At 45.0% G+C, this 288,358-nt stretch overlaps 7 protein-coding genes across 15 annotated transcripts; 5 read left to right on the top strand and 2 right to left on the bottom strand.

Moving 5' to 3' along the window:
* Positions 1–14,111: 14,111 nt before the first annotated feature.
* On the bottom strand, positions 14,112–32,530 carry LOC135400210 (protein SET-like). The gene is made up of 6 exons (XM_064631968.1): positions 32,157–32,530; positions 30,993–31,182; positions 28,980–29,158; positions 23,485–23,579; positions 16,599–16,693; positions 14,112–14,884 (listed from the first exon to the last, which is right to left on the bottom strand). The coding sequence occupies exons 1-6, from the start codon at positions 32,424–32,426 to the stop codon at positions 14,847–14,849; spliced, it is 867 nt and encodes a 288-aa protein (XP_064488038.1). The 5' UTR covers positions 32,427–32,530; the 3' UTR covers positions 14,112–14,846.
* Positions 32,531–33,382: 852 nt separating this feature from the next.
* Positions 33,383–62,032, top strand: LOC135400211 (uncharacterized). The gene is made up of 8 exons (XM_064631969.1): positions 33,383–33,708; positions 34,823–35,283; positions 37,531–37,890; positions 41,262–41,450; positions 46,822–47,010; positions 48,530–48,795; positions 51,449–51,557; positions 55,623–62,032. Exons 1-8 carry the CDS (start codon positions 33,426–33,428, stop codon positions 56,898–56,900), a joined length of 3,135 nt encoding a protein of 1,044 aa, XP_064488039.1. The 5' UTR covers positions 33,383–33,425; the 3' UTR covers positions 56,901–62,032.
* Positions 62,033–69,074: 7,042 nt separating this feature from the next.
* LOC135400215 (serine/arginine repetitive matrix protein 1-like) lies at positions 69,075–144,326 on the top strand. Of its 6 annotated transcripts, none has more exons than XM_064631975.1 (18): positions 69,076–69,261; positions 85,458–85,551; positions 98,039–98,193; positions 103,857–103,940; positions 105,136–105,198; positions 106,250–106,385; positions 108,711–108,795; positions 111,346–111,439; positions 113,190–113,404; positions 119,271–119,375; positions 120,159–120,235; positions 121,190–121,282; positions 125,428–125,556; positions 127,894–128,070; positions 130,692–130,898; positions 134,803–134,961; positions 136,691–136,795; positions 142,096–144,326. In XM_064631975.1, exons 1-18 carry the CDS (start codon positions 69,205–69,207, stop codon positions 142,245–142,247), a joined length of 2,187 nt encoding a protein of 728 aa, XP_064488045.1. In that variant the 5' UTR covers positions 69,076–69,204; the 3' UTR covers positions 142,248–144,326. The 6 variants fall into 6 exon arrangements, with proteins under 6 accessions (XP_064488048.1, XP_064488045.1, XP_064488046.1 ...); XM_064631976.1 differs by having other exon boundaries at positions 106,262–106,385; XM_064631978.1 differs by lacking the exon at positions 105,136–105,198 and having other exon boundaries at positions 69,075–69,261.
* A 3,437-nt stretch (positions 144,327–147,763) lies between these two features.
* On the bottom strand, positions 147,764–202,828 carry LOC135400212 (acylamino-acid-releasing enzyme-like). 4 transcript variants are annotated; one of them, XM_064631970.1, is made up of 24 exons: positions 202,561–202,828; positions 192,750–192,940; positions 190,098–190,324; positions 186,578–186,665; positions 185,117–185,192; positions 180,974–181,092; positions 180,093–180,230; positions 177,541–177,632; positions 175,532–175,572; positions 175,294–175,415; positions 173,014–173,071; positions 171,848–171,948; positions 167,653–167,704; positions 165,848–165,936; positions 165,677–165,797; positions 163,202–163,273; positions 161,198–161,278; positions 160,788–160,876; positions 159,560–159,670; positions 155,998–156,046; positions 155,396–155,423; positions 151,850–151,958; positions 150,807–150,913; positions 147,764–147,957 (listed from the first exon to the last, which is right to left on the bottom strand). In XM_064631970.1, exons 1-24 carry the CDS (start codon positions 202,658–202,660, stop codon positions 147,858–147,860), a joined length of 2,361 nt encoding a protein of 786 aa, XP_064488040.1. In that variant the 5' UTR covers positions 202,661–202,828; the 3' UTR covers positions 147,764–147,857. The 4 variants fall into 4 exon arrangements, with proteins under 4 accessions (XP_064488040.1, XP_064488043.1, XP_064488042.1 ...); XM_064631973.1 differs by lacking the exon at positions 202,561–202,828 and adding an exon at positions 202,169–202,288; XM_064631972.1 differs by lacking the exon at positions 202,561–202,828 and adding an exon at positions 202,025–202,150.
* Positions 202,829–203,050: 222 nt separating this feature from the next.
* On the top strand, positions 203,051–213,406 carry LOC135400214 (large ribosomal subunit protein mL42-like). Its single transcript, XM_064631974.1, has 6 exons — positions 203,051–203,261; positions 203,830–203,872; positions 209,278–209,362; positions 209,431–209,463; positions 209,593–209,717; positions 209,946–213,406. Exons 1-6 carry the CDS (start codon positions 203,180–203,182, stop codon positions 209,998–210,000), a joined length of 423 nt encoding a protein of 140 aa, XP_064488044.1. The 5' UTR covers positions 203,051–203,179; the 3' UTR covers positions 210,001–213,406.
* A 62,253-nt stretch (positions 213,407–275,659) lies between these two features.
* On the top strand, positions 275,660–278,292 carry LOC135400471 (uncharacterized). The gene is made up of 3 exons (XM_064632302.1): positions 275,660–276,050; positions 276,172–277,539; positions 277,652–278,292. The coding sequence occupies exons 1-3, from the start codon at positions 275,660–275,662 to the stop codon at positions 278,290–278,292; spliced, it is 2,400 nt and encodes a 799-aa protein (XP_064488372.1).
* Positions 278,293–278,536: 244 nt separating this feature from the next.
* Positions 278,537–280,141, top strand: LOC135400472 (uncharacterized). The gene has a single exon (XM_064632303.1). The coding sequence runs from the start codon at positions 278,537–278,539 to the stop codon at positions 280,139–280,141; it is 1,605 nt and encodes a 534-aa protein (XP_064488373.1).
* The last annotated feature ends 8,217 nt before the right edge of the window (positions 280,142–288,358 follow it).

The raw sequence follows: 288,358 nt of genomic DNA on the forward strand, positions 1-288,358 counted from the left end.
ATACGGCGGGAACTTTCAGAGATGTGCAGCCTTGACCACGTAGGCAAGGCTCTGGCAAAGTCACAAAAAAAGTCTGAGCCAGGGAGGGGCAAGTGCCCCCCCTTGCCCCCCTTAACGGCGCCCATGTGTCCAGTTTAGTTCGATGCGTGCAAAAACAACACTGAAATGATGAATTGCTTGCCGTATTAACTCAGCATGAAGATAACGTGTCTGTTTCTCGCTGGTTTTGGTTGCAGACATTCACTTAGTACATCGAAAATCGAACTTATGCACCGTTACACCACTCCGCGTTACCCTCTCCCCAAGCCCGCATGCCGAGATTGGACCAAGCTTGGCAAGTGCTTGGCCCACGAGCTCGTTTCTTGGTACGGAACTGTCCCGTGGCCGACGGCTTGCTTAAACCTCCCTCTGCCTATATCACTATGCAGCATTGCGCCAACGTTGGCTGGCCGAAGGAGTCGTTGGCCAGCTGTCATCCTACGTTTCGCCACCCGTCGGCCATCGGCCATTGCTTGCTTGGGCAGGTGACGAACGCCATATCTTCCCTCTTTTATGTATATGTATCTTGAAACTCAAACTCAACGACCTGGCAGTGCCTTGTATGCAACCAGCGCACCGCATGCGGAGAATGGGCTTATCAAGATTGCATTGGGGATCACGATGTTCACTTTACTTGCTTTCATCGTGACGACCATATCTGTTTCCGTTCATTTTGTCCCGACCCTCGGCATTTGGTCCGATTCTGACACTTGAATTTCGCGATACAGTTTTACGGAAATACAGGGTGGATTTATAGCAAACTTTATCATTTTGATCGCGTCGTAAAAGTAGAAAATGACGTTTGTGGCGCTCGAAACTTTGCAGACTTATAGTCATTCGCGTCAAGTTTTATACATATTTTTTTCGGCGCAGTTCCCTTAGAAGTCGGCCCAGGACGCACATTCCCCAGGCCGTCAGTCGTGACATTGCCCACATATGTGAGGCCGACAATGGCGAGCCACAAAGCCACCACCATCAAATGCTATCACTTTGTAGAAAAAATGTTCCAAGTAAAGCAAATTCTCAACCCGTGTACTTCCTATGGCCTATACCGCCCGCAAACCGCCATTTCTTCCTATGTCTGCTTCACGTTCACATCACCACGTATAGGTGGCGCGCAGCAACCCATGGAGGCTCCCTACATGGTCTCCAGGCAGCGCCACCTATACGTGGTAATGTGAACGTGAACAGACAGAGGGAAAAAAATGGCGGCTTGCTGGCAGTCATAAGAAGTGCATGTGGTGCGAATTTGCTTTGCTTCTAACTTTTTTCCACAAAGTGATAGCATTTAAAAAAAATTGATAAAACTGCAAGCGAATGACTATCAGTCTGCAAAGTTTGAAGCACCAGAAACGGAATCTTCTATTTTAACGACGCGATCAAAATGTGTAACCTTTGCTAAATTCACCCTAAGAACAACGTACGGAACAGTACGGAAATAAAACAACGCATAAAAATATGACGTTTAATTGCAAAACTATCAAGGCTATGGCAAGTGGGGGCATTCGCCCTGGGCGCCATATCAAGGGTGGAGGGGGAAATTTAGGTGCTTCCAAGAGAGAGCGATGGCAGTGGTACATGCGGTCGGAACTTGCGCATCACAGCTCATTGCTGAGGCCTACTTTGTACTGCATAGTCGAGCACTGCGCTGACATTTCAAGACTATTTGCAAGGCACATGTGCCTTTCATACGCTTTACTGGAACTGGACAGTAAAGTTGATTTCTGGCTGTTGGTGCTGTCGTCAGTGCATGGTACGGCACATATGACCTTCTGTAACGCCATCATTTCATATAATGGCGTGTGTGGTAGTCATCGCTGTACGACTGAACTGGCCAATTTTATTATCTACCATCATCATTGTTATGCTTACCGCTGTATTCTGGCTCTGCCCTGAGGGATCCCTCGGGTTTCGCAGGGCCTTACTAATGCATTGGGCACGCACGCTCGCTGCGCCGCGCATGGAGCGCTCCCAAGGCTGTTGAAGCTTCTCCTCTACAACAATTTTATACAAATAATAATGGGTAGAGCTTTACACGTAAGGTGCGTCCGCCCACCATTTTGTTGCTAGAGGTGCTGCAGGGTCGGACAGCGGGTAATTTCCTCCAGCTGGGGTTCTTCAGCGGGCGCCGGGAATCTCCGACACATGGTACCAGAATAAATATGTTTATCTCCCCCACTGCCTCGGCCGGGTTGAACCCGTGATCTCGACATCGGCAAGCTACCGACTGAGTATTCACTACACATCTTCTCTTCCGCTTTTACACCGCCTCATCTTTGTGCTATGGCTATACGCCACGACAGTTTGGCTCTGCGCATTAGAGGGCCCAAACTTTGGAGGAACCACCCGACGAAGTGCCAGTCCAACCCGAAGGGCAGCAAGAAGACGGTATTCAGAGACCGGTATAGTACCCTGCTCCACGGGCAATAAGGGGAGAGGGAAGCTGAGGAGCTGCGCAAACAGCTGACCTAAGTGCATAGCGTGTTCACTCTCCGCTTAGTCTATAAACATACGGATCAAAGGGGCACCGGACACAATAGCGCTCGAGAGGGAGAGAGAGAAAAAGTTATCGCGCTAAAGTACTTGGTCAGTTCGTCTTGTGATGTGATGTGATAAGGGAGGGACCGTCCGTTCGTTACAGATGGACCTCTCTTTCGATCGGACGATTATTCGTGTCCAATATAACCGTCTGTAAGTAGAAGGACCAATTAGCTACACCCGTTTTAGACACAAGGGTCAGCCGCTAGTTCGTTGACTTGGCTCTATACGAGAAAATGGAACTGAGTATCTTCTGTGCCGCGGAATACTGTGGGGGTTGCCTGTTCCTCAGCAGCACAAACAGCACCGGCGGCATCACGTTTCCATATGCACGTGGTGTGCACGTCGGAAAGGATAAGGCTTCTCTCATGCTCTGTTGATAGCGTGAAAATTATGTGAAGAGAAGTCAGGGGCAGTGTTCTTTCCACACTGGAACGTTTTAAAACGAGACCTAACTCCTCAGTACCCACGTGAACGTAGACAGCGTCGCTAGGGCAACACCATCTATAGACAAAGTTGGGCGCGATCGCTACAGGGTCACATCACAGCCGTGGTGTTAGCCACAGGTCCTGGGTTGTCATCGCATCTGCAGCGACAGACCGGTAAAGCCCGGAAGGTTCAGAACAGGACGCAGGTCCCCGTCTGAACTGCAACGGTAACATGCAGTCCGGTACATTCGACCTTGTTGAAGAAAACGAGGCGGCGGCGAGGAGGAAGCGAGCTGCCATTACTTGCACGTGCAGACACTGATGGCCACAAGCGTTCTGCGTTTGAAATCAGCTGCGTGTGGCTAGAGCGGACGACATTTCTAAGTATGTAGGAGCAGGTATCATGCGGTCAGGTCTTCTGCCTAAGGTAGGGACAACCAACTACCTTTTCTATTCTGGCGAACACGCAAACAGCCTCAAAAACAGTTGACCCTTCCCCCAAACCCTCCATCTTGAAATAAAAATACTCAGAGGGTTGGTACCCATATTATAGGCCTGCACGGGCCGACTTTTCCGGGTCCGACCCGTCCCGGGCACATCGAAAAATGGCCCATCCCAGCCCGCGGGCCCGAGCCTTCATGTTTTTATGCGGCCCAGCTGGGCTCGGTCACTGCCCCTCTCACCAAGCTATGCCAACGTGATTGTGGGATATGTGAGGAATAAGGAGCAATGTGAAGTCGCTTCGTGAAGGTTCTAGGGAGTGGAATCATACGCATAATGCGTGTCATTTACTTGTTTTTGAAAATATATGCACAGGAATGACTCAAGTGCGTGATGATATGAATAGTCCTCCAGTGTGCGGAGTTAGCTGCGTGACCCGGTCGAGCCTCACTCTCGGAAACATGTTTGTCGGCCCTGGCCCGGCCCGGCCCGACCCGCCGTGGTGGCGTCTTTTGTCGGGCCGGGCCGAGCGCACAGCCCATAACAAGCCCAGCCCGGCCCGGCCCGGCCCACGGGCCGTGTCGGGGGCTCGGGATCGTGCAGGGCTCTAACCCACATAGTCTGCATGCAGATATACCCGCTTGGGTAGAACTCTCCCCTGCATGAAGTCCACGGACATCTTTGAGGACCAAGGGGGTACTCGTTGTGATGTTGGGTGGAAAGAAGCAATCGACGTAGGCGGCAGTCAAGAAGCTGTTTTGACTAGACAGCCACACAGCAGACGGAACTGGAATTGACCGAACTGATCACAGGTCAACTTCAGGATGAACAACAACAATTACGAGATGATGACTGGGGAGTTTCATCGGCAGGGGAGGAAGAGTAGCAAGCCATACCGTCTGGCTGACCACTCTAAACCCATAATAAGGAAGGAAGGGAGGTACTCTACCCCATTGCTGGTGGTGGTGTTGGGAATGAAATAATGAGCCCCTTCACAATAAGGATCGAAGTCCTATGGTGCCCAGAAAGGTGAAGACAGCCTTGAGGACAGAGCGTTGGTGTGCTGGATGTGGCCAGGGACCCATCTATTTTGTGAGAGATAGGGGGCGGGAGTCTAGCTCGTTAAGGGATCCGGAGAGTACGGTTCGGGAAGGTTGGTAGTGTGGGCGATGGAGAAGAATGTGCTCTAGATCTTCAACAGCAACGCGGTCGCTGCAGTGGGGAGAGTCAAGTTGTCTCAAGTGGCAATGCTTGTGCAAGCGCTGAACGATGTATTTTTCCGTGCAGGAGTAACAAGCCTGTGTCTTCAGTAACTTCCATCCGACGACTTAGGTTGGACCAGGACAAAGGTAATTGAGAGATGAGCGACGCTGAAGCAGCGCTGAGATGACAAGACGGTGAAAATGGACACACACAAAAAACACGGGTTCCCATCGGATCTGCAGCGACAGACCGGTACAACCCGGAAGGTAGCCCAGCACGCAGGTCCCCATCAGAACTGCAAAAGGAGCAGCAGTCCGGTACGACCTGGTGGGCGAGAGAGAAAGAAAGCGCCCAGAAGGTTTCATCGTCCGGAGGTTGAGGACGGCACTACCTTTGGGCGCAGCAAGTAGCAAGCCACATCGCGGGTTCTCATCGAACCACAAGAAGAGTGTGGTTCGGCACAACCCGTTTGGGCGAAAGTTCACCGCCGAACCCTCCGCCGCACAAAACACGAAGCAGCACTACACGACCAACGACCCGTCGCAGTCGTTGGTCACAGCCAGCCCAGAAGCAGAGGACAAGGCCCACACGGCCCTGTCGAACCGGCGCTGGTGGAGCTCGCCGTCGAGAGGGCCGTGCAATTTAATGGCATCGAGAAGATGCGCACGACGGTCAGAGTCAATGGAGTCCACGTAGGGCACAACCAGGCACGACAGCAACTCCCACACAGGCTGGCGAATTTCCGAGTCCGGAGACTGCACCAATCGCGTCGCCATCGGGACAACAGCGGCCAACAAGGATGGCGACATGGGAAATTTCAGGAGCTCGGCTTCGGCGAAGAAAAACCACCAGCGCCGGCGGATCAATAGACGCTCGTAACGTTCGACGAGGTGAGCAATTTTGGAGGTCGTGGAGGCTGCTGCGGCGGACGCCACCTTAAAACTTGCCATGGCGTAGAAGGCTGAGGGTTCGAGACGGCGGGCGACGGCGAGAGAAAAGGGTGTGGGAGAGTGCAAAAAGGAACTACCTTTGTGCCTATCAGAAGGGTGTCACTTATCTTCGTTTATGGCGAAAATGTAGTTGCGAACATTCACCGTCGGACGTCGCTTCCGTCGTAGACTAGTTCAGAAGGTTCCAGAAGGGAATTTTCGACAAATGTGGCACGGTGGTGACGAGACTGGCTTGCTATTGCTGGCCTCATTCATGTGGACCAGAACCAAAAGAACTGTACGATAAGCGAACAGAAATCCGCGTGGCAAAATACGCGGGAAAAATATATAATTGGGAGTTTTAAGAAGTCGTAAGCGGCCTCAGATTCCGTAAAGCCGTCAGTGGATCCCAGTGGACTAAGCGTAAATGAAGAGGCTGACAGAGTAACTGCTTCTGCCAGACGGTGATACCGAATATGTTGACCCATGTTGACAGAGGGCATTCTTGTTGGCGATGATCCGACCAATGGCGTCCCAACAATATCGCCGGGACATCACAGACAGGTCCTTGTGCACGCCGTCGATCCAACTTTGTCGTTTTTCCTCCCAGGCCGTTTGCCCCGCTGTCTCACCTCCCTCCTGCATCGACTTCGCCTCAATGTGGCCTTCACCCTGCAGTTTAGACACAGACTAGGGTATGCTTCAACTAGCTCGTGTTCCAACTGCGGCATAGTGGCAAGCATTCAACACGTCCTCATCGACTGCCCTCTATACAGTTCGGAGACAGCAATGCTTGAGTGACCTGACTGACCTGTATAAACAAAGAAGCCGCTCAGCCTTGCCGCAATCTCGGGTCCTTCTTCTAACCTTGTGCAGCACCGTCAATGTCTGCACACATCCTATCTGTTCTTGACGTCTACCAGCCTGCTTGAACTCCTCTGACCTCAGAGGTTTTGCCGTGAATGCGGAGATGTGATCTTCACAGCGCTACAGCTCCGGTGGCTGACCGGATGAACCACTATCCCCATCAGTTACGACGCACCCGCATGTGTGCGCGCGAGTGTGTATGCATCATATTTTTCATTGTCATCCCACTCATGTGTTAACCCACATGCACTGAGGTATATGGTACCGCAATTGTTGCGGTGAATCACCTCATGCCATCGTCATTCATGTAGTTGTTGTATCGCTGTCAGCCAATCAGATATCAGCAACGTGATGCCACCCGCTCTAAAGGATTCGGGCAATTCGCTTATCATGGTTTTGGAAACGTTATCGTGAAACATGTACGTTTTTCTAAAACTCGCTAATTGTGTGCCATGAGTGTTACTATGAGGAAGAAATTACAGAACGTGCCGTCTGAAAATGTGAAGGTGTTCAACCCAACGTCTAAGAAAAAACAGGGAAAACACCCAGACAGCATAACCGGCGCCTGAATTCGAAACCCGGGTCACCTCCCGGTCTCGGCGTGGAATGTCGTCCCCGTAACCACGAGGCCACGGGAGCTGGTTAACCGAAAGGAACATCATCTGGCGCAGCTTTGCAACAGCACGTACTGCAGTCCTAAACGTCGTTATCTTCCAGTTCCTAGCATGATTTTTGAGAAGCTGTAGAGGGCTCGGCCTATCTTAAACCTGTGTACGCGGCGGCAAAGCGGGTCCTCCATATCTTGAACCGGAGAGAAAGCAAGAAAATATGTGGACGTGAGTGAAAAGTGAGTTAAAAATAACTTGGAACTTGTTACTTTGGCAAAGTTACCTGAAAAAGGAACAAGTTCCTCTGAAACTTACCACGGCGCAAAAGTGCAGAGTTAAGTTAGAAGTTACAATAAAAAAAAGGAACTTAGTTACAGTAGCGAGTTACTTGTAACGAGTTACCTCGAACTCTGAACTGAACAATACACTTCAAAACATTAAAGGAGCACTGAAGTGCAAAAGATGGCCGACAATACGAAACGTGTTCTCACTGATCTCCTCAAACGATTTGTCCAATCACCGCGGGACTTTGTTTGAGGAGACCAATCCGAGGCCTCTCCAAATTGTCACGATTCTTTAGGAGAGGGAGAGCGTAGATTGTGATTTCTTTCACTAAAACATCTATTTGGACCTGTTGGTACAATCCCTTGACGACAAAAGCGCTAAAAAGACGAAGAGGGACGACACAACATAGAGCACTCACTCGTGATGGCACAAGGCCATCAAATAGCTGTTTGTGGACACGACAGGAAATTATCAGGGTTACCTGCGATTGTAAATATCAAAAAGAAGCCAGAATGTTCGGTTAAGCATCAAGATCCGGATGTAAAACTGCGTCGGGTGGAATCTATGAGGTTCCATTGAGCTGTGGAAACGCTATATTGGGCAGACGCCTAAACACACGTCTAAGGGAGCACCGCAACAACTAAGAGTAGACAATGGAATCTCTTTGCATTCCACAGTGTGTGGGACTGTGGGTGCGATAGAATGTATTGCAGAACGACAGTAAGGGGGCGTTACAAAAAGCAAAAAGTAAGAACCGCTGCCATTGAAATGAAGCTGAGCGATTGTGCGCCCGCAGGGAGTAAGGTGTGAAGCGTTTGGATAGACATCTACCAGAGAAACGTGCGTGTTGCACTCCTCCGCAGGCAACTCAATGTATACCTCAACTGCTCACGCGCGCTGCACCTGTGTAGTGCTATTTTGTGTCCGAAGCAGCTTGGAAGTAACTCATTCTTTCTTTTAAAGTAACTCCGTAATTGCAAGTTACATTTCAGGCTGAAGAACTTAGTTACATTTTTCACACGCTAACTTGTAAAGAGTTCTTTTTGACGGGTAGCTTCTCGATCTATGGATAGAGATGTACTAGACACCCACTAAATTGTTGAAAGTGTGTACTCTGTGTTGTGTCCTCTGTGTTCGTCTTTTACCGTCACAGGAAATGATTTCTTTCAGCCACAAGTCATGAACGGTGCGACGGATGAATTTCGTCCCACTTGTCTTCATGTCAACGTAACAGAACCTTTCCTTCCACAATAAAAACTCACATTTGCATCACATATTTTACTTTAGTGAGTTGCCACATTATCTTCTTGGCAGTAGTAATTTTTTTGTCCCCACAGTTGAGGTTGAAGACCAAGGAAGGATAACAATCACACTTTCATTGCAGTTCCATTTCCATAACTCCCATATTTGCACTTTCAATGCCAGCCTTACAATTTCATTAATGAAACTACTCAGCTGATAAGGCGTGGCATGGACTACATAAGGGGTACAATCTTGCATCCGTGACTCTTGCAGTTCCAGAATATAACAAGCGTTCATCTTGTATAACGCCCTACTGAAATGCTAGGTCTAGCATGTCCATGCCGGTGCAACCAGACTTCCTTCCAAGCTCACACGCAGAGATGGGAAGGTGGAAACCAGTTTTACGGAAAGGCCGCATTTAGTACATGCACAGGTCCCGACAAAAGTTTACGGAACACGCGAGCGGTGTATTTTCTCCTCGGTACGACACCCTAGCGGCAAGCGGAAGCTGGCGAAATCAGGCCAGTTCACTGCCTCAGAGGGGTGGACGACTGCGCTCTTAGCGACACACAGCGGTAGTTTCGGTATGATTACTGTTGTATCCCAAGCAGCACAATGTACCGAAAGTCGAGTGCAATAGGGGTGGACGGTATGTGTCTTATCAACAGTGATGGCCAGTAGTTAACTACATGTAGTTAAACTACTAGTTAAACTACCTGATTGTAGTTAAAAAGTAGTTATCAACTACTTGCAGAAATGTCATGGAGGTAAGAAACTAAGGAGAGGGCTATAAGATCGGAGGGCCGTGGGACCCCTCTAGCGGTCGCTCCTCGCAATACCACGCCCATCTAGTTGCCCAGTCACGTGATCCCAACATGTTTCGGCGTTATGGCGGTCTGCGCGGAGACTTGGAAGTTTAGCAAACTTCATCATCAGGAAACCTCTTACCTTCAAGGAGTCCATTCGCACAATACTTTGAAGGTTATGGGGTGTTTCAACATTTGCCGCGTGATAAATCACAGCAAAAGTTGAGCAAAACAGAAGAGAACCAGGCAATGTCACGATGACGTACGTACGTCTTCTAGCGATTTAGTGATCCATTGCTTCCACACTGAGATGATATATCTTGTGTTTCAACGGGTGTGATAACTTCTAACTCCAAAGATGTTATGAAAGCGAAAACAAGTTATTCGGCCGCAGCTCGTCTCTGTATTCAGGTAAGGTACGCCGCGGTCATGGAGGACGCCATGTTTTATAGCGTCTTGCCGTGACGTTTATGGGTCACGTGTGTGGGCAACTAACCACAATGCCTTGCGCGGGTCACACCACGCTCGCTTGCATTGGGAGAGGCGCTTAGGGCATCTCCTTAGTTTCTTACCTCCATGAGAAATGTAGTGGCAACTACTAGTTAAACTACTATTTTAAGTAGTTAACTACAGTAGTTAAGTTACTGAAGGCGTAAACTACTTCTGATTTTGCCGCAAGCTTTACGGCACGATTGTGCTTCCGACCTTTGCCTTGAGCTACTTGTTTGTTGAGAATGGAGGTGCAGAGCAGTTATGTGGTGCATGTGCACTAAATCTTCACTTTTAATTAGAGGTGTGCGAATATTGAAATTTTCGAATACGAATATCGACAAAATTGTCCTTCGAATATCGAATATCACGTCACAGGATAACAGCTTCTAAGAGTTAATTAATTTAATTAGGCCCCAGAAAAAAAAAACATCGTCACAGTTGTGTTCTGCTGATCCTTAGAAAAATGTCCCAAGTGCTAATGAGGAGTATGTATTAATGCATTGGGGCTTAGCATAGAGCATACATGCTTATATGCACATGTACAGTAAAATTATTTTTACAATGAAACAGTGTGCTGTTCTCATGAGGCAAACTGAAAACCGCAAGCAAATACTTTCGTTTCAAAAATCTTTCATGAACAGTGAACACCTGTGTTGGCATTGTAAAGTGCTGGTGAAACAGACAGAATGGAAGTAAAGAGCAATGACATGTATAGAGTGTGGGATGATTTAGTGACGAGCACCTCAGAAGGAAAATGATGGTGGCAAGTGGTCTCTTCTTGCATTGAAAATGCCTTCCGCACTTGTCGTGAGGGCGAAAAACTGCACGGTTTCACTGCTATCACGCGTGACGTCACGCGCGAGACCATCGTTACTGACGGTAATGCATAGTTTGGAACGGTCTCATGCATTATAGCGTGGTAAAACTGCGATCCTCGACGATGTTGTATGGCTCTATCACGCGTGATTGTTTCCGCGACGTTTGTGTCCAGCGCTCCTTTCATTTCACAGCGGAAATCTGCGCGCGGGCCTCAAACTTTGTCGCGCCGGCGACGACGCGCGTGAGTCGTGAGCAAAATCGATCCACGAAGGTCGGGCTTACGGCTATATATGCGTCTTGCTATCACCTGTAACAACAGTTAACGCAGTTTCAAATGACTGCAGCATTACTGTCGTCCTAGTTGGCGCTTTCATACGGTCGCAGAGCGCCGGAGTTGGAGAAACTATGTCGAAATATCAACACGTCGCACTCCTCGATTATCGCCGTCATCGAACGCGACCATGATTCTATCATATATCGCTGATAACCACAAATCGAAACTGAAATAGATGCATTCGAGACACAGGTTTTGGCTGTGCATCCAATGGGACGCTGAACAGCGGTGTTCAGCTCACCGTCAACAAAATTTCGATATTTAACCGTAATTTCACCGAACTGTAAGCCACATACGAATGTTCAGAGTTCGCTAGCAATCCACTAAAGCCACGACAGTGGTGACGATGTATGAAACGTACCGCGGTCTCTGGTTTCGCTGGGGCGGACTCTAAAATGGCGGCCGCACACAACAGCGTACTAGTTTCGGTTTCGGTTACCGAACGTATAGCGACGCATTCGCGAACGAGCGTACCTCGGAAGCTCCGCGCGTAGCTTTGCATCTGTTCTACTATGCATGTTCGTCGCCGCAACGTACAAATTCGAGTGCGCAGCCCGCAACAGCTTCGGAATAAGCTGCTGTGATATGCAAAAAGAAATCGAATATTCGAAAACTTCGAATATTAAATTTTCGAATACGAATCGAATATCGCAAATATTCGATTCGTATTCAAAATTAGATTATTTATCGATTATTGGCACACCTCTACTTTTAATGCTTGTCGAGTGAAGTCTCATATGCTGTGGAATAATTCTGCAACTTAGTTTATCGCGTAGGCATAGAAAGAATCCCGCTGCGAGCTTTGTATTTGACGATCGTAGCAGTGGCTTGAGCCAAAGTTTATTATCGCTAGTGATTCATATTTAGGTGCCCAAGGACACTACAAGGGATTGGTGTTGGTGGACAACGTTAAGTAGTTATAGATGTAGTTAAACTACATTGCAGTAGTTAAAAAGTAGTTTTAACTAGTCCCCTGAAAAGTAGTTGAACTACTTAAACTACTCAATCCCAAAGTAGTTAGTAGTTATAGTTAAACTACTGTAGAAGTAGTTAGTGGCCATCACTGCTTATCAATGTTCTTTAGTTTCACCAGTTCGTTCGAGGTCTTCCCCCTACCGGTCCACCCCTATTGCACTCGACTTTCAGTACATTGTGCTGTTTGGGATGTGCACGCAAAGCGAGTTGGATTTTATTGTTGTGCTCGCCAACAACACGTGATTCAACGATTGTTGAGACAGGGAGCTCGCCGCTATCATCGTGATAACAAGGATGAATCATAATGGCAACACTTTACGGTGTATTGCTTTTATTGGAAAGCCATGATACGTAGACAATAGAAAGAAAGGTATCTTGTAAACAGTTGCTTTATTATGGACGAGGCGTGACGAGCTCATAAACAATTGACGCTGACATTGATAATTAATTGATTGATAAACAACTGACGTGAGTCACGAGTTGTTGACGAGCACAACAGTAAAATCCAACTTACTTCGCGGGCACATACAACAGTAATCCTACCGAAACTACCGCTGTGTGTCGCTAAGAGCGCAGTCGTCCACCCCTCTGAGGCAGTGAACTGGCCTGATTTCGCCAGCTTCCGCTTGCCGCTAGGGTGTCGTACCGAGGAGAAAACACACCGCTCGCGTGTTCCATAAACTTTTGTCGGGACCTGCACCAGCGATGCAGACTGGGATGAGCCAGCAACTGATGCACCTTGAAGATCCCATGTTGAATTTCCCCGTGGTATTCAGTGAAGGTACCCAGGAAAAAAGGCCTCATCGCTGCTTCACAGTAATGGCACTTGCGCAAATTCACTGTCAGCCGAAAGCAGCATAGCATACAATAATCCCTCGTTATAACGAAGTCGTCGGGACCGGAAAAAAGTTCGCTATAAGCGGTATTTCGATAAATGCGGGAATGGCTAAAAATGCTGCCAGTGGTGCCCGAACTACGCGCAAACAACGGTATCCCAAAAGACACGTACCTTGGGAAGTTATCAGCATGGTAGCACTTTTGTTTTATTACAAAAAAAAGAGGCGAGCTGCGTCTGACGCGCGGCCTTGTTGGGCGCCAGGACGGCTCCAGTCTGTGCACGCACCGCATGAGGCCGTCGTCACCACCGCCGCACTCAATTTTATTGCAGATCAAACGGAGCATGCCCCGCGTTGGAACTTCCCAGCGCTCATCATCCGAACTATCGTCACTTTTGCATCGGCGTCCTATCACAGTGTCCACAATATCCTCGTCCCTGGTAGGGCAGACGACGGGTACGTCCGCATCTTCAAGTGCAAACGAAGAGAAGTCGTAGCCCGCCTCCTGTCCGACGAGCTCATGCACTCGCCTGTAGAGATCGTCGCAGTCCTCTATGTCTGGGACGTGCTCTTGTTCATCGTGCACACGACCCCTAGAAAATTCGGCGTGCGCGAAGCAATTTGCGATCTTAGCTGCCGCCAGCTCCTCCCACGAAAGGCATAGTACCCTTTTCAACTTCTTAGCGCGACTTACACTTCCATAGGATCTTCGGTGGAGCCATTGGGAAACGCGGGAACTGCGCGGAGAGCACGACGCCGATCGAGCGAAGTGGAAACAGTGGAACGCGCGTGCTACCCTTTCCGTGCAAAAAAGAGGAGAGGGTGTGAAACTTTCCCCTCTTCTCTACGAGGGAAAGAACGGTCGCAGAGAACGCTGCCCAGCGTCTCCACCGCTCCGCGAGTCCTGCGCCTGCGGGAGCTGGTGGCATACGGGCCGGCTCGCGCTTCGTAAAATGAGGAGTCGTGCGACAGTATGCTTCGAATAATCCGGTTAAAACTGCTTGCGCTTTATACGGGACACAGGGGAACTTCGAATAAAGCGACTTCGTGGTAACGAGGGATTACTGTAATTGCTTAGCACACTCCACTGGTAATAGAGGTGTGTGTGGTTGGAGTCCCGTCCCTGTCTGGCTTTTTGCCTACTGCCTTAATCCACTCAAATTATTCGTTACCACTAACACAGGAATATGGTGTGTGTGTGTTCGTCTTCACTGCAATGTCGCATGCAGTCTTACCATTCTCAGTTCAAAGCATTACCAGAGGCAACTCTACAATGAGGATGGTGAAGTTTTATTTTATACTAATGACCATTACACCGAAATATAAAATTCCACACATGAAACAGAATGCCATTCAAGAACTTTACAAATATTACTTTTCTTAAAAAAAAACGAACAAAAAATACTCTCGCGCATGGGTCGGGTACTGCTCAAGACAGAGGTGTTTGTTGGTACGGAGAGAAAAAGAAACGAGTGGGAGAGGAGAGAGACTCGCAGCTGTATCTGGCAGCTTTTACCCATTCAGTCTGTATACAATGAGGTAACGGAAGACCACCTTGCCTCGACAATAATTAGTACCGAGCTCGCGTTCCTCAGATACGCCCGCCAGTTTCACCAATTGTGAGAGGAAATTTTGTGGTGTAGACTAGCATTGTACTGTTCCCTACACAGTAAACATAAAAAAGGATGTTAAACAAAAGGTCAGTAAAAAAAAGTACAACCGCTTTTTTTCTTGTATACAGCCGGGGCAGGTGGTCTTCCCGCAACTGCGCCAGGGGGCATTCTTGTGCCATGTGTGTGTGTGTGTGTGTGTACGTGCTTGTCACCTTCAATGCACAAATGTCTGACAAGGAGGTGGTTGAACCAAAGTAGGGGAGTTGTACAAAGAGAAAATGGGGGGGGGGGGGGGGGATTTTCTTGGTGTCCTCTTGCGTTTGCTCATGCATGCGAGATGAAATGACTGCCATGAAGAGAAGGGTGCTTTCCCAAGGACAGCAGCACCTGCTCAGTCGTCTCCGTCCCCTCCCTCCCCTTCCAGGTCACCTGCAAAGTCCAGTGAAAACGCCTTCAGTTTGGGGAGGGCATACATTTTGAGCTGGCAAACACCGTGGCCCAGAAAAAAAAAAAAAAACGTGATCATAAGCTAAACATAACGCAAGTACTTGGCAGCTTTTTGAGTCGTAAAATATATGCTTCCGTTTCCGGTAAGGAAACAGACGCGCATTTGTGAAACACGGATTGCTCAATGTCTATGCTTTGTGTATGCTAAATTGTCCAAACCTTCTCGAATATTCGGAAAGCTCTAATATCAAATTTTCGAATACAAAGACAAATGGAATATCGCAAATATTCAATTCGTATTCAAAATTTCAAATATTCGCACACTTCTGGATACATTTAAGTGAACCGAATATCTATGACCAAAAAATACGTTAGTGTAATCTGCATACATAATATTGGCTGTAGAAGGAACTGAGATAATATTGCTAATATAGACAAGGAACAAGATCGTGCTGAGGATAGAGCTCCCCGTGTTATGTGAACATTGCAGTGACTGAAGCCTCGCAGTGGTGAGTGTCGGCCACCCTTGGAACTATCCGTGTGTTCAGGCATATATGACCATGTGTGTTTGTTTTGACCACCTGTGCACAGATCACGTGACAATAACCTAGTTCTCAGGGAACTCTAATGAACCTATTCTGACAATTATCAGCTACTTTGTAGAACTACGACGATGTAGTGAAACACGCTAGCGCTTAAAATTAAGGCAACTACAAGACAGGTTACAAGCAGAGCCTGAAGTGAAGTAAAATCGGGTTTTACCCTAAAGAGGCAACCTTCAATTTGGGTAAGAATCGGGTCAAACCCCAACACTTCAGGCTCTAGTTATAAGCTACCACATATGCTACCTATGTATGGAGGTTGTCCAACGAAGTATCCTTTAAAATGCTTTCGAAAGCTTTCCTGAAGTCTAGAATCTAGAACTTGCTTTTATTCCAAATCCTTCTTTAGCTCCTATTATAGCAAGGCAGCTTCCACCGATTTCCCTTTCTGGAAACTGAACAGATATTCCACAATTACATTACTTAGTTGTAAAAGGTATTGTTATTGAAAATTTTCTCAACAACTTTACAAAATAGTACAGGTAGAACAGAAATTGGTCTAATTATTTGGATCGCTTTGGTCTTCACCTTTACTTTGTATAACTTTCACCACGTTAAGTTCACCAGGAAAGAAACCTGTAGCGGGCATGCAGTTGACGATTGTCTCCTTGCAAGTACATCCTTCCAGTAGGAAGCATCTGTGACAGCTAGCAATTGCACATTCACAAAGCGCTGGACGAATGCAATACCATCAGTTTCGACATTCAACTGAGAAAACCCCTTCATAAACGTGAAACAAAGTGGCAGCATGCACAATGTTGCCTTGCCAGAACTGTGGAACGGCTACTATTACACGACTGGCAGGCTTACTAGCGTGTCCTTAGAAGGGGAGCAAAGCACAACGATTACGTGGAGTTTGTGGTGGTTTTGCGGAAAGGTAAGGAGTCAAATACACATTTTCCACAAAGTAGTCTTACAGCAGTAGAGTACTCCTTGTTGCTCAACAAAACTAGTATGAAACAATTATTGCGTCAGATCTTCACGTGAGTGATTGTGTCAAGAGGATGCTCAAAGAGATGAAAATTGCACACAAATAGAGACTGGCAAACTGTGAGGGCAACAACACAGAGCAAGGAAAAGGAACCTCCACTTACCACCTTCCTCTTCTGCATCGTCTTCGTCGTCGTCATCTTCACCCTCACCCTCCTCCTCTACCACTACAACTGCATCACCACCCTCTTCCTCATCACTGTAAAAACAAAACGGGACACTCTGAGCAAACCTAACACAAGCAGCACTGCACTCAAACTTGCCACCACCTACAATCACAACTGTGTTGATATTATGCTTGCCTTCGATGCCTTACAATGCTTTCAACTGCTCACTACGTACACATTGTAGCATCTACTACATGCAGGCAATCAGCGAGCTGCATCATCACCAATACCTTGACAAAACTCACTCATGAGCATGCTCAATCTCACGAATGAGTTGAGCATTGAATGAGCAAACAGGGAGCTGAGCAGGAGTTGGTGTGAGCAAAATAGAATATGACCATGGAAGCGAAACTCACTCAACAGCATGAATGAGCAAACAAGGAGTGAGCATGAGCAAAATTCACATACGAGCATGAGTGAGCACATGAGGAGATTAGCATGCTCATTCTTGCTCAGTGTGGCGAATGAGCTGAAACGATGCTCAAATCCGGTGAACTGAGCATGAGCACGCTGACTGACCGTAAACTGAGCAGCCTGATGCCCCCCCACTTGCGATTCCAGATAAGCCACCGTCTTACTCATGACATGACCACAACCTGCATGGTTTCATCTTTACTTCACTTTACCTTACTGCCCTCTCCTAACCCCCCTTCACCCCTCACAAAGTACACAGCACATAAGCTCAACTATCCTCATATCACTCTCTTCACAACGCAGATATTTGTGAGGTGAGACAGCAAACAAGAATCCGAGGCAACTTGGGAAGCAACCCAGATAGCTCAAGGCAGAGACGGGAAGCAGAGTTGAGGATGATTGAGCAAAAAGGGAGCAGACTGGAGATGAGAGAGAAAACGAAGAGCAGAGCAGGGAGTAAGTGAGTGGCGGTCACAAGTGCCAACCTCTGGTCACTGGCATGCCCCACCCACAAAGCTTTACTTTATGCATCATGGACCAGTTATTGATTAGGCACTCAAGTGAAGTGTAAAAATTTCTCCTCGCAAAAAAAATAATCTGCTCCATGGTTTGCAATGCGAGTGCAAACGAAACCACAATTTACGCCTTTCCTCTCGTCTCTTTCTCAAGAGGTGTTGGTGCTGATAGCAGGTTCAATCACTGCTGGAATTTGTGTGCTGGGACCAATGGGACCACTGTCCCACTTCCTGAGAAGAAGAAAACAGAGAAAGTGCAAACTACGGTTACCTTCACACTTAAATCATGAACGATGCGACAAATTATTCCCCCTCCTTTTGTATCGTTCTCAAAGGGACAGTGTTTTGGGGAAGAAATTCTTGTAATTTAGAGCTCCTTTAAAACCAGGTCCATTATAGAGATTAACTGTCCACCGAATTGCTCTACGATTGGACAAGTCTTAACCATAATTTGGTGCACATAACTCTGCACTGTTGGATTACACACACAACGTATTTAACAGCATATGGTTTGCCATTGCTTATCATTTTGACAAGGTGGTACCCACATGTTTCATAAATATAAAGGGCTGTTCCCGGCGTTCAACAAACTGGTAAACAAGGCAAAGCCGGTAATGGAAACATCTGGTGGAAACCACCTGTGTACGTGAATCGTGGCAGCCACGGCGCAATGAAATGTTGAAGGCAAACTACACACATGACAGCTGGAGATTTGTAAACCCACTGCAGTCAGACAGCAGTGTCCGTACGGCTACGGAAAACAGCCTCACCGTTGCAGGCCTCCATAGCTCCCCATCTCCGCGGCCCTAAAATATGTTTCCACGCGTAACCAAACTGTATTACTGTGTCAGACGTCATAGGTAGAACCTGAAGTTTCAGGGTTTAACCCAATTCTTTCCCCAAATTGAAGGTTGCCTCTTTAGGGTGAAACCCGATTTTTACCTGGCAAACTGCCCTCGCTTGGATATCCGTAGGAATGCACTAACTTACCTGCTTGGCAACAAATGCAGTTACAACACTGTTTGTACCAAACCAGTACAGTTAGTTTGAGTACCATATTTTCTCGACGTGACTTTCTTTTCCCCAAAACCCAGTGTTTCAAAGTCGGGAGTTGTCCTAGATTCGAATATGCGCCAGGGGAGAGGTGGAAGCGGGTGACGGGATCGTCCAATAGCCCGGCGCAACCGATATCACGTGTTGCTGTGTCAGCGCGACGCAAATACGCCAATACGGGCACAATGGGGACGACCGGGACGGCATTCATTCTTCATTCACTGTCATGGTGTCGGTGTCTGGCATTTTGATGAAAAGTTAACACATTTGCAAATATACAGCAGCAATTTAGCGGTGGCAAAGCAGTTTCAAGTATCGGAAATAAGTGTTACAAGGTAGCTAAAACAACAGGGAGAGATCGAGAATTGTGCCAGCACAGTGAATTTTGGACACTTGGTGCAATGTGCCTGACGACACACTCTTAAGAAATATTTATTTATTTATTTATTTATTTATTTTATTTTGAGGGCACCCATCAACGACCGTGGGTTTTGTCTAATATGGTTTGTCTAACTTTTTGGACGGAACGGAGGACAATGAGCTGTGTGCAGTTAGCAACCAAGAACACTGTAGCGTAGAAAGTGATGATAAATAAACGGTATTGTGCATTGATTCCAACTGCTATACTGCCTCCCAATCCCCGTTTACTTTTTTGTCTCCAAATTTGTGTACCCTAAACTCTGGGGTCGTCTTATATTTCACAAAATACGGTAACCGAGCCAGATTCCTACAAGAATTTAGCATACTGGAAGTTTTTTCACCCGAATTTGCTTGAATTTAGAGCACACGTTTATTTACCAAATTTTTACCCCTCGAATTTAGAAAAAAAAAAGTTTCCTGAAAACTTCAGTCTCTAATCATAGGTGACACCCACTGGCCGAGGGGCACCGCACACTCCAACTGGTTGACGATGTTTCGAAACGGCACTCTCTTGCAGGCAGTTGCAAGCAGAGTCGCAGTGATGTCGGTTGACAGCGCCATATTATGTTCAATGACAAGTGTGCTTGCAGATTTGTTCATGTGTGACTTCTGCACCCGTTGTACTGTTTCCCAAGAGAAGTATCATCCCATGAACTGTCCATCAAGCTCAGAACTGGAATGCTGTGGTGAACAGACATCCGAGGAACACTTTTCAGCTCAGTCGCATTTTCGAATACAGTGACAAAGACAGGATTCGGTGCAACACAAGCATTTCCTGTCTTGCCGTAAATTGGAGATTCTCGTCGTGAAATCGTGTGAGCCTCGCTCGCTTCTAGGAGTTGACTGCGTGCGTGTTTTGCAAGCTCGAATTTGGTTGTTGCCAAAGTTGTTTGGTTGCAGTCGGTCAGTGAACACAACATGCTGAGCTCTTAACGCACAGAAAATTGTATGTGTCATACTTTTGAGTACGTACGAGGCATCAAATAAATATTTTGTCAAAAATTTGCCTTAGCTATTTTGGAATGCAGAATAATAGGCATCAGGCATTGAAACCAGCATTGGTAAGGTCCCGGGTTTTCTGTGATATTTCACGGAATCCATTATTTTGCTCGAAATTTCGCGGCGTTTTGCGCGGAAATCCGTTTAGGTCGAAAGGACGCGATTGGCGCGATGTGGACAGTTACTACGAGGTGTCGCGAGGCGTCGCAGTAGATGTATTGCACGCTCACGCGAAATAACGCCAGATAAGAGCACGTGCTGTCCACGCTCCTAACTGATCTAAGGTACACGCACTCTTTGAGATATTTTCTCGCGTATTTTGCGCCATCGGATAATTTGCGCATCGCATATTTTTTTAAAGTTTAGCTCCAAAAATGACAAGAAAGCAAAAAATCACGTAATATGAGCACCTGCGTCTCAACGACCATGGCGATTCCCTTTCGCAACGCAGAAACGCAGTGCTAACGAAGTTAAACTGCGGTGATCTTGTTTGATTTGCGCGCGCTTTCGAGTGATGGTCCGCTCACGCGACAGACGATATTGTCACACGAACTACGAAACGCGGAAAGTAACGCTGGACAAACCATACATAGGGCCTGACTTTTTAGGGTTAAACCCGTATCCGCCCGATATTTACCCCCCGAACGAAATCTGTAAAATTCGGGTTTAACCCGAATCTACCCGAAAACATCAGGGTCGCCTGGCACACTCGTAAGCGTGCATTAAAATAAAGTTTGATAACATTGCTAAACATTAGTTCCATGTTAAGACAAATTTTAATTAAACAAAAAAAATCACCCGAATTCCTGACGACAGAATATGCCTTAACGGGATTTAACCCGAATACACCCGAATTTTCAAATGAAAAATATCACCCGATATTTACCCCCCGAATTTGGCCAAAAATAAAACCCGAAAAAGTCAGGCCCTAACCATACAGCACAACATGGTAAGTTTGCGAACATAGCGTGCTTCCGGTTGCCAAGTGCAGACTAGTGGCGTTTTCGAGCAGTGTCTCGACGTATTTCACCGACCGTCGGCGGTTGCGCGGTATTTGGGTGCTTCTTTCGCGCTCGCGCAATGCAGTTATAACGTCAGTATCAGCCCTACTGAGAGCCTATATAACCCTCATATTAAAATTTTGAAATTTTGCGTCGTTTGAATATCGTAACAAACGTCGCCACGCAATTTGCGCATCCCTAAATTTTCCTATTTGTAGAGAGAAAAAGTGCGCAAATTACGCGAGTAAATACGATAACTGGGTTTTGGAACGGAATTAGGGTGTTTGCTCCGAATTTAGAGTCTACTGTATAAGCGGTTAAATGCGCGGGCTCCATAATTCGCGAATTTGTCAGAAGCCAGGATCAGGCAATTATTCGCGGAACACTAAATTCGCGGTACCGCTGTGCGTCAACCCTGCATCTTTGGGGTCCTCCACCTTGAACTTCCCTGAAGAAGCTAATAAAAGGTATCACAAGTGGGTAACTCGTTCAATTCGTCTTCCTTTTGAGCACTCCTGAACGAAAGGGCTGCGATTAGGGGGGTCCTACTCAGCTTGTAACTGTGTCGTTGCCGAATTGCCCTGTCTCACGTCATTCTCGGTATCGAACTGAGCAGGTGCGACTGGCACACGATAGTGATGCGGCAACATTTATAAAGGCCTATCCGCGTGGCAGAGTGCATACACGCTTGCTGGATGATCCAGGCTTACAATGATCTGGAATCATGGGACGCCTACATCCGCGCTGGATTCGTACGTGAAGGCTGGACTATACTTAGAGCCTGAAGTTTTCGGGAAATATTGTTTTCTGAATTCGAGGGGTAAAAATCAGGTAAATAGACGTGTGCACTAAATTCACGCGAATTCGTGTGGAAAAACTTCCAGTATGCTAAATTCGGGGAGAAATCGGGCTCAGCTACTCAAGCTAACTGTCCTGGTTTGGTACAAACGGTGACGTAACTGCATTTGCTGCCAAACAATTAAGTTAGTGCCTTCCTAAAGATGTCCCAGTGAGGGCAGTTTGCCGGGTAAAGATCGGGTTTCACCCTAAATAGGCAACCTTCAATTCGGGGTGCAAATTCGGGGAAGAATCAGGTTAAACCCTAAAACTTCAGGCTCTAACTATACTGTCTCCAGTTGCAGCGGCAAACTGAACACTTTGCGAGCCAATGGAGTCTAATAGCGAGTAATAAGAAACCCCGTGTACATAAGTTGCCTCAGCGTCCTGGGTCAAATTGCTTACATATTTTGTTCTCGTATTTTTCTGTCGTTGGTTCGAATATTTCGCGGGACTTTAAATTCGCAAAAAAAAATGGCGTTTGCGAATTTCGCGAAAAATAGGTCCTCGCAAAAATTACTACTCATACCTTATTTCAATCAAGTATTTGTCAATTCCTATAAACTCTGCAATGCTGAGATAACTTTCAGCAGGTATAAAATGATTGGAGCTGACAACAGCGTTCGCTGCCAGAGGAGATCACAAGGTGTCATGTAATGCTGAGGTTTATAAAAGACTTTTTGTGCCCGCATTATCCAAGAAAATAGTGTTTCCCGCTTCAAGAAGCCATTCACCCCTTACCGTGGAAAATCACGGAATTTGCAAGTAAGTGCCGCAGAATTTTGAATTTGCCGCAGCAGAAAACGAGGGGCTTTGGTCATTGGTAGCCAGGACCAGCCCAAAGGAGAGCCAAGCAGAGGAGCTCCTAATTGACCATCAGGTATGCATCATAACTAAAGCCTAAAGTTTTCGGGAAATGTTTTTCTCTCTAAATTTGTGGAGTAAAAATCGGGTAAATAAACGTGTGCTCTAAATTCATGCAAATTTGGGTGGAAAACTTCCAGTATGCTAAATTCGGGGAGAAATCTGGCTCAGCTACTCAAGCTAACTGTCCTGGTTTGGTACAAACGGTGACGTAACTGCATTTGCTGCCAAACAATTAAGTTAGTGCCTTCCTACAGATGTCCCAGTGAGGGCAGTTTGCCGGGTAAAAATCGGGTTTCACCCTAAATAGGCAAGCTTCAATTCGGGGTGCAAATTCGGGGAAGAATCGGGTTAAACCCTAAAACTTCAGGCTCTAATCATAACTCATTCTCACTGGTTAGCGCACTGACAAAGTCCAGTCACGACTGGGAGGCACCCAGGCTCAAATCCTGGTGCTGGCTGTTTTTTCCCCTGGGTTTTCCTCGGACGCTGTAACACGTATCGACACAGTTTCCTCAGAAGTCGGCCCAGGACGCACCACCCAGCGTTAATCGTCACGCTGCCCAGGCGAACACTTTCAGCACTACCACCACTGGTTGCATGCCCAGTGTTGCCTGAATTATCTCGCACTATGGGCTCTATGGGGAGCTGCGGGAGCCTGACCACAGTGAACTTTGTTACTCGGGGGAAATAAATCTGTCAAGATGAGTTGATGCTCACCTTTCGTCGTCTTCCCCTTCAAGGCCGTTCTCAACCTCGATGTCTGGAACCAAAAAGTACTGGAGGGGGTTGGGCCACATGTCATCCTTGATAACCTGAAGAGCACAAGAAGGTTGAAGAACAGATTATTCCCATAATACAAAACGCAGTTACAAGCTATCTCTTCTTATCTCAGTGTACCGTAAATTATACCAGAACTGCCGCGAGGACTCGTCAATGCTGCATTACCTATCTATACTACTATACTGGTTAGCATTATTCAACAGCCAACAGCTCCGTCGTAAAAATCATGAGGTACCCTCTGTTCCCCGTCGAAAGGATTGGGATGAAATTCAGATGGTGGGCGGGTTTAGATATGCGAGACGTCACACTCTGTAAGTGATCACCTTAGAGCACGGCAAATGTAAGAAGGCCAGCATCCCCTTCGGAAATTGTAAAGTATTTACAAGAATGTAACATTTGCATTCCCAGGTTGGAACCCATCCAACACCATAGACAAAGACCCGGATACCATAGAAAGCATGTTGAGAGAGACATCTGTGGTTCTGGGAACTACGTAACTAGAGCATCTCTCATACCCACTGTGCAAGCGAAGGTCTTCCCTTTCCCGTCTGCCACCTGTGGCGTCGAACAAAAATTCAAGGGCCCTTCAATGACCTTTTAAGGCATAGCCATCGTCTTGCCTGGGATGTGGAACACAATTTATGAGCGGGGCTTCAATACTCCAGAAAAATACTTAAAAGCTACAGCATCGCATGAAGGAATGCTGCAGACTCCTATTGCAAAGCGTGCCAACTAGTGATTTTGAAACTGTAGCTCTGACCCTGGATAAGCGGAATTTGCACTAGCAGCTCCATGAGGACGACGAAAGGTGGCAAAAATCGAGGGTTTTCAAGGACCGAAAAATTCGAGGGTTTTCCAGATCTTGAAAACGGCACTTCCAAATTCCAGGGTTCTAAATGGTTTCAGGGACCAGTGGGAACCGTGGGCTCTGGGGTTCGAACCCTCCAAAATCATACCTTTGGTAGTGCATTTAGGAGCAGGAAATATAGGCGAAATCCTTCCCCATGTAAAGTCCCTATAGAACCCCTACCAAAATATTTTTCTGGCTATGCCTCTGTCCCCCAAGTGTTCACGGATCTGCAACTTTGAACAAAACTTTCAGGTGTGTTTGAAATTTTGTCTTCGCCTTCTAATGTCACCGCCCCGGTCTCAGGCAAGTGTGGCAGCTGTATTTGAGTCATGAACTGGGAATGTTCCCAAATTTGATTATAGTGCAGCACTTAAGGAACATATTTTATGACACACTATGCTAAACTGTTTCTCATCCTCATAGCAAACACCAAGGGTGTGAAATATATAGACAACCTCAAATATCAGTCGTGTCTGATTAGAAAGATTATACTTAGCACACAATATGAACGTGCATCTCTTTTACTGTATCACAGACAGTGATTTACCAAATGTATTCGAATGAAGTCGCACTTGGCACAGGAACAGTTCAAAGCTCAATGCTTATGCTTCTCACCCCAAGAGAATTTCCGATCGAATGGGGAAAAAGAAACACCAATGAGCAAAGTTGTGGAAAGGAATTTCTCCGACAAGGGCATATCAAATCGCTACAAAAACATTTCTGTGCACGCTTCTATGGAAAACCAAAATCCACACAAGTGGCGTGCCCTATTCTGCGTATTTATTATGCCTGCACATCTTTAATAATACTGCATAATCACTTGTTACGTAATACCCAATGACTATTCCTGCCGCAACGATGAAATTTTGTGCAATGACGAAAAGCAGTCACGGCCACAATAGCGAGGCTCAACGTATTTGGCAAAAACAAGTCTGTAACGTAAAGATGTATTTTTCGTGAACGCCATTTTCCCACCGAATACTGGAAATCGCAAAAGTATAGACATCAGACCTTGAAACAAATTAGTTTTACAAAGTTGAAGTGACCTGCTAGTGCAATTTATTGTACCTCTTTCACTAGTTTACATTTATAGAAGGCATTTACATCACTTTTTGGCAAAATTCTACCTATTTTGGACTTCTGAATGCGAGGCTGGTAGTCTACGTCAAGTTCACAGACACAGGGTTTACCTGCACAGGAACAATTCTGTCCAGGCAAAGCCTCAAACGGGTTCCACAGATCAAGTGCAGTGAAGTTCCCACCCAAAAAAAATTAATAACGTACGCAGCACATTTGTTAAATCAGCATGGAATCTGAATACTTTTTGCTGCATGATGTGAATACACTCAGCACCTGTCACACAAAATGTTTCCTTTTGGGAAGTGTGAACTGCCCGAGAAAATTTGTTTGCAGGAATGCACGCTGCGACTGCAAGTCTTACCCGGGTACACCACGCGTGTGGTGACGTCGGGTCAGGGAGTACTTGTTTTGCTGTCGAGAATCGTCTGATAGCGAGAGCGACGGGTCTAGACGTGGGACAGGCACCGCAAAATATTACCGTAAAGAGAGCGAGAAAAAAAAAGGGGCACGCCTCCTCACTAGAGGTGGCACTTCTTGAAAGCGCAAAGGAAAAGTATTGCATGCTCACAACTGCTCCCAGGTACACGGAGCCTTCGACATACAGTCAAACTCCTTTACAACAAAACTCAGCGGTAACTCAGTAAAAGTATTTTCGTTAAAAAGGATGTCCATTATTGGACCTATAGGGCTCCAGCGTATTTACTTGCATATTTTGCGCCATCGCACATATTTTAGTTTAGCACTGAAAATGAAAAAAAAAAAAAAACTTGAACTTGCACGTGCGCGGATATCTGGCACGTGCGTCTCGGTGACCGTGGCGATTGCTTTTTGCAACGACGTCAGTGGTACCGAAGTTATATTGCAGTGCTTTAGTTTGATTTGCACACACTTTCGGGTGATGGTCCGCTAACACGATGGATGATGCTATCACTCGAACTACGAAACGCGGAAAGAAATGCTAGACAAACCTTACAGCACATGACAAAGTTTGCGAACATAGCGTGCTTTCGGTTGTCAAGTGCGACTAGCAGCATCTCAGCGTATTTCACCGGTATGTGAGCGGTAGTGGGCCACCATTTTGTTACCGTCGGCGGTTGCTTCTTTTACTCTTGCGTAAGGCAGTGATAACGTCAATATTGGCTCTACCGAGAGCCTATGTGACCGGCATAAAATTTTGAAATTTTGCGTCGATTTAATATCGTAATGAACATTCCCGCGCAATTCGCGCACTCTTAAATTTTCAGACTTTGTTAGGGAGAAAAAGTGTGCAAATTATGAGAGCAAATACAGCATTTGGGTTTTGGAACGGAATTTAGCGCTTATTCCTATCAAGTATTTGTCAATTCCTATAAACTTTGCAGATGCTGAAAGAGCTTTCAGCGGGTTAAATGACTGTCGCCGACAATGGCATTTGCTGTCAGAGGAGAACACAAGGTATCATGTAGTGCTGAACTTTATAAAATATTTCTTGTACCCACATTATCCAAGAGAATAGCGTTTCCCGCTTCAAGCAGCCGTTGACTCCTTGACGTGGAAAATCGCGGAATTCACAAGTTGGTGCCGCGGTATTCAGAATTTGCCGCTGCAGCAAACCAGGGGGCAAACCTTATACATTGGCCATCTAGATTAGATCTGTAGGTTCTTTCTCATATTTAGCCAGGCAAACTGAGACAGTGAGAAGTTGTACTCCCACCCAAGGAAATATGGGATATTTTGGACTTTTCTGGAATAGCCCTATCACACCTTTCTTTCTGACTGCAGGCAGCCCAAAGGCAAAGGACGCAGATTCTCCTGTGGGACCCCCGTCACCGATGGAACAGTGCAGTGACATTGGCTCAACCTATTCTGACATCTAACCAGAAGATTCCCTTAAAGGGACAGTCACATCCTTTCCAGTTCATTTCCAAATTATGGTGTCATTTTATCTCTCATGGACCACTGACAACGGTATCAAAAATCCCACGCGAAATAGTGACGTAGTTTAACTGTGATTCGACAGAATACATGACAAGAGCAGATGCTGGATGTTGACAGAATGTCGAAATTCCCTCTCTGGACAAAGGGGAAAACATTCTGCACACCATCTGTTAGAGCACGGCATCGAGAAAAGGAATGCCGCGGACGTGTGGGCATCAGGATGGCACCCTTCTCCTCTGCGCGCTGCCCTCTCCTGCTGTTAGGGAGTGCTTGGAAACATCCGTCTGCATGCATTCTGCGCTGCAGAAGCAGCACTCATATTTAAAATATCTCCAATATCTAAGCACTTTTTGGATGAAAAAATTAGCCCAAATCCCACTAAATCCCACTAAAAGTGCTAAAATGACGGCAAGACTACGAAAACACACAGATAGCGCTATCTGTGTGTTTGTTTTCTTGTCATTTTAGCGCTTTCAGTGGGATGCAGTACTAAGAGTCCCAGTCTGACATTTTACCAAAAAGGATTTTTGTGCTGTTAGAGAGCATATTTGTTGAAGCAAATTTATTGTTGAGAGGCTTGAAACATTCAAAAAGTATCAACACTTCTAAGATTATGTAAAACGAATGGAATGCACAGACATCCACACATTATGACACTGCAACTGGCAGCACAATGACTTGGTCAATTGTCATTTCAGTTCTTCCAATGCAGGGTTCAATGCTTTTTTTTGTATTGTTTCCTTCATTGGCAATTAATCATTCTATATCACAATGTGTGATTGCATTACATGATGAACACTCTGAAAGACACTAATGCTTTCATTTTTACATTTTACGTTTTTTTAATTGGTCACATGGATTAGATTGCTGCAGATCAGTCGTATAAAAATGATGGCTTACATTGTGCTTCATCCTACCAAAACAAAACAACCAAAAACATAAAAAAAGCAAAAACCTTTTTACTTTCTTCATATTCTTTTTTTAAACATGTATTTCAAAAAGCAGCATGGAATGCCCAGAAATATATAATCTCCGTTGGCCTGTACTTTTTTCCCCCTTGAAATTTCCTAGCCTGTTATAGCAGAAGTTTAGTACCGGAACACCACACTAGGCGGGTGATCTTCGATCAGTCAGGGTATAATACATAATCACAGCCCAGATGACTGATTACCTCTCTACATGTAACTGCAGATTATGTCATCTGATTAAGTTCATATTCACGGGTTAGCACTTAACCTAGGACCTTTATGGCTTTAGAGGATTTGTCAAGAATGCTCTCCACAGTTTTGCCAAAAAAGCAAGACAAAGATACTAAACAGTGAAATGCAAAGTGATACAAATTAAATTCGCAATGTACTTGATGAATACTTGAAGTACTTTGCCTAGTACTTTGTACCTTACTTGAAGTATATTTGGAATTGGGTACTTGTAGTAATGACACCAGGTACTTGGTACTTTAAGTATAATTTTGAGGTACCTTGTCCATTCACTGCTCGCAGACTATTTTTTTGAGTAAAAAGAGAAAGAAAAAAAAGAACATGCTGGAAAACCTATTTCCCCTGCCCCCTTTTTGCAATCTACTGACCTCTGCAATGTCGTCTGCAGATGCATCCCCGTGATCCGTGAACCAGCTGAAGAATGTGCGAGGCTGTTCGTGTGCCCTCTTGCGACTGCCCTTGATCTGAGACTGCCTCTGCTTGTGTCGCTTTGTCAAGTCCATGTCTTCCTTCCATTTAATGGGGGTTGATTGAGATGCTGGGTCTCCTGAAAGCACACACACAACCAAAAAGGGTGCTTACATCCAGCCTCCATCCATGGTTACAGCCTTACATCCAACACCTCCAAGTATGTTTTCCAATCAACATGGTTGTGCGCGACAATTATGCAATAACCACTACCAGGCATATGTTGCGTAACAATGGCCACATTGCAAATCACATGACTGGGTCTTGCCTGGGAAACATACAGTACACAACGAACTTGAAATGCACGTTGATATTGCAAAGTCCTGCAAAAGACAACCCCACCACACGTACATGACTGCAGTTGCATGTGCGTTCTCCTGCTGTGCAGCATCACTGCACAAACTAATACACCATAAGAATGCTCAGTCTACAGCACAGGATACGTATGGTGCCTGCACCGTTAAGTTTTACCTCCCTGGTTTGTACATCACGGTTTGTAGGCTGATCTTTCAAAGAAAGATATGAAGCTCAAACGTGGCGTCTACCAAAATGTAGCCTTTAAATTTCCCCGACTTATCCAGGTTATCGCCGACTGTTTCGAGCAAATTCCCTGACCAAAACAAGTGGGAACTTGATGCCTGCTCCTACTCCTTGATACGGACCACTCACAAAACTGACCATTTATTGAATAATTAGATAATACGGGTAATTTACGGAATTCAAACAAACAGAACATAAATACACATTTCTCTTTACAGTTTAACAGAACCATTTTTTGTTTTTCTCCTGCAGTAGGGAGAGTTAGTACTGTGGCTCATTTATGACCCGTGTCTTAGATTAGTGAGGCTGCCCTACTTTGCTGCCTCTGATCTGGGCCCACTCGCACAATCGTTGAGACAATTCCTCAGTGGTGCCTTTGGTAGTTTTACCAGAGCTCTAAGAAAGACAAGCGTTGAGGATAGCACCGAGGAAGTGCCTCAACAAGCAGGCCCTGGTCATATTGGCAAACTGTCGCTCATGGCAACATTGCTGCATATCGGCATGACACTAGTCTGCAATTCTTGCTGACTTGAGCTTTTCGGCAACTTCCCTGACAGTCTGCTGACTACAGGGTTAGTCTAGCAAACGTCACACATTTGTCTGAAGTTCTATTGGAATTTTTTTTGCAAGCACTACGGTGATGTAGAGAGAAAATTAGAAATCAAGCATCTCACCCCACGCATTTTCAATGGCCTATTCTCACACAAACGCCGCCATTTTTTATTGTGTCTGCTTCACATTTATGCCACCTCACACAGGGGGCGCTGCCTACAATGATGTGACTTGTCTCTTCTTCTGTATGTTGGCGCCACCTGTGTGCGGTGAAATGAAAGTAAAGCGCACACAGGACAAAATGGCGGCTTATGAGTGAGATAGGCCATAGAAAATGTGTAGAGCAAGATTTTGCTCCATTTTTAATTCTTCTTCTACTGGACCATGACACCCACAAAAAATGCCAGCAAAACTTCAGACAAATGGGTACCAGTCTGCAAAGTTTGGGGTTGGCTCAACCTAGTCTTCTATTTTTATGATGCAGTAGAGATGTGTAACATTTGCTAGACTAACCCTGTGTATCAAAATTCCCTGACAATCCCCAGTTTGGTAGACACACTGTCAAATGATAGACATCTTTCAAAAGTGTGTTGCTGGACACAAATGTAAGACTGCATTGCCAGGCTTCTGTTTTAGATATGTATCTGCAAGCATGTGGTGAACATGCACAGATATGACTTAAAACTCCAGTGCTCAGGTCCGTCAGCACCGACAGTCTGATCGAGAGACTGTGGCACTACCTGCCCTGGGAGCAGCATCGTGGCATTGACCAGAAAAGCCAACGGCAGTGACATGGCTGTCGAGATGCAAGCCAGGATTACCTGATGAGCCAAGGTGGAATTCTTTGATGAGGACGTCATTCTCAAAGTAGGGGTTCTCGTCAAAGTAGAACTTGATTCTGTAACCAGACTTTATGTCTTCAAACTCTTCAACCTCCAACTTGGACAAGAAGTGTAAGCTCTCCTCCTCCTCCTCGTCCAGTATGGCAGATATCTGGGGGTGGTTCACAAACTGCGCAAACTGTCAAGGTACACACGGAGAAAAGTAACACGTTGCATCTAAATTTTACAGGGCACGCATGTAATACAGAACATGTGACTAAAGGGTGGACAAGTTGACCATACTCTAAACGAAAAAGTGCTGACATTTCGTGAGCTAAGCTGCTTGTGGTTATTTGTACAGTCAGACAGACAGATAAAATTTGTTGCCGTCGACATTAAGCGCGGTGATATTGGCAAGTTCGACTTTGGAAAGAAACTGCATGCTCATGAGAGACAGCAACTGCAGCAGCCAGCTGGAATGCAAGATCGCGCAGATAAATGTAACGCGCGTGTCTTCATAAGCTACCGCTCCGAAAGAATTACCAGGTGGTATTCTACCATGCTGCGCATGTTTACCCTGATGACAACATGCATGGAGATAATTGAAGCCTCCACGACGTGACACACGGAAACCAGCATGCTACCACGATGAAAATCTTGAGGGGAGTTGCGCAAACCGCCAACACACCACGCTGCGCGAAAACATGGACGTCCTATCTGTTAGGCTTAACAACTGAAAACAAATGATACGCACGAGATTAAGTTCAAACACTCATTATAACAGGTGTGTTAGAATGGCAAGGTCGTCACACGAGTCACCCGAAACTCTGACGCCAACGGCCCGGCGAGTGTTACTATCATTAATCGTATTAGGAGAAATTTCACCCCACGTTCGCCGGCCAGCAAGGTACCGCGAACAGTGGCGGGAACAGGGGAGTCATAAAAGCCAAGTATGAGTGCAAGCGGGTAATGCATCTCACTTCCTCACACGCACCACACTGAGATCACAACATAAACTGTCCGGCAGTCGCAAATATATAACGTCTTGCGGAACTTTCAGAGAACATGTATTACGAACAAAGCATGTGCCGCTACCTGTGTGCACCATATTAGGCTTAAGTAGCGAACAAAACTTCATGCGAATTCATTTTCAGTAAAGGATACTGCTGTCACCCAGAAGTTAGGAATCTTTTTGATTAATTCATTCCTCTTCTCGAAAAAGGGTTTCCTTAACTTGTTGTACTTCTGTTCCACCTTAAGGATTTCTTCGCTGGCCTTCTCATTCAGTGCGTCTATCTCGTTCTGACAAGCGTCGATTTCTTCGAGAGCCTTCTGAGTTTCGGCGTCATAATCCCGGCTTTCGTCTCCATCTCCAGACGCACCAGAACCTTCGGTCTTCTTCGCCTTCTTCGGCGCTGTGGCACCTGTAGACATCTTCACACAATGCTTTCACCACGACTCAAAAAGATGCACAAAACTCGGGCTAACACAGCCCTACCTGATCAAACCCTACAAGAGAAGGGCCACTAACTGCGCATGCGCTTAGTCAAACCAGGCGTGTTTGCCTCGATGTCTGTGATTTGTCTATTCTTCAGACAAGCTATAAAACTATTGGCTGCGCGTAAACGGAAGCGGTTTGATATCTGTTACGTCATTTCCTCCTACGAGAATCACGGCCGCGTGTTTTGTTGATGCTTCTTCGTCTGCGGCTTTTCGAATGGACGATGTCCTACCTGGATACATAAATATATTTCATGGTGCGGTGGCTCCTGAGGGAGAAAATCATAGCACGACAGCTTTGGTTCGTTTCGGCCACACAGAAAGTCCAGCACTAGCAAAGCCCAGCATGCCTAGCATAGATGCGTAGAAACACAAATGTGCAGAGTCCCAAATATTTGCGCTTACTATCGTTGCTACTTGCACACGAATAAATAAACATGCGTTAATTTTGTGGTTATTTCATCAGGCTATCTACAAATGTTTACTCCAATATCATGGCCACGGTCACATTGCACTGGCCGAGTGCTTCGCTAATTTCACTCCATTTCTATGCTTCATTTGTACGCAAAAGACGCTTCACGGTTTTAATGAATGGCATTTGATGTCTTCTGTTACCCAGTGGTGCGCGCTCATTAATTTGAAACATTATATCTTTCTATATCATTTCTACACTAAACTAGCGCCGTGCTATGCACTCACAGCAATGGCGCATGCTCGAGAATATTTACGTCTGCGAGGTCTCGCCGTTTTACAGAAAAGCCACACTTGTTTTGCTCGGGCGGCTCGGACTCACGTGATTGGCTGACGAGCTTTTGTCGACCAATCCCGTTTGTGTTATACAAGAATTCCTCCAATGACGCAGCTCAAGCCCAAATCCATTCTGATGCTTTCTTTTCCTCAACGTTTGGTCCGCTTGGCACGGCCAAATGCAAAATGGCTTCAAGTAGTAGCGATGTCAACGAAGATCGCGTGAAACTATGTGTTAGCCAGGCAAGCAGCGTGTCTGATTTGGCTGCTGAAATAACAACACCAGCAGAGGAGTTGAAAGGAAATCATCTGAAGAAACGTGAACAGCACAGCTGCCGAAATTTTCCTGGTTTACCACCGAGCAGGGCGTTCCGCAGCTACTCGGGGACAGATTCAATGTCTGAAAAGCATGAACAAAGTGAAAAATTAAGCAGATCCACGTCCAACTGTGATATGGAAAGCCATAAAGGTAAATGTCGCCGGACAACTGTGCTTGTGTTTGTGCTGGCGCTCTTGTGCGTTTGCCCTATCAAAAGGCCTATTTCAAGTCGCGACCACATGCAGTTATTTCGTTTTGTTGTTATTCACTTTTGTGCAGCGTCTACTTGATTCCACGCAGCTCATTCGGTGTGGGACCACTGTACAAAATGATGGAACCGGCGCCGTGCTGTTTTTAGCATTAGATGCATTGACACCTAGGGTTCTATCGGTGCATCAGTGAAGTTATCCTAGCTCAAAACAATATGTGAATCTATCTTTTAGCTGTCGCTGTCAACGTTGTGGTAGTGTTCAAAAATTGGCGCCTCATGTAAAAGTGCATGGCATGTTGGAGTGAACCAAGAAGTCTGAATGACTATGGGCTGGACAGGGGTACCTTAGGCTAGTCAGCTGAACATGAACCTTTTGCAGAGACTATCGTCATTAATTGTGGTTGAATTAACTTGGGAGGCGTACATGATATTGAATACAGTTCCGACATAAGGACTTCCACTAAAACGGTATACATATTTTGCGCTTGTATCTTTAATTTGTTTCGAGATGGAATATTTTGCATTGCCAACACGGTGAAATGTTTCAGAATGATCATGGTTTCATTGGAATGACCCAGTATGCTGAATTGGCTACGAAGGGTAAAAGGTGTGTTTGCACATGGTCGTTTTTTTTTTAAATAGGTGTCTTCGGTCTTTAAGCTCAGTGTTTCTAAGGACTAGATATTTTGTTGTTCAGATCTGTTGTTTCAAAATGAAATCGCACCTTAATTAAATGCCAATTTAAAGAGCAGCACAATTTGACTCGTTTACCCATTTATGCGCACAAAGGCACGTCATGCATAGCATCAACACGAGAGGGAAATGTAACATTGTGAACATTGCAAGTTATTCCTAATGTCGAAATGTAGACACTGTCTGGTATTACACCTTTGCTGAATTCTCGACGTTCCGTCTGTGCAGGATAGGTCAGGTAGGTTCTCTCTCAGATTTCGTTGGGCAAAACGAGACAGTCGGCAGTTGTGCTGACCACCACCGGAGGTTGACTTTGGTCTTTTTGGCATATCTCTATCACGCCTTTCTATTCCACTGCAGGCATTGCAAAGGCAAAGGTCGCCGATTCTCCCGTGGGACCCCCGTCACCGATGGAGCAGTGCAGCAGTGCGCAAAAGAACGCTTGTAGTGCCGGCGGAAAGCTGTGTGACATCGGCCGGCCCCCTTCAGTGACGCCCAACCACAAGACTCCCTTAAGTGTGCACGTGCAGGTGAACGGCTTATGTAACGGAGACACGTCGTCCTCCAAAGAGAGCAAGAGTGACTTAAAGTTTGACTCCAAGAAGGCATCCTCCAAGGCGAAAGAGACTGCCGTTAAGGAGGCACCTAAGAGAGAGGAGGCCAAAGTGGAGAAGAGTGATGAGGAGAAAAGTTCTAGTCAGAAAGAAAGCAAAATCCACAAGGGTGAAAATGGACCAAAGAAGTGTTCCATCGAAAAGAGCAAACTGTCCGAACCCCCAGACAAGAAAGCCAAAGTAGAAGACTCTGGTGGTGGCTCTCAGGTACGTAAAGAGCGTATATTGTACATAATGTGTTGTACAGGGCGCGACAAAAGTTTACGGAGCGCGTGAGTAGGTGTATTTTCTCCTCGGTGCGACACCCTAGTGGCAAGCGGAAGCGGGCTTGTTCAGAGTGGTGGAGGAGTGCGCCGGAAGCAACACCAATTCAGCGAAGTTTCTGGAGATTCTGCAACGTTGAGGAAACCCCGCTTTGCCATTCCGAAGCTGCTGTTGCAACTTTTTGTTAACTCCAGTCTTTCAGAATATTGTTTGGGTCTTTGTGAGGCTTAAAGGGACTATCGCATCCGGAAACGTATGTATGAGACCGGTACGGTAATGTTCGTCGGCGCTTCACAGTCAACTCGGCCAAGTTTCTCTTCCGAAAACAGCTTACATATAGGGCCTGACTTTTTATGGTTAAACCCGTATCCGCCCGATATTTACCCCCCGAACGAAATGTGTAAAAGTCGGGTTTAACCCGAATCTACCCGAAAACATAAGGGTCGCGTGGCACACTCATAAGCGTGCAATAAAATAAAGTTTGATAACATTGCTAAACATCAGTTCCATGTTAAGACAAATTTTTATTAAACAAAAAAAAATCACCCGAATTCCTGACGACAGAATATGCCGTAACAGGATTTAACCCGAATACACCCGAATTTTCGAATGAAAAATATCACCCGATATTTACCCCCGAATTTGGCCAAAAATAAAACCCGAAAAAGTCAGGCCCTACTTACATACCAAATAAAAGAGTCTTAAAGGTTTGCACTCCCTCTGGAGCACACACCATGATGACGTAAGCCAGGCACATGAATGAGAACGCAGCGCAGGCGATTGTCTCCGCTAGGCCGTCTGCTTAACATTGGCACTGCAATAGACTAAATGGAAAGTCCTCAGTCAATACGCCGACTTTCGCTTACTTGTAGGAGCTCTGACGATGCCACGTGGAGCACAGTGTTCCTGGCTGCACGAACAGGACCAACGCTAACACATTCCACAACCTATCGCAGAATCTCTGAACTGCCGTCCAACCGCCTGCCGGGCGGTCGCCGAAGGCTCTCCGACTGCTCCCTGATTGGCCTTGTCTGAGTGACGTTTTCTCCGATTTCCAGAGGGGCAATTTGGGAATACTCTCAACATATGTCGTCTTCTCTTGCCATGCATTGCATCAAATTGCACAGGAACTATTCCACTGATTCGCGTCGGATTGTCAGCGTTATTGTCGGTGGAGAGCGAGGGGTAAAATGGCGCTATAGTTTTGGAATCGACCATGATGGATGCGATAGTCTCTTTCAATGTTGCGTTTGTCTAATTGTTCATTTAGCCTCTGGAATTTTCGTTGCTATTACAAGGTTGGCATTGCTTATCCGTCTGCTGCGTTCCTGTCCCGTCTTCGCACTCGATCCGTTCAAGACATTGTGGAAAGCAGTTTTCTTGAAAACTTTCTTATCATTTGTAGATGGACTATACGCGAGCGAAGTTGAATGTAGACCTACGTGTAAATAGAAGGATACAGGGTGTCTACCGACCTGGAAAACAGGGAATTGTCAGGGAATTTGAATGTGACTGGAAAAGTCAGGGAATTATAAGGGAATTTGCCAAAGAGGCAGGTGAAGTCAGGGAAAATCGCAGACAAGCGCTGTGCATCACCAGTGCTCATGAGTGGTTGAGCGGCCATGCCGCATCAACGTTGCCGCAAGTAGCAGTTCGCCAACATAACAACCTCAGAGGCAGAAAGGTAGAGCAGTCTTACCAATTTCTCAATAAATGGTCTGTTTTATGAAGGATCTGTATCAAAACGTAGCAGCAGGTACCAAGTTCCTTTTTGCTTTGGTCCGGGAATTTGCTCGAAATAGTCGGTGAAAACCTGGAAAATTCTGGGAATTTGAAGGCTGCAGTTTGGTAGACACCCTGGATATCCTTTTTGTCTCGTGATTGGCCAAGGCTGGTTACATCAGCGCAGCACTCTGTCGAGACATAATTTGAAATCGTTGCGTATCAGTTACCTGTTTCTGTTACACAAAAGCTGCACACGCATACAAAAAAAAGGCTGACCCGTGAATCTTCTACATTCCCAGACACTAGTCCGAAGAACACGTTTAGAATCCTTCGTTTCCGAACCCCAAATCCTCGTTTATACGTTGCCACCTTCTCTCCCAAACTGTCCTAACCAGGCAGGTGTACCGGTGAACAAATCCTCGACCACTGAGGGTTGCGCTTAATTACCGTACAATGTTCTTTCAGGAGAAGAAGGAATCGAAACACAAGTCCTCTTCATCCCCATCGTCATCATCATCGAGCAGCAGACGTAGCGGCGAGGGAATGTGCGCACGCTGCAAGCGCAAGTGTGCCGTGCAACGCAACGTGGGCATTCAGTGCAAGAAGGAGCGCCACAAGGACATCCCTTCCGCGCCCGCTGGGAGCAGCATGGCCCAACTGCCCAGGTTCCCCGCAACCACCGAGTTTGCTCACCTCAAATTTGGCCGCTTCATGCGCACGGAAGTGTACCCCAATGGTGGCGCGTCTGTGCTCCATCTCTACTGGGACGAAATATCGCACCTCGACGCAGCCGACATGAATAGGCTGGCGAAAGATTTTCTTAAGGTAAGCAGCGTGGGTACATAGTGCATGCGTGTAGAGCCTCGGTGTCTTAGGTTTAAACCCAATAAGACCCATTTTACCCTCGATTTGTGTCACCATCACCATGAGTGAAACCTGGTGAAACCAGAGAAGCGAACTCTGCCACTTATACCCTGATGTTTTAGGGTTAAACCCGAATTTGCACCCCGAATTGAGGTTCACCTATCTAGGGTTAAACCCGATTTCTACCCGCAAAACTGCACCTAGGCTAGGCCCCTCAAGGCATCGACATACTAGTTTCTCACAAAATATGCGACTGCCCCTTACTTCTGGCACTCTGGATAAACGGTACAGTGAACATTTATTCTACAATAATGCCCGATTTCTCCCCGAACTCAGTCTGATGGTAATTTTTCTGCCCGAATTTGCATGAATTTTCGACATCAATTTAATGACCCGATTTCTACCCCCCGCATTTGGAAAAATATAAAACCCGAAAACTTCATGGTCTACTTATACGGGCACTCTGCGCTAGAGCACTGCACGGGTCGCATTCTTAGGCCCAGGCCCGGCCCGGGCCCAAAGAATTTGTGTTTCCAATCCCGGCCCGAGCCGGAGAAATTTACAGGCTGCCAGCCAAATTTACAGCCAAGTATAGCTGGTTGTAAACGTTGACCGTGGCTAACTAACAGTGGGATAAGACATGTGAAAAGGGTGGAAGGAAAAAATTTTGGTAGGTTTGTAACTCGTAATTAATATCAACAAAACACTCAGTGCAGGGACAGGTATGTACACAAAGAACACGACGACGCAGCACTGAACCAAATAACTTTATTCTAATTACGGGGGCTAATTACTTTAATTACTTTAGCAGCCCCACATGGCAACAGTCCCCATACTGTAGAGTCTACAGTATGGGGACTGTCGCCGTGTGGGGCTGCTAAAGTTAGTGTACGCACAATACGCAGAAAAAGGTACCAACGTTTGGGCAACAAGGTAAGGTGTGCGTTAAGTACACCAGTAAATATGGTGTAGAATAATGTCTCGCTTATCTGGACGCCTCGGAACCCACCCTATATCGTTCAGATAGTGAGGATGAGTACGGTTTCTTGCTTCAGCGCTTCCCTCGTTCCTAAGGAACGTCGTAGTCTTCGTGCTTTCCGACATCAATGCACGGTGCATCTTTAGCTCAGGCTCAAAGGCTGGAAATACTTTCGGGTGATTTGGATTGCCAATGCCCGCATATAAACTCCATTATAAGCAAGACACATAAACAACACAACATGAAGGCACAAAACACTATCAAAAACACGATCGCTCAGGTTTGCCTATCATTCTTTCTTTCTCTTTTTCCACCTTTATTCTCTCTTTCTCTTTCTTTAGCCACGAGCTAGCCTGCATCTACGTCATTATATTTCGCATATATACTGTTTTGGGCCTAGTAAAAACCAGACATCTCTTGCGCTTATAAGGAGCCATCAGTACTGTCTTGCTGGATGCCACGAAACATCTCTTGTGCATTAATTCATCGGATGCGTCTCTGTTGCTTCTTTCTTTTGCTCAGTGGCATTGCCGCTTGAGACAAGTTGACTCTCCTATAGATGCCGTCACTGCAGTTATCTGAAAGATCTAGAACACGCCCTTCTTCATTGCCCGCACTACCAACCTTCTCGATCCAGACTTTCAGTGTCTCTAAGTCAGCTCCTTTAAAAAAGAGGCATTTTTTTTTAAATGGCAAATTGCACAGTCTGTCTGTCTTTTGTTGAGCACTCGGACCTAGTGGAGGCTAGGTGACCTAACGAGCGATTTTTTTGTCTTCTTACATTTTCTCTTCTTAGATGTAACAAAGAGAACCATAATAAATGCCGATGACGTAGAGCCCGGCATGTGGTCCGGGGTCGAAAGCTGTGGTAGCCTGAAGGCTGAATCGCATGGCATGAAGAACTAGAACGAACTCTGCCCGAATGGAAATTGGGATCAAACCTTTTTCGGGGCATCACCGCTTGCTACCGAACTGAAAGCAAAAGTTTGGCCAAAGACTTCCGACCTTGGGGGCACATCACCTTTCAGCCGTCCGGCTCAATGAGATGTTCCCTGTATTGATAGGAGGAGAAGTCGCAGTCATTGTTGCTATGGTTCTCCTTCCGGCTGAATAGCCAATGGGTGCTTGCCACTTCTTCAATTTACGACAAGACTTCGATTTTGGAACACAAAATCTGTCCTTGCCGGATCCGACCAATTTTGGCACAAAACTACGGTGGACGAAAAAGGTTTGGTCCCGAATTCGGTTCAGAAAGAATCTGGATGGGTTTCGTCCAATGCGGTTCATGCTTGAGTCTGGGCCGGGCCGCCGGGTCCCAGAGCGACCCATTTCAATCTCCATCGCAAATACATAAGCAGCAGTAGGACAGTAGTCCAAGCAAAAGCAATTTTTGTCCAACGCTATTTGAACGCCTCAAGTAGCCCAAAAACATCAAATAGTACCACTAGCCATCCTCCACTGCATGTTTGACAGTAGCCAATCCCTCACTATTTGAGAACAAACTAGCGCCGTCCAAGGTTCCTTTATAATAACGAAGCATCATTGCCCTAGTTGTTGGTAACGCTTCCTCAACTCTGTTGAGATATGACGGAGGAGATGTTTCTGTCTGTCCTTTGCGCATATCTTCCCAGACACTGGGAAATGTTGCCAACAACTACCCTACAACAGCTTGCTTGCTTGCATTTTGTTTTTGTGTTCTGTCATTGCTCTGCTCGCTTTACCAATGTTATCAACACAAAATCAATACACAATTTACTGTTGTTCCTGTAACATACATGCTGTAAAATGCATATTGAAGCATTATAACTAGGGCCTGACTTTTTTGGGTTATATTTTTTAACAAAATCAGGGGGGGGGGGAGGTAAATATCGGGTTATATTTTGCTTCAAGAATTCGGGTGTAATCGCATTGAACTGAACCTGATTCAACCCAATTCTGGTTGAATTGGATTGGACCAGGATTGGATCTTTGGTTACTCGGCATAATACACATGACACAGCAGTAGACACAGAGTATCGACATTTAGTCCATGCATCTATGAGGTGGCATGGTATGTGTTTTGACAATTTGTATCAGGGTATTTATGCATTTACAACACAGTTTCCAAAGTTTAATAATACCTAAAAGTTAAGTTTTATGGTTAAAGTTAAGTAATAACTTTAGATCCCCTGGTTAGAAGAGGGTTAAACCCTGTTTCTTCAGATTTTAATCGGGAGGTAAATATCGGGCATAATCGAGTATAACCCTAAAAAGTCAGGCCCTAATTATAACTAGTGCGTTTTGTGCCCAAGGTAGTTGAAACAAGCCTGAAGTTATTGTGCGTTATGCATTCATTCTTATTTCTGCTTTGTAGGAAACATTCTCCGAGGAGCCTGTTGGTGTGGCCAAATACGTGATGGGCATTGTGCATGGGGCAGCCCAGGAACTACCAGACTTTGTGGAGCACTTTGCAGAGCACCACCCCAACCTGGTAGTGAAATGTGGCATCTTAGGGAGGCAGTCCGACATTGAGACAACCTCCATGGCAAAGTTTCAACAAATGGTAAGGGATGAGCACATGTCATATTCAAACAAATAAGGTGAAGGTAACTGCGTGCGCAAAATTCTGCAATGGGATCTTAGCGAACCCCCCAAAGGTGCGTGGGCTGGCCTTTGTGCCATCTGTTGCCCCTTAGAGGGAACAGTCTGGAGCCGTCTTTGTATCGGACTTTAAGTTACTTGATACTTAAGTAAAATGTCATTCACCAGAGTTCTGAAGCTTTTGAGGTAAACAAGAAAAAAGGATAGGAATAAAAGTTTTGGAAGCACGAGCTAACGTACCTTGGTGGGCATCACAAGGGAGGTGAGGTATTTGAGGAGATTTGTAAAATGGGTAATCTGCAATTTTTATCTTGAATTGGTTGATTGATTGGGTTGCAAAGCAAACACCGTGTCTGGTGAGGACGTCTTGACGCTGTTGCTTACGCTGCGGAATTGGCAAGTATCACATCACAGTAGTGAGCACAATGACCCTAATCCATGACCGCATCGAAGATGGAAACCGCCATGGCATTTTCCTCACTTGTCTTTGAGGATGATGTATTACTATTTCATATTCCCATATTCTAAAATCTGTTGGGGCGATTCCACACCAAATGATCCAGCAGTGCTGCTCGACCCAGATATCAGGCCAGTTTGAGCTGAAATATGTACTAATAACCAAGCTGTTCCATAGAAAAGTGGTCTGAAATTAACGATAAAAGATGGAAGTCACTGACAAGGTTAGCCAGCTGTAGGACTAGAACCCACATCTTCTGGATTACCGGTCCAGGGCTCTACCAAATTGATTCCAAATTTTCAATCTTTCATCGTTAATTTCTTAGGCAGTTTGAGGTTTTGTATGTACGTATTTGTCCTTTCTATGTTCTTCCAGCCTCAGAACATCAGTTCTTTCATGGTCTGAAATATTGGGCATGGCGTTCAGCAGTGATGATTTTCCCTGAAAAATCAGAACGCTCAATATCTTTGACTAAAAAAAATTTGTTCGCAGCTGTATACCATCGTTTTATGCCTCTAAGGTTCCAATCAAAGCACTTAATAGCATAATAGTTGGTTATTGGAACAAACTTTTGCCCACTGTAATATTGTATCTTGAGTTTAAAGGCTGGCTCGCATGGTGCGTATTTCATGCATGAAAGTTGCGTTTATATGCATGCGTAAGATTCCATATGGTGCAGCTGATAGTGCACTCACTATAGCAGATACAGGCGATGTGCAAGATGACTGGCATGCAGCCGAGTGCCAAACGAGGTCAACCGTTTCGGGAGAGCGGCTCTAGTTCTAACAGTAAACCTGGAATAAGGAGGCGTATTCTACAATAATGCCCGCTGTCAGTTCGTGTAAATAAGTGGCTGAATTATTGAAATAGTACCTCTTGTGTTTACAACTGCCCTAACACTTAGAATAACTTGCCAATAACAACGTTTTATTTGTTTCCTGAGAAGGCGTGGGACCGAGAACGGTGGCAGAGATGAATTCCTGCCATAAAGCAGCAATAGTGAATTGCTGAAGTAGTCAAAGTCCTGTGAATACACTCTCATGTTTTTGGTATCTGTGGTGCGTCATGTGCAGAGAGTGTCTCAGTGTTTTCACCTCCTCCGAATTCAATTTCTGACTTGAGTGCATGGACAGGTGGGTGGTTCACCTCCGTAATCATGTTTGGAACTAATATCAATCTGGTGCGACCCTCCCTCTTTATGTGGATGGGTGTATCATTATGAATCTGATCTACATCTGCTAAGATCTGCCTAGCTGAGCGCACATTTGTGAATCACGTGCTGTTTTGCTGAGGGCCTACTCCACACTTGCTCTTTTGCGGTGCTGGAGCTGTGTTGCTCATCGTTGTTGCTCATCATTCACAAATGTGTATTAGATGCTGCTTTGCAAGTAGAGCTCGCTGATCTGCAGGCCGACGTCTTACTAAAATATTAGCTAATTTCTCACGGCGACAGACATTGCTTACACCATACTTGCAAGGTGTTTGTACATTTTGAGTGTTGAGTAGTTGGAAAGAGTACAACTGACAACACCTGACAGGAACACAACTGAATGCAGTTCACAGTTGAAACAGCCCTGTCGATGGTGGAGAGCTTATTATTAGGAAAGCTGCCATAATTATTTTTTACTGTTTCATAATTTTATAGAGAAATACCTTGCAGCTGAAACCATTTTCTGGAAAAAGTACCAAATAGTGTAAACTCCTACGTCTTTTATACACAGTTGTAGAGCCCTGTAGGGCTCGCTTGCAATATGAGGTGAAAATTCGCTATGCTGTCTTATACAGTGCTGCTTTGTCTATGACAGCATTGAAGAAGCGTTGCATGGTGGCACTTACACGTATGTCAACTGCGTATATGCTGAAATTTTCTGAGGCGTGGATTTTCACCCACAACCACGTCGTCTTCCATGCGGCACGAAACATCGTGGACATGCCCACTCTCGTGCAATTTTTCTAATTTCGAAGAATTCCTGATTGCAAATTACACACGTCTTATCTAATATAAAGCCACCCTACCGAAACGTTTATATACTAGACATGTATGCTATTGCGCAAGAGTCGTCTGCAACTGTCTCGCTTGCTGCCCGCACAATTGGAGCATTTCTCTGCCAGGGGTACAAACAGCAGTGCCCCTACAGGCCCTGCTCACTGCCTATAGTGCGTGATTCAGTGCATCAGAGCAGATTTGATTAGTGATGGACGAAACAATTCAGTTTAGTGAATCAGTTCATTCAGTTCAGTTCAGTCTAATGAATCCTTCAAAAGAATTGTTAATTCGTTCATTGACCCTGTCATTAGTGACGTCATATCGTCACGTGACAAATAGTTACATCATAGTGTCACGCGTCTGCCAGCGCCGTAACAAGCCATATATGAGACGCACGAGTGACGCCCGGATTGCTTTGTTGTTCTTTGTTCATTTTCTGCGCTGAGCATTCAGTTATTTTCGCACATTGGAAAGACTACATTTTTTATAGGGATGTACCAACCGAATCCGCAAAACCTCGAATCCTCGGGAGGGATTCGAGATTCGGGAATCCGAATCCCAGTGCCCAAAACAGAGAATTGAATCTTTCGAATCCACCAACCACGTTTGCTTGTGTCGTTTTAGAGTTGGTGCCTCCGGGGTCTGCCGAAAGCCTGATTGGCCGGCGGATGTGTTCTCGTTTGTTTGTTTGTTTATGTTGCTCTGGACTGAAAAGGTTCAGGCCGGAAGTCTTACATTACAAGTTTAAAAGTAGCATGTTTTTGCTTTTGACTGTTTCTTAGTTCTATAGAAACAATTCAGACTCGAGAATTTATGTATTCCCTGTAGTCGGTGAACAACATGTCGAATAAATTACATTTAAGAAGAAGTATATGGGTATGTTTTCTTCTGAAAGTGAACTACGTGTATTATTTAGTTTGTTTTTCATATATCATGTTCTGCTTCAAAACACTTTTCAGTAGAAGCGTTTTTTTTCCCCCTAGCTTTTTACACTTTTTTTAAGTAAAGGATTCGAAAGATTCGGGGATTCGGATTCGGAAAATTCTGGATTCATCCCATAGCTAATTTTTTATAACACTGTTATAAATCCTGGCACTGTTAACTTACAAAATGTTTGTGCACAGTATGCGCCTGTGCCACCCTTCTTGAATTTTGCGAGAACAAACAAACAAGATTGACAAATCTACTTGTCAGAACGTTGTGGGGTCAACGCTGTTTATCTTGGGGGGAGATTTTGCCATGACTTCTGAGTACTTTTATCAGATTTAATTTGCAAGGCATTGAATTTTCCCAATTGAACTCAGAAATTTGTCATGTCAACCTGACTTTTGTTTTTACAGAAACGGAAAGAGCATGCAAAATTTAACCCATTTCATTGCAATATGCAATCCCTACTATACTTTGGTAATGGCAGGAAAAAAAAAAACTGAGAAAATCATTGTTTCAAGGCGAGCAAATTGAATCGCCTCAAATTGCTGTTGCTGCGCTCAGATCTCGTAAAGAAATGATGCGAGGAGACCATGCACCTGCCCTTTCGCTTTTACTTTTCCAAGCTGCTGCTGCTAACGGCAGCATTGTTGCAACGCAAAGTTATCTGAAATAAGAGCGAGAAGGAAACATGAAGGGGCGGGTGACCGTTTTGATTCGGCCGCATCTTGCATTAACTTGACGGAGAACTGAGCGTGGCCAACAATTTGCATGCCTCGAAATGACGGTTTTGGCTCTCTTTTTTTTTAAATGTACTTTTGTATTTATTTTTATGTATTTTTAACATATTTTTATGTATTTTTAACGTATTTATTTATTTTTGTATTTTTATGAATTTTCCAATGCAATGGGGTACATCTGACGTGCCCCTTCTGTTTGTGTAAAAAAAAGCATGAAGTTGACTTGGCAAATTTCGGAGGTCAATTGGGCAAAATTAAATTTCTTGCTAATTAAATTTGGTAAAAACACCAGAAGTAATGGCAAAATCTCGCCCGCAATAAATAGCATTGATCCCATAATGTTCAGGCAATGAAAGAAGGAAGTCACTGATAAGGTTAGGCAGCTGTAGGAAAAGGTTACCAAAAAGGCTAGCTGTCCTACAGCTGGCTAACCTTTTCAGTGACCTCCTTCTTTCATTGCTCTTAGGCAGTCGAGGCTTGTGTGTGTTGTGTTGTCCTTTCTTCTGTGTTCCAACCTCAGAACATCAATTCCCATCATGTTCAGACAAGTTGGTTTTCGAATATGATTTTTATCACGTGAGGCAAAACACCGTGCATGTGTTATTTATTTTATTTTTTTCTACCGCATGTTTTAATTGCGCTGTCATAACTCACTCGAGTGGAGTGGGTTATGACAGTGAAATGAAAATTCTATTTTTTTTACTCATATCCGCAAGGAGCAAATCATATTGTGCTTCGCCTTGAGGGTATGAGTAAATAAGTAGGATGTTCTTAATGTTGATGGCCATGACTGGGTTAGCTATTACTATGGACTGCTATAACTCTGGATTGGCAGGCAGGTACAGCTTGGGACAGAAGTTTACGGAACACGCATCTGCGTATTTCTTCATCGGAGTGGCCCCCTGCTAGCGATCAGCAAGAGATCGAATAAGAAACGGGTGGCCGGCTATTCCACCCATCTCTCAGTATGTGTGTCCACTCCTGTTTGCTGATAGGTTGTCACTCCATTGGAGAAATGCGACACCTGTCCCAAGCCGTACAAGGTGATAGTGAAGTGCATTATGCCTTTCAGACAGATTACTAATTCATATTAAACTTATGTTCAAGAATTACATAGGATTACGTGCCTATGTACTACTTTTCTTAACTTTTAACCTGAATTTCTGGATTTAAAAAAATCCATCTCTAACCTTGTCGTCCATTATTCTTTCCGGCGTTCTAGGTTGAGCGCACATACAGTAATGGCACCTTCCGTTCTGGCCCGTTGCACCAGATGAGTCTTGTGGGCACGGTGCACGAAGAAGTGGGCAGCTACTTCCCAGAATTCCTGGCTCTGCTCGAACAGAGTGCATTTCTACGGCTTACAATGCCCTGGGGTCCACTGTCTGCTGTGAAGATGGAATCTCCTCAGGTTTGTGCCTTCTCTTTGTTGGATGGTTCATGATTGTTGGATCAAAGCCATCCAAAAGATTTTCTGTTTCCGGCGCATTACGAAAGGACATCACTTGACGTGAGAACTAACACAAAAGAATTCTCTGTACGCAGTATTTTTCTTGGAATAAAACGCCCCCGAACATCGACGCTCGCGTTCCCGCTCGACTCGCTTTGCAGGAAGAAAACGAGGACGAGGTGAAGGATTGTGATGTCATTGAGGTTACAAGAGAGACCGCGCTCCAATCGGGGGTCGGCGCTTTTCACTTTTGTTTTAAAATTATTTTTTGTTTCTGCTCCTAGTTCTCTCTCTCCGTAGCAGGCGGTGGTTCGTGAAACAAGCAAACCAGTTAGCGGGTTGCACCGCGATGACGTCAGAGCGACTCTGGTGGCAACTGGTGACTCTTCATTCGTGTTTAATTTCTCCTACCGGTTTATCGTTGTTGTTTCTGCTACCTCTCTACTGACGAGGGTACGCAGTCGGTGTAAGAGGGAAAAGCGAATGAGCTCCTAGAACTAATTCGCTGGGCGAATGCCATTCGATTTCTTCGTGTGACACGGAACGAATGTCATTCGCTGGGAATGACATCCAGTTTCCTGTGTGACAGGGGTATATGATTCTTTTGACGATGCAATGTGTATATTCTGATCGTGACATACTAGATTATAACGACTCTGTCATAGGCACCCCTTCCGAGCGCCACATTTGGAAGCTAGCGGTGGCGATACTCATCGGCCCAATTATTGCTTCCTCAATTTCCGCAATACTTTGTACTTCAGCTTACCTCAGTATTTTTGTACAAGCGGTGGATGTCCCATGGGAGACACTCCTTTCTAAAGTTGATTATCATCATCATTCTGCGCGTTTTCATAGGAGCTGTTGCTGTCGTCTGCTACGGTCGTCGTACGTCAGCTTCTGCGCGTTCAAAATTGAAATTGCCATTGTCCAATCATGATGTAGATCTTGCGGACCGATGAGTAGCACCCCTAGTGGATCGTGCGGACGGGCTCCTCATAGGGTTTGCTGATTATGACTAGAGCCAGAAGATTTCGGGAAATATTTTTTTCTAAATTCGGGGGCTAAAAATCGGGTAAATAAATATGTGCACTAAATTCGTGCAAATTCGGGTGAAAAAACTTCCAGTACGCTAAATTCGGGGTGAAATCGGGCTCAGTTACTCAAACTAACTGTAGTGGTTTGGTACAAACGGTGATGTAACTGAATTTTGCTGCCAAACAAGTAAATTAGTACGTTCCTGCAGACATCCCAGTGAGGGCAATTTGCCGGGTAAAAATCGGGTTTCACCCTAAAGAGGCAACCTTCGATTCAGGGTGCAAATTCGGGGAAGAATCGGGTAAAACTCTAAAACTTCAGGCTCTAATTATGACATGGTTGTTATAATCTAGTAGGTCGTGGTTCTGATAGGCCTTCCCAGTTCCTATTGTAATCTATGCAGATAATAATTCTAGTACCTCTCCTCCTGTCTTGCCTTTTTCAGGAAAGCAATGACGGGCCCATCTTGTGGGTGCGACCCGGTGAGCAGCTGGTGCCGACAGCAGAGATGGCAGGCCGATCCCCCAGCAAGCAGCAGCAGCAGAGGCGCAGTGAACTGCGCAAACTCCAGTACCTGCCCAGGGTGAGCGAGCCCAGGGAAACTCTCTTCGAGGATCGTACCAAATGCCACGCGGACCACGTGGGGCAGGGCTTCGATCGTCTCACCACAGCTGCAGTTGGGGTCCTCAAGGCTGTCCGCACCTCCAATAGGTGAGATGTTGGGAGCAGACCTTTTTTTTCCTGTGTCGTAATTTCGGGGCACAATCCAAGGATAGGGTTGCCACCAGGCCGGTATTATACCGGCACGGCCGGTTATTTGCTCGCTCTGCCGGTTGCCGGTAGGAAGATGATACCGGCACCCTTTTGCCGGCATTTGTGGCTCAACACCTTTCATAGGGACTTTTACAGGGTTTTCCTTTCAACTTTCCACTACAGCTTGAATAAATCTGGAGCACAGACTCAACTCCGTAGTCAACAGTCGTTTTCTTAGTTATTCATTATTATTATCGTTGTTGTCTCGAGCGAGTACGCTGGTTCCTTCTTTCTCTCTCTCTGTATACTCTCCGCCCCTCACCCACTTTTCCATTCCAGCAAACATTTCCTCCTTTCCCTCTATTCCACCTCCTCTCCCTCAGCCGGTATTTTTCACTACGAAAGGTGGCAACCCTATCCAAGGATTGTGTTGAGGAATGGTTCCGATGCCATGCTGCAGCTTATACACCTTTGAGGCAGTGCTAATATGACTAGGAGCAGCTAGGAACTCTCACATACCTGGACATTCTATGTAATTTGAAACCTGACTTTTTTTCCTTCTTTTTTTTTGTGTGTGTGTGTGTACAAGTTGCAGCTTATTTGAGGGTGTGGCATATATGTAGGGCCTTGTGCTTTAGGTTTGAACCCGGTAAAACCCATTTTTACCCCCGATTTGCATCATCGTCACTTAGGGTACTAAAACCTAGAACTCCCCAAAAGTGAACTTGCCAAAGTGAGAGAATGCTATGCACTGTGCAATGAGCACAGCTGTTAAGGATCTTGCCATTCGTCCAAAATGTTTCTTTATATTCCACCTGAAAATTTGCTTTTCCACGCAATACACAGGGTGTTTCACCTAAGGTGACAAAAAATTAAAACTGGCGACGTACTCGCCGGCAGATTGTCGGACTTTCGGCATTTACCTTCTGGAAACTTTTGCCATCATTGAGGAAGGCTTTGGACAATTTTTAATTGTGGTAAATTTATTTTTTGCAATTGAACTTTGAAAATTGCCAAGCGAACCTCATTCTTTTTTAACAGAAATATGATGTCCTCCACGGATAACCGCAGACCCAACAAAAATTATGCACAGTATCGAAACAGAAATAGTCGAAAAAAAAATGTAAAAATTAACTAAAGAAGAACTGAAGTCCACGTATACAATTGGTTTTAAGCCGGATAAAATCCAGCTGAAAGGGTTCCAGCTGGATCCATTAAGACTGGTTTCAGCTGGACACATCTGAGCTGGTCTATGCTGGGATTTGTTCCATAAGCTAGCTTAGATGAAACCACCTGAGTTTCCAAATGGTTCCAGATTGTGGTTTTCGACTGGGATGCCTTCTAAAAATTTGCTAGTCATGCTGGATCAATGACATAACACTTCGACTGGACAAATATGACTTGAAGAGTTGCTCTGTAATTGTGTTGCTATTTTAGGCACATAATTGTGAATTGCACAGGCGAATACGTTCTGCAACGAGCATATCACTGACAGGATTTCAGTTTAGTTACACAAACGCCTGCTAGCTTCTTCGAGCATTCATCAACATAATTTTGCGTGCATTTGCACACAAAATGCACTTAATGCACAAAGAAGCATTTGCATGCAGAGAGCAGACCTGATTTAATGTTTTATGTGGAGTAATTTTTTTTTACTGCACCTCCAGTGCCTTTGCAGTAACTGATGAAAGAGTTGAAAAGTGTAGGCCCCATATCAAAATTATTGTATGCACCGTAATTATTTATTAGTACACCAAGTTACAGCCTTGAGTGGTGGCAAAATGTAAACTATCAGTGTTCATAATTATAAGAACTGAAGGCACTGCTTTTCCACACTTTTCGTGGTGCATCGGAACATAAGAGCAGAGTTCGAGGTAACTCGTTACTGTAACTAAGTTCCTTTTTTTGGTAACTTGTAACTTAATTCGGTACTTTTGCGCCGTGGTAACTTTCAGAGGAACTCATTTCGTTTTCAGGTAACTTTGCCAAAGTAACTTAAACTAAGTTCCAAGTTACTTTTAATTCGCTTTTCACTCGCGTCCACTTATTTTCTTGCTTTCTCTCCGGTTCTTTCATGGCATTTTAGGCCATAAAACGTGATATTCAATCAGTGACAGTATTCTATTCAGGAAGTAAGAACCGCTGCCATTGAAATGAAGCTGAACTATTGTGCGCCCACATGTACTAAGATGCAAAGCGTTCAAATTGTTGGACATAAACCAAAACGATCTAAGCATGTTGCACTCCTCCGGAGGCACCTCAAGGTCGAACTCAACTCCTCACACGCCCAGCAACTGTGTAGTGCTATTTTGTGTACGAAGTAACTTGGAAGTGACTCGTTCTATTTTCTAAGTAACTCCGTAACTGCGAGTTACATTTCAGGCTGAAGAATTTTGTTATTAACTTAGTTACATTTTTCACACGGTAACTTAACTCGTAACGAGTTCTTTTTGACGGGTAACTTCTCGATCTATGCATAAGTGAGCTGACGGTACAATATATCACCAACACCACCATAATGACAGTCATCTTGCCAATAAAGAAGAATTTATTGTTTGAGCACAATTCCTACATTTGTATGAAAATAAAACAAATGGCGTCTCAATTTCAGCACCGACGTCAATCGTATTACGAAAGACGTGGTAGCATTCCATGCGGGTGACTTCAATGTCCTGGTTGAAAAGCTACAGCTCGACCTGCATGAGCCCCCTGTGTCACAGGTATGTATAAACGATCACTACAAAAAGCCTTAAAATGTCATGTGACATAAAATTGTAGTTCATCGATGTTCTGGGGATCCCTTGTGTTTGAGGGTTAAACCCACTAAACCTGGGGCCGTGCAAGTATTCATGCCGAATACGTCATGTATTCCATATGTAATTCGAATGGTATTTTTCAAAAATATCTCAACATTTTTTTAGTCATTGGTCACTCGCTGTAACAACATGGGCATCTGGCATTTCCCATTTCTACGGGCTAAATTTGGCCGATCTTCGGTTCCGATGTGTGCTATACTGGCATGAATCCAATCCAATCTGGTAAAATCCAAAACTTCCATGGCAAACATTTGTTTACGGTTTAGAGCATAGTTTTATATGTAACTGGAGATTGGCACCTCGTATGTGCTTTATTTGGCTGTGCAACGTGAAACGACACAAGGTTCTGACCTAATATTTTATTAGTAAATGGGTCGCTCATGATCTCAGTTGTCTCGCGACGTAAGACCCTCAATTATTTATTAGTAGTAAATGGTGTATAAAGTGCTAACAGTGCAGCATGTTTTTCTACCTCCAACACAACTTATCAATTGTGACAACACATGTCATGTTCAAGAGTTACTTAGAAGCACTCCTCTAGGTAACGTTTCTTTTCTGTTTTGGTTCAGACGTACAGTAGACGTAGTAAAAGTTTTCCGAAGTTATCCTCTTCCGAAATTACTGAAGTTTACCGTATATTTGAGACTCAGAGTCAAGTTAATCAAAATTCAAACAAATCTGGAATTTTTGTTTTGCCTGCTATGTTTCTTATATATTAAAAAGCTGGATAATTCAGACTCTACCTTCCCTTAATTCAAACTTGTCACCCACTCGTAGAATTTCCCTACCAACAAAAAATGAAAAAATGTGCTCACACTTTGACAAGCTGTTCGAGTGCTGACAGGCCATCCATTCTTAGAGCCTGAAGAAATATTTTCTTCTAAATTCGGGGGATAAAAATTGGGTAAATAAACATCTGCTCGAAATTCATGCGAATTCGGGTTGAAGAACTTCTAGTATGTTATATTCAACAAGTATGTTATATGTTCTATTTATTCTATTTATTCTATTTATATAGAATATAATGACCCTAATATAATGACCGGTAATATAATGACTCTAATCTCACCGTCTCTCTCCGTCTTGGTGTGTGCGGGCACGCGATAGAGACGGTAATGAGCGGAAGAGGTGCTCTGGTATTCACCGGGAGCAAGAAGTCCACCTGTGAACGTCAATATCCAGGTGGTCAGAAAGCATCGCCTGTCTTTTGGCCTATGCCAAAGATGTTTGTGGAAAAGAAAAAAGAAACATGCATGGGACCAACTATCTCGGACATTGCCCTTTGAACAGCAGTGTTACCCAGCGGGTGCCGTGGTAGTTAACAAAATTGTCACATGCGTGCCTACTAATTTCGAGCAGCTCACTCCGCATGTAGTAATGATTTTTTCTCCGTTTCATTTTCTGGAGCTATAAAGAGGTCCCCAAAATTTTTCGGGTTTCCCTGGAAGTTTGCTTGGTCCGGCTCTCTGGAAACTCGTTATCCCGACGAAGAGGGACGACTTCCGAGGTGTCCGGATAATCGAGACACGACTCTACTGAAATGCCGACCTCAACTTCAACAAGGTGTCTACCAACCTGGAAAACCTGGAAAACAGGGAATTTTGATGTGACTGGAAAAGTCAGGGGATTGTCAGGGAATTTGGCCAAAAAGCAGCTGAAGTCAGGGAAAATCGCAGACAAGTGCTGTGATGATGCGCGGCGAATCGTGAGTGCCGACCGGTGGTTGAGCGGCGATGCCGCAGCAACGTTCCCGCGAGTAGCAATTCGCCAGTACGGCAAGCTCTGAGGCAGAAAAGTAGGATATCCTCACTAATACGTAATAAATGGTCTGCTTTATGACGGATCTGTATCAAAACGTAGGAGCAGGCACCAAGTTCCCTTTTGTTTCTGGCAGGGAATTTGCATAAAATAGTCAGGGAAAATCTGGAAAAGTCAGGGAATTTGATGGCTGTAGTTTGGTGGACACCCTGTTCAAGTGAGGATGTCGATGATGTTAGTAAGTTGTTTAGTAGAGTTGGAGACTCATCGACAATCGAGACTAATGTGATGCCGCTGTTGGATAGTTCAGCAGCGTTAGCATCATCTTCGACACCGACAACATTTAATAAAAGGTAAACAGGCAGCAGTGATGAGGATGTCGTTGCTGCACCCCCGTCAACAGGGGCAATCCTTGCTGTGGTGACTACACTGATGATGCACTCGCTGAAATTCGCCGGAATATGTGTTTGTGCATTGTTTCAGCGAAACAGACACGTATACGCTCGACTCGCGAGCGGACAGCAGTGCTGGGACTTTTGAATAATCGGTCAAAAATGAAGACGCAAAAGTGTTACGACAGACCTTTTCTACTCAGAGGAATGGAAAATGAAGAATCATGGCAATCCAGAAGATGTGGGTTCGAGTCCTACAGCTGGCTAACCTTTTCAGTGACTTTCATCTTTCATCGTTAATTTCGTAGACAAATTGAGGCTTTGTATGTATTTGTCCCTTCTATGTTGTTCCAGCCTCAGAACATCAGTTCTTTCATGAAGAATCATTGTCTATTTTCTTGCCAATATTTTAGTTAATTGAATTCTTTTAATACGAATTTCGGATGATACCAATATTTTTCATCACCCCAAGACAGAGATTCGCTGGTTGGGCAAACATAGTCCGAAATATCGAGTGAAGGGTCTGTACGGTGTCGGAAATTTTCTATGGGGCCCATGGCCGTTTCGCAAACAAGTCCGAATAATCGAGCATGTCGGGAAAAATCGGGGTCCGAAAAATCAGTCGGCGACTGACGATTATTTTTTTTTAAAGTCATTTTGAATGTCGTAAGTGAAGGCTTTTGAAATAAAGTGGATTTATGCCGTTCACTAAAAATTTGGACTGCCTGATAATACACCTCTTTCACAACGGCTTATGCGCATAACCTTGAGTGCGCCAGAGAAGATTATCCTCGTGTTCAGTAGATGGTGCTGGATGGGGACTACAGAAGTGAGGACTAGATGGGGCACTGCTCGAATCGTGCAAGCTCATCGGTCCCGCTCCGGACCGGTTTTGGTTCTTTGTGCTACCCACGTGGGTTTGTTTTGGCATGTGCCGAGGGTGGTTCACTGGAGAGCTGATAGGATACGATGCAAATGTGAAAAAGGTCCATTCTGACTGATTTCGTGCCTCCTAGAAGTCCGAAAAATTAGTTTGCGACTGTATTTTACTTTTACTCCACATTGGTATGAGCAAAATCCCATGATGCGTACATGGATATTGGAGCACGTGAAACCAACACCGACATCGTATTGTTGGATGTTAACATCATCTATGATCAGTTTCCATTATTGGACATCAACATTGTGTCCCATCATTGCCCACCATTGTGCATGAACATCTTCTCCAATGATTTGGCTTCAACATGGCCCACCACATAACTGTCCATCATTCAACATTACATCGTGTCATAGCCCATCACTCAACATTAGAAACTTTATTTTAACGATGATTAAATAGGTGTCTCATCACCACATTATGGTCACATCATGCCATAGCTCATCACTCAACGTCACATCATTGTGCATGATGTGATGGTGAGTAATGTCTATGATGGCTATCATGGATGCATGTGCACACGTATAATTTTGGCAACATTGTGGCGCATCGTAATATATGTTGCATACAACACGTGCAATCCATTCATACAGCCGAACACATGGTTTTGGAACAAGCCAGGGTGAGGAGGAAAGCGGTGCGCCATCCTACCTGTCCCCAAGTGTTTGTCCGCACAAGCATTTTTCTTGTCTCCACATCACCTTGGCAGCTTTTCGTAATTTTTCACCTTCAGGTGATGATATGTAATCTTGTAGTCTCATCACATTCGAATTAGCTGGCATGTATGTTGGTTCCGTGAAATAGTTTACCGTGGGGAATGGCCATATGTCATCCACATTGTTACGCTGCTGTTTACTGACGGATATCTCTCTTTGTTTATAGTGTGTGCAGTGGGTTGAAGATGCAAAGCTCAACCAGCTGCGGCGTGAAGGAATTCGGTACGCACGAATCTCCCTCTGTGACAACGACATCTACTTCCTGCCACGAAACATCATCCACCAGTTCCGCACGGTGACGGCCGTCACGAGCATCGCGTGGCACGTCCGGCTCAGACAGTATTACCCACGCAACGAGAAGGTCTCCTCCGGTCCCAAACGCTGCGACTCTTCTAAAGACGCCGGCGATAAGAAAGGTTCGTCGTCAAGTGCCGCGTCCAAGTCCGCAGTGGAGGGGGGGAAGAAGAGAAAGGAAGAGGGTAGCCCTTCCAAGAAGGATCTGGCAGTGAAGAAGGAAGGGAAGGAAAGCAAGGTAGGGGAAGGTTCCTCAAAGAAAGATAGTCACAAGAAAAGGGAGAGGGTTAGGGAAGACCTGCCCGTGAAGAAGAGAAAGCTCATTGGGGAAGACGTTGGCAAGGATCTCAAGGAGGAGAAGAAACGGGCGAGGGAAGAAGGGCACGAGGAGAGGAGCGGAGAGAAACTCAAGGGCAAGGAGAAGGGAGAGAAGGTCGAACCTGCAGACAACGTGCAGAAAGCCGCAGAATGGAAAGCGGAAGTGAAGGAAGAGAAGAGTGACGCAAAGCCGCGGGACATATCCCTGCCGGTGAGGACTAATATGGTGCAGGAAAATGCGGTGAAAGTGTACGACAATCGGCCAAAGGTGCAGGAAGGTTGGAGCAGCGATATGTGCTGCATGCCTCCGAAGGTGTACGACATGAACGCTGTTCGGACAACCATGTGCGAGGTGATCCGTCAACCAGTGGTGAGCGCGGCGTACCTGCCCCCGGCAAGGGAACTGGTTCCGCCGCGCTTCGAGGTGGCGACGGCCGTGACGCCGCGTCCGTTTGTGCCGACACTCAGCTACATAATGCCAGCACGGATGAATGCTCAGCCCATGTCAGTTCCTCCGCCCGGGTATGTCATGGGGAGCAACAGTTATGCGGCTGCCGTGCCGCGGATGGAGATGCCGCTGGACAACACGGCGTATTGCCACCTGCCGATGGGAGCAATGCCGCAGCAGATGGGCACGATGCAGCATCAACAGATGGGCAATGCAGAAGAGGCGTTCGATGAGTATGATGATCCTGGGACACCGCTGATGGACGAAGAGCCACTTCGTGACGACCCGACACCTCCCCCGTACGAACTGCATCAACCGCTGATGGAACAGAGCAGAGTGCCGTCAGACGACTGTGGGATGATGAGGACAGTTGATCTTCGGTGATCGGACAGAAATGCCATCAGCATCTACAGTGTCACTGTCTTTGGTGCTGTACGACGAACTTGGACCAGTGAAGTTCCACAAGGAGTGCACCAGCGTGTGTGCAAAGTGCAAGTTGCTGCTATGTAGCATACATACCTGATGGGATCGTAGTGGATCATTTTGAGTTGCTACAAGGCCTGATCATTTTAATGAGACCTAGCGGTGCATTTGGTGATGCTTGTGGGGCTACCTTTGAGAAGATTTGCACACTACTTAACGGATGTACTGGAGTACGGAGGAACTCTTCATCTGCGAGAAAATGCTGCACCTGCTTGTGGAACAGCCGCGGTGCATGCTCAGATGCTGAATGTGGTTTTAGCTGTTTTAATGCTGGATACAGTCAACCCTCATAGGGTGTTTTTATATTGTTTTTTCGCAATTTGTACGTGACACCTCATTTTTAGGGCGAGACGCTTAACCATCTTGGATATCCTGTAAAAAAATGACCATACTTGCTGATGCACACACAAACTTTTTTTTTTTTTTTTTTTCTGTTTAAGTTTTAACATTATGCTTGTTCGGGGTTGCGCTGGTAGTTTAACTACGGCTATTTATCGTAGGGTTTATTACGATTGTTTTCTCTGGCGCCTTGAAAGTTTTGCTCGTGTTCCCTTTGTAAGTGCCTGAAGACACTGCGCAGAAAAGCATCAGAGAGCTTCCAAGGACTGTGGTCGAGTTGCTTCTCAGCATCTGCTATAATATCATTCCAGAACATTACGAATTGGACCTCGTGCTGTTATGAGCTCGTACAACATGTTAGAGGCTAAGCTCTAGGAAGAAAGGCAGCGTAAGGAACAGCCTCCGACCATAGCCTCATTTGCTAACCATAGCGACCATGTATGTGATCTGCCTGCGGAGAGACCAGTTCAGGTAAACTTAAACCAAAATTGGGCACATCAGAGCTGCTTCGAGTACATCAGCTAAAATTTGAGTTCAATTGACCATAAAAGGAGGGCTCCCTTTGTTTGTTGTTGCATGGCCAAGTGACATTTTAATTCGTTATGTAGCGCCCCGTTTGATCTTCACTATTTCCCTGGCTCGTGAATACACCTACAAAAAGTGCGACACTTTTTGGCGGACATTTTGTTACTTTGCTGGCTTAGTTGGGGATGTGGTGACATTTAAGAGCTACGAAAAAAGTGACAAAATTACGCAGCTCATGGAAATGTAGCTTGTCGGTAAACTTCTGTCTTGTTATGATGAGACTCAGCTCATCTAGCTCATAGACAGTGTTTTTTTTTTTTTTCTAGAATCAAACATTTTTCATATAATTTTATTGGGTTGAAAGCTCAGAGACTTTTTGAATTCTTAGTGGCTTAAAACCTGGGACGAATGGTGCTCCGACGCATCTCAGTATTATGGAATGGGGGTGTTTCACGAGATTTACAGCGTGGATATAAGAGGATAATTCATGATGACAGATAACACGATAACCCTGAAAGATGTTCACAAGGTGTTCATAATAGGGAGTTTTAAGTGCGACATGACGTCGCTGTGTTCGAGGACATGCCAGCTGACTTTTGTTTGCTGATTGCCGTGGATTTGTTTACCTCAAAATTCTTTTAATGTTCCATTGGTTCGATAATTAAGCAGGGTGACGTTCCTCACAGACAGGGAAATGGCCTCATCCTCATTAATGGGAAAATGGCGATTTAGTTGTTGCACATAATATGATTGCAAACATTCCAGCTCAGCTGAATAGTAACTTTGCAACATAGTGAAACACGGCATAGCCTGATCGCTCTCTTCATTGTGAGGTAAGGCTGTTCGACAGCTCGTGTTACTATGCGCTTTCCATCTGAGATTCCTGTCTGAAACAGACTTCGACTGTATGTACTTTGTTGATCAAAGACTAAGATCTGCATGTGCCAAGAACCCTTTGGATGCTTTTGGTGGGAAAAAAAAACTATCTCCTCCTACTGATATGGGTTCCGTTAACTTCACCTGGGGCTGCTTGTAAATTGGTACCGCAATGTCTTCATTCCACTTTGCTCAAAAATTTCCGAGAACATTATTACCGATAGCCTGAAACACATTTAGCGATTACACCAACCGATTTTGCTGTTATATACCAACAACATTGTGACGACCAAATGGAATGACTCACAGTCACGAGTGCTGCAGCAGGGCCGTGTAACAATTGATGCTACCCTTAAGGGTGTACCGTAGTACCCCGATGTTTCCGTTACATAATCACCGTATTCATTAGAGTGCCATAAAGGGGGTTGTACTAACATGAGGAACATCAGCGCTCACTCTGAGGCGTCAGCGTGTGGCACGTGCTGCTAAAGTTGATGGGTAAACCACACCGGGAAAAAAAGTTACAACGTCTGCACGGCTGAGCTGGGGCTATGTTAGTTACACGACCATGCTGATACTCAGTTCGAGTCACAGTAATACTGTTGCGTTGACTGTAACAGCACTGGAACCGTTATCACCCTGATTGTTCTTGATTGCAAAAATGGCGCATTTCACAAATGAGGGCTGAGTGTATCTGACATGTTGCTGGATTGCCTTCACAAGTATGAATGGATGACTACAAACATGTGTTTGTGCAACCTGGCTGTTCTTCCAAGCAGGTGGGGCCCCTGCATATGAAGCTCGTCGAACCCGTCCGTGCCTTATGCTAATGCAAGTAATACGAGTTGACAGGCGTGATTCAGTTACATATTGTGTATCCTCGATATGACTTGTCCATAGGATGTACAGACAGCATGTCCAGGTGTTTATATCTGTTATCGCGCATGTTTTCGCTTCATTCTTCTTTTTCACTACCTGCATGCTAGTACAGTGTTCTAGTTCTAGGCTGAACAAGCTTAGTTTACATTAAAATTGTGTCTGGCTGCCCTTTTCAAAAAACAAAAAATACCTTCAAACAACGTGCGCCCTCGTGCAGATACTTCAGGGGCGTTTGAAACCTCTTGGGTGAGCTCACTGTATGGGCACATTCTGAGGTTGGTGTTTGCAAGCATCCTTTGCATTTTGCCTGGAGCGATGTCAGCCAGTCGGATTAAAAATAGGCGAAGATTGAGGAACCCTGCTTGTTTGAAGCTAGTTCTAAACGTGGACACGAGAATTGTCTGTGTAGCTTTACGTTTTACTTATGTTACGTCGTTTACGTTGCACCGTTAATTGAGCATTTATTTTGCCATTCGTAAACGAGTACCTCCAAGGTGCCCATTCTCAGGGTAGCCACCTTGCCCGTTTTAAGTATGCACATGTACGGCACCCCGCGAGAGGATATAATCTACGTGTCTAAGTTATTTTAATTAGGCATATAGCCTCATGCTGACGTCTGTTGTGGTGAGCACTTGAATTGTGATTTTAGCAACGTAGTTATTTATTTATTGTTAACAGCTATCGTTATGGCGGCTGTCTTCTCTCCTGTGCATTTGGTTTTGATGATTTGCCATTACGGTAGTTTGCTTCTGAAAATGCCACTTGTGTTTCCTCTTAAGTAAGGCGAAAGCATTTACGGCTGAATCCATCGAGTGTTGATTGGGGCCTCCATAGTTTTTCATTCAGTCCCTTTTGGTATTTGATGCCAAGTGGAAAAGATACCCAGGAATGCAAGTTGAAACTGTAGACATCCCGCAACATATGACCTAGAACATCCCGTGGAACATTAGCAATTGGGTTTGCTTGCCATTTGTGTTGGTCATTGTAAGAGAATGGAATGCCATCTGTCTTCCTCAGGTTTTTTTTTTACTAAAAAAGTGAATTACATTAAAAGTTCTGTGCTATATTAGACTGTTATTTCCCAGCATTTTTTTTAACAAAAACAAAAAATTTGAGCCCTATTCTTAATAATTGCAGGGGACACTCTTTTATAAAAATTTGTCAGTGGGATACGTTTTTCTGAACTCATTGCTTGCAACATCCTTTTGTGATTGGATCCCACGAATAAAAGTCCACAGAATAGAAGTATGCACTGATCTGCAGCTTGAAAAGGGCAAGTTGTCTTCTGTGCAGAGATGACTGCACTAATCACTGGGAACATCCATATAAGAATTTTCTATTGATGTGTCACACAGGAAAGGAAGCTTTACAGGTCATGTCATCCAGGGCTATCTACCTGATATTGCTCCATAGCTGTTCGAACCCCAGAATAATGTAACGAAAGTTACCAGTCAGCCATTTTATGCTTTGATTGCTGGTAAACACATCCGTTTTTGCGAAAGAAATACAGTCATGTAGGCTTCGAGAACCTTTCCTGCTGCAGATCCCAGAGTGCAGCAACATAAAAGATTGCAAATTTTTCAGCTGCTGTACCATTAGATTAGATGAAAGACATAGGCAGTAACTTCCATCCAGCTGTTATATTTCAAATGCACTTTCACATTGCCAGCATGGTATGCACCACCTTCATCCAGATAATGTACACAGAAGGCTTTTCAGGAAGACAATAGGTCAGACAAACTATGGCCCCTTTTGGGAAGTTTCTGGTGCACCTTTCAATATCACAGTCAGCATTTTGTTTTTGTGGGTGTTTCATCTCGTGTCATTTACACGTAATCCAGAAATAGTTGAAGCTGGCTTTCTTTCTTTTTGAGCAGACATAGTTTAGGCGTGAAACCGTTTTGAATTGTCTTTATCGTATCGGCTCACTCTCAGTGCAGTTTTTGAAAAGAAAAGCTGAATTAAAGCCTAGACGTCCGGAATCATCTCTGTGTTGGTATCACCCGTAGCAATTTCACAGGTCCGTCTGCCCCGGAATTTTTGTCCATTTTTTGTCTTTTAGTTGCAGCTGAATAATCCTTCTTGCACAATTCCTTCATTCAAAATGAAGTTTCTCGAATTATATAGGTCGTAATTTGGAAATTAAATTCGCATCCAGGTTTACCCCGTGGACGTATTGTGTTGCTCCCATTGAGTCGGCATCCTCAGAACAAACCCCCTGTACAGCCGTACCCATGGCATGCTGTTTTTGTACTTGTGTGTACATAATGTAGAATACGTGTCCTGTAGTAAAGCTTCTTGTCCCTGGTGGGGATCTGTGTCCAAATGCACTGTAGATATGATCTTTTTTCACGGAGCTATGCCAACCACACGTACGAGGAGCGTTCACCTGACCAATAAAGCATTATATTGGATTCTTTCAATTAACTTTTTTTTATTTTTCTCCGTGTACTAAGAGAGGTGTTGTATGCTTAACGAAGGTGTGCTTGTAAAACAACGAACTTTGTCGGCTCGGTTTTTGTTTGCGTGTTTGCACGACGACGGGAGTGGTTTACCTGGTACCTGCACGAGCGAATTTCTATCGCGCGAAATGTTGGTCGGACAACGTCAGAGTTAATCGAGTACACGTGACCATCCTTTACCACCTGACTATCTCGCGCATGTGCTGTGATATTCCTTCATCCGCTCTTTTGCTTGTGTCGTCCGCTAGCAGAGTCGCTATGAGCTCGTGGCGTTTCCTTATTGCGCAATATATGTTTGTCGCGTGCTCTCCTCGTCGCTCGCCTCCGCCCCCGTGTATTCACACTAGCGACAGCCTTACGGAATATTCCAGTGGAAGAAAAAAGCAAAAATTGCTCACGGGGCGGAAGTTTTGTGTTTGGGCGTTTTTGTGTTGAGTAACGTACTGCGCCAATAGCAGACGCAACGCCACCTAGGTACAGAAAGCCTGCTTACCCGTCGACGTGACGTAAAAACTAAGAGTCAGCCAATTGGGATCCTGTTTTCAACGGCCGTAGGCAATCACGAACGTGGCTTTCAGCGGTCGTAATCACCGCCGGCTTCATGGGCAGCAACTGTCGTCTGCCAGTAACGTACTCCGTTCTAAATGGGAAAACAAAATAAAGCACAACATGGCCCATATTTTTCTCGAGACTGATTAAAGCGTGTTGCGCTTTCAGTATACAAGTTCAAATTTGCGAAGTTAGCTGCAATCAGTTGCGAGTTTCGATAAGCGGGCCTTCTGTATCTATCGTAGTAAACTAGCACTGCAACGAGGACTGACAGGGGAGAAGTCAGTCTCCCCTGTCAGTCCTCGTTGCAGTGTTAGTTTACTACGATGGATCCATACCAACTTGCCCGGTTCACCACCGTCATGCTTCTGTATCTAGATGGCGTTGGCAGACGACACCCTGTGGGCACTGTCGTCTGCTACGGAATATCCCGTGGCACGAAAGCGAACGACGTTGAGCCAGTTCAGCACTCGCGCTCCCGTGGCAACAAGAAGCTATGATGGTTTTCGCATCCAGGGCCGGCGAGAGAAATTACAAACCCCGGGGATGGGTCACGCCCGGGCCCCCTCCTCACGTCTCGATAACACAAAGTATTTATTTATATGATTATGACGGGCCCTGGGTCCCGCGGGCCCCTGAAGTGGCCCGGGGCACCATCACTGGCCGCCCCACCCTCTCGCCGACCCTGTTCGCATCATCCGCTGGAGTATTCTGGGAATGTCGCGCGTGTGAATAGATGGAATTCTCGAGCCTGTACCCGGCGAGTGGCGTCACGACGAGAAGCGCAAAATGAGCAACACTGGAGAGTTAACATAACTCTTGGGCCGACTTCAGGGTAAATCCGTACCGACATCCGTCTGGAAAGTCTGCCGGACAAGCTCAGGTGGCAGAGCCGGTGGTAGAGCCAATGCCTTGCATCACCCACAATATCTGCATGTGTGGGGATATCACGACAACCATAACGTGAGTGAATGTTGCAAAAAAAATAATACGCGCGCTACGCGCGCAAACCACGCCGAATGTCAATTGGCGGGGGCTGTCATATTCATAGGCGCCGACTGCGCAGGGGCTTGGGGGGGCCTGAGCGCCCCAGGAACTTTCCCAGAGGGAGGGGGGGGGGGGGGAGGCGTTGTGCCCCAGCAGATCGAAAATTCTTCGCCTATGGTCGTATTCATCGTTTCAGCAAGTCTAACCCAATCACTGCGTGTGATTTATTGCAGCGGTTTCACTATTTTATGACACTTCGCAAAGTCGACACTAGTGGACATCGATTCTGCGTTCATTAAAACTTCCTTTTCTCATTCTACACTCGTTCTCAGATTCCACAAATCTAATTAAGCTTAAACGTTGACGTCAAAGTTCACCATGGAAGGGCCTGGATCCAAGAGGAGCGGTGTGAGAACGAGCTTTGAACTCTAGTTGACGACTACAATGACTTACTCAACTGACTAATACCAGTGCCACACGGGCGAAAAAGAAAAAAAGAAAAGAAAAACAAGACATTAGTGTCAGTTGGGTCCCGAGCGCCAATTCTTACGATAGTCGTGCCAGTGGCTCACGGCCATCTTTTGAGAGGAAGAAGAAGAGAATATGGTGAGCCATATAGCGAATTCGGGTGGTCATTTCGTAGCAACACGGCCGAGCGCTTGTAAATTGTTAGGTCGGCGACCGAGCTGGATCACGTGACCGTTGCCACCCGAACATGATTGCTAGGAATCTAGCGGTTTTCGGTACTTGGATCACGCTAGGGGCGTCACGCGGTCGCCCGTCTTCGAGTTCTGTCGTCTGCTAAACCACGTGATTTCAACATGCGGGCCAATGAGGGCACTCGCCACCGTTGCAGTGCGGATGTGACGACACCGGATACAGTTGAGCAATCTGCTGCTCGATCGTTTTGAGACCGGGCAAAAAATGTGCTAGCTGGCAAATTTCGAGCGCTCGGAAAGCGCCACGCTAACATGCGAGATTGCTTCATTTTGACCAAGCGAACATGACTGCTCGAGATCTGGCAAAAAAAGTTGCTACGAAATGACCACCCGAATTCGCCAATAGTGTGGAGGTGTTTATATAGCTCACCGTAACGCGTTTTTCTTCTATTTTAACATTTGCACGAATTGTGCGTTTCTTGCGTTATAGTGGTACTAAGCATAAAGTTTGGTTTTATTTGGGCATTATAGAGTGTTCCGTTTAAGACACGGTTCACCTGTCATGAGAAGCCAAACAAGCTGGATGTTGTTGATGTGATCGCTACTATACAGGGCGTCCCACCGAAAAAGGACCATGGGCTAAAAAAAAACACACAAAAAAACGGAGTGCTGGACACAAATGGAACCAACTGTACGTGTTTTGCAGTTGTGTGGTCTATCCAAAAATATTTTTTTCATCGCCCCTTGTTAATTAATTAGCGGTAATTAATTTTCTAACTTTTTAATTATAAAAAGCTACGAAGTTGTTCCAATGAGAACATCTGATCTCTTCGGTCGCCTGATACCTAAGCCGTTTTCAGAACAAAAATCCGTTCGATAGATCGTTCGCAAAAAATTCGGGAAGGAACACATTTTTTTTTCTTTATTTTGTTCATTGCGCATCTCTAGAGACGCGTCTTTCCTTCACCGCCAATACGACAGGATGAAAGAGCACACTATCGCCTCTTGCGTCCAGGAAAAAGATTAAAAGAAAACAGAGAATGCAACCCAAGATAAGGGGCAGTTGCGATAGAGTCACCCAATACATTTGTTTTTGTTTTGTTTCCGCAAGTTAAAACTCATCTACGACGCGTGAGGCGGCACTGTGCTCTTTCACTCTCTCAAACTGGGGTGAAGGAAAGACGCGTCTTCAAAGATGCGCAATGAACAAAATAAAGAAGAAAAAAAAAAGGTGTGCCTTCACGATTTTTTTTGCGGACGATCTATCGAACGGATTTTTGTTCTGAAAACGGCTTTGGTATCAGGCGACCGAAGAGATCAGATGTTCTCATTGGAACTACTTCGTAGCTTTTATAATTAAAAAGTTAGAAAATTAATTACCACTAATTAATTAACAAAGGGCGATGAAAAAAATATTTTTTGATAGATCACACAACTGCCAAACACGTACAGTTGGTTCCATTTGTGTCCAGCACTCCTTTTTTTTTTAGCCCCTGGTTCTTTTTCGGTGGGACACCCTGTATATAGGGACTGTGTTTTGCGGGAGAAACCGGTTAAATCCCGGCAAATCCTCACGCTTTCAGCGTTCTCAAGCTCGATGGTGAAGCATGTACCGCAAAATTTAGCATGTCCCACGAAATATTCCGCGAACGTGCCTTCACTCGCGTCCGATATCGATATTACGTGGCAGCATCCGCAAGCACCTCCCTAAAACAGAATATTATTATTACGCTTCACGACTGGCGGCCTTCCTGATCGTTTCAACGAGCTTTGCAAATATCCCTACGTATTGAGCAATGACTGTCGATTTGAAAGCTACGAACTTAATGATTACAGAGTTTTAGTGTTGCGTACGCATGGAAATAGTGGGTGCGCAACAGTGAGTGCGAAGAACGAGGCTTTAGCGCAGGGGTGCCGAGGTGGCGACCCGCATGGCCCCCGAGCAAAAAGCAAAAAAAAAAAAAAAGAAAATCGGCCCAAGCTTCATCAACGGTCCTAGCGTTATGATTGCGCTCTGCGTGTAGTCGTGTAGTTTATCTTGCGTTGGTTAGTGCTAGAAAATTGTTGCCATTGAAAGAGGCGAACGGGGCCGGTTGATACCTGACAACAGCGAAGACGACGAAAGACGACGCGTCGAACTTTCAACCCCTAATCGTGCGATTAAACGTTGATTATGATTAAAAGTATGATTGTTGTGATGTGAAAGTATGATGTGTTGAAGTGAAAGTTGAGTATGATTACTTCATTGACATTACTAGTACAAGTCGTAGTAGTAATGACCACCATGTGTTCGTAACTGTGTGTAACTGTGTAACTGTCATGTGTTTGTGATGACTCGAGCAAACCATGTGTTTGTAACCAAAATTTCTCAGCAAAGCCTACACGGCCGATCTGTAATATTGGTGCCTTCAATGCCATCAGAAACGGACCGGTTCAGGCGCAGGCTTGGTGATCTCTCGAGTGAATTCGCGCAAATATTCTTCGAGTTCAGGAGACTCGAAACGGAGCCTTTTGGCTCTCCATTTTCCGCAGCTGGGGACAACGTTCCTGATGACGTACAAATGGAACTGATTGACGAAAGATAGATGAAAGTCACTGAAAAGGTTAGCCAGCTGTTTGAGACTTTGTTTGTATCTGTCCCTTCTATGTTGTTCCAGCCTCAGAACATCAGTTTATCTCTTGAACTGATTGACCTGCAGTTGCGACGCACCGATAAGAACAAGTTCGTCGAAGTTGGCGCAGCTTCGCTTTATATTAACGTTGGACGAAAGTATCCGAATTTATACGTACCTTCTAGTAGGGAAACCTGTTCGTAATCGATACAACATACGTATAATTCGTGGCCTTACGTCGCGAGACAACTGTGTCAACATACGTCTGCGAGCAGCTGTTTTCTGTGATGAACCAGAATAAGTCAAAGTCACGCCCACAGCCAACAAACGAACACCTCAACGCAGTCCTTAAGATTGCAACTGCGCGATCGCTTTCACCCGATATTGACGCAATAGTTTTAAAAAAAAGTGGTGCCAAGATTTCTCCGCACACAGCAAATAAAAAGGATCGCTGACGCTGTGATTGAGCAACGCTAAGTAACACATTCTGTGTTGTGTCATCTATATCAGAAACAGTCTATACCTCAAACCCGGGGTAGGCGGCCCGCGTAGTTCCTCCATGGCTCAATGCGGCCCGCGGACACGAATGAGATCGTGTACGCTACAACGGAAACTCTCTATTGGTATGCTGTGAAAAAGACGTTTTCTTTTTTTTTCTAAACGCGCGTTACGACGGGACTGTAAAGCGTGCTTTGACGGCGCAGCAGTGGTGCATGCAGGACAAGCACACTTCCGCTATTTCCGCCGTTTCCGTTTGATGTTTTTCTCTATTTTTTTAATTTTCTTTTTTACGCAGGTTTATTTGCGAGTCTCTTTGAAAAAGGATAGAATGAAGTTAGCATCACATCCATGCCTCTTTGGGTCCGCGTACTCATGTAATCTCGCAAGAGTCACAGGGTTCTTTGGTTCCGTGTAAAACTCGGTTGTACCTTTACTTGTACAAAAAATACGTCAGATTAAACGGAAGTCCTGCACTAAATCCAGCCTTCCCCAGATATAAAAAAGCGCTGAACGTATGGAGATTGGGGGGGGGGGGGACTGCTTCTTGATGTCGTCAGTCGTTCGCGGAGCAGCGGAATATAATTACGAGCAATCTTAATTTCTGAGTTCAATTCATAATATTCAATCTCGCGACTGGAAAGTGCTCCGAAATCATGGTGAAAGCTTGCCGAAGAAACGTACCGTTGACCCCGTAATTCTGAGACAAGTAGGTTCTCAAATAGTATTGTGTAACACGTTAGGTGAAATATATAAAGCGTATGTTCTCATCATCTATGGGGAAGGCTGGGTTTCCGGTAGAATTCCCGTTCAATCGGACTTTCACTATACTTTTTCGGGGTGCTAGTATCATATGTTGCAATTCCCTTTGCAAGGGAAAGTCACGAAATATTAAACCGATAATTATAATACAAACAACTTTCTTACAAGTTACTCGCACACACACACACACAAAAGCAGTCGAAAACAGCTAGAAAAGGCAGGATAGGGGTTGGCCCTCAGAGAATCAGGAAGCCACACCATTGCTGAGACTAGCCATTCCTGCGCAAACACGGTATTTCTTTCAGCGTATCTTTTGACAATTTTCCCAACATTTTCTATACATAAAAAAAAAAAACATATATGTTGGTGTTATGTTGTGGGAAATGTAACGAATAATGTCATTGTTTGTAACTGCGAGGAGAATAAAGAAAGGAGCCGTACCCGATTATCCTATCCGGAGGTTATGGAAAAAGCGAGAATATAATGCGAGAATGTCATGGAATGAAACGTCGGTTGTCCTTTCTCTGTGTCATTTCTTGGGTGCCCACAATTCACTTTATCGTTCGACGAGAAAAAAAGAACGCGAGTTATCTATCTCATTTTCTCCATAATCCTGAATTATTAGTATTTTTTGTCACTCCAGACTGTGAACTGCGGATACAACCGAACCCGTACAAACAACCTCACAGTCGCAGAGAGAGAGAGTTGGAATTATGACCTCGCGATTCGGCACATATCGGCCCTCGTTCTTTTCTATAAGTTCATTCCCACCTGCTTCGAGAGCAACGCAACGCCGTCAAAACATATCTTCGTCCGAATAATCTCCGCACTTGACGAGCTGGCATAGGCATCGACCACGGTGACGGCGAGTGCGGTCGACAGAGGGCGCTACGTACACCAGAGGGCCGCCGCAGTAGTGCAAATCGCAACGGCTGGCAGCGTTTCGAGACCCGCCGCCCATCGCCGAGGTTTTCGAAATCTCCCCGGCACGCCAGGGGTTTTGCTTCCGTCTCTGCTAGTGTTGGCCTCTGCGTGAGGAGTTGCAAACGGCAGGCTCATGATTAGCACCTTTTGGAATCTATGCCGTACCTGCCCGATACCGGCAGAAAGCAAGGTAAGGCCCACTTTCGTTCCAAACTTTACTAGGCCTAACAGAGAAGTCGTACTGTCATTATGCGTCAGTGTAACTGTACTGCACGAAACATATACGGGATCCATCCTCTTTGTACGAGACACGGGGTACTTGTCTGCGTGCTGGTCGTAATGCACCGCTACTGTGGGCTGCGAACGCGCGTTTGACAGATCATGTTTCCTTGATCGCTCGAAATTGCAGCTCGAATAAAGTGTTCCTGTAAAGGTGGCTTTACCTTTGCCTTCCGTGCATCGGGTGAAGTGGATGCACTGCGCGTAGTTGCTATGTACTGACTGGAATGCATGCGACCTGAGCAGTCGATTACAATGTAGCGCAGGAAAAACGAGAAAACAACAGCGTCAAATGCATACCATATTGAAGAAACATTCAAAGGGTGTTGCGAACATTTTATGATCCGTTAAAGTAAAGAGGAGAAAGTCTGAGGTACCATTAAAAGAAATTCGTTATAAGCCTTTTTATTGGATTCGGAAGCATTCATGCCGCACCGTGTACCTGACTTCCGGAGAGAGGCATATCCTTATGTCGTCTGCGCGCCTTTCGATGTTTCGTCTCAAACGGTACCGGCAGACAATCGACGTTCCTCAACCCTTTGACGACCTTGTTTTGCGGGCATCGGGTCATAATGTCGGGAATTGCGCGGTACATCAGTCTGGCATCGTACGGGTCAATACCCCCGCAGATGGTACAAGCGAAGTTGACCGTGTCATTTGCATGCGGCATGCGCGGCTATGCAAAACGCCCATAGGATTATAAACGGCATAATAGAGTGCCGACAGAGCGAGATACGGAGAAAGTAAATCAGTTGCCAGTTACGTTACTTGCGTTTATGTTCCATGCTCATTATCCATTTTCACGGACAACGTGCGAAAGCTGAGAAAAAAGTGTGTCTGGCACTTTCACATGATTCATCATAATTTGCGGTTCGAAAAATTGTCGATACAAAGATACACTATAGGTTGCATGCTGGCAACACCTTCGGGCTGTATTAGATACAATATTTGAAACGAAGCATTATGTTTTGCTACCCGCTAAGCATGTGCGTTGACATACCGCCGAACAACGCTTTATACTTACTATCCTTCCTTCTGGATTTTCTGTGACGTTTTGTTCCCATGTTATAGAGCGTAATGAAACGCTATGCATGTAACGAACCGTACGTTGGATGTTAAGTGTAGGCGTGTCGCTACTACAGCTCCTTCTCGGCGAAGAAATGCACCCAACAAAGTGACAAAGCTGCAGAAAGCAGACTGCTTTACTGCGGCATCCCGAGAAAAAGGAAAGCGCGCGTTGCCTTCTAGCGCATGCTGCTCCCTGTTCGGTAACAGCGTAAGACAGTGGCAGTGTCCCTCCCAGTGAACCACATACTATTCCCAAGGACGTCACAGGGATATACAGTATTCGGATACTCTAAAGTCCCCAGGATCATATTTAACAACTGCCCATCATCGCTGACAGGTACTGTCGAACAAATTACGCCCATAAAAGGAGCCTCACATAGCCCATCTGCATACTTCAATCGAATAAGGGCAGTTGAAGAAAAAGGCCGCGGGTTCTGACCGGGTTGGAATCCCGCCTGGTTGACTTTTCTTCAACTACCCTTATTCAATTGAAATTACGCCCATTTTGTTGTAGTAATTGAACTGCGAGGTACATTGACAGCAAAACGAATCATGACTCTTACACCCAGAGTGTGTACCTTAGTACTCAAAACATGTAAACACGTAAGGTTGTCTCCTGCCGGCGGTTAGACAGTTTGAGTTCCTCCGCTGTCCAAAGGAGCATGGGAGACACTTGGAACATATACGTATATTCCTTTATACCGCGTGATATGAACATACTACCTTCGCGGGAACTGCCACGCAACTGAACTTCGGGAACTGCTACGCAAACTATTTCCTTTGGGAAGCGATGCATTTCCTGAGAAAATTAGATTACAAAAGATCTCGCCCATCTCCTTCCGTCGTGGTGTGACGTCAGATCAGCGGAGCACCCTTATTGGCGCGGAAGAAAGCAAGGCGACGGCAGAAAGTAGAAAGGAAAGATATTCCGAGTAGCTGTGCAACCTTTGGTACTCGCAGCTGAAATACATATAAAGGATACGATACACATCCTGAAAGTTAACTCCGTGCGAAGTTGCGTGGTTGTGTCCAACTTGCGACTGAAAGGAGATTACTCTCCATCGAAGGCACGTAGAAAGCATTGTTAGCTTTCGGTATAGTGTCTTCTGTACCGCGTGAGAAGCGAGGTCTTGTCCGTTTTCCGTGGAAACGATTTTGTGGCTCCCCGTGGACGACGACGACGACGACGACTTGTCACTACTACTATGGCGGGCTTACTACTACCGCACCATGCCATAATCTATGATGGAGTGAATCCATGGGTTGAGAAGCTCCTCAGCGCATCCCGCCCTCGGGGACATTCCATCATCGCCGATCAGGACACATGTAGGGCAACACAATCCTCTATTATTTTAACCTGTCCCCGTCGCTGTTCGCTGAAGAACACGTCGTTGGTCGTTGCACACGTGACGCGCCAGGGCCAATGCACCCATACTTCATCGAAGAATCCTCGCCTATAGTAGTGTAGCGATCTCTGAAGAGGGTGAGACACGGATTATAGCCGCAGTCTGCACACTGCTTAGTGCTCTGTTTCTACGAGTATTTCCTTCGTGCTTTCATTGCAGGACAGTGTGGCTTCGAGCGACCAAATTTCTTGCGGAAGCTGCAACGGAAGTTCTGTGGAGCTCCTAGTAGCTTCGCACTAGTGTAGTAAGGGGAGTATAGCTAGGACAAGGACCTAAGAAGTGAACGGAGGTACGAAGCTTCCTGGGCGCGGACCCATGGTGGCAACCGCCTTCCTCCAACAGTAAACGTATTTCCTACCTTGCTTATTGAATGGACTGACAGAACTTACCGATGAGAAGAAGCGATGCAACGAAAACAACTGAAAACCGATCGCCAGCTGCTGTTCGCCCTTCATTTATTTCAGGGCTCGCGCATCCATAGGCATCCCTTTCCCTCGTAGGGAAAGGCGCTAAATTGTTTTAATCTTCTCGATGTACGGACAAAGACACTTGACTCTTAACTGCTTTCCTTACGGACGAGACCTTTTTGGAAGAATGCCCAAAGACCCCGGGTAATGTACATGTTTGAGTCGAGCGGAATGACAAATTGAGAAGTGTTTTTTGCCGAAAACATGTTCCCTGCTCTCGTTTTACTCTCCGTTTTATTGTAGCTCATCGTATACATGTTTGCAGCCATCTCCGTTGCTTCGAGTACTACATTATTTTTTCTCTTTTTTTTATGATGCCTATTCGATTGCAGTTGAAGTGATCCAGCTATCCTTCCGCCTTAAAAGCTTCTTTCAAGTTCGCGTATATTTGTCGGATCTGTATAGCCTATAGCCAGGTAGTCAACCGTCACTGCCGATCGTGCCGCTTGTAACATTTTGGTACTTGTACCTTTTTAATTGCGTAGGATCTGTGTTTGTTGTTGCGGATAAAATGGATTTAACGACGGAGGGGAATGGACGGAGGGGAGGGGCTAAGATGCCCTTATCTTCCTGAACAACGTACAGAAGGTTGGGTGTGTTGATAAGACCAGACTGAGGATGCGGAAAAAGTATGGGCCTCTTCAAAGAGTCCCAATATAACTTCTCAGTGTAGTTGCCATACTCATCATAGTTTTACTATTTTAAACTGAACATACGAGTCGAACATACGAGTGAAAGTCGAGAGGGTTGACTGAGATCCACTGACCACTCCTGCGCCAAGATGAAGTCGCAGAGGATGTTCTTGCGCCAGTCCTGGACCATCTTCGCTTTCGCGAGCTGGCACTGAGTCTCGCTGGAACGCGTATGGTCTATCTCCAGAGGGGGAATTTGCACTTGGTGGTTCGCTATGATACCATTCTGGTCGTTGTGCTTCTCTATCTTGACTTTATAGGATCCAGGAAAATTAGCGGAGATTTGGTGACGAATGCGCAGATCATCGCGCGGGCTAGATGAGCCTTGAATGTTACGAAGGATCACATGGTCCTTTTGGTGGTTGTAGGCTGCTTCAACTGTGAAGAGCTTCTCGCCCGAAAAGGTGACGGCTCTTTGCGGCGTCTCAACACTCTCGTCCTCTTGAGGACAAGCGCCTTCCATAACTGATAATTAAAAAGTTGCTTTAATTTACAATAGTTTACAAACAATTTAGTACCGGATAGTTTTACCGATTTACAATAGTAGAAAGTTTTAGTGCATCGTCCCTTATCGCCTTTGCGTACGTAGGGGATAGCGTTGGTGGTTCTGCGCACGCGCAAAACATAAAGAGAGTTTCGCGCACGCAGAACCACCACGCTATCTCTTACGTACCCAAAGGCGATAAGGTACGATGCACTAAAACTCTCTACTAACATGGAAATCGTACGCAGATCAAATGATGTACTACACTTGCGTCACGCTGCAGAGATAACCATGATAAAACAGGAATAAGAGAAATGCATCAAGGCCAGAGCAGCCCTCGCCGAAAAACAGTTGTCTCTTATTGCCAATTCAGGGTGTTTCGAATAACGCGTCGAAAACTCCAGAGATAAAAGAACTAGCCAATAAGAAAGAAGGTTTTGGCGCTGTTGTTTACGCGGAAGAATCTTAACGTATGTTTCATTTCATTTTTATGTTATGTCAAGTAAAGAAGGTTGAAAGTTGCGGTTGTCCCCGTGTGTTGTCCCTCCTGTCCTTATGTTCATCGTTCTTCTATACGGTATGTACCAACCCGCCCAACTGCTGCTCTGTTTAGAAGCGGCCCATACTTCTTCCGCACAACCAATATAAGTTAAAGCGCAGGACAATTAATACAGTTTTTCAGGGAGGGGCAAGATCTCGCACAGTCCCACATTATCTAGGACAGGTCATGTGCTGTTTGCGGGCGACTGAACGAAAAAGAAAAGTAGAAAAAATACGGCGGGAACTTCCAGAAGTGTGCAGCCTTGACCACGTCGGCAGGGCTCTGGCACAGTTACAAAAAAAAAGTTTGCGTGATATAATATGATGATGGATAATGATATGATACACTAACACGCTAACTCCAATGATTGGCGAATAAAAAACTTCCGAGTGAAACATTTTGAGCAGCCAAGTGTGCACGAATTTCTTCAATACATCCGAAACAACCTCTTCGGCGCCAGATTACTACTCCCCAAAGTTTGTGATAAGTGGTCGATTGAATACTGCTCGGACGTTAGGCAGGTGCCCAAAGGGAATACAAACAAATCCCGAATTGCTTCCATGCTTTCCTTTTAAAGTCATCTTCTGTGATCCATCTCACCATTCTTTCACCGTTTGTTAGTCATCTTTTTTTTTTTTGTCATCTTTGTCTTTCATCTGTTTCATCCTTCCTTCATCATTTGTTAGTTTATCCTTTATTTCCTAATTCTTTTTCTTTTCATTTATTTCTTATTTCTTAATTTTCTTTATTTATTTCTTATTCCTTCCTATTTCTTTCTTTAATTCTTTTCTTTTCTTTTTATTTATTTATTATTTCTTAATTTTCTTTCTATTTATTTATTTATTTCTGGAATAGCAAGCCGACGTCTCGTTTGGGTGACCTTTCCCCCGTCTTTTTCCTTTTCGTCTAATAAATATATCCCCCCCCCCCCCCCCCCCCCCCGAACGGGGGTGCCTGTAAAGCGTGCTTTCTCTGCACAAGAGCTGCGCGTGCGGGGTAAGCAAACTTCATTCCCTACTTTCTTATGACTTGTACGGGCGATAAGGGGGGGTTCTTCGGGTGGACGCAGAATTAGAACCAGTTAAACTGGTGGTGCCAAGTAAAAACTTCATTTGGAAGGCAGTTACGTTACAATTTAATTAAATTATGTTTAAATTTGTTACGGATATACTAGGCATTCTAGTGGGGAAAGATGCTCCAAAAACTTCCTTCTCTCTCTTTTCGATTTCTTAAGCATTCAAACGTTCCTAATGCAAGGTCGCGCCTTTTGCGCACACCATTTGAGGGTGAGAGAGAGAGGCGTTTCCGCGATAAACTGAACAATCTACCGTACCACGTCTTTTAATGACGCAAATACAACGGTAGATTGTATCGAAATGAATTCATTTTATTTGCAGAGTACACTGACGGACTGCGAGACCAAAGGCCACAAGGCCTGACAATATAGGCATATTCTATATCACGGGATCTATATACAACCTGTATATTCTATATTACACGAGCGAATAAATGACAGGAAAGTGAAGTGTACTTTTTCCTACTTCACGCCACCTGTCGGGCCCTCACAAACTATGAGAAAAAGTATAGCTTGCACCGAAACCTTTGCAACTACAGTGTGTGTGCAGAGAAACGTAAGTTGCATTTCATAGGTAACTCGTTCATCGGACGAAATTTCCGGTGGCACACGACGACGCATGTATGCGTGCTAAACCAACAAAAAAATTCGTGGAAATTAAACTAGCATACAAACTAGAAATCAAAATAGCAACGAAACTTGGGCTCCCGTGCATTCGAATGAGCGATGTCCCGGATATCGAAAATGGTTAAAAATTGGGCTGTTCGGTGCAGCATACTTTAAAAGCGATAAAAACGATAAAATAATATAATATAATATATAAGAGTAATATAATATAATATATAAGAGTAATAAGGGCGGTGCTTTATTATATCGTGAAGCTTTAAGTATAAAAAATGCGGGGTCCAGGTGTGTGAGTGTGCCTTCAGTGCTGATAACTGCTCCAGTCGAAAAGTTTTTGGAAGATGCAAACAGGAGGGACGCAAGATAAGTCCTGTGCTTTTGATAAAGATAAAGTCACTAGGCATGCTGAGGGTGTGATTGGGAACCTTGCTGAAGAGGGCGTTGTTGGTTAGGTTAGAGGATATAAACCAGGTTTGATAATAATAAATCCTTGTTCGTCAGTCTGTGCCTGTGTGTTGTGTCGTCTTTTGACTTGTTCCCCGGCACGGGGGTTTTATCGCTTTTAAAGTGTCCCGGATATACTGGAGTCTCCGGGGAGTTGTGTACAGGCCCCGCTAGGGGCCCCTACCGGTGCAGAAACCGAAATACAAGTACAACAACAACGTAAACAACGGGAGTTAGCCGAGGCGGGCTACGTTTAAGGACAAATACGTAAGCCTCCAGACGTTCAACACTGTTTGATTACAACAACAACTTTATTTTCATGAAGATGTTTAGGGGGGATTTATGACAATGAAATAAAGACTCGCATGGATCGGTGCTCATATTTCGGTTCCTCGGATTCTCAGAGCGAGTTACTCCGCGGTTTCTCGGTTTCTGCAGCCTTAGCGCCCCCAGCGGTGCCTGAATACGACTCTCGGTAGACCGCGTCATGCTGACATCGGGCAGGTTGAACCACTGAAACCCCGCCTGCGTACGCCACAGCTGTAACTATATCAGCGTTGCACCAGCGGCATGGCTGAGTGGATAGGAGCATTCGTTCACTGATGATGGCCTCATAGCCACGCAGAACAATGGGCTCCTTCTGGGCTTGGATGGGTTCCAATCATTCCACCGACTCTGCTGGTTTGAGGTTTTCCCTGGGTTTTCCGACAGGCTTTCGAGACGGATGTCGGCACAGTTCCTCCTGATGTGGGCCGAGGACTTATAACCCCCCGTCCAGTGGTTTATCCAGAATCCCAAGCATGGAGGGGTGTTGGAAAATGTTGAGGGGGGGGGTTCATTATTTTAGTTACGTCATTACAACTTAACATATCATTACCGGCATGTGTCTAAACCTGAAATCACAAACGCACCCACTGTAGGGGGTACACAGGTGAAAAAGTTAGGTGGTGTCACTGAACATTTGGGGGGTGCAGGGGGGTTTGGATAAATCACTGCCCCCGTCTCCTTCTTGCTGTCCTATCTCTCTCTCTTTAGGTTCGGGTGCGCCTAGACCCTTTCACACCGATCAGGGCGGGCTCTATCCTCAGGAGAATAAAACGAAGTAAAATAAAGAGACAACAGTCTATTGTTCACAAGGTGGAGCTCGGGTTCCCTCGATGCAGAGCCTCGATGCGGTGGCGGGGTGGGATCTGCTTGACTTGGCAGTCGGCACCGCTTGGCTTGTGGTCTTGCCCGGGTCCTGGGCGAGCACTCCCTTCTGCGTGTTGGCGTGGCTGGCTGTGCTAGGTGTTGGGTGCTGCCAGCTACCGCTACTGTAGACTTGGCCCACTGTATAGCATATGTGGCAAGTGCGCTGGGTGTCGCGGTTAGTTCTTGATTCGCGAGCGTCCAATACCCCACTGTTGTTCTGTTGTTGCTGGGGGGGTAGTGTTCAGCCCTTTTTTTGACTTATTGTTGCCCTCTCCCAGGTAGGAGGTGTCGTTTAATCGCAGAGATATGTTCAGCCTCACATTCTGGGTTGAAGCCTATAGTAGGGTCTCAATGGACTTCGACGGGAAATCCCTTGTCTTTTGCAGGGCCAGGCATACATATAAAATGTATTCAAACAACTCAAGAAAAAAAGAGGTGCTGACGCCGGGAATCGAACCTGGTTCTTCTGATCTCCGAACAGATATGCAGATATGTCTCGGCTATTTCTCGTTGTTTACGTCGTATAAATATGTTGGAAGTCTTCCTCCTGACCGGTGTTGCACAATAAGCACTCTGCGCTCTCTGGCCCAAACAGTTCGCCTATTCTTTTTCGAGACAGGTGAGACCCCGTACGTGCCTGGAACAGGAGACCACTGGCTTTGTCTCCCCTGCGGTTTCCTGGACTGGGGCACTCTGTTCTTTCTGTACATGTACATGATTTTCTTCTTCGCCACGGAGGAAAGCCATCCTCCTTCTTCTGCTTTTTGCATTTCCTTACCTACACGTTGCTTTGCGGGTGCTGACACTGAATAAGAGAAGCAGAAAGAAAACGAACACGTTGCGATACCGAGTAACTCTTGCAGTGACCGCTGCTAATAGTAAGTTGCAGATTGCAACGTTGGCTCTTTTACAGATTCATGACGACAAGGCTTTTCTCACGCGCACGTTTCTGTAGGTATGGGGAAACACAACAGCGCGGAACGCCAAAGATTTTCTTTCTTGCTGACAACACTATGTGGTAAAAAATACGGAAGAAACCTGTCAGGCCGTTTAAATGACAGATACGTCCACAATAGACTTTGGTATGCTTACCAATAAGTAAGAGAAAGTCTTCCAATTCAAAAGTTAACAGTCACAAGGACCTCTCGTTCCTCTGTTCGTAAACGGCGTCATCAGTGATACCATCTCCTGCCATTTTTTATTTTTAATTTTTTTTTGTCCTTATTAATAGAATCGTCTCGAGTCATTATTTATCCTTTTTCCTATTCCGCGTATAAACAGTTAGTTTATGTAGATTTTCATCGCGACTTTCGACATACAGTGATTTCTTGTGTGAGGTTTCATTCATCGTACACAATAACGTTGTAATCCATGGACAATAGCGTTGCAACGCTGCTTCGAATGTGATGTTGTCTCTGCTGTGTTTCGTGACGTGCTTTTGACGTAGAATTTACGTCTCTTCGATCGTTTACGTGGGTGTTTCGTGTAACGTTTTGGCGTTACGGAGCATGGCTTGCCCGAGAGCATACAGAGTCATAAAATATGCATAGCAACCTTCGACATCTACGCCTCCTTCACTAATTTCGTCCCAGTGCTCTCCGCCAGCACTTTCGGATTCAGCAAGCAATGGCCGTCAACGTCGTCTGCGAGAGGTTCTTGGGCTGTTTCAGACATGTCAGCTAGTGCTGCAACTTACCAGTCAAAGAACTATCAACTCATTGAAAACCTCGCGGACATCCATCCCCAATCCCCCTATTTTTAGAATCAATGCGTTCGCTGGCTGTGCATGTCCTGCTGCTTATTCAGCCTTGCGCGATATGTCTGCGTTTGTGTCCCCTTTCTTGCACTGCGAACAACTATGAGTCTGTTGCACCAACGTGCTGAAAGTTTCACTGTGCCCGGGTATATTTGTCACCCTTCCGGTGCGCTGCACTTTAGGCCCGCAGTTATTTGCGGGCACTATTTCGCAAGCATAAAAGAATATGAATGAACGAAAAAAGGCTGAAGAACGAACGGATGACACACGTTGAGGTCCTTCGAGGTACGGCTTGAGACAAAAGTTTACTGAACACGGCACTGGCATATTTCTTCATCAGAGCGGCAGCCTGCTAGCTATTCGGAGGAGAGCGAATAAGAGACGAGTGACCTGCTATTCTATCCATCTCTCAGTATAGGTGTCCGCTCCTGTTTGCAACCTGGGTGTCGTTCCAATAGAGAAATGTGACGCTCCGGTGTTCGGTAAACTTTTGTCCCAAGCTGTACCACAAGGCTGCGAACGATATATACGGTCCTACGCGTTTGTTCGGTGAGGTTACTGGTGGACAATTTCTTTTGCCTATTTGCCAACGTGAACATCCCGCACATAGGTGCGCACAGGTCACTCAATAGCTGAATCACATATTGGTCGACGTTGGGCGGAGTACCCCGTGGGAACCAAAGCTCCCACTCAGGGAACGGACAGTCGCGGACAGTCCTTTTGTTCCACGGTCCCCACAGCATTTAGATGGAAACATCTCCCTGCACTTTCGAGCCGCAAACTCGTAATTTGTACACCGAGATTATATGACTGTAGTGCAGTGGTTCTCAACTTATGTTATTCGGGGGAAACCCTGATCCTGCCAGCACGACCTCAAGGAACCTACTATGGGGCAACTGTGTACAGAAGTGGATGAGGCGAACCTGATGCCGTACAAGTAGCAAATTATTATACTGTCTAACTGATTTTATAAATGGTTAATTATAATTTATTTATTGCTTCGTCGCAAGATATCGCTGGAGGTTTGCTGGCTTCATTCAGCTGTTTCACAATACCTCTCCGCAGATAACGTGTTGTGGGTTGCCACTGATGCTCGTAAATCCCAAATCCAAGTGGCCAGTAGAGTCTCTCCGAAGTTTCACTGAAGTAGCTATGGCTCTCCAAGTGCTTGTAATGCTTTTGAAGCACAAGACAATAACAAAAGCGTGGTGCGGAGAGAAACTGTCAGGTTGAGTGGCGGGATGAGCCAATCCATGAAGATCACAACTGGTACTGACTGTTTGCAATGACGGTCAGCCGTGGCAGCCTGGTCCTGCGATCTCGTTATCAATTCCAATGGCAAAGATAAAATGTCGAGCACCGTTCGATATAACGAGGCTGTCCGAGAGCGAGCCTTGGTATAGGCGGTTCAGTTACACTGGCGGGCGTTGAACAGAATAGTCTTCGCGGAACCTCAGGAGAAGGCTCGCGGAATCCCGGTTGAGAAACACTGCTGTAGTGCGTTGGAAATATCCGGTTAATATAGGCCCAGTAGAATAACAGTCTGTGTCATGTATAGGCAACAATAACAACTCCATTTTAAGACGATGAATGGGGACTGGGGAGTTTCATCCCCGGAGGCGATACTCTACCCCATTGCTGGGGATGGTGTGGGGAATTGTATAATGAGCCCCCTTCACAGTGAATATCGAAGTCCGATGGTGTCCAGAAAGGTCAAAAGAGCTTTGAGCGCAGGGCGTTGGGGGGCTGGATTTGGCCAGGGACCAAGCAATTTTGATAGTGAGAAAGGGCGAGGTACAGCTTGGGACAAAAGTTTACGGAACACCAGGGTGTTGCATTTCTCCATTCGAGCGAGACCCATACCTTCAGGCTTCACCTGGTACGATATGTTCTTCAGGGAATTCGCCAAAGTACGGATCTATAGGAAATAGAGCAATGCATAGTTATTAGATATTAGCTAGCAATTAGGTCGTGGTCGTGGCATTAACCTCAGGCTCATCTCTCCAGGAAACAGTTGGGAAGGACGCAATATAAAAACACATATGTATACACAAAAGAAAAAAAAATCACTGGAAACCACAAATTATGAAATCAATTAACGGTCAACTATAGTGCGCGACAAAGAGTCATGTCGCTGCTTTTCATTTTTTGCATGAAGTTGCTTTGAAATTTGCGATAGCAGGTGGCTTGCCGTGCAAAAAGGAAGAAAGAAAGAAAGAAAGAAAGAAAGAAAGAAAGAAAGAAAAACAAAATTATCGAATGCGAAAGCCAGATTAAACTAAACGAAGATTTCTCACGGCTACATTGACGAGGTTGGGAACTCTTTCTCTACGCCTCTAGCCGCCTAAAAATGCAGCTGCTTCTTGTATCGCTGGCGTATGTCTGGATAAGGGCGTTCCTGCATGAAAAAGGTACCTGTCCTCCGAAAATTTGGGAAATAATGTAAACCACGCTTACTCCTACACTTTTTGTTGTTTTCTGTATTGCTACCTTTCACCGTACTACCTGATCATTTCAATAATGTCCCTTGCTGCATCGCTGCACGCCCTTGGCCCATCTAGCGGGTACGACACGCTCGAAGACGAAACCGAAACTAAAACCGATGCCATTCAAGCGCCATCTTTGTGCGGTGCACTCAGTTTTGTCTCTTTACCCCCCCCCCTTTTTTTTCTTCTTTTTTTGCACCTGTGACTCCATCCGGAAGTGTGCTTTGCATCAAAAGAAACTTTAGGTACACTCTATAGTCTACTCTACTCAACCAGTACTACATTTTTCGTGACATTTTTAAACGTTTTTATATTAGTGCGGGGTGTTTTGGCATAAAGGGGATCTAGCTAAAGCGGCTAAAAGAGTGCGTCCCGCAGCACCCTCACAAGCGACAAAGCGGGGAGACCGTTTCCGGCACCGATTCCGGCGCCGATTCCAGGTACAGAGAGGGTGAGTAGGCGAGAGGCAGTACAGAGGGCAGAGAGCGTGGTGTGGGAGAGAGCTTTCTTTCTTTTTTCTTTTCTTCTTTTTTAGTATGCTAGCGAGAGTTGTGGTTCGCGCACGTGTACTTCCAGTTGCGTTTCGCGACTTTGGCATATCGGGGGCTGATGAAGAAATCCTGCTTAAGAGAAGAGAGACCAGACGAGTCAGAGACAGCATAATACATGCACCAGAGCACTGTAAAAGTTATGTTTATTACTGTCGTGATATTAATTAGCGAGACGAAAAATGTACTGAATCGGCTCGCGGAATGTCGAGCAGAACTGCAGGATGGCATGTCCAGGTCGAACGGTCTGACTGTAAGAGGTTCTCCAACAAAGGGCTGCTCCAATCGGGGAAAATAAAATAAGAAAACTGGGCCTAAGCCTTGCCGATCAAACTTACTAAAAAGATATGCGCAAAGACGAGAGCACTGGACGTCACGAGGCCATACTTGATCAAAGGCTACCGAAATGAGACTGACCACCCGTGTCCGTGGTCCAGTAATTTGATGTAACTTTAAATTTCCTAATAAACTTTGTCAACAACTGGCTTTCAGTAATGTCATGTGTATTCTGGTGCGGTGGTTTATCCAGACTGCCCTACACCCCCAAATGTTTGGAGACATCCCCTAACTTTTTCCCCAGTTTAAATGCCAGGCAGAATGACAGCTGAGCCTTAAAAGGACCTTGAAATACCCTCGAATTTTTGTACCCAAATTCCGTGGGAACCACGACAATTATGAGTCCCCCCCCCCCCACATTATTATTATTATTATTATTTTTTTTTTTTTTGCAACATCCCCCATGCTCGGCATTCTGGATAAAGCACTTCTGCGTACCATTGATTTTACTATACTTATCCATACACGTATTGAATATCTCGCACAAAATTGCTTCGTCCCTGGCCACATCCAGCCCACCAATGCTCTGCCCTCAAAGCTCTCTTCACCATCCTGCATACGATAGGACTTGTATCCTTATTGTGAAAGGGCTCATTATTTCATTCCCCGCTGCAGCAATGGGGTAGAGTATCGCGCCCCTGGCGATGAAACTCCCCAGCCATCATCTTGTAATGAAGTTGTTGTTGAATATCTCACTGTGCTGGTAACAATGACTTAAAATGAAAATAGGTGAATGTGATAACAACAGTCGTACAATTAAGTTACTTAATTGAAGGTGTGTATAGCTGTTGGGGATGGTTATCGACTTCGTTTACGGTGCCCTATATAATGCAATTTAGTTACTCAGGCATCCGTATGGAGTCTTGAAATATCACGCCCCCCCCCCCCCCATTAACAGTTGTGTATCTTCACATGCAATGCACATCACAGCAATGCACATCCAGCGTCTGCGCTAAATTCCTCGCTCGAGCACACGTTACACACAAAATGCAATTTTGTTGCATGTATTCGTTTCTGGAGGTAATAGGTACGAACTTTGTAGTTATGGTGATAGCAGTGATTTATCCAAACCCCCTCCCCCACTACCCTCCCCCCCCCCAAATTTCAGTGACACCCCCCTAACTTTTTCACCTGTGGACCCCCTACAGGGGCCTTGAGATTTCAGCTTTAGACACATGTCGGTATAATGATATGTTAAGCTGTAATTACGTACTATAATAATGACCCCCCCCCCATTTTTTCCAACACCCCTCCGTGCTTGGGATTCTGGATAAACCACTGGGTGATAGGAATCGTGACAGCATTCGCGGGCCGGCACATAGCAGCCGCCGCATACAGCATCCAGCCACCATAGCAAGCTCCCGACGCCTGGGAGAGAACGGCAGCTTCGTTTCACTCTCCACTCTCTTCTCTGCCTCCTATCCCTGCTATCCCTCTCTGTACCCGGAATCGGTGCCGGCCACTGATCTCGATTGTAAAAGGCTGGATCGCGGACAGGGAGCGCGAGCGTGCGGCAACCGGCCGTACTGTACCCAAAACACTGCAGTGACGGTCTAGTTTCGGAATGCAAAACATAACGTAATTGAATCGAACGGCAGGACATCTGTGAAACACTGTTAGGATACATCAGTATACTGGCACCTTACAAAATTGTGTGACGACAAACAACGATCAACGCCTGCAGCGCAATAAATACTCACAATCTCTGTTGCCTCCCATTGTTTTCTATGGGCACACACAGCGCTTTAGGGCCTCCCAACATGGCGGCCCGGATGCGTGGAATGCGTGCCTCTCCCCCACGAGCCCCTCTCTCGGCAAAGCGGCAGTCACAAAATACCCACAGCTATTCGGCGGTAGTTTCGTAACTTTCTCAAGCTTGTGTGGCCTGTGTGGCCGTGTGGTTGGCTCGGGTTGGCTGTGGCTTTTCGTCGAGCCACTCGAACGAAAGACGCGAAAGATCTCGACGGCTGCTCGCGGCCGCGGATGGCCCTGTATCCGCGCATCCCGGAGCGTCTGTACGAATTTCATGGTAACTTATTAGCATATAATTAGTTCTGTTAACTGAAACGTGTCACAAAAGAACCTTAAAGCGCTGATGGAAGTGTGACATATGTTACCTTCTGCTGCAAGCCTTGTTCGGGTCAATACTTTTCGCTATTTTTGCGTGTGCCACGATGATGCAACCATTTGAGTGCCATTTATTGTAGATGTCAAATGCTGCAGCTCTTCTTTACGACATGCAATTTACAACATTGTGGAGGAAAGTGCGAGTTTGAACGAAAATGAAGCTAATCGAAATCAATGATGCTTTTTATGATGGGTGCGGCTCTTCAATTGAGATCGCTGTCCTCTGGGGCAATTCGGCGCTGTACGGGAAGTAGGAGCAGATTGCGGATGAGCTGGTTAAACGTGATTGAAGTATAACACCGGAGGACGAACGGACAGACGTGCGCACACATATAATTTCTCCATCTATTTTGGTTTCTTTCTTCGTAGTCTGTTGCGTCTACTAAAGATTTCCATCATCAACAAGTATGACCCGACTTCTGGTTAAGTGCGAACTTCCGCATGATTGTATAACTTTCGGAGTTAGCTTTGTTCAACTGGAATAGTGATAAGATGATGCTTACTTTTGCACTCTATTTTTCTTGCAGAGAAAACATGGAATTATTATTATTAATTTTATTGCACAATTTATTTAAAAATATTACTGGTTTGAAAGATCTTGTTGCAACTTGACTGATTACACGCAGTCGGCAATGAAAGGTAGGCACAGGGAATGGAAAAAATAGTCCGCACCATTTAAATATCTTATTATTTATGTCGCTCACGGAGTTGCAGATCTGAGTGCTTGCTAGCAGTATGGAGGACAACAGTGCCATGGTTGTACAAGTGCGTGGGTGCTTGCCAAGAAATGGTCCCTCAAACTTTGTAGTTTCTAGTGTATGTGTACAACCTATTTATGGGCATTATTTATTGACTTTTTCAGTTGCACGCCGCTGAGTACAAGAGCAACTTCCCGTGGCAACCAAATCTTCCCAACACCAAAAGTGATGTGGTTGTGAAGCCTCCAGATGCTACCTGTGAGTTCTTTGCTGTTTTTGTGACTGTATATAGTGTCGTCTGCTGCGAGTACATTATCGGACAGCGTCACAGAAACTGGCAACTGGAAGGGTTTGATTATAGCTTGGCATTAAAGCTGACTCTGTTAATAGGTTCAGAAAAAAATGTTACCATTTCTCACAGCAATGCTCTTGGTAATGCCTTTTAAATATCTGTGTACCAACATCTGCAGGAAACAGCACCACTTACCACCAGTTGCTACTCACCATTGCAGCTTATACTCCTGTCACACGGCAAATTGAATGTCATTCCCAGCGAATGACATTCGCACTGAATGACATTCGTTTCATGTCACACAGTGAAATCAAGTGCCAGTGCATGCGAATGAGTTAGGGGAACTCATTCGCTTTTTCCCTTTCGCACCGACAGCGTACCCTCGCAGTAGAGAGGTGGCGAAAACAACGATAAACCGTTTGAAGAAATGAAAGAGGAATGAAAAGTTGTATTCCAATATCTTATCATGAATTGGACAACTTTTGACACGAAGGAGGGAAGACTAAACACTGTTTCTCGGATAACTACCCTCGTTCCCAGTCGCACTTTGCGAAGTGCAGTGCAGATAGGCTTCTTAGTTGTCTTTCCTTGTGGTATTTAGCTTAGTGACTTTGAAAAAAAGCCACGGTTTTGTGAACTAATCTAATGCTTTGCTAGTTTCGAGCAAAAGAAATAAGAATATAACTAATGTGCCTGTATAATTAGGAAGTGACTTTTTCGGGTTAAACACGATTCCGCCCGGTTATTCCCCCCCGAACTGACCTACGACCAATTCGAGTTAAACTTGATTTCTCCCCGAATTCCAGTCACTGTGAAATCCTCAATGACGTTTCCACTGAAGACAAACAAAGGTCGCCGCGTGTAACCCATGTAAGAATGGATCACTTACACTCAGGGCAATACACCCATGTGCTCCCCAGTGCCATGTTCGTCCCCAGGCGCTCGCTTCCGGCGCAGCTTGGCGGCGCCGTCGGAAAATTGTTTTCCTTGTTTTGCTTTCCTCCCGTGCTCTAAGGAAGTGGTGTAATCGGCACCAGCGTGCAGAACGTGCTAGCAGACAACAAAAAGTTTATTTGTTTAACTGTTTTCGTACTCAGGGATCTGGAAAACTGAAGAAAGTTTGTCGAATTTGTTGAGTGCTATCAATTCCCAGACTGTTACTGTAGGGAACGACATCATTTCAATCCAGATATCACAGCCGCGCATGCTACCATGCCAAACACAGTGGTATCTGTCTCATAGATAGGTTTCTGGATTCGACTGTCCCTTTAAAGTAACACAGAAGTCATTTTTAACACCCTGTTTTCTTCCTATAAAACCATTAAGTAGGTCAGTAAGATGCACCATGAGTAATTTACACCATAGAGTCATAATTATCGCCGAAACTGAATTTAAAGTACGCCTCAAAATGCGAACGTGTGCAAAAGCGGTGGAGAGCAGTACGAGCCTGTGATCTGCCTGGAACCTCGCGCTGACGCTACAAGGATCACGCTCGCTGATTGGTCCAGAGGAATGTTGTCTGCCACTCTGCTGTCGTCTGCTACTCGGCTTTTCGGGGTTCTGAAAAAGCATTGCTCCTGGCTCGGTCATGATTCGGCCGCTCCTTCTATCCCCAATTCTCCGTGAGAACTGGCAAAACAGGTTTATGGCGGCAAAGGGACAAGGTGCTGACCCCCACTGACCGGCGAACCAGAACGAGTTCTCCTTATACCGTCATCGGTGACGTGGCATCATACCTTCTCGTTATACCCAGAGTGGCGAGTTAAGGGTGAACGCGCGGAGTAATGTTTATGTGTGTTTTTTTGTGGGAAACAAATTGCACACATCAAAACCTTTCGCGCTATGCGGTAAAATGACACACACACTTTCATCAGAGTTCTTAATATGAAATTTTTTTGGATGGCCCTCTGTACTCCTTTAAGGGCATTCGTTTCACCACAGATGATGAAGTGAGGGACGCAGTGAGGTCGTGAATAAAGGAAAGACTGCCAGGATTCTTTATTGATGCGATGAGAAAAGTGGTTCACGTTTGGGATATGTGTTGAATGTGGAAACGGTAACTGCGTGGAAATGGAAATGTGCGCTCTTGTAGTCTATAAAATGTACTTTCATGGATTTTGTACACTGAACCCTCGTTAATATGACCACCACCGTTACTGTGGAATTTAGTCATAAAGCAAATTGTTATACAAACGAGGAACGCACCTTCAGGACAGACCACTACACAGAACAAAAGCCTACGTAGTTATGATGATTTATTTTCTGAAAAGTGCGTTAAAATGGACAACAGCACCATCAGTTGCACACTTGTTACAAATGTCCTCCTATTGCTCAAAAGATAACAGCTCAACCTTTAGGGCTTCGCTTGCCTCCTTCGCAGTAGCACGTGGGGGCCCGCTCAGCTCACCATCAGACATCCCATCAGACCCTCGTAAATGAGAAGAATTCAAATGTGCCAGTGAATGCACAATAGCACAGCTCAACAGAAACAGACACGTCTAAGCCAGAAGGCTTGTGGCACAGGGCCTGAGGCAGTCAGCAACGTGTCACATACAGGATCCAGTAGTCATAGGTCATCAAATATTGTAACAGACGAAACAACAATCAACGCAACAAAAACTATAACTACAAAGCCAGAGGAACGAAGAAGGGGAAAACCAAGAAAAAGAAAAGATAAATAAAGAAGTAAATAAATAAAGAGGGGGTGAAATATGGATTCGCAGGAAGGTCTCAGTTCCTATAATAAAGTTTCCGTAATGCCTTTTTTTAGGTTGTGAGTTCCATCTATGGATGACAGATGAACCGGTAATTCATTAAAGATACGCGGAACATAGCAACATCTATGGCCACAACCATGATTTGTAAAGGAGAATGGCACGACAAAGGTAGACCTTTTGTGTCTGGAGGAATCGTCTCTATGTGCCTTATAAGAAGAATCCCAGGAGTGCTTATATGTCATTACATATCGAAATAAGTTGAAAAAGGAGGGGAAGACAAGGCTACGAAGCAGGCCATTGGAATGGCTAAAGGCTGGAACACTGTAGGCGACACTTTCAGACAACTTTTTAGAATGCTATTGACTTTGGCTTTCCAAGTTTCACTGCACTGAGCAAATAAAGTTATACCATAACATAGTACACTGAAACCTAGAGCATCCAGAACAGACCTACGAATTATACAGGGGCCGTATGCCTAAAGGAGAAGAAGAACGCATGAAGTTTGCCCAAGTCTTTTGCATACGTATGAAACTTGAGTATTCCATGTCCTACCTGAGCCGTAGTATAATCCCAGGTACTTGAATGTTTGTGAATGCTTCAAAAGCTGGTGACCCGGCACGGGGACAAAACCATCGTGATCAATGTGTTTGAGGGGAGAGCGAAAGCATACTAGTTTTGTTTTACCAGCATTCAAACATATGTTAGAGCCAGAAAACCACTTGCACACATTCATAGCATCCGATTGTAAGATTCGAATGACTTTGGCATGGGACATATGAACAGACACCTGTAATGTGTCAGCTGCATACTGATATACTTTACAGTACTGGACTACCCAACAAAGATCGTTGACGTAAAAGTTGAATAGTAAAGGTGTGAGAGTATATCTGTCCTCTATAACCATGTAGCAGCAGCGTCATAATCATCACCAGCACCGCCATCGGTTACGCGCAGCACTGCGCGTGACCCGAGCTTTCGTTTTCGGTTCATCGCCATTAACCGTCATTAAACCCATCAACCTCAGTAGAGCCTGGTCGCCTCATTTCTCGCTCTACAACTGGTGACCCGGACGTGATCCAACGTTCCACCATCATGAACGGCGACCAGCACTCCACCAGCTCTTCGCCTCCCGGCCGGCCACCGCCACTTCCACCGCTTGAGGCTTCTGTGGCACCGCTCCGCCTGCCGCCTTTCTCCATCTCCGACCCTCAGCTGTGGTTTGCGCAGGCGGAGGTTCTCTTCGACGGACGCCGCGTCACTTCTCAAGCCTCAAGGTTTGGCTATGCCATCGCAAACCTTCCTCCCGAAGCTGCGGCGGAAGTCCGTGACCTAATAATCCACCCTCACCCCGAATTACCCCACGACACCTTAAGGGACGAGTTAATTCGCCGCACATCTGCTTCGGAGGAGCGGCGATTGCAGCAGCTTCTGAACAGGGAAGAGCTCGGCGATCGACGGCCCACCCAGCTCCTACGCCGCATGCGCGACCTCGCCGGCAACCCTACCACGGACGACTCACTACTACGCGAACTCTTCCTACAACGTTTGCCCCACAATGTCCGCATGATCCTGGCCGCCGGCGAAAATTCCCGCCTGGATGACTTGGCGAAGATGGCGGACCGTATTCTGGATTTTGCTGGCCTTCCATCTCCAGGAGCAGTTGCCGCCCTGGCCCCCCGCACCTCCCCTCCACCGGTGGACGTTGCAATCACTGCCATCAGCACGTCGCTCCAGCAACTCCAGACTACGGTGGCGGCCCTGGTGAACCGGGTGGACGCCATTCCCCCGCAGCGACCACGTTCCCCTCGGCGCCCGTTTTGCCGTCGCTGCTCGCCATCCCGTCAACGGTCTCCTTCGCCCTCTCAGAACCACTTCTGCTGGTATCATCGAAAATTCGGCGATGCCGCAAGGAACTGCCAGGCCCCTTGCTCGTGGCCGGGAAACGCTCCCCCCAACCATTAACGGCTGGCATGGCTGGGGGCAACAACAGCCGGCTCTTCCGGATCACGGACCGCGTGTCCGGCTGTCGCTTCCTGGTGGACACCGGGGCTGACGTGAGCGTCGTTCCACCAACCCCCGCAGAAAAACGACACCGACAACCAGACTTGGCTTTGCAGGCCGTCAACAAGTCCACCATCTCAACTTACGGTCAACGCTCCGTCACCCTTGACCTCGGCCTGCGCAGAGTATTTCGTTGGGTTTTTACCATCGCCGACCTCCCCTTCGCAATCCTTGGCGCCGACTTCCTCCACCATTTCGACCTTCTTGTGGATATTAGACGCCAGCGCCTCGTCGACAACACTACTTCTTTGCACGTTTACGGAGCCCCAGCGCATATAGCCGCCATTAGTCCCACCATACGGCTACCGTTGCCCACTGCTTTCGCCGACATTGTCACGGAGTTCCCCGCTGTCCTGCACCAATCGCACGCCTCTTGCCCACCTCGCCACAGCGTCACTCACCACATCGTGACACGGGGCCCCCCTGTCTTCGCTCGCCCCAGACGGCTGGCTCCAGAGCGCCTCGTCATTGCCAAGAGGGAATTTGAGCACATGCTCGAACTGGGGATCATTCGGCCTTCCTCCAGCCCGTGGTCTTCCGCTCTCCACATGGTGCCCAAAGCAACACCTGGTGATTGGCGCCCATGTGGGGACTACCGTGCACTCAACATCGTCACGGTACCGGACAGATACCCGCTTCCCCATATTCAGGACTTCACCGCGAATCTTGACGGAGCGACCATCTTCTCCAAGATAGACCTCATCAAAGCCTATCACCAAATTCCCGTCCATCCCCCTGACATCCCGAAGACTGCTATAACCACCCCTTTTGGCCTCTTTGAATACGTGCGGATGCCCTTTGGCCTGCGTAATGCTGCGCAGACATTCCAACGATTCATCAACGAAGTGCTCCGCGGCCTGGACTTCGCATTCGCATACATGGATGACATCCTCGTCGCAAGTCCATCTCCGGAGGCTCATCGCGCCCACCTGCGCGCCCTGTTCTCGCGCCTGGAGGACTACGGAGTCTCCATCAATGCCGCGAAGTGCGAGTTTGGCGTTACCACCCTTACCTTCCTGGGACACACCATCACCCCGCAAGGCATCCGGCCACTCGCATCCAAGGTCCAGGCCATCCGAGACTTTCCTGCCCCCACTTCTCGCAAAGGACTTCGTTCATTCCTCGGCCTCGTGACTTTCTACCAACGTTTTGTGCCTCGCTGTGCTGCCTTGCTCCAGCCTCTCTACGCAGCTCTCGGCGCTGACCATCCGAAAGAGGCCCGTGCTGCCCCTCTGGAGTGGACACCGGCAGCAGAACGCGCGTTCGAAGAGGTCAAGCAGGCCCTGGCAGATGCTGTGCTGCTCCACCATCCTCGTCCTGACGCCGAGACAGCGTTGTTCGTCGACGCCTCCACTGCTGCTGTCGGCGCAGTCTTGCAGCAGCGTCAGGATGGCCACTGGAAACCTCTCGGTTTCTTTTCCCAACGCCTCTCGCCAGCCGAAACACGCTACAGCACCTTCGGGCGTGAGCTCCTCGCCGCCTACCTGGCATGCAGACACTACCGCCATTTTCTCGAGGGCCGCCCGTTTGTGCTGTACACCGACCACAAGCCTCTCATGTTCGCCCTGCGATCGGCCTCCCTCAACCACTCTCCTCGTGAAACCCGCCACATGTGCTACCTCTTGGAGTTCACGACCGATGTGCGACACGTCGCGGGCGAAGACAATGCCGCTGCCGACGCACTCTCGCGGCCGGACGTCAATGCTCTCCATCCGCCCCCCGCGGTCGATTTGGACGGCATCGCCCAGGCGCAACAGGCAGATGAAGAGCTCGCCGCCCTTCGTTCATCCCCCGCCTCATCCACCACTTTTCGGGAGATCTCGCTCCCCGGTTCGACGGCAAGTCTATGGTGCGACACCTCTACTGGTACCCCGCGCCCTTTCGTTCCCCTGGCCTTCCGCCGGCATGTTTTCAACGCCCTCCACTCGCTGTCCCATCCTGGCGTGCGCGGCACGCAAAAGATCGTCGCAGAGCGCTACATATGGCCTCGCATGAATGCCGACGTCCGTGACTGGGCGCGGGCCTGCCTTGCCTGCCAGCGGTCCAAAATCTACCGCCACACCATCTCGCCTCCATCGCGGTTCCTTCCGCCAGATGCACGTTTCGACCAGGTCCACATCGACTTGGTCGGCCCGCTTCCTCTGGCCAAAGGCTACCGCTACCTGCTCTCGTGCATCGACCGCTTTACCCGCTGGCCGGAGATAACGCCGATTCCTGACATCACGGCAGAGACGGTGGCCCACGCATTCCTCTTCTCCTGGGTTTCCCGATTCGGCGTCCCGTCCACTGTAACCACGGACAGAGGACGCCAGTTTGAATCGGCCCTCTTCGGTCACCTGTGCAGCGCCCTCGGAACCCATCACATCCGAACCACGGCCTACCATCCGGCTGCCAACGGCCTGGTCGAGCGCCTTCATCGGCAGCTCAAGGCTTCCCTCCGCGCCACTGACCACGGCGACACAACCTGGCCCGAGCGTCTACCCTTCGTCCTGCTTGGCCTTCGCGCCGCGATCCGCCAGGATGACTGCAGCGCGGCCCACATGGTCTACGGCTGCCCGCTCCGCCTTCCCGGATCATTCTTCACCCCCTCGGCCCCGCTCGTGCACGACCCTTCCTCCTACATCGACCGTCTCCGCCAGCTCTTCCGGGACCTCAAGCCCACGCCTACCCGCTCCGCTCCCGCAACACGCGTGTTCGTGAGCCCCGACCTTAATCAAGCCACCCACGTCTTCGTCCGCAGGGACTCTGTGCGCTCCAGCTTGCAGCCTCCCTATGACGGCCCCTACAGGGTCATCTCGCGAGCCGGGAAGTTTTTCCGCCTTGATCTTCCGCGGGGACCTGACACGGTGGCCATCGACAGGCTCAAGCCCGCATTCCTGGAGTCGGCACCTCTGGTATCGCCCGACCCGCCCTCCCTACGTCCGTGCTCAGCTCCTGTCTCCAGCATTCCTCCCCCTCCACGTCGAGTGCATTGGGCGCCGCAGCTAGTACACTACGAGCCGCCCACCGCCTCGGGTCCGGCTCCTGCACTCCTTGGCCTCGGCGCCCGACCTTTCCGCCAACCTCGGCCCTCCTCGCCAGCTTTGTCATCCGCCACGGGGGGGAGCCCTGTAGCAGCAGCGTCATAATCATCACCAGCACCGCCATCGGTTACGCGCAGCACTGCGCGTGACCCGAGCTTTCGTTTTCGGTTCATCGCCATTAACCGTCATTAAACCCATCAACCTCAGTAGAGCCTGGTCGCCTCATTTCTCGCTCTACAACCATAATAGTACAGTATATTTAACAGAACTTCGTGAGGTGTGGTATCGAATGCTCGAGAAAGATCCAATGATAAAGCACTGTATAACAGACCATCAAGCAAAGCGATCATGCCACGTCCTTCAATGAAACCAAACTGACTATCGGAAAAAAGCTTGAAATGGTCCGACTGACCATGGTCAACCAGTGACAATCTTTCAGCTAACTGCCTGCCCTTTTACTTACAAGCGGCTAGAAAAACCCTGCCCTCCAGTGACTGGGTACGGCCGACCACGACATCAAACATCTTTTCTACAAATGCTATCCGCTTGCATGGATGTAGAGAGAAACGCTGGCTCCGGGCTACCTAGAAAGACCTGTAACCCCCATTGGGGAAGGGGGGTTCCAAATGTGGGAAGGGATTCCAAGGGTTCCAAAAAATGAATGTCATTCGTCTAAAGTGGTTTTCATGTGGGTCAGCTGACAGATACAGAGTGAAAGTCAATTAACAGCAAAATTATACGATTGCTCAGCTATGTGCCTAACGCCAGCTATTAAGGGATTGTCTCAGCAGTGTTGTCAGTGTCGTTGTATGTGACACTAAACATCGAAACTCGTAGATGTCTAACATAAAATGCCTCCTTACGATTGACCTTCTAGTGTACGTCATCAAAACTGCGAGTCTGTTTGTGTCACCCAAAGAATGCGTATAATCCATATAATCCACCATCCCTACGTTGGTTACCGGGGTTTAGACATAGACTTTTGAAATACACACAAGCAATATGGGGTTCCTAGCTTTCATGCACGACACATTCAGTCTCAAACTTGTGACCGGTTCAACTGTGCCCACCGCCAGTCCATCACCACCTAGACAGAAGGCCAGCACAGCTTCGCGTAACGTCATCCTACTCGGATGGGCGTCGGACGATTACATGAAAACTGTGTCCCTGCGAAGCAGACAACACACGCTTCCCCAGAAAGAAACTACCCGAGTACGCTGACGTATCGCGAGGGCGAGGGGATGTTGAAGAGGCCTTCTCTTCTAGATGCTGTTGGCCAGTCATGCCTCAATACCGTATTTCTCAGGAGCATGGATAAGTTGAAGTGCACACAATACAAAACGTTGCTTTAGCATGCACAAACTGATCACCTGAATAGCGAGAGGCAGCGATGACGATGACTGCACATCATGATTGGTTTATTTTCCAAGCAAGAAGGGGCTGACCCCAAACGCATTCTGCACCAGAGATATTTGGTCAGAAGATCATAGGAGTGCTGTTTTCTTCTCTTTTTTTTTTACTGTACGCTGTGCTGCTGATATTGGAGATGCTGTGCGGTCATTGATCATTCATCTAAGAAAATAATACTCAAACATAGCCTTGTGAGGACAAACTGAGCAAGTTTTCTGCCCAAATGTGGCCCCTACAGTGATGGTGCAGAATTCTAAATCGGGCACTTCGAGAGAAATAACTTCTGCTTCCCACACAGTATCTGTCATAGAAAGAGGACTTTTGAGATGTCACATTTAAACATTAGATGACTACAGCAACATACAGTTACAGGCAGAGATCTCAATATTAGATATTAAGAAATGGATGTGATATGCCTATTTATCTGCTTCTGCAATTACTACAAGAGAGACTAGAGATATTTTGCTTCGAATGCGTGCTTTATAATGGCTACGGTTGATGGCTACAACCTCATGTTCCGTACTGCCCTCATAAGTAAAAGAGAGAAAAGATGACATTGCAACGATTCGTGAGTGCAATGTTTGTTTACACATGACTGGCGCTCCTTTACAGTTTGAAAGTAGAATGCCAGCGTGAGTGAAAAGAGTGGAATGAGAAGATAAAAAAACATGGAAGGGGAAGTCACTGTCAGTCACGGTTGGGTTACCGTCCCCGTGAAACAGTTCCTGCATTGTCGTCTGGCTCATTTGGCTATACTAAATGGGTTTGGTTGTTGCCACTGGCTGCTGTGGGCACTCGTAACTTCCTCGCTGTTTATTGTATAGCCTTATTTGCCGGGTCTGTTGCCCGGTTGTGTGGATTTGTACCTCACGTGCATTTACGCTTCAACCATTCGCAATGTTTAAGGGCATGTGTGAAAGATACCGTATGGCATTCAGCAGCAGGGAATGTGAGTATGGAGTGTTTATATCGAGACGTTTAGTCCTGGAAGCAGTCAGTAGGTGCTACACTAGCTCTTGCGTACTCACTGTGTGAGAGGATGGTTGCTGAATATATTTTGAATATACAGTACACAATACATATATATATACTATACAATATATAGTATCTGTTAGCTGTTAGCTGTTATATTATATTATTAGCTGTTATTATAATATAGTATAATTATATAATATGTTATTAGCTGTTAGCTGTTGCATTATATAGTATGTAATATACAATACATAGTACAGTCAAACTCCTTTACAACGAAACTCAGGGGACAGCAAAAAAAATTCGCAGTAAAGGTATTTTTGTTAAAAAGGATGTCCATCATTGGACCTATACGGCTCCAGCGGGACCACAAAAAAATTTGCTGTAGTGGTATTTTCGTTAAAAAGGTGTTCGCTATAAAGGAGTTTGACTGTATCTGTTAGCTGTACTGCACTTCTTACTTACTGTAAATGTCTTAACGTTAATAACATTCATGACATAACGTTTCAAAATTAGTAGCGAAAAATTGTACTCTCGAATGAGGTGGCAGTTATCCTGACCAAGATACACTGCTATCAGTTAACTTGTCGCACCACACAAATAAATGTACTACGGTATGTAGCAATGCACGCTATTGTCCTTGCTCTATATCTCACACTCTTGGAGATGTCCTAGCTGCTTGTGTGAGGCCCGAGCGAATAGCACTTTTGCGTTTACAGATTTCTTCTATCTATATTCCTGCCTGTTCCAGACTTATCCTTTAAGAAAATTCCCATTAGATATGACAAACTAAATGTCGGAGGAATGTGTTAACGGTATGTCCTAATTAGTTGCCCCGCGAAAATTTATGTTCTTCTGAAAGAACTGTTCCTATCATGTCATTCACACGGTGCTCTTTGTTGTGATATATACAGTACTCAATCATGTTAGGAAAGACAAATACTCAGATGGACAACAGAAGACGTGTATATCTTCTGCTGTTGCTCCCTATCTGAGCGTAACCAATACACACTATATGTGTGCTCTTTGAAATACAATGCTTTCTGTTACCTGTAAAGATCACATCACACAAAATATTCTGAGCCAGCAAGGGTTCTCTGGTTCTTGTATGAGAAACTGACAGTCATAAGTTGAGACGCAATTCCATCCATTGTCGCCTGTAGGAATGGCAAGTGGTGCTTTTACATCGTTAACAAATATAGTATGTGTTCCAGGTACCCTTCTTTCATGGTTTTCTTTACTTTACCTGTTCATATCATTGAGGTCAGTTCCCTAATATTTGACGTGATTTCAGTTCTCGGATGCAGGAAGACTCAAACTAATATCAATAACATTGTCTTTTTATATTTTTATTTGAGGTTGGCTCACTTTGAGGTTGTCCAAGTGCTTCAGGACTAGCTGGTCCAGCAAAACAGATTAGGAAACATTACATCTGCATGCAAGATGACACGAGTGGCTCTATAATGCTATTATGATCAAGTCTGAAAGTCGAATTCGTGTGCCCTGCTTTGATTTGTCTATTCTGGAATTGTGGATTTTCTTGACAAAATCAGTAAATCTTCCAAAACAAGAAGCAAGGAAAACACTATAATGGATTACATGTTCCAATATGCTTGCATTGTGTTTCCCAGCATTGCATATGTGCTGTGCTACAAAGCAGTATGACTGTTTACTAGCGACTTTGATATCCAACAACTAAGGTTTGCAATTCCAGCATAGTCATCGAAGTATCAATTCTTGCTCAAAATCTCTGCGTACTCTTAAAGTTCACGAATGTTTCAGTTTGCAAGAATTAGGGGTTCAGAAACATCAGGGGTTTCGCAGCGTTGGACAGAAATATATTTTTAATGGCCTCAGAATTGTCATTTCTGCTTTACTAGTGATCTTCATAATTTATACTTTCATAATCCTGCACGATGAATGCTGCACCGCATGCTAAAACTAGAGCCCACGTGTCTTACGTTGGTTACTTCTGCATAGAATTAAGACCAATGTTCTCGTCCGTTTTTGTATCACGATCATTTTGAAGAAAAAGGAGCAGTGTGCCAGTCTGCACATAGCACGTGTACATGCAGGAAAGACCTAAATTTGGTTTTATCGAACAATTAAGTTAGGGATAGATCATGCAAAAAAAAAATAATGATGCCATTTCGCAGGCAAGCCTCATATGACAAGTGTTTGTTTGTGTTTGTTCGTATTTGTCCTTTCTAGGTTGTTCCAGCCTCAGAACTTCAGTTCTCTCAAGTGTTTGTTTGTTTGTTTATTTTCAGCACTGGAGCCAGCACTTTCAAGGAAGAAGAAGCACCCAGAAGTGGCATACCGTACAAACGAAGTTCTCGGCAACAGGGACGGCAATTGCGCAGCACCCCGAGAAGGGGCTCAACTGAGCGGCGTAGCAGGGGATCCGCAGAACAGAGTGACCAGAGTAAGCATCTTCGCGCTCCTTCTTCACTTAAAAAGTGCAGGACAGTCAAAGAAAAAGGGGTGGTTAATACGAGGGGAGTTCCTTCGCCAACATGTTTTGTCATTGCAATACAGACAAACGTTCACTTCTTTTGCAAGAAGTGGGATATGGTAGATATCTCTTTTAGTAAAACCTTGCGTTCTTGCACCGTCATAACATACTAGTGTACTAGACGGGACATAGTTGAAGGACGTACTAGACGTCAGCTCCTTTGTTTTGTCGCACAAGTTTGACACTTTGACAGGGAAGAAGTTCTTTCTCTAAACCGTTACAGTTTTCGCCAAGTATGAAGTACCTGGGTATGTTTTTTGACCAACATCATAACTGGTCTACACATGTCCTTTACATGTGTAAAATGCTTCGGCTTGTGTCATTGTATTTGTTTAGAATGAGAAGCTGTTCTTCCTCATATATTAGGAAAATGGTGTACATGGCATTAGGTGAAAGTGTTTTGAGGTATTGCATTACACTGTATGGAAGTGCGCCTAGAACGTGGATAGCAAATATCGACAAGATTCTTAAAGGCATCTCTCAAAACATTGTGTACGGTACGTCCGGTGTAAACGCCAATTTCATTATTCTTTCGCTTCGTAATCTCTTTCGGTATGCTGTAATAACCAGGCATTTCTATAGTACGGATTATAAAAAAGTAATTGTTCGGAAAAGGTTGCAAAGAAGTTTATTGCCTATATATGAAGAGCCCCGTGTTCGAACCAATTATGGGAGAGGTTACAGGAGGTTTTATATTCCCAATACATTTGTTGCCATACCTAACCAATTTTTGGTAGCATCATCCAGGCGTAAGGCCTTTAAACAGATAAAGCGATTCCTGTTGACATCTTTATAATTTCGGCCACTAAGTGATGTGACTATCTTTAGATTTTCTTTCTTGTTATGTTTGTATAACATTGAGTTTCGTTGCTGACTGACTGGTGTGACCCACAAGCCTTAGGGGCTTAGGTCACCCACGTTATAAAACTGTACCTACAACTTGAATAAATAAATGTTAAAATGTTAAATGTTAAAATTGGGGTGTAGGGTTTTGCCGCCTGCAATTCTGAATAGGACCTCAGCGGCAGAAATCTCTAACATGATACAGTGGCAGAAAAAGGGTGAAAAATGGGATAGCTGGTGATGACAAACACAGTACATAATGTTTATTTACAAAACTCGTAAATATGTAGTCGCGGGGGACGGGAAGCGAACGCCTTAAACTGTAGGCAAGAGAGGTGCTTGCTTAGACACTTCTCCGGAGTAGTCTTTTTTGGTAATTTAGCTCTCTGTTTGTCACAAAAGCAAAAAAAAAAAAAAAAAAAAAAAAAAAAGAATGATTCCAAAATGGGCCCAGAGGTTGTTACGAAGCTCTAAGTGCTTCGCAATTTCAGAATGAGAAGCTGACCTTTTTGGCGTTTTGGCGTGAAAAGTTTATCTATCAAGAGCTACGAGCCATTGAAATGTCATGTTCGTAGGATGGGAACAACCCAAATTCCTTCCTTGTTCTCGTGCTCGGTCTTATCAGCCAAGGAGTGTCTGGGCACTAGAGGTTAAAGATTAAAAGTAGATAGTTTAAGGGTTAAAGAATTAAATACATTCATGAGAAAGGTTAGAAAACATAGCTCTTAGGTGTTCTTGTTACTTTTAAGCCAACAATGCTCGAGCATGTAATGCACAGTACTTTTTCAATTTATTGAAATGACTTTGCACAAACAACTGTATGAAAATTTTATTGAAGGAAAGGGAGATCACAGGTGATAACAGATCCTGTAGACCTCATGAGAAAGTAGCCAGCCTATTCTGTTAGCAGAATAGCACTGGTAAAGGCTTATTCTGTAGAGCAAATGCTTCATTTTGACAGGGACCTGTAATGCCTTCCTTTTAATGATGGGAACATCAAGGACAGAATGAGAAGGGAAGTCTGAATTTTATTTGGCATTCTCTTATCCGTGTTGATGTACCCAAAGCAGGTTTTTATTGACTGCAACGCGCAGCCTTGCATCCTCTTCTGCAGGGACAAAAATAACCCACCAATCACTGAGTAGGGGGAAGGGAGATGGGCATAAGCCTTGGGGGACGGAATTGATTCACGGTTCGCTCTGCACTGCTCTCGTCTGTACTTCTTGCTCTATAGTAATCTCTTCTATCACTTTATTCGGTTGTATTACATCTGCTTCACACTGTTTGTGTGACCATGTAAAAATGATAATTGTTAAATGTTCTCGTTAATGTACAGAAGCTTATAACTGTAGATGTCACTGTCACCAACCAATATTGTGCAAAAATTATTGCAACTGTTCCATCCTGTGCAATTATTTTGACCTCAGACTGTACTGTGTTACCATTTCCATTAGCCTTATTCCCGTGCCAGGTGTAACTCGGCTGCAATTTCGGAACGCTCTGCCATACGTAGTGTCTCTTTGACATCTCTATCGCTCTACTTTTGAGTTTCGCCTTTACAACCACCAAAGTTGTTCTATTACATGATATACGGTTATTGTCACATTGTCACGTGCTTGTTTCACGACTTGCTACGTAGCAGTTAATTTTTGTGTCTGTTTTAACAGCTGGTTGATTATCTCTCCTCATCCATTATTCAGGCTTCCTCAACTACTTCCGGGATGGGTTTTTATGCCAGCTTTTTTTTTCTTTCCATTTCACAATGAAAACAATGAAATTGTTTTTACTGTGAGGGAAGGCTAAATAGAAATGAACTAATGCGTGGCCACTACTCGGTGCTTTTGCAGTGATGTTGCTCTTGGGACAGGTGTCTTTGCGTGCGAGGGCACTGGACCCTGGAAGGGTGGGGTCCCTTCAGACAGGAAATTGGGAGAGGAAGGAAAGATTTGGGGAAGAAAGGTCACATCTTCCTTCCTGCTGGTGCTGGAAAGGTCCCTGCTTCTTAGCTAGACAGCACTATACAGTGAACACAGCACTGAAGTCTGTGTGTGTGTGTGTGTTTGTGAACGTGGAAAGAGTGACAAGCTGGCAGAGTGATGCAATGCTAGAACGTGATGTATCCTGCGCCTGAGTAGAGACATGGAGATTGTTCTCGGATGCACGGTAAATAATATGGCGATCGAAGAATAATGTGTTGAACCCTGTTTTATGTCCTTGTCCTTTTAGTCAAAGTTCAGTTATTGTAAAAGCAAGTGCAGTTGTATTGCCATAGCCTATTGGGTGATATCATACGGAGCTGGGTTGCTCTGTACGGTTTGTTTAAATTTGTTAGGAGGGGGTTGGGGGTTGATATGACCTGCGGTCACACTTTTTGCGCAGCACGTATGGCAACTCATTCATTGCTGTGTAGCTCATGTCAGTGGAGACCATGCAGTGATCATGTGTTAGTTGAGACCGTGAGTTTAATATGCTCAAGTGTCGGTTAGCACCACATTGCTTTTAACCTTTTTATCAGGAACACATGACACGTGCAGAAGAAATGTTTTATGTTTTGTGTTTCTTTGACACGTTTTCTTGTAATTTGCCGTGGCGGTTTCCTGAAATTGAAGGAACGGATGAGGAGTGTGCAAGCGAGCTGATGGGCATTTGATGAAGGCAACATTTCCATTAGTTTGAGGAAGATAGAGAAGGCAGACACAACAAGTACGAGACTCAGTGCATCGCGTTGAGTCTTGTACATGTTGTGTCTGTCTTCTGTATCTTCCTGAAACTCCTGAAATTGTTGATGAAAGAGGCAGCACTTTCGTTCTGTAGTACGTGCATACGATATTCGAAAGGATAAATTGAGCCAAATTTTGCAACTTGGAAAGCATGTGTGCAATCCTTCTTTCTGAATTTTTAAAATGTTTTTTTACTTCATTAAACGTGCTGCAGCACTGTACAGAATGAAATACAAGGTGCAGTGGTGCCAGTACTACAGTCCCCTCTCTATGAACAGAAGAACAAAACAGAACAGTTGCAGAAAGCAGCTGACAGTGTTTCTTGAGAGCATCACTGCAGCATACCCAGCAAAGTGCAAGTGTACACTGCCTTTCAACTCAATAGAAAGTGGTCTTGCCTACAGTCACTATATAAGCTTACGCTTAAGCTTATATAGTGACTGTAGTCTTGCCTATAGGCAACAGCATGGAATAAAGGGCTTAAAAAAATCTTGGTTAAATGTATCTCTCCGTTTCTCTGAGAGCTACGCAGGACCCTGTAATGTTTAAATGCAACGTGGGCTTACTTACCCATTCCAGTTTTCTTCGGAGTTCAGTGCTGCCAGAGTGTAGAGTTTTCTGTCCTTTGTTACAGCCAAATTTTGTTGCTAGAAAATTCTTTATAATGCCTTTATTCTTTATACTTATAATTCTAGATCTATGTACTTTTATACTTATATTCTAATTATCTTTATAATTCTTTATAATAACAGTTCCTGAAGGAAGTGTGTTCATACTATGCGGCAGAAAAGTACACGTTTGAGGTGCCTGTCATGCTCCTGTAAAATTGAACAGGACCTTCAACCTCTTTCACGAATTTAAGTCCCTCAAAATCACTTTTTCAGGCAGTTCTTCCCAAAAGCCCCAATATATTCTAAAATCTAAAAAAAGTACTTCTACAGTATCTATGAATAGCTACCTATCAAATTATGCATTTACACACACTCAAGACATGGACGACTTGCTAGAAGAGCAGATACCGCGGTACATATACGTTTAATAAAAACTATATTGGTGAAGAAAATGCTACGCACTCGGTGACATTACCCACTTGTTCAGCAGCTGTATTCCAAAAATGTGCGAGGAAGGAAGGAATAACAGAATAACATGCTTGGACATTTTGCAACCCTCGTAGCTTTTCTGTCCTGCGAGATGTGTTAAGGCCGGGGCCCTATTCTCGTCAAAGTAATGGACCTCGATTATTTGGTGTCTCGCCTGTCGTTGGTCGTTACGTGAAGAAGGCGTGAAGAACAGAGATTAATCTTATGTGCCGTCCTCAACCAATAGTCGAGCACTGGGTCCTGCACTCTTCATGCTTTATCTACTTTATCACTAAGACTGCAGGATCAAGAGCTTGGCTATAGACCACCCGCCATGGCACGGCACATGAAGATATCATGAGGTTGGGAAAGAGCAGATCGTTGGCAAAACAAGCGTAGGTGGTTGTTGCCGTCGTGTAACTTCGTGGTTTTCACGTTTTGTGAGGTGAGGTCAGCACAGTGTCTGCCTCACACATGAAGTTTTCCTTTGTATCTGCTTCGTGCAATTCCAAGTAGCGCAACATCTTGGCCTAATATTGGACCAATATTGGCAATACCGGCCCAATATTGGACCGATATTGTGCCAATATTGGGCCAAGATGTTGTGCTACCTGGGATGGCATCCATCATCGAAAACAACCATCAAAACAACTCATGCGATCGGCGGCTGCCAACACACGTGGCTTTATTTTGCCAACAACGGGTCGCGGCATCTGGCATTGTGACATACACTGTTTGCAAACAGCGGGTGGTCTATTGGTCGAGGGGGCGTGACATTAATTTCTATTCCTTCACGCCTTCTTCACGTAACGATCAACGACAGGGGAGACACAAAGTCATCAAGGTCGATTACTTTGATGAGAATAAGGTCCCTGAGTGATCAAAAAATGTGGGCGAGTAATCTCATGTTAAGAACCTTGTCCATTGACAGGCTGAGGAACGCAATAACAAGTCCAAAGTGGGTTCTCGAAGCCGTTCCGCAGACCCGAGCCTAGGCAGGGGAAGACACGTCATGGTAAGACTCACTGCTTGGCTTTCACCTCCACTGCAGAGCTGTATACACCTGCTTAGATTCTGCGAACAACAGGGGGTACCTTACCGTACATTGCGTCAAATACCGACTACTCCGGCTTTCTACGTTAGCGAACACACGCAGACTTGCAAATGAGTCCCCGTACCGCTGATTACTCCCAAACTTGTGGCAATGACACCAGCGCTGGGACTCACTCAGCCAATGTGATGCACTCATACTTCAGAGGAATAAGCTGCCATCTCACGTGGGAAGCACAGTAGGACTTACAATGGCAAAATATGTTCATCTTTTGGTTTTGTGCTGACATAGATCTTTCAGAATGCACAAAAATTGGAATATAAACAGACGCGAATATATAAATGTGAAAATGATGTTACCCATGAAGTGTTACTGGGCAAAGAAGTGATTTTGTCAAAAGCGACTGCTTGCAGATATTCTGGTTGCAAAAAAATGGCGGGTGTAGAGCATCCTTGTGCTGAGAATTGTGTCAGATAATTACATATAGGATTGTCAACTACGGAAAATTTTGATACGGCTGTCAAATGAAAGAGGGACGAATCTTGTTGTAAGGCAATGGAAAATTAATGCATTGTTTGTAGTTTTCTCGGATATCTGAAGCACAGTCTGCAGTATATATAAGCCTCTGTTCAAGCTTTAGCAATGTCTGTAAAGTTTATTAGTAGTACTAAATAGAGGTCACATACGCACATGTTGCCTTTTACGGAAAAGTTGTGCTTCTCCAAAAGAAGTACAGTAACTTTGCCCAGATTTGAAATCACTGTGTGATATTTCACTAGAAAGTACAGTACATTTGTGTTTTTTGTGGCACCATATGGCTGATACCCATATTGGAATTCTCATAGTGTATCTACAAGTTGATCTTCTTTTATAAACTGATACGGACATCCTATCGGGTATCATTTTGGTGCAACAACCGTTTTGTGATTTGTTTTTCTTGCCCTGGCTCAAGCGATAGACGACAGTGTCATGAGCTCAAAACTCAACCGCGGCCCATCAGAAAATTCAATTTTTCAATCATTGCGGAGGTTCCACAGATTTATAGCTGCAGTACAGTTGATATGCTGAAGTTGCGTAAGGTCTAGCAGCTTGGAGTTATCGTGAGCTATGGCTTGTCTGCCACATTAACGTCATATGTGAAGTATGGCAATGTTTGCAGAACAAAGAGGAGGTTACCGAGGATCCTACAACAAGGGAGAGCCACACAGCTGATGATAGTGAGGTAGGGGTGTGCTCGAGGCACCAAAAAGGGTGTGTGTCACCATTGAAACAATGATGACAGCTGTGTGCTGCCTCTCTCATGCTTTGTGCGTACTGTGTGTTCTAACACCTCTCTGGACTACCGCTTACGCTTAGGTGAAGGGCGTGTGTACTTTTGAGGCTAAATAACCAGCTTTCTGCTTTCTCGCTTCTCATGCTCTGAGATGGCTCTTCTATGACCTTGTAGATTTGTGTTGTGAAAATGGGTTTGCAGAGCTTTCGCTGTTGTACTATGCATTCAGTTTGGCGTAGACTGTAAAAGCGTTCGCTCAGTTAGATTGTGAGGGAGGGCTACCTAATGGTTTAAGTTGTTCCTGAAGCTCTGTGGGTAATATATGTCTGGGGATATGACCTGCATGAAATACTATCCTAATGAAATCACAATAATGATGACATGCCAACCCAGCTTTGTACCCAGCTATGAGACGCCCCTGGCCTATTCAGCGGAGACCTTCTTATAGATTACTGCAGAAGTCATTTTTTCGTGTGGATAAAAATATCGCGAATTTAAGTACCCCTGAATGACATATCCCACTTTTGATGTGGACTACTCAAAATGAGTATTGCACGATACCCAGCCAACATACTGCACTGTCCCTAGCCTCAATTCTGTAGCAGTGGGACCTAGTATTATTGTTAAAACTTCGATATCTTGTAACTTTTTCTTAAACTTAACTTTAACTTTTTTTTTTGCCACCAATATTTATATCCGGATATATATATCTGCCGAAATATTGGCGGCTCTTGTCCCGAGGCATTTCCCTTTATCTATTTTTTGCTAGTCTCGCACGTGAAATAACGGTTCGGAACGTGACCTGCGGTTACGAGAAAACGTAGTAAAATACTAATAAATATACGGTGGTAAAATGGTCTTTGTACAGTATGTGAGACCATGAACAATATTTGCATGATACAATGAGTGAGCGCTCTGCAAACGTGTTGCCGCTGCATGGCTGCCCCGCTTTCAGACGTTGAGCGGAGGCTCGGGGGTAACCGCGGGGTTAATCTCTCAGCTTGTGGTTCAGAGCAATGCACTGGAGGACGGTCGACCCCTGAAGGCAACCGAATATCGGGCAGCCTTCGCCTGGCCTCCAAAGCCTGCCCTGCCCCCCGAAGATGGCGCTGGCTTCAAGCAAGCGGATGTACCAGGTGAGGTCCTTATATTTGTTGCATTACTCATGGTGTCTACCGACCTGGAAAACAGGGAATTGTCAGGGAATTTCAATGTGACTGGGAAAGTCAGGGGATTGTCAGGGAATTTGGCCAAAAAGCAGGTGAAGTCAGGGAAAATCGCAAAAAGACAAGTACCATGATGATGCATGGCGAATTCGCGAGTGCCGACCGGTGGTTGAGCGGCGATGCCGCAGCAACGTTACAAAAAAGTAGCAGTGTGCCAGTACGACAAGTTCTGAGGGCAGAAAAGCAGGATAGCCTCACTAATACTTAATAAATGGTCTTTTTTATGAGGGATCTGTGTCGAAACGTAGGAGCAGGAGCCAAGTTCCCTTTGAAATTTGTCAGGGAATTCGCTTGAAATGATCAGGGAAAACCTGGAAAAGTCAGGGAATTTGAAGGCTGCAGTTTGGTAGACACTCTGCATTACTACAGCTGACAGCTTGGGTAGGGCCAGATAGGCAGACGGGCCAGGGAAGTGGGTCAGCATTGGGAAGAACTTGCAAATGATATGATTACAACTACACACTTATGAAATGCGGGAAAAATATCTCGAGAATTATGTTGATTACTGTGAAGGAAGCGAGGTTTCGAATGTTGGTTTCTGGACAGACATTGATTGGGGAGGTTGGGCACCATAAGGGCACATTTACATGCTTTTGATGAAGTATTGTGCTATCTCACAAAATTTTACGGGGTCTCCTCCATATTTTTTTTAAGGGGGGAGGTGTTAAGGGGAGTGTAGAGGGTGTGGATAAATCGCTGTGTGCCTTGTATGATTGGTGGTGGTATGAAAAATAAATATAGTCTGTCTTAGTGGTAGTGCAATTGTGTTTTGACGTATTGCCTTTGTGTTGTGGATTAACCGGTACACTTCTGTGAGCTCGGACAGAGCAAGGCCGGCAGACTTATTTTTAGAGCCTGAATTTTTAGGGTTTTACCCGATTCTTCCCCGAATTTGCACCCCGAATTGAAGGTTGAGCCTTTAGGGTGAAACCCGATTTTTGTCCGGCAAATTCCCCTCACTGGAATGTCTGTAGGAATGCATTAACTTTCTTTTTTGGCAGCAAATGCACTTAAATCACCGTTTGTACCAAACCACTACGGTTAGTTTGAGTAACTGAACCCGATTTCTCCCAAAATTTAGCATACTGGTAGTTTTTTTCACTCGAATTTGCATGAATTTACTGCACACTTTTTTTACCCGATTTTTAGCTCCCGAATTTAGAAAAAAATATTTCCCCAAAACTTCAGGCTCTACTTATTTTCGACATGCTACAGTATGATTTCAGATCGATTCGCACTGCGAATGCAGTGTGCCAGATCAGTACCGTCATCTATGTAAAATGAAGGCTATCTTATTTGGGCTTTCTTTAAGTGTATTTTGTGGGCACTGTGTATGTGAAAAAAGCGATTTAGGGAAGACAGTAGCAGGACTACACTGCTTCATCAGCGTGGATGCTGTTTGCAAGTGTTAGTTAATTTCTCCTTTCTATCACCAAAGGGTGTACCAGACCACTAAAAACATCAATGCAGATAATAGCAGTATGCTATTAGCCACACATTTTCTGATAAGGGCAGTTTTATGAGAGATATAAAACAGAAGCGTTGAACCGGTTCGGGGTTGCGAACCGGTTCAATTTTTGACGTGGCCAAACCAGAACTGAACTGGAACGAAATCCCTGAACTGGAACTGGAATGAAAAAGGATACTGCCTGTGTGATAATCTTGTTTATGATGACTCATCACATGGACTTTAGTTCTAATAGTTCTACTATTTAGTTAGAATATTTGTAGTTATGTCATCATTCCCAAGAAGACCTGGTTCAAGACATGATGTACGCACCCAACTTCACATCAAAAGTGAACATGAGTGTAGCAATAAATTAACGAAAACCATGATGCTCTATTCATGGAAGGTGCAGCTATGTTGAAGTGGTAATAAAGTGGGTCTAGCATTGGTAGAAAAGGATGTCATAGTCGTTTATAACAACACAGAGGTGGCCAGTAATCTTTATAGCATTGTTTTTTTGTGCGCACCCAATAAGTGAAACTGACACTATGCAGCTGAACTCATAATGTTCAGCAAGCAGTAATATGTGAGTTTTTTGAAGTCATTAAAAAAAAGAAAAGGGGAGAGAGAAGCATGAACTTGGGTTGATACTTGATTTCAAATTGGTTTGTACAATTTTCCAAGGTGTTTACCTTCTCTTCTCCATGGCCTCTGACTTAGTTCACCTGTTGTTATGGCAAAACATGTTGGTTATTACCACACTGACTTCCTGCCATTAACCTTTGCAGATGGCCATAGTTCTCGAAGGCATGGTGCCATGGAAGCGACCGTGGATCACATAGCACAGATGGGAGATTCCGGGCACGAGTCGAGGTCGGTGTGACATTTTTGCAAAATCGTTAACTCTTTGATGTAACACATGCTTTTCATGTTCCAAGGTATATAGGCTCCTTATAGACTCTCTTTGATGAACAACTTTTATGCACAATGAAATTTGAGTGAACCCCGAGAATGCGAGAGTTATATACCGCCATACTGACATGGCAAAGGACACCTCTGAACACCATTCTACATATTTTTTTACAAATTCTGGAGATTGCTTGGGACCTCTTTTAGCTGCGAGAAACTTGTCATGCAGTCAACAGAAACAAGTACAAGTGGAAAGCAGTGCGGCTTGTTATACCCCTGTCACACTGCAAATTGAATGGCATTCCCAGTGAATGACATTCATACCGAATGTCATTCGTTTGTATTCCATCGAGCTACACCAAGAAAAATAATGTTGTCCGCATATTATGTCACTGTCGATAATTGGTTATCCCTGATGTGCTTTGATAAAATATGCTAAAGAAGCTTGGAACACGTACTGAGGAGGGAAATTGGTGGATAACTAGATAACCGGTGTATGGTCACCTGCTTTGTGAACCACACCCTTAGCTGTTTTCCATGCTTTTTGGACCTTGCCTGTTTCTAACGACTCCTTGAAAATCGGAAGAAGATATTTGGCGCACCAGTCAGGGTAACGATACAGGAGAACGTTATGTATCCCGTCTGGGACTTCTTCAGGTCCAGTGACAAAAGAGAACTTAGGATACCCTGCACTGAGAGTTCTGAGTTCTCTGAAAAAGAGTGTTAAGCCCTCCTTGTGATTAAAAGTGATTAAACGTGTGATAAAATATTGGAATACAACCTTTCATTTGTGTTTAATTTCTCTTAAGGCGGAACCACTTCTTCAGAAATCTATGGGCAATTTTCGTTCGCACAAGACACGTGAATATTCTAAACAATCATCATAACGTTGGTACTGCGTGTTCTCTTAGCTTTTCTCTAGTCAATGACGCATTTTTTAGAGGACAAGGTTGAGCCATTGATTTTTAATAAATTAACAAAGTTTTTAATAAAGTTTGGCACATCTCGAACATACGCTGCCATCTCGATGAAATGTTGAACACTAAAATATTAGCGAATTGGGGCTCAATACAAATCAACGGATTGTCCTGGAACTCTACAAAATGTGTCATTGACAAGGGCAATACAAGGAAAACACGCCAGTACTTCTGTTTTGACGGTATCTCACGCCGTTTCTGAGCGCTGTGCGAACAAACTTTCTCTATTGTCCTGCGAAGAAGTGATTCCCCCTTAATGGTTTGTCTTTGCTGTTTTTGTACCTATCTACTGATGAGGGCACGCAGTCTGTGCAACAAAGAAAAGCCAATGAGCACCTCAAGCTGATTCGCATGTAATGCCATTTGGTTTCTCCGTGTGACACCGAACGAATGTCATTCAGTGCGAATGCCATTCGCTAGAAATGCCATTCAATTTGTCGTGTGATAGCGGTCTAAAACAGCCTGCTAGGCAAGTGGCAGGACAACCAGCCGTAAAACTAAAACGTGCTGAACATTGATGTAACTATATAGGTTTCCAGTTTCCGACATTTTCCTCCCTTTGATACACCAGTGTATTTTTTTACTTGACGTAACACAGTTATCTTGTCTTACATATCCAATGCAATACATGTAGATAAAAAATAAATAATAAATGAGAAGCGAGCGAGATAAGGTAAAAAGAATGACGATTAACTGATTAGAAGTATGAATAATTTAATTAACAATTAATTTAATCTAATAATAATTTAACAATTGTCTCTCTCTAGTATGTGCTCAAGCATCTCTACCCTTCCTCTATGCTTCCTCACCTTATTTGTTATTGGTCAGAAATTACGGCACTCTATAATGACAGAGATTGAGGTGGCAGACCACTTGAACGCCAAATGCCGGTGATTCAGGACATCACTAAAGAGCCCTGGCACCAATTTGAAGAAAGAGTCACACAGTCTCATGTCATGGACTATTTTGTTAGTAATTTATGTGAATTATACGCTAGGATGTTAAACATCATGTTGAATTTCAGGTTGTTCACCCTTATGTGCAGAACTTCGTATCACAAGAAATTTTGCAGTGCAGACTTCTTTTTACCTCTAATGTTGAGGTTTAGCTGTATTAACTCGTAACTGAAATCAGGCTACAAAGCTACAGAAAGTCAAATTGTTACGGGCACTGAAGACCTTGCCAGAAACTTATACAACTTTAAGGCTTCTTTTGGTGTCACTCAGCAATATCCGTTCGAAATATTGTTGTAAATGTTGTTCAAAATAGTGCTGTAAATCAGCTAACCATACTCTCAGCTGCATGTAGTTGATTTTTTTAGGAAGTTATATATTCAATTACACTGTATCTGGAGTATAGTAGAAACGTGACCTGCATGGTTCACGTGTAGATTAAGAAAATATTTATATCTGGTATTTGGAGCAAACAGATCCGGATTACAATGTTACAAGAATTCTCTGGATAATGAAAAGCTTGTGTGATATGTAAATGCGTAACAGTTTGTTGTTGTTGTTAATTTCAAAATTTCTTTTGCCAGGAAAAGCGCAAAACGAACAGAGTACAAGGCAAAGTTTAAGCCTTTCTCATCGTACATGTATGTTGATGGCAGCTGGAAAAAGCCAAAGGCCATGGTAATGTCACATTTACTTCTTACAGTTAGCTTCCTTTGTGTCACATTCGCAGTCTCTTGTCAGAATGTTATGGGCAACATAGCAAGCAGAAGCTATCAGTGTTAACCTCATTCATACTAGTCATCTGTGAAAGCAACTGCTGGAAAGCAAGGCGTGGATCAGTGCAGCAATGCAGCAATGTATGTACAGGACAGCATCTTCAGGAAATTGAGCCCTTAACAGCTTGTTGCTGTAAAACACTTACACGTGACACGCATGATTGTATTACTTTTGACAGTGACGACGAAAGCCGTAAGAGCTAACCTGTAGAGCTACAGGTTCTGTTGACTACACATTAGCCTGGGTATTTCCAACTCGGAGGTGCGTGTTGTGCACCAGAGATTTTTCAAATTTCACTCGTGTTGTACGCGGTGCGTATTATACACTGGAAAATACTGTAGTGTATTTCATAAGCAGTACCCTCTGTTTTGTGACCTGCTCACGTTTGCATAACCACTGCAATCTGTATGAGAACGATAAGGGCCGATGCTTAGCATCCAGCCTCCACACCTTCATTTGATGCACTATAGGATGAGTTCCTTTTGCACCATTAAAACTTTGCGCATCATCTCTAGGTTTCGGTGCACATCGCACAGCCATTTACGCACTTGTTGCTTCATCATCGTTATTTGTAGGCTTTACTGCGTATGTTTTTCACCCTCCCACTTTTTCGGGTTAAACCTCATTCCTCCCGGTTATTCCCCTCCGACCAATTCGGTTTAAACCCGATTTCTCCCCGAGTTCCACTAACTACGAAATCTTCAAGTGGCGTTTCTACCGAAGATGAACAAAGGTCGCCACCTGTAACGCGTGTAAGAATGGCTCACTTACGTCCCTAGAAATACACCCGTGTGTGTCAGCACTGTCTGTGCCTTCGGGGATTAGCGCTGGTAGGTCACCCACAAAGAAAATAAAGATGATATATGTCTCGTTCCGTTTACAAACAAAAGACACCATTATTGTGAGGCAACCACACGAACGCGAATGTAATGTAACGTAACACGTATGTAATTGCAGACTGCCTCAGGTGTTATCGAATGGTAATTTCTGGCAAACTGTGTCACATTATTCTCACTGTCCCGGCCTCTGTGATAATTTGCTTTGCCTACACCAGCCTTGTGGCATCACCCGTCGAAACTAGTCTATAGGAAAGATTACAAAAGGACTTAATAGGCAGAGGAGAAACAGAAACACCCAATAACTCCCGAAGGCACAATAGACCTCTACCTGTTTGTAAACAAATGACGTCATAATGTTCGACAGCGCCACGAGTTTGGTAGAGTTGAACTACGTTCAAAGCTAGTGGCAAACAAGGTCGGGTCTGAAAGCCACGGTCTTGAGGGGATTACGATGGTCTCTGAAAGGGACACAACATTCGGTCCTACTTTCTTTCAGCGAACAATTGCTCATTCGTGGAACCCAGCTTTCCCCTTCCGATCTGTTTTGGTTTCGGTCTGTCTACCAACGTCATAATGACGTTTGCCGGGTAGAGGTTTATTATCGCTAGATTTCTCCACGAAATACAGATTTAAAGGTAGCGCCCCCACTCCCCGCACCCCGAATATGAGTAAGGCATTCAACCCGAAAAAGTCGCTTCTTAAATATACGTAACGCTGTAATAATCATTTTGCTTCGTTGTGTACGTTGTCGTGTCCTGCAACTAGGCGAATGTCGGCTCCTAAGGAAATCGACGTGTTCTAATTTTGGCAAGGTTCCCGAAGCTCCACCAGTGGTGGATCCCAACTCATGGTACACGGAGGTGGTGGAGCGGCTGCAGAAAGCCGACGAGTACCGCTGTCGTTCGCGAGCCAGTGCCTTTCCTGGAGGGGACCAGCTACAGCGTGTGTACTCACGACAGGGAGATCTCTGGAGTCACGTGGATGCCAATGCCTCTCTAGCAGCGCTAGCTCTCGCCCAGACACCACGGTAAGCTTGCCTACTCAGTGCCCGAACTGGTTCACAGGGCATTCCCGTACCGCCGGAAGCTGGAAGGACTGTCTTCTGGAGCTATCCATCCCTCCATGTTTAGGCAAGCTCAGTGGGTACACGTGCGTTTGTAAATACACGGTGTTGGATAGTTAAGAGTATTCTACTTGCTCGCGTAGCTGACACATTCACGTAATTAACGCACCCCAAAAGTTTGACGCGTGCTTACGAGATGAGATAGGAACGGCTGAGGCTTTTCCTTCTCGGATGTTGGAACTGGACTCACAAGCATGGTCAAGATCTGTATCTCGTTTTGACACATCAAAAAAGAGGGAGAAAAAGAAAAAAAGAAATCCCATCAATACTCCAGCATGCATCACAAAACTTGGATAATGTAATGATTTGCATGTACCATATTTATTTGCACAATTTGCACAAAGGTATTAATACACCTTTGTAACTTAGAAACGGAGCACCATTGAGGGGGTTCACTAATTCCACGGTGCAAAACAGGCGCTCGCCCTACAGTAGCTGTCGCTCTGTGGTCGTGCTGGCGATGCTGCTAAAGCCAGTGTTCTGTCCGGTAAGATCACGAGCTGCTGACAGTACCTGTTCTCTGATCCCCTCCTCCTCCTCCTTGTCGTCCTCAATGTGCCGCAACAGGCCCTCATAATCCAGCAGGAAAAGGCTGTTTTATTTTTTCCAGAGTGCTCTATCTATCCAAAATAAGGAGTAAATAAGGGCATTCCCTTTATTTTTCGCCATCGAGTTCACAGTCTACAGGGGCATGTCCATGGCCCTCTCAGCACCACTCATAGTCCTCCCTTTTTTTTTTGCTGATAGTAGTCTGTTTCATTTTTTTTTGTTTTCCTGTCATTTTGACGGCAGCCTACTCCAGTCTCTATGGCACTCGTCACTGGCATAAAAACAAAGATGAAATTGCATTGTCTTTTGGTTAGATTACCCCTCAATCGATTCATTATATGATATGTCACCAGGCACGATTCTTTCTGTCCCAAGTAATGTGGAACTCAACTTTTGGTCTTATGGAAGTCTGTTACGGCTCCAATAAAACAAAAATTGCTTTAAATTCGGTCTGCTGTAGCAGGTAGGCTATTATGACAAGGTCTGTTGAAGACAAAGTTCTGCTTAGACAAAACAAGAGATACAGTATGGTATAGTCGAATCCATTCTAACAAGCAAGCACTGACTGTATGTATTTGATAGGTACTACTATATTTGTACACAGCCATGATGTTGTGAGTACATGGGGAATGGAATGCACAAGTGGAGTGTACAACCAAAATTTTAATGGGTAGGGTTCAGGTATACTCTATAGGGGTTCTGCTCCAGTTGAGCTACTGGGACATTCATGTCATTTAACAAATAACTTAAAACCTTTAAAGAACCTGTTCGAAACTACCGTATTTTCACGCGTATTAGCCGCGGCTTATGCGCGATTTTTTTCTCTCACGGGCGCCCTGCGGCTTATCCACCGGTGCGGCTTATCTGATGACTATTTTTTCCTGCTAGTTTCCCCATATGCCGATTTTAACGAAAGGGCCGGCAGTGTCTCTGGAACAGCACTGCCCTACCGATGCACGAACAGTGCATAACAGGGACGGGTCCACATTCGAGTAGATTGATCTTCCTGGTGCATTCCCCCAAGCAGCTTTAAGGAAAGTGGTGACAGTGATTCACGTCTTCTGGAAGATCACTGACCCATCAGTCCACGAAAAACACCCGACAAGGGCACAATCCGTTCTTGGTAGAACTCCAGAACTGACCTCCTCTTTGTACACTGTGCCGATCCCGGAGAAAGAACCACAGGGTTTATGGCCTTCTGATTGGTCTCCTTTGTCGCACAAATCAGTCGTCTCGTATTGCCCGCGGCTTATCTGCGGGTGCGGCTTATCTGCCAGAAAATTTTCAAAACGTCCCAAAAAACGCGTCCCGCGGCTTATCTGCGGTGCGGCTTATACGCGTGAAATTACGGTAGTTTCGGAATGCATATGCCAAAATTCTAGGCACAATCTAAAATAATTCAAACACCGTCACTGCGGTGCACATTGCGATGCACAGTGGTGTGCGAATATTCGATTCTCAAATTCGAATCAAATATCAATCTCTCCAAGTATTCGATTCGCGATTCGAATATCTAAATTTGGGTTTTTCGAATATTCGACTATTCCACGAATAACAGCACAAGAAAGATGAAGGGTCTCGTTGACGTCTGCGGAAGGCACAAACGGTACAAAAATCCAACACTGAAGTTTTCAACTCAGACAGTCATCCTGTCGCCCTTAAGCACCAAGTAGGACCGCCACCCAGTCGGTCACCTTTGGTGTCTTATCTCCACTTGACCTTCCCAGTGTAAATCCGCCGAACCCCAACATAAAGGCAAGGTCACTCGCAAGGCAGGTTCCTCTCCTCCTCCTCCTTTTTCCTTTTTTCATTTTTTTTATTCTGTGTTCACGTGGTGTCCTGTGACTATATAATGTACACCATGTGCCCTGTGTTTTTCACACCTGAAGAAATGTAGTCTGCTACATGGAAGCTTGTGTCATTAAATAAGTTGAAAACTTCAGTGTTGGATTTTTGTACCGTTTTGTTCCACGAATATCAACGACAGCACCCCGAAAGTGGACTTCACCTGATGCTTCCCTGCATGAGGTGAAGCCTGCTTTACGAAATCGCTGGTACTGCAGGACGAACACAACACACAAAGATCTAGAGCACATCCTTCTCCATTGCCCACACTACCAACCTTTCCAATCCACACTTTCAGTGCCTCTAAATCGGCTGGACTCTCAACCTCTCACTATGTCAAAATTGCTCGGTCCATGGCCAAATCTAGCCCACCAACGCTCTGCCCTAAAAGCACTTCTAAAGTCTTTGGACGCTGTAGGACTTAGGTGCTCAATGTGAGGCAACTCATTATTTCATTTCACCCCATTATCGCCAGCAATGGGATAGAGTATTGCCCCTGACAATGAAACTACTCCTCAAAATAGAGTTGTACGTTGTTCCTGTTGCTAAAAAATGTGTAAGGACAGTGATCACCTTTTATTTTCTTCACTGTTTATTTAAAATCTTATGGTGTTAAGTGTACTCAAAGCCCGTGTGTGTACCCATGAGCAAGTGTAAAGAAATGCAGGAAAAAGTTTGGGGAGGATGAATACAACTGGGAAATTAAATCCATAAACAGTGAGTTAAGATATCGTAAACAGTTAGTTCAAAATAAAAATTTTGTCAGTGTTTTTCAACCGTTATTTGAACTTATTTTCTTTGTTTGGTCCAGTTCCAGTTTGGTTTTGACATACTGTTATAAGTAGTAATTTTCGCGAGGACCTATTTTTCGCGAATTTGAAGTCCCGCGAGATATTCGAACCAATGACAGAAAAACACAAGAACGAAATATGTAAGAAATTTGACCCAGGACGCTGAGGCAACTTATGTACACAGGGTTTCTTACGTTATTACACTGCATTGTCTCGCAAAGTGTTCAGTTTGCCGCTGCAACAGGAGACAGTAGTCCAGCCTTCACGTACGAATCTTGCGCGGATGTAGGTGTCCCGTGATTCCAGTTCTTTGTAAGCCTGGATCATCCAGCAAGCGTGTATGCACTCTGCCACGCGGATAGGCCTTTGTAAATGTTGCCGCATCACTATCGAGTGCCAATAGCACCTGCTCGATGCGATGACATGAATGACGGGAGACAGGGCAATTCGGCAAGACACAGATACAAGCCGAGTAGGACCCCCTAATCGCAGCCCTTTCATTCAGAAGTGCTCAAAAAGAAGACAAATTGAACGAGTTACCCAGTTGTGATACCTTTTATTAGCTTCTTCCAGGAAGTTCAAGGTGGAGGGCCCCAAAGATGCAGGGTCGACACACTGCGGTACCGCGAATTTAAGGTTCCGCGAATAATTGCCTGATCCTGGCTTCTCACAAATTCGCGAATTATTGAGCCCGCGAATTTAACCATGATTGTTCCACGATGTTCATGGCAAATATGAGGCAGGGCGCCAATTTGTTTGTTTCGCAAGTGACCTGTGGACGCTCATAAACTATTACCGTATTTTCACGCGTATTAGCCGTGGCTTATGCGCGATTTATTTTTTTCGCGGACGCTCTGCGGCTTATCCGTGGGTGCGGCTTATCTGGTGACTATTTTTCCCTGGTACTTTCCCCATACCGCGGGTTAAACGAAAGGGCCGACAGTGCCTCATGTTTTTCGGAACAGGACCGCCCTGCCAGTGCACGAACAATACCGAACAGGGGCAGGTCCACTCCACATTCGAGTGGACTAACCCGTCAATCCACGAAAAACACACAACAAGGGCACAATCCGATCTTAGTAGAACACTAGAACTGACCCCCTTTGTTATACATCATGCCGACACCGGAATGTGGACAGGGTTTATGGCCTTCCCCATGGTCTCCTTTGTCGGCAGACCCACAGGAAGGGTTCAATACACCTGTCATTGGGATAAAACGTGGTCAGCTAAGCGTCAGTTCTCATTTGACGAGAGCAGCAGCATTCGTGGACACGGGCACGGCAGTTAGAGGTGAGGCATGGCTCCAACGCTGAGGCATGGCCACGACAGCGGCTTCAAACTAAAAGTCGTCGACTTCGCGGACAAGTACGGGAACAGGGCAGCTGGCAGGGAGTACGGCGCTGACGAGCGTTGAGCGTCTCTGTTGATTTTGTATGTGCATCACTGGTGTAGCGCACAAAGCAGTTGCGTCGTATTACCCGCGTCTTATCTGCGAGAGCGGCTTATCTGCAAAAACATTTTCAAAATGTATCTAAAAACGAGTCCTGCGGCTTATCTGCGGTGCGGCTAATACGCGTGAAAATACGGTACTCTTCTGTGTAATATACCACTGCATGGCATCATATTTTGCAATCAAGATAATTACCCCAGTAAGTCTAGTCTAGACTAGGCTGAAAAGCTGGAAACACTATCATGTAAAGATTTGGATGTCTCGCTTGTGAGAGTTAATGACAGAAAAATTACAACTAAAGCCATGGGCTACAAATTGCAAACTTTTAGTAAAAAAAGGTACATATTGTAAAATTAGCACGAATGTACGGTTCGGTATTCGAGCAGACACGGTTTTCTTTCTATCTTTGGTGCATGTTATATGCTGTTTGACGATTTGCTTTGTGACCAATATCTGCGGGAATTGTTGTGGTCGTATTAACGAGGTTCAACTGTAGATGCAGTTGCACGTGTAACTATTTTTTGTCCATCACACCTACTGCAATATTTGGGGACGCGAAAGACAAGGACATAAGATACACACAGAACAGGCATCTTATATATGTGTATCTTATGTCCTCGTCTTTTGCGTCCCCAAATGTTGCAGTATGCTATTCCACCAACTAGCCCAACTCTCTGCACTTGCCCATCACACTGTCATATTAGCGCCTGCCTACTAGCACTGCTTAAATGTCAGATTAAGACTCTTTACCTTGCAGACTGGTGTCATTGGTAAGTATGCCCATGCAACGTCCTTATTTTTAGGGACTTTTGGGTGTAAATAAATAATGGGCAAAACAATAGTGCCCATGCAAACATGCTAGTATTAATAGACAGAAGGAAAAGCCAGCAATCCAGTAACATCAAGAAGATGAATAAGGCATTGGCTAGCAAACGTTAACATCTCAGACAGAAGATTGTCTCTGTGTTTAAAAGCGGAAGGAGAACTATGAACAGCAGAATGACAGTCTTCTGTTCAAAATATTGGAGGCTCCTAACCTGAGGCATTCCCCTCTACTTGTTTAGTATTAGCATAAAATATGAGTTAAATTAACTTGTGATTTATAATGTTTGTAATGTGTGTAATGCACCTCTAGGAAACCTCCTAGGATTCCTTCCAAGACTCCACCTAAGGAGAAACCAACACCAACTTCTATTTACCGATCAGCTTCAGCAAAAAGGAAAGAGAATGCAGAGGCAGAGTAAGTGCAGATAGTGATGATAAGATCATTTATAATTAGGGTTCCGGGTTTTCGGAGTTTATTTTTTGACATGTTAGGGGGATGTTTTCCTGAGTTTATTAACGTTCCGTTTCTTGTCATTTATTAATCATATCTCTGTAAATATCCAAAGTTCAGAGAAAAAGCTACACAACTGTGAAACGACAGATTTACAAAAAGAATGAGGCGCTCCAAAACTCTGTGGCAAACTATTCCCACCCTCGGGGGGCAAAGCCCATCTATTCTGTCCCTGTAGAAGGCACAACACAGCAACAGACCAAAGCAATACAAGGAAACAAATGATTTAATGACTTAGATATACAATCCAGACCAACATCAAATGCCAACGGTCCAAGATGCCGCAGACCCGTGCTGTCTTGCGCTCATCATTTTAAAGTAGTATACAGTGGGCTATCCAAAATATTTTCAGTTTAAGACATCTGATGATAGTACACGCGTCAATTTGCCGAACAGCACAGAAGGTTTTGATGCATGCAGTTTTTTTTCCCCAGAAAAAAATGGCATCAGCGCTGCTCTCACGGCTTTTTTCTTTTAAATCTGTAATGAAACAAAAAAACACCTTGTATTTTCAAGTTGAACCTCATTGTAGCAACTGGTTCTTCCCAGTCGCCCTAGCTTATCCACATTGCACGTAAAGCTAATGCCTTGCATCCTCACACGTCTAACAAAATTTCTGAAAACACTTTTGCAGGTGACTTCAATGCACCGAATGCAGTATCTTATCTGAAATGCACACTATTCCAGGTCAGCCAAAGCTGGTGCGGCATCAGAGAAGAGGAAGGAAAGTCCCACCAAGGCCGTCTCTCCAATGAAAGTTGAAGGTAGCGTTAATGTGGATATGAACCATCATAGCTTGAGGGACTATGCTATGCCCATTATGAGTGCATGAGAAGTGCATATTGCATGCTGCTATGCCTGTCATGCTGGGACTGTAGTTAGTTTGACACATAGTGAGAATTGAACAATATTATAGTTCTACGTCATTTAAAAAATCGCTAGAGCATTCATTTTTTTTTTTTTTATAATGCAACCATATGCTTCGGGGCAAGTTGACTCCTACAGGTGAACTCCGCCCACCAATTTGAAAACGTCTGTGATTAGGTTAGGCAGGCACATTATGTCTCAGTCTCACAATGAAGTATGTGCACATGCTTTAGATTGTTGCTAATAGCCTGATCATAATTAGAGCCTGAAGTTTTCGGGAAATATTTTTTCCTACATTCAGGGGGTAAAAATTGGGTAAATAAACATGTGCACTAAATTCATGCAAATTTGGGTGAAAAACTTCCAGTACGCTAAATTCGGGGAGAAATCGGGCTCAGTTATTCAAAGTAACTGTAGCGGTTTGGTACAAACGGTGATGTAACTGCATTTTTCTGCCAAACAAGTAAGTTAATGCATTCTTCAGACATCCCAGTGAGGGCAATTTGCCGGGTAAAAATGGGGTTTCACCCTGAAGAGTCAACCTTCAATTCGGGGTGCAAATTCGGGGAAGAATCGGGTAAAACCCTAAAACTTCAGGCTCTAATCATAATGCGAAGATTATGTACTTAGAGCACATTTGCATGCTTTTAAAGGAAACGCGTAAAATATTTGCGTTAACAAAGCGTGTGAATTGGTTTCCCTGTCTGCATGGCGTCCACCATCTTCTCGTATGTTCCACCCTTAAAGCGCGGACTACATTCTCTGCTAGCGGAGATATACCATTGTGACTGCAGCGCTTATGTTGTCTCTGAGTACGATGAGCCTCTAAACACAGCTCTATGTGTTTGCAGCACGTGGAGTTGCTTCGGCTAAGGCTTCACCTCCTCCACCAAAGGCCACACCACCAATGCAGAGGTCACAGAGGACTACTCCCAAAGTGACAGGTAGGATTTTCGCTTTTCTTCATATTACCATTATTCATGTTTCACTCCACCTGTCGTATTTTAGTATGCTTTCATTCATGCCTGTGATCCACACATATATATAGATTGAATAAATGTTTCACCGCTGTCATCACCTCGTGGCGATGATTTAAGCTGCTGCAGGCAATTTGTGAAATCCAGCGGTGCACAAATTGTAAAAGTGATTTGCAGCTCGTAAACAGCTGGGTCCTGCGGTACACTAAAATAGCGGCACAATTTCTTCCTGCCCCCCCTTTCGCCCAACTTCTGATGCCACTGCTAGTCATGCAGCAAACATTCTTTTGTTTTGTTTGGTAGCCGAGCCTGTTTATACAAAATGTGCTCAGCTTCATGGTGAAGACAACAACAACAACTTTATTTCAAGTGAGGACACAGTATTATACAAGTGTTCATTTACCGTAATTTCACGTGTATAAGCCGCACCGCAGATAAGCCGCAGAACGCGTTTTTAGGAAAGCTTAGAAATTTTTCTGGCAGATAAGCCGCACTCGCAGATAAGCCGCGGGCAATACGAGACGACTGATTTGTGCAACAAAGGAGACCATAGGGAAGGCCATAAACCCTGTGGTCCATACTCCGGGGTCAGCTCTAAAGTTCTACCAAGATCGGATTGTGCACTTGTTGGGCGTTTTTCATTGATTGATGGGTCAGTGGTCTTCCAGACGGCGTGAATCACTGTCACCACTTTCGTTAAAGCGTTTTCGTTAAAATTTTTACTATTTTTGCTGCAATTACATCTATATACCAGTATGCACCTGCCAATGAAAATTTAGGACCTTATTGTGATTTGTTGGCCCGCTACAGCATGGTGAAAAACAGGAAATGTATGTGTCTCAATGGGACGGACAATCAGATCAGGCCCCTTTTCTCGGTTTGGGCTTTTTCGACTTATCCCCTTATTGCATACAGAGGTTCAATTGCAGGAAAAACATTGAAAGGAACGCCTAAACTGGGGGTAACCGAGAAAGGGACAGGTGAGACACTTAGAAACTTCGTCTTCAGCTCACAGCGGACACATTTCAGCTCAAGATTCCCGTTCTCCTTCGTTCCGATAAATTTAAAGTGCTCTCGATATTGTGGCCACGGTGCCTCTGACAGAACAGAGGCAACTTTGCTCGGGCTGCTCGTAGTTACAACCTCACAGATGGCGTCCGCGCCCCAGGTGGCGTCGATGCCTTCAAACTCGGCCATTCTCCATTCTCTTCACTACCGCCAAGAGAGTGGCGAGGAACAAGGAATGTCACGTGCGATGGCGTGAGCACGTGCTGCAAGGGCGAGGAGGAGACGAGTTCGTGCCTTGTGTTGACTAGGGAGCCTTGACGGGTTGCTGCAGCTTCTCGCGCGCATGGAGGATCCCTAGTGTCGGCGCACCCTTTGCGCCACCTCGTGCTCGGCGACGGACTTTCGTCGTTTTTACTCAAAAAATACTCAAAATGACAGATACAAGTTACCAAAAAAAGTAATTAAGTTACAGTTAGAAGTACATGTTTAAAAATGTATCTAATATTTCCTCAAGATACACACAAAAAGTATCTTAAGTACACGTACTCAGATACTTTTACTAAGTTACTTAACAACCCTGCCTGCTAGCTATCAGGGAGAGATCGAATAAGAAATGGGTGACTGGCTATTCGATCCATCTTTCTCAGTACGTGTATTCATGCCTGTTCGCTGCTAGGATGTCGCTCCAATCGAGAAATGCAACACCACAGTGTTCCATAACTTATGCCCCAAGCAATGAACTTCTACCCGCCAAACGTCATCATGACGTTGGTAGACAGACCAAAACCAAAACAGATCGGAAGGGGAGAGATGGATTCCACGAATGCACAATTGTTCGCTGCCTCCTATTGAAAGAAAAGTCGGAGCAAAGGTCGCGTCCCTTTCAGAGACCATCGTAATCTCCTCAAGGCCGTGGCTTTCGGGCGCGACCTTGTTCGCCACTAGCTTTGAACGTAGTTCGACTCTACCAAACTCATGGTGCTGTCGAACATTATGACGTCATTTGTTTACAAACAGGTAGAGGTCTATACGACCGGCGTACACGTGGCTGTTGTCTCATTAGAGAGCGAGGCCCGCGATGCTTGTAGACAAGAATCAAACAACAGGAACTTGGAACTTACCCCATGTTACTTTAAGAGAGTTAACTAAAAAAGGAACAAGTTTAGTTAAAAGTTACCGAAAAAAGTAGCTTAGTTACAGTAACAAGTTACTTGTAACGAGTTACCTCCAACACTGGTTCTACACATACTCTACATTTGCGGCCCGAGAGTCAATAAAAAAAATTGTCGAGGCTCGTAGCGATTCCCTGGATGGTTAGTCAAAGGTATTTATATACATTTCTTACAAATCAATAGCATACAGACGTGCCTCGTTAATATGGACACTTTCGTTCCTCGCTAAAATTGTCCAGAAAGTGAATCGTCCATAATAACGAATCGCCCAATATTTAATATAATTTATTACGAAAAAAACTCGGTAGTCAGTGCTTGCTTGTACGCATACCTCCTGGAGTTCAAAGTCGACAGCATTTCAGCAATTTTGATTGCTTGAGATCTGTCCCCGTTATCTTCGAAGAACTGGAGCGCTCGTTTGAGACCTGCTCGAGCTATGTAATCTGTCCTCGATGATGGCCTTGGGAGGAACTGAAGTCACATAAAGTCCCCGTGCTTTTTATAACAGCTATGACGTCATGATGCCCGTTCCAGAAGTGTCCCCTACTGCTAGCCTCCCTTTGATATTTTAGGTGTCTTCAGTGACAAAGGGCGAAATTTCGAAGAAGGGCGCATCACCCTTTTGTGTTCTCGTAAGGGTTGTTACCCTGGAAGGGTGGCACAATATCCCCCAGAATTCTGGAGTGACAAAGGCAAGAAGAAATTTGGACCGAGGGCTCGTCATCCGGTTCTCCTATGGGTTATCGTCCTGAGAACATGTCCATAATAATGAGGCAAAAATACATAGGGTCCTATGGAATTAGTACCAGTTTGTGCTGTCCATTGTCCGAAAGCCGGGGCTCCATATTACCGAGATACAAACACATGGCAAAAGTTTTGTTCCGGGGAAAAACTGTCCATAATTCGCATCGTCCATATTAACGGTGGTCATATTAACGAGGCACGACTGTAGTATAGTTTGTAGGGGTGTGCGAATATTCGAGTTCTCGAATTCGAATCGAATATGAAACGCTCAAACTATTCGATTCGTGAATCGAATATCCAATATTCGATTTTTCGAATATTCGACTATTCCACGAATATGAATGACGCAACCCGAAAGTGGGCTTCACCTGATGCTTCCGTGCATGAGGTGAAGCCTCCTTTACGAAATTGCCCTCGCTGCAGGACCAACACAGGCGGGACAGTGTTTAGTTTAAGATAAAATTATCCAAAGTTAGTTTTGTAGACATCGTCTGTGGAAGGGGTGGCGCCCCTCCCACATGCAGTTTAGCGGTTAGCGGTTTAGCAACCTGTGAGGTTGCCTTTAAAAAGTTAGGACTCTTGGGTAATTACTACATCTCACGAACAAGAGGGGTGTCTTAAAGATGTCCTTTACGTCTAAAATTTCAGTAGTGCAACTTCCTAGGGCGAGTGCAAAGAAACTAAAGGGTGTTCGTGGCAAAGCTGAGGCAGGATGCCAATTCGTTTGTTTCACAAATGGCCTGTGGTTGTCTGAAACCATTACAACGTCATCCGTATGACATGCTACTGCCTGACATAAAATTTTGAAATGAAGGTAACCACTCCAGTACACCAGTAAGTGTAGGCTCACCTGAGAAGCAGGAAGCACTCTCATGTAAAATTAAAGAGTAGGGGCTTTTAGCAGAAGAATTGCATGTCTCTCTTGTGACAGTTAATGTCAGAAAAATTGCACTAAAGCCATGGGCTACAAAATGGAAACTTTTAGTGCGAAAGTCACATATTGTAAACTTTGCACGAATATTCGATATTCGATTCGGTATTCGGAATTTTTTCCTCCATTCGATTCGATTCGACTTAAAATATTCGGATTCGCACACCCCTAATAGTTTGCATTAAACACGAGTAAGTGGCAGGTGGTTTAGCATCATGGCAATGGATGTGAATTAAACTGTGAAGAACGCCAAACAGGGAAACAAGGGGAGTCCGGTGAGACTGTCACGAGGACGCCAACGTTACCACGGCGGAGGGCCACGTCTTCCCCACCACAGCGGCGTACTGCTGCTGTTGATGCCGATAAGAAGGGAGATAAGAAGACAGGTAGATGGTACTATTCGAATGCTCAGTTAGATCAACGTGTTCGTTGTTGTGGTGACTGCCTAGTTTGGAAAAATCAGGTTTATAATAACGTGCATGTGTAGTTCGTGGTGCAACAAAGTGGAGAAGCAGTGCTCTTTGTTTGGTAACTGCGGAATGTTGAGTCTTTTGTGAGCATTACGATGGTGAACTTTGGATGCTACGTGGCTGTGCATATTCCTGTATGTCGTAGTAGTTGTACTTCTGTGTCTTTCCTTTCTAGAGTCGGTGTTTCACAATGTGCTGTGCATCAACCCATTTCATGTTACGTTAGTGAACATTTAGGGTTCACTTGCATGGATAATGCATTTCATACTTATGGAAGCAGTTACATACTAATGTGTTGCTTGTCACTCCCACATTTTAAGACGCATTCAGGTAGATATGATAAAGACATAGCATAAGCACCAGAAGCTTGGTGGAATAGGGATGGCACCAGTTGTTTTGTTTAGACATATCACAATAGTCGTTGTTATTTAAATTGTGCAATTGGCATTCAGCGTCTTTGACCTTTTCGTATAGTTAGAACCAAGGTCAATACTATCTCAAGCCATTCCTGAAGCCCTGCATCCATTATTTACATCTGTGTGTGTGTTCATGCATCTATTCCCAAAGTAAATTACCTTTAGCATGTGACAGTTGAGAGAGTTTTAGTCGATTGCAGATACATGCAAGGACATTGTAGTTGAGAGTCAACTGTGCAAATCGAAGCATACCAACGCACTTTTCCTTAATTTTCGTTGATGAAGAGCTTAGGTGTGATGATCATATAATATTAAAGCCAAATTCTCATCCCAGACTGTCGTTGGTGCACACACATGCAAGCAAAAGTCTATTACACCAGAACTTAATTGCTAACAGCAATCACATTCTTTCTAGGATAATAGTGAAACATCCAAAGGAAGGGTCTCGTTCTTTTTCTTTTTTTTCCCTTTCTTTTGAACAGGTGCGAACGCTTTATGGTACTTCGATGTTGTTGAACTGGCTGTTGTTCTCAGCACAGATTTCAGGGATAGTTGGGATTATAAAATGCCAATTGCATGCCATCACATGAAGTGTTAATCGAGTGATAATGAAGCATTTACAGGCAAAGTAAACAACACAGCAAGAGTGCAACACATACAAGTAGATCGTCACATACAAGATTCATCACAGTGTGCAATTGATGCAACCATTCCTGTAGCCAGTGTCAAACATTATGTACAAGAAATGTGGAAGAAATGTAATAGAAAGTTGCTGGAAGTTGAAACAAGTCAAAACAATATCACATATTCATTTGAATGAACATTTTTATTTACAAGTAGTTTTCTGAAAGCACATGCTACTCCAATGTGCCTGATATGTACAGTAAATCTCGGTTATAACGAACTCGACGGTCGCGCGCAACCCGTTCATTATATCCGAAGTTCGCCATAAATGGAATGGACAAAAAATTTGATCCAAAAGGCCAGCAGTGTAAGAAACATGAGTCATGTATGCCGTTCATTGAAAATACATCGTTAATGGCGCCTGTTTATACACAGTTGCGGAGATCACGGCGTTTTCTAAGTCATCAAGGTGGTCCAGGTGGGCCGCGGCGAGCGCCTTCGCGTACACAAAATCGCGGAGCGAAGCAACGTACTTGAGTGCCTCCGCTGTAGTTAAAATGTAAGGAGGGGAAGACACTGTGTCATCATCATCGTCATCGGAAAGTTCGTTTGGCGGCGGGCGCACGTCGGCAATGATGTCCGAATCACTGAAGTCCGCGACGGCCTGTGCGTCGTCATCTGCTGTCGCGAACTCCTCGAAAGACTGACAGCCGTCAGTCAGATTCGCAGCCGTTGCTCTGTCCCAAAGTTCTGTGTCGGTATCACGCACACCAAAAAAGCCTTGGCAAGGAAGACGCCGCTGCCAAACGGGTGCACGTGCAGCGCGCGCTGATGGTGACAGCGCATTGGCTGCAAAGCGAGGTCACGTGCAAGCGGCGCCTGACAAATCCGCGGGCGTCTGACGTCGCGCGCTCGCCTTCTCCAGTGGTCGAGGGAGCTCTTTCGGTCGCAGTAACCGAGGGCTCCCCGGCAATTCGTTCATAATAGGCGGGGGCAATTTCCATAGACTCAATACAAATTTTGACGGTCGTTCGTGAGGCATTCGTTATAACCGAAGATTCGTTATAAGTGGGGCTGTTATAACCGAGATTTACTGTATTCCACTATACTTCTATACACCACAAATACTTTCTTCTTTCTTAGTTCTTTAGCTCCTCGCTTGACTTTGTTCGTGGATTCAGTAACAGAAACGTGCACTTGCCGTTCCTCGCAGTATCTTCAAAGCCACGTCCACCGTCCAGGCCCCTGCAGGAGAGCGCGGCTCCTCCTGCAGCAAAGCCCAGGGCTGTTGTGCGGCCAGCTTCAGCGGTCACCACGCAAGACGGAAAGATTTGGCTCAAGCCAGAGGGAAAGAAGGATGAAGAAGTCAAAGTTGAAGATAGCAAGCCTGGTATGAAATGAAAACAATTTTATTCTCTCTTTTTTTTTTTTTTTTTTTGGGGTGTGAAAATAATTTGGGTCAGACCTTGATTCCGATTGCTCGCGCCCCTACATTTAGCAGAGTTTGCCGTAGCTCGCAGAACTGTCCATTTCTTTCAGAATTGTCTGTTTTCTTTCTTAATGTTCGATTTGTTACAGAGTTACACAAGGATTTCAATAGACCTGTGACATTTTTGCGGGTTAAACCTGATCAGTCGCAACTGCAATGCCACACGCAACTGATACTGCTGGCTCGTGATGAAAGAAACTTTCAAAATACTTGTTTTCGCCTGTTGGTGCAATCGAATTTTGAATTATTGCCTATATATCACAATAAAAAAAGTCCCCTTGAAAATTACATGTAAAAGTATAGCACGGGTGTATGGCCTTATCGAACTTCGATACTGATGGTTACTCGAAATATGGAACGTCGAGATCCTGAAAAGGACACATCTTCTGGGCAGCTGCACCAACGATCTCGCACCCCTGGAGAGGAGGAAAGAGCAAAAGAGGGCAGAGGAGGAGAGAGCACGTGGGTGGAAAGGGCGAAAACACAGACGAGAGCGCACCAGGGAGCGCTGCACGCACTGACGTGATGTTGCTTGTGCACTGCACACTGTGGTGTTGGGGTGGAGCGCAGAAGCAGAAGTGGCAGAAGCATGTGAGAGTGAGACTGCGAAGTGTTGAAGAGGAGAACTTTTGTGGGGTCCCGGCTGGCTGCAGCGCTTCAAAGACCGCTACAGAATCGTCGGAAAAGCTGTGTTTGGGTGAAAGTGAGGCCGCCAACAATGGTGGTTTGGAGAAATGGTTGGCGGCAGAGTGGCCAGAGATCTGCGCAGCATTTTCTCCGGCAGACATCTTTAATGATGATGAGGCAGCACTTCAAGCATTTGTCGCTGCTGTGTAGATATGGAAAGCTCCGGCCTTGCAAACGTGGATCATCTTGACAAGATTGAGATGCGTGTGCTCAACTTCTTGGCCCGCAACCAGACGCAAGCTAAGGTCACTGATTTTTTTTGCTGTAAAACAAAGTGTTTTCGCTATTCTCAACATCTCTCATGACTGCGATTGAGATTAGCGTTAAGCGCAGGTGCTTGGGTAGCTGCTAATGTAGCACATCTGATACATCGAATTATGGATATATCAAACTACGTATTTTGCGATCCCCTTAGGGTTCGACTGTATAGATTCATTGTGGAGAATGTAGTGGTCATTCCATACATACACGGGATATCGCATTGCCTCAAGAAGATTGCAACGAAATATCGCACAACGTCGTAGGTGGTGGGGCAAAAACAAGCTAGCCTCCTTACTGGCCTTGGTGAACAAAAGAAAAAACCACCCTGTGAGATCAAACATGCAAACGTTCCCGTTTCTTGTGTTAGAGGGGTTGTCTATCAAATTCCTCAATGGTGCCAGAAAGCATACATAAGACAGATGGGGTGCTGCCTCAACACACAACCAACACAACAGGACCAAGGTGCGCAAGGCAATCTTTATCTCCACCTTCTTCTTCTTCTTCTTCTTCAAATCAACCGAGGTAAAAGGAAGATGTGCAGGTCAAGTTGGGTGAGAAATCCTGGGATGTTATCTAATTGGGATGCTTCGTGATACATATGTGGAAAAGCCTAAGTGAAGATTCCCAAAAACGATAGCGGAGAAGGCTGTTTATTGTATGGCTGTCAGAGCCAGACTGGATAGCCTCATGGCGTCCAAAACCGTTGAAGAATTTTAAAGCTCGCGCCTCGCGATATGCTGCTGGTGGCGCATCAACTTCGTCTTCGGCAGGTGGCGCTATCCTAATTGCGGGGGCCTTCCCTCTATCTTCTATTATCTCAAAGTATGACAGGCCGCCTTGAGAGGCCTGCCATGACAACCATACAACACTGTGCTTGTAGTATTAATACTGTGCAATATGAAAGAGAAGACTGGCTATGCATGTTTTTATTCTGTTTTACTTTTGGTGGAACCCTATGACAGCTCAGATGGCTTAGGGTAGCCCTTTCATTGTGGGTGTGACAAAATGTGTCACAATGATTGTAGCAGCAGCTGTGAATATCATATAGTAGTAACTTCTCGCTATGATGGAAAACAGGTTTTACAATCTTGCTGCAACCTTGCAGAAACTAATCTTTTTATGCAATTAATTGCGTGTATTGCAATAAATAACGGATGGATTTTTTAATGCGCTGTAACAAAGGATATACTTGAGCCAGTAAAGTCAGTCTGACGAGTGCCTTTAGGAAGGAGCAGCCCACCGATGTCAACATATCATTTGTACTGATGGTGCATTATTCTTCATTTCCCCAAAAATACCAGCATTCATGTCGGCCCCTTAATGATAACGATTGGGTGTGCAAGAGATAGTGGTGTAAACAGGTAGTCCAGCACGAGAGGGAATAAAGGGGGAGAGGAGGGTTCCTATGTATTTAAGGCCTCGTTTCGCAAAATAAAAATTCTTTGCTTGGCAGTTCAGTGCTGTGTCCTCGTCTCTTTTTGTGTTCCGTCCTCGTCTTTCCCCGCACTGAGGGTTTTATCGTTTTTAACTTCAATTAATTCTTCATGTCGCTTGGTCTTTTTTGTCTTTGCTAGAGGCAGAAACAGAAGAGAATAAACAGGTTCTGCCATTAGAACCTGAGAAGCAAAAGATGGAAGCAGATGAAGCAGCCACAGAGGAAGCAACTCCCGCAGAAACTCCTTGCTCCGAAAGGAAGTCCGATGCAGTGCGTCCCAGCAGCTTGCCACCAATGAACGGTAGCTCTGCCAGCTCCTCTGTGCTTGGATCTTCAGACCTTGCCAGTGAGTCGTCCAAGATACTCCTCATTTTCTTACCAAACGTTTGCGTTGAAGCCAATTACTATGCACTTTCACACTCGCTGAAGTTTGAGAGAAATTTCAACATTTTACATTTTCAAAATTTCCGCCGTGCTGACACTATAGTTCAGGTTGCTAAACCGTTGAATAGTTGCAAAGGGCTTGCATGTGCTATTGCTATAGCTGTATGATAGCATCACTGACGCATTGGAGCTTGTTGTTAGCTCTTTGTTGAGTACATCCTTTGATACTGCAACTTCATGTCAAAACTAGCTGGCTTTGCAAATGCAGTGCAATCCTGTTAATTCAAACACGAACGGGACTCAAGATTTGTTAATAGAGCGGAGTTTGAGCTAAGAGGAGTCACTGTGAATGAGGCCTTGACCTACTGGCTGCAGATACTATAGCTGCTTTGGAGACATGTCATGGCTCGCTAGGCTTTCCCACGTGTTTGCGGTCATGCGCTGCCAGGAATATAAGAGTTTCGTTTTTGCTCAAAAATATTTTTCTGCGGGCACGCGTCAAATCATCTCGAGGCTGAATATAATTAGGGTCTGAGGTTTTGGAGATTTTTTTTTTTTTCCAAATTCAGGGGGTAAAAATCGGGAGGAAAACAGCAGCCATCCAATTTGGGTGAATTCGGTGTAAAATTTCTGGAATTATGTGACACAGGTAAAAATAATGTTTAGAGTAAAAATTGCGGACATTGCGAAATATTCACCACTTAAAATGAGGTTGTATGCCAAATCACACAAAGTAGCTCCAAAAGTAATTACAAGTGTATTACAAATTATTTGCAAAAGTAATTCAATTACAGTTACAATTACATATTGAATGTAATGATGGAAGTAATTAATTACTGTAATTGTACAGTACTTGTAATTAATTACTTTACAGGTCTGCTTGTACCTGACTACACCGACAGAGTGGTCGACATGTTTGCTTTGTTGATCCCACGGTTGCCAGTTCCATTTGAGGTTGAAAGTAGTTTAGTGGCAGATTGGTTGTTTTCTCTGAGGATTGTCAAGCAGTGTGTGACATGAATAAGTTGCATTAATGTTATAATTATATGGTGTGTATACCGTATTTTCACGCGTATTAGCCGCGGCTTATGCGCGATTTATTTTTTTCGCGGACGCTCTGCGGCTTATCCGTGGGTGCGGCTTATCTGGTGACTATTTTTCCCTGGTACTTTCCCCATACCCCGGGTTACAAGAAAGGGCCGACAGTGCCTCATGTTTTTCGGAACAGGACCGCCCTGCCAGTGCACGAACAATACCGAACAGGGGCGGGTCCACTCCACATTCGAGTGAACGAACCCGTCAATCCACGAAAAACACGCAACAAGGGCAGAATCCGATCTTAGTAGAACACTAGAACTGACCTCCTTTGTTATACATCATGCCGACACTGGAATGTGGACAGGGTTTATGGCCTTCCCTACGGTCTCCTTTGTCGGCAGACGCACAGGAAGGGTTCAATACACCTGACATCGGGATAAAACGTGGTCAGCTAAGCGTCAGTTCTCATTTGACGAGAACAGCAGCATTCGTGGACACGGGCACGGCAGTTAGAGGTGAGGCATGGCTCCAACGCTGACGCACAGCCACGAAAGCGGCTTCAAAGTAAAAGTCGTCGACTTCGCGGACAAGTACGGGAACAGGGCAGCTGGCAGGGAGTACGGCGCTGACAAGCGTTGAGCGTCTCTGTTGATTTTGTATGTGCATCACTGGTTTAGCGCACAAAGCAGTCACGTCGTATTACCCGCGGCTTAATCTGCGAGTGCGGCTTATCTGCAAAAACATTTTCAAAATGTATCTAAAAACGAGTCCTGCGGCTTATCTGCGGTGCGGCTAATACGCGTGAAAATACGGTATATATATATATATATATATATATATAAGTTCAAAAAAAGACGCGGAAACAGATTTTAGGGAAGTTACAAACACTAGTTTATTACATGGGGAGACGTTAAAAAGTAAAATGGGCAAGGGGTCGACGTTTTGACAGTGGCACTGTCTTCGTCAGGACAAAATATATATATATAGATACTCATGGAACGATGCGACAGCAACAGAGGACACGTGTTTCGTCGTGTTTGCGGCTCGTCAGCTCTGGGTAGCTGCGCATCGTTCGGAATTGACGAACCAGGGGTTGCTCAGCGAGCGATATACACCTGGGAGGGTGACTGAGCACTCCTCAATGCCACAGTGGAAGCCAGTGAACTATAATGAGGGGAAAAAGCCATTAAAGAAACAAGTAAATGACACTAGATGTGTTTGAAATTTCAAATTCAAAATTTCAAATTCAAACACATCTAGTGTCATGTCATGGCTTTTTCCCCCTCATTATATATATATATATATATGTATATACAGGGTGTCCACGCTAAGTGTGAACAGATTTAAAAAAAATATATATAACACTTTTTCCAAGATGAAATCAATTGCAATATAGCATATGCTGAAGGGCACTCCCTAGCAGGGCATTAGCAAAGTCCAAAGACAATGTCTTAATTAACTTTCATTAATTAACTTTTTAATTATAAAAGCTACAAAGTTGTCCTAATGAGAACATCTGTCCTTTCGGTCACCTGATATCGTAGCCGTTTTCAGAACAAAAATCCATTCGATAGATCGGCCGCAAAAAATTTGTGAAGGAACACCATTTTTTTCTTTATTTCGTTCATTGCGCTTCTTAGAAGACGCCTCTTTCTTTCATCCCCAATGTGAGAGGGAGAAAGAGCACACTATCGCCTCTCGCGTCCTGGAAAAAGATTAAAAGGAAACAGAAAATGCAACCCAAGATAAGGCCAGTTCCGATAGAGTCACCCGATACATTTGTTTTTGTTTTGTTTCCGCAAGTTAAAGCTCATCTTCGACGCATGAGGCGGCACTGTGCTCCTTCCCCCTCTCCCGTTGGGGATGAAGGAAATACGCGTCTTCTAAGAAGCACAATGAACAAAATAAAGAAAACAATGGTGTTCCTTCACGAATTTTTGACTCATGCGTCGAAGATGAGCTTTAACTTGCGGAAACAAAACAAAAACAAATGTATCGGGTGACTCTATCGGAACTGGCCTTATCTTGGGTTGCATTTTCTGTTTCCTTTTAATCTTTTTCCAGGACGCGAGAGGCGATAGTGTGCTCTTTCTCCCTCTCACATTGGGGATGAAAGAAAGACGCGTCTTCTAAGAAGCGCAATGAACGAAATAAAGAAAAAAATGGCGTTCCTTCACGAATTTTTTGCGGGCGATCTATCGAACGGATTTTTGTTCTGAAAACGGCTACGATATCAGGTGACCGAAAGGAACAGATGTTCTCATTGGGACAACTTTGTAGCTTTTATAATCAAAAAGTTAATTAATGAAAGTTAATTAAGACATTGCCTTTGGACTTTGCTAATGCCCTGCTAGGGAGTGCCCTTCAGCATATGCTATATTGCAATTGATTTCATCTTGGAGAAAGTGTTATATATATTTTTAAAAAATCTGTTCACACTTAGAGCGTGGACACCCTGTATGTGTATATTTATTGCCTGCAGTGATATATAGTGCCAATTGCTTTGTTGGACTTCTAGAAGTCATAGAATTGGTTGGAATTATCGTGCTTTATCTGAATTTTTGTCTAACGACAAGAGCTCACATTTTTACCAGACCCTCTGTCCAAAGTAGCCGATGAAGCTTAGCAATGTGTGCATGTATCTACTCTGTCACAACGAAACACGAAATAACTTGCAGCAAATTGTTTCTGCGGGTGTAGTTCAGCACGGTAATAATGATTTTACCAGGTTCAACACAGAGGTTTCCTATATATGTATGTGTACCATATGCTGTACATCTAGTGACCTCCGCCTCACAAATTGATTGAATAATATCGTGTGCACGTAGGCCCCTCTCCCTTGCCAGAACCTCAGGCTGGACCGGTGCCCCTGACAACAGTTAAATCCCCTGAAGAGATGACGGGGGTCAAATCTCCCGATCCCGAGACCTGGACGGTTCCTCTGGACACTGGTAGAGGCCTAGAGTGGACTGATGGACAGACAGCTGGTAGGTTCACTCATTTGCAACACATTGCTCTTGTTCATGTGTATCTAATACGCTGTCGATTACATACTAACAGTAAAGCTCACGGGAGTAAACGTTTACTACATAAAATGTCACAGAATAAACAAAAGAACATTTTAGCATAACATATCAGCCATGTTGAAAAATCGAAGATCCACCAAACCGGTGAAGGTAGATCGATGCACAAGCCTCAGTTTGCCAGCTGCCAATATTTCGAGCAGAGACTGTTCTTCTTCTGAGCACCATCCTCATCCTTGGCAGTACTATATTTAAAGGGTCAGGGTATTGCACGTTGAAGAACTGTCCGGCTATGTTGTTACAGCTCGCATCTCTGCCAGTGAGGCATCCACAGGAAGGGTCACGTGTTTAGAGAAAGTCAATAGGACTGGCTCAGGCTCATGCTCCTCTTACATCAGGGCCAACCACGAGACAGAAAAATAGTTATTTCTTCCCAGTATTATTTCCTCAATACTGTGCTATGCAGTACAATGTAACGAAATGTGTCAAAAGTGTCACGACTCCTTTTATAAAAACATGGCTATCCCTAGCAGTCATTTTGGTGACATTTACTCGACACAGTGAACCCTCATTACTATGACCCCCATTAATCTGACATGCTCGCTTTATGACCAGTTTTCTTTGGAACCGTTTCACCGCACCATGTAAATCCACCTCGTTGGTACGTATGACAATTCGCTTATCCGAGGACGACAGGGATTTGTGTCATGACTAGGATCAAACACATGTGCTATACTCTCGTTATTATGACCGCGTCACTTGATCTGCAGATTAGCCCCAAGGGGAAGCTACCAGTACCTTAGGTAGAGGGCAACACGTGTTAAAGTAAAGCCTGACAAGGTTTGGGACGACTCCTGATGTTGTGATGGCTCCCACAGCACCGAAGCGTTCAAAAAGGCAGTGACCACAGGACCAGGTCACACAGTGCTTTCCAAGAGTGACATATTGGGTCTGCCCAAAGGTCACCCGATAGCACTGCAAATGGGGTGCCTGACCGTGGGCTGAGTGGGACCCGGCATGTCACTGCGAAGGCGGCAAGCGAAGCACTAAACATTGCACTGCCGTTCTTTGAGCAATCGAGGGACACGTATATAATGAGTGTATAATGATAATTAGAGCCTGAAGTTTTCGGGAAATATTTTTTCTAAATTCGGGGGGTAAAAATCGGGTAAATAAACACGTGCACTAAATTCATGCGAATTCGGGTGAAAAAACTTCCAGTAAATTCGGGGTGAAATCGGGCTCAGTTACTCAACTAACTGTAGTGGTTTGGTACAAATGGTGACGTAACTGAATTTTTCTGCCAAACGAGTAAATTAATGCATTCCCACAGACATCCCAGTGAGGGCAATTTGCCAGGTAAAAATCGGGTTTCACCCTAAAGAGGCAACCTTCAATTCGGGGTGCAAATTCGGGGAAGAATCGGGTAAAACCCTAAAACTTCAGGCTCTACTGATAATTGCTCCAAGCAGACATTGGTAACAGACTCTTTGAGAAAATAAATCATCATAACTGCCTAGGCCTTTGTTCCGCATAGCAATCTGTCCAGAGTGTGTGTTTCTCGTTTGTATGACAATTTGCTTTATGCCCAAATTCCACGGGAACGGCGGTGGTCAATTAATGGGGGTCCACCACGTAGCTCACTGTGAGCAAAAGTCATACAGATGATATAAATCTGGTCAATGCCTGGCAGGTGACTGGAGTAAAGTGAGAAGCCCCCCTCTAGGAACCACACCCACAGTAGAACTTTCTTCCAAAGCGGCACCTGTTCCTGCAAATGTGGACCCTGTGATTCCAGGCAAGAGATGTTTTCTGTCTTTGGCATGTAGATTGATCATGTATGTCTGCCTTCCCGAGACATTGTCCCTACTCCCACTGCTGGTGCCTTTTAATCAACTGCCATTCTTTAATTGAAATATATGTATAACTGAGCGTTGTGGGTATTCAGCCTTCCATTTGTGCTTCTATGTTCCATAGCCTCATCTGCTACTGCTTTAATTGAGAAAAAGATGCTGCCCATCAAAGATGTGTGAATGTGAGTGTGACTGATAACAGTGTAAGAGGGAATGTGTTGAGGGCGAGTGTGTGTTCCTTTGTTTCCTAGCATGGCTTGGTACTTTGATGAGAGGGTAGCCAGCATAGAATAACTGGTACCATCTCTGACCAGAAATCAGAGTGTGCGGGTACCACTGCTGATGCTTTTCACCAACTGTCATTCTATAACTGCAGTGCCACAGTGTTGGAGAACAAAAAAAAAAAAAAAAGTTTGCCCATTAAATTCAGTCCTTGATAGATCACTGCAGAGATGACATTCTCAGGCCCAGGCCCAGCCCAGTAGTTCCATTCCTGGCCTGGGACCAGGGTTATAATCGGGTTATACGTATCTTCCTTTCAAAATTTGAATGTTGATATGAGATATAGTATTTATTTTCTGCCATGCTGGTTACATAAAACATGATTTGAAAAGATATGTGCTGTACAAGCTGTTTTTGGGAATAGTTATCAGGTGACTTAAAGAGGAAATGGTAAATATAATAGGGCCCTGTGTTTTCTGGTTTTATGTTTTTTGAAAGTTGGGGTGGAGGGGTAAAAATCGGGTTTTATTTCAGGAGCAGTAAAACGGTAAAAGTGGGCGATATTGGGTGAGAATAAAGCAGCTATTCAGGTGGGGAAAAAAAAAAAAAAAGAAGTGCTTCTAGCATTTTAGGTGAACATGAGATGCAGAACAGCTGTGCCGAGTGTCCCATGCTTAGTGTTCTCCAGTGCCTGTATTCTGGCTGAATTGGCACTTCGCAAGTTCATTTTCTGTTTTTTTCGGGTTTTACCCGAAGTGGTGATGATGCAAATCGAGGGTAAAAACGGGTTTTACCCTAAAACACAAGGCTCTCAGTATGGGTCCAGGAAGAAATGTCCCCGGAAAAAATGTCCCCGGACGAAATGCCCCCGGAAAAATTGTTCCCGGAAAAAATGTCCCCCGGAAGAAATGTCCCCGGAAGAAATGTCCCCTGAGGAAAATTCACTTTTGGTACGCGTGGCCTGGTTGACTTCGGACGTCGACTTTTTACTAGGACGGTATGAATATTTGGATTTTTGAGCACCGAAGCGAGTAATCGTATATCATATTCCATTTTCTAATCAAATATGGAATTCAATGTTCGAATTCCAAATCGAATTGATGTTTCTTCTAAACCGAATATATTTGAATAGTCCTGAAGTTGCACACGTAAGGCCGGCTCATGGAGGGCATAGAACAGAGCTAGCGCTATACCTACGCATACGGCATACCGTACATGTTTATATTCCAATATATGCTGTATATGTATCCAATTACGGTTATTCGACGAGTCGCTTAATTTATTCGTATTCAATTCCGTTTTAAAATTACTATTCACACATAGCATTTCTTTGCCTAGGGAGTCGCTGCGGGTGACCAGGGTCAGTTTTGGTGAATTTACTTCGTTGTGTCTTGCAATAAAGGGGCCTGTACAGTCATGGGGCTCCCGAGACCCAACGCATGACACCGCTAGGCATATTGAAATACATTTTTGCCTGTGAATTTTGTTGCTTTCCCCCTGCATTTTATTTTCCTTTTTACACATCACCCAGCACGTCGTTCCGCGCACTTTTAAAAAAGAACTTGACATGCTCCTAGCCATTCCGAATGACTTCTTCTCTCCTGATTTGTTGAAACTGGGCGGCGTACGCCTTTCTGCGACACTTCACATTTGTGCGAATTAGCAGAGAAAATGTTTTTCCGTGTTAGCGCCGCGAAGCAACTCTTGCTGTACGCGGTGTACAGGCGTGGACAGCAGGGGGTTAGTATGCGTCCAGGACCGACTTCAGGGCTAGGTTTGCCGACATTCGTCAGGAAAGTCCGATGGAAAACCCAGGAAAAACCTCAGACAGCACAGCCGTACGGGGATTCGAACCCGCGCTGCATCCCAGTCTCGGCGTGAAGGCGATCATCCTAACCGCTACTCCACGCGAGCTGGTACAGAAAAATGTACGTCTCGCTTTTAATTCCCTCAAACCTGAAAGGATAGCTGTGTCATCAGGCCTCAAATCTACCGTATGGCGTAGTTGGTCTCTGGTAGGAGGACGAGGAGGAGGAGGAGTGTCGTTGGGAGGGACCCGAGAGGTCTGCCTGTCTGCCTAAAATCTACAGTCGCAAAATCCCGGCATTCTGATTGCACACGAGTCAGTGTGACGTCATGCAGGATATACTTTTTAGTACAAGAAGAAAGAAACAAAATAAGAATATCCCAGCCAAGTATGCACATTGTATCAACAAACGTGACAATTGATTGCAGTGTATGCTCTACGCGAAATCATAAGTGAAAGTGGCCCAAGCTTTCAAAGTATCAACACTTAATAAGTGGTTAGATATTTTCGTATTTATTTTGAATCCGAGGACTTCAAGGCCGGCAATATCGCAACCGGGGATTGCGCAAAAATTCCACGTGTACCAAAAGTGCATGTTTCTCAGGGGACATTTTTTCCGGGGACATTTTCTCCAGGGGACATTTCTTCCGGGAACATTTTTTCTGGGGACATTTCTTCCGGGGACATTTTTTCCGGGAACATTTTTTCCGGTTCCCTCTCAGTATAGTTCAAACAATCTTAGGCCAATAGGCTTTGCGTAGACCTATCAGGTACACATTTCAGTACCCTTCACAACCAGGACCAAATGCTGCAGCTTTTGGTGCAAACCTTTACACTTAAGGCGCAGATATAGTCCAACGTTTTTGGCGTCGCAGTCAGCGACAGCCGACGTCAGACACGCCAAGCAAAGCGATCCAGGAAATATGCGTTTATAGTCAGACGCGCCTCAGCAATGGCCTGCGACCGTTGCGCATGCGCAAAGTCGCTGTGACTGCAGCAGCGCGACTGCGACTGCGCTGATCTGACTGCGCGAGCGGGGTCGGCGAAAAATAGAACATGTTCTATTCTGCGCGGGCGACGTCCTAGCGCGTTGAATACCGCCGGCCGCGCTAGCCACTAGACTATAGAGGTTGTGATTTCCCCCGGCGTAGCGCGACTGTGTACCGCGTGTACGCACAGCACAGTTACGTCGGACTATATCTGCGCCTTTAGTTCACTTCGCAGCCGCCCGCTTCACCTAGACTTTGTTTCCACGCTGTGCGCACAGCACATGCAGTCAATAATGGCGTTTGTTTACCTTTGTTGTGCCTGTGATGCACACCTTCTGATGAAAAGATGATGAAAAGGCCCACACACCTGCAAAGGCTCGTAATGGTTTAACCATGGACATACATACCATGGAGATGAAACTGCACCGATGAAAGTCAGACTTTGTTGTGACCTACGACGCACATTTATCCGGGGAAGCAAGCGGGAAGCGAGATACTTTCGAAGTCTAAATCAGCCTGTGTGCTCAGTAAATCAGCAGTGCGATAATGTCAATGTCCAACAAATGGGAGCACGTAAAATTTTTGAAGCCTTACTTTTGACTGTTTCACAACGAGTTCGTTAGTCAGAAGTGTTAGTGATGCCATGAACAGCAGACATAAATGACCTTCGAAGGAAAATTGGGTTAAACCTGAAAATGGTTCATATCAGGGGTTAATATTCCTTGTTGTTGTGACGTTGTTCCCTCTCCACATCGTTCTCTCGTGTTGAAGCTTTTTTTTTTTTTTTTTTTTGCTGCGATAGTGTCCGCTGTTCCGAGACGCTTTTTGACGAGGAAAGACGTGTGGCTCGACCCGAAGTTGCATGCGCTCTAAGGGTTGCGTACCGGTGCAAAACCGCGTTGTGAAGTACCGCGACTTCGAAAACGTATGTGGGCAGTCAGTGGCGTGTCACCACCCGAACACGCGTCGACGGATTACCCGTGGCGGAGGCGCAATCTGATGGACCACGCAGTCAAGATCGTGAGAACGGTGATGACTGTGGCATTGGATGACGAGCAGTGGACGAGGTCGTCAATCTCAAAAGGTGTGGCGCGTCACACAATATGGGCGGTTATGCTGTCAAAAGCTTTCGACACACAGTTGCGTCAATTTAGTGCTAGATAAAATACTTCTGCGCTCACAACAAACACGCATGTTCAGCGGCGTTCTACTTCTAACGTGCACAACAGCAAAATGCGCACAACAGCTATTGTGGGTGTACCCGCAATGCAACCGCGGGTTAATGCAGGTATACCCGCATTACCCGCACTCCATGGCCAACTGAGTCATCCCTCTCTGTCACACGCGAGCTCAGCAGTGCCCCATGTCGTTGGCCGTATAAATCCATGTGCCAGGCTGCAGCAGGCAAGTGCTGGCAGGCGAGTTCGATTATTAATGCAGACATATATGGCTCTCTATTGAATTGCAGTTGTATTGGCATACGATTGAAGCCGTCCGAGACACGTAGCCAACACTCAGAATTTCCACTGTTTTAAAGTAGAAACAGCGGTAAACTGGACGAGGAACACTTTCCCTTGCGGGTCCCAATGCGGGTAAACAAACAGCACTGCGGGTGCGGGTCGCCCAGATTAAAATCTTGCGGGTGCGATCACACACGCGCGGGTACTGTGCAGGTGCAGGTCTACATTTGCTTACCCGCACTCACCTCTACCAATAACCTTATCACCAAAATACGTGTATAACCAACATGCTCCCTTAAGGTACACTTAACTGCCATTTCATTCCAAGATTTCTGCGGCAATCTCCCCGGAATCAAATGTCGCGATTCTGCCACGTAAAATGGTCTTCCGTTCCGTCAAGTGTGGATTAAATACTCTTCGACGTCCGTTACATTTGTCGTTCATCACTCTGGCGCCAGGTGCTCTATCTCGTTGACTGCGTTGATATTGACTCGACTGCGTTGACTTGTTGATATGAGCAGCTGCACGATACACTAGGCGGCTGGTGCTACGCGAGACGATACGGTCACGCTACTACAGCCGTGGTGCGTTTAACGCATGGGGAACAAAAAAGTACCAGCGTTTCTGCACTCAAATTGGGGTGCGTTCAATACGAGAGTGCATCCAATATGCGAGTAAATATGGTACATCTTTAGCGTTTCTGAATGCTGCGCATTGTTTGCGTTGAAACAGTTTTATGTTGAGACGTGCTTCTTTTGGTGGTGCAGAAGGGAAGGTGGAGCCCATGCCCCACGTGGCATTAACCAACGATCCAGTGCCCTTGGATACTTCAAACATGAAGACTGCCGCGGCTGCTGGTGGTGATGTCCTGGACAAAGCTAGAAATCGACTGGAAGAATTTTGGGTCACTGGCAAATGAGGGAATTTGTAGTGTCCAGTTTGTAGCTCTACTACGTAACTTCGCATCACACAGTTGTCTCTGGTTCACAGGCATGGTCTCTCCCCAGCAGCCTCCTTTTCAGTTTCCAGCCCCCGTGAATCAATATGCTTGTTTAATGTGTGTGCGTGCTGTGCAAAGCCCTGGCACACGTCTTACGATTTTTACCACTTTAGACTGCGTTCAAAAACTGCTGGTCAGGTACTAGTTGTGTTTGCACGTAGCAGTTGATCATTGTGACTGTTTTCAACGTTATGTACCGTACTTTAACGAGTAGGTATTGCAAATATAGATCGACGTCAGAGAAATATCTGTGAACCATTCGGGAAAATTGTGATGTGATACTGAGTGCAGCCCGAAGTCGAGTCTTCGAGACATAAGGTGAGGCAGTAGGCAGCTTTAGAATAGGGGGTGGCAATTAATTAACCCAATAAACGGGGCATGCTGTGGATGCAAACTAAGGCAACACGAGATAATTTTTCGAATGGGGTTCTCCCACTGCAACCCGAAACGCAGCCACCAGTGAAGACCCAGTGAAGACTTCCAAGTTCACTGGGACCTCTAAAACTCTCTTGTAGCTTTACCAGAACTTGAGTGAGGTAGTACAGTTAAGTTTCTTACATAGGTAATCAAAAATTTTGTCCTGTGTGATTTGGCTCATATCCTTTTCTGTTTGAGCCTTCCAATACCCATGCTTTATGTGTTGATTGTTTTTGAATGTGTGACAGTTGATCCTGCGGACGGTGTTAAGGATCCTTTGGGGGGCTTAGTTTCATGTCCCTCAAATTTCTGTGTGCGGAAACTACGTGTTGCTAGGAAGAAAGTTTACTTTGAACAAAGATACATATATATAGCCATCGTGTGAGGTGTGAAAGCATACATGTGTTATGTAGAGGAATGTGAGAAAAAGAGCTTCTACTTGTAACTTTGAGGTAGTCACTCCTGTAAAGAGTGGCCTGAAATGAATGGCAGCTGTTTGTTCCCAGGTGGAGAGTTCTTGTTGTGATCTAGGTAGTGAGTTAATATGTTTTTATTGATGTGTTCAGCTGAAGTATTTACAACATTCCTATTTTAGTCTGGGTTTCTCTCTTTGCTTATTGGCTTACTTTGGCTGTGGCTTTGCTAGTCATGACTTCTCGCTGTGAAGTGAAAATTTTGTCAATGTTCCTGTGCACACGGCATATGTCAGTAAGCTGCACTGTTTCTTTGGTGGGGGGCCAAATGATGCAGCAGAGCATGCATCATTCAGTTTCCCGACCTGTACTTGTGTTCCTTTTTTTCGGTTACTTTACTCCAGGGTATTAGTTTTATTTCAGTCTTAGTCGTTTAGGTTTTTTTTTTATTTGTTTACACAAAATGTATTTATATTCTTCCTTTGTGCATTACGTTTGATGTTTGCAAGCGACAATTCTCAGCATTAAAGATGTCCCAAAGGTTATTTTACTGTGGCGGACATGTGTTGCTCGTGATGGCCGTGGAAATCCATTTTGAAGCAACCTTGGAGGTGATTACGTCATTCGGACGATTTAGGTCACTTATGGAACTTTAATCAGGTGCGTAGCTAGGGGGGTTTAGGGAGTTAAGACCCCCAAAATCGTACATTTGGTAGCGCATTTGGGAGAGGGAAACAAGTGGGGAATCCTCCTCCCCTATGTAAAGTCCCCATGGAACGTCCTCCCCCCCCCCCCCAATATTTTTCTGGCTACAATCCTGACTTTAATGTTGCTACATAGCTCTCTTGTGGGTTTAGGAGGGCAGTTTTATCGCTAAATTTGTCACCTAGAATATGGTAGAGCAAAACGTAATTGCACAATTATGGGGCACCAGAGCAAAGTAACTTCATGAAGCATATCGCAGTACAATGCATCGCTGTAGACCTTCAGGGCATTTGTAGCATTTATAAAAGAAAGTACAGTACTAGTAGAGGAATCTGTCACCTAAATAAGGTTAGCACAAGGACCTTTACAGTACAATTTTGTTAATTGTTTCCATGCACATGTCGATAGTGTGCATTTGTGTATTCATAAAGTGGCTAGTAATAAAATGCCTTTATGCATAGTATCTTTCCTTTTTATGTCATTCGGTACTTGCAAAATGTTATTCTGCACATTATGCTATTTTTGTTTTGCACATACATCAAAATTTGAGCTACCTTTTCTTTTTTGCACTGGCAAATGATGCGCATATATCCCTATTATTTATCTACATCCCTAGTATTTATCTATTTATGGGCATTCCATGAGAGCTTATGATAATTATGGAATGCGGAAAGAGTATATTTCTTAGGAGATCAAACTTTGAAGTTAACTTTGGCTGAACAGAAAGCAGAAGTTGCTGCAACCCTGCTTGCTCAGGGTGGTGCTCACGAAACGTTCTTCCGTGCTTCAGTGTTTCGTATATCTGCAGCTGAATGTGCGAACATGTGAAGACGCATGTATTGGCAAAATCAACTGGTTGATCTGGAGCAGTTTTTTTTCTCCTCGGTGGAGAACATGGGTTTCCGGAGTGGATTCGTTTGTTGTTTCAGACCAACGTGGCGGAGCAGTCTTTTCTTGCTCCGCTAAGACGCCTCCTTCGGATTCAGCCGGAACTGTCGTTACTTCCCTCTGCAGGCTGGAGCACGATTGTTTTTTGCTGGTTGATTTTGATCCAGTTCCTCATGCTGGATTTTGTTGCTCCGTAGAGGATTTGGGGGGTGATAGCTCCAGGTTGACCAGTGGAATTGGCCATTAGTGTATAGTACTTTGTGAGAGTGAATTTCTTGCGGTGGCTGCTGCTTGTCATAAAGTACTGGTACTTTTGTAGCCAATTTGTACAACATTGTAGCCCTGATTGTGCAATATGAAATTCGTGTTTATTTTTTATTAGCATTACGTTTATTGAACTGATCACTGCAGTTGGCTTTGTGCTGGTAGCAGTGTCTGGAATATTGCAATTTCCTATATTGTCCCACTTACTGTGGCAATTAACATTCTTGGGCACAACATCAAGAACGAAAGCAACGCAAAAGTAATAACTGGCCACAATGCTGTTACAATATTCTGTTTTTTTTTTTTCGTGAATAATGCAGAGATTCAACTGTGTATACCTCGCTGTGTACGTATTCACAGTACACACGTTCTGTGACACAGTACTTTGTTCTCTCAGTGATATACTTGTGCCAACAACTAACCTCCACAGCTTGATTACACTATGGTTGTATATTTTATTATCAGTTACTTTTAGAGCCTGAAGTTTTAGGGTTTTACCCGATTCTTTCCCGAATTTGCACCCCGAATTGAAGGTTGACTCTTTAGGGTGAAACCCGATTTTTACCCTGCAAATTCCCCTCACTGGGATGTCTGTAGGAATGCACTAACATACTTGGTTTGGCAGCAAATGCAGTTACATCACTGTTTGTACCAAGCCAGTACAGTTAGTTTGATTAACGGAGCCAGATTTCTCCCCGAATTTTGCATACTTGGACGTATTTCCACCCGAATTCGCACAAATTTAGAGCACACGTTTGTTTACCCGATTTTTACCCCCCGAATTTAGAAAAAAATATTTTCAGAAAACTTCAGGCTCTACAGTTATTCTACATTATTTCTTCTCTCTTGCTCTCCATTACGGTATGGAGGGTGTTCAAAATAACCTCTGCAGTTGTCTGTGCATCATTTGTAGTACATCGTTCTGGCAAGATGCAACACAAGGTCTCATTTTCCCTCTTCAGTTTGCGCGATAAGAACCGTGTGCAATCTCATTGCGGTATCTCGAAGCAACCAGATTATATCAACAGTATGTATTACATGAACTAGATATTGTGAAGATTACTGTCCAAGAGCTGCCAGCCACTGCTGAGATCTGTTTAGTTCCTTCTAGAGCGTAAACAAATTCCTTGTTATCTACAAATGTCAGCAAAACCGAAGAGAGTTCCGTTGAAGTAGAAGTATCGATAGTGCAAAAATATGGGCACGGTAGTGTCAGGACGCGTACCATACTTTCTCGAATCTAGGACGACCCCAGAGTTTGGGTACACCAAATTTTGGGTACACCAAACATTGGCAGGCAGTATAACAGTTCATTCATCATCGCTTTCTTCGCCGCTGTTTTCTGTGTCGCTATCTGCCCACAGCTCATTGTTAGACCCTGAAGTTTTAGGGTTAAACCCGATTTTTCCCCGAATTTGCACCCCGAATCGAGGTTCACCGGTTTAGGGTTAAACCAGATTTCTACCCGCAAAACTGCACCTAAGCTAGGCACCTCACGGCAATGACATACTAATTTTTCACAAAATACAGGTTGATTTCAACATCTGATACTCTGGATAGGCTGTACAACGAACGTTTATTCGACAATAGAGCCCGATTTATCCCCAAAGTCAGTCTGATGGTAATTTTTCCGCCCGAATTTGCGTGAATTTTCGACATCAAGTGATGGACTTGAATTTTACCCCCCAAATTTGGAAAAAATAAAACCCGAAAACTTCAGGTCTACTCATTGTCCTCTGTTCCGTCCAAAGCGCTAGACAAACCATACCTTCTAAATGCGCGCATGACGTCGTCGTCGGGCACATCGCACCGGGCATCCAAAAATACACCACGCTGGCACAATTCTTGATCCTGGCGCAATCTGCCGCGCCACGCTATTGGGCCGATCTCGTCGCCCCCAAACTTTGGAACGCAGGATTTTTGGGAAAAAAAGGTAGTCTCAGATTTGAGAAAGTATGGTATGCTCTATAGAATGTGCCAACGCCATCTGTGTGCGCCAACGTTGATGCTGCAGCATTGCAACGCTCCCTAGGCACCATTTGACTGTCCTAAGTGGAAATGTCTAAGATTCGGTCAATGCAGGAGTTCTTTCAGCATTTAGAAGTGAAGTGGCTACCATCGAAGAAGAAACTACGAAAGTAACATTGTGTTTTACGTTTCACCATTCTCAGTCCTGCTCCTTTTTTTGTAGCACAACATCTCGCAACATACTACAAACTATGAAATTTTAGCTGCATTGTCGTCTGCCGGTAGACAACAACCAAACTTTTGGGCTTGCAGCAACCTTTTTTTTTTTTTTTCTGATGTATCTGAAAAGATCAGTGTATTGAAAAAAAAAAAAAATTGTATTGATCTCAGCTGTTTCTCTCTCCCACATATAACATCATGCAAGAAAGGCTGGACAAGAGCGGATCATGAAGGATGACACTGTAAAGAAATTCACTGCTACCTTGAAACACTAATTTTGGCACAATATGACCTAACCATTAGTCACCAGTATAGGTACGTAGGTCTGCACCCTCAGGAAATTCTCCCTTCTTAGTGTATATTGCCTAAACTTTTTTGTTTCTGTTCCTATAAAAATACTGCAGTTGTGAAGTTTAAAGCAGAAACATGTTTACTCGGAGGCAGGTGTAGAAATTATTTGTGGCTTGTTCTTTGACGTAAACTGCTATAGTGGCAACTTGGAAATGTTCCTGTAAAATATTACGAGTATACAGTGTGTTTGTTCTATATAATAAATTGACATTTTTAAAATAGTCATTGGCCTCACTTTGTCTGTAGTAAGCTGAAAAGGCCACCCAGTTTATTTCGAAGCCCAAACAGTGCAGCATTGAACAACTCAGTTCAAGAATTTCTTGAACCACAGAACAGTATTTACAAAGCAGTCTGCCTCCACGCTGACATCTGCTAACGAATGATTGCTGTCGTACATGTGCAACCTGGAAAGAGGAAGATACCTATATTTAACGTCTCGAATGGCGAATTTAACATCTCTTAACATTTTGGCTATAAAAGAATTGCTAAATAGCGTGCAAGTTGGTGACTAGAAAACATAACAGCAAAACCCCCAAGACGAGGGATGACAGAAATGGACACACACAGACCAAGTCTTGTGTTCTTGGTCTGTGTGTGTCTGTTTCCGTCATCCCTAGTCTCTGGGTGGGGTGGGGGTGGGGTGGGGGTGGGGTGGGGGGGTGGGGGGTGCAGTCTAGAGCACTGCATGGGCCGCATTCTTGGGCCCCGGGTGGGTCTGACATGGCCCAAGCCCCACAACTCCAAGCCTGGCCCGGGACCTGCCCGAGCCTGAGAAATTACTAGGCTACCTGGCCTAGCCCAGAGTGTAAAAATTGACCCTGTTAGGGTCAGTAGGGTAGCATAGGCTTGATCCAGATCTGGGCCCGTGCCCGCAAAAAGAAGGCTTGGCGCAGCGTCGCTCGTGGGCCTGGCTTTTGCTTCTGGGCATGACCGAGCCCGTGCAGTGCTCTATTCCATCGCATATTTTCGCTGTTATGCAGGGTTACACAAAATAAAGTACAGGGTTTGTAATGAAGACAAAATGACTAAAAAGAGCATATAGGGGCGAAACTCGATGTTCGAGGACATAATACGCACTAAAAATTAGTAGAGAAATTGTCCATTAATCGTCAACAAATTGGGAGAGTTCAAAAAGTGACACTGTCTTCACTTCCAATGGCCCTATACAGCACTTTTGTCGTACAACTTCATTGCGAAGCCCCGACGATACCCCCGACCGCTCAAGAAAATGGTTGAATTGGGCATGCACAGGAAAGGGGGATTTTTAATTTTTGATACTTTACTGAAATAAATCTGGAAGTGAAAATTTTTGCAATTGTTTTAAGCACCCTTTCCATCACTGACAAAGGCTCCAGCATCTGCCGTTCCCTTTTTGAGCACTTTTTCTGAAAGGTGGTGTCCGGGCAAAAAACACGGTTGAATTGAGGGCGTGATCGAAATAGTGTGTGCGTGAAATACTATACTGCTACATGGAATAGTATACGGAATATTTCATTTTGAAATCTTTGGAAACATCAGAAAATTAATTCAATCGGATTTTGCAGCTGAACAGTATCTAGAAACATTTGTGTTCATGCTTTCGGTGGTATCGGATTACAACCGGCCTTGAGACGCTGTCAGCTGATCGATTGGGAATCTCGTCGGCAATGTTAATTATGTCACCGGAAGGGGCGGAGCAGGAAAGGTCAGTTTCAACTGGAGGCTGGCAGTTGGTTTTGAATTTCATGTTTTTGATGTTTTATGAAACAAAAAACAAATGAATTTTGCTAAACTTTTTTGGCGTTTTCTTCTTGGAAGGCATCTCCAAGCGGATCGTACATTAACTTTAGAATTCTGTATTCCTTACGGACACCACCTTGAAGCAGAAGAAAGATTGCACTGTATCTTGGGTAACCCTGTACATCTTCTATGGCTCCCTTTGCTCAGTCGGATACAGGAAAAGGTGCAGCTATGGATGATGTAGACATAGCGCAGCCATTTAGGGCGGGACACAACACAGAAGACGACAGAACACTTCTTGGTCATCGTGTCTTGTATTCTGTTGTATCCCTGTCCCTAGCTGCTGCGCTACGTCTACACCCTCACATCATTAACAACTACTCCATGTATCTACAGTGCATCTAAGGAATCAAGGACATAGTCATTCATTGTACTAAAGGTACAATCATGGTTCAGTAAAGTTGTTATATTTAACTTCTCTGCTTTGAGCTGTGAATTGTTCTGATGAGACACTATGTTATGCGGTGGAAAATTAACATTTCCGCGAAGTGGGATTTACAAGACTACAAACGTCCATTTGGGCTTGTTGGTAATATAGTACTTCTGTTTCACTAAAAGCAGGGCAAAAAATGGCAACACACACACACAGACTGCTGTGTGTGTGTTGTCCTGTTTTCAGCACTTTTAGTGAAACATATCTGCGGGATTCATATCTGCGGGATTCCGTGAGCCAGAGAAAAGAAGCAAAAAGATGTTGCAGTATTCTCCAAAGATCTATTACCATCTTGTCCTGTGTGCCTCTCCATCCTCTCGTAACCTTCTAGTACGCAAAGTAAATTAGGCTCAACTCTCTCTCAACAATTTCTCTCCAGGCATTCCTGTCGTTAAATTTTATTTAATCGTGGCACGTTCAGCCGTGTAAGTGCCAGCAGTATCAGTCGCATCAGGCATTGCAGTCGTGACTGATCAGGTTGAACCCACGAAAATGTTGCAAACTGATTGAAAGCCTTACATAATTCTGCAATATATCGAATATTCACATCGAATGCCGCACACTGATTGAAATCCCTACATAATTCTGCAATATATCGAATATTCACATCGAATGTTGCACACTGATTGAAATCCCTACATAATTCTGCAATATATCGAATATTCACATCGAATGCCGCACACTGATTGAAATCCCTACATAATTCTGCAATATATCGAATATTCACATCGAATGTTGCACATTGATTGAAATCCTTACATAATTCTGCAATATATCGAATATTCGGCAAAAAACAGGATTGTGAGGGAAACGGGAGGCTCCATGAGACGTGGCGAATTCCACAAAAAATATTGCGGAAAGCCTGGGGCTTTATTTATGCCAAGTTCCTCGAGGAAGCTGACTTGATACAACTGATACAACGGAACTCAAACTCGCAAAGCTAATCTTTAGAAACTCAACTTAGCCTAGTACCACGCCACAAAAGTAAATATCTCTGTTTGACTGATCAATACACTGAGAGATCTAAAAAATTACACTTACTGAGCAGTGACGCCTTGCGCAAGGAGGGATTTGTAGAATTTCATTCCTTGAGAGGGCGACACTCGTTCGTCCTTGGCTCCCAAAAGAAACATTGAAGGCACACGTACCTGAAATGGAGAGAGGAAACACATCATGGGGGGTAGCAAGCCAGTGTCTTCAATCATTTCCACTCATATTTGATGTGGCATTGAAAAAAAATATGAGCAACTCCAATTATGAGTACCAGACGACAAGGAATAAAAAAAAACGAAGGCTCTTTGTTGCCACAAACTACCAGCAACGGCCAGTAGTTAACTACTAGTTAACTACTTTTTAACTACAATCGGGTAGTTTATCAACTACTTCCGATTTTGTCGCAAGCTTTACGGCACGATTGTGCTTCCGACTTTTACCTCGAGCTACTTGTTTGATGAGAACGGAGGTGCAGAGCAATTGTGCCGTGCTTGTGTACTAAATCTTCACTTTCATCGCTGCTCGTGATTCATATTTAGGTGTCCAAGAACACTACAGAATGGGATTAGTGTTGATGGACAACGTTAAGTAGTTATAAATGTAGTTAAAATACATTGCAGTAGTTAAATTAGTTGTTTTAACTATCTCCCCTGAAAAGTAGTTGAACTACTAGTTAAACTACTCCATCGCGAAGAGGTTAGTAGTTATAGTTAAACTACTGTAGAAGTAGTTAGTGGCCATCACTGCAAACTACTATGTTTCGTTGACAAAATTGTATTACCTGCTAACACTGATTTCATTTGTAGCTTTTACAAATTTGGTACAGAACACAGAGGCCAAATAAGTCCATGCGATGCAGTTGTCTAGACTGAACCCAGCCATCTTTTTTTAGTGTCAATTTTGTGTGTGTGTGTGTGGGGGAGAGGATTGCCCCTCCCCCTAATATCAGCTGATACATTGCACTTCCCTCTCTCCCCTGCCCCACTATGCACTCCGACAAAGAAACCGCCCTCCCCAAAACCGAGGGTCTGGACCTCCCTGGTCGCTTTGCGGCGCTAGCACGGAAGAAAAGAGAACTAAAGGCTACTCACGTTCTTGATGAACTTCACGGGGGACTTGTTCCACATGACCTCCATGTGCTTAGGTTCAGCCACTGTATCATACTTGTAGTTATTGTCCAGGCCACTTTCAATCCAAAACCTTTCAAGAACCAGGACAATGTTTCATCACCTCCAAAGAAACAGCTTTTTTTTGTGTGTTAGTTAAAAAGGTTGGGTGACAAACTGCTAGCTAAAAAGTGTAGCACATGTGCGCTTTTTCAGAGGCAAGGATACTACAGAAGAAAAAACGAAACTGGCGATGGGAAGTTAGCACACAAGAACTTGTCTCGGATATTAAATAATGGAGTACACTAAAATATGTGTTGTGACATACACAGTGAACCCTCATTAGTTATAACTAGGGTTTGCGGTTTTCGGCATTTCCTTTCAAGCTAATTTGGGGGGTGTTTATCTGCATTTATATGGTCCAACAAAATTCCGTGTCTTTCGGCAGCTATGTTGCGCCCCGAAAATAAATGCTCGAATCTGGGCATCCACACGAAAGCCTTGCTGGCTTGGCCGTGTTTTAACGAGCCTCAGAAACGGAAACAGGGGTGAGCCTAAGTCGTCATTGAAGGGGTACAGCCAGAAGAGAACAAAGTCAAACTATATAAAGCTAGGCAGTCAGTCATCGGATTTTGGAACTGTTTGGGAATTCCGAACATTCTCTGGCGATAACAGACCTCACAACCAGCATCCTTCTACAAGCGCTGAAGCACAACGGAACAAGGGCATCATCCAAAGACAACAGAGAGTTTTAGTGCACCGTGTATACTCTATCGCCTCGGCGTATCTAAGGAGTAGCGTGGTGGTTCCAACGGGGATTTCCCTTTCCCATTCAAAGGATTGCAGCTGACATGGTACTGGACATTCGGATTTTTTCAGAATACTCCAAATTTGAAAAAAAAAAAGAAAAAATCATTCCGGGGGTGTGTCCTTCAGCATTTTTCGGGAAATGCCGAAAACCATGAACCCTATGCATGATGTAAAACCCCCGAGACTAGGGAACACGAAGGGACAGACACAAACACAAAGCAAACACATCATGCATAATCTTCACCAGCTCGCTTGCTTCCTAGCCATTTTTTCACGAACCCTAGTTACGACCCCCGATAGCCTGATACACTCACTGTATGACAGTTTTTCTTGAAAACCGTTTCGCCTCTATGTAAATCCACCTCGTTAGTATGACAATCCACTTATTTGACAATGACCAAGATTTTTGTTATAAATGTGATCAAACACAGGGGTTGTGCTCTCGTTATTATGACCTCGTCTCATGATGTCCGACTCCTTCAAGGTTTGCCTGAATGTTCGACTCCTTGAGCATGCGTTGTCTATAGGACAGACATTGTAGGGATTGTTCTTGTTCGCTGGGATTCAAAGACACTACAATTATAGACAGGAGTTCAGATAAAGCTGCTCGTGAAATTCTAGAGGCGCTTCACATTAGTTTGCATGGCAACACGTGCATGAGTGTACCATCAGTTGCATTAACTCAGCTTGAAAGGGATTTCCTTGCCTGTTAAGATTACACGTGGGAATGCCTTTCGTTATTGCTCCGCGTGTTACTACTGTGTTGCCATTGGTTGGTTGCTCTGTGCACTGTATATGATTGCTTCCTTCCATTAAACTTCTGCTAGCTGCGAGTCTGCAGGTCTCCTGTCGTTTATGTTTTAACCCACTTGTCTGCGTCCCTGCCTGCAGTTCTGCTCAAGTACGTGCTCGTCACATGACCCTCAGAGTAGCCCAAGGGAGAGGGTGACACGTGTTAAAGTAGGGCGCCAAGATTTGAGGTGACCCTTGATGTTGTTCGCCTCAGGATTACTCACGGCGCAACTCAAACCGCTGAAGTGCTTAAGATAGTGACCATGTGACCAGGTCACACAGCACAGCGGTCATGCACATAAGAATGGCTGTAACAAAGCAAACTGAAGGACTGAGTTGACAGCCAGAATGAAGAAGCGGCTCTGCACATGTCTTTAGAGAGCCCTTCCTCCCACCAAGATGGTGCTACATAAATCGTCCATTTAGAAAACTTCCCTGCTGGCAATTGCTCCAAGCAGACATCGGTAACAGATGAAAGAAGGAAGTCACTGCAAGGGTTAGCCAGCTGTAGGACTCAAACCTACACCTACTGACTTTCCCCATGGCTTCCTTCTTTCATAATTAATTTCTTAGGCACTTGAGGCTTTGTATGTATTTGTCTTTTCTATGTGTTCCAGCCTCAGAACATCAATTGCCATCATTGGTAACAGATTTTTTCAGAAAATAAGTCATCATAATCACGTACGATTTTGTTCTGCGTATCGGTCTACCCAGTCAGCAGAGAGCGTGCTTTATGACTAAAGCCTGCGGGAATGGGGGTGGTTATAATGTTAACGAGGGTTCACTATAATAAGAAGTACATGAACAAACACGTTTTTAGATCATTTTCAACATGCCTGCTGTTTCTTCTTCCAAAACGTGCAACACCACAGGAAAGTCAGTAGTCAGAAGATTGGAATCTTCTGACTACTAAAGTCATACGATGGTACCATGACTGAACTAACTTAACTTAACTTAAATTGCAGAGATTGAATAAACAGGTGGGACAAAAGCACAACATTCACAGCAACCATCAGTGCACAGGCACTGATCTTTGTCGGTGGTAGCAATCCACTACTCCCTCAATTGCCAGTCAAGAGTGTGACCACTACACTATACAGACATCACGCTCTCATCAACACAACAAAGCACTGTTCACACACAAATGGGCACACATTTTTCTCCATGCACTCTTAACATTCAGACACAAACAGAGGCAGGCAGCATTTAAAAATTTTTGTTAGATAAAAAAAAATGTTGGCAGGGCAGTGTCAGGGACACATCCGCTATATGGAATACGTCGGTGTCATTTTGCGACATTGTCGTTTGTGTGCACCATTGAAGCCGAGCACTGCAAATTTGAAACATTCTCTCCATCGCCGTGCACGCCAGGACCTTTCAATGGCCCCTCATTATGTCCGGCATTTTGCCGTTTTTCTTCCGATACTCCTTATATCGTTTTACTTATTTCCTTTGCAAATGTTGCAACACTTTGAAGTTGAGTAGGACTCTCTGTCACTTATCCCCTTTTTGGACTGTGTTACGGTTATTAGTTCACTGTTTTATCCCTGTGACACCCTGTGCTGTAGAACCCGTGATTACGGATAGTTTGAGTGGCGGAACATACGTACAGTCTCTCCACTTGCTGAGTTGTGACTTGCGCCGAGTATACAGAGTTGCGCAAAATAGCGTCATTTTTGCCGTATTTCCTTACACGTGCCTCCGTCGTCTCAAGGCCAGGGTCAAAGTAAGTTGCAGTAAGTATCGCCCGTACATCTATTGTCTATCACGTGATACTGTTGTCATGTTTCATTTGAAATCCATCCCAGAACTGCCCCCTAGTAGCTCCGGACAAAGACGTATATTCTATGCAAACAAAAATGCTGCTCGCCTCGGGTTGTTCACTCATTTTCTGAATTACTTGTCACGACAAAATAAGGTTATCTGTACCAGTCTGGGATGTCCGAAGGGCCCATCACTGCAAGAAAACGTAAAAACACAATCATGTACTCTGAATGGATTACTTTGCACTTATTTGGTCAACTAATCATATTTATCCCTTCTCTTTTTTTTCTTTTACTTCGCATTAAACATATTCCCCCCTCATATTTATCAATCACAAATGTAGTTATTCACTAATGTGTTTTAACTTATTATTTGGGTTGTTATTATTACAACATGTAAAGTGTGTAAAGGCTGAACATGTCCAAGAATATGAAGTAATTCCAAGAATGAAGTAACAAGAATATGACAGCAAGAAATTTCGATGCAAGACAGAAAAACATTTAACGAAATATGCGGACACAATTATCTATGCCCCCTGTAGGAAGGTGCCTGGCGGCTTCACTGAAATACATAGCTATGTATGTAAACATATTCGATGTTTTTGTAATTCAGCCCAAAATAATTACAAAACATGCTGTACACATGATGCTCGTTTATCAGTATTTTTTGCTCCATGAATGATTAGTTATTCTTATGGAATGCCATTTGAAATAGTATGAACGCATAATCTCCTTGTTCTAGAGGAACATACGACAGTGGGTACCCACCTGAAATATCCACCACAGGGTTTCTCACAACACAAGCTCTGTAGAAGTTCTGTAGCAAAATGAACGTGTAGTAGTTAGCGGGAAGCCCTCTACAAAACATCTGCTTCTAAATCACTTTCTTTTTATGTTATCAAATAGAATTCACGTGACACGCTGAAAAAACGCTTTTGTGCTTTTGCAACTATAAACTGTTATAACAAGAATACTGACATGGTGGCACAGGCCGTGCCCTTTTTTTTTTTAATGAAGGTAAAGTATACGTAGAGCCTGAAGTTTTTGGGAAATATTTTTTCTAAATTCGGGGGGTAAGAATCGGGTAAATAAACATATGTGCACTAAATTCATGCGAATTTGGGTGAAAACAAAAAAAAATTCCAGTACACTAAATTTGGGGAGAAATTGGGCTCAGTTACTCAAAGTAACTGTAGCGGTTTGGTACAAACGGTGATGTAACTGCATCTGCTACCAAACGAGTAAGTTATCGCATTCCTAGAGACGTCCCAGTGAGGGCAATTTGCCGGGTAAAAATCGGGTTTCACCCTAAAGCGTAAACCTTCAATTCGGGGTGCAAATTCGGGGTGCAAATTTGGGGAAGAATCGGGTAAAACCCTAAAACTTCAGGCTCTAAGTATACGTACATAAAAACTTGACCCATCTACTTTTGTGTAAAACAGGACAGCTGTGCAGATAGCAAAATTTTGAACCTGACTTGAATACGAATACCTCACACAGACACCAGTTTGCAATATGTCACACAGACTGCAATATACAGGGTGTGTCACATAAGACACAGCAGAACCTTCTTAAATTCACGATTTATCTTTCGTTTGGCAGGGTCGTTGAATATATTTTCTCCCGATGGGGCCAACTCTGTACTGTGCTGTATCGGTAATTAGTGCAGCTGTTGATTAGCTTTCATAACCCTGTGGAGCCTAGTCTGCTAGAATCGAAGCAGCAGTGCTTTTATGCGCTCTAGTAAAAAAATATGCCAGAATGCACAATCTTCGAGTGTTGCACGAGCTTTGCGGTCGCTTCCTTCTCTCTCCCTCTCGGTGTCACCCTTTCTCAACTGACATCAGGCTGTTCCACAAATAATGGAGCACCTCGCATTGTCCAAGGGGTGAGTGTGAGGGGAAATAGTGATGCAGTTTCTCAACCTACATTATTGCCAAAATGCTGCCTTTGGTTTTGTTCCCTCCATTATCTTCATAACTTAAAAACCCGAGACTAGGGGACAAAAAACGACAAACACAGACAAGACCTTGTCTGTGTTTGTCGTTTTTTGTCCCCTAGTCTCAGGTTTTTAAGTTATGGATCTATACCACCAGCTCGCTTGCTACCTCTCTATCCTCTCATTATCCATTATCTTGTTTGACCTACTCAACACCCCCCCAAGACACAGTTTGCGATTTCTTCTGATAATGTGACGCAATAAAGCTGTTCAGAAAGGGTGATAGCGAGAGGGGCATAGGAGAAAGTGGACACAGAATAATGCACCGCTTGAAAATTGTGCATTTTCGATATTTTTTACTAAGGCGTTGAAAAGCGCTGCGGTTCCAGTCCTAGCGGGTTCGACTCCTCAACGGTTGTGCCCTCCAACTCTGTCATTGCGTGTTCAACCTACTTTCACTAATTTTTATGAAGATTAATTATGAAAATTAATTAACAGCTGCACTAATTCTGATATACGACTACCTCTGAGTAGGCCACATTGGGAATATATACTCAATGACCTTTCCAAAAGAAAAATAAATTGCAAATTTAAGAAAATTCTGTGACGCGGTCCGTATAGGAGGTGTGATCACAAGGTTCCAAGGCCAGCTCCGCAGCACCATGCGATAAGTCGCCACAGGGACGAGCACACAGCTTTGATGTCGATGACCTTAGTTTGTTCTCATGCCGAGTGGCAACCATTTTTGAATATTGATTGCTCTGAAAACACATTTTTGTGACCACATGTACAAGAGCTGTTGAAATATGGGCTGCAAACTGGAGAGAGAGAGCGAACATCACACTCTTCATCGAACTCGGAGCAGCAGAACGCGACTGTGACAATGCTGGTTTTCCGGGCCTAATTATTACTCTTAGAAGTCGTTATCCTATGACAGGATATTTTATTCATATTTGATTCCCATTCGAAAATTTCACTATTCGCGCACCTCTACTTTTTACCCATTCTTCCTGGTGACGTCATCAAGTTTTGGTATAGTGACCTGAGAAAGGACTGTCCTTGCGAGATAGAGTGTAATCTAGGGTGGCTTCAGCCATTAGTTAACGGATGGATATCGATAGCTGTCAGTTTTGCAAGTTTCACATCCAGACCTTTCTTCACATAGATAGAAATCAGTCGCTGTGCTTCATAGTCTCTTATTTTCACCGGTTTCTCTCTTTGTACTGCCTGCTCTTCCTCTGGTAATTCTTGACAACAGTTATATATCACTTGAAATGGTTAACAACAGCCGATGCACCTGCTGGCATATGCAGCATTGTGCTGCAGAACTTGCATGCTCCAGCTGCCTTGGAGTACTCAAAGTACTGACATACAACATTCCTCCTTGCCGACAGTCCGTTCTATGTCTCCATACCACTTACTGACACCATGGTAGTATGGAAGGAAATAACTTTTGAACGTCACTGAGTCAGTACACTATGCTCCTGTTTTCCCGCAATCCACTCCATCGAAAAGTAATGATGATGATAATGTTGATTGGGTTGATTACGTTCCAGAGGGGCTATATTCTCTGATTGTCGAGATGCGTCGGGAAAAGTAAGCGAAAGGCAAGGATTGGACTGTGGAGAGCAATAGTTTTTTTATGTCCCTGAAGTTTGTAATGTATCTCAAGGGATCTTTGGAGGTATGTATATTGAAATCAATCAATCAATAAATAAACAGTTGCATTCCACTTACTTTTCTTGGTGCACCAAGTTATCTCGACAATCAGCAAACATAGCCTCCCATGTCAGCATAAAATGCAGCCCCAAATGCATTGCCACCTTTCTATGTTTGCCACTCTTATTGCATCGAGTGTTTTATTATAAGAGAATTTTGGCAGCTGCATTGAATTCGTCCGCAATGCTGACGTGAGTGTGCCAACATAGGTGCTATCTTTGCAATTTTTGAAAAATATTTGAAAACTGCAAATACTGTTGAAACTGCATTACCTATCTGATTCAAATTCAAAGTTTCAAATATTTGCGCAGCTCTTCAGAGAAGTCACGCCCCATTTGTTTTCCATTTGCGTTGCTCTTGTATTGTAATTCACGAGTGCTCTTACTGTATAACAGCAATTAGTCAATTTTTTCATCCTTCACTGTGAAGAATTGTTGCAAGTTTTTACTTTCAATGTAAAATCCAGGACCTTTGCACTTGTAAGAAGTGACGTTTGTAGCACAGGACACACAAAAACACAATCCAAGCAAAGCATTGACAAAAGCATTTTCCGTTGCACTAATACCCTATGTCTTTAGCTCCAAGCCTCGTTATCACATCACAATGTAATTCTCAAGTAACATTGATGCCGAGCATTCTAAACAGAAAGCACGAAAAGTGATCTACACTTACTGGAAACTGTCCAATTGCATGACAGGCAATGAAGCCCCCATGAGAACCTCCAAAGATGACCATCTTATCTGGGTTGATTTCATCTCTCTGGGCAGCCACTTCAGCTGCACACTAAAATAAAGACCAAAATATGGGTACTACTGTGCAATGATATATGCAGTATCACAATTGGATCGCAAAGATAACGCACCACATATGACAATGTACCATATTGTACCACACGGAATACTTGTGCAATGCTTTCAGTTACATGGAAATGTTCCGGACAGCTTCATAATGTTGTTTCCTCAAAAGGAAATTATGAGTGACATTTACCAAACAAACAGTATATGGATGGGTCAGGCTAAATTTACTGTACAATGCATGCACAAAAATACTTTTCGTATAATGGCTAGCCATTCTGATGCATACATACGTCTGAAAGATAACTACTAACACTTTTTTTGTTTGAATGTGTGGCACCAATGCTCTACAAAGCAGCTGCTGCTGATGACACCATGGGAGAGAGAAAAAAGGCTCGTAACAAAATTGGATTCCAATTAATCAGACGTAAATCTAATTGACATGTTTCACATGGAGATTTTAAGCAGCATGAGGAATTATGGAACATATTTGAAAGTTTGGTTTGGTTCAGGACTGTCACTGTACACATTTCTGCACTTCACTGGCTCATCCAAAAATCTGCTATAGGGATGACAAACGTGTGAGGCAGCCAGATAAGCGGAGCATGACTAGTCCTCTGTGTTTTCAGTTAGCATGTAGTTGCCTTGCGTTTGTTCCACAACAGTAACGGCTTTGGTTTCTGAATAACGGTTTTTCACATGTGAGTGATCATGACAGATTAATTTGAAGGTTGGGGGGCAAAAAAGGGGCTGTGAAGGAAAAGGGGGATGGGTTTTCCACGCCGCTTATGGGTGCAAATCGGGGGTGGAAACGGGATCTATTGGGTTTCACCCTAAAACACTGGGCTTTGAGTATGTCTAGTAAATTTAATGCAATGTGGAAGATTTTGTGTCATTTTCTGGATTACGTACTGCATTTCCTTCATCTTTGCTCAAAGTTAACGAAACATTGATGCAACACGCAAAATTGATCGTGTATGTGCATGAGTACAGTATGGAACGTTAAAATAATTTATAATGGACCTTCAGGTTTCTGTTGTGGAACTGTGAAAATGTAAAGATGCATCTCAATATTGCGTAAGGTGATAATTTTTAAGATACCATACCTGTACATCAAAGATGTCTTGCTGGCCTATCTTCCCTATGAGGGATCGAAGGTTCTCTTCCCCAAACCCAGTAGATCCCCTGTAGTTCACTGCAGAGAATGCGAATGAACATCTCGGCAGCAACCCCTATGTAACTACAGCACATAGCGTTTTCTTCGGGCAGCAGATATGGTCAATTTTGAAGCGTTCCATATCCAAACCCAGACATTTGAGGTGCATGAAACTAATGCAACTAATTACAGAAATAAAATTTATTTGCATAGTAGCAGCATAGTGCAGATTGATATATTCAGCTCTTCGCTGAGTGAGACACCAAATACATACAGTGAATTTTTTTTTAAACACACACTAGCATATTTTCTCTAAATTATTGCAAAAGAGGATGCCATGTAGTCAGGAATGTAACTCACCAAGAAGAACAGCAAAACCACATTTGACAAAAAGTATAGGGAAGAGCTGGAACCCTGCATGAAAGGATGTGTGCGGTCCTCCTGCACGCAACATCTCGGTGTAAGAACCAACCCGTATTTCTATCGCATAACACAAGAAACCCTAGTGCCAATGCCCAAAATTATGTCAGTTGACCAGAGTTCTTACGACAATGCTATAAAGTGTCAGAAGAACAAATAAATAAAATAAATGACACAATGATCGGCAGGGTACGGGTTGAACATAGAGATGGAAAAGTATCGAAATTTTGTATATCGATCGATAAATACTGGTACGTATCTGAAACAGAATATCAATGATCATTGATTAGAAATATCGATACTTTATCAACATACACGGTGTCCCAGAAAATGTGTCATTGAATTATATAATAAAAAACTACAGCACCTAGAGTCATGCGGCCAACGGCATTTGTTCTTACTGGGTTTTTGCCACCTCCTCATGTGAATGTCGTGTAACGTAAGTTTAATTATGTAAGTTTTTGCAAGCTTAAGTCGGATATTTGCCAAGTAAAGGTCACTTTTTTACCCCACCAATGTGAAGAGCGTGTCTAATTTACTCAAATTAATGAGAATTGCCAAGGATATTCAGGAGGTATCCCATCAGAAAAAATAGCCGAACATCATGCTATACGGAACTCCCACAGGATAGAGCACGATGAATTTTTCAGCACAATCTTTGTCAGTCCGACGAAAGGAGGTTGGAAACCCAGTCCTCCCCAGCATCGCACAAAGAGATAACACAGGCACGGCTTATCACGTCCGCCTTTCGCTGGGATAATGCTTTCCCTCTCCCAATTTAGGAACTGTTACTTTTTCTGCTATCACTCTGTGGGCTGGCTTTGCAACCTCCTTTCGTTGGACTGAGAGCGATTGCGCTCAAAAAGTTATCGCGCGTCATGGTCCGGTGCTCCGAAAAGCATGATGTTCGGCTATTTTTTCCGATGGGATAGCTCGTGAATATCACTGCCAATTATCGTGAATTTGAGTGAATTCGGCACGCTCTTCATATTGGTGGGGTAAAAAAGTGACCTTTTCTTGGCAAATTTGCGAGTTCAGTTCGCAAATATTTACATAATTCAACTTACGATACACGACATTCACATCAGGAGGTGGCAAAAACCTAGTAAGAACAAATGCCGTAGGAAGAACAAATTCTAGGTGACGTAGTTTTTTTATTATAATTCAATGACACGTTTTCTGGGACACCCTGTATATTGATACCTTATCGATATGGATTGAAATATTCTGGAGACCATCGGACTGCGATCGTTATTGTGAAGGGGTTCCTTATTTTATTTCCCAGATCCCCACCAGCAATGGGGTAGAGTATCGCCTCTGGCGATGAAGCTCCCCACTCTCCATCTCAAAATAAAGTAGAAGTTGTTGTTGGATTGAAATATTGATATAGTCGAGCCCATTTATTACAATCAACATTAACTCCGATATTACAGTGAAATGGCTAGTTTCCGACAGCTCGCCCAGAGAACGATGTGCTTTTAACTGCGCAATAGCTGATGGGGATTATACATGTACGTTGCAGAGCACTCAGCATTGAAGGGGCTCGTGAGAAGTAGCAGAGGTTGCTCCCTCTCCATGTTCTCTCACCCTCGTTTCTCTTTCTTTTTTCTACAAGTGGCTGTCTGCAACAATGGCACCATGGTATGCTCAAGGAAGCGGTTTGTTAAAGAAAGGCCTCCAAATGAAGTTGCGCATGCTTGACATTTTTTGTACTGGTGTGCCAGAGCAAGACCGTGTTGCGTAGTATGGTGCCTTCCAAGATCTTAGTTGGCAGATAGTAGTTGCTTGTTGTCTCATGTTCTGCATTCTCATGAATCTTGGCATATCAACATTGCATACCTAGCTTCAAGCACGTGTTACACCTATGACCTATATGCCTATCCATACATGCTCTATGCCATGTAATTAGACAAGCTGGTGGTGCTGTTTCAAATGTGAACTCACCGTGAGGCCACACAATTAAAGGCAAGTCGGTTTCATTCTTGGGTGTCACGAGCGTTGCTTCAAAAATCATGTCTGCAATGTGAAACATCAAGCAAAACAGGGTTTACCACATGTTTGTTGGTCTCAGAAGCATCAACTTCAAGACAAAATGATGAAATGCACAACATACTTTACCACATTCCCGCTAAGGCACAGTAGTTGAACTGTTAGATGTACCACTAGTTTTTAGACTACTTTTGTAATTTGTGAGTGGCAATTCTAATTACACAAAAAGTAGGTCAAGTAATTGTAGCAGGACTTAGTAGAAGTGCAAGTAGTGAGGAATGAGACTTAAGGTTTGATATGGTTCTGAGCAGGCTATTAGCTGACAACATGAGGACAAGGAGGACACTATGAAAGTCAATACAGTCACTGACTGATTTTTTGGACATGCTGAATTATACAAACACCATCACATGATGGCCAGTCACCCCATAGAACCATAGAATTAGTGTGTAACAGCGCTCAAACTTTTGGCCGACAACACAACCTGTTGCATGATTTTTATGACTTGATTTGTCCCCAACGGCGACCTGTACCACTGCTTCTCAAAAAGCAGAGTCTTCCTCATGAAGTTGATGCTGGCAGCATAAAACATACAGGGTGGTCCACCAACCATGATAGAAATTCATAGTAAAAAACGTAGGCCCCGGAGAGACATGCGGTCAAGGGATTTTTTCTGCCAATAACTTTTGCCACATATTGGTAACATTTTTATTTCATTTCAATTGACAGAAAGTTAATTTCTTGAATTGAACTCCGAAATTTCCCAAGGCAACCTAACGGTTTCTTTGCGGGAATGGGTTCCCCGTGATCATTTTACTCAGTATACCACATAATCCCACTCGTAATGCAATGGCAATTGCCGAAATAAATTTGCCCAAAATCCGTGGAAGAGCCTTTGGCTCCGCCTTTTTTTTGACGGCTTGTAGTTTGAGCGCAAAGCTGCGAAGAAAGGAGGTTACATTGACACGCCACACGAGGGGGGAAAGGTTTACAAGCCTTGCCCACGGAGCAAACACGCGCAGTGAGTGCGGGAATCAGAGCTATCTTATCAAAAATGAGGTCACCCGACGGCTTGTAACTAGACCCTGAAGTTTTAGGGTTTTATTTTTTTCCAAATTCGGGGGGTAAAATTCAGGTCAATCACTTGATGTCGAAAATTCATGCAAATTCGGGCTGAAAAATTACCATCAGACTGAATTTGGGGATAAATCGGGCTCTATTGTCGAACATTGTAACACAACGTTCATTGTACAGCCTATCCAGAGTATCAGACGTTGAGGTCAACCGTGTATTTTGTGAAAAATTAGTATGTCATTGCCGTGAGGTGCCTAGCTTAGGTGCAGTTTTGCGAGTAGAAATCGGGTTTAACCCTAAACCTGTGAACCTCGATTCGGGGTGCAAATTCAGGGAAAAATCGGGTTTAACCCTAAAACTTCAGGGTCTACTTGTAACCCTTTCCCCCCTCGTGTGGCGTGTCAATGTAACCTCCTTTCTTCGCAACTTTGCGCTCAAGCTACGAGCCGTCAAAAAAGAGGCGGAGCCAAGGCACTCATTTCCACGGATTTTCGGCAAATTTATTTCGGCAATTGCCACTACATTACGAGTGGGATTATGTGCTATACTGAGTAAAATGATCACGGGGAACCCATTTCCGCAAAGAAAACGTTAGGTTGCCTTGCGAAATTTTGGAATTCAATTCAAGAAATTAACTTTCTGTCAACTGAAATGAAATAAAAATGTTACCAATATGTGGCAAAAGTTATTGGTAGAAAAAAATCCCTTGACCGCATGTCTCTCTGGGGTCTACGTTTTTTTTCTATGAATTTCTATCATGGTTGGTGGACCACCCTGTAGACATTGCAATGATGTTCACAATCTCCAGCATGGTGAAAAAGGGAAGAAAGGCATGCTGTGCTTGTAAAATGGTTTCGTCATGCTCATGCACACAATTAACATTCCTGTGTATGGTATGCTTATCAAAGCGAAAGGCACTGGAGCTACACGATGTGTAGATGCTCTTTTTTTTTTTTACATTCCGCGTTAGCGCTGCAAAGCAACTGTGGCTATGAGCAGCGTACAGATGCAGAGAGATGGAGAGAGGACAGTGGAAAGGAGTGGGGGACAGGGGGGGGGGGGAGAATGTGTAGATGTGTAAAGTGTGTGCATGCAATGAGTCAACTGGATATCCTAAAAAAAAAACATCCAGCAGCTTATATGTGGTGTTAGCTGCTTACCTAGCGAACATACTGATGTATGAAGAAAGAAGGAAGGAAGTCACTGAAAAGGTTAGCCAGCTGCAGGACTCGAACCCACATCTTCTGGATTGTTTGTGTTTGTGTTTGTGTTCATACTGATGTAGCAAAGGTTTCTAATGGTCCAGCTAACTTCACTGTAAACATCTGAGAAAAGGGAAAATATAACTTGACTCACTTGACTCGTCAGGTGGGGAGAACTGCAGGATGTACCAGCTGATGCCAGACACCTTGTTGTCATCTTGCTCCACTGGAGTCCAGACCGTTACCGACCCCTCCGACGACAGCATACCGACAACCTGCGGAGAATGTCTCGTCAAAAGGAGGAAACAGGGAAGGAAGGACTTACAATATGAGGCGTAGAATTGAGAGCTGATAAGGCCGCCACAATGAAGTTCTCTTTCACTGTCAGAACCTCCCAAAACCCAACTGTTTCATCTGAAATGTTTTCGATACAAGATTAGGCTTTGTCAACAAATATTTGTTAGAAACGCGAAGATGCTGCCACAATAACAATCTAATTTCCAAGTTTTTCCAATTTGAGGAATTATAGCTAATAAGGGTCAGTTAAACTTTACATCTAAAAGGCAGTGAGCCAAGTCAGCCTAGATACAAATTTAAGCTAGTGAGGGTGATAAGCAAAAATGTGGGGAATTTAGGGAGACACGATGCAGACTATTGCAGATAGATAGAGCCTGAAGATTTAGGGTTTAACCCGATTCTTCCCCGAATTTGCACCCCGAATTGAAGGGTGCCCATTTAGGGTGAAACCTGATTTTTACCCAGCAAATCACCCTCACTGAAACGTCTGTAGCAATGCACACTTGCTTGTATAGCAGGTAACACAAATTACATTTACTGTTTGTACCAAACCAGTACACTTCGTTGGAGTAATAGAGCCCGATTTCTCCCCAAATTTAACATACTGGAGGTTTTTCGACCCGAATTCACACAGATTTAGAGCACACGTTTATTCCCCCGATTTTTACCTCCCGAATTTAGAAAAAAATATTTCCCGAAAACTTCAGGCTCTACAGATAGATATCTTGGCACTAATTTTTGTCTTTTCATTCAGCACTTTCCCACACTGCACAGATAGCATGTATGAAGTGTAACACAATGCCTGAAGTGTAACACAATGCCTGCATTGGACAACTGCGCCGGGTAAAACGCTGCAGCCCGAGCCCAGTCTAAGCCCGATGACCTCCTAGAACGTGACCTCAAGCACCTCTCAGGCCCCAACATCTCAATTACACTGGACAAGTGGCTAATCTTTCCGGTCTTAGTAATCTTCGAATTCACTATGGGCGGGATGCTTCAGAAATAGTATATTACGCTGGGACTTAAATTCTGCGATTCATGTTCTGCGCAGTTGTACAGCGCTGGACAAAAGTTTACGGAACACGCTTCTGCGCATTCATTCCTCAGTGTGCCGCGCCAGCAGCAAATGAGATTGTACAGATTTACAGACATGTGCCTAGGTAACCCAGTCACCTGTTTGAAAGTTCATATGGTGCCATTCGCTGCTGACGTGTCACCCTGAAGAAGGAATGCGCCGGAGCGTGTTCTGTAAACTTATCCAATATTTGACGCGAATTCGAGAACACGAATAATTTGCACACCCCTACCCAAAACACAAGGATGACACAACAATTGATGACCATAAGTGATGACACAACAGTTTTTGTGATGAGACAACAATTTTGTGCACCCAGTTGTTGCTCTTTAATGTGCACCGAAATCTCAACACACGGCACACCATTCAACATCCTCTGTGGACAACACATTTCCTTGAGCAGCTTGCACCATGCCATGTTTAAACCTGCACCCTTGGGGTCAGTAAGTAGTCATGTTACCAAACAGTTTACAGAGGCTGGTCCACTTTTCGAGGGGTGTCACCTGTTGCATTGATAGAGTTTTGATTGTTGCAACAGTGGACTACATAAGCAGCAGTGGTTGCATGTGTGTGTGAGTACAGAAACCAGTAACGTCCAAAAAAAAAAGTGTGTTTTTGTACAATTATGTAGTCACGTGGCCTATTTTTACTCCGGTTGTGCTCCAGATTGGGCAATAACGAAGTTAATGAGGTGTACAAAAGTTAAGAAAAAAAAATACAGATGCCACAAGTGATCATAATGAAGTGGAGACACTCACCTCTGCTTAGCTTCATCAGATCTCCAAACTCAGTGTTGATACCAATCACTTCCTGAGTAAGAAAGTGACACAAAAGCGTTCAAGTATGGAGACAACACACACAGAGTTGGGGTAATGCCAACCTGAATAATTGCTGATTATACGAGGTGTTTGTTCTTATTTGATACGGACCTTTCGAGAAACCTATAAGAGTAGTATGGATACCATTTCTGCAAATGGGTTATGTGGCAGGGCAACCTTCTGTGCAAGTGTTGCCGACCTCGCTATTTTACATTTGCCTCTAATTCAAGAGATGATCCATTGATTTAGGGAAGTTAGTCAACTGGTTGCTACACAGCCTTCTGCACAGAATGGCTGTTTGCTGTATAACCCAGCTGCAAAAGTGGCACCTGCACCGCTGTCATAACCTTTAACAGCGCTACCTATATGAGGGAACTTTTGTCAAGTTCACGTCACGGTTCCTGCCATTTGATTCGGTCCGCCGTTAGTTGGCTGCAGCAGCAAATCGGAGAGCAGATAAAAAAAGAAAAGCATGGTGCACAGTCAATGTACCAGACACTATGTGGCCGCCAGCAGATAGGGAGTTCAGGGCTAGGTGCTCCGGCTGCAGCACGCAAATGTCATAGCACATTGAGCGAAACAAGCAGCCCCACGTGCACTGACAGCTTGAAGGCAACACGACCCAACAGTGTGATACAGTGAACCCTCGTTAATATGACCCCCGATAATCTGACATATGCGCTTTACGACCATACTCCTGGGGAACAATGCAGTGAAATCTCTGCAAATCCCCCCACCCCGTTAATATGACAATTCCACATTATGACCAAAATTTTCGGGAACGACCATGGTCATAGTAACGAGGGTTCACTGTAATGGAAATGTGGTTGCCATGAGATGAAACCAAGAAGATTCGGAACGGAAAGACGGCCGTTAGGACGCAAAAAGGAAGGTGGGAGGGCAAACAAGCACGCAAACACGCTGCCATGACCATGATATGTAAACGGTCCCAGATGTGTGTATATTCGAAACAAATGCGTGTCCATCGGAGTTTGTGGAGAAGCTTCTGAATGAAGAGTTCGAACATGTTTGTGACGTTCACGATAGGCTGTGGCTTCGGACCAATGTGGCGCCTGCGCATACACAACACAGTGAACTGTTGCACATGAATATGATACAGCTATCGTTGTCCCTTCTTCGCACGTGGATGCGAAAGGGCGTGAATTTTTATATATAAGAACCTGTATCGAATGAAAACAAATGCCCCGCACAACAGCGATACAAGGGAGGCTATCCACAGCAGCCTTGTATGTGTGTAGCAAAATACAACGGAGAGTAAAAGTCTCCAAGACTGAGACCACACCAATATTAAATTCACTGTATATATCAATACGACATACAGTATAGTTTCAGTGTGCCTAGCGTGGACATTTGATTCTGAAAACCACCCCAACAGTTTTCCAGTGTCCCCCTATATGATAAGATGTCCAACCGTTTCTACTGCAACACTGGGTTCAGCATGGTATAAAGAGAGTAGCATTTTCGCTGACATCACTATGCAGGCTTCACTTTACCTAAAGCATGCTTGCACTGGAGCAAGTATCTTTCAGACTACCAGCGTTAAAGCAGACCACATTCCAATATTTGCGTTTCCGGTGAAGTCGTGGCCACCTGGCGGCGATTTCTAAAAGCTGCGAGTGGAGGTCCGAGAGCGTTGCCCTGACAGGGAAGCGGTACAGCGGTACACGTTTCTCTTGCTTATGGACAGACTGCTGGCAGCAAAGAATGTATCGAAATCGAAAAGAGGAATGTTGCACTACTAATTTCTTCTCGACCTGTTGGAAATACCCTCATGCTTTCTTTTAATAGTTTTGTGACCAAGAAGGATGGAACGGTGGTCCCATTTGTCGACCCATCGCACGAGTTTCCTGATCAACTCTGTCACCACAATTTTATCTTAATCAGTGATGGCAGGTAGTTAACTACATGTAGTTAAACTACTAGTTAAACTACCTCATTGTAGTCATAAAGTAGTCATCAACTACTTGCGGAAATGTAGTGGCAACTACTAGTTAAACTACTATTTCGAGTAGTGAACTACAGTAGTTAGGTTACTGCAGGCGCCAAATACTTCTGATTTTGCCTCAAGCTTTACGGCACGATTGTGCTTCCGACTTTTACCTTGAGCTACTTGTTTGATGAGAACGGAGGTGCAGAGCAATTGTGCCGTGCATGTGTACTAAATCTTCACTTTTAATGCTGCTTGTGATTCATATTTAGGTGTCCAAGAACACTATAGAATGGGATTGGTGTTGATGGACAACGTTAAGTACGGTAGTTATAGATGTAGTTATAGAAGTAGTTTTAACTACCTCAACTGAAAAGTAGTTGAACTACTAGTTAAGCTACTCCATTGCGAAGTAGTTATAGTTAAACTACTGTAGAAATAGTTAGTGGCCATCACTAATCTTAATATTAATCTTAGTACATACAGGATGAGGAACTGGCATTTCTTCGTCATTTTCGATGCATTTTCAAACCTCAAGCGAAGTAAACAATATCACCGTGCTAATGCGGTGTAGCCAAGCATCCACTATGAATGGTCTCTGGGAAAGAAAGCTTCTGCCTGGTGCCATAAGGTATCAATGAATGTCTCGATAAAAATATCGCACCAAGTTGTATGTAAATACCAAGAGCCGTGCAGAAAATAAATACTTCACTTTGCCAGAGCATCTCCTGCAATGCTCAGGTGTTATGTATGGTGTTCACTCAAGACAAGGTGTCAGATATATGTGTGTGTGCCAAGGATTTCAAAATATGTATTGTTCGTGTGTACCTTTGAAATGCAGTCACAGAGTTCTGCAAACATCAGGGTCACGTCAGCTTAATTTTGTCATCACCACACCAAACAAGAAGTGTTCTCTTGAGCTCTTGCAAATATCCATGTGAAAGTTAACTTGTGCATTAAAATTTTTTGTGATTACTTGTGTCTCAAAGTTCCCAAAAGTATCCTAGAGACCCTAAAGTCAGTGACAACAGAAGTCATACACTTGACCCCACCCCCCACACAAGAATCACTCTGCGCGCGCAAATGTAGTGCGGCACGGCCAAGTGGGGACTGGAGGAGTGAGAGAGGGATGGGAGGCCAGCACTACATCGTGAAGTGGGGGCGTCGTGCAATGGCTGATAGCCATTTGCGGGAGCCTTCCACGGGTGAGTGGGTGGTTCCAATTGTAGGACTTAAGTTGTCACTGACTATACACTTCCTACAGAGCTGTTGTTCCCTTGCAATGCTCACACGTAAATACTACAGGACTATGTACTACTCGATGGAGAAACTCAAACATAGTATTGCTTGCAGACTACTAATCCGCATTCCAAAACGCATGCTACGTCGTTCTTCCAAGCAACTGACCCCTGCTTTGCCTTCTGAGATTCTAAAGTGCCTCCTTTGTTCACTCGACCCCCGACGCATGTAAAGGAACTCTGATGACAGAAACTTTGTGCCTACTTCTCTGAGTTGAACTGCACAGTATGAGATGACCAGCAGACAAAATTAATTCGGTTTTCATGAAACATGTCAATTTGTGAGTATTAAAAACTAAAACAGATTAAAATAATTTCGATCAACACCGCATTCCCTACGCTCGCTTTGCTCGGACGTAGCCTCCTATATCGAAGATGCCTGCTTATCCGTGCCGAGCGCAATGGGAACCGTCCATCACGTCTGTTTCTGGCGTTTTCCGCAAGAGGCGCTCCCTTCCTAAAATGCTTTTCTGTGCCACTTCGGGGTGATTGAGCAGGCATCTTACAATATAGGAGGCTCTGGCACAGAGACCCCGTACGTCTGCCATCTTGGAAGTTTGGGGCGCCACCTGTAGTTAATTGAAATCGCTAATTTATAACGAGGCTAGCACTTAGAAGAAAATCCTCTTTTGAAATAAAGCAGCGGGCAGCCGTGGTAACACATTTATTTGGCAGATCAACTTTTAGAAGTCAGCTCTTATGACGTTATGGAGGTTGTCATCAACTCTGCACAAATATGTGTACCTGTCAATGACACACTATTTTTCCCAGTAAAAAGCCCAAAGTAAATCAGTGAATAAAGGCTATTTTTCTTAATCCCACGATGTTCGCCGCAAAAAAGTTTATAATTTGTACACGAATCTTGCAGCTATTGCTGGAAGCCACTCACCCACTTGCTGTGCCAACAGCTGGAGAGGACCACTGTTGTGCAGTCACTCATAAAGCAATTTTGTGGGAGCTTGTTTAGGTACAGGCCAGGAAAATCGTTCCCTGCAAGTAACACACATCAGTTAAGGGTCTCTCGTTTCAGATATTGTTACAGCTTATCTTGCAATGTTAAGGCAACTAAGCTCCTTTCTTCTTTCAATGATACAAATTTTCTTCACTCAACCACGTTGTACGTATTAGGACTGCCATACTCGGCCATACAGGGCTCATAACCCATTTCTAAACACTCACTCACAACTGCATGTGCGAATAAATTCTGAAGCTTGAGCACCTCTTGCTTCGATTTTATGGACATACACACGGGTATTTTAGGCACGAAAAATTGTCCAAAAATACTTCCCAACATATCGAGTTTCTTTATTGGTCAGACTACTGCGTGCGTGCTAGTACACGCTCCTTTCGGGTTTCAAGATTTATTTTTAAAGGTGTCCATGAACAACCTATCCATCCTTTACCTTTATCCTTAACCTATCCTTTATCCAGTGATGGTCAGTAGTTAACTACATGTAGTTAAACTACTAGTTAAACTATCTGATTATAGTTAAAAAGTAGTTATCAGCTACTTGCAGAAATGTAGTGTGCAACTACTAGCTAAACTACTACAGTCGACCCGCGTTTATCCGGACTTCATTTATCCGGATACTATCCGGGGTACTATTTATCTGGGGTACTACACAACAGAGGGGTAAGAGACAAACAAGGAAAAAGACAAGCATGCCAAGCATGCAAAAAAGCACAAAGCAAAAATATCTCAAACATTCACTATCGGCGTTGTACAATAGAATAGATGCGCAGCACTCTCTTTACAGCACACTCTCAGCACAGTTCTCTTACATCGCATTATTTTACCACGTCACTACAGATTTCCACCCCAAAGATTTGTCGGAAAAGAGCCTATCAAGCCAGAGGCAGATCCAGACCCTCGGTTTGGGGGAGGGGGGAGAGCGAAATCCAATGTATATAACCTGACATTTTGAGGGGCGTTCGCCCCCCCCCCCTGGATCCGCCACTGTGTCAAGCCCATTTAGAACAAACTTGCGTCAGTAAGCGAGGAAACAGCTTGCACCATACTCTATATGAAGAAATAAGGATATAGCGGCAGCTCACCGGCGGGCGACGCAACTGTGTCGACAACAATGACTGTCTGTTTCGTCTCCCAGTTGCACTGCAAGGATGAAAAAAATTGAGCCCAAGTCAACAACTGTTGTTCAAAATCTTTGGGTCCAGCTCTATTCCCCCTCAGGGCAGCATCTCGAAGCACTATTCACGTATTTCAGCTCACACACAGTTACCACACATTATCCCTGTGCATCGTCGATGATACGTTGAGCCCGACGGTTTCTGAAAATTTTTCTTCTAAATTCGGGGATAAAAATCGTGTAAATAAATATGTCCTCTAAATTCATGCGAATTCGGGTGAAAGAACTTCCAGTATGCTATCGGCAGTTGCTCTAACTGTACCAGTTTTGGTACAAACAGTGATGTAAGTGCATTTTCTGCCAAACGAGTTAGTGTGCATTCCTACAGATATCTCAGTAAGGGCAACTTGCTCGGTAAAAATTGGGTGTCACCCTAAAGGGGAGCCTTCAGTTCAAGGTGCAAATTCTGGGAAGAATCGGTTAAACCCTGAAACCTCAGGCTCTAATGATATGCCACACAAACACAAAAGTGACTCAAAAGCAGAAAAGTGACACAAAAGCAGAAAAGTGACTCCATCAATGAAATTTCATTGGATTGTTATACTACAGGACTTAGGTTAGTAGGTAGCAGGACCAGTAGATGCTACATGCATCCATGAAGAATTGTGAAACTTGCATGTGACACTGAGGTATTCATGAAATCAAACTGAATCCTCCTACAAAGCAAATGAAGGTGCTATGGAACCTCAATACTATAATCAAACTCAAACTCAACTCAATACTATCTTCGATATTAATTTCCAATGGTTTGAAAGAAATGTTTAAGTCCACAGCCTTGCGACTGGGAAGCATTTTGAAAAGATTTTCTATTGAGTCTGTCATGGGTGGACGTGCATCCAGTTTCCAGTTCATGATCATTATACATGGTGTCTTTTTTTCTTTGATAGATATTTTTCATAAAAAAACTATAAGGGCTCTAGACATCCTGCTTTCACTTCTATCATCTCTGGGTCAGCGTACATTCATGGCCATCTGTTGCTCAACTGTCGAATGACTAATCGTTAGAAATCCTAAAAATTCTAAAAATCGTTAATTAACTTTTTAATTATAAAAGCTACGAAGTTGTCCCAATGAGGACATCTGTTCCTTACGGTCACCTGATATTGTAGCCGTTTTCAGAACAAAAATCCGTTTGGTAGAACGTCCGCAAAAAATTTGTGAAGGAACATCATTTTTTCTTTATTTTGTTCCTTGTGCATCTTCGGAGACGTATCTTTCCTTCACCCCTAGTGTGAGAGGGCGAAGGAGCACAGTGCCGCCTCATGCGTCGAAGATAAGTTTGAACTTGCGGAAACAAAACAAAACAAAAACATAAGTACCAGGGTGGCTATCACCCTCTCACATTGGCGGTGAAGGAAAGACGCGGCAATGAAGATGCGCAAACAAAATAAAGAAAGAAATTGTGTTCTTTCACAAATTTTTTGTGGACGATCTATCGAAAGGATTTTTGTTCTGACAACAGTAATGGTATCAGGTGACCGAAGGGGCCAGGTGTCCTCATTGGGACGACCTTGTGGCTTTTACAATTAAGAAGTTAATTTACAAACTTTAGGTAATTAGTTATTCAACAGTTGAGCAACAGATGGCTAAGAATGCCCGCTGACCCAGAGATGATAGAAGTGAAAACAGGATTTCTATAGCACTTATCGTTTTTTATGAAAAATCTGCATCGACAAAAAACTGTATGTATTTCGCTTGAATTTCTGCCAATTTGGGCTGCATGCCGTATTGTACCACCCATATTCGTAGAAAATATCACCCAAGAATTTTTAAAGCTTCCATAATTCCATATGTGGCTATGAGCAGCGTACAGGCATGGACCGAGGAAGAGAGGACAGCTGGAAGGTGTGGGGGACAGAGGGGTTAGCATGCATCCTGGGCAGACTTCAGGGGGAACTGTCCTGACGTTCATCGAGAAAGTCTGCAGAAAAACCCACAGGAAAAAACTCAGACAGCAGAGTCGGTGCAGTCCCAGAATCGGCATGGAAAGTGATCGTCCTAACCACTATGCCACAGGAGCTAGTACACCCAAAACTTCACAAGCGAATTGATAACATAACTATGTAGTGATTGAATAATTAGAAGAACTGGTGAAATTAGGTACCACTTATAGCTTCACTTTGAAATTCAACTGGCGGGATGTTACATCTGTAAAGGATCATTATAAAGATATGCGAGGTGAGCTTACCTTTACAAGTTGGCAGGACTGAAAATGTGGCCCCCCGACCTCAGATTGCAGATAAACTAAAATGTTCCCATCGGGGCTGAATCGAGGTGAGTAGATGCACTTGGCTGTGTCTCCAATGCTTACTGTGGAAGAAAACAAGTCCAACGATTGCTGAGCACAATTCCTGACGTGCTTGGAATGATAATAATCCCTTATCGCTTCCCTCTGAGCCACGTAATAAATTAAGAACAGTGCTTACTGTAGTTGTCACCCTCAAAGTCATAATAGTACAGCTGAGACCTGCAATAAAAGAGCAGAAAGTAGGCTTATGAAAAAAAAAAAAAAAACCCGGAGTATTTTTTTTGTATAACAAATATTTGATATTCACGTAGATCTCAATGCACTTTCGTGATAATAACAATTATAGGTGAAGAAGTAGAAAGTTTGAGAGAAGTGCCTGTTCAGCACACTGAGGCACATGAGATGTTTTGCGGGATTGCACATACATGACTACTTTTGCAGCAGGCCCTTGTTAAGGTTACTCTTGTCAACACAGGCGACTCTTGATCAATACACATTCTTAACAGAGCCATGCCTACTCGCCAGAGGTTATATTGAATGCATGTGTAACATTTTGGATGTCACATATACATGTACAATGCTACCCTTGGCACACCCTCTCCTCTGATATAATGCCCTGCGTTCAAAAGAGACAGATTTGTCACACTATAGGAATACCCATTGCGTTCCCAAATATTAGTGATGCATTGTGGGGGTCACAGTGTGTTGTGACGTTATTCTTCAACAAGATTTTGTCATGTGTGTATATAATGATATTTTTGACTCGTTCAGTCTGGCATGCATTACAAGGTGTGCAGTAGTAATATGCACTAGTAGCTATGCTGTAACATCTGAACATTTGAACGACCCATTCAAAGTCACCCTGCATTGTTGCATGGTATGTATATGTTATAGATAGAGCCTGAAGTTTTAGGGTTAAACCAGATTTTTCCTCGAATTTGCACCCCGAATTGAGGTCCACCTATCTAGGGTTAAACCCGATTTCTACCTGCAAAACTGCACCTAGGCTAGGCACCTCAAGGCATCGACATACTAGTTACTCACAAAATATGCGACTGGCCCCTTACTTCTGGCACTCTGGATAAACGGTACAGTGAACGTTTATTCTACAACAATGCCCGATTTTTCCCCGAAGTCAGTCTGATGGTAATTTTTCTGCCCAAATTTGCATGAATTTTCGACATCAATTTATTGACCCGATTTCTACCCCCCGAATTTGGAAAAATATAAAACCCGAAAACTTCAGGGTCTAGTTATAGACTAGAAGTTATAGCTTGGCATTTCGGGTCACGAAACCCGTGATCAGAATCATCTGTTAAGGCATGAGCTCAGCCGCGTGCTATGAACTCACGTGAAGGTCAACATGGTGCATCGCTGAGTTATGCCGCATATTATCGCGCTCACCAGATAACATCACACCTATGACTAGAGATCGGCAAAATGACCCATGCTCTGGTCGCAAGTGCAATGTTTTTCGGTAAGTGCACTAACATGCAGCATGATCGAGCTCAGTGGCAAGCCATGTCGATTTTCACATGAGCTTTATCGGATCATTGTGACCGTGAGTTCCACGGCCCACAATGCCCAGCTATGCTAGTAGCATATTCCACTTATATAGCAAGTTTGATTTCTCATATTTCAGAAACTTTCTCTAAGTTTATGTTTTCATGACAAACAAACCCAGATGGACTGCAAAGCAGTCCTATATATTGATAATTTGCCATGTTAAAGTATGCAATTATGTTTGGTTGCGTATCATGGCTGCAGCAGGATCACTTTCAGAGTATCCTTCCTGATTATACCACAGTGGGCTTTGAAGCAACGCAGCCAAGCACAAAAATTCCTCCAGCTATACGCTACCATAAAACACTTTGCGTTCTCTATGAGTACGGAGCTACACATAGGAATGTTTCCAGCATGAATATCAAGCAACTAAGCAGGCGAATCTGCCTAATTTCGCTTCTTGCATGATTTCGACCCTTCTTTTTCCTCACATTCTCCATATTGTCACGTGCTTCTGCATCTTTCACATAACAAGAACTCACGAGTCAAAATAATGAACGTACACTAGACCCAATAAATCACGGGAATGAAAACTTAGTATGTGTCTAGGACTGTTTCACCTCATGCTTTTCTCTTGCTCAATGCTATACAGCAAAAATAATAACCAGGTGAAGTGTGCCTCACCTTCTGTTGTTACAGGCATACACTCCCAATTTCCAAGGGCTGCCATCCCAACCAATGAACACAATGCCAGTGTCCTCAGGAGCCCACACCGCCTATGTGAGTGAAAACAGCACAGTTATAGTTTGTAAACCCACAATAAACAGGTTAAACAGCAGGTACTTCTGGAACAACAGGATGAAAGACCTTCAAAGTTCTCTGTTATTGACCTTCTGTAAAAGCTTACTCACACAAACAATCATTGACTGTGTCCAAGGATATTACAAGATTGTGTGGGCCTTAACCCAAGGAACATGTTACATTAAAATTTTGACAAACTCATGGTGCAAAACGTTTGCACGGGTAAAACTTTCTACATAATCTATCAAGACACTTGTATGTCACACAAGCATTATAGAAAAAATATTGCCATTTAGTCTGATGAGAGAACTGAAGATCTGGCATAAGTTTCCTGCAAAGAGTTAATTTAAGGCAAGGTTTCGCTTACAAGATATTAATATGCAAGAGTAGTGGTTCTCAAAAGGGGGTCCACAGACACCTGGTGGCTCGCGAAAGCATTTTAAGGGTTCGCAAAGCCCTGACTCGTCAGTGAAGCTGAATCTTTCTTTTTGCAATGGAAGGCCCACAAGACTGGACTATAACTGGACTGAACTGTGCAAACACAGAGTGCAGTCCAGACATAACTGGAAAGTGCTAAGCTGCAGGTGCAGGAGATAGCAGGAGCAATCTGCACAAGCTTGTGGTCTGCGCTGCCAGCACTATGCAACGTTACTATGCAAACGCATCAACATGCGCTTTCCCTCTTCCGTGCACCTTCTACTTGGGCATGTCATGTTCTTCAGTCACGTACGTATCATGCTATTGGGAATTGTGTAATGTAGGTCAGGCGAGCCAGGTGCTGTACAAGTAGCAAATTATTGTTTTTAATATTAGGTTACATGATTATTCGTAGAGACTGAAGTTTTAGGGTTTTACCCGATTCTTTCCCAAATTTGCACCCCGAATTGAGGGTTCACTCTTTAGGGTGAAACCCGATTTTTACCCGGCAAATTGCCCTCACTGGGATGTCTGTAGGAAGGCACTAACTTAATTGTTTGGCAGCAAATGCAGTTACATCACCATTTGTACCAAACCACTACAGTTAGTTTGAGTAGCTGAGCCCAATTTCTCCCCGAATTTAGGGTGGAAGTTTTTTCACCCGAATTCGCATGAATTTAGTGCACACATTTATTTACCCGATTTTTACCCCCCGAATTTCGAAAAAAATACTTCCTGAAGACTTCAGGCTCTAATGATGACTGATCATGCCTGCCTTTCTATCACAAATGTCAGCCATTAGGTGGGGCCATCTTGATGCCAGTCCCGAGGCCAATGATGAGATGTCGTGGATGGTCGAATGCCAAGCCTGGCTGATGTCAAGCCTTGGCACACACTCAGGTTTCATTCACGGCAGCACGACAGTATAATGTTCGTGGAACCTCAGGACAATTAGGTTCACAGAACCCCAGTTGAGGGCCACTGTGCTATAGCAGGGGCTCCCAAACTGGGTTCTGCGGCTGGTCATGCAACGTTACGGAAGGTGCGTAACGGCAGCCACACAACGCGTCTTGCGACAGTGCGCACGGCTGTGACAGGGAAGTACAAGTTTACCATTCGTGCTGCAGAAAATACATGAAGTATGGATTCGTGCCTCACGAAAAGAATCCACAATGTGTTGTTTCCAGCAACGTTTTAGCGAATAGCTGTACGAATGCGTGCAGAATTTACTGCGGGACGGGAGGTTTTCTCCGTCATGCCCGAGACTGTATGGGGGTTCTTTGGACTCACAAAGTTTGAAAACCACTGCGCTGCTCTTTTTCTTGTTTTCCTTTCCTATATGCAATCAAATCTGCCTGAATATTTTACCCCAACTTGTCAGCACTGGTTGATGCACATGTTAAACCAGGGGTTCTCAACCGGGTGGGGAATTCCCCCCAGCCCCATTGGGAATTTTGGTGATGTCATCTGGGGAATGACCCGCTGTAACATTCGCCTCTAATCATCTGTGCCTCTAATCACTGCGTGTGATATGCGTATCATTCAAGGACAACTCTCTCACTAGGAATGCCTTGACGGAATGTCATGATGGTTCCTGGGTGTGCACGGTATTGGAAGAGTGATAAGGTTGCTCCCTACAAACAATACTTTCACGAAACTCGAAAGCAGCAATAAAATACTTCAAATTTTTATGCTTATTAATATAGTAATATAAATATATATATATATATATATATATATATATAGTAATAATATAGGGAGGGGGTAAGGGGTGCATGGAGCAAAAAAGGTTGTGAACCACTGAGTTAAAGGAAAGAGGGGCAAACAAGATCCTTTATTACCGCTTTGTAAAATGGGCTGCATTAGAGTGACACGCACATACATACACTTTTGCATTCAAACATTAAATTTTTACTGCAAACTACCCTCATTATGGAAAATATAAACAAAATAGCGTAAACAATGCATAATTCCAACGAGCCCCCACAAAGAAACACCATGTAAGGATTGCAACTTGCCTCTCCAGGTGAGATATCATCCGGGAAATTTTGGATGACGTTGATTGCACAACTGTACACATTGATGGTGCACAGAACAGGACTGCAGAAGCCTTTCAGTTGTTCTCCCCAGTCGTCCCTGTACAAAAATTCTGTGCCCTAGAGAGTAGAAAATCGAGCACAAAAAATCCATCACCGCAGCGAAATACTTCTTGAAGTGTGGCGTCCGAAACGCTCACTGCGCACTTTTCAACGTGAATACCGTTTGTGATAATGAAGATGGATGACAAAAAAATGCTAAGTATGTAGTGTACAGAACACGGTCCGGACAAAGAAGATATGTGTTCGAAACAAGCTGACGTCTCCGTTTCAAATGAAATGATCAAATGCATTGGAATGTGTCCATATTTGTTTTTTTTCGAGCTAACAACAAAGGTGAGCAATGTTGCAAGTGGTAATAGAAACCAGAACCACACATTGTGACTGTCTACTCATGGAGATTTCTGATGAGACCATGTCCCATACAGGGTTTTCATTCTATTGCCATAACTGAGGAAAGAAAAAAAAAAAAAGTTCTGCTCCTAACTGTATCATACAAGCTTCATGTCAGGCAGCGACGCCGTCACGAAGTCGTGGGATGGGTGATGCTGAAGTGACCATGCCATCAGTTTGCTCACACCAAAATCCATTAAATTAAAAATAAGTGAAATTTTTGCCATTCATAAATTGAAGGTTGGTTCCCCTATCTTCTCTACATCAAAAGTTTAATGGGCCTGTATATGGGTTTACAGGTTTGCCTAAAATAAAAGGGGCATCAATCACTATTTCATGTGTCTCACCGAGCAACGACTTTCTAACAAGAAAGACTCATATTTAAAAAAGGAAAAACAAAATTCTGTCACCTTTTCCATTTCGTCTTTTTCATTCCGAGTGAAGTAAGATGCCCGTTTGGGTTGCTTCTTCTCCGCCACATATAGCACCTGATTTTCGCTGTTCGACCAACAGAAGCTGTAAAAAGGACCTGCAGCAGGGATGATAGTGCATCTATGAAAATGTAATACGATGTGAAACTAGGAATAGAAAACTGGAAACTTTGTGCAAATATGCATGGCTACAGCATATACAGGGTGTCCACGCTAAGTGTTAACAGATTTTTTAAAAATATATATAACACTTTTTCCAAGATGAAATCAATTGCAATATAGCATATGCTAAAGGACACTCCCTAGCAGGGCATTAGCAAAGTCCAAAAACAATGTCTTAATTAATTTTCATTAATTAACTTTTTAATTATAAAAGCTACAAAGTTGTCCCAATGAGAACATCTGTTCCTTTCGGTCACCTGATATCGTAGCCGTTTTCAGAACAAAAATCCGTTCGATAGATCGCCCGCAAAAAATTCGTGAAGGAATGCCATTTTTTTCTTTATTTCGTTCATTGCGCTTCTTAGAAGACGCGTCTTTCTTTCACCCCCAATGTGACAGGGAGAAAGAGCACACTATCGCCTCTCGCGTCCTGGAAAAATATTAAGAGGAAACAGAAAATGCAATCCAAGATAAGGCCAGTTCCGATAGAGTCACCCGATACATTTGTTTTTGTTTTGTTTCCACAAGTTAAAGCTCATCTTCGACGCATGAGGCGGCACTGTGCTCCATCCCCCTCTCCTGTTGTGGATGAAGGAAATACGCGTCTTCTAAGAAGCGCATTGAACGAAATAAAGAAAAAAATGGCATTCCTTCACGAATTTTTTGCGGGCGATCTATCGAACGGATTTTTGTTCTGAAAACGGCTACGATATCAGGTGACCGAAAGGAACAGATGTTCTCATTGGGACAACTTTGTAGCTTTTATAATTAAAAAGTTAATTAATGAAAGTTAATTAAGACATTGCCTTTGGACTTTGCTAATGCCCTGCTAGGGAGTGCCCTTCAGCATATGCTATATTGCAATTGATTTCATCTTGGAAAAAGTGTTATATGTATTTTTTAAAAATGTGTTCACGCTTAGCGTGGACACCCTGTATACGCCCTTTATGGGGCCCTTGAGGTAATGTAAATAAATAAATAAATAAAGGTAGGAAATCATCATTTCAAGATGTATTTAGTTGAGTGTCTCAATTCTTCAAGGATGGGGGGCACAGTAAATTTGAGAGTTGCCACATCCAGAGCCAAGTGCGTGGGTAAGGATTTACTTATTTTTGTGTTCTAGCATGCAAGGCAGAACATGGCATGAAGAACATGTCAAGTGAGTGCTCCCTTGGGTGACTGAGTAATATTTGCAAAAGCTGCCGGTGAAATAGAAAACATTGTTGCTGCCGCATGTTGTTATTATTATTGTTGCTATTAGCACTCTTTGATTCAACAAAAACTGCAAGAAGCAGTGTACACAAGTACAAAATGAAATAAACGACAGGTGCTGCCCTCACACAAAGTACACTAGAGCCCAGTCGAATAGAAAAGTGTAAGCCTCAGACCGTTTGTCACATGATGTCTGCAACTTTTTGAGTGACTACTGACATATTAGTTGACTCGAGGAGCAAACACGGGCCAGTCTTAACAAAATTGATTGCCAGTACGTACATGAGATCCAAGACAAGACATCGTCCACAGCTACCCTATTCACAATGTTTGCTCCACAGTGCACAAAACGTTGCATGAACGTCGGAGGAGGTGCAGCATTTTTGCAAACACGTGCTGCACTTTTTCAATCGAATAGTCAGATGTAGTGTAAAAGCTGCACTTCCGCTGAACTGAATGCGGGAACTTGCGCTGTTTGCTCTACTTCACAAAGTCCAACCCAATCGAAGGCTGCCATTACATTACAATCATTTTTTTCTATCTTAACAACACAGGAATGGCACTGAGCCCCTCATGAAGAATGGTGGCGTCTTGGGTCTGAGAGTTGCCAGCTCACAATCATGACTGTTTATCGTTAAATAGTCAACATTCTCTGCTGGGGCAAAAACCATCTTGTACACCGCAAGTGCAGCTCAAAAGAGATGCCACTCTGAAAGGCGAGCATTTTTTTTTATTTGAATGACTAAAATAACTATCTGAGTATGCCAATTAGGATCAAAAATTTAATAATCATACAACGATGTATGCAATAACCACATGACTGAATCTTGAAGGTAATCATCATTAGATTTTCTCATTCTACATTTTTAACTTGAAACAAGCTGGTCAGCACTGAATATTTTCCAATCAAATATTAAAGAGATGTCAACACAAACTGTCACATCACAGTATGTATCATGTACTCATATTACCACATGTAAGAATATATGTAGTGTAAAAAAAAGTTCCTATATGACAGTGTTCCCAACATAAAGGGTGTTTCAGTAAGCATGTAAAACAATTTTAAAAAGAAAAACATGCTACAAAAAAAAAAGAAGCTATCAATGACATTTATATGTGGAGCCAGAGCCTTTGCTATGTAATGCAAGTAATTTTATCAAATGTTAATTGAAATGGACTTATGTAACTTCCTGAACTGAACTCTGAGACCTGCCTAGTCAATGTGACATTTTTTTTGCCAGAAACAGAAATGGAATGGAATGCAGGATTTACCACATGCCACTGTAAAATATGTTCCTACTACAATGGTTATTGCTATCAGAAATAAAGTTGCAAAAACCATTGTTTCCAGATACTGGTGCAAATTGTTGGTGGCCTTCAGGACCTGCCCCCTTCAGATTCCTTTTCAATGCTTCTGCTGATAATGGCATCAAGGTTAGAATGCCACAGTTATCAGAGGCAACAGTTATCAGAGGCAACAGTTATCAGAGGCAACAGTTATCAGAGGCAACAGTTATCAGAGGCAACAGTTATCAGGGGCAACAGTTATCAGGGGCAACAGTTATCAGGGGCAACAGCTATCAGGGGCAACAGCTATCAGAGGCAACAGCTATCAGAGGCAACAGTTATCAGAGGCAACAGTTATCAGAGGCAACAGTTATCAGAGGCAACAGTTATCAGAGGCAACAGTTATCAGAGGCAACAGTTATCAGAGGCAACAGTTATCAGAGGCAACAGTTATCAGAGGCAACAGTTATCAGAGGCAACAGTTATCAGAGGCAACAGTTATCAGAGGCAACAGTTATCAGAGGCAACAGTTATCAGAGGCAACAGTTATCAGAGGCAACAGCGAGAGGGGGAGGTCACCGGTTTCTTCCACTGCACCTTCCATTTAACTTGATGGAAAACTGAGCACGGCCGACAATTTGTGCATCTCAAAACGACAGCTTTTGCATTTTTGTTACATTTAGTTACAGTAGTTTGTACAGCGGAATGGAGTAGATACGACATGCACTCTGTTTCCTGCAAAAAAAATGTGACGTTGGCTTGGAAAAAATTTCATAGTTCAATTCAATAGATTAAATTTGATACACTTACTTGTAATAGGTGACAAAAAACCATATATACAGTCAAACTCCTTTATAGCGAACACCTTTTTAACGAAAATACCACTACAGCAAATTTTTTTTGCGGTCCCGCTGGAGCCTATAGGTCTAATAATAGACATCCTTTTTAACGAAAATACCTTTACTGCGAATTTTTTTTGCTGTCCCCTGAGTTTCGTTGTAAAGGAGTTTGACTGTATAAACATCACTGACCACATATCTTACTGAGGTGTGCTTTTTTTTTTATACATGTGGTTAATGACATGGTTACCCTCACAATGCTCTCTAGCAAACAATTCATATCAGTGTTCACATCAGTTTCAACATACATGAATACGATTTTCTATGCACCTTATCAGTGCTTGCTTGGTCGGAAAACCTACATTCAACAGCCACACTGATGCAGGTATAACTGTTTTCTACATTGTTGTTGGAGGACATTGAGCAAAGTGTCAAGCCATTCACAAGATATTCAGTACTACAGAAATGTGAGCAAAAATTTCAAAGCAAAAATATCAAAATTGACACATATGCCGAAAGGCCGATTTTCTTTGCGTTGCCGTAAAATCTGCATTACGAGGATTTTACTGTAACTTCTTACTACAACAGACACAAGGAGAAAGAAAAAAAGAGCAGCACATACCCTTCTCGTGCACCTTCCCATGGACTCCAACACTTTCAAGATCGACAGAGTCTAATTTCAAATTTTGGTCCCAAAACTGCAAGTATAAAAAGTGTCATCAAAACCAAAATTAAGTTTCATTTCACCGTATTCATAGGGTTCTTCGTTTTCAGGTTAAACCCGATTTTTCACGATACGGTCGCCGACCGATTTTTCGGATCCCGATTCTTCGGACATGCTCGATTATAGGGACTCGTTCGCGGAACGGCCGCGGGTCCCATAGAGTTGATGTATAAGACCGTCCAAAATTTCGGACGCCGTGCAGCCCCGTCGCTCGATATTTCGGACTCTATTTGCCCAACCTGCGAATTTCTCTCTTGAGGTAATTGAAATTCGTGTCTAAAAAAATCAACCAACTAAAATATTGAGCAAAAAAAATAGGCAATGATTGTTAATTTTCCATTTCTCTGAGTACAAGAGGTCTGTTGTAACGGCGTCTGCGCCTTCTTTTTAAGCCAACGGCTTGATTCAAAAGGCCCAGCACGTGCTGTCCGCCTGCGAGTCGTGCGACAGCGCTGTAAAGCGAACTTCACCTAAAGCGCGCATGCGTTAGGTGAAGCCGGCTTGAGAACTTGATGACGGCGGTGCCTCTGTCAGTGTACAGTGACGAAATGTCGCTTGGGGGGAAATAGAAGCTGATGTTATCAGGCAGAGCTGGAAGCGCGTTAGGAAAGCATCGACAAATTTTTCCAGCCTACTAGTGCTTAGTAAAGTTCATTTTGAAGCGAAATTGGTTTTTTCGGACTAGCTCGATTATTCGGACTTTTGCGCGATCCCCGCAGAGTCCGAAAAATCGGACGGCGACTGTAGTTCCCCCTGAACATATTTTCAAGAATTCGGGTAAAACCTGGTATCTACCCGAAACCCTTGCGGTCCTTCAACTTGTTGTTCTCTGCAAGCTATCGGAAAAGAGAATCATAATATCAGCAAAGAGAGCTATTTGTGACAAAATATTTGTCTTCCTTTTATAATCCCCTCCAGCAGGAATCAAACACGAGCCCTCGTGGAGCTGGGGCAAGCGTTTGAATACCGCGATCATTCACAGCCCCAGTTCCGAGCGGAAACACATAAAGATTCTCGTTTCTCGACCCAGTGTCACAGCAGTAGGCTTGTTTCATATGCCTTTTGTCTCACCCGAAAATTCCCCGGTGATATATCAAACAGAGATCATAGTGTCCGATTTTGTCCCCGAATTCTTGTCTGTAAATAGCACCCGATTTCTCCGTCCCGAAATCGAAAAATCATAAAACCCCAAAACAAAGAACCCTACGTACGTATTCACTTACTTACACAAACCTTCGACAAAGATTTCTAAGTGCTGAAGTCAGTGAAAGTGCATCTCAACATTCCTCGCCTATACCACATTTGCGGTATAGCATAATGCACTTGGGCTTGGTACAGAAAGAAGAAACTCGGACAAACCTCAATATACTGTTTGTCCTCTCCCTTCTTGTTCACTTTTCGCAGCACAGCCTTGTACACCCCAGAGTGTGACTGCGCTGTTAAGGACCTGCAGGAATGACACAGGCTATGTGAAGAAGGGACAACGCGCAGGCTAGCCGGTGAAGCACGTTGATGATAGAGGAATACCCTGAGATACGGAACAAAGAAGATGAGGTGACTTGTGTGGCAGAGTCTTCGTCATTCCGTGTCTCAGGGTATCCGTCCATCCAAGAGGTTCTATAATTTCGCAGACAGAACATGCCCGTAAAAGTAGTGGTCCACAATAAAGGGAGGAGACCATTTTCGTATTGTAACTAAAGGAAAAATTATCTGAGAATAACCCTAACAAATGCCCTTCTTTGTTCTCGATCCTTTCAAATTCTCTACCGTAGTTCCAATACAGTTAACTAGAGTGCAAACTGGTTATACCTATACCGGGTGTTTCAGTTAAATCCCCGGGCTAAATAATTCATGAACGGGTGCACCAATTCACAAACTTTCTTTTTTACAGGTATCTGTCCGATACCACCTACAAGCTGCACACCGTGTGAATGAGTGGGAGGCGCTCATTATTAAAATAAAAATGCAAATGAGTTTCGTGAAAAAGCGTAACTTCTAAAGCGGGGCGCTGTCGGCATTAAAATGGGTACTACCCCTTTTGGGACCTTCAGTGGACAACTTTTAGAGAAAAATCAGCCACCGAAGCGGGTCATTTGTTGCAGTAATTAATTGGTTTAGGTTTACGTATTTTTGTTGCGGCTGGTCGCGGCGAAGCGCAAAAGGGCGTATTTCATTGGTGTAATTCATCGGTGTAAGGACGTAATTCATTGATGGATAAGGGTGTGAAAGAGCATCCTTTTGCGCTTCGCCGCAACAAAAATACGTAAACCGAAACCAATTAATTACTGCAACAAATGACCCGCTTCGGTGGCAGATTCTTCTCTAAAAGGTGTCCACTGAAGGTCCCAAAAGGGGTAGTACCCATTTTAATGCCGACAGCGCCCTGCTTTAGAAGTTACGCTTTTTTACGAAACTAATTAGCATTTTCATTTTAATAATGAGCGCCTCCCACTCATTCACGCGGTGTGCAGCTTGTAGGTGGTATCGGACAGATACTTGTAAAAAAGAAAGTTCGTGGATTGGTGCACCCGTTCGCAAATTATTTAGCCCGAGGATTTAACTGAAACACCCGGTATATCACAATTGCTCTCGTATTACTGTGACTATGAAGGCACTTTTCATATACAAAGGGAAGTGTTCCGATGAAATGCCAGAGATGCAGGCTATCTGGTGGAGAAAACTTGATACTGAAAAATACACACGGAACAACGACACGACACGGATAACTCCAAGTCAAGTTGTCTATGTTGGATCACTTTTTCCGCTACATTCAGGCTTTGAAAGTATCGCAAGCAGCGGTTGACATCAGATATCTTGAAATTAATAACTGTGGCACAATCATTAGATATACCAAAGCATAAACCTCGGGCCGGGAACTGCCAATATTTTGAACGCGGACTGTTCTTCTGTGTGGCCCAGCAGAAGAGTAGGCTCTATTCGAAATATGTACTCAGTGTCTTCTGACCAGAGGCTTTTATTTCAATCTACTGTCAAATGATTGCTGTTTTTTCCACTTTGGATATCTAACACATTGTCATGCAGCATCTGAAACGAGGAGAAGGAGGAGGTTGAGGAGGAGGGGGATTCACCTGGCTGAGCGTGGATGCTCATGTTCTGACTGGGGCAACTGTCAGGTCTTTTTGGTAACATCAACAAACTAGAACTGTCATACCCCAAACCACTTTCCAAGACTGCCCCAGCATTTCAGTAGCTTGCTACCGAAGAATATTCATTTTGCTAGCCTTTAATTTTTTAAATTTTAATTTAATTTAATTTATTTTAATTTAATTTTAATTTAATAAGCTTTTAATTTTGCTAGCCTGGTCACCAATGACTTCTTGAATGCTCAATTCCATATAGCAGCACTGCTGCTTGACAGAAAGCATTACAACATGCAAGTGTAGTATTATCATCTTATGCTCTTTAACCAGTACAGGTTCTATCTACAGAGCTTTTGCTATGTTGCTTCACCTGGCAACTATAGAAACTAATTTTTGGACAAAAATGGGCACAGATACTGCTTTTGGCTTTTTATAAAGGGGTTTATCTTTCTCACAAATTTGCCAACCTTTGGCAAAATCAATCAAGGCGTGTGTCCTTCGAGGTAATAAGGAGAATCCTTCGTAAGTGATACAATATTTCGTCATCAGCATATAACACTGATGTCATAAGAGAGCTTATGTACTCTGAGGCGTCATTAACAATACCGTTAAAACTCGTTAATATGACCACGGCCGTTCCTGCAGAGCTTTGTCAAAAAGCAAATTCTCATATTAACGAACACCACGTGTTACGAGTCGTACCATGCCCTTTCCGTAAGCTTCGAAATGTAGAAAAATATGCAAACTGGCATAATGAGGCATTTTAAAAGAACGCCTAACACTTTATTTTTTTTTAAAAGTTAGATAAATACGTTTGCCGGGTGTAATTCTCAACCTGACACACTCTGTTCATTTGCGCTTGTTCTCAGACATGTTCCATGAATGCCGTGTGACTGCAGCAGCTGTCTCTGACCATATGACCAAGGGCACTATTCTTTTAAGCATGTCAGACAGGGGCATCACGAGTCACCTCAAAAGTGGGCCCGCGTTTTGGCCGTTATAGGTCAGGAGAACAGTCGGTTCAGTTACCAATGGTCATAGTAACGAGGGTAAAATATACGTGTTCGCTCCTAGCTGTGCTGAAAATACCGGTCATTGTCATATAAACGAAATGTCATATTAACAAACAAGAGTTACATGCAGAGGCCATTGGGGGGAACAGTTCCCGAGAGACAAGGTTATAAAGCGGGGATGTCGTATTAACGAGGTCCGACCGTATTAGAAATAGAAAGAGCCTTAAGATAGAGTCCTGTTGTATGTCTAGAGTTGTTAAGGACCCAGAGAAATACATTGCTGCACACTGAGACATATTGCAGTTGCAGTTGTGTGTTCCGTACTCCACATCTTTCTAGTTTCATAAGCAGTTTGTCAGGATTTATGAGATCAAATGCTTTCATAACGTCTGAGGAAGTTCCCATTGTCACGAGCTTAGAGTAAATATTGCATTTGATTTTTCTTTCACTTCTGAAAGCAAAACTGGGAATAAGTCAATGAGTTCTGGTCAGTGAAAAATTTCTCTGACCACAGAATTCTCTCTCCATAACCTTGCTTAATGCAGGAAGACCTGCTATATGTCCATAGGTTCTCCATTGTTACTGGTCCTCATTTTCATATACTGGCATTACTTTAACGACTTTTAGCTGGCTCCTCAAGAGACATGTACCTATAGCTAAATCGGCGGGTGAGCTAGCTGTTAAGTGATGCGTTTTAACAGAAAGACTTGAAAATTATCGGGAGCCAACATTTCAGCCGAAAGGCGTATTAAGGTGTGTACTTACTCAGAAGGGCATGTCTGAGGGTGGCCAACAGGTTGGAAGGAGAGGTTGGATTCAGCATCCAATCGACCCACATGGTGGCGAGTGAAGGCAACACGCTCTCCCTGCTCCACATCCCTCATGTCCCACACCGTCTCCAGGTTGACTGTGTCTTGGTTGAGCAACAAGGTGGCCGACTTGGGCGTGGGCACACGTGACATTTCACGGTACAAATTCACTATGTTGGACACCTGTCACGAGTGATTAAAGCACTTTATTGTACCATGTCCAGATGGCATTATGCCGCTCAGCTAGTAACCTTGCACATGTTGCTAACACTAGAGTCACTAAATAAGCTTCGCTTCAGAGTAGCGACTCTGAGTTCAAAGGGCGAGCTGGAGAGGCAAAGAGATGTCATTTTGTTCCGCACCACGCAAGCATCACCTAACAGTACTCACGATGCCATCTATCGAGCGCGTTCCGAAATGTTGTTCCTGCTGAGAGGAGGGGCGGTGCAGGGGCATCCCGCACCCCCCCATACGGTTGTGTTCCCTATGTAAAAACCCTATCTCTTGGATGATGCTGTGCCGCAAAGCACGAAATTTCCTTAAGACCCCCCCCCCCCCCCCCCCCCCCCCACACACACACATGACAGACCCTTAAATCCACCCCTGGCTAAGAGCAGCTTGATCACCAAGGTAGATACCTTGACCTCCTCTAGAGGGTCTCATTGACAACACATAGATATGCTGCGCGGCAATCACACACGCTTCCCTAATCCACAGCCTCCACAGCAAGGATTGTTATGGTAACTGTCTCTGCTCCTCAACTGGGGATGGCGTTGGTGCGCACTGGAGACAAAATGGCTTCCGTGCTCGCCAGTGGAGCTCAGTGTTGCCACTCTGAAGCGAAGCTTATTTGGTGACACTAGTTAACACTTGTTGTGAGAACCTTGCTGGCACTCCAATCAAGCGGACTGAAATTTGAAAACATGCAGCACTGAACCTGGCATTACTGCAAGTAGGATGAAACTCCTTCCATCATGCACAGAGAGAATGAAAACTTGTTGCAGTAATGCGTAAATTACAGTTCCATTCATACATAAATCACGAGCGACACAATGGATGGAGTCCGTTCCTTTTTCACTACCGCCAAGGTAATGGCATCTCATTTTTACAGTTTACTGCCCCTTTAATGTTTGAAAGTGACAGACTTTTGTAGGTTTTCAACTACACAACTATATTTGCCAAGGTGAGTGATTCTCTGAAGGAGAGTACTTTATAGTGTCTGAAAACAATGCTTCTGAGGTGAGCGTCATCTTCCACGTTGCTATATGCTATGCTATGTGCTATATGCTATGTACCAGTGATGGCCAGTAGTTAACTACATGTAGTTAAACTACTAGTTAAACTACCTGATTGTAGTTAAAAAGTAGTTATCAACTACTTGCAGAAATGTAGTGGCAACTACTAGTTAAACTACTATTTTAAGTAGTTAACTACAGTAGTTAGGTTACTGAAGGCGCCAACTACTTCCGATTTTGCCGCAAGCTTTACGGCACGATTGTGCTTCCGACTTTTACCTTGAGCTACTTGTTTGATGAGAACGGAGGTGCAGAGCAATTGTGTCGTGCATGTGTAGTAAATCTTCACTCTTAATGCTTGTCTAGTGAAGCCTCATTTGATTTGCTGTCAAATAATTCTGCAACGTACTTTATCGCGTAGGCACAGAAAGAATCCCGCCGCAAGCTTTGTATTTGACGATCGTAGCAATGGCTTGAGCCAAAGTTTATTATTGCTTGTGATTCATATTTAGGTGTCCAAGAACACTACAAGGGATTGGTGTTGGTGGACAACGTTAAGTAGTTATAGATGTAGTTAAACTACATTGCAGTAGTTAAAAAAGTAGTTTTAACTACTCCCCCGAAAAGTAGTTGAACTAGTAGTTAAACTACTCAATCACAAAGTAGTTAGTAGTTATAGTTAAACTACTGTAGAAGTAGTTAGTGGCCATCACTGCTATGTACATAAAGGGTGTCTAAACTAATTGCAAATTCGGGTGATCGGTTATTCGGGGGTTCTTCTCAAGAGGGGGTCCCAGAAGCCCAAAAGGTTGGGCATTAAAGCCAGAGCTAGAGAGAATTTGCACTGTACAATTCAAGACAGTATTTCTGATTCACTTATTTTTTTCAGTTGGAATGCGAGACATCTAAGCAACATAATAAATTACCAGACATATGCACGTAGCTAAAGCCAAAGAACCTGAATGTAAATTTTTTTACTTCCTGATTAATTAATTAATTAATTAATTCCCGATTTTTATTCCATGATTAATTCATTAATTCCAAATTTTTATTTTCAGATTGATTAATTAATTAATTCCTAATTTTTATTACCTGACTATTGCACAATCTTTAGACAGTGTCTCTAGGGAAGGGGAGTTGTATGTTCATCCTCCCCTAGGCGGAAGTTGGCCTCAGGACAGCTCAGCCAAAACATGTGGTTTTGTTGAGAATGACTATTTTAATTATGATTAGCTGCTCATCAAAAGCTCAGAGTCTTTGATGAAATACAAATAAATTAAGAACTTACACCTTCACAATTGAATTTTGAAGGGGTATCATTGTGAAGTTACGAACCAAAGGTAAGGGAAACATAAGGTACAAGAGCGACTCACGTCCAGGGACTCAATGCCTTGCAACCGAAGCACACTGGACATCCTTTTCCGAGGGAGTTGACCCTGCATGGCCTTTTGATGCTTACGAGAGTTGGAGTGGGAACGGATGTCACTCAGCTTTGCTGTAAATGTTATTTTGCAGTTCCTGCAGAACGCTATGCACGGGTTCTCAGTCACAGGAGCCAGCCAACCTGTCATAAAAATGAGATAATGTGAGACAAAATGCCACTCCATTTCCACTCCATTGACAAAACGGGTACCCTGCTTCTATGCAGTTCTTATGCCATTCGTGCCAGAGTACATGGAACCCAGAATCCACATTCTCCACAGCAGAGGAAACATGGCAATATGTTGGTGTGAATCCCATGTTAGTCCTCATTGAGGATGGCTGTCTCAGCAATATATGAAGCTGATCTCAGACAGTGTCTCAATATACACACCTTGGGAAAGGAAACCAGAACCACATATAAGGTTAGGGTACCACAGTTCCCAAAAAGAAGGAATACTGTAACATAAAAAGTTGAAGCAACTTTATCTTTCGTACACCTTGCTGGCATGAGAGCACAGTAGATAAGGGAGCTGCCGGTCTAGCCTGTAGACATGTTCCAAGTGACATTTACTATTGGGGCTCAGATGTAGTTTGGTGGATCACACCTTGGAAGAGTACTCATTGCATACAGTTGCAAAAATTGTTTTGGCATCGCAGGTAAAATATAGTTTTTTTTTTATTCGTCACAGATTTTTAGTAAAAAAGCTATGAGATCAGCAGGGATGGAGTTTTTGCAGTTGAGTTATATGGCCACGCAGACATCCTCCTGCAGACAGTACGTAACTTCTAGATGACTCATTACCTAAAATTCACTAATTAACTCTTTAATGACGGACTTAGGGTAAAAGTGAGCGCTCAGTGTGAGAGACAACCCTCGGTAAAGGTCATTCAACCTTTTAAAAACCCTGAAGCGAGCGCGTGCGTTAAAATATCCATTGCCAAACGTGCAAATGAGCATGTGGCCCTCTGACGTGGATTGAACCCTCTTTCCCCCCGCGCATCTGGTTTGCGCTCTTTCACTTTCGCCTCATTTGCAAAGCAATATTTGGCAATGGATATTTCAGCTTTTATCCTAAATTCCCTCGTTAAAGAGTTAATTAGCGATTCTTAGGTAATTAGTCATTTAGTAGTTACACACTGTCTTCAAGAGGACGTCTGCCTTGTCGTGCAACTCCATTGCGAAAACGACATGTCTGACAATCCTATTGCTTTTTTTTATAAAAAATCTGTAACGAATAAAAAAAAAAGACACCCTGTATATACACTGTTTCGTTGTGTGCCATCACCGTGAGGCTTCATGTGTAAAAATATAACCTTTTCTTATTGCAGTCTCCACATGACAAGGTGTGTGGTTCACTTCTATGAGACACACGCACAGCTCTTGGCTTTCCCCTCTTAAATGTAGGAAAGGTATCGAAGGAAGAAGGGCAGGCAGCATGTCATGCGCAACTTTGCGCATGTACTGGTCAATAGACCTCTACCCGAAAAACGTCATCACAACGTTGGTAGACAGACTGAAACTGAAACTAATCGGAAGGGGAGGGCTGGGTTCCACGAATGGGTACTTGCTCGCAGCCTCCTATTGAAATAAAAGTAGGACCGAAGTTTGCGTCCCTTTCAGGGACCATCGTAATCCCCTCAAGACCATAGCTTTTGGGTGTGACCTTGTTTGCCCATAGGCTTCCAGCGTAGTTCAACTCTACCAAATTGGTGGCGCCGTCGAACACTATGATGTCATTTGTTTATAAACAGGGAGAGATCTATTATTACGATAAATTATTTTGCTGAAGTTATGCATTAATGATTTGTACTGAACCGTAAACAAGTCCCACATTTTGTAAGTAATAAATAGCATGAACAGTACCAGAATAGTGGTTCATCCAACTGCATTTATCCTATCTCAAGCAAGGGAGGGGCATTATTACAATTACATTACAACAGCATTACACATCATCACCAACATGTGTCTGAAGCTGATACTATAACACAAGCCACCACAGGAGGTGTAAAGGAAAGAACGGTAGGGGGTAAAACGGTATCAAAGATTGGAGGGAGGGTTGTAGCAGGGTTTAGGGGGGGGGGGGGGGGCTCGGTTTGATAAATCCCTGGCTGGAGCATCTTTGAAGTGGTTGTGCAATGGCAAAAATGGTACAAGCACTGCGGTTTGGAGTAGTTGGTGGGAAAGAATGGCACCTGCAGCCACGAAAAAAAAAAAAAAAAGGACCCCCACCTATTGAATTTTGGCAGAGTTGTTCAAATTGCGAGAGACTTAAAATAATCAATATTTCCATTTAAAGAAAACTTGTTGCATTCTCATGCAGGAATGAATTTGGAAATCATTTCTAATATGCTTCAAAAACCTCACAGTTTAGCAAAAGAAGACACGGAGGACGCCTCTATGCAAGGATTACTCATGCGTACAGTTGATACTTCCATGTACAAATCTAAATGAAAACTCTATTTTCTCAAATGCAACGAGTACGCCAAAAATGCTGTGTCATGTGGTCCCCTTGGCATGTAATTGCGCCCCCCCCCCCCCACTCCACAATACACAGATTCCTTCTATTACCGCAATGTGCACCTGTTTGTAACAGCTACTATTGGATGAGGCTACAACCACTTTTGCCATCAAGGCATTCGGGTAATAAAAACTTATTCACAGAACCGATATGGCTTCTTTGACAGTAACAGTGACAAATCACTAGCATGGTAGCGAATTCTGGCTGAATGCAGCTACCAAGGATATGTGATGAAAAATTACATTGATACAGCCAATTCCTCTCTCTCTCCACTGCATTACAGTGTTCCATTTCGTAACAATTTTACCATTGCACCACATCTAGCATGTTGATTACAGTCAGCGAATCAATTACCGTAAAAGTAGAACTTTTCGCGAGGACTTAATTTTCGCAAATTTTGTGATCAGACTTCTTTTTGGGAAATTAAGGTTCTGCGACACATAGTTGGTGGGAATGAAAAGGTATGGCCATTGGACTTTGCAACAATATGAGCTCCGCAAATACAAATCTAATTGCTTTACGACCTTTATTCGCACCAATTTGTTCTCGTCAAACACTGCTATAGTTGAAACGCCACTTCAACATCAGTAGTTTATTTGCATACTGTATCACTTGGCACTGCTGATACCTGCTTTCACAAACCCAGCACATATGTTACTGTCACAGGATTTGAGTCCAGGGTAAGCCTCTACAAGCCTGCCGGCATGTAGAGGCTAGAACGTAGAGGCCGGCTAATTCTCGTTGTTTACTGACGGCTGTATCATGAAGCCCCAGTCTCCCCAATCCCGCGATTTCCGCTACCGTCCCATTCCACATGAATTCGCAATATTATGGTCCCGCAAAATATTCCCGAAGCGTGCTTCCACATGAATTCAAGCGTTATTAAGACCACAAAATTAACCACTTACACTTACATACAGTACTACATTTCACTTCGCTTTCAATTCCTAGTGCTGACATGTGTCCCTGTATTTTAACTGGTATTCTTTTTTTGGTTCATTTATTGTTGGTATAGTAACTTTTGAAGTGTGTCTCGCTAAACACTAACGCGTCCGATGTATGGGTGTGTGTGAGCCTCGGGCACGAGTCCGTATTCTTGAGCCAGATTTTATTCTGTCTTTTGTATTTCATTTGCGGCGTCGAGGTTGACTGTCCTTACAGCCTGCAATTTTCGTACCGCTGAGTGCGCGTATTAAACACTTTGACCAGATTGTATTCTGTTTATTGCGTCCTCATACTTGTACGGATATGAACGGAAAATCTTGCCCCGAACTTGCTGAATCGCTGATTTTCCATTTTGTCATTGTCGTCAGCGTCACGATGGCTCATCACTATATCAAGACCATTCACCTCCCACAGAGGCAGCTTGATGAGCAGGCAGTCTTTTATCCCCCACAAAGTATTGTAATAGGGATGGCTTATAAGTAGGGCCCGGATTTTTAGGCAATTGCCTATAAATGCCTAGAAATGTCTAAATACGACATTTTTGGGGATGCCTGCCTTTTTATCTACTCTATTGAATTGTAGCCTTTTTTAATATTTTTACCTTTTACCTTACACAAGAGCCTTTTTTTTTTTCTAGATGTATAAGTTCGAGTGCAGCTTTCAGGCTCGTGCTGCATTTTGCTTTTCATTACTGCATGTTTGTGCCTTTTGTTCCTTTTTTGCGTACATTTGATCCAAAGATTTGGCCTCTCTGGGCCTCTCAAGACCTTCGAGGACGGAAAACTAAAAGTATTAATCAATATAGCATGTTTCCTGGCTGCCTCAGCATTCATGTGCCAGATGTCAAGTCTTGTATGAAATGTAGCCTTTAAATGAGCAGGTTTTCCTCGATGGAGCATTTTGAAACACGAAGAAAGCCAAAAGAGCGCACCAGATTAATGTGTCTATTTTTGCTTTTTATTGCCTGTTTTGCTATTTTGGGGGGCTTAAATGCCTACCTATTTCCGTCATTTTTAGTACCTAAATTTCTGGGCCCTACTTATAAACGAACGAATCATAATATGTATTCCATTGGCTAAATTGTGGAAAGATATGAGCCGGAAGAGGGCAACGTGGGGGTAGAAAACACTTGTTCTGCCACTTTCTTTCTTTTTGTTTTTTTTATTGCATTCGTGGGGACAAAACACCATCCCCAAGTAGGCTGGTGGGACAGTGGGCCCACGACCGCATGAAGTGGGATTGTCCCGCCTAAATCAGGACGTCCGGTCACGTTAGGTAAATATGACCAAGAATATACTGGTATAATTTGGTAAGTCAACTACATGTTTTTTTTTTTTTCAGAAACAGAAAATTTTGTGCTTCTGAAAAAAAAAAAAAGAAATACATCAGGTTGACTTACCAAATTTTTGAGTTCAATTTCTTGTGACTTACAAGTCACGGCAAAACCGCCTCAGAGGTTTGCTCTGACCTCATAATTTTAAGAAAAGTTGATTTTTCCATACATTTTTTTAACACATATCAGGTGAAACACACCGTATATTCCGTTTCAGCCTTTCCTGTGCATGACTAAAAGGTGGAATAACCTTCCCAATACGCTGTTTTTTTTTTTTCTTAAAGTTCATTGCTAGCACCACGAAGCGACTGTGTTGTGAAAACGTGGACGCACGGAGAGAGTACAAAAGGAAGGAGTGGGGGACGGGGGGGGGGGGGGGGGGGGGGGGGGGTTAGTGTGCGTCCTGGGCCGACTTCAGGGGGGGGGGGAACTGTGCCGACATTCCTCTGGAAAGTGCTGGAAGACCCCAGACGGCACAGCCGGTGTGGGGATTAAAACCCACGTCGCCTCCCAGTCTCAGCGTGGTAGAGCAGTAGTAGTGGTAAAGCATGGTAAAGTCGTCCTAACCACTATGCCGTGGGAACTGGTCAAATACACCACAGGGTTCTCAGACTCAGATTCATTTTGAAAAAAAAAAACCCTTAAAGGGGCAATAAACAGGTATGCAAGGTGCACTTTTTTGTAATGCAGTGTGATTCGTTTCCTACAGTGACGTTTAGCAAAAATTTTTGTCGCAAAAAAGTAAATAATGGCTCCAAACCAACCGAATATTCACTGCACTCTTTCGCGCTCATGCCCCGCCCTGCGATGCTCTGGCGACAATAGCCACACGTCATTTTGACGTCGCGCACCAACAACCATTCAAAATGCGGGGCGCCTATACACTGATTTTGTTTTAATATCGGGTAGTGAGGTCGATTCTAAACATATTTACACTTGTCAAACCCAAGGTAGCCAGATCAAAAGGTACCAAAAGCCCACAATATTCCATTTCATGTGCGTACTATGTTTTCAGCGCTGTATTGCTCCACGAGGTCACAGTGGTGTTCTCACAACCGGTTCTCCCCGCACGCTGCTGTTTGTGTCAACGAGGCCCGTCATTGGCTAGGAGTTCGAAATCTCCCCCATCTCCAGTGACTGGAATGCAGCTTTGCTACACGTGCGAGACGTGTGACGTAGGTGCTCTCCTAGTAGGAAGGAGAGACCCACGCGGATTATGCTCCTTGAATGGCATTGTTTCGTGGTAAAGGCGCTGGCTAGAAGTAAATGAATTTCATAATTGGATATCGTGAGCCACGTTCTTTCATAGAGCATAATAACTGGAGAATATTCCTGGAGCTGTTTAGTGCCCCTTTAAGTGCACATATGCTGACAAAGTGCTCCATCTACGTAGCGCATCCTACTAGGAAGACAAACCTTACGTGTAAGATCGTGGCACCATTATTATTAGTAGTAGCACATCCTCATTATTGCCCCATTTTTTTCTTACCCCTTTCTCTAAATCTTCGCATTCACTTTGTTAGCATAGTGAAGCTCACTTCCCGCTTTATTGCATTATGTGTTTATCCCATGTGTGATGTAACGGGGTGAACTATAGACAGAACTTTACAAAACGAGGAAGCACCAATTTTTTCCAAGTGCTATAGTGATAACCATCTCACGTGAGAAACAATCTATTTGTCTGAACATTATGACGTCGACACTATTTATGTTTTTTTTTTTAGGGGGGGGGGGGGAGATTTTGCCATTACTTCTGAACACTTTCATCGAAATTCATTTGCAAGAAATTGAATCCTTCCAATTGACCACCAAAATTTGCCAAGCCAACTTCACGTCTTTCAAACAGAAACAGAAGGTACACGTCATATTTACTCCACTGCATTACAAAATACATTCCCTGCTACTTTGGTAGGAGTTGAAAAAAAAAAGAGAAAAACCTTAGTTTCGAGACATGCTCAGTTCTCTGTCAAGTTAAGGCAACATGTGGCGGAGGAACTGTCACCTTCCTTTTCCTGTTTCCTTCTCCCTCTTCTTTTAGATAACTTTGCATTCCAACCATGCTGCAGTTATAATCAGAAGCATGGGAAAGGAAAAGTGAAAGGGAAGGCACATGGTCTCCTCGCACTGCTTCTTCCGGAGATCCGAGCGCGGCCAGCGATTTGTGCGTCTCAAAATGACGGTCTTCGCAATTTTTTTCAGGCTATTACCACTGTAGTAGCGAATGTGTTTCTCAGTAGAATGGGGTAAATGTGTTACATCAAACAACTCAGGAAAAGGGCCTTCTGGTCTCCGATCAGATATGCTACCAGTACACCACAACAGCGGTATTGAATCCTGATGTCCCCCCCCCCCCCCCCCCCGGTTGCTTGATTGAATTGATTTTTTAGCGTTGGAGGTTTATACGTTTGTCCGTAACTGTAGCCTGCCTTGGCTAATTCCCACTGTTTATGGGGTAAATCTGGCATGTGTTTTCTGTTTCTGTAAAAGAAATAAATAAAGAAAGAAAGAATGTGACGTTGACATGGCAAATTTGAAAGGTCAATTGGGAAAATTCAATTTCTTGCACATTAAATTTGATAGAAGTGCTCAGAAGTCATGGCAAAAATCTCCCCCTAGATAAACAGCGTTGACCCCCGTAATCTTCATAGAAGTAGATTTTTCAATACAATGTTTTTCACGTTATGTTTTGTTTTCTTCAAATTCCGTGTTAGCGCAGCGAAGCAACTGTGGCTATGAGCGGTGTACCGATGTGGACAGATGGAGAGAGGACAGCAGGAAGGAGTGGGGGGCCAGTGGGGGGACAGGGGGGGTATCACATTATGTGAAACACCATGTATATTCTTGGTCATGAACTACCTTATGACCATATTAGCAACAAAGTTGAGTTGTCATAATAATTTTCTCTCATTAAGTTTTTAATTATTAAAGATCCAAGTCTCTCACAATGATGGCATCTGTCCCTTTTGGTGCAAAGGATTATGATGTGAGGAAATGGCCCAGGTAATAAAAGCATACATAGAAATCGATGTTCAGAGGCTGGAACACAGAAGAAAAGACAACACAACACACAAGCCTCAAGTGCCTAAGAATAATGAAAGAAGGAAGCCACTGAAAAGGAGTCCCATAGCTGCCTTAACTTTTGAGTAACCTCATTCTCTCATTAATAAGGGCATATCTGGTGGTCATTTTTGTTGACCTACACTCTTAGAAATGAACTTCACCGCATAGCACGCTCCTAGCCAACCATCATTTCGATTGATATCGTTATCTGCTCTGATTTGTTGAAAACGGGAGGCGTACGCCTTTTTTGTGACACTTATGCTGTTCATAATTGTCACAAAAAAGGCGTACGCCTCCCGTTTTCAGCAAATCAGAGCAAATAACGATATCATTTGAGATGATGGTTGGCTAGGAGCGTGCTATGCGGTGAAGTTCATTTTTAAGAGTGTACCACAAACGCGGTTTCTCCCTTCCCCATTTGTAGTGAAACGGAAAAATTTCCTCCAAATCTGTTGTTTTTCCATGGGTCATTTTCTTCATGTATTATTGGTTCAATCTTTCAAAATAAAAATGAGTTCCAGATAAATATGCCCGTTTTTCGCACACAGCTATGTTTCTGTTCAGGAGCACGGAGACCATCTCCTGTTTGCATACTGTATTGTTGCCATTGCTTACAGTTCTAATTTGGCAAAATAAATAGAAGAAACAGAGAGAAAGTGAAAGTGAGAGAGAGAGAGAGAAGCAGATCAGACTTGCTTTATTGTACATATAGGGTGTTCGGGCTCGCTACAGTAGTGTAGCGCATAAAAAAAATTAAAATGCAATGGCTCCTGCACATGTGCATCTCTAAGATAGACATCGCTGTGACCACAACTCAGACTCTGCGAGGTCAAGAGCAAAACAAGTGCCCAGGTATGCATGGATGCCAAACATGGACATGAGCAGCACTATACACCATGCAAGCATTGAGACATTGTCTGAAAAAGTGGTCTCACTGCTAATTCCTCATTCAATTTTCTTGGCAGGACAGCTCACCTAGGTTTCAGGCCACAAAACAGCTGATTGCACCCTGCTTACCGAGCGTGTGATAACCCCTGCTGCAGACCTTATCCACCATCTAATCTGGCACTGATAACGTCATATTTGTTGTACATATAACTTATACGACTAATAAGATATATTATGTAAATAAAGTCTCACTGCGACATTTATTCCCTCGTGCACTGCTTGCTATGATGTTGCCAAAATTTTGCCCGAGTGTAAGCTTATCCCACTGGACAAACAAAACTGACAAATAAATATGAAACACAAATGAAAGTTGTACACTTCGGACAAGCTCGAAAAATCTGAATGCCTTCAGTGACATCACACAAAACATTCACGTTACAGATAACTGAGAGAGTGCCACGTATCTAATACTGCCACGTACCTTCGTTACGAAGTCTACGCTAAAACCACTAAAGCTTCAAGACAACCTAGAGGCGTGTTAGCGCATATCGCGGCATTTTTGTGACGAAACCAGATGCTAAAAAAAGTAGCATAAAAAAAGAAAGAAGTAAAGCAACAGCTGCACCTGAGCTTGTCTGTCCTTGCTCACAGGTCTTATCCCTCAAAATAGGCCTATCAAACAGCGTAATTACACCGTCGCAGGGTTTGCTTTGAATAGCTTCGCAATCACACTCACAAAACGCGAGCTCACACCGTGTGCAGAGTTGTCCTGCGAGTACTAAATCTTACCAACCATACCGCACGCCACAACTACAATGAACAGTAGATCATGCAGTGGAGCAAAAGTTGCCCCAAAATCCGCTATAACTGACGGAGAATCGTGGTTGTCCCACAAACAGCACGGTTCGTCAAAGCGCTAAATGTAGCGGATTTGCAATATCCAGCACAAATTTTGTTTGCGCCACATTTGAACCCGTTGGAAGAGTCTAGCACCTAACCTTTGTTGAAACCTGTTACCTTTGAAAGCTGGACACTCTTCCCATTCCTTTCGATAACGTTGTCTGTACTTGGTTCCTTGTTTCATCACCCATTTGTCGGCGTCTTGTTTATCATTCATGATCAGTCCTGTGGAATTTTGTACACGGTTGTAGAATACGTAGAACAACTTCCGTTTACACTTTTTTACTTCTACGCGCCTCGTTTATTTACACGGAACCATGTAAGACGACAATTTCACGTTTCGTGCATGGAAAGAGCGGACAAAGTGCTAGCTATTTTCGGTACAAACCGGTAGTTAGTTTCGTATATATGGAAATTGACTTGACAATGTCGAACAACTTCATAACCATTTGACAATCTATTAAACGGCACAAAGCACGTATCACTAAATAAATAATGCCACAAAATATTTCGTACTTGTTTTTTCACTATTAGCCCTTCACATGACGCATTAAACATCAGCAGGTAGCAACAATGGCAACGGTTTGTCGACTCGAGTCAATCGTCAATCCATGCCAATCCAGGAAGTAGCAAGTAGCCACACGGAATTTAATGTAGTCGAAACAAGGGAATAATTTGATGTCTGAAAAGTGTTTCCCGAGTTTTATCTAATTGAAACTGCATTGTACTGTCAGAAATGGCTTTGTGTCACATGATTACAAGACTCAACCGACTTGCTAATCGACAGAGCATGCATAACATAGGACAGGCCGCAACTGGTGCGTATACACGCTTCACCTGCACCTCGTTAGTTACATCGATGATCGTCGCTGCGTTTCGTTCATGAATTTGTAACGCGTAAAAGCAATAGCGTTTCTGTCATCACCAAATTTTGTTGGTTGTTCTACAAGATCATGATATACGCTAGACGCTAGGTGACAGCGAAGTTCCATTTTCGGCATCTCATCCTCCTAACAGCAACCTTTGTAGCCTGCTGCGAGGAAGAAGTTTGTTCAGCAAATGTAGTCATAAAAAAAGGCATCATTTGGAGCAGTTCACACGGGAAAGTGGACTCGGTCCGTGACATCTTGCATCACATCATTTGTTCATCGCTCTCACCGCTTCTAGGCGACATAGTCGATGTAACGTCTGCACTTTCTCATTTTCACATGGTCTCTCGCACACTCATACACACTACTCTGCTTCTCTGTACACACGAATTCATCATCGTCATCAACCACAGCTGCTAAAACCAAAAATGAGCTCCTATCTTGCTTGTAACCTTGGGACGATTGATATAAAAACGGAGGATTATTAATTTGAGTAATAAGCCGCAATTCCATTTAGGTCATCAGTTCAGCACAAGTCAAGCATATTGCAAGAAAACTTTGTAAGTACGAAATTGTTTAATTAAGCTGGACGCTGTCAGTAATACGGTAATTTGTGTAACTCGAGCATAGTTTACGGAACATCTGGGGTGCCGCATTTCTCCACTGGGGTGACACCCAAGCAGCAAACACCCATACTGAGAGACGGATAGAACAGCCGGTCACCCATTTCTTATTTGATCTATTCCCGATAGCTTGTTGGGGGGCCTCTAAATACGCCAGTGCCGTGTTCCGTAAACTTTTGCCCAAAGCTGTACCTATTAGAGTACTGCATGGGCTCAGGCTTATCTGAAAGCCGAGCCCATGGTCGAGGTAATGTCTTCTTTTTGCAGGCCTGGGTCGGGCTCGCACATTGCCGGTCCTAGATTGGGCTTGAGCATGTGCTACCCCACTGTTAGTCATACCCCCTGTCACATGGCAGACCTAATGGCATTCCCAGCGAATGACAGTCACATCGAATGTCATTAATTTGTCTCGCATCGAGCTGCACGAAGAAACAAAATGTCATTTGCAATTGACGTCAGTGTTGATAATTAAGATATAGGGCTGAACATGTAAAGCATTATACAAGTACATTAGTTACATTTTTATTTTGTTTGTTCGAAACTAGCGAAACGTTAGACTATTTCACAAAATTGCGTCTTTTTCAAAGACACTTAATTGGCTAAGTACCACGAGCAAAGACAGCTAAGAAGCCTATCCACACCGCACTTGGCAAGGTGGCGGCTGGGAACGAGGGTAGTTCTCCGAAAAACCGTATTTAGCCTTCCTTCCTTCGTGTCAAAAGTTATCAAATTTGTGATAAGATATTGGAGTACAACTTTTCATTCGTCTTTCATTTCATCAAATGGCTTATCGTTGTCGTTTTTGCTACCTCTCCACTGCGAGGATACGCTGTCGGTGCGAGAGGGAAAAGCGAATGAGTTCCCCGAACTCATTTGCTGGGAATGACATTCGGTTTGCTGTGTGACAAGGGTATTAGCTACAGTCAACTTTTACAGCCCACTACACTAGGCCGGGTAACAAAGAAATTTCTTGTGCTCGGGCCAGGTCCGGGATGATAGACCTAGAAATTCTTTTGGGCTTGAGCGGGGCCTGGGCCAGCTATGTAGCAGTTGTGATGGGCCCATGCAGATAAATCAAAGGTGGGCTTGTCCTGGGCCCAAGAATGTGACCCACGCAGTGCTCTAGTGCCTATTAAAACAACCAGGCCAGCAATCAGTGGCTGTGCTGCTCTTACATGTGTGTTTGTTTGTTTGTTTGCTTGCTTGGATTTATTTAATAACATGCCTACCTCTGTAGTGAGTCCTTTGTACCAGCCTCTGTGGATGTCTGTTCTGTAATAATTTCACCAAATTACTGCGAACAACGCAGTAGAGTATCCTGCCTGTGGCGAAGAAACACTGCAAATTATCATAATCAAAATAGTCGTGTTTTTGCTGTTCTGTACTGTAATTGCAGTAATCCTATTTCTGTGGGTTGAAGGACAGATGATGGCATGATTGATTTATTATTTTAGATATACAGCCGGCCTCCGCTAGTTACGTGGGAGAAAAACTGAATTTGGAGCAATCGTTGCAGTTTATTCAAAAATTTAAACCTGTTTGTTTGTTGCTTGGCTGTTAAGGGTGATAATCTAGGTTCCTTATTTTAAATTGTTATTAAGGAGTCTCTTTCGTAAGTATTGTGAATGAACCTAAACACATTTTTCTGTATAGTTTCTAATTTGATGGCAAAATCTTGCATGTATGGGACATAGGCTGAATGAACTATTAAGATAAACACAACATCTAAGCGTTACAAACTCCCAAGCAGTGATGTGAACTTTTTGTCTTAACAAACAAACAAACAAACTGCCATTTTACACTGCATGTATGGGTCCCAAAACTATGCTTGCCTCTTTGAGGACAGATTGGTCTTATAACCGTCAAGTTGGTTATGGACATCAAAATTCTTTTCAGATGCTTTCTGGCAGATGTTGTTGCTGTGAATGGTCCACTTCAACTCATGTGTTATCGTCATACCAATATATTTGTATTGCTCAATCCGGGTAATAGATAAGTTGTCACAGCGTAACAAAACATCAAACGTCGCTTTTTACGCGCCGCCGTCTAAATTACATTACTGATTATGCATTAATACTGTGCACCCTTGTAGATGCAGTTTAACATTATAGAATCTGTTGTGTTGACTGTCATAGAGTTGAAGCTGATCGTCCCTGCTCTTGACATTGAAATAAACCACAGTCATAAGCAAACACTGAAATTTTAAAACTCATACCAGTGTTGTTGATAAAAATGATAGTCCAACACCAATCCCTGAGGATAACCCAAAGCGGTGGATGATACACAGTAGATACACAACAGTGATACTGATCGGCACCTGGATTGATGGATCACTTTTGTTTCCAGACACACGCACAAGGATTACTTTAGCAATTTTCAATTGTTACGGGACAATACTACCTAACAAGGATTTATCGAAAATTGAAATTTGCTTACCTATTCTGTATTTTTTGAAATAGTTAGCAATGTTTCGACACATAAGTTGTACCCTCAGATAAACTATGACTGGTACGCCGAGGTAGGTAATGCTGGAAAGCAAGCAAGGACATGTGTGTGCAAAAAGTGAATTGTTCCTTTAACTGTGGAAACTCGTTTTCAGTAGGCAGTAGAACGAAAATCCAAAAGGGCTGCCAGGTACAGATACACAGAGAAAAAAAAAGGGGGGAACTGGTGTACCGAAGAGGGGGAGCGAAGAAATGGGGGGGGGGGAGGGGGTGACGTTTCGTGCGAAAGCTCTTCTTCAGACTGGAGGGACGGAAAGTGGGGGATGTCGGGAAACATGTTGTATATACCGCACAGCCCGCTAGGGGGCTAACACGAGATCCCTGTAAGAGGGCGGCATGTTACAACACGTGCCGACAAACTAGAATCCTAAAATGAGTCTTTCATTAAGAGCTCCTGGATGAGTCGAGTTGACATGGTAGATAAGGCGTCTTTCTTCCCGTTTACGTGAATTGTTGAAACCGGATCGAAGAACGATAACTCGAGCGTTATCAGCACTATGGGTCGAACTGGAAAAATGCTTGGAAATCAGAGTCATTTGGTGGTTGCTGATGTTATCAGACTGTTGTAAAAGTATTAGGCGGCGGTGTTCACGGAACCTTTCGTGTAGTTTCCTCTCGGTTTCTCCGATGTATAGAAGATTTGGGCAGATAGAACAAAATATTGCATATATTATGTTAGCTGACTTGCATGTGTAGTGGCCGGACGTGTGGATATATCGACCATTGGAGCCCTGAAGGCGATAGTTGGGTCCGACATGGGCACAGGTTAAGCGCTGTGGTCCCTGGGAAGGAAAAGTCCCGTTTTCTTCTTCGTCATCTTTTTGGATGCGGCTGCGCACAAGAAGGGCTCTCAGGTTTGGGGGGCGTCTGTAGGAAATTGTCGTGCCAGTGGAGAGCTGTCCGGAATTGAAAAGGTCTTCCGAGCCAGAGTTCATTCGTCGCATAAAGTTAGAGATGGCTGGGTGATATTCAACTGTTAAAGGCAATGAGGATTTTTTGTTGGAGGTTGCTGGGATAAGTGTAGCCGACCTGGGGATAGGCGCTACGCGGGCGGCAGCCCTCCCAAGGAGGGGCAAGGGGTAATCACGGGAGGCGTAAAAAATCTTTCATTTCGGCAAGTTGATTTAAAAAATCTGAATCTTCACTGCAAATGCGGCGCAGCCGTAAGAATTGTGAAAAGGGGATAGAATCCTTGACATGTCTGGGGTGTCAGGAAGAATAGGACAAGTAGCTGTGAGAGTCCGTTTCTTTGTAAAAGTAACTTGTTCGCAGTTTTGAAGGTATAACTGATATGGTGAGGTCTAAGAAGTTTAAGGCGTCGTGCGAAGAGGCAGACGTGAACTTGATCGACGGGTGAAAATTACTGAAAGCGTCGATGAACTTTTGGAGCTCCGTTGGCATTCATGCATTATCAGTAGGGCCAATTTCATCAGTGGTATCAGTAGGATAATTTTTGGCATTGCCTATAAATGCCTAAATACGATTTTCGGGGTTGCCTGCCTTTTTATCGGCTCTATTGAAATGTGGCCGTGTTTAACATTTTTGGATGCCATAACGGCATTTTTCAGAGGTGCAAGTGTGAGTGCACCTTTCAGGCTCATGCTGAGTGCCGCATTTTACTTTCTGTTTCTGTGTGTTTACATCTTTTGGTTTCCTAAAGTACCTTGGTTCTCTAGAAGGAATTCATGTTTATGACCTTCCCCAGTCCCTTGTTACAGTTTCTGATACTGTTGTCTTTCGTAATAGATTGGCTACTTATCTTGGTTTATAATCCTGCATTTGCATAGTTTGCTCCTGTGTACTTTTTGCATAATTTCAGGTCTCCTGTACTCTTTGTATACATGTATTCTCCCCCGTTCATGTAACGGCCCAGGGGGGCATTTGAAGTAGTACCATACCAGAGCCGTTTATAGAGAGAGTTTGGCCATTGGGAGGAGCCTAACTGAAAGCGCGTCATGCGACGTCACGGCTGAACGACCTCCCTCGTCGTTCTCTATTGTTATCCAGCCGTCAACAGGTCGCAGACGCCATATTGATGCTGATCGTTGTTTACAATCCAAGGAGAGAAGACACGTGCGTACTTCTTGCTTCGAAAGCCTTTCGAACCTTGAACTCTTTGTTTTGCAACAAAGCCCCACTTATCACTGGCGCCAGTGGGTCATAAGCCGATTATTCCTGTAGACTGCATTGAACACGGCCACGAAGAAGTCGACCAGCTGGCGGACAGCATCAATATGGCGCGGACTAGATGGCTGATAAGCGGATTCCGCTCGGATTCAGGCTTTTTGGGCGGCGCAACGACGACTCTGACGTCGAAAATAAGCTCCTCCCATGAGGCGGCAAGAGATCAAAGAATGGCCAAACTCTCCCTATAAATGGCTCTGTACCATACATAAATGGTCAAAACATTTGACCTTTCTCGGCCTTTCAAGATCTTCGAGGGCGGCAAACTAATGGTATTATTCAATGTAGCGTGGTTTTAGTCCGCCTCAGAATTCGTGTACCGGGAGTCAAAGCTTCTATGGTATCGTAGTCTTAAAACGATCAAGTTCATTCTGAAACACCAACAAACCATCCAAAGAGCGTACCAGATTAATGTGCCTGTTTTTTTCCTATTTTGGTCTTTTTAAGGGCATAATTGCCTGCTTGTTTCCATAGTTTTTAGAGCCTAAATTTCGGGGCCCTTATTATCACTCATGCAGTCTCTTGTTTCATTCATATTTTTTCTGCTCAAACTATATTGTTCATTCTCACCCACACCTTCTCAGTTGTTTGGTGATCTCATCAGTGCCCATGCAGAAGCAGAAATTAACTTGAAAGGTGCTTACTTCTACGTAGAAATGACTACACCGTAATGACCGATGACGGCTCCACAATTGTGTGCTGGCATCCTGAGAGGGAGTTCCCTTATGAACACACAAAGGTAAGCTTTCAAAGTGGTTACCTCGTGAAAGTTTTGCTACTTGTCATTCATACTGTCTTCCCATACAGCCTTTACCTGTGATTGAGCCACGAGTCAGAGAGGTATGTAGTTTTCGTATTTTTGGAATATTAGTTCCATTTTGAAAAATGTCGCATCACAGTGGCACAGGTATTTTGGCAAAGTTTGCGTCGCGTTGGTTTAATGGGGGTTTGCTCTCTGGGCTTGAATAGGGTGACTCGGTGCTGAAGCTTCAAGTGCGAGTGGACAGCTTGAAGCGTGGTTACAGGAATGAACGCTTAGAAATTGAAGAGCTGTGCAAGCTCACGTACACCACCAAGCACAGATGGTATCCAAGGTAAATGCATGTTGTTGACTTTCCATCAATATAAGCCAGGCTGCTACCATGGAAAATGGCAACAACGTACATGTTTTGTGTGTTGTCCATGGCACACATAACCAATGTAATGTTATTACATACATTACATACGTGCCATGCTGTGTTTGTTGAGGTTCTCCAGAACCGTGCTTTTTAGTTTGCCATGCATGTCTACCCTAGAAAGTATGCTTTGCTTGTTTTTTGCAGGAACGAGGAAAAATACAAGGACCCAAATCCTCCAATTGACAGAGAAGGACTCTAGAGCAATAGATATGTACTCCAAGGAAATACAGCAGCTTAGCGCATCGTTCTTGTTGAAAATGAATGAGGCAGTGTGATTTCAAACAAACAAACATACAAAACTCTTCTATTGTTTTGCTGTCTGCTGCATGCTGTTGCGCAGCTGTTTCCTACCAGACTCCAAGCTGACTGAAACTGCTATTCACTTGTGCTCGAGATCAAAGTAGGATGAAAGGGGGATGAGTAATTCATCGCATAATGCATCATGATGAAATATTTCATGAAAAATGCGTATGTGTTTGTGCAAGCATGCTACGTGATTGAAGCGATGTTAGGGTTTGATATCATGGTTGCTACAGTGGATCCACTCTGATATGTAACTTGAAGGAATGAGATGTGCTGATTTGTTGTGAGTGATTTCTAGCTGGTTACTCAGAGTTTTAATCCCATATTGCTGACACATACTCTCGCTATGGTCAGATGAGTGTCTTGTAGATAACAAATTTAAAGTTAGTTTTGGGTAGGACAGAAGTTTCTTTTGAGGTATGCCAGCGTCCGATTAGCACATTTTTGATGCCACATTCAATGTGATTATTTCAGCTAAGATTAGCAGTATGAATGTACAGGTAACTATATGATTCAACAGATTCAGGAACAACACCATCAAGATGTGTTGGTTACGTGCTCGTGGGGACGAGAGATTTGCACGTGTTTACACTTTTTAGCATTTACATTCATTTGCCATGTGTCACACACACACCAGGAGGAGAGAGAGTAGATGTGAGGCTCAAGTGCATGAGTGTTGTTGTCGGTAGATATTTCGAGAATACCACAAGCATCTGCAAATAAATGAATCAAAGGAGCAAAGGCAGTTGGGGAGATCCCTGATGTAATGAATAGTAAGGGCCCAAGAGCAGAACATCCGTAAAGTAATGAGCACAAACACTAAAGACGAACACAAGAGAAGTGGACGGGACGAGCGCAAATGGTCACCTGGGTGATTTCACGCGGAATCAGGCAGGGTGGTCCAGTCGGCCTCTCCGATTTTTTTCTTTCAAACACATGTCAAAGCCTAGTCTGTAGGAAGAATATTGACAGTGAAATTAATTGAAAATAGTTAGTAGTTATGTGTTAATTAGTTACCGTTCATATGCGGACGCTTCGACAACAGCGCTTCCTATGAAGTTTGATGCAGCGTATCTTCATAACCATTCAACATATTCAGCCGAATTATTTTTCGACATGCTGTCACCGGTTGGCCGCGTTGTATCCCAGGTTACGAAGATTCGAAGGTCTTCCTTTGTCCAGTTTTAAAAATTGCAAAGTTGCATTATTTGTAAATTTGCACCTCACTGATCTTCTTTCAGTTGTGATACCTAAAAGTAATTTATGTCATTCTGTTCGCCTCGAAATGATCTTTCTTCTCGTAGCAAGCACGTCGTTTCGTGATTTGGGACAATGCATCGAGCGTCAGTTTTGTGAAGGGTGGTCTACTGAAAATTGATAAATTCAATAGCCCGCTTCTCATATACAGTGAACCCTCGTTAATGTGCCCCCCCCCTTTTAATCTGACATACACGCTTTATGACCGCTTTTCTCGGAAACCGTTCCGCTGGCATGTAACTCATTAATATCTCAATCTGTTTATGGCACAATGACCAAGGTTTTTATCACAAGTAGGGTCAAACACAGGCATTATCTACTCGTTATTATGACCGCGTCACACGACCCTCAGAGGAGCCCCCGGGAGAGGCCATGCGCTTCATGCTGTAGAGCGTCCAGGTTTGGGACGAACCCTGAAATTGTTGACCTCGAGGTTATGCTCCTATCGCTGTTCGAACCACTGAAATGCTTAAAAAGGCGGTGGCCATGTGCAGGAGCAGGTCACGCTGTGCTGCTACTGTCATCACGTAAGGATGGAAGAGGACTGATCTGGCAGCCGGAATGAAGAGCGGCGTTACACAAATGAGGCAGCAAATAGTTATTTTTTTACCAAAGAAAGAACATTGATAATGTGTCCACAATAGACCTCTACCAGAGAAACGTCGTCATGACGTTTGTAGACAGACTGAAACCGAAACAAATCGGAAGGAGAGGGCTGGGTTCCACGAACGGGCACTTGTTCGCTACCTCCCATTGAGAGAAAAGTAGGACCGAAGGTCTCGTCCCTTCCAGGGCCCATCGTAATCCCCTCAAGACCGTGGCTTCCGGGCGCGACCTCGTTCACCTCAAGCTTCGAGCGTAGTTCAACTCTACCAAATTTGTGGCGCTGTCGAGCACTATGACGTCATTTGTTTACAAACAGGGAGAGGTCTATTGATGGTGCTATTGTCCACTCACAAAAATTAATTACTGATAATTGCTCGAAGCAGACATTGTTTAAAGATTGCTCAGAAAATAAATCATAATTACGCACGCTCTTGTTGCGCGTAGCGGTCTGTCCGATCCGCAGAGGGTGCGTTTCTCGCTAATATGCCAATTCGCTTTATGACCAAAATCCGCAGAAACGGCACTGGTCATATTAACGAGGGTACACTGCCCATTCGTGACGTTGTTCATATTTCTCACAAACTTTGTTCACGACGACTCAAAATGGCACATCAAATGGAAATTTGCTTCAGAGATGGGTGAAGTTACATTTCAGAGGTGCAAAATGCGACTTCTGCAGCGACTTCTCAGTAAAGTGGGCAGCAACGGCTAGAGCTGTTCTTTTTTCTCTCGAGACCTCTGAAAAGTGCACTATTATATGTAAAATGAAGTCAAAATAGTGCTTTGAGAACATTTCTTCAACAAACAACATTAACTGTGAAAATAAAAAAAATATGAAGAACCTGCACAGAAGCGTGCCGATGAGGCGAGAAATGAAATTGAACGCACTTCTGATCGCTTTTGCTGCTGTGGACCTCAGGTTGCACAGTGTACCCCTCCGACTCTGTCACATGCACTCTTGTCATCCCCATTTGCAGTGAACACCCACTTTGATGTCACGTAGTTTGTATTTGGAAGTTCGTATAGTCTGTACCGATTCTTGAAATGGACAGCGGACATGTAGGTAATTGTTGATGATGTAGTAATTTTCATCCAGCCAGGCTTCAATGATGTTGGCAGCGAGTCTTAAACTTCCTTCGTCGCACCTGCAGTCCTCTTCATGTCCCTGTCCTCACCAGTCAAAAATTGTAGCAGCAAAAATTGTAAAAGCAGCAGCCGTCCAGTCCTGCCTGTGTTTTACCCACTCTTGTCCGTGTCTTGCCTGCTGCTTGTCATACGTTATGAACTGGCACCAGCTACCCCGCATTGTCCCCGCAGTGAAAAATTGTACCTTCTTCCTCCCATACAGAACCCATGCATATCATGCTTTAATGCAGCCTCTTAAATTTCTTCTATTCAAAGTTGATGTCTTTTGTTAAATACATGTTTTCAAAGCCCTATTTTGCCTTTATTTCACATAACAGTGCACTGTTGTGTGGGCACCAGGGAAGAAAGAAGAGCTACAGCTGTTGCTGCACCCTTTACCGAGAAGTCGCTGCAGGGGCATTCTTTGCACCTCTGAAATGTAATTTCACCCATGTCTGAAGGAAATTTTCACATGACGCGCTATTTTGAGTCGTCATGAACAACGTCTGTGAGAAATATGATCGACGTCACGAATGGGCATGTGGGAAGCACGCTGTTGAATTTGCTCATGTTTGGTAGACCGCCGCTCACGAAACGGCCGATGAAACGGCCACGAAACGGCCAAATCACAAAACGATGTGCCCACTACGAGAAGAAAGGGCTTTTCGAGACGAATACAGTGACATAAAGTGCTTGTAGGTATCACAAATGCAAGAAGAGCAGTCAGGTGCCAAAAAAAGGTGCCTCTTTAACTGCACAAGGGCAGAACTTCGAATTTTAAGAACCTAGGACGTGGGCAACCACGGACAGTATTTTAAAAAATTCGGCTGAATATTTTGAATGGTTATGAAGATACGCGGCGTCAAACTTCATAGGAACCGCTGTGGTCGAAACGTCCGCATTTCAACGGTAATTAATTGAAAAATAACTACAAAATATTTTCAATTACTTTCACTGCCAATATAGTTTCTAGGGATAGGCTTTAATATATGTGTTTGAAAGAAAAAAGTTGTAGACGTCGACTGGACCACCTGCCTGACACTGAGTAAAATCACCCAGCTGTCTTTATTTGGCCTTTGCCAGGAAAAAAGTCTGTGAGTGGGTTAAGTCAGAGCATAAAGTTCGCTTGATTGCCGTGTACAAGGATTCTTGGCTCACACATTGTTTATCTAGTCTTTTGATACGATACGCTTCTGCCATTTCTCTCGCTGTTACGTCCCTATATTCTTACAAACTATATCTTGGCGTCTTTGATTTTTTGAATCCGTGTTAGCGCCGCGAAGCCACTGTGGGTATGAGCGGCGTATAGATGTGGACAGGTGGAGAGAGGACAGCAGGAAGGAGTGAGGGATTAGTATGCGTTCTGGGCCGACTTCAGGGGGAAATGTGTCGGGAAAACCCAGGGTCAGCAGCACAGCCAGTGGCAGGATTCGAACCCACAACTCCCAGTCTTGGGCACGACCTTGGCTACCACCAACGAGCGGGATGCTTTAACCCACTCTGCAGGGTTGCTGATCTTGGTGTCCGTAAACCGTGGTCAATGTGTACACCTTACAATGTGCTGGCAAGTGTACATACACCCAACGTGTCATTACATCCAACGTCCAGTTACATCCAAAACAAGCCGTTACGTCCAACGTGCTGTTACATCCTTTTTTGGCCACTACATTCACGGGTCATTACATCCAACGAGCCAGTACATCCAGCGAGTCATCACATCCATCAGGCCAGTACACCCAACTGACACAGAACACTCAGTCAATGTTCTTGTTGGTGTTCTCTGATTGTCACGCAGATCCTTCGATCGACCATCTCAAACCCGGCTCATTCCAACATCGCTGCCCTATGCTTTATTGTCGCACCTACGTCAGTGGCCTGCAAGTGTTGAGGTCGTTAATACCTTATTTGTTCTCAAACTTAGGAGGAGAGCCTCTAGGTCAGTGGTCCCAATACCAATGTCACTGTTCTGCGCTTTATTGTCAATGACCTTCACCTATGAGATAGCGCCCTGTGAGTGAATCACGTGGTGTGAATACCAGATAGGGACGGGAAGGTGCACACACAGGGTTACCTGAATCCGGGAAGAACCACGGGTTGACCCGGAAACGGGTTATCGATGTTGCTTGGACAACTTTAGTTTCCAACTTGCTGTTCATTCAGATGGGTTGTGTTGCTGCTATGGACGTAGGAGAAGTCAAATTTGCGACGTCGAAGCGGTGATCTCATCACCCAGTGGTTCAGTACAAGAGTAGAAGATGGCAAGGTGCAGTGGTGGAATTTTCTTTCATAGCTGTGCATCCAAAAGACCCTTCAGTGCTCAAGTACCGGTGTATATTTTGCTACGACCTCAGCGTCAAGTCAAAAGAGGCGGACAGCAAGTCTGCGGTGCCAGTAGCCCACGTCACACTAAAGAATATCATTCTTCAAGTGGATCTCTACTTCCCAACGACAGTGCACTCCTGTGACCCAATGCGAGCAATCGTCTGAGTCCAAGGTCTACGAATTAAGGTATATATGTACGAGAAGAGAAAGGAGATAAGGCACACGCGTAAGCATCTCATGTGTCATTTACCGATGCACTTTGCTGATGTCGACGACCACTTCAGTGGTTGTTCTGCGCAATGTCGAGACCGAATCAAAGAACTGAATTCCGGCTATGGCTTTACATCAAAACGCAAGGCCGCCACCTATACGCAATGAAGAATGTCACAATTGATGACCTCCATGGCCTCGAACGGATACCTGACGAAGAAGAATTCCTCCGATTCAGAGACTCCACCCAAGGCAGCGAAATGATTGTCTTGTACGGAGATAGCGACTTGGAAGCACTTTTGGCAGCCAAGTACGTGTTTGGGGACGGAAAGTTTAAGTATATAATTCACCAGAATTCATGAATCCCGGGCAGTTGTAAGTAGTAATGGATGGACACGAGCCGCCCACAACACACAACAGGCCTAAATACGATTTAATTAGCAATTAGAGCTAATTAGGACCCACCACAGTAATTAGGATCATCCAGTGAGTTATCACACTAATTGGGGAGCATCTAACTCGTGTCCAGACCAGCTGTGTGTTGTGGGCAACTAGTGTCCATAAAAAAAAAAAAATAAATAAAAGAGATAGAAATAGAGTGGAGAGAAACAGTTTATTCGAAAATCAACCACACCGTACCGGCCTCGGTGGCTCAGTCGGTAGCGTGTTCGCCTTCTGATCGCGGGTTCGAACCTGGCCGAGGACGCCAGCAACTTGGTGGCAGGGCACAAGTTGCTTAGACACACCGTATTCCGCGAGGGACCTTAAATACGGGGAGCCGTGTGATGAGCTTTCATTGCACATTAAAGAACCCTCAGGTGGGCAAAAGCAATCCACAGACCGACCACTGTGGTGTCGCTCATGATCTCAGTTGTCTCGCAACATAAACACCCAATTATTATTATTATTAATTAACCACACCGTGGCGAAGAAACTGCTCTGGAACATCCGAATGACCAGCGCCCGCCATGTTGCTTGTTGACGGCCGGTAGTTGCAGAGATCGACGACAGGTGACCACCTAGTTGCAAGGCATCACACCAGATGGCACCACCATCATAGCTCTATGCGAGAAAGACTGAGAACAATAAGATATTAGTGGCAGGTAAAATTGCAACACTGCTCAACAAGTCTAGGCATGCGAGAGTGCGGAGAAAAGGCCTAAACGCTACGGCAAACATGCTTCAGCATGGAGAAAACACTACACATTGGGGAAAAGGCTTAAAGCGAACGATTAGGCCTAACCAAAGCGTCACCGCACAACGCTACGCGGCTAACACAAGGCGGGGACCGCAAAACGCTAGGCGCACAATGCTAAACATGCGACAAACAAAAGGCTTACGAGTCACTGCTAAACAAGTCTAAACATCCGCGTACAAGGAATAAGGCCTATCCGTTACAGCAAACATGCGAGAAAAGGCTCAACACAAGAGCGGTAAAAAAAACGCGCACACATCGGGAGAAACCACCTTGGCAAATCACTCACCTTTTACCCCACGGCGACGGAGTGTCCGATCTCGATGACAGCCAAGTTTCAACTGACACAGCGCGGGGACGGCGGAGCGACCGACCGCACGTCCTCGCTCCATGACAGGCAGCGCGTGAATAACGGGAGCTCCTCTCTGGAGCCGCTGTGCGCGAGCGCGCGTTCCTGGCGCTCTCTGCGTCGACGCTGTGCCCAGCCTGCCGGCCGGCATCGAGCCGTCATATCCTCGCGGGCACTCCCTGTTTCTTTCAGTTTCACTCTCTCCTTCCACTGCACGTGCACGCTCCCAGTGGCAACGGGCTCCGTTTCGGTTTCACTCTCGTTTCTTTGCGCGTGTTTATTTGAAAACGCTGTATAATGGCAGCGTGCACTGCGCTCGCGTCAACAATACGTGAAAATGTTCAGCTACCACGCTTTACAAAATTGTCCCCGTATCCATGCTTCTTGGAGAAGAAGTGGAGAATGAATGCTTCAACAAGGAGAATCCCTGGAACGAGCTCGTCATCACTGCTTTTCGCTACGTGATAGACATGGTGGGCTTTGGCAATATAGGAGAGATCTCTCCGGGGCCGCTGCAGCAGATGGTGCGTCGGATCTACGCCCATTACAAGAACATCTGTATAACTGTTCCGGGTGGACCCCTGGGACTGATGGGCGAATTTGTGAGCTTGTCCAACGCCGAATTCAACTGCATCTCTGCAGACATCGTGGACCTTTTTGCTCATGCCATCGCTCATATTAAGTACACCCTGCGGAAGCAGCAACATTTACAAGCAGTCTACATCGTGAACTTTGTCACAGATTTATTGAAATACTGGTTGGTTATCAAAATGTAACACATTAAACAGTCTGAATAACTTTGACGAGACTCTGTGTTTTTTTACAGACACGTCTTTACTGAATACATACAAAGATGTCTCTTGAGTTGGTCGATAGATGCCTGCACTTTGTTCCACGGTCACTTGATTCACAAGGACGTTCATGGGCTCTTTTGTCCGATGCTGCACAAAGAGAGGTCGTACTGCTATACAGACAGGTAGTTGGGCTATCGGAGAGGGTGCTCGTTGGGATGAGTCCCTATGTGCTTAGTGTCATGCTGTGACAGCGGCTATCGTTTCCTGAAAAACAATACCATATATAGAATACACTCACACAGAGCAGAGGCGGCCAACTTACATTTTTCTCCACAACACGGCTCACTTCGTGGATGGATGCCCCTCGTGGGCTGTCGTTCCATCACCGCAGGACCAGAGCGCCTTCTCCTCCTCGAATTGCAACGGTGTCGTCTGTACTTTGGACCCCGTGCCATGTCTTACTCGATGTCGTTGCGATGACAACCAGACGAAAAATGAAAGAAGGATTTAATTTAACCCCAATTTGAAATAATGCTCCCTCTAGGACTTCTTAATTTTTGTAATCAACATGGTCTCTAATGAAATTATTCTCCCTTCGTTTTGAAACAATCTGATGAAAAATGAAAGGAGGAGTTCAATTTTGAATAAAGCCAGATTAAAATGTTCCCCCCATTTCTTCCCCATTTACTCTAATCAGAATTCATATTTGCCATGAATTGTCTCTCCCCTTCCCAATTTTGACTGGAGCGGGGGATGCTCTCCAGTTCTTCATTAAGTCTAATCAGAATTCATGTTGGGCATGAATTGGCGCCCCTTCCCAATTTTGAATAGTGCAGGCGAAGCCCTCCCTAATTTTGAAATTCATGAAGCCTAATGGGACTTCATGTTAGGCATGAAGTCCCTCCCCCAATTTGAAACAATTCTCCCATGGAGTGAACCTACGAAATGGAGAAAAAGTGGCATTACTCAAAAACAATTTAAATGCACTTACCTCCTGTGCAAGCACAGGTAACATTGCGCTGTCATCGCCGACATCATCTTCAACTAACATTATCCCACATTCGCTTTTATATGCTGGATCTGTCGTTTCTGTCGTTTCCTATTCTTCTATTCTGTTGGGCAGAGAGAGAGAGAGAGTCGCGTGATGCGAAAGACGATACACATTTATTGCCTCTCATGATTCCATAGAATTTTCGTGGTGCGTGGTGAATTCGTGGTGCTCCTGAACGTGCTCTTGCATAAGAACCCAGGGATCCAGTCTAGTAATAAAGTACCAAAATTCTACGAAAAACAAGAAAAGTGCTATCAAAAAACACTCACAGTATTTGACTAGCCACCCAACGTTCTGCGATCCCGCAGCACTGGCTCTATTCCACTGGTGCACCAGGGAGCAGAGGAGGTGCTCCGCTGCGCCAAAACTTAAAGGGGCAGTGCTTTCTAGCGGCAAAATCTGCTCCTCTAAGCTTTGGGGCACTCTGAAAAAGAGCTCCCCCTGTAGTCCTCGCTGCATGGCAATTTCTTGCCACTCGGAGGTGTAGCACGCCATGAGCACTTCTGTCGTTGCTGTTTCCATCTCCTCTTCGCCTACGAGTGCGAACATTTGCAAAAACGCTTCCATATTCAAATGGGGTACACCGCCCCCCGAACCGGGTATCAATTGAAAGAAAAGTTGCACAATGTGTGTCACGGTGAAACCTGCAGAAAAACGTCAGGTATTAGAAAGGAACTATTTCTAAACAAGAAGAGATAGAGGACACTTTGGGGGGTGAATATGGACCAGAAGGTCCAAAATTGTCTGGAACATGTGTATCATTGTCGCAATGGGCTTGATTCGAGGATAGTGGACGAGGTGGTACAGGGGGGATGACCATCTTATAGTACAGGGTTCTCACGCTCGTATTAGCCGCATTTATGGCATATTGATTACGTAAATTCGTCACTTTGCTTCTGTGACAAGACGCCACCTTTTGTTTGTCCAATATCGTGTGACGAGGAGGGGGAGACACGGGGGTTCGAGACCAGACATGTTCAAGGACTACAAAGAGAGTGAGAGGAACTGCTGGCACATCCTGTGTAGACCAGGGCGTCGAACCGAAACGTTTTTCGTTCCAGTTTTCGTTCCGGTTCTAACATAAACGGTTCGGTACCGGTTCTACTCCGGAGCAAACAAATAACGGTTCATACCGGTTTTAACTGGTTTCGCTTCTGGTTGGCATAGTGATTCCCAGAAAAATAATCGATGTTGCAAAATGTAAACACGTTTATTCCGCATACATGGTATTTGATATTAATAGCAGCTGTGAAATTGGTAGCTCCTGGTTCCTGTAGGTAACTGTCTCTTCAAGTAGGCTTTCTCCTTTCTTAAAGTGCATGATACAGACATACTTGTTTGTTGTGATGTCATAGTAAAGTACTTTCTTGCTGAATTGGTGCGATCGCATCCCATCCCAATGTCTGTTGCTGCTTCCTAGCCAGCAAGCACTACCGTACGAGTACGACGCAAATCGAGGAACATCTTCACTCACAAACGCGCTCGACGGCTCCGTTTTCTTTTCTTCGTGTCCTGTCCACAAAAGAGGCACCACTTCGCACGCGCTTGCCTCGCGGATACGTAAATGTATTCAGCTTCGCTGCTCTCAAACAAGGGACGCGTTGCGCAACATTACCGATAGAGAAGCCGTTACGCACCCCCCCCACGGCTTGCTGTTTAGTTGAGGAGAGTTTGGGCGAATGAAATTAAAACTAACACTACGGTGCTTTGGTAGAGAGTCACAACCGGTCACATGTATCTGTATGTGCGCGAACGATAAAACATTACAAAGGGAGCCTAAGAGCCATAGTATATCGACATACATTGCACCGTAACCGTAACCGTCGTAAAGTATCCTTGACATGACGTCCGTTTAATTCGCCTACTCATAGTCCAAACTGGCGAAGTTTTTGCTTGGACCGAGAACCATTAAATAAATTCTTCGGTTTCCCTCCTGAGCGAAAAAAACGTATACGGTTTCGATTCCGTTCCGGTTCGCTCCAAAACAGCGTTTTTTTTCGGTTTTCGGTTCTGGTTTTTGGTTCGCTCCGACACCCTGGTGTAGACGTCCCAGTCAAGAAGGCCCAGAGTGTGATTCGAACCTGCTACATTGGACGCGATACATTAACCACTGGACTAATTCGTGCTGCATGACGTTTCCGTATCGCGGGGTTCGTGTCTAAACACGTCCAAACATGTTAGTGAGTGAGAGGAACTAGTGTGTACAGGGACGGCTTCGACGGCTCGCACGTCTGCGCGTGTCTAAACACGTCCAAACATGTCCAAACACGTCCAAGGACGTTATAGAGAGTGAGTGGAAAACTTTACTATAAATGTCGAAGTGATCGTTTGATTGTGATTCTCAACATCATGCTCAGCTTGGTAGATCCTCGTGAAAAATACCCATGACGTCATCATCGAAATGTTTGAAGGGTTTTGTTTATAATTTTCAACACTTTTGAGGCGCGTGAAGTCTGTTTTTTCCCGCCTCACATATTTCGGGAGATTGGCAGCGCCCGCTTCTTCTGCACCGGTCTAAAGAAAAGTTTCCTCATTATTTTTATTCGTTCTAGAACCGATCACATTTTTCAGAGCAAAAGCACTGGACAGACCGATTGATACGCCCATTTCTTGGCTTTCGGACAGCACCGTTCGACGTATGTTGCGAAGCACTTCGACTATTGAAGGAAGACGGAGAAGATGGACCATCAGTGTCACTCTGTAACTGAAGAAGACTGTACATGTGTGTTTAAAAAAAACAACAAAAAAACATGTGTTTCTCACGCTCCTTTCATGCAGATTATGAATGGCTACTCACGGGAGATCTACCCCTGGTCCTAACCTTCAAGCCTCCTCTGAAGACCTTCTTTTTGTGGATCGGCGATCACCTGAGCACCTGTCGTCGTTGTCGACTCTGGTCGAGAAACCCCAGCCATTGGCTAGACTCGAGCCTTCGCCCGTATTTGGGCTGTCTTCCCGGCTACGAAACCAAAGCTGGAGGCGAACTCATGTAACCTCTCACGATAAATAAAAAAAGGTTGTGTATACTCTCATTCCATCTCAGTCATGATGCTCGAGCAGAGGTTTGCAACCTTTGTACAAACGCGAATGTATCGGGACTTGCTATGATTACCCGATTATATTCACGGCGATGACTGTGAAGGTGACTTCTGCTCGATTCTCAAGACGGTACCCTTACGTCTGTTCACCGCCAGTGGGAAGATTACAGAGAAAATGAAGCGTTTCGTAGATTACACGCTCGAGCTGTTGGAAAAGTACAGACGAGGACTGGCAATTGACCCGTGTCTCATCAATGGGGGTTTCAACCGATCCATGCGGAAAACGACATCTTTCTCGTCCATTTCTTCTCTGTCCTCGCGAACAATGCACGTGATCAAAGACACGAAGCTGCCATAGCGATCCAAGTGTGCCCTTTGCAAATCTTGAATAGAAAATTTGATCACTGTATTACAGGCGGTTTGACTGTAATACAGTGATCGAATTTTACAACGAAACGCGATATAACAAAATTCGCGATAGAGTGAAATAATTTGGATTCCCCGGCAAAGGGCCATAGAGATCAATGTATTTTAACTCCCACTACAACGAAACACTTTTTAGCCGCCGCCTCAATACAGCGAAAGAACGAGATAAGGTTTATGACCCCAAAGCTGACTTTAGGGTCATGAAAACAAAGGGCGCAAGCAGCATCCTGTTCCCGCGGCGAATGATGGCACGCGCGTTAGGGTCGGGAGGAATCTGGTGCCTACAAAAGGAAGTCTGAGTCATTGGAAGGTTAGGGATTTTCTTCTGAGGCTTCACCTTTTCGCGCTTGTTTTGAACTGTCCGGTTGCAGCCAAGTAAAAAGAGCACGAGATGCAAGGCGCCATCGCGCGCGTGGGAAATGCTTCGTTCGCGTGGCGGCGTAAATGACGAAATCAGCCTAGATGATTTTCTTGATGGGGACAAACATGCCGTAGCAACGGAGAGTCTTACAGAAAACGCACCGTCATAGACGTAGAAGGTTTGCGGGGGGTCGCAACATGATGTAGAGAAAGCTGCGGAGGCTTCTACAGACGCAGTGAACGAACAATGCAGTACGAACAATGCGTGACACCGCGTCTTCTAGGCACGACGCAGACGCGTATAATCGGCTATTTCACGCAAGAATAAAAAACCGTAGGTGCACTTTGGCGCTGTATTTGTAGTTGTTGTCATTTTTCACAAAAAAATTTTTCCGCATCGTAGCGGGAGTTATCGACGCTTATGTACAGCAAAGGTCACGTTCCGTGACCTTCAATTCGATACAACGAAATGTTCGATACAACGAAAGAAATTGCAGTCCCCGTGGGCTTCGTTATATCGAGGTTCGACTGTATTTACCCCGTTGACCGGATAAAAGAGTTGGTACGAAGCATTTTCCACGCCGTATTGAATGAAAGGGGTTTGATATCATCACGTCACTCGTCAGACAGAGTGGCGACCGTTGCGACTGTTTTTTGTCTTTCGTTGATGTGTGACCCTCACGGCGAACTAAAGAAATCTGCAGGTGCGTCGTGTGTCGGCGCCTTTTGTTGTCTTTTGCGACGTTTCTTTCCACTGTTCCTTCCAGAGCCCTCCCGGAATCCAGCACATCTCTCCCTGTTGCTATGGCCGTCTTTTTTACTGCACCCGATATTCCTTTCCTGTCGGCCAAATTCAGCAGCAAGGGCTTCAACGTTTTCTTGGCGATCAGTTTTATTTGTTGCTAGATGGGAACAATAAACTTGGATATGTTACTCAACACACCGCCCTCTCATTGGAAAAGGGGTCCCTTATACACGGGAATTATTTTGTGGGAATTACGGTACATATTTGAAATACAACGTTAAATTGGTTCTACCTTTGGACCGCAAAGGTAACGTCTTCCCGTTTCGTCCGCGAGAGCAATCGTCACTGAGGGAATTTCGAATTGAGGCAGGTTAAAATACTGGATGTTATCTAACGTGTAGGTGATGACGTGCATGTCTTTCTCGTAATAAAAGGGTAGTATTTTTAGTATTGTTTTTTTCCCGCTCTCCACGTACGTGGGTTCACGATATCTGTGTAGACGATTATGTTGTGAAACGGGGGTTCGAGGAGTACCTCGACGGAGCTCGTGGCATCCTTCTCCGTGAACACGATGCGCGATTCGAAGCCCAAAAGCACGGCCGGGTACTCGGAAAGTCTTAAGGTGGTGGTGCCCTCGGAAAGTCGAATTTTACATTTCTGTTTGGTTCCATAGAAGCTGAAGTGCGCGCGTTTGCCTACTTGCTGGTTTATCGCATCCAGAAGTGCTCGGGTGTAGCATAATAGCCGGGAGGCAGATGTACTTGTAAAGGTCGAGGGATTTTCGTCTTGACCGTGAAAGAAAATTGACGCGCTACAAGGAGAGAGTTGCGTAGAGTTTCTCCGTGTCCCTCGACGGGTGTGAACTGTAGCAGCTTTAAAAAGGGTTCTGGAACGTGCAACCCTTTGGGCGTTTTCAGAGAGTAGACGTTATCCGCGAATTCTAGCGAGGCATCCAGGTTGTGCGACTGAAAATACTAGTGTTACGCAGGGAGGTGGTTTCCGAATTCAAAATGACATGGTCGAAAGCGACGGGTGTGGAGTGCTCCAATAAGATGGAGGTGGCTTCGCGTTCACTCAATTTGGGAGGCTTCACTGCACGACCTGCTTCGCGTGATGCCCGAAGTTCCAATTCCACGGCCTTCACGTCTACGGGTAAGACGAAGTCGTATCGCGATTTATTGTACGCGAAGCGTTAAATTGTGGAAGGGCTTTTCCCAAATCCCTCTCGAGATCCGAGGTGACGCGAAACGTTCTCCCGGCTTCGAACGTGTCCTCGAAAGAAACCTCGATTATCACATCTTTCCTTTTGTGTCCGATATTTAAAAAATTGTTCCTTATGCTGAGATCCATCAGACCGACTTTATAGCGGTTCGAGAGCTGAAGCGGACTATCGAAAGCTACCGTGAAGGCGTTGAGTTTATTCGATGGAAACTTATCCATGCTGGCGTTTGAGAGGAGGTGGACGTAGATCTCTGAAATCATTTCCCAATCTTGACCATGTCGCTGCTCGGAACCCAACTGTGAAGCGAACCAAGGAGAAGCTCTGACCGTTCACTTTCTTTTTTCGCAGCACTTTCGTTACTGGCCAAGGCTGATTGGCGTCCCGGGTTACGACAAGTACCTCCTCGGGGTAGAAAGATCCATCCACTTTCTTACCCCGGTAATCTTCCAGATGCACGACGGGAGGGGAGGTGTCTCTCAGGCGGGAGACGGTGAAAATCTGAGGCGACCAACTCCCTTCCGAGCTCATTTGAAAACCTTTTCTGTGTAGTAGGACCCTCACTTTATCCCCCACTTTGAGCTTCTTTTCCATGGAGGGTACGACGGGCTTCCCATTTATTTTATTGAACAGCTCCAATTCGTCTTCAGGCGTGACTTCGGACGGGCTGATGCCCAACGTCCTGTGTTTGGTGTTGTTGTAGTCGCGCTCGATCTTGGGAAGCGCAGAAACGAAGTGGTATTTTCCGGTTACTCTAAAATAACAGAATATTCTGTCACGGAAAGTTCATATGATCCATTCTGCCTGTGATGCTTTGATTACTGGAGAGAAGGTGGAATACATGTGGACGTCCTTTTGAGCCAGGTTCCCCTTGACGGTCTTGTTGTAGAATTCCCCTCCTCTGTTGCAAAAGATGCATATAAGAGCGTTACCTCCCCGGAAAAGTCTTATCATGGTCCTTTTCATTTTGGCGGGACGTTTCGTCTTTAGCGGGAGGGTGCGCAGAAAACGGGAGAGGGAATTAATAGCCACGAGAATGTACCGGTAGCCACCATTGAACCTCATGTATTTTGGAAAGTCGTCGAGATCTGTAGCGCAGCTATCTAAAGATGACGATGAGCGCTCAGCTAGGGCGAGCGCGAGGAGCGACAAGAAACCTTCAGTTGTTTCCAAACCTTCGCAGGCTGCGGAAGTCCTTTCTTCTCCCTCCGCGTTGCCTGCCTCAGATCCATTTGCCACACATCGTTGATCTTGAGTGCGATGATGCATCTCCTATTAAACTTGCTTCTCACCGGATGGCGTGGGGTGTAGGCGTCCAGGTTTCTGAGAATGGCGAGAGCCTTTTGTTTGCTCAAGTGAAGCGCTTTTCTATAGTGGTCCACTCCCCCCACCCCCCTCTGGTTTCTCATATCCCTCCATAAGTCGTCCACGCAATTGAGGCTTGCTGCTGCTGCTGAGGCTCGCAAGATTTGGGCAGGGTAATTAGCCGCAATAGTTCAGAGATTTTGGGGAACCAGGAAGGTTTCTTTCCAGTCTTACGTTGCAACAAATAATTGTTCGTAAAGTCGTAAACAGAGGAGTGCCTGATGGGCTTGCCCGACATAGAGACACAACCCTCGCGATTCCAGGAAATAACCTTTCTTAATTCTGAGACGACCCTTTCCGCTTCCTCTTCGTCCACCTCTGGTGAGAGGAGCGAATAGTCAAAGTCGTTTGTAGTGTCGGACGCCTTGTTTTTACTGTCGTAGGGATCGATCTGTAGTGCTTGAGAATGCGATACAGTGCCTGCAGTATAAGTTTCACTTTGACGTCGTCACTCTCCTTTGAGGAAAGAATGTTTCCGATGGCGCTGGTGACTTCAATTCACTTGGCCATTGGTGAAAAGGTTCGACACGACGGAAAGAAGGAGAGGAACCACCGACGAAAGAACGCCCTGCCCTCGAGACAGATAGCGCTCCAAACGTTGTGGATTCTTGTGAATCTTTTTGTAGGCGAGCCGACGTAAGAAGCGTTTGTGCTTCTTCAAACTTGCGAATGTGTCTGGAGCCAGAGCAACTTTTCCCTTCAATACATTGAGACAAATTTCGGAGACGTGTTTCATGTCGGACAAGGAAGAACGTCTCAAGACGCCATGACGGCTTGGAGGGGGTAGAGTGGAGAGTACTTTGAGTAAAGTGAGGTGAGGGCGGAGATTCATTTGTCGTGTAGAGGCCGCGGAGAGGCGCTCCCATCATTCGCGCGCTGGCCGTCGTGGAGTGAGGACGTGCGGTCGGTCGCTCTGCCGTCCCTGCACTGCATGAGTTGAGACTTGGCTGTCGTCGCGATCGGACGCTCCGTCGCTGCGAGGGAAAAGGTGAGTGATTTGCCGTGGTGGTTTTTTTCGATGTTTGCGCGTTTTTTTACCGCGCTCATGCTAAGCCTTTTCTCGCATGTTTGCCGAAATGGATAGGCCTTATTCCCTGTACGCGCATGTTTAGTCTTGTTTAGCAGTGACCAGTAGCGTCCTAAGCCTTTTGTTCGTGTTGTCGCACGTTGTGTTTTGCGGTTCCCGCCTTGTGTTAGCCGCATAGCGTGGTGCGGTGACGCTTTGGTTAGGCCTAATCGATCACCTTAAGCCTTTTCCCCGATGTGTATTGTTTTCTCTGTGCTGACACATGTTTGCCGTTGCGGTTAGGCCTTTTCTCTGCACTCTTGCATGTCTAGACTTGTTGAGCAGTGTTGCAATTTTACCTTCTGCTAGTATCTTGTTGTTCTCTGTCTTTCTTGCATAGAGCTATGGTGGTGGTGCCATCTGGTGTGATGCCTTGCAACCAGGTGGCCACCTGTCGTCGATATCTGCAACTACCGGCCGTTCTACAAGCAACATGGTGGTCGCTGGTCACTCGGACGTTCCGGAGCGGTTTCTTTGCCATGGCGTCGTTGATTTTCGAATAAATTGTTTCTCTCCACTCTATTTCTATCTGTTTTTGTTAATGGACACTAGTTGCCCACAACACACAGCTGGTCTGGACACGAGTTAGATGCTCCACAATTAGTGTGATGACTCACTGGATTATCCTAATTACTGTGGGGGGTCCTAATTAGGCAGGCAGTACGGTTCATTTATAATATATACAGGCGTACCGACTCACCTTCTTATTTACGTAAATTAGCAGAACTCTGTCCTTTGAAGAAACTTCAAAAAATAAAGAGGCTGAAGTTTTTTTTCTCCTACTTAACGGCCACTTAAAACTCGATCCTGCATCCCCCGTAAGTAAAGGCAGTTCACGTCCTTCCAGGCACAAACATTCGAAATACGTAGAACCTTACAGGTTCAACATTAATGCCTTTAAATACTTATCTCTCCCGAGGGTAATAAGTGAGTGGAATACTCTGCCCAAGAATTGTGTCTCCGTGTCGTCAGTTGCAGAATTTAGTAGATTATTGGATACCTTGTTTTGAAGCGCGAGTGCTTTGAATGTTGTCGTATTTTTGAGCACTGACGTAGTTTGACTGTTTCTGTGTATTTTGTGTGATCTTCTGTAACGGCCTCTGTTCTTAGGTCAACAGTATTTTCAAATAAATAAAATAGAATAAATAAATTAGCTCTAATTGTTAATTGAATTGTGTTTAGGCTAGTTGCGTCTTGTGGGCAGCTCATGTCCATCCATTACTACTGTTGTACACCCTTTCGGTGTCGATGCGAGGACAGTGTCACCATGTGGTGTTTGCGCTGACCAGGCGACGTAACACAGCCGCCTATAAATCAATCTTTGGTGTAATTCGTGACGCACTCCTGCACTGTTTCAGCCACTTGGGAACACTACAAGGCTCAGCTCACTGGATGTTTGACTTCAAAGTTGCTGCTGTCACGTCACCCAATGGATGTAGCAGTGACAGTGTTCAGCGGTGACAGTGTGAATCAGACGATAAAAATAAGTGGCCGCGCCTTTCATTATGCGAAGGCGATAAATGAAAATGCGAGACGAGCTTGGCTTGAGAACCCTCTGCAGGACAATGAAGAATTACGAGTCGTTCAGCATGGTAAGGCACCTGCCCTTCCTCCCCGAACATTTCCGTCACCCGTTCAGTGAGGATTTCATTTCCAGTTCACCTCAGTAAGTATCACCTCTTTAGAGCGCTCAGCTATAGCACTTCATATCCTACTTTCGGCAGTCTTGGCTGACATCTGTTCTCGTCCATTTCGCTTCCCGTCATGGGCCCACTTTAGCAACGGCGGAGCACGCACCACAAATGTGGTTGAGGGTTGTCACCATGGACTCCACGACCAACTCCCGAACTAGCACCCGAGTCTCGCGGAACTGCTTGCATTCTTCCAGAAGGTGCAGCATACCGCAAAGTACCGCCTGCGGCTGCACGCGTGCGACCCTGCAGCACTGCCATGCCACGAATCCACGAGAGGAATGCCCGACTTGCTGAAGAGATGGAATTATTTTGCCGATATTTTCCCGTTCAGTATGAAGACGTCGTAACGTACCTAAACCCGTGATAGACGTTGGGATTTTGCCATGCACGTAAATTACGTACATGGCAAAATATATAACATTACGTAACGTTATAGTCAGCGAATGAAGCGCTGTTTGTAACTGATCTACCTACTAAAATATAGTGTGCACATTGCTATTATCAATTATGGCCGCGCTGTTTAATGAACTGTGATCTTTGCTTTTAAGTCACTGCAATACCTTTGGTAGCGGTACCGTTGCACAACTGTATAGTGAGAGCAGCACACAGATAAGATCATTAAAGGCATACTCATGCTTTATTCATTTCGTTATGTATTTTAGTTGCAGTGTCTGCCACACGTTGCAGCCACAATTTGTGGACGTGAGCCTGGCAGGTCAGGTTAGCGCTTGGGCAGAGCTCCCGTCGTGTTGGGCCATCTTATGCTTGTAAAAGCTTTACTGTGTGTCTGTTTTTCTTTTTTTTTGAGACTGTGTGCAGTTAGTTTGTACTGGTTCACGTTTCAAGTTCGTTCGGGAAAGAATGAGGTAGAAATGAAATGCACAATTTCGCATCGAATTGTCATGCAGACGTCCGCGAGTCCCATGCCAGCGAGACCGGGAGAAAAGAAAGGATGGGCGGAACTAATTCTATTGGCGAGGTACCGAAACACACTAATGATGGCTATTTATGCATTATGAATGGATGCACATCGCCACTGACCAGCAATCGCCTGCGAGTTGTAGCAAAGCGAGCAAAGCAAGGCGTTGTAGTCGTCTTGAACACAGGCAGGTCACCGGTACACTCCTGCTATTCCTAATCCCAGCTTCTCCTACCGCCGACCTTCTTACCTCCCATCTCCCCCGTGGCGACCCAGATTTTTTGGCCGGTACGCCCATCGTGTCGTTACATCCATCATATTGTCACGGATGAAAACAGACGAGCGAGACGGCGAATAATCGACGAACGCTTAATTCTAGCTGCTTAGCTGGCTAACACAAGAGCAGTAGCTCTTTGACAGAACTAAGGTAAAGAATGCTCTGGCTGGGAGCTCACAAGCTTTTATACACAGCGGCGAACATTGTAGAAAGCGCGCGTCTGTGAAGAAGAGGAAGTAGAGAAGCTTCTCCAAGGTCGTCGATCCGTCCATGAGATTGATGCGAGCGAAGGAGCAGATGCTTCTGGAAGCATCGCTCGCTAATCAGCGGGCCGTGTCGTGGATCTCAACCCGTCGCTCCACGGCTCCCCGCCCGCTGCCGCTGTTCCGTGTGGTCGCTTCAAAGATGATACGTGCCAGTATCATTAGAGAGTTTTAGCACATCGTACGCTATCGCCTTTGGGTACGTAAGGGATAGCGTTGATTGTTGTGCACATGCCCATAACAGAAAGGGAGCTTCGAGCATTGCGCGGAACCACCAATGCTACCCCTTACGTATGCAATGGCGATAGCGTACGATGTACTAAAACTCACTATTACATCTATCATGCCGTTACGTCCAACGCGTCGTTACATCCATTCCGTGCCATTACATCCAACGAGCTGTTACATCCATCGTACCATTACGTCCATAGATGGATGTAACGACACGATGGATGATGGGTGTAACAGCTCATTGGATGTAATGGCCCCGTACCAGATAGCTCGCGTGCTCCCTGAGCCTTTCGTTAAAGAGATGGTCACATCTGGGAACCTATACAGGATGTCCCAGAAAATGTGTCATTGAATTATAGTAATAATAATAATAAAAACTGCGCCACATAGAATCATGCGGTCAGCGGCATTTGGTCTTACTAGGTTTTTGCCACCTCCTGATGCTAATATCATGTAACATAATTACGTTTAGTTTAATTTTTTGCGAAATGAACTCAGAAATTTGCCAAGTAAAGGTCACTTTGCTACCCCGCGAATGTGAAGAGCGTGCCGAATTTACTCAAATTCATGATAATTAACATAGATATTGAGTAGCTATCCAATCGGAAAAAATAGCCAAACATCATGCTTTTCGGGACACCAAGAGCATAGTGCTTGATGACCTTTTGAGCACAATCGTTGTCAGTCCGACGAAAGGAGGTCGCAAACCCAGCCCACCAAGTGATAGCAAAAGAAGCGACAGTTGCCGAAATTGGGAAAGGGAAGGCTTGATCCCAGCGGAATCCGGATGTGAGAAGCCATGGCTGTGTTATCTCTTTCTACTATCACTCTCTGGAGTGATGAAGTGGAGGAGTGAGAGGGCAGCGTGCAGAGTAGGATAGGCTCCGTCCAGACCCCCCTTAAAAAGCCGTGCCTTCGGGCTGGTTACAGAAGGACTTTTTCTCGTTTTTCCAGAGAGAGAATTCCTTCATACTCTCAATATCCGTCGTTTGGTCTTGTCCTGTATTTTGTCGAATAACAGTGGACCTGCACTAGTATTTCACGTGATATTCTCGATACTGTGGTCAGTGGTCCAGGAAGAATTCAATGACACTATATGTTCGAAATTGACTGCAACAGATGTGACCGTACCTTAAGGCAAAGACGAACAAGATGGCGGATGCTCGCTCTTGGAAATCAGTGTCGGTACTCTGAGTGAAGCTCATTTAGTGACTCTAGGTTGCACATCAGGACTAAAGAACATAAAGCGGACTGATGTCTTGCAAAAAATCCAGGAATTTCTGCAGGGCATGACGGTGTTTCAGGATGTTGGTCTAGGGCTCAAGGACTGTCGCCAAAGTGAACGGCAGCGATTGGCTTCAGGCGGTTTCGCAACATTTGTCGTTGAACCCTGAAGACGACACAGTCCACGATCACATGCTGGATATCTGCTAGCACGGCACACTTGGAGCATAACACGGTGTCAGAGCGACCGAGCCTGTGTTTAAAGAGTGGGGTGAACGCGACACCGAGGTGGAGTCTGTGTACAATGAACAAAGAGTTGCGAGGCAGCCGATTGGGCAAGTTTTGTAATATATCGAGATCTGCTTCTCTCATGATGGTCCTTGATCGGGCATTTTGACACCATTGTAGATGGGACAGTGACTTTACCATATCAGCAAGGTAGCTTCTTTATCCTCTTTGGAGAGGATAATAGATATTGTTGATTAGAACTCATACACTGCTGCAGCAGCCGTGTCCGCTTCTTCATTCCCGTGCATGCCACAATGTCCCGGAATCCACCGTAGGGATAGTTCGTGACCACTACTCGTCTGTAGATGGCTAATTTCCTGGCGGATGGATGCAACAACGGGGGCCAGGGATCACGAAGCCTCATATGGGCAATACATTGCAGGGCATGCTTTGGAATCACAGTATACCACTCCTCTATGGCTATGAGTGGACGGGACATTTCTGAGCAATAGTAGGATGGCATGTAGTTCTGCAGACATGGAGGATGTGCGATGCGATAATCGGAACTCATGAGTCACCGAGTCATCCCGAAAGGTTAAAGCAGCTGTCGAGCATTGCAACCTGGAAGGTCCATCCGTGAACATATATGCTTTATCTTTTAGCTAAGTGTACTCGTGACCCTACCAGCACTTTTCAAGGTGAAGATGCAACATCGTCAGTGGCCCCGTTACTAATGTCTAATCTATGAATTTCAGATACCTACTTTCGACGTATTCATTGCGGTGAACAACGCGGTTGGGACAGCACACTCACGACGTGGGAAGGTCACAGAAATGTTGAAAGACATCAGGTAAGTTACGCTAAAGTTCGTTTCAGAGCTCTTCAGTGACTTGTGTTTACTGCGAAACAGATTGGACATACGCTTCACCCGTGCAACTTCGTCATGTGCTCCACGGCTTTACAGCTGTGCCACTGTATGTAAAAAATGCTGAGTGATTTTAATAAAGAATTTGCAGGGAAGTACAATGTGTCGCACCTTGTTGACTCTTTTACAGATCTGTGGAAACGTCGTAGCGGATGAATGTGAATTATGGATCTCCAAGTGGCGTCGCCCGCGTCATTTTCAAGATTTTACCCGTTTTGAAGGTACGTAGTGAATGTGCGAGGCATTCACGTTCCTACTACGTGGTTATCCATGCGTTTCCCGTCTTCGCAGGCAATAGGGCTGTTGATAGGGAGAATGCTAGGCTACTGCAGACTGCAACCATAGGCGCTGTGTCTAAAGGTATGCGTATACGTCGATGCGTACTTCACAGTGACATTTTGCTGTAGCAGTGTTTTTGAAATTACATTTCTTGCAGGTTAAGCTCACATGACGCGGCAGGGAAGGGAGTCCGTGGCGAAAAGTGAATATAGCCGAAGTTGGATAGCGTTAATTTTTGCGCCCGAAAGGCAAGCTGGACACATCGCAAATCTCCAGTTGTACGAAACACAGTGCAGCATGGTCGTCGGTTATGCCAGTGCTTCAACATATGTTTCAGCGTCGCACTTCGGACATTGCGGGCATATACCTTTAAGGTTTTCCCCTTGTGGACCGATGCTGTGTGTGTTCATGGACATCATGTTTTCAAAGACATGTAAGTTCTCAATAATAATGCGAAAAAAATGCTGGTCATGTTACGCTGTGATATAATACCTGGTGAGGTAATACGATGCTATGACGCTCAGTTTCATACGAAATAAAGTGTTTGATCTAATGTTGCTTGTTTGTGCCACTGATACGCACTGCTGTGCGGTGTTGATGTAATGTTCAGAGAACGCCAGTAAGCCTGGCTAAGGCACGGGAAAAAGGTCCACTAGAGGTCCGTAAAACGTCGTCATTGACGTACTATGGACTTCCTTGGGACGTGCGCGGATGTTATTTTGGCAGTTCTGAGTACGTCCCAAGTATGTCAAAATTATGTTTCAGGATGTCCTCAGGATGTCTTCATCGTCCTGAGGGTAACATCATGTAGACGTCCTTGGGACATCGGTGGTTTACTGGGTAGCCGTGTGCTCAGGATATCTGCTCTGTATCATGCACATCGTTAATTGTTTCAAAACTGGAGTTGCTGTCTGATTCTTCCGGCCTTTCAGCTCAGGAATGGAAAAAGAGACTGCAGAAATCGGGAACGTCCACGGAGGCGTCGCAGGCACGGTGGGGCTGAGAACAACGGCAGGAAGCGAGGGCTTCACTCTGTCAATGCACTTGGAGATGTTGCTCTGCTTTCGTCGACAGATCTATCAAGGGGTGACGATGATGGTGAGCAAGCAAGTGTAGGAGTGATGTACAGTTTCTTTGAGCTGTAGAACCTCGACTGGAGTCTCACGGGCCTCCGCCAATATCATTCGGGATTCTGCCACGCGCTGGACTCCAAGGCAGATACGCAGGCTCCTGGACAGCAGGTCACGGAGTCTCTGCTCAGTTCGTGAAATCCTGTGCAGCACATATAAACTGCACAGGAGGGTTCCACGGACTAATGCAGAATGGATGGCTAAGAGAGCTTTCTGGTAAGTCCCCAATGTAGCGGCAGCAAAGTGCAGGAGGACGTTTGGCCAGCACTGCGCCTTCGTCTCTAGATACCTGATATGGGCTGCCCATGACGAGTTGCAGTCCAAGGTAACCCCCAGGAATCTACGACACCTGACTTAGCATAAGGTGATAATATCAATTGACAGTGGGAAAGTGCACGGCACTTCCGAGGGAATAAGGGCATACAGACTTTTCAGCAGAGATGTTCATGCCTGAATTCGAAAAGTCGCTGCTAATCTCATCCAGCGACTGCTGGAGACACTGCTGAATTGTGTGCCTGGATATCCCAATGGTCCATACGCATACATCATCAGCATAGATGGAGATCCTTGAGACCCTTCATAACCAGGTTGAATAGGATTGGACTTAAAATGCTCTCTTGCCGAACGCCCTGGCTAAGCATGGTCTTGTGTGTGTTGCCATCGTGAGTGCGAACGAAGATCTGGCTAATGCACGGGAAATCAGCCAACCATATAAAGGCTCTGCCATGTTTCACTGCACGAAGCAATGTGTGGAGCACATAGACCATGTCTGACCGTATCATAAGCTTGTTTAACATCAACAAGCCCAGCTTTGGTTATTTGCATGCAGCTGTTTGCTTCTTCAACGGCAATCACAAGATCCATGATGAAGCCTTCAAGCAACACAGGAAACTATTGGTTTTATAGCTCCACAAAGGGAGTAATGGTTAGGTAACTGCATTTGACAGTAAGAGATGTCAGGAATGTAGCCGGGTGTACTTTGAGGATGCAGATGCACAGGCGGTTAATTGCAAAGACGCATCCTGGTCACCGTTACAAACATTTTACGCTAATTTACATGCCCCAACAACTTGCATTTCAGTATACAGGGTGCTTCACGTAACGTGTCATTCGACCTCTGTAAAAAACGGCTCAACAGAAAAATATGGGGTAAGCATCTACCTTCGGGTCATTAAATTTGCCACCTACTAAAATTACTTTCGACGACTTTTAATTTAAATAAATAAATTTTTTGGAATTGAACTCGGAAATTTGCCTAGTCAATGTTACATTATCTTGCTAAATCATTAGCCAAGCCCACTGCGAAATACGTTATGTAGTACGGCGGTTATGTCCAGAAAAGTCGCGTGAAAATTCACGTGTAATTGCGCATTTGTCAGCGACGCACTAAGTCGGCCGCAAAACAGCGGCGTGAGGGGGACATATCAGTCGCCACCGGATAGAGCGATAATGAGGGCGGTGACCTCCATGTGTGATATCCGTTGACACCAGCAAACTACATTGTCGCTACCCTTCCCTTATTTTACAGCTGCTCTGTCTATCAGATGGAGAGTGATATACCCCTCACGGCGCAGTTTTGCGGCCGACTTAGTGCGTCGCTGAAATATACGCAACTAAACCTCAATTTTTGGACAACATCTCTGGACATAACAGCCCGTACTACGTAACGTATTTTGCGGTAGGTTTGGCTAATTCAACCATGGTCTATCTGATTTAGCAAGAAAAACGTTACATTGACTAAGGAAATTTCCGAGTTCAATTCAAAAAATTTAATTTATTTCAATTCAAAGTTGTCACAATTATTTTTAATAGGTGGCAAATTGAAATACTGGAAGGCAGCCGCTTATCCCATATTTTTCTGTTGAGCCGTTTTTTTAGAAAGGTCAAATGACATGTTACGTGACGCACGCTGTATGTGTATGTTCCATTCAGTTCGCAAATAGAACCTACTGTGGGATTCGGCGAAGTGTGTCTCAAAGTACGTACCTCGCAGAGTGACCGTCGTTCAAACGCTTCAAATCTGCAGCCTAACATTTGCTCAAGATTTGTCCAGAAAGCCTTAAAAAATTATGTTTCTAACGCATTATGAAAGTGACTTACCTTGAGAAGTTACACAAAATATCCTCTCAAAAAATACCCGAAAAATATCGACACAGCGTTCCCGCTCAAATTGCTCTGCAGGGCGAAACGAGGAGGTATAGGAGGAAGTGAAACATCACCTGTGACGCAAGAGTGATCGCGAGAGAAACTGGTGTTCTGAGGCTGGAACAACATAGAAGGGACAGATACAAACAAGGCCTCAAGATTCTTGAGGCCTTGTTTGTATCTGTCCCTTCTATGTTGTTCCAGCCTCAGAACATCAGTTTCTCTCTTGTTCAACAAGTGCCGCTTGCGTCGATTTCCGTCGTATGAATGTGTGTATGAGTGAGCAAGAAATGTAAGAGTGAAAGGAGGGTGAGTGAGAGTGAGTGGCTGGTTTGTCGTCCCTTCAGATGACGCACCCCGAAAGTCGCTGGAGAGGCTTGTTAGCTTAGCTCAATTGGTAGAGCCCTGGACCGGTAATCCAGAAGATGTGGGTTCGATCTCTACAGCTGGCTAACCTTTTCAGTGACTTTCATCTTTCATCATTGATTTCTTAGGCATCTTGAGGCCTTGTTTGTATCTGTCCCTTCTATCTCAGATAACACAAAATGATCCGAGGAATGTGTTTGGGACGTCCCTCTACGGATGTTGAGGACGTCCGAGCGATGTGCGAGTTTGGTTCAATAAAAGTCCGAAACACGTCTTTATGAAACTCTGATGGATGTCGCTTAAATGTTACATGTTACAGGGACGTCCATTGTGATTTCTACTGGACTTCTAGGAGTCCTTATTGGGACGTTATGCATTCACTCGAAGCGGGCTTCCCTGGACAGCACGTCAGCTTTGCAGAGGTGCTAGCCTTATTGTTATTACCGCGTTCAACATGGTAGAGGTTTTCAAACAGCATCGATCAGGACATGTGCTGATCGATGCTGTTTGAGAGGAACCTTCCCCGACAACACAAGCATGTCCGAGAAACATCTCTAAGACGTCACTTGGGGAAGACGACGATATCCCTATAACATCCGAAATACAGCCCCAAATGATCCCTGTCACATAACAATGGCACACCCGGATATGCCTCTGGGACGTATCTGGCAGGTCCCATGGGGCTTTCTTTGGGATTAGCATGGTACACAAATGGGATGTGCCCGAAGGGCCCTCCTCCTCTCCTACCCCCTCCATTTTTCTGCGTTGCTTGGCCCCGTTACAAAAAAATGCGCACTCAATACTATATGCGCTGGCACAACGACGATTGAAAACTTGAAGCAGGGAGTTCAGAAAAAAACTAGTTTATTCTTACTATTGAGACTCGCAAGTGTAATTCTACATCCATCATTTGCATGCGGAATTGAAGCACTTGGCATAACAGTAAATCACAATATCACAGCATCAAGAGCAATCCACAGTAATAGACTGTATATCACAGATCAGCTTTGTTGTGGCCTTCCTGTTGTTGTACTTTTGTCTTGTCTTGTTGTACAAGTACTTTCTCAGTCAAGTCTCAACTTACCTTACTCAACTCAGCCTTACAATAACAGATTGCACTGCTGGAAGGGAGATGCTCCAAAATGTTTATCAAACATGCAGCACAGTAAAAAGAGAAAGCTTAAAACATAACCTAATTACCTAAAAATTAATCGCTGGGCATATCACCTTATGAAAGAACTGGCTAGAGAATGTTCCTTTCTCTATGTCACATGAACTTTGTGATATCCGTGTTGAATAAAAATGAAAAATGACCATAAAAATATCATGGCACCAAAGACTGCAACACACTACAAGGTACCCACAAAACAATCTGTAAAAACAAACAGAAAATACGACCTTTCATAATACCCTGGCATTCAAACACTAAGACAAACTCCAATGAAAAAGACTGACTTCGCCTGAGCATGTTGATGAGATGCGGCGACCAGGTATCGTTCTTCTCGCAACAGTGTGTGAGTGTGAATAAATGATGGTACTTAGGCGATGGCAGGTTCCAATAAGACAATGAGATGTATCAAAGTTCCAAGCACTGTGCACTTATCTGCATGTACAACACATGAAAGGTGAAAGGTGAAAAAATACTGACTTGTAAAACGTAAAAAGTGTAGGTAGCCACATATTGAAGCAAACATGATGCTTCAGGTACGAAAATTGCAGTCAGTTTTGGAAGTGCTTCCTCCGGGTGGGAAGGCCGCGATTCAGTCAAGTTCACACCGTCAATGTTACGAACCTCATCCACATCACTGCTCCCGTGGTCGCCAAGACTTTGATCTACCAACACGGGACGTGGCTCATGATCACTAGGAGTGTTCACCAACATCGAAAGCGGTTCGCTTGACTGGCCCACAAACATCGAACGCGTTTCACTGCCGGCATCACCATCGTTGCGACAGTCATATGATGCTCCTTCAGTTTATCACGCAAAAGCTTCCCGCTACAGCTTGGCTCACATGACGATGAAGTGTTCACCTTGATGTTCGTTTGCTGCGTCTCATGATGAACACACTTTGATCGAGGAGTAGCTCACGATGTTCCTAAACCGAAGTTAAACGAAGAAAAACGCGTTTGAGCATTACAACGCTTTGCATGTTTTCAAACTAACAGCAAGCTTCACTCTCGATTCCGAATAACACATCAAAAGTATACTTACAATTCATTGATATAACGCCGTTGGCAGCAACATTGACAAGGCCTCGCTGGAGCACATGCGATCGCACGAAGACCATTGAAAATTGAACCGCGCAGTCAGCAGTCTCGCCCTCCTCCTCTCATTGCCGTGAATCAGTTCCCCCTCCACTCGTACAGAGGTCTCTGACATGCTCCCATGGGGACGTTTTTCGGACCTCGTTGCTCGACGTAGCAAGTGTAAGTTCTGAAGGCATCCCCACGGATCCCTCAATCGAGCCAGCGACGTTGGGATCTGTTTGGGACGTCCCCAAAACGATACGTGTTGTCGGGGTTGTTGAAGAGATTACGGTCATCAAACAACAGAAAATGCTCACTTGTTCCGACATAATCAACGCTTGTCCTTTATTAGTTCCCCAAACGAGTTTACATGTATAATAACAGTGATAAATTCAATAGCTAAGGCAGTGGCAGATCCAGACCATTGGCTAGGAGAGAGGGTGGACCCTTTGTCGGAGCGCATAGTGGGGAGGGGAGAAATGGAAATGCAATGCATAAACTAGTGTTGTTGTTTTTTGGGGGGTGCGATAGCCCAACCGCCCCTCTCCCAGAAACGTCACTGCACTTACCAGAGTATAAAACCAGGGTTGCATCAAGCATCGTAGCTTGCTATTGGCCTACTTCATCACAGATCACTACTGTAAACACACACAATAAATATTGCATCACTAAATCCCCATCAGAAAGTAATACGAAAAAATATCCGATGCATAGAACAATCATCACTGTCCTCCTTAAGATTCACTGTGTGCTGCACTCCCCCAGTAACTTGTCATGCGTGGTGCAACCTGCACTGTGCAACCATGCTGAACTTGCTTGAACGCTTGCTGAACTTCAAGGGTGGCATCATTGAAGAAGCACCCTGACCTTCTGTCAAGCAGCCTGGAAACAAAGAAAACACGTACTCAATATTTGCAAAATCCATACCTAATTTATGTGTTGCACATTCCAGGAATCTTGTCCTATCAACCAAGCGCCGTCGCACACAAGCTCATACACGCGCCGAGTCAGACAAAAAATGTTGTGTAGAGCGACCAGATCATTGCTAATCAAACAACAGTACATAATTTCACATTTAAGGAATTCGAATGTAGGAATCGGCTACATACCTTACTCGCCATCCTGCTTTCGCCTGTACCTCACAAGCTATAGGCCGGCACACGCACTGCCAACATGGAGAACATGCCAACGGAAATTTGCCTTCCCGCCACTTTCAAAGATCAGTCTCAACAACACACACGTCTGTACTCGTCCTCATAACGTGAGCAAACACCAGGAAGTATTACCACAAACGTAAACATCACCGAGAAGATTGATGTCGACCGCAGCGGTGCTTCGTATTCTGCTCGGAAATGCGATGGAAACTCAATCAAACCAAATGGCATCAGGGATCCATTGTCCGTTGTCGCGCGGACGCCTCACTACCATCAGACCATCTGCTCTTTTCCTCTTTCTCTCAACAACTTGGGAGAGTGAGAGGAGCTCGCGCTGCTTTGCACTCCAACTAACATTTCTGGGGCTTCCTTAGCAAAGAAAAACAACAAGTAGAGCTGCGTTGTACAAGGGACACGTCCCAGGAACGCAACTTCTGGGACCTGGGACTTTGGGACATTTTTAGGACGTCCGAATAAAGTTTCGTGTTGTCTGGGATGTTGTTCCAGTCTCAGAACATCAGTTTCTCTCTTGTTCAACAGGTGCCGCTTGCGTCGATTTCCGTCGTATGAATGTGTGTATGAGTGAGCAAGAAATGTAAGAGTGAAAGGAGGGTGAGTGAGAGTGAGTGGCTGGTTTGTCGTCCCTTCAGATGACGCACCCCGAAAGTCGCTGGAGAGGCTTGTTAGCTTAGCTCAATTGGTAGAGCCCTGGACCGGTAATCCAGAAGATGTGGGTTCGATCCCTACAGCTGGCTAACCTTTTCAGTGACTTTCATCTTTCATTCTTCAAGAGTGATCGCGCTCCAATCAGGAGTAGTAAGCACTGAGCATAGGCTGCCGGCAACACACAGGGGATGTGGACACAATTAAATTAGCAATTAGAGCTAATTAGCACCCCCCACAGTAATTGGGACCATCCAGAGAGTCAACACACTTATTTGGGAGCATCTAACTCGTGTCCACAACACCCTGTGCGTTGCCGGCTACCAGTGGTCATAATAATCGGTTTAGATCCCTGTGCCAAACCCAACTTAGAGACGTTTTCATGCTAAAAATAGCGGAATACGCCGACCCTGATAGTAGTAAGCACTGACCACAAGTATACGAGAAACACACACGGAATGTGGACACCATTAAATTACCAATTGGAGCTAATTAGGACCCCCACAATAATTGGGGAGCACAGTAATCTAACTCATGTCCACACCTCCCTATGCATTGCCAGTAACCAGTGGTCATACAAAAAAAATAGATAGAAATAGAGCGGAGAGAAACAATTTATTTGAAAATCAACGATACCGTGTCGAAGAAATCGCTCCAGAGTGTCCAAGTGACCACCGACCGCCATGTTGCTTGTTGACGACTGGTAGTTGCAGAGATCGACGGCAGGTGGCCACCTAGTTGCAAGGCATCACACCAGACAGCGTCATCGTCATGGCTCTATGCGTGAAAGACAGAGAACAACAAATTACTAGCAGCGGGTGAAAATTGCAACAAGAAAGACACTGCTAAACAATCTAAACATGCGAGAGCACGTACAAAACATTGGGAAAAAGGCCTAACTGCTACGGCAAATGCTAAACATGCAACAGCACGGAGAAAAGGCTTAAGACGGAGTGCTCAGCCCTGTGTGACAGCACATCGCTACGAAACTCGAGGGCTAACACAAGATGAAAACAGCAACAAAATACTAGGAAGGCACTGCTAAACAAGTCTAGGCATGTGACAGCACGGAGAACACACACATCGGGGGAAAAGGCTTAAGGGGATCGATTAGGCCTAACCACATCGTCACTGCACAACAGCTAACACAAGATGACAACCACAATATGCTAGGCGCAGGGTGAACGCATAGACATGGTGGGCTTTGGCAATATAGGAGAGATCTCTCCGGGGCCACTGCAGGAGACCTCGGATCTATGCCTATTACAAGAACGTTTCCATCACAGTTCTGGATGGACCCCTGGTACAGATGAGTGAATTTGTGAGCTCGTCCAACACCGAATTCAACTACGTCTCTGCAGACATCGGAGACCTTCTCGCTCATGCCATTGCTCATATTAAGTACTCACTGTGGAAGCAGCAACATTTGCAAGCAGTCTACACCGTGAACTTTGTCACAGATTTATTGAAACACCGTTTGGGTATCGAAATGCAACGCATTAAACAGTCCAAATAACTTTGACGAGGCTCTGTGTTTGTTCATGGAAACATCTTTATTGAAATACATACAAAGACGTCTCTTGAGTTGGTCGATAGATGCCTACACTTTGTTCCATGTCCACTTGATTCTCAAGGACGTTCATGGGCTCTTTTCCGGGTTTTCCAATGCTGCATAAAGAGGGGTTGTACAGCCATACAGACAGGTAGCTGTTGTCGTTGTGCAATTCGAGAGGTTGCTCGACGGATGGAGGAGTCCCTGCATGTTTCATTATATGCGGCTATAATCTCCTGAAAAACAATACCAGATCATACCTGGGTTAATTACTTCTATAATATAATTAAATTATATTACTCATTACTCCAGTTAGAATTTAATTAATTGACATCACTCGTTATTGCGATTGAAATGTAATGAAATTACATTACAATTACTACGAAAAAGTAATGACATTACAAAGTCATTACTGCAAGTTTAATCCTAACGATGTTGAGGATTTGGGAATTCATTGTCAGACAACACTACGTTGTAAAAACAAGACATACTCTATTCTGTGCCGATTGCGTGTGTCATTCATATAGTGGACGTTGGAATTCTTTTAACCCGCCAGTCAGCAACTCTCTTTCTGCCAAGCGCCAACACAGAACACACACTCGATTCTTTTATAAAAAGTAATGTGTGATGTCATTAAAATTACTGCCGAAATGTAATTAAATTACATTACAAATTATATAATGTCAAAATAATGCATTACATTACAAATTACCAGAAAAAGTCATTCATTACTGTAATTTCATTACAGCAATAACATTACTACCCAGGTATGTACCAGATATAGAACACACACAGAGCAGAGCCGGCCGACTTATATTTTTTTTACGAAACGACTCACGTTCGTGGATGGATGCCCTCCCAGGTTTTCGGTCAATCGTCGTAGAACCAGAGCACCTTTTATAGCCGCTACCACTCTGCTCCTCCTCGCATTGCGACCTTGGGACACTCGAAAATCAAGAGGACGGTGACCGCGTGCGACAGGGCTTTAGCGAAGCATGATTACACGTTCCCTTTTCCCCACTCGTTCAAATATATGTGAAGGAGAACACTTGTCCGTGTCCTAGTTGAAGTACAGAACGAATCCGTTCATTTTAAATCAGTCATAGCTGTACTTGAAATGTTTTCCGCCCAGTTCTTGACAGAAGTTAAAGTAGGGATTTTGACGAGGTCGTTTTTAAAGTCGTACTCGGCTCGTACTTGCTGGCTGTCCACAGATAGCATCGAATGAGACAGATCAGAATTCCGAATTTGTAGGGGTTCGATTTGATGTCGCTATGAAAGTCGGACGTGGCGAGCAGGGCAACGCATAAATTGGAAGGCACCCTTTCGGGTAAATGTTTTCAAAGTGAGCATCCAAGCTCCCGTCACTCAAACTTCGCACTTTGATTTCCAATCCGTGTAAGACGTAGATGGCAGGTGCGGTCTGAAGCCGCCGCTCGTATTCCAAAAACAGAAGGTGCCAGCGTCACCTTTTTCATGTGTAATGTCATCTCTTCAATGTCCACCTCGTATTTGTACATTTTCTTGTCGTTCCGATCCGATATGAATTTAAATTCGTCATTGTTTAAAAAGAAAATTACGTGGAACAGGTTGGCATTGATCTGTTTGACCAGGTTAAAGAATCTTCCACCCTTCATCGCTTCGAACCGCGAGACAAGACATTGTAATCATTTTTTAAATGTTCGTCGTCTTCGACAGAGGGTCCAGCCGCGTGCACAGTCTCTTGAGCCAGGGGCGTGGATTGAAATACAACGTCCAAAATACTCCTGTAGGCGTACAACTCGTTGGAGCTGACAGGCTTGTTGTTCGAATAAACAGTGACTGTCTTGAACATGCTGCTGAACAGATGGTTTCTTGGGAAAACAACATCTTTCTCATCCATTTATCCTCCGTCGTCGCGAATGATGCGTGTGGTCAAAGACACCGAAACTGCCGTAGAGATCCAAGCATGTCCTTTACAAATTTAGAATAGAAAATTCGATCACTGTATTATTTACCCTGTTGACCAGATAAAAGAGTCGGTACGAAGTATCTTCCACTCGATATTAAACAGAATGGGGTTCAAATATCATCACACCACTCGTCAGAAGAGCGGTGGTTGTTGCGACTGGTTTTTGTCTTTCGCTGACGTCATGGCTGGAGCGCAGCAGATGTATGACCCTCATGGTGAACCAAAGATATCTGCAAGGGCGTCGTGTCTCGGCGCCTTTTGTTGTCTTTTGCGATGTTTCTTTTTGTTGTTCTTTCCAAAGCCTTGCATGGAATCTTGCATGTCTCTCCCCGTTGCTATGGCTGTCATTTTTACTGGGCCCAATATTCCTTCGCTGTCAGCAAAATTCCGTGCCAAGCGCTTCAACATGTTCTTGGCGATCGGTTTTATTTGTTGCCAGATGGCAACGATAAACTTGGATATGCTGCTCAACTTACCGCCTCGTCGTTGGAAGAGGGGTCTCGTATACACGGGAGTTATTTTGGGGGAATTATGGAACATATTTAAAGTGCAATGTTAAATTGGATCTACCTTTGGATTGCAACGGTAAACATCTTCCCCTTTTGTCCACGAGAACAATCGTCACTGAGGGAATTTCGAATAGGCCATTTGAAAAAGTTCCAGGGAGCAGCGCGTGCTGGGAAATGCTGTGCAAAACGACAGCGATTTGCTATCGTCTCCGATCGTTGTCATCGTCGTACTGGTGTACGCACCGTCATTATCGTTTTGCACAGCATTTCCCGCCATGCCCTCCCAGGGCGCACGCTGCTCTCTGGAACTTTTGCAAATTGAGACTATTGAGACAGGTTAAATCAAAATACTGGATGTTATCTAACGTGTAGGTGACGACGTGCTTCTGTTTCTCGTAACAAAAGGGCAGTATTTTTTATATAGTTTTTTTTCTGCTCCTCACGTAGGTTGGTTACACGATATCCGTGTAGACGATTATGTTGTGAAACGGGGGTTCCAGGAGTACTTCGACGGAGCTCGTGGCATCCTCCTCCTTCCCTGCGAACATGGTACGCGATTCGAAGCTCTAGCGATCTATCGCATCCAGGAGTGCTTTGGGTGTAGCATAATAGCCAGGAGGCAGATGTACTTGCAAAGATCGAGGGATTTTCATCTTTTATTTTTTTAAAATTTTATTTCATTCTACACGAAATATATCACAACTGGAGACCATAGACATGAAGGAGCCAGAGGGAAAACACCCGGTTGAAGGCTCCTCCCTGAAAAGTGCGTTAAACATAATAAGAGCACAAATCATAATACATGAAAATAATACAGTCCAGGAAACAAAAACAAAAAATAAAATAAATAAATAAATAAAGAATGATGCACCGTACATGACAGGAGACACAAGGATAAGCAACTGTTAATTAACAATACATTTCTAACTTGTTTTCTAAAAGATGAATAAGAACACACATTTTTTATTTCAGGCGGCAGCAGGTTCCAATTACAAACACCACGAAACAAAAACGACAGCCTGCCGTAATCGTGATTGCGAAAGAAAACTGACACATTATGGGGAGAGAGATGTGTAGAGTTCCTTCGTGTCCCTGAATGGCCGTGAACCGCAGCAGCTTTACAAAGGGTTCTGGAACGTGCAACTCTTTCGGCGTTTTTAGAAAGTAGACGTTATCTGCAAATTCTAGGAAGGCGTCCAGCTTGTGCGACTGGAAATACTTGTTGAGCGTGTTACGTAGGGACGTGGTTTCTAAATTAAAAGTGACGTCGCAGAAAGCAATGGGTGTGGTATGCTCCAATGAGACGGAAGTGGCTTAGCGTTCGCTCATTTTGGGAAGCTTCACCGCACGACCTGCTTCGCGCTATGCGAGCGTATCGTCGAGTGCCTGTGCAAGACGAGAGTCCAAGTCCACGGGTTTCATGTCTTCGTGTAAGACGAAGTCGTATCGCAATCTATTGTACGCGGTTAAACGTTTAATGTTAACGTTAAACGTTAAAAGCGTAATGTTTTAAAGTGTAACGTTAAATTTGGAAAGGGCTTTCCCTAAATCCCTCTCAAGATCCAAGATGATGCGAAAAGTTCTCCCGGTTTCGACTGTGTCCTCGAAATAAATCTCAATTTTTGCATCTTGCTTTTCGTATTAGATATTTAAAAAATTATTGCTTATGCTGAGATCCATCAGACCGACTTTATAGCAGTTCGAGAGCTGTATCTTAGGCAGAAGATGGTGAAAACCTGAGGCGACTAACTCCCTTCCGAGCTCTTTTGAAAACCTTTTCTGTGTAGTAGGACCCTCACTTTATCCCCCACTTTGAGCTTCTTTTCCATGGAGGGTACGACGGACCTCCCATTTATTTTATTGAAGAGTTCCAATCAGTTGTCGCGCATGATTTCGGACAGGCTGATCCCCAACGTTCTGTGTATGGTGTTCTTGTAGTCGCACACGATTTTGGGAAGTGCGGAAATGAAATGGTATTTTCTGGTTACTCTAAAATAACGGAATATTCTGTCGTGCAACGTCCTTTTGACTCGTTCTGCCTGTAAATAGAGATGAGAACGGGTATGAAAATTTGTACCCACGACCGCACCGCAACTGCGGGAGCACGACCCGCATGCACCAAACTCATCTTTACATGTGAAGCTTTCATTAAAGGAGAAAAGGTGGAATACATGAAGATCTTTCATGCCAGGTACTCCTTGATGGTCTTGATGTAGAATTCCCTTCTTCTGTCGCAAAAGATGCGTGTGGGAATGTTGCCTCCCTGAAAAACTCGTATCATGGCCTTTTTCATTTCGGCAGGACGTTTTGTCTTTAGCGGGAGGGTGCGCAGAGAACGGGAAAGGGACTCTATCGCCACGAGAATGTCGCCACCGTTGAACCTCTTGTACTTGAAAAGTCGGCGAGATCTATTTGCCACACATCATTTATCTTGAGGGCGATGATGTGTCTCCTATTAAACTTCCTTCTCACCGGATGGTGTAGTGTCTAGGCGTTCAGCTTTCTGAGAATGGCGAGAGCCTTCGTTTTGCTCAAGTGATGTGCTTTTCTATAGCGGTCCACTCCCCCCAGATTACCCTCTAGTTTCGCATATGCCTCCATAAGTCGTCCACGCAGTTGAGGCTTGCTGCTGCTGCGGCTTGTGACATTTAGGCAGAGAAATCAGGCGCAATAGTTTCGAGAGTTTGGGGAACCAGGAAGATTTCTTCTCCGTCTTACGTTGCAACAAATAATTGACGAGTTCGTAAACGGAGGAGTGCCTGATGGGCTTCCCTGAGATGGAGACATAACCCTCTAGATCTCAGGAAATAACGTTTTTTAATTCCGACAGGACGACGTAACTGGCATTGTAGGATATAATTTGAAAATGGCTACTGTTGAAAAAGACCTTTTGAATGAGTAAGAAGATTGACACATTGGCGTGGTGAGAATCCCGAATGAAAAGATCGGTAACGTCGTTCAACCAATTGGCATTGGTCATGTGATCATTCACAACGATGAGCGTTGCGTGCAACGTGTCCCACTTTCGTGGTAGCTCCTTGGTAAATTTTAGAGTCCTCAAATTCGTCCTGCATGCTCGGCGAAGCATATTTCTGCATGTAGGATATTTATGATGGTGGCTTGTCCATGACGTCATTCAGGTTGCTCAGCGTGTTCGCTATGAACATGGATTTACCGCACATGGAGGGACCACTTAAAATACAATGAAAAGGATGATCGGAAACAAAAAGGTTCGGAGGAAGACATGGTGAGTGTGTACACGTTGCGCGAAGAAAAAGAAGAGACTGAGTCTCGTAGAGAAATACATCTATTTTATTTACACATCATCCTCTCGATCTGGACTGCGTTCCCAGTACAGATTATCCAGGCTAAAGTTGGACTCCTTTTTCGTCAATCTGTCTGCCGCTAAGATGCAGTCGAGCGTCTTCCTCTTGTCCTGTCACATTTCTGGACGTGCTTGGAACCATTCCAGGCGGTGGACTTGAAAGGCTTCCTCCATGATACCGCAAATAAATTTGCAAAATTCTTCTTTTTTTGTCTTTTCCTGGCGACAACGAGAAACGCACGGGAATAAACCACACATGACGTTTTTTGCACGTATTGGTCAGAATGATAATGCGAGCGCAGTGTGCGCTCCCTTTAAAAGGCATTTTCAAATAAACACGAAACCCTAACGGAGAAGCATCCATTGCCGCCAGGAGCGTGCGCAAAGAAAGGAGAGAGCGAAACCGAAACTCGGGGCTGCAGGGAGCGCGCGAGGGGATGAGAAGCTGGATGCCGGCCAGCGGCGGCAGTTCAGGGAGCGCTAGGAGCGTGCGTGCATACGTAGCACCCATAGAGCGGCGCTTGTGCCAGTTGGGTGCTGGCTCTTGTGGAGTGAAGACATGTGGTCGGTCGCTCCGCCGTCGCAGCGCCGCGTCAGTTGAGGTCCTGCTGTGGATGGGAGTGGACGCTCCGTTGCCATGGGGGAAAGGTTAGTGATTTGCCGTGGCGGTTTTTCCCGATGTTTGCACATTTTTACCGCGCTTGTGTTAAGCCTTTTCTCTGTGCTGTCGCATGTTTAGCACTTGCCGTAGCGGTTAGGCCTTTTCCCCGCATGACTGGAGTTGTTTTGCAGTGACTTCCACGCCATTGAGTTTTGTAGCGTTGTGCATCCTAAGCCTTATCTTCGTGCTGTCGCGCGTTTAGTGTTCACCCTGCTCCTAGCATTTTGTGGTTGTCATCTTGTGTTAGCTGTTGTGCAGTGACGATGTGGTTAGGCCGAATCGATCTCCTTAAGCCTTTCCCTCGATGTGTGTGTTCTCCGTGTTGTCGCATGTCTAGACTTGTTTAGCGGTGTCTTCCCAGTATTTTGTTGCTGTTTTCATCTTGTGTTAGCCCTTGAGTTTCATACTGACTTGCTCACGCAGCGCTGAGTGCTCCGTCTTGAGCCGTTTCTCAGTGCTGTTGCATGTTTTGCATTTGCCGTAGCGGTTAGGCCTTTTTCCTGATGTTTTGTACGCGCTCTCGCATGTTTAGACTTGTTTAGCAGTGTCTTTCTTGTTACAATTGTCAACAGCTAGAATTTTCTTGTTCTCTGTCTTTCTCGCATAGAGCCATGACGGTGGCGTCATCTGGTGTGATGCCTTGCAACTAGATGGCCACCTGTCGTCGATCTCTGCAACTACTGGCCGTCAACAAGCAACATGGCGGTCGCTGGTCACTTGGCCGTTCCGGAGCGGTTTCTTCGACGCGGCATCGTTGATTTTCGAATAAATTGTTTCTCTCCACTCTATTTCTATCTATCTTTTTCTGTATGACCACTGGTTACTGGCAATGCATAGGGATGTGTGGACGTGAGTTCTCCACAATTACTGTGGTGACTCCCTGGATGGTCCCAATTATTGTGGGGGGTCCTGGAGGAGGAGGAGGAGGAGGAGTGTCGTTAGGAGGAACCCGAGAGGTCTGCCTGCCTGATTAGGCGGCATGTTTCTCGGGAAGGGAAAGATGGTGGAGAGGAGGAAAGGGTGAAGTGGAAGACCGAGCGGAATCCGCTCGGGGGGAGGATAGCTGTGTCCATGGGCCGACTTCAGGGGAACTGTGCCGGCATACGCCTATTACACATCTGAGGGAAACCCAGGAAAAACCCCAGACGGCACAGCCGGCCCGCGGATTCGAACCGCGGACCTCCCAGTCTCCAAGCGCACGCGTTACCGCTGCGCCATAGAAGCTGGTGTAGGGGGTCCTAATTAGCTCTAATTGCTAATTTAATGGTGTCCACGTTCCCTGTGTGTTTCTTGGGTACTTGTGGTCAGTGCTTACTACTATCATGGTCGGCGTATTCCGCTATTTTTAACATGAAAACGTCTCTAATTTCGGTTTGGCACAGAGGTCGAAACCGGAACTGAACTGTAACCGAAAACCGCAAAAGAAATTATTGATAAGAAAAAAAGTTATTTTTTGCCGAACCCAACCGTAAACATTTTTTCTCTCCCCTTTTACGAACTGGAACTGAACTGAAAAAATATGATATGCGATAACCGGTTTGCCAGAGGGTAAAAACGCCTATACTTTCCCACTCGATTGCTGCGCACCAACTTCCTGCATCACTCGGAATCTTCCCGAATTCATAGAGCGGACAAATTGATAAACCAAGAAGTGTTGAGTGCATGCACCTCCTACAGCCTCACCTCCAAAGGGTTCACGACATCCCAGGGCATTTTTGTGACTCGAGGTGTAAAAAAATAAAAAAATGTTCTACACTACAGCTACACTTTGCATTGTTGCCTCCGCTGCTTCCTTTCATTCAGTGTCGCAGTGTTAAGGCGACGTAAATCTTAATAGTTCACAGAGACATCCACAAGAAATGCGGACCTCTAGCGACCACGGGAAAGAGGTTGGCGTGTGGTCCAGAGCATGGAGTAAGGAAACACAGGAGCAGCCGCTCGCCCTCTTCTAAACGGGGAGCAGCGTGCCGGCCTGCGCGTAGGACTCTGGGATACTCCTATCTACACGTGATCGCTTTCTTCTCTTTTTTTCTTTAGAAATTGGTGACAGCCTTTTGCAATTGAGTTCAATATGGTATGCCATACTCCATTTCCCAGCACTTTTCACTACGGCAAAGTATGCTCTGCTGTGAACTGCATGGTTCTTTGTACCTATATGAAGTGTAGAGGCGAGGGAGTAGTAGGAAGGAAGGAGGAGCAAGCCATCACCAGAACCTGATATTATCTCTCATGTGATACAATCATTAGCACAGCACACATAAACTGGTTCGAACCGATTAATATCAGGTCAAACCGTTATTTGGTTGCGCTGAACCCGAACCGATAACCTTGAACCAGAACTTGAACCGAACCCCCCAGAATAACGGTTCCGAGCCCTGGTTTGGCAGCCAGGTCAAATTTACAATGCAACAAAATTGTGCCAAATTTCATGACGCAGTAACATAGTGAGTAATAAACCGATAGCAACCAGATAGCTTATACGTGTAAGATTCTAGTTACCCCAAGAACACGATGACTTCCCTCGCTCATCCTGAGTATATCAGTCAGGGACAGAAGTGATATCCTAGGGACAGCATTTCAGGCCCCCGTTCCCATGAGAGTCCGATACGAGGGTTAGTTAGGTTAGGTGTTCTCACATATTTTTGTTTGCGTGAGAGTTTGAGAAAGGGCAGCTAACACTGGTGCATGCGCAATAGACCGGAAATGAGTATATCTTGAACCGCAAGGTACATACATATCGCCCATGCGCCGCTGCGCGCTGCTTTCCCAAGCAAGCAAGCACCAAGCACACAGCGACTTGCCAGCAGAGAAACGCAGCCGCTCCGTTTGAGCGCACCTCCTCACCCTCCATCCAATTAGCTGTGTCATTTTCAACGCTGCACTGTTCTCTTTAGTAAATCTAAGTACGCCTCAGGGTCTCGAGAACACATAGAGCAGAAGTGTACTGGGACCGTGCCAGGGCATGGAAACAGTTGGGTATGGGCTGTGCCCGAGCTGGGCTGTAAATCTATAGAAGTTGTTGGGCCCGGGTCGGGTGCAGGCCGTAGCAGCCAGGCCTAAGGCCGGGCGCGGGCCTGAAAATTAGGCCCGTGCAGTGCTCTACCAAGGGCATTAGATAAGGGGGGACATAAGCGAAACAGAACAGTAATGCTGTGTAAGTCGAAGTCAAATAACAGTCAAGATCACATACGTGTTTCTTACTGCTCTGATTTAAAACATCCATGAAATGTCAAGCATGCACTGTATTTCGTCTGTCTAAGATACAGAAAAGTGATGGCGATCGCCATCACTTTTCTGTATCTTAGACAGAAATGCTTCGTGTAGCATCCTGTCAGGGACTTTGCTCGGATGTTCATGGCAACAAGACCACAATAAAAGATCTAGCACGCTATTTATTTATTAAGCATTAAACCCAGTACATTGAGCATGGTTTGACCCGACCCGACCCGACCCGACCCGACCGACCGACCGACAGACAGACCGACAGACAGACAGACAGACAGACAAACAAACAAACAATAGGTGCAGGCATTAAAATGCTCAATGCGATATTAAACAAATTTTCTTCTCCCATTTATGTACTCCGGTTGACGACCGCAGGACGTACGCAAATGAGCGTCACTGGAAGATCCTATGATGACGACTTCTGGGTCTCCTCCGGATACTGGATCTCCTTGATCTGCATCTGGGTATCCTCCATCATGGACGAGGACGCAATGACACTTTGAGGACGTCCTGAGGACCACGACCTACTTAATAAGAGAGCGACCAGACCACTTGACTCCCGCTCCAGCGCCGGCTTTTTTGTTTCACATGTTTGCCGCAGGAGCACTCATGTCGCTACCGGCACTCACTACTTCAGTGAGGTCGTTTTATGCTACACAGAAGTATCAATTCTGACGGCATTATTAAATAGCAATAGCAACAGAATAGGAATGTAATATTAATATAATATCTACACAACAAATCTACACACCTCTGCTGTCACAAAAACAATGATTTTAAATCTTTATTTGAGGTTCCATTAACATTAGTGAAAAAAGCAAAATGTTAACAGCGGTAGTTGAATGGACAAACTCTGTTCGCCGTAAGTTCTTCAAGTTCTTGGGTACGCCCATTGCGGCATCCCTGCTATAGTATGATAGCCACTTTGTTCTGGCATAAGACCAACAGGGACTGGAATTGATCATTATTATATAAGATAGATGTCTTGTACGTACACAGGCATTTATATTTAAAAAAATCGCTTGCTGGTACTGTTGAAAAGGTCCCTTCTAGTGGTCTCGTGGCTCTGAATATTTGCAATGGCACGCAAGATTCGCAGTTCAAGTTGTTTCAATTAACTGAAGATTGTATAGAGTTGTGGAATCCCACTCTTCTACAACTTTCGCGACAGTCTGCATGATAGGTTCCGCTCCTGGATCGCCAATGAGCTGATATGATACTATGCACAGGAATGACGCTAGCACGTGATGATATGAACGTCTTCCATTGCGTGGAATTAGCTGCGTGACCCTGTAGAGCCTGACTCTCGGAAACACGTTTGTCGGCCGGGGCCCAGCCCGCGGTGTTGGCATATTTTGTCGGCCCGGCCCAGCCCAGAGCGCACAGCCAATGACAAGTCCGACCCGCGGGCCGGGTCCAGCCTCGGGCCGTGCAGGGCTCTAGCGCAGAGTGCCTTGAGAGCTTTAACTTCTTGCTCTTGTGTAGGCTATCTCCTCATCACTTTACAACAGGAGAAAGGCCCTTGGTCGAGGACTTGTAGGGATTGCTTACAGTCTTGCTCTTGCTGACTCGTAGTCTGGGCACTGCATTACAACGTGAAGTGTGCCCTGTGGCACCTTGCATCTGCTGCAGAGGTTCGCAGTTGGAAATCTGCTGCAAGTGGATCCTCTTGAAAACCACTTGCAACTGGTTTATGAAACAATTCCCACTTGATAAACCACTTCAGCCAGACTCCTTTGAGATCCACTTTGAAAACCACTTATAACCATGTCCACTTTGGAAACCATTTGTAGTGTGTCCACTTTGGAAACCACTTGTAAGGGGTTTATGAAACAATTCTCACTTGAGAAACTACTTGCAGTTGGATCCACCTTGAAAACCACTTGTAACCAAGTCCACTTTAGAACCCACTTGCAAGCAAATCGTGGTTTCCAGACTGGATGTCCCTACAAGTGGTTTCCAGAGTGGACCGTGCTGCCAGTGGCTTTCTAAGTGGATCCAGCTCCAACTAGTTCCTGAGGTGGGAATCGCTGCATAAACCAAACTACTTGTAGATGTGGAAAGAAAACATTACTTGCTGCATAGTGTGTACATGGAGGAAAAAATCACACTGCACGTGGCAAAGCAGAGAACGTTATAACAGCGTCTGCCGTAGTTTGTTCAGTACATAACCACACAGCATTAACGTGAACCTATTAAGGCGTAAGTACAACACTACTTACTTCAGTGCAGAACACAACATATTTATTTAACTGTTCAAGTTAACTCTACAAACTCACACTCCCAGCTGGAAATATACCGGAAATAGACCAGAAATCTTATTCGGTGTAAGTGGAGATCACATTCACAATTTTCATTCCGAATCGACAATTTTAGACAAATACCATATTGAAAACAACACGAATTTAGAGGGTTTCAATGAGAAATCATTGTAAATGTGAATGTGAACGAAGTGGAACCGTTCGCACCCATTGGAGGCCAGCCTATAGTTTCCCATTGGCCAACAGCATCAAGGATTTTCCCATTAAAGTCACATTGAAGTTCTCATTGTCGATGCACTTTTTGAATGTGCAGTGATTATTCTGTTGCATCAGAAAGCATGTTTTCGCTGTAAAAATGAGTTACACAAAATACCGTTCCTGCGTGAACATTTATTCTTACACATATAAAAATACAGTAGATGTGAAAATATTCCAAGTGGCAGATACAACTGTGAAAGTTATTTGTGATGTTTTATAAGAGCGAGTATTCACCAAGCGGTTGAAAATCGCTAGCATGACGTAGAAACACCAAGAACAGAAACCGTAATAATTTGTTGGCCATAGCTTGAAAGTTTTAATAACATTGTTTTCAATAACGGTGTGATTTCCGTCTATAATTGTGTTCAACTCGAGAATCTGGGGAGCTGAGGAAGAAATTAAGTATCCTCAAACGTAAGTGCGACCTGAAAATCTTATACACTCAACTCTTGAAACAGTATGCTGTCTTCTGGTTGCATTACTTTACCTATGAATTAGATGTTTTCTACGAAATTTGAAACAGTAGAAATCCAGGAGCCAGTCATTATTCAAATTTCCCGTCCTTATTAGACACCCGGAGAAGCGAACGCAGCATCCCAGTAAACCACAAACGTCTGTTAGACATACCAGAAAGATCCAAACGTCTCAGACATTTGGGATGTCTAGGAGACATCCGGATATGTCCAGCTAACGTGGAATGGATGTGCTATAGATCGTCGGAAGCTCATCCATAACTGTATAAATGGATATCCTCTGGATGTAACAGCGGGACATTTGTCACATCCGGTGGACGTGCTTGTGAGGCATTGCGACGTCTAATATACGTCCAGTCGATGTTCCTACCGGATTAACATACGATAATATCCCAGTAAACCACGAACGTCTAATGGACATCTAGAGGATATGGTACACCGTGGATATTTTGGATATCTAGTAGACATCCGGCTATGTCCAGCTAACGTGGAATGGATGTACTATGGATCATCGGAAGCTCATCCATAACTGTATAGATGGATATCTTCTGGATGTAACAGCTGGACATTTGCACATCCAGTGGAGGTGCTTGTGAGGCATTGCGACGTCTAATATACGTCCTATCGATGTTCCTACCGGATTAACATACCACAATATATAGACCAGATTGCAAATCTACTTTTTCAGCTATTTTGTGTGCATGAACAGCGCAAATGCCGTAGCCACGGCCGTACCCCACTCGACACGGCTTGGGCATTTCTCAGTAGCCTCTATTGGCGTAGTGGATGGAGCATATACTAAAATACGAGTAGTTGCGGGATGTTTGTTAAGTGAAGTGGGGCCGAAAACGTTTCTAACGGTGACGAGGATGTGTTTCTGCAATTAATTCGTACGTCTGCAATGAGACAAACTGCCCGCTAACATTTCTGATATTCCTTACTAACAAATGTTGTGTTTGTAATTCAGGCGATTGTCTATGATGAGGTTACCTACTGAGTAGAGCTGGCAAACTGACAGGTTTTCTGTGTTAGTGGAAGAGTGCCACGTAGACACTTTGCAGAGAGCAAGACGCGAACAAATGAAAAAAAAATTGCTTTTACTTGTTCTCCAATTTCTCACGTCCTTGCAAGATAGATTTGCTTTCTTCTAGAGATATACGTAAAAATTACTATGGAATTGCTAGTCGAAACGACGTTTCGTAAACGTACGTCTATATTATCGTATGTTAAACCGGTAGGAACATCGATTGGACGTATATTAGACGTCACAATGCCTCACAAGCACGTCCACCGGATGTGACAAATGTCCAGCTGTTACATCCAGAGGATATCCATTTATACAGTTATGGATGAGCTTCCGACGATCCATAGTACATCCATTCCACGTTAGATGGACATATCCGGATGTCTACTAGACATCCCATCCCAGTAAACCACGAACGTCTAATGGACATCTAGAGGATGGTACACCGTGGATATTTTGGATATCTAGTAGACATCCGGCTATGTCCAGCTAACGTGGAATGGATGTACTATGGATCGTCGGAAGCTAATCCATAACTGTATATATGGATATCTTCTGGATGTAACAGCTGGACATTTGCACATCCAGTGGAGGTGCTTGTGAGGCATTGCGACGTCTAATATACGTCCTATCGATGTTCCTACCGGATTAACATACGAGAATATATAGACCAGATTGCAAATCTACTTTTTCAGCTATTTTGTGTGCATGAACAGCGCAAATGCCGTAGCCGCGGCCGTACCCCACTCGACACGGCTTGGGCCTTTCTCATTTGGCCTTGGGCATTTCTCAGTAGCCTCTATTGGCGTACTGGATGGAGCATATACTAAAATACGAGTAGTTGCGGGATGTTTGTTAAGTGCAGTGGGGCCGAAAACGTTTCTAACGGTGACGAGGGTGTGTTTCTGCAATTAATCCGTACGTCTGCAATGAGACAAACTGCCCGCTAACATTTCTGATATTCCTTACTAACAAATATTGTGTTTGTAATTCAGGCGATTGTCTATGATGAGGTTACCTACTGAGTAGAGCTGGCAAACTGACAGGTTTTCTGTGTTAGTGGAAGAGTGCCACGTAGATACTTTGCAGAGAGCAAGACGCGAACAAATGAAAAAAATTGCTTTTACTTGTTCTCCAATTTCTCACGTTCTTGCAAGATAGATTCGCTTTCTTCTAGAGCTATACGTAAAAATTACTATTGAATTGATAGTCGAAACGACGTTTCGTAAACGTATGTCTATATTATCGTATGTTAAACCGGTAGGAACATCGATTGGACGTATATTAGACGTCACAATGCCTCACAAGCACGTCCACCGGATGTGACAAATGTCCAGCTGTTACATCCAGAGGATATCCATTTATACAGTTATGGATGAGCTTCCGACGATCCATAGTACATCCATTCCACGTTAGCTGGACATATCCGGATGTCTACTAGACATCCCAAATGTCTTAGATGTTTGGATCTTCCTGGTATGTCTAATAGACGTTTGTGGTTTACTGGGTATGTCTTAGATGTTTGGATCTTTCTGGTATGTCTAATAGACGTTTGTGGTTTACTAGGTATAGACGTACGTTTGCGAAACGTTGTTTCGATTATCAGTTCAATAGTAATTTTTACGTATAGCGCTAGAAGAAAGCGAATCTATCTTGCGAGAACGTGAGAAATTGGAGAACAAGTAAAAACAAGTTTTTCCATTTGTTCGCGTCCTGCTCTCTACGTAGCACACTTCCACCAACACAGGAAACCTGTCACTTTGACAGCTCCACTCAGCAGGTAACCTCATCATATAGACAGTAGCCTGAATTCCAAACACAATATTTGTTAGCAAGGAATATCAGAAATATTAGCGGGCAGTTTGACTCATTGCAGGCGTACGAATTAATTGCAGAATCACATCCTCGTCACCGTTACAAACGTTTTCGGCCCCACTACACTTAGCAAACATCCCGCAACTATTGGTATTTTAGTATATGTTCCACCCAGTACGTCAACAGAGGCTACTGAGAAATGCCCAAGCGGTGCCGGGTGGGGTACGGCCACAGCTACGTCATTTGCGCTGTTCATGCACACAAAATGGCAGAAAAAGTAGATTTGCAATCTGGTCTATATATTGTCGTTAACCCAGTAGGAACATTGATAGGACGTATATTAGATGTCTCAATGCCTCACAAGCACGTCCATTGGATGTGCAAATGTCCAGCTGTTACATCCAGAAGATATCCATGTATACAATTATGGATGAGCTTCTGACGATCCATAGTACATCCATTCCACGTTAGCTGCACATATCCGGATGTCTACTAGATATCCAAATTATCCACGGTGTACCATCCTCTAGATGTCCATTAGACGTTCGTGGTTTACTGGGATGAGATATAAATTCCTGAATTCGGCTGTGCAAAAAAGCTGAATCCAAAACTACGCAGTTCTCTGCAGCAGTGAAACGACACGACCTTGGCCTTATCTGGAACACTGGGGGACCCAAGGGGGCGGGGGGGGGGGATGGGCGATCGCTTCCCCGGAAACGCTCGGTTATGTGTACTTTAGTTTACCCCCTCTCCCCTCCCCAGTTACGCTGTTCGACGAGGAAACTGTCGCCTCCCCTCCCCTCCCCCAATTCGAGAGTCGAGAGGCCCAGAGCGCGTGGCCATCTCACGTGGAATGCCTGTCGCTGCTTCTGCGCTGAATACTGCGTAGTTTCGGTTTCCGCTCATTTCCAGAGCAAAATTCGAGAATTTATATCTCAAAGTAGTTCGCCCGTACGTTACGTCGCTTCGTACGTTCGCTTAATGAAGACTATGAATTTGAATAATGACTGGCTCCAATTCTTCTATTTCACCTTTTCCAGAAAGCATCTGTGTAATAAGTTTATTAACAAATTTTGGCTAATTAGTCGTCCGGCGCAGTTGCATACACTGTCCGACAGGTTGCCCGCAAGGCCGCGTAATCGCCTGCCAAAATGGCATCAGCGCTGCTCTCACAGCTTTTTTGTTCTAAAAAAATTCGTAACGAATAAAAGAGAAACACCCTGTATAGGCGGTTACTGGCGTTATGATGGCATCGCACTCCTTTTCCTGGACACTACCAATCCGAGCTTTCTCCGCATTGTCGGACTTCTTAAGAAGGTGATGGAGAGAGGGAAAGCGTACATTGCGGTTTCTTTTAGAGCACTGAAAAGGGCTGGCCTGGCCCGCAAACCCGATCCCGGTCCTGCCTGCGTGCGGAAATCTAGCCACAATGTCATTTTGACTGCGGGCTCTGTGCAGTGCTCTAGTTTCTTTAGCTCATCACGAACGACGCAAGGAATGAATCTCGTTCCTTCACGACATCTTTCATTCTGCGAGTGAACTGTTGGGGCCCCTTTACAGGGAGACTTCCCAACGTTTGAAAAAATGTTGCAAGGTAAAGTAAGATCATTGGAATAGATATACACGTAAGCCTATTTGTGTGCCTGGCTCTTATCACGGCTACCGTATTTTCGATTCGACCTGCTGCTCGTGCCGCAGGGTGGGACCGCGGCTAATTTCGACCACCTGGGATTCTTTTCACGTACGCCGGAAATCTTGTTGAATTCCAATGGCAGATTCGGTGCGCCTCCGGAGCAAGTTTTGTTGCTCCGCCGAGAGCAAGTCTGTTCCATTGGCAGACTGGGAACAGTTCTGGAGTTTTCCAATGAGAGGTTCGGAGCGGCATTCGAGCCAAGGTCGCTCCAGGGAGCAACCCAGACTGCTCCGCCAAAATGGGCAGATTCAACCGGAACTCTATGTGACGTGTCACTTGTCGCTTGTGCTTCCTATTTCCTGTCTCTGCTTCGCCACCATGGCCGCCTCGCAACGCGTCTTTGCCGTGACTAGTCTTTCGCGTCGTACGTTGGCGATTTTGTTTCATGAAGGAAACGATAAGTCAGACATTACAATGGCAACGTTAGGAGATTAGAAGGACCTTGCAAAACATGGCGTTATAATGCAATATGAGTACCTTCTTCTCCTTCTTCCTCCGTCTCTGGCCGTCATCCACTGATTGGCCAGGGCTAAACTCCAAGTTGGGTGCAAGTGTTCCAGTAGCAGATTCGGATCACTTGCTCTAGGCCTGATCAAGCCGCTCCATTGCCGAGTCTGCCACTTGCTCCGACTCTGCCATTGGAATTCAACATCTGACGCGCGGTGCTGGAAGCAATGTTTACCTCCCCACATTGCTACCGTCATCGGCTGGGATCGAACCCGCTAACTTAACTAGCCAGCACGTTACCGAGTGTCGCACGTCGTGATTGGTCCACGATAGCCCTCCAATGCCCGCCATCAGCATTGTTCACCAGCTCCCGTGGCTCAGTGGTTAGCGTGCTGGCCATGTCACGTCGAGACTGGGAGGTACCCGGGTTCGAATCCCGGTGCTGGCTGTGCTGTGTGGGGTTTTTCCTGGGTTTTCCTCAGACGCTTTCAGACATATGTCGGCACAGTTCCCTTGGAAGTCGGCCCAGGACGCACATTCCCCAGGGCGTCAGTCGTGACGTTGCCCACATCTGTGAGGCCGACAATGGCGAGCCCTTTCACCATCACCACCATCAGCATTGTTCTCTTCTTTTACGATGTATATACTCCAATGTCAGATAATTAAAACCGAAACTGAACTGTGAAGAGGTAAAGAGGGCATGTTTGCTGTCATTTGAGCCAGTTTATGCGGGAAGTAGAGTGCGCCTATGGCATCTTGCACAGCATCGTTTGTTCTTGCCTCCCACAGCGCGATCGAACGTAATCTCTGCTGCGTTACTGTAACATCTCATTTGTTCTACGTGTATTTCCATTTTATGTCCTATATACCATCAGTTTTATTGATATAAAGTCATGAGCCTGTCATAAACCACTGCCATAAGTCAACACAAGCCTCTGGTGGATGTAGCCCGGAAAATGTGAGAAGGAAGAAGAAGATGCGCTTATCATCTAATGTTGCAGCCACTGATCTCGATTGTAAAAGGCTGGATCGCGGATAGGGAGCGCGAGCGTGAAGAAACCGGCCGCCATCTTACTGTACCCACAACAGTCGCCGCAGCGATCATGGCAACTTCTTGCAATTACGGTCGTACCAGCCGTACTGGCAAGGTTACAGGGCCTAAATTTATACAGGTGAGTCACTCTTCATCAATGAATAAATAGGCGTCCATTCTGTATATTTAGTTGACCATTATGAAGTGTTTTTTTGCCCAAAACGAGCACTGGATGCAGGTTGCTTGATCGCTCTTCCGACGTTCAATCGAGCACACTTGCATTTTACCCGGCGGCAAATACAGTTTGAGTGCATAATATGCTTGAAAGAACATGTTACACTACACAGGTAGTGTTGTCATCAATATATGTGCAAGCACTCGAGCGCTTTTTTGTATGCATTGCTAGCATGGTACACGGTGTTCTCTGCGGAAGCAAGTGCCACATTCATTTCTTTGAATTACCTTCACGCACAAGTTCGGTATTACGTCATAATGAGACCACGATTGTCACATTTTTTCATGTATTGGTATTGTTTTGTGCCTTGGTTTGATTTGTGACAAAGAATCCTACGTAACGGTGGTGTGGCGCGACTTGAATGTTGAATAACGCCTTTGTGTCTGAGCTGTATCGTCAGCTTGTTACGATAGTAATAATTTATAGCGTGTCTTGCTATTTGTAGCAGTTTTTAAGGCAAATGTGGTCTCTCAATACAGGTTTCGTCATGAGGGCTCCCCAGTGAATAACGTGTGCAGTGTGATACGGCTGGGTGTACAGGTAAGTATCACGTTCCTCACCCACTGGTTTCTACGTTACAGGAAGGAACAACCTCAGTGCACGCACTGTGGTTGGCCTCTCTCAGTTTTGCATATTTTCTTACATGTTCACATCAGAAACACACCTTACACTTTAGGCTCCTTCACCCAGCAATATAATAATTAGAGATTATTTATTTATTTTTGAATACTGAATACTATTAGTCCCAAGTGGGACCGTTACAGGGGAGTTCAACACTACCACAATCACCAATCATAACACTAATCATAAACAAAAGAACTAACAAACCAAATAATCTAATCGAGGAACCACAATACATAATAGCGCTAACATTAGCATAACATTATATTAAACCAGTATTGCTCAGGGCTTCAATGAAGGCAGATTCATTTTGCACAGATATTATATGTTCAGGTAATGCATTCCAGATTGTGATTGTGTGTGGGAAATATGAATATTTGATCAAGTCTACCCTTGCTTCGTATGGTTTCACAGCCTTACTATGTCGTGCACGTAAGGACCGCGATGACAAAGATTCTAAGTATATCTGGCTATTGAGCTTTAGTTTATTATGATATAGCAGAAAGAAGAACTTTAATTTAGCTAATCTACGTCTGCTTTTTAGGCTTTCTAATTGCAAGGCTTGTAACATATTAGATACATAGTCAGTTCAGCTAAAGTTGGACATTATAAAACGGGCTGCCAACCTTTGAACTTTTTCTATTTGGGCCGTAAGATTCTTTTTGTATGGGTCCCATACTTTGCTACCATATTCCAACAGAGGACGGATTATAATTCTTTTTAGAAGAGTTCCCCATATTCTTTTTAGAATAGTTTTTAATCTTTTTAATTTTGAGAAGACACAGGGATTGTAAACCATGTTTTAAACTGATGTTTTAACATTTGTCCAATGCATTTATTAAACAACATATTCATTTTTAACTGGTTGCACCCAAACCAATGTTCTGATGTATTATTTCCTTTGTTGTCGATGCACCATAAAAATTGGAATAATCATCATCAATGCAGGTTACTTCACAGCTGACTCGACATACTCAAGAAATGGGTGCAGAACCTGCGTAATGCCCACAAACTTTGACTACCACAGCACCCCCAGAAAGTAAAGGCATATGTGTCACATGGGATTTTTAAAGGCATTCACAGTATATAATACCTCGTATGAACTGTTGTAGATCTAAGCAGCCTCTACGGTACACTCTCAGAAATTAAAACTTGTCAGGGAACTGTGATAATTGTTTCAGTTAATAGGCATGCACATATACGCTATATTATTTATTGAGAATGCACTTCTCTGGCTGCCATGTTGTTTACATCTACTGTTGATCACATTCATTTATCACATATTATATTCTTATATATTATTATTATATTATCACATATTCAATCACATTAAATTGAAAATTTAGCATATATGAGAAAATATCAGGAGGGAAGTTGCTATTCATTGCTCATTCCAACCTAAAATTGAGTGCTACAAATTTATAGAGCGTACCTGACCATTATCATTCCTAAAATATATATTGCCATTGTAGCAAGGTCACAAAACAATAAATGTAGTCTTTTGCGACCTCCCTGCACGTTCATTGTATCTTGAAACGCATAAGTGCAATAAATAAATCTTGAACTTGAATAAACTTGATGTCGTATAAACTTGACATAAAATGTTGAATAATATAATGAATGATATAAAATATTGAATAAACTTGAACTCGTATATTCTCTTTACTCATCATCAGTGATCTTCATTACAAAAGCATATCATGTTAGACTTTTTTGTTTGCGTTTCACAGACAGGGTACACGAGGGCCAAAATGACAAAATCACAACTGTTTCAAGCTCCAAATAGTCCTGTTGCAACTTGAAGACCATATGTGGAGCTGCATTTTTTGGAACATGCTCCACATAACAAGCATGACAAAGTCAGCCCTGGATAGCAGGACCCCGTCCCCAAGCAGCTTTTCTCACGCTGCAGTTGTATTCAACAAAAGCGTGTGAGTGCTGGAGAAGGACATTCAGTTTGGCACAACCGCGCCTGCAAATAATCAGAACAAATAAAGGAAGAAGCAAACAAACATAGAAGGGCTGTACTTCAAAAAGAGATAAGTCCTGTGTCTCAAGGAGGTGTTACCACTTTCTGAGTAACTTAATTGATTAAGCTTACATCACTATACCTGATTAACTGTCCTAAAGAGTGTGATCTAATTGCGTGAAGTAATTATTTGGGCTGCTTCGGTGTGTCCATATTTGCGAGGCAAAGCACCGCTGTCGTTTACTAAAAGACTCTTTCTAAGGCGATGCTTGATATAAATCATACTAAACGCAAACACGGCTAAAACAACGGCTGTGATTCTACAGAACGATCTCTTTCTGCCATGCGAGTTTATCTTTTCCCGCACCGTTCTTTATGGAACAATTTTTGTCCAGAACGCAGTACGGGATATTATATACATGGTTGTTGTTAACCTCAAGTCGTTTCTTATTGAAATATTGGCTGGGAAACGTGCTGTAGTACAATCCCCAGCGCTGCACTGCAGTGACGGTCTAGTTTCGGAATGCAAAACATAACGTAATTAAGAACCGAACGGCAGGACACCTGTGAAACACTGTTAGGATACATCAGTATACTGGCACCTTACAAAATTGTGTGATGATAAACAACGACCAATGCTTGCAGCGCAATAAATACTCACGATCTCTGTTGCCTCCCATTGTTTTCTATGGGCACACACAGCACTTTAGGGCCCACCAACATGGCGGCCCGAAGGCACGCCTCTCCCCCACGAGCCCCTCTCCCATGCGCGATCCAGCCTTTATACATAGAGATCAGTGGTTGCAGCATTCTACATCGGCTTTACGCGACTTCCTGAAGAAGAAGAAGCGCTTCGAACTCTCGAAGGCGTGGGCTATCCTGTTGATGACTGTAACTGCTGACGCTGCTGACTAGTAAGTAGGTAGAGCTGGAGAACAAGTTAGTAGAACAAACATTCTGCGTAGGATGTCTCAGTGACCGCGTGGAATCGTTCTCCAACAAGAATTCGGTCTTCGAACTTCTATGGCAAGCTTCTGTCTCCGTCACATCCTATTGCAAATATAGTGTGTGTCTTGCGGCAAGCTCGAGGGTTACATTCCGAGTTTCATGCGAAGTTCCCGGTGGCCAGTAGGCAAGTAGACATTGACGTGACCCCTGGTTACCCCTGGCAAGGTATCTTTACGTGCAGCAACGCTATTCAACTATTCAGGTTGTCTGTGTGAAGTGATATTTATTTTGTAGGCATTTTCGGAGTGACGTGTAATTGGTCTGTCTGACACAACTTGAATGCTCAATGCATGCGCATCCGCGTTATATCGTGTTAAATACAGCACACGCATTAATATGCGCCGCTGCTGTCCAATCATTTGTTGTCTGCTATGGTTGCTACGCGGGGTCCTGTTGTCACTGGCCAAGTGAATCACCCATTCCCCTCTAGACCATCAAGGACCATCAGGAGTGACTCACGTGACGTCAGTATTCACAACCACCCGTTCCCTTTTCAGGCTATACCATTCCAGGCACTCTGTTCCCGCCATAATCTCCACATCCGCAGGTTACACGAACTCCCAACAGGTCAGGCTTTGCCCTCAGCTCCATGAAAGCTCTGGTACACATTCTATCCGAGTATGTAGAATTTGGAACATATATGCCTACAGGTACGCGGGTACAAACCAACGGTAAATGGGTTCCTTAAATGAGGGGAGGGTACACGTTGCATATATGTTTCCCATGTACACCCCCGAAACCCTGTAGATGACTTTCTGTGTTAAACATGTTTCATCTCTAACCGCAGGTCAATCAGTGCTTACGTGAGGGAGCACGTATCGGGGGAAGAACCAGATGGACGTAGCGATCCCGCCACCATGCCGATGCCTTGCAGAGCAGAGGCCGGTCGAAGACAAGAAGCCGACATGCTCTACGGAGGAGCTGCGTGCTGATCTGTACAACAAGAATGTCGAGATTGCTACGTTGCAAAAAGAAATCTCACAATTGAAGGACACCGTACGAGAAAGACTATCGGAGGAAAATATTCTAGCTGAAGCGCAAGTGACGGAACATAATTCTAGGCGGATTCTCACAGCGACAGAAACCGAAACTGAGCAGCTGCAGTGTCGTCTGGAAAACGCGTTGGCTGAGGTGAGAGCTGCGGAAGAGCTCAACATGTCATTATGCGAAAAGAATGACCAGGTTAACATTTTAATGGAAGAAGTGCACGCACTTCAGGAGGCTCTTCAGCTGCGCGAGGAATTTCAAAACGCGCCACAAGTGATTGTTGCCGATCCTGCACTTGCACGCCTGGAGAGTATAATCTCTCCAGAAAACAGGATGTAAACACGGCCTGCCCTTGGTATATTTGAATGATGTACAATATTTTTGACCGATTGCGGAAATACAGATTTAAGTTAGAACTTCAATGAATACATTATGCGAGCAGATGCGACTGGCAAGTAAGTCGACATTGTGTCATATCGAACAATTCCACTGACATGTTGCGCAACAGCTCTGACATGTCGGTACCCGATAGATTTAATGTACAAGTGAGCTTGCATGATAACATTTGTGGTAACATACACGAAAAGAGCCAAACTGATAACAAGGGGTCAAATGCACACGTTTTCGTTGTTTGTCTGGAGGATAGGCAGCGGCCAATATCTCACGTGGTAAACTGGCACTACAGAACAGGGCGGGACATGGAAGGGAAGGCAACACGGCCCAAGCAGCAAAATGTACTGAAAGTCGAGTGCAATAGGGGTGGACGGGTAGGTGGAAGGTCTTGAACAAACTCTTGAAACTAAAGAACACTGATAAGACACATACCGTCCACCCCTGTTGCACCCGACTTTCAGTACATTGTGCTGCTTGGGGGTGCTAGGCAATATCTCATTTAGCTGCAGGTGCCTAGAAAGGCTTTATGTGCGACTGTAGAGGCCGTCGAATTATGTACTACTAGCGATACATAAATTTACATAGCGATACAGTCTTGTTGGCGATAGACGTCAGCTGTCAATGGTACACTGTTTTATGCAGTGTGTAACAAATATGCATTGTATAGCTTCGTTGCAGGCGTAGTTGCTTCATGTAATATAGGCTCTATTATACAGTCCTCAGGGAGTGCCACTCCGCTGCCGTGGGACACCGTCGCCCACTCCGCCTTTGATAAGATAAAGGCCGATCTCGTGGCTTGCATCCTGTTGCACCACCTGAGGCATGGCGCCCCGACAACACTAATGGTATATGCGTTTGGGACATCTGTTTGCGCTGAACACCAGCAACGGGTTTGTACTTCCTGGAGCCCAATCGGTTTCTCCTCTAAAAGCCTGAATGCCACCGAGAGGAAATACCGTACCTTTGGCCGAGAACTCCTGTCCATATACCTCGCTGTCCGCCTCTTTCGCTATTTCCTCGAGGACCGATAATTCGCCATCCGGACGGGCCACAGTCACTCGCCACTCACAGGTCACTCGTATGTGCTTCCCGGCATGCCAGTAGCTGCTACACTCATTGGGAAATCCGGCACCTGTCCTTCCTGGCCGACTTGTGCACAGCCATCTAGCATGTTAAGGGTAGCCAAAAGGACCCTGCCAACGCACTCAGTAGATTCCGTCCTGCACTTGCACGCTTGCTTCGGCGCAGGCTGACGATGACGAACTGGCAACACTGCGCCGCAGCTCCACAACATCCCTGCATATTGGGGACATCCCTCTCGCCGACTCTTCACAGACCATTTGCTGCGACACCTCTACCTCCCAGCCACGGCCTTTAATAGCAGAGCACTCCGGCATGCCGTATTCACCTATATCCACAATATGGCCCACCCTGGGATACGGGCGACGCAGAAGCTCGTCGCGATCCGATACGTCTGGCCGTCTGTGGACGTGGACATATAACACTGGGTAAGAGCTTGCCGCTCGAAAATTCAGCAACACACCGTCTCCCTACTCGCACGCTTGAACTCGGAACACCTCGACATCGCGGGGCCCCTTACCCTATCATCCGGCCACCGTTACCTCCTAATGGCCATGGACCGCTACACTCGATGGCCCTGGATCGACAGCCGAAACCCTGGCGCAGACCTTCTTGTCCACTTGGATATCGTGGTTTCTTGTTTCCTCCCAACTCGCCAATGACCGCAGTCCGATGTTTGAGAGTCGCGTGTTTTCTGCTTTTACTATTATCCTTGGCGCATCCACACTTGGCACCACCACCTGTCATCCAGCATACAACCGGATCGTCGAGCGAATCCGACGGCGCTTAAAAACCGCTCTCATGGCCATGAAGGCCGAATGCATTAGTCCGACGACCTTCCCTTGGTCCTCCTTGGTCTTCGCTTCACCCTAAGCTGCAGCCAGACCTAAGCTGCAGCTCGGCTAACCTTGTCTATAGTTCCAGCCTATGGCTTCCCGCGAACTACCTGCGGCCTTGCCATCGTTCACCCCCCAACGTCCGACTATCTCGAACGCCTGCATCGGAGTTTTTGCCCACCTCCGTCCCGTACCTACACGTGCAAACTCCTCTTGTAGGCCTCACTTTCCTCAGGAGCTTGACACTGCGTCCCTAGTCTTCCTTCGGAGGACGCTCTTCGGAAGGCGTTCACACCCCCTTACTCTAGTCCCTACCCAGTTCTTGGCCGCGCTGGCAAGAACTACCGCATCTCCATAAACGGTAAATAAGATATTATTAGTGTGGACCGGCTCAAGCCCACCTTTATGGCGAACTCCACCATCGCCGCCGTCCCGGCCGCCCCTCCTACTCACAATTCACCTCAGCTCATATCTGCCATGTGACTCCCGCCAGCTCGAGCGCGTCACCTGGTCAGAAAACTATCTGCTGCCTTTAGCGAGGAACCACGTAGCGGTAGCAAAACTTCATAACACTCCATTCTTTTTAGAAACGTTAGTTGGTGATGGGATGAATGTTTGGGTGACAGTACTTCCGTAGGCCCCGCTATACCAAAGCTGGTTAACTGAACCAAGATCAAGGGTTGCCAGTTCTTGAACTTAACACGCACTTACTTTTTACACCCGTTAGTCAGTGATTGGATGAATGTTTCAGTAGCAATAACTCGTTTTAGTGAAGCAGAGTTAAGTGTTAAATTCAAGTTTAGTGTCCGATGGTTAATAGACGTCTCTCCGTTTATAAACAAATGACGTCATAGTGTTGGACAGCGCCACCAGTTTGGTAGAATTGAACTATGCTCAAAGCTATGGGGCGAACGAGGTCGCGCCCGAAAGGCACGGTCTGTAGCGGATTAAGATGACCCCTGAAAGGGACGCGACCTTCGGTTCTACTATTCGTTCAATAGGGGGCAGCGAACAAGTGCCCATTCGTGTAAAGCAGCTCTTCCCTTCCGATCTGTTTCGGTTTCGGTCTGTCTACCGACGTCATGATGACGCTTCTCCGGTAGAGGTCTATTGAAGTTGCTGGAACAGAATCATAATGTCGCCTTTGTGCTCGGGCGTTTACAAATAGGGACTGTGTGACAAACTGGTGGCGCCGCGGTGCGGCCTGCGGAGAAAGTACCTTGCGTGATAGCCGCCGGGTAGCCAGCTTTGTTTACATATGGGGTAGCTCACCATATATGGGGTGTCTTTTTTGCCACTCCTGAACTGTTGCATCGCCAACTGTGCCAGCACCTAAAAGAACGCTTCGTTAGGGACCAGATGCTTCATTTCTGGTGATTTCTATGCTTCCAATACCACCGATGGCACTCGCAGCGAATAGCGTTTGGGACGCGCATTCGGCCATTACATGAGGTGTGCACAACATGAGCGAATATATTCTATTTCTTTTGTTCTAGTTTAAATGGAACTGAACGAGGACCTGCAAAATGATCAATGATTTACAGTTGCCACTTTCGTGACAGTGAAACACCGCTGGATGCTGTATCACACTCAAATGCACCGACCAAACGGCAAACTATTTCGAGATAATGATTGAGGTGTTTCATGTGACACACAATTGCATTTTCATACGAGTAATTTGACTGTATCACACTTATATTTGACTCAGTAGCTATGGAGCTTCATCGTCAAAGTATAGTTGTTTGACGGAACCAAAACAGACGACGTGCCTGAAAAAAAAAAAAAAGTACATCTGTATATGTGTAAGAAGATTTGCGCCGCTTGTAGTTCGTAGCCCGTGTAGCAACAACAAACTTATTCGAAGGTAAGATACCGGTAATGTATCACCGTACGGCAGCATTTATAATGGTGAGTCATATTTCATATGTTAAAATGTGTCGGCATAAGTGTTTAAAAATGAAAGCATGAGTTGGTGTACTTGAATTGACCTCCTTGAATTGCTTACGGCGAACATCTCCAAATTGTGCTATTGTGCCTCCGCGCACCATACTAGGCGTATCTGATTAGAATAAATATCTCGAGGGCAAGTCATTACAATATATTGCTGTTTATAGCTATTTTCCATTTTCAGTCATATTATGTGTCTATACGAAGGGTTCGGAAAAAAAAAAGAGAAAGAAGCAGCGACATGGGGTATTCATGAGTTGCGCAGCAACAATATGATGTTTCTGCGCACGGACTCCTGGCCGAAGAGTTGAGCTGTTAAGATTACAACAAATATCGTGCGATTCTGTTGCGAAGTGAAAAAGTACGAAGTTACACCGTTCTAACATTCGCGCACTACTTTCATAAAAAGAAGCGAGAGAAGGGAAGGACGTTGCCCACCTCTGTGAGCTCGGCAACGGCCAGTTCTTTCAGCACTACCAGTAAGCTGTAATACACATGGGAGATAATAAAAGAAAGGCAACCATTTTCTGTTGTTCAAGTAATGGCGCGACAGCTTTTCAAACATCGATGTATCGATATTTCTTTTACAACTACCGATATGCCGGTAAAATATCGATGTTCGATTTTATCGATTTTTCTACGCTGTTGATATCTATACAGTGAATCCCCGTTATTATGACAATGGTCGTTCCCAAAAATGTTGGTCATAATGCGGACTTGTTATATTAACCGGGGGGATCTGCAGCGGTTTCACTGTATTGTACCCCAGGAGTATGGTCATAAAGCGCGCATGTCAGATTATCGGGGGTCATATTAACGAGAGTTCACTGTAGATATTGAAAATTTCGATATTTTTTGCATCCCTACTAGCCAGCCTAATGAGCGCTGATCTTCGAAGCCCAATCAAGCGACACACCTGGTAATTTTTTTATTAAAATTCCCTAAATATCTCCCACTTGAGAGTGGGCAACCGACTGGAGTGAGGTGGGTTCGCGTCCTCGGCCTCGTGTCCAAGGCGAAGCAACAGGACACCTCCATAAGATAATCGTTAGACAATTACTTGCTAACGTTCTGAAATCATCTTTTATTTATTTCCAAGTACCTTGTGGCGATATGTAGTTACGTGGGGGAACAGAAGCCAAAGAAGGACGAAGAAGGAGCTATGGACCACTCAAACGGCCAGTGCTTGAAGTGGAAGAAGAAGAGCCCCCTTTGCATCATCCCCCATCCACCTACAATCAGCTCTGCATCATATCATTGAGTATTATCGCGAGTAGGCCCCATTCACCGCCTCCATCATCTCAACCATCGCATTCCCCCTCTAGATTGTCGTGGTCATGTCATAATCATAGCCTAAATCGTCAATTCCATAACCCTTTACCAATCTCTCTTTTGGCTAATGGCCATTCCACGACCTACTACTATACATCCGCAAACCTCCCAGCGCTGGTGTAGTAGTTCTGGCAATCGCCGCTTGGCTATGGGATTTGGCGCTAGCTCGCACTATTCGTTACCAGTAAGAGAGAGAATAGCGCGTGCTTAGCAGCTGCCCGTGTAGTACGAAAGATGGTGGCAAGGATGACAGTGTCATTCCCTCTCCCCAATAATGCTATGTGGCGCTTGCAGTTGCCACTACCGTAACTATTCCATGACCCGGCTCTCCCGTAGTATAGAACACGACCAACTAGAATCCTGGACAACTGGCAATCACCTGTGGGAGATCCGGGTCATGGGATAGTTACGGTAGTGGCCACTTCAAGCGCCACATAATATTATTGGGGAGAAGGAATGTTGCTGTCGTCCTTGCCACCGTCTGCCGTTGCTACCAAGCTGTTGCTAAGCACGCGCTATTCTCTCTCTCACTGCTTCGTCGTCGTTGTCAACTCAGCCCACCATGCATTGCCACGGTTTCGGCAAGTCACGTCATAACGAATAGTGCGAACTAGCGCCAAATCCCATAGCCAAGCGGCGATTGCCAGAACTACTACCTCAGTGCTGGGAGCTTTGCGGATGTCTCTAGTATAGTAGTAGGTCGTGGTATAGCATAGGTCGTGGGCCATTCTCCAGAGGAAGAAGAAGAAGAAGCGGTACATTGTCTTCGATTCCATCCGTTGATGCGTCATGACTCTGCTCCTGCTTAGGCATTTTTGAAAAATGTCATCCCTACACGACACGCTAAGCCTGATAAAACGGACAACAACAAGACCAACAACAGGGCAGCCTGGTGGTGTCGAGACGACCACAGCCGAAAGCCTTCTCCCGGTACTTCTACTCATTCTTCTCGCACTCATTTTTGGCATGGGCGTTTGGTACTGGACTCGGACATCATTGAGAGTCGCGAATCGGTCCAACAATACCTTCTGTTGCCCCGCCGTAGCTGAACAACTCTCGTGGACCGTCAACCGATCACTGAATCCATGCCGGAGCTTTCACGATTACGTCTGCAGCAGAGTGGTTGGTTCCACCGATCCCAAATATAGCCGCAGGATTTACATGCACTTCGCTCCTAAAGTTCAACAAGGGATGGCAAGTGTGTATTCACTACCTGCTGGTGAGGCCTTAGTTCGTTTCTACAGGTCTTGCTTGACACTTAAATCAAGAGCCGAACTTGCCATTCAGTTTGCTGACGCTATCGTAGAGAACGTCGATGTACACCGGTTCATGAGTGGCGGAGAGATTGCAAGATTCCTGTTTCTGATGCACTACAAGTATGAGATTTCATCTCTCATCCGTTTTGAATTCGATAGAAAGATGATCTTGATGAGCAGTGAGGAGGACCTCAAATCGATGTGGACATGCGAGGAGTGCGTCACTACATTTTTGAGCCTCTTCAACAGCAAATTCCAGACTTCTCTTATCGTTTCCCAGCTGAGACACTTTCAAGACCACTGGTTCGCCAATATGCGCAAGTCCGTCGTTATGGGTGGCATCAATATTGTCCGCCAAGCATTTTCCGAAGCGCCAGATGCAGTTTGGCGGGAATTTGTCGAAGGAATCGGTGTTATGCACCCGCACAGAAAGCTCGCAACGATGAATATCACACTGCCTCTCGAAGACATTTCCAACCTACTCCGCCTCCTGGCTGATCCACGCAACCAGCCCGCTAGCGTCGCCTACATGCTGCTTGTCACTGTTCACCTCGCAACAGACATTCTAGCCCGCATGTTCAGTGATCCTGTCCAAAGTGTCCCGGTGTGCTGGGACATCACCAAGGGTGCGAGAGTCATATGGCAAGTGTTGTACGCAGAGAGCCTAACGAACGAGACCATGGACGATCACTTTCGAGAGTTATACCAGCAAGCCGTTGAGAGCGCGATCCATATGGCGATAAGCTCTGGAATGTTCCCGGCGAAGGACCGAGGGCAATTGGAGTCGGTGCTCAGGGGAGTTCGACTCATTCTTCCACGTGACTCTGCATTGCTTGACGTCAAAGTTCCTAATATGACACGTTTGTTCGGCGACAACTTGATGCGCTACCGCAAATACATGTACCTCGTGCGCTACACAAAGATACAAAGGAAGATTCCGGAACTCATGACGTCTTTTTCATTAACACCAAGCATGGGGTTGGACTTCATTATGGTTCCCACGGGCTTTTATAGAAGCAGTCTCTTCAACCATCCGCGCAGCTTCTTTCTCAATATGGCCGTCTTTGGTCTTCGGATCGCGACGAAGCTCTGGTCCAACATGTTTAATTTCAAGAAGCTCTACTTCAGCGCTGAGAGTACAGCAAGTGTGCGCCGTTTCGAGCGGTGTGTCACGGAAAGATATGAGGTGGACACCGTTACTATTCGAGGTGCCATACTGGCTCTCCGGTCGGTGCTTCGTATAGTGAGGAACAAGAAGTGGAACAACGACGTACTCGCGTGGGGCCTTTGGAGGCTGTCGGAGGGAAAGTTATTTTACATTCGCTACGGCGATTCGTATTGTACCTTATATTACTCGAAAGGCGTTTCAGCTATTTTAAATGCAGTTTTGAGAGAGACTCGAGACTTCGCTTCAACCTTCATGTGTTCTGCAGAAACGCCAATGTTTCCGAACGAAACTTGTTTGAAATGATCGGAAGAATCAGGAGATGCAGTCTTCACGACCCTCACATGTTCTTCAGCAGGACTTCCTGCACGACATTCCTGACATTGTGCTGAACATGTTTCATAAATATGCATGTAAATAAATAATTTGGCAAGGTGTACACATACAGTGTCTTTAGAGGGGGTGTCCTTGCTAGTCGGCTTCGAAACAGTTGTGTCATTTCATTTCTCGTTGATGTCCGGTTGTGGTATTGAAAATCCCACGTGAAATAGGGGGTCATGCTATTTGATGGAAACATGACATGAACAGACGTCGGATGTTAGGATGCCACTGCACGACCAATCAGAACATGGCCTGGAGGATAGCGACGCCTAGGGTTGCCACCCTTCGTAGTGAAAAATGCCTGCTGATGGAGAGGAGGTGGAATAGATGTAAAGGAGGAAAGGCTCGCGGGAAAGGGAAGTGGGTGACGGGTGGACTCTCACAGAGAGAGAAAGAGAGACCGTGTCAAGATAATACTATGAAACATATGTTCCGGTGTCTGGCTGTATCATTGATGCTAGAAAGTGGTATAAACAGGCATGAACGCTACACTGGATCGTACTAGAGCAACCGGGTTGGACTGCCACTTACTTTGAAAACGCATCGACGCAGACGGAGATCTTATGGTGGTTGCATATTGCATTAGTTCTAGCTAGCTCGACACAACCACCAATAGCTTTGCACAACCACTGAACTTGTCCCCTCCGAACACAAGACTTAATGAATAACAATGATAATAATAATAATAATAATATATATATAATAACCGTAATAATGCATAACCAAGAAAACTACTAGTGACTGCGGAACTGGGTCTACGCTGCAGATTTATTGAAGCTGTAGTGGAATGTTGAAGGCAAAACCCAGCAAAAGCCCCTATGCCACAAATACCGGCAAAAGGCTGCCGCGGTATCACCTTTCTGCCGGCAGAGCAAGCAAATAACCGGCCGTGCCTGCATAATACCGGCCTGGTGGCAACCGTAGCGATGCCGCGGCAGTGCGAGCGTCTGGACTTCTGCTTTCTTCTCTGAGCGAGGCCCTTGTTGGGAATCGACGAGGACGTTTCTGCCCACGCGAGTACCGAAAGAGAAGGAGGGATCGCGAGCCCGGCACTCGGGGGCTGTACCTTCGTTCAGGCAGTTTGGTTCCGCCCCTCTGGAATAAAGTGGGACCATATTCATGACAGTGGGTCTCCGAGTTTCCTTCCTGTAACATATATTTGTTGGTGCCGAAACCCGGGAGTCTCCTGCCGCTCTCCTCCGTCAAGGAATCACTCGGATACCGCTGCCATCTTCGCCATCTTCAATGAGTCGTCCACAGAAGGCTCGTACCGTCCTTCGCGCGGCGGTGACACGGCTCCTCAACAAGTTGGAAAGCCTGCACATCTCCGATAATCCAAACCTCAGCGAGATCACCGATAACGCTCATCTGCTGGAGCAAAAGGCTGGACAGTTGCGAGAGGTGGACTCAAAAATCCAGGACGGAGTCAGCGATGACGCGTTCGAAGATGAGTACACTACAGCCACACGTTACCAGGACGATATTTACCTCGCCTTGGCAAGAGCTCGTCGCATTATCGCGCCCAGTGCTGCCGTCGCACCCGCTCCTCGTGAGCCTCACCAGCTTCCATCCAGCATTATAACGGTCGCTCTTCCGAAGTTGCAGGTCCCCACATTGCGGGCAAGGCAGATGACTGGCAAGCGTTTTGGGATCACTTCCGAACCACAATTCACAACTGCGAAGCTTTGCCCAGAATCGAAAAGTTTACTACTGTTACTGTTTACTACTTTATCTACTGTCCTACTTGTCGGGTCCAGCGAAACGTTCCGTCGAGGGAATTGCCATCTCTGAAGCGAATTATGACACGGCGATCTCGACTTTACAGAATCGATTCGGTCGACCAGCGGCGCTCGTAGATGCTCACATCGATAAGCTTCTCAATTTGCCCCTTGTATCCTCGGCTAGAGATGTAGAGAAGTTGCGAGAGCTCTACGACACCATCATCTTTAGAACCGGTTGCCTACAGAATCTTGGAGTTCCTCAGTCCCGTTACGCAGTCGTGTTGCACCGAGTAGTGATGCGCTGTATTCCGGAAGAGCTGGCCGTCGAGTTTCGCCAGCGACAGCTCGAGAAAGCGCCCTCAAGTCCTCTTCAGCCGCCAGGCGCTGAGGGGCAGATGTCAGACGAACGCTCCGAAACAGTTTCGAGCTTGCTGGCCTTTCTTCGCAGTCATATTGAGAGCCGAGAGGATTGCAAGTTTGCTCATCGTCGTGTATCCCAACGGGAACCGCGGGAGCAGCGATCCTGTCCCTCCCCGGAGCAGCTTCCCAGTTTCCCGACAGCCCTCTCACTAGCAGCCTGCTCGACAAATCACCGTCCTCGTAATTGTCCGCTGTGTAACAGCCCCTCTCACGCTATTCAAGATTGCCACGCAGCTGTGTCTTCCACCGACAAGCGTAGACTTCTCTCAGCCAAACGTTGCTGTTTCCGCTGCGGCAAATACAACCATGTCTCACGCGAATGCCGTTCCTTCAGGTACCTAACGTGCTCCACCTGCGGCGAGCATCACCTTTCCCTCCTCTGCGACATCCAACGCGCCAGTTCTGAACGCTCCTCGCACACCCCCACCACGACGGCTACGTGCGCTCGACCTGCCACGCACGTCCTCCTCCAAAACGATCGCGTCTGGGCACTTGGACGGCAAGCCAACCATCTCGCCCGCGTGCTCTTTGATACCGGCAGCCATCGCACTTACGTTCGACAGGACCTGTCCCGCAGAATCGGTTGTCCCGTCCTCGGAACCGAGGACCTAACGGTGTACACCTTTGGGAGAAGCAAGGCTCCTTCTAGATACCACTGCCGGAGAGTGGCATTGTCCTTGACTAGTCAGCACGCTCATTGTCCTCTCATTATAGAGGCCCTCGAAGTTCCGGAAGTGTGCTCTGTCACTACCCAGCCTCTGGACATACTGGCCCTCGACAAACTGCGTGACCTAGGGCTTGCTGCGGCCGATGCCCCGCTTCCCGATAACGTCGCCGACGCCCACATCAGTGTTCTCATCGGATCCAATATTTACTGGACACTCGTGTCAGGCAATATTCGCCGTCTCACCCCTGGTCTCACCGCAGTCGAAACCCGCTTTGGATGGCTAGTCCAAGGAGCCCACCCCGTCTCCGCCTCAGCCTGTACTGCCGTCACTACCGCGCTCTCGTTCGCAGGACCGCCATGTGAATCCGACATTGACCCGGCCGAAATGTAGCGGTTAGACGCCATCGGAATCACCGAAGTTGCATCCAGCGTTGGATGAGTTTGAGCACCAGGTGGCCAAGATAGGCAATCGTTATCAAGTTCCGCTTCTCATCAAGGACTCCTGCTTCGGCGAACTAGCGGACAACCGAACGATTGCAGAGGCCAGACTCTTTTCGCAGCTTCGTCGCCTTCGCGATCAGCCCCATCTCTTGCAGCAATATCATGACACGATATCGGAGTACTTCTCAGAAGGTCATGCAGAAGAGGTGCCCAACACGTCGAGCCGACTGTCGAACCTCTATTACCTTCCTCATCATGCAGTCACACGCCAAGATGCCGTGACAACGAAGGTTCGGGTAGTCTTCGACGCCTCCTCGCATATGCCCGGTGAACTCTCGCTGAATCAAGTTCTGCACAGAGGCCCAAATCTCAACGCTGACCTCCTCGTGCAACTTATCGCGTTCCGCTGCCATCCGGTCGTACTGATTGCAGACATTCGCAAGGCCTATCTGCAGATCGCGATCCGTCCCGAGGATCGAGACGCCTTGCGTTTGCTTTGGATTAAGAAGCTACCTTCACCTCAAGATCCCCTACCGGACATCCAGGAATGGCGAATGACTCGAGTTCCATTCGGCGCCTCTTCCAGTCCATTTTTACTCGCCGCCACACTACGTCATCAGCGCGGCTGACCGATACCCGGATACCACCGAACGCTTAAAACATGGCTTTTATGTCAACGACCTCATTGTCGGAGCTGTCGGGTTCGTCTGGCGAGCTTCACGTCTTCGCTGACGCCAGTGCGCGCGCCTACGGCGCGGCGCTATACCTTCGAACGATCGCCTCCCAAGGCCAGTGGAACTGCAGTCTTCTCATCAGCAAGGGCCGGGTGGCTCCGCTCAAGACCATCTCCCTTCCACGCCTTGAACTCATCGGATGCCTCGCCGCCGCAAGGCTCGCTGCTCACATACTGCAACTTCCGTTGCTCACATCTCTACCCACTTATTTTTGGACCGATTCTACAATAGCATTACACTGGATCACAGCCGACCTACCGTCCAAACCTGCCTTTGTTCATCTACTGGCTTCGGCGGTCGCAAGGTGACGTCTTCGTCGGCGAGATTTCAGCGCGGCGAGCAGCTCGCTCGATCATCAGCCATCAGACTCTTCCGACCTATACTGGACGGTGACGGCATTCTCCGTGTCGGTGGTCGCCTTGAAGCCCTTCCCGACCCAAGTGACCTAAAACACCCTATCTTGCTCCCAAGCCATCACCGCCTCACGTCCCTCATTATCATGTATGCCCACCTCCGCCTCTGCCATGCAAGCATTCATACAACGCTCCTCGATCTCCGCGACAGATACTGGCTGCTCAAGGGACGACAAACTGTTAAACGCGTACTTCGTCAGTGCCGGCGATGCCGCCGCACGAGACTTCGTCCAGAATCCGCGCTTGTCGCCCCACTACCTCGCGAGCGGATAACACCGACCACCACCTTCAACGTCACTGGCGTGGACTTCTGCGGTCCGCTGTATGTCCGAGTCAGCTCAAGCGCCTCATCTAAAGCATACGCGGCCCTCTTTACGTGTGCGGTGACTCGAGCAATTCACCTCGAGCTCGTCACAAATATGACGGCCCCGGCTTTTCTTCTCGCTTTCCGCCGTTTCGTCGCCCGACGCGGTGTTCCATCCCTTGTATATTCCGACAATGCCCGCACTTTCCACCGATGCGCTCACCTCCTCACTCTCCTGTCCACGGAACCCGTCCAAGATTTCGCCAGCAATCTTCGCATCACTTGGAGGTTTAGCCCCCCTTCTGCCCCCTGGCGGGGTGGGTGGTGGGAGCGCATGATCCGCACGGCGAAATCATCCCTAAGACTGACCCTCGGCCATAGTCGCAAGACATTCGAAGAACTGGTCACCATTCTTCACGAAGTCGAAGCGGCCGTAAACAGCAGACCCCTCACTAGCATATCCACGGATCCTCAAGAGGTGCTCCCTCTTACCCCGTCTCATTTCCTCGTCGGGAGTCGTATTGCAAGGCTGCCGCTTCTCGAGAACGTCCAGCAAGAGAGCACGCCCTTGACGTTACGCAGACGGAGCGAACGACGCCAGCAAGCCATTGAAGTGTTCTGGAAGCGCTGGAAAAGGGAATATGTCCTCCAGCTCCGTTCTGCGCACCAAGGTGCTGGCGGATTTCCTACAGCTCTGAAGCCTGGTGATCTTGTCATCGTTGAAGACGACCGCCTCCCACCATTGTTGTGGAAAACTGCCATCGTTGTAGCCACACACCCGGGGCGCGACGGGATCGTGAGGAGCTTCACTATCAGTCTCGCAAACGGAAGAGAAACGTCACGTCCTGCTCAGCGTCTGTACCTGCTAGAGGCCCACGAGGACACCACAGCCGCCCCCGGGAGGATGTTGGGAATCGACGAGGACGTTTCTGCCCACGCGAGTACCGAAAGAGAAGGAGGGATCGCGAGCCCGGCACTCGGGCCTGTACCTTCGTTCAGGCAGTTTGGTTCCGCCCCTCTGGAATAAAGTGGGACCGTATTCATGACAGCGGGTCTCCGAGTTTCCTTCCTGTAACAGCCCGTCGCCCTCACATATACGGGAACTCGGCAGATTCCCTTTGCCGGTTATCAGCCTACCCCACATACGTCTCTCAACTCTCTACCTTACAAATTTACGGTAACGCGACCTCCGTATGGTTACCGAAACCGTTACTTTCTTAGAGCCCCCTGTTTCTTCGCCGACCATATTTCTTACTCTTATTGTCACTGGTTCGCCTAGCAGTCGACAAGAAGCTTGTGGGCAAGCGTACATGCTCCGTAACTGGAATTATGCCAGATACTAAAATACCAATATTTGCGGGATGTTTGGTAAGTGTAGTGGGGGGCCGAAAACGTTTATAACGTTTTCGTTAAAAAATGCAATTAATGTGTACGTCTGCAATGAGTCAGACTGCGCGCTAACATTTCTGATATTCTTTCCTGTCATATACTGTGTTTGTAAGTCAGGCTATTGTCTATGATGAGGTTACCTACTGAGTGGAGCTGTCAAACTGACAGGTTCCCTGTGTTGGTGGCGCTGGTGAGAGGGCCCGCCGTTGTCGGCCTGAGAGGCGGGCAGCGTCACGACTGACGGGAATGTGTGTCCTGGGCCGACTTCTAAGGGAACTGAAAGCGTCTCAGGGAAACCCAGGAAAAACCCCAGACAGCACAGCCGGCACCGGGAATCGAACCCGGGTACCTCCCAGTCTCGACGTGACATGGCCAGCACGCTAACCATTGAGCCACGGGAGCTGGTCCCTGTGTTGGTGAAAGAGTGCTACATATAGATACTTTGCAGAGAGCAAGAAGTGAACAAATGGAAAAACTTTTACTTTTTCTCCAATTTCTCACGTTCTCTCAAGATAGATTCGCTTTCTTCTAGAACTACACGTAAAAATTACTATTAAATTGATAGTCGAAACAACGTTTCGTAAACGCACGTCTATACCCAGTAAACCACAAACGTCTATTAGACATACCAGAAAGATCCAAACATCTAAGACATTTGGGATGTCTAGTAGACATCCGGATATGTCCAGCTAACGTGGAATGGATGTACTATGGATCGTCGGAAGCTCATCCATAACTGTATAAATGGATATCCTCTGGATGTAACAGCTGGACATTTGTCACATCCGGTGGACGTGCTCATGAGGCATTAAGACGTCTAATATACGTCCAGTCGATGTTCCTACCGGATTAACATACAATAATATACATGTACGTTTACGAAACGTTGTTTCGACTATCCATTCAATAGTAATTTTTACGTATAGTGCTAGAAGAAAGCGAATCTATCTTGCGAGAACGTTAGAAATTGGAGAACAAGTAAAAGCAAGTTTTTCCATTTGTTCGCGTCCTGCTCTCTGCAAAGTATCTATGTAGCACTCTTCCACCAACAGAGAAAACCTGTCGGTTTGACAGCTCCACTCAGTAGGTAACCTCATCATAGACAATAGCCTGAATTACAAACACAATATTTGTTAGCAAGGAATATCAGAAATGTTAGCGGGCAGTTTGACTCATTGCAGACGTACGAGTTAATTGCAGAAACACATCCTCGTCACCGTTACAAACGTTTTCGGCCCCACTACATTTAACAAACATCCTGCAACCAGCGATCGGAACCGGTATTTTTTTCGGTCCGGTTCGGGTTCGGGTTCAGGCATATTGGTTCGGTTCGGGTTTAGCTCCGCTGAACCGAAATTATCAGCTTGAACCGGTTCAGGTATATCGGTTCGGTCCGGGTTCGGCTCAGGGAGAACCCTCCCCCCACCCCTGCACATACACAGACAAAAAAAAATCTGTCAGCGGTCGGGGCATTTACAGGGATTGGAACAGTTACTTTTTTCGGCCTCGGTTTAAAACCGGTCCACGGGCAGTAATTTTGCTACATGCAAGCAAGCTTACGCTCACCGTACACGATTGTAAGAGAAAGGTGTGAGATAACCGTTCAGGTGAGCAAAAAAAAAGGTCGGTCAGTAGTACAATTAATTCACCTCTGAACCACTTCCCGAACCGGTAACCGTATCCATTTTTTTCGGTTCAGTTCCGGTTCGGCTCAGGACAAGCAAAAAAATCGTTCGGGTTCGGTTCGGTTCGGGTTCGTCAGAAAATAACGGTTTTTTCCGGTTTTCGGTTCGGGTTCAGTTTCGGTTCCGATCCCTGCCTGCAACTACTCGTATTTTAGTATATGTTCCATCCAGTACGCCAACAGAGGCTACTGAGAAATGCCCAAGCCGTGTCGAGTGGGGTACGGCCGCGGCTACGGCATTTGCGCTGTTCATGCACACAAAATAGCTGAAGAAGTAGATTTGTAATCTGGTCTATATATATTGTCGTATGTTAATCCAGTAGGAACATCGACAGGACGTACATTAGACGTCGCAATGCCTCACAAGCACCTCCACTGGATGTGCAAATGTCCAGCTGTTACATCCAGAAGATATCTATAAATACAGTTATGGATGAGCTTCCGACGATCCATAGTACATCCATTCCACGTTAGCTGGACACAGCCGGATGTCTACTAGATATCCAAAACATCCACGGTGTACCATCCTCTAGATGTCCCTTAGACGTTCGTGGTTTACTGGGTACCCAGTAAACCACAAATGTCTATTAGACATATCAGAAACATCCAAACATCTAAAACATTTGGGATGTCTAGCAGATATCCAGATATGTCCACGTTACATTCCATGGATGTTCCACGGATCGTCGGAAGCTCGTCCATAACTGTATAAATGCATGTCCTCTGGATGTACCTGCTGGACATTTGTCACGTCTTCTGGACGTGTTTATGAGACATTGCGACGTCTAATATACGCCCAATCTATGTTTCTACCGGATGAACATACAATAATACCCAGAAAACCAAAAACATCTAATGGACATCCTGAGGGTGACACAGAGTGGACATTTGAGATGTCTAGTAGATATTCAGATATGTCCGCGTTACGTTCCATACATGTTTCATCGATCGTCGGATGCCTTGTCCATAATTGTATAAATGCATGTCCTCTGGATGTACCTGCTGCACATTTGTCACGTCTAGTAGACGTGTTTGTGAGGTATTGCGACGTCTAGTATGTGTCGTATCGATGTTTGTACCGGATTAACACACGACAAGGTATAGATCAGATTGCAGATCTACTTTTTCAGCTATTTTGTGTGCATGAACAGGGCAAATGCCATAGCCATACCCCACCCGACACGGCTTGGGTATTTCTCAGTTGTATTGTTGACTGGTTAGATGAGTCACAACATTAGTGAGCCCAATTTCCTTATCGTTTTAACAAACCACTCCCTATATCCTTAATTTACTGATCTGCTTTATTTTCCCCAACCAACTGAGGCCCGTTCTAAATCTCTGCCCCATTGCTTTTGCACTTGAGTGTAGCGCTGTATCGTATGCTTCAGAAGAGCGCCAACACTCCTGCAGCCTCTATTGGCGTACTGGATGGAACACATACTAAAATACAAATAGTTGTGGGATGTTTGTTAAGTGTAGTTGGGGACGAAAACATTTGTAACGGTGACGAGGATGTGTTTCTGCAATTAATATGTACGTCCGCAATGAGTCAAACTGCCCGTTAACATTTCTGAGACTTCTTTCGACAAATATTGTGTTTGTAATTCAGGCTATTGTCTATGATGAGGTTACCTACTGAGTGGAGCTGTCAAACTGACAGGTTTCCTGTGCTGGTGGAAGAGTTTGCAGAGAACAGGACGCGAACAAATGGAAAAACTTGCTTTTACTTGTTCTCCAATTTCTCACGTTCTCACAAGATAGATTCGCTTTCTTCTAGCACAATACGTAAAATTACTGATTCAATTGATAGTCGAAACAAGGTTTCGTAACAACGTTTCGTAAACGTACGTATATTTATCGTATGTTAATCCGGGAGGAACATCGATTGGACGTATATTAGATGTCGCAGTGCCTCACAATCATGTCCACTGGACGTGACAAATGTCCAGCAGGTACATCCAGAGGACATGCATTTATACAGTTATGGACGAGCTTCCGACGATCCATGGAACATCCATAGAATGTAATGTGAATATATCTGGATATCTACTAGACATCCCAAATGTCTTAGATGTTTGGATGTTTGTGGAATGTCTATACACGTTTGTGGTTTACTGGGAAGGACCTAGCAGGCTACATTTTATCGCACATTAAGCCCAGTGCGTGGAGTATCCATTGAAATGATTCAATTTGTATTGGTACCCCTGTATATTTTGTATTTTCTCTTTGTAGTACTTCTTGTAGTTTGTACATGATCACTGCTGGTTCGGTTGAATCTGGTTATGACAAACAAACCGGAACACTAATTAATGGGTGGAGGCATTGGAATTCACAACGCAGCATTGAACTAATTTACTTAATTCTCCCATACGTGTCCTCCGGATCACAGCCGCAGGACGTACGCAAATCACTATCACTGGAAGATCCCATGATGACACTTTCTGGATCTCCTCTGGACATCCCATCACGGAGGAGGACGCAACGACACTTTGAGGACGTCCTGAGGATCGCGAGTGTTGTTGGGGAGGGGATGTTGGAACTCCGTAGGGTGGTGTGACACCCGCATTTACGCATCAACAATACTGCAGATTATGTCGTTTTCGCATCCCACCGTTAATTTTAGCCCACGAGAATGCACAGTGTTCACCGACTGCAAATCTGCACTGCAAGGTATTGAGCACAGGCATACGAGGCTCGTCCGCACCCTTAGTGACGTATGTGTCGGCTGTGGATGTGGCTTGCCATCACCTGTACGAAGCAGGACATAGGTGACGGTGGCTGGTGGCGAGTGGACTGCTTGCCGTTGTCGGCCACGCTGAATCAGAAAACATCACGATCATTGCAGGAAGGATCTTGCGTCCCCGGCCGGCTTCGACGTCGGTCCTCACTGGGAGGGGACTCGTTATTCTATTTCCCCACACTTCCGCGAGCAATGGGCTAGTGTATCGTCCTTGGCGATGAAACCTCCCTCGTCAACACTGAAATAACTTTTTTTAAAATTCCATGTTAGCGCCGCGAAGCAACTGTGGCTATGAGCGGCGTGCAGATGTGGGTAGATGGAGAGAAGGCAGCAGGAAGGAATGGGGGGTGGTCAGTATGCGTCCTGGGCCGACTTCAGCGGGAACTGTGCCGACATTCGTCTGGAAAGTCTTCGGAAAACCCAGAAAAAACCTCAGACAGCACAGCCGGTGACAGGATTCGAACCCGTGTCACCTCCCAGCCTCGGCGTGGAAGGCGATAATCCTAACCACTATGCCACGCGAGATGGTTCTGAAATAACGTCGTTCGTAAAGGTCTTTTCGGGGGTTTATTGACTTTTTGAAACTGTAATGATATCCTGGAAGCCCATATTGAACTGAGTCTGCAACTTTCCTTCATTTCCAGGTAATGACCCAAAATTAGCCATCCCAAAACACACATGGGCGCTGCCATTTATATTACGGAATCGGTTTAGGTGGTCTATACAGTTGACGTAAGTAGGGATGTCGTCCAACTCCCTCGAGCTCCCTTCGGTTGTTACAAAAAGCGAAATACCAATATTACTATATTGCCACGACGCAAGCGGCGGGTGATAGCGCTAGGCTCGGAATAAAAGACACACAAAACTGGCCAAGTTCACTCAATATTAAATGGCCATGGCTTAAGTGTCTGTGACCCGAACGAATTGCTCATACGGTTAACATTTATTTCACCGATATACCCAATCACGTTGAAAACCTCTCCGTTAACACTCCCCTCCCAGCAGCACCAACAATCCTGCATCTATGTTTCTATTTCCTACGGACACAATAGAGGTTATCAACGTCATCACTGGTTTAAAAAATTCAAACTCAAGCGGCCAAAATGACATACTTGTAAAACTAGTGAAAAAGATAAAACATTCAATATCACCACCCTTGCTAATATAATTAATACTAGTTTCCTTACAGGAGTGTTCCCAAGCGCATTGAAAATATCAAAAATTACATCGAATTATAGCAATGGTGATAATGGGCTTCATTTGTCGCATATCTAAAAATTTTAGTGACATTCGCACTGTTGCCTGCTTGTTTAGTTGTCTAGTAACAAGCAAGTTAGAGTTGGCATCCGTCGTTTATTACTGCCTCTCTAACACACTCTCGGATCGCCTCGAAAATGTGCAAAAGAAGTTTGTGCGAATCATCTACGATCGGTACTCATAAAGAAAATTGTTTTTTGAACACAACCACCTCTTCGCAAAGCTTAAGGTGACATCACTGAAACAACGTCGTTATGATGAAAGATGAAAGTAACTGAAAAGATTATCCAGCTGTAGGACTCGAACCCACATCTTCTGGATTACCAGTCTAGGGGGCTACCAATCGAGCTAAGCTAACACGGCTCCCCAGCGACTTCCAGGGTGCGTCATCTGAAGGGACGAACTAGTCACTCTCTCTCACTCATCCTCCTTTCGCTCTTACATTTTTGCTCACTCATACACACATTCATGCGACGGGATCGACGGAAGCGGCAACTGTTGACCATGAGAGAGCTGATGTTCTGAGGCTGGAACAACATAGAAGGAACAACATTTGATGCTTTGTATGTATTTGTCCCTTCTATGTAGTTCCAGCCTCAGAACACAACATCACGTTCAACGTCGTTATATTCGAGATATGATTTTCTTGTTCCATGTCGTACATGCCAAAATAGATTCTCCTCCATTGTTAGCCAGTGTCGATTTTCATGCGCCATCTAGACATTGTATAGTTTATCGTACTCTTTGTCCACGTTTTTGTCACTCGTCTTCTCGTTTGGCGCGCATGCTGTGTTGCTTTAATGACACTGAAAATACTTGTGTGGACACTTTTGCTGATATTTTTTTGTTCTTACCTCTTTGTAACATTTTTATCTCCTTGCTAGTTAACCTTCTTTTTCGTGCACCTCTATGTAGGCTCACGCTGTTGGCGGGCACGTAAAACCAATAAATAAATAAATAATTAACTGTTTTCTGGAAAGTGCGCAAACAGTCGCATAATATTTACAGGCCTATAGCTGCACTACCGGTATTCTCTAAGATCTTTGAAAGAATCATACTTAGGTGTCTACAACACTATTGCAATTCAAACAGGCGTCTTTCGCCGGTTCTCTTGCCCCGAGGGGTATTTATTAGTCTCTACGCGGATGACATATGCATACGGCCATCTGTCTTGGCCTTAGCAATGGCAGAAGTACGGAACCACCTGCATCAGCTCTCAGGATGCAGAAAACGTTCCGCCACTACGTGCTGTTTGCAACGCGTCACCATCGGCATCCTCAGCTTCGAGGTCCCTACTGCCTGGACTTCCGGGAACGAAGGGTTCCTAACGCATATTCTTCGTAAGTTCAGTCTCAGTTACTACTCCAGGTAGAATACAGATTTTCACGGCTGCCTGTACGACATCATCCGGCTGATCGTGTGCATTTGTTATCCCGGTGGCGAATATCGAAAGAGCGGTGCGGCTGTGTCAAGTCATTCCGAGGAGGGTCAAGTCTAATCCTCAAATCCTCCTCATCGTGTCAATGCATGTGACGCTATTTATCGCGTACTAAGAATGTCCTCAGACCTTCCTTTCAGGACAGAGTAATGACACTTCAGGGACGAACCCTAGTTTCACTTTACTGAATCTTATTTTTTCTTCCGCGTGCGTTTACTGATTCCATACATGTCGGTAAACGGCCGCAATAAAGTCTGGCTGCTCGTTTCTAGTGCAACCCACAACAGACAATGAGTACAGCGGTTTAAAAAGAAAGCGAACAGGTATAAAAGACAAAGAAAAAATCCTGCCAGGGGCACTATGCCCGAGAAACTTGTATTGCCAATTGTAGGACGGGATAAGCGTAAGCCCGCCCAAGGCACTCCGAAAGGCACTAGATGTATTGTCATCAAGCACAAGAATTACCGTCCGAAAGCGAAAACCGATACTATTTATTGCTTATAACATAACCCTCCGTAGGTTCGACAGTCCTGCTCGCTGCTACACAAAACGAAGAGTGAGCTGTCCACGTTTGTTTCCATTACGCAAAGAGTAAATACCAATACCAGGCGAGAAAATGACTGAAGTATTAGCTCTGCATCACTGCAAAAGACTATGTTTCTTACTCGTTTTGGTTTGAGACACCCAGATATGTGCTTCGAAAGTAGAAAGCAGTGCTACAGAATAAAGCGTTTCT

This window comes from Ornithodoros turicata, chromosome 7 (assembly GCF_037126465.1).
Source record: "Ornithodoros turicata isolate Travis chromosome 7, ASM3712646v1, whole genome shotgun sequence".
Taxonomy (NCBI): Eukaryota; Metazoa; Arthropoda; class Arachnida; order Ixodida; family Argasidae; genus Ornithodoros; species Ornithodoros turicata.

Excerpts from the sequence above, each read along its gene's own strand:
- LOC135400210 (XM_064631968.1), bottom strand. The coding sequence starts at position 32,426 with ATGTCTACAGGTGCCACAGCGCCGAAGAAGGCGAAGAAGACCGAAGGT. Across the intron at positions 29,159-30,992 it reads ATTCCACCTTGGCTCATCAG|GAGACCCAGCATCTCAATCA; the intron begins GTAATCCTGGCT and ends GTGTGCTTTCAG. Across the intron at positions 14,885-16,598 it reads CGATGCAGAAGAGGAAGGTG|GTGACCTGGAAGGGGAGGGA; the intron begins GTAAGTGGAGGT and ends TGGACTTTGCAG.
- LOC135400211 (XM_064631969.1), top strand. The coding sequence starts at position 33,426 with ATGGCTTCAAGTAGTAGCGATGTCAACGAAGATCGCGTGAAACTATGT. Across the intron at positions 47,011-48,529 it reads TGAAGATGGAATCTCCTCAG|GAAAGCAATGACGGGCCCAT; the intron begins GTTTGTGCCTTC and ends TGCCTTTTTCAG. Across the intron at positions 48,796-51,448 it reads GCTGTCCGCACCTCCAATAG|CACCGACGTCAATCGTATTA; the intron begins GTGAGATGTTGG and ends TCTCAATTTCAG.
- LOC135400215 (XM_064631975.1), top strand. The coding sequence starts at position 69,205 with ATGATTAGCACCTTTTGGAATCTATGCCGTACCTGCCCGATACCGGCA. Across the intron at positions 103,941-105,135 it reads GCAGGGGAAGACACGTCATG|AACAAAGAGGAGGTTACCGA; the intron begins GTAAGACTCACT and ends CAATGTTTGCAG. Across the intron at positions 108,796-111,345 it reads GATTCCGGGCACGAGTCGAG|GAAAAGCGCAAAACGAACAG; the intron begins GTCGGTGTGACA and ends TTCTTTTGCCAG.
- LOC135400212 (XM_064631970.1), bottom strand. The coding sequence starts at position 202,660 with ATGAATGATAAACAAGACGCCGACAAATGGGTGATGAAACAAGGAACC. Across the intron at positions 165,798-165,847 it reads TCAATTCTACGCCTCATATT|GTTGTCGGTATGCTGTCGTC; the intron begins GTAAGTCCTTCC and ends CATTCTCCGCAG. Across the intron at positions 159,671-160,787 it reads AAGACATCTTTGATGTACAG|TGTGCAGCTGAAGTGGCTGC; the intron begins GTATGGTATCTT and ends TCTTTATTTTAG.
- LOC135400214 (XM_064631974.1), top strand. The coding sequence starts at position 203,180 with ATGGCTTTGTGTCACATGATTACAAGACTCAACCGACTTGCTAATCGA. Across the intron at positions 203,262-203,829 it reads CATAGGACAGGCCGCAACTG|GTCATCAGTTCAGCACAAGT; the intron begins GTGCGTATACAC and ends AATTCCATTTAG. Across the intron at positions 209,718-209,945 it reads AAGCACAGATGGTATCCAAG|GAACGAGGAAAAATACAAGG; the intron begins GTAAATGCATGT and ends TGTTTTTTGCAG.
- LOC135400471 (XM_064632302.1), top strand. The coding sequence starts at position 275,660 with ATGAGTCGTCCACAGAAGGCTCGTACCGTCCTTCGCGCGGCGGTGACA. Across the intron at positions 276,051-276,171 it reads GCGGGCAAGGCAGATGACTG|CGAAACGTTCCGTCGAGGGA; the intron begins GCAAGCGTTTTG and ends TGTCGGGTCCAG. Across the intron at positions 277,540-277,651 it reads CCCCGTCTCCGCCTCAGCCT|CGTTGGATGAGTTTGAGCAC; the intron begins GTACTGCCGTCA and ends AGTTGCATCCAG.
- LOC135400472 (XM_064632303.1), top strand. The coding sequence starts at position 278,537 with ATGCCTCGCCGCCGCAAGGCTCGCTGCTCACATACTGCAACTTCCGTT.